At 40.0% G+C, this 241,611-nt stretch overlaps 2 protein-coding genes across 5 annotated transcripts; one reads left to right on the forward strand and one right to left on the reverse strand.

The window, feature by feature from the left end:
• Positions 1-40,785: 40,785 nt before the first annotated feature.
• On the forward strand, positions 40,786-131,442 carry INTS6 (integrator complex subunit 6). Of its 4 annotated transcripts, none has more exons than XM_040622510.1 (19): positions 40,786-41,062; positions 42,102-42,216; positions 42,590-42,667; positions 43,496-43,645; positions 63,057-63,146; positions 99,143-99,326; positions 105,000-105,125; positions 106,756-106,910; positions 111,815-111,967; positions 112,090-112,222; positions 113,148-113,242; positions 115,727-115,837; positions 116,843-117,058; positions 119,227-119,353; positions 120,172-120,314; positions 120,510-120,741; positions 125,048-125,419; positions 126,454-126,547; positions 128,177-131,442. In XM_040622510.1, exons 2-19 carry the CDS (start codon positions 42,106-42,108, stop codon positions 128,268-128,270), a joined length of 2,664 nt encoding a protein of 887 aa, XP_040478444.1. In that variant the 5' UTR covers positions 40,786-41,062; positions 42,102-42,105; the 3' UTR covers positions 128,271-131,442. The 4 variants fall into 4 exon arrangements, with proteins under 4 accessions (XP_040478444.1, XP_040478450.1, XP_040478454.1 ...); XM_040622516.1 differs by having other exon boundaries at positions 40,787-41,062; positions 42,131-42,216; XM_040622520.1 differs by lacking the exons at positions 40,786-41,062; positions 43,496-43,645 and having other exon boundaries at positions 41,928-42,216.
• Positions 131,443-131,553: 111 nt separating this feature from the next.
• SERPINE3 (serpin family E member 3) lies at positions 131,554-160,512 on the reverse strand. Its single transcript, XM_008706888.2, has 7 exons — positions 160,257-160,512; positions 154,805-155,038; positions 152,889-153,089; positions 151,562-151,760; positions 143,887-143,987; positions 132,832-132,918; positions 131,554-132,329 (listed from the first exon to the last, which is right to left on the reverse strand). The coding sequence occupies exons 1-7, from the start codon at positions 160,510-160,512 to the stop codon at positions 132,055-132,057; spliced, it is 1,353 nt and encodes a 450-aa protein (XP_008705110.2). The 3' UTR covers positions 131,554-132,054.
• Positions 160,513-241,611: the final 81,099 nt, after the last annotated feature.

A 241,611-nucleotide genomic window follows, 5' to 3' on the forward strand; every position in this document is an offset into this window, starting at 1 on the left:
CTTGCACCAAGTACCAGCTGTCACTTCTTTGGAAATTTTGATTATTTCAGTCTTTTGGATTTGAATAATCAAAAATCTATAATCTATATCGGGGCGCCTGGGTGGCACAGCGGTTAAGCGTCTGCCTTCGGCTCAGGGCGTGATCCTGGCGTTGTGGGATCGAGCCCCGCATCAGGCTCCTCCGCTATGAGCCTGCTTCTTCCTCTCCCACTCCCCCTGCTTGTGTTCCCTCTCTCGCTGGCTGTCTCTCTCTCTGTCGAATAAATAAATAAAATCTTTAAAAAAAAAAACAAAAATCTATAATCTATATCAAAATACAAACACTTTCGGCTTTTTGTTTTTTAAAACGTACATACTTTTAGAATCACCTGTCTTAAATCTCACATTCTGGGGTTATGAATACAATTTATTTATAAAAGGAAATGTGGGTGGGAAAGGTATCAACTTATAATACCCAAAAGAAAAATAAGTTTCAGGCTGAAAAGAGAGTCTTTCCGAAGCAGTGGACAAGGCACTGGAGAGGGAGTTGAAAGACCCAGGTCTAATCTGGCTCCATCTTTCATGGCTGGCTCTGATCAGCCCTCCAGGCCTCCTCTCTGGACCCATCAATTCATTTTCCCTGCTCTGCTCTGCCCTTATGTCATACTCATTGGCATTTTATGCTCATGCCATGCTTTGGTAAAATATTGCTCTTGCACATGCTGCTCCTTCTACCCAGAATGCCCTTCACTATCTTCTCTGTCTGGAAAATTCCTGTTCATCCTTCACAGCTAAGTTCAACTGTCACTTGCACCATTAACTTTCCCCTGACATGTAGCCACCTTTCCTCCATCATAGCCCTCCCACAAACAAACGAATAAACAAACAAACAAACCTGGCCTGGTCACAGAAGGAAACCCACCCATTTTCTTCCCTAACAGCACTAGGCACGTTGATCCATTGATGCAAATGTTTTCTTGACTACCTCAGTGTTCTAGGTGCTGCAAAACAGTGATGAACATAGACAAGCTTTCACAGGGCTTTTGGCCTATTGAGGAGAAACAGAAAATGAAGCAAATAAGTAAATTGTTTATGAAGTATGTTTAAAGAGATAAGTGCTTATGGAGAAAATTAAGTTGAAGAACAATAGGAAGTGCCAGGGTACCAGTGAGATGCTTACGAATTGAAATTGGGTAATCAGGGGAGACTTCAGGGAGAAGGTGACATCTGAGCAAAGATTTGAAGCAGGTGGGGGAGTGAGCAACGGGGATATCTGATGAAGAGAGCTCCAGGTAGAGGGAATGGCAAGTTCAAAGGCCCTGAAGGAAGAGCTTGCCAGTAATATTTGAGGAACAGCATGTGCATGGAACAGAATGAGCAGAAAGAACAGTAGTGGAGACTAGATAAGAAAGATAATAGGGTGGAGATGGGAGCCCATATTTTTTGGGCTCTTTGAGCCCCTATGAGGACTGTGGCTTTAACTAGTAGGAAGATGGGAAACCATTGGAGGACTTGATCAGAGAACTGACTTAACCTGAATAACATTTTTAAAGGTTCCTCTGCCTTATAGACTATGGATTGTTGGGGGACAAGGCAATAATCCAGACAAGAGAAGGTGGTGGTTTGAACCAGGATTGCAGCAGGGGAGGTGATGGGAAGTGGTCAGACTCTGGATATATGTCGACTGTAGAGGTAATAAGACTTCATGAGGGATTAAATGACAGAAAGAAGTCAAAGATGATTTCAAGGTTTTTTGTCCCAAGCATCTAGAAAGCTGGAGCTGTTAATGGACTGGGATGATGAAGGTTGTGGAAGGAGCAGATTTGGAGGGGGAAGATAAGGAATTTGGTTTTGGACGTATTGAATTTGAGATGCTAATTAGCCTTTAAAGAAGAAATATCAGGTTGTCAGTTGGATATATGAGTCTGGAATTTGGGAGAGACATCTGCTGGAGATAGAAATTTTGGAGTCATCAGCATACAATTGATATTTAAAGCCATGACACTGAATGAGATCATAAAGGGAGTGGTTGTGGAAAGAAAATATGAGAGGTCCAAGCCTGAGCCCCAGGGTACTCCAGTGTTAAGTGGCTAAGCATACAGGTCTGTTATAGCATGTTCACATTTTATTGTAATATTCTTTATGTGTCTTACACTTCCATTACACTCTGATCTCCTTGATGGAAAGAACTGGATCTTACTCATTTTTTAACAGCTTTATCTGAGGAATAATTTACCCACCATAACACTCACCAGTTTTAAGTGTACAATTCAGTGCCTTTTAGTTCTTACTCATTTTTGTATCGTCATTAACAGGTATATGGTAAGCATTTAATAAATGTTTTTACAGTGAATGGTGACTTTTTCAGGGAATGAATGCATGTGATCTCAGATCAGTCCTCTACATATCTGGATGCCACTCTTTGGGTGCAAAATGAGAGCGCTGACAAGAAGATTTTAAATTCTCTTTCAACTTTGAAAATTAAATATCCCAAACGTTTGTTTCAGAGGCAAGGAATAAACCTCAATGAGCTGCTCAGGTTTCCCCATCACTAGCTTTTATAATGGCATAAAGACATGAAATGTTTTTCGGAATTTTTTTTAGTGCAATGAGAAATTGGTTTTGACCTTGTCGGGTCACATTATAACTGTTGAGAGAGTTGTTTGAAATTCAAAATCTCTCCATGAATCAGGCGTAAAAGACCAGAAACTTGGAATCTAGTATTATTTGGTTTATAATACATGCAGATGTAATGTATATATAACACCAGCACAATGAGTGAATGTTAAGCGGAACCATACTGTCACAGGGTTCCTGTATTTCAAATTTACCATTAATTCAACATTAACTCTAAGTAAATTGTGATAAAGTAGAGATTGTAATCCCTAGGGCAATCATCAAAGAAATAATACCAAGGGATACAGCTAAAAAGTAAATACAGGAATTAAAATGCAATCCTACCAGTAATTCATTAATATAAAAGATGGTAGGAAAAGAGGAGCAGAGGAACAAAAATAGATAAAACAAATAGAAAGCAAATACCAAAGTGGTAGACCAAAATCCAATCAGATCAAAAATTATGTTAAATTGACTAAGCACTCCATTTTTTAAAAAAGATTTTATTTATTTATTTGAGAGAGAGAGGGAGGGAGAGGACAGAAGGAGAGTGAGAGGAAGAAACAGACTCCCTGTTGAGCAGAGAACCCCATGTGGAAGTGGATCCCAGGACTGAGATCATGACCTGAGCTGAAGGCAAGCACTTAACCAACTGAACCACCCAGGTGCCCCTTAACTAAGCATTCCAATAAAAAAGCAGAGATTATGAGACTGTGTCAGACTGGATAAAAAAGCAAGGCCCAATTATTTGCTGTCTATAAGAGCCTCACTTTAACTACAGAGACATAAATAGGGTAGAAGTATCAAAAAAGATATATATGACTAACTGTAAGCATAAGAGAGCTAGAGTGTCTATATTAATAAAAGATAAATAGAATTTAAGAAAAGTTTAATAAGAGGCAGAGAGGGACATTTTATGATGTTACATTATCTGTTGTTACAATGCATAACCGTTGTATCTACTGTTATAACACAAAATAAGTGTAGAGCTTCAAAATACATGAAGCAAAACCTGGAAGAACTAAAGAAAAATAGGCAAATGCACAAACATAGTTGGAGATTTTAATATGCTTCTCTCAGTAATTAAGAGAACAAACAGCCAAAAAATCAGTAAGAATTTAAGATCTGAGCAACATTATCAACTGCTATAACCTAATTGACATTTATAGAACAGTACCCTCAACAATTTCAGACTACACATTCTTTTCAAGCACATATGAAATGTTCATCAAAACAGACCATAACCTGGGCCATAAAATAAGTCTCTTTCAAAAGACTAAAATCTTATATAGCATCTTGTCTGGCCACAATAGAATTGAATGAGAAATAATAACAGTAAAAGAAATGAAGATGCCAAATACTTTGAAATTAAATAGCACATATCTGAATAACCCATGAGTCAAAGAACTCGCAAGGGTAATAAAATATTTTGAAATGAATGATTATGAAGACACAGTATTTCAAAATTTGTTTTGCTGAAGCAGTGCTTAGAGTGAAACTATTAGTTCCAAATATTTATATTAGAGAAGAAGAAAAGGTCTAATGTCAATGATATAAGTTTTGACCTTAAGGAAATCAGAAAAAGAAGAGCCAATTAAACTCAAAGTAATAATTTAGAAAGAAAGGAGTCAATGAAGCAAAAAACAAAAACAGAGAAGATTAATGGAACCAAAAGCTGGTTCTTTGAAAAGATCAAAGAAAAAACAGAGAAGGTACAAATTAACAATATCAGGAATAAAAGAATATATAGAGCCTATTGGCATTAAAGGATAGTAAGGAGATATTTACTTACGTAAATAAATTTGACGAGTTAGGTGAAATAGACAACTTCCTTGGAAGACAGAATTTACCAAACTGACATAAGAAGAAATAGAAAATTCACATAATCTCATATCTACTAAAAGAAATTGAATTAGTAATTTAAAGCCTTGTCCACATGGCTTCCCAGTAAATTCCATCAGACATTTAAGGAAGAAATTATACAAATCCTTCAAAAATCATTTCAGAAAACACAGGAGGAAGGAATAATTTCCAAGTCATTGTATGAGGCCAATATTAAGCTGACACCAAAACTAGGCATAAATGTTACAAGAGAAGAAAACTATAGACCAATATTCTTCATGAGCATGGATGCAAAAATCTTTAACAAAAGTTTGGCAGATCAAATTCAGCAAGATATAACAGGATAAGATATCACGAACAAGATATAAAAATGATAACACATTTATTCCATGAATGCAAAGTTGGTTAGCCCTTGAACATCAATCAGTGTAACTCACCACATTGAGAGTGAATTTTGGTAAAGTCTTTCAATAAATTTGGAAGAGGAAGTAACTTTCTCAACATAATAGAGAACATCTATGAAACAAAACAAAAAATCTTAAGGCTAAGATCATCCTTTGTGTTGAAAGACTGGGTGTTTTCTTCTTAGAATTGACAATATGGCGAGCTTGTCCATTCCCACCATTTCTATTCAACATTGTGCTAGAGATTCTGGCAGGACAATAAAAAAAAAAAAAAAAGGAAGAAAAGGAGAAACAGAAGGCAAACAAACTGAAAATGGAGAAGAAAAGTTGGCTTTATTCACAAATGAAGTTATTTGATTCATAGAAAGTTTTGAAGAACCAAGAAAAGAAGCTACTAGCACTCGTAAGTGCTCAAGCTATAAGGTTAATATATACAAATCAATAGTATTTCTATACAATGAAACAATTAGAAAATATAATTAAATTAAATTAAAATTTTGTTTATAACATAAAAATGTAATATTATGGGAAATTAATTATGTACAAAGCCTAATCACTGAAAAATACAAAATACTACTGAAAGAATTTAAAGGTTCAAGTAAATGGTGAAGTATGCCATGTTCATGGATTAGAAGACTTCATACTATCAATAGGAATGACTGTCTATTCTCCCAAAATTAATCTGTAGATTCAGTGCAATTCCAATAAAAATTCCAACAGGCTTTTTTATAAACATTGGCAAGGTGATTGTAAAATGATTAAAGTGGCCAAAATAATTTTGAAAAAAAGGGTTGGAGAGGGGCGCCTGGGTGGCACAGCGGTTAGGCTTCTGCCTTCGGCTCAGGGCGTGATCCCGGCGTTATGGGATCGAGCCCCACATCAGGCTCCTCTGCTGTGAGCCTGCTTCTTCCTCTCCCACTCCCCCTACTTGTGTTCCCTCTCTCACTGGCTGTCTCTATCTCTGTCGAATAAATAAATAAAACCTTTAAAAAAAAAAAAGGGTTGGAGAAATTGCCTTATTTAAAGCCTTACTATAAAGCTACAGTAATCAAGACAGTGTGATTTGTCCTAACAATAGACATATAGAACAACAAAATAGAACAGAGTACAGAAATAGAGATAGACATTCGTGGTCCATTGATTTTCAACAATGGTACGAAGATAATTCAGTGAGAAAGTATAATCTTTTCAACAAACAGTGCTGAAACAACTGGAAATCTATATGGAAAAAAACGAACCTCAACTCATCTCACACCATCCACAAAAATAAATCAAAATGGGTCATAGACATAAATACAAAATTAAAACAATAAAGATTCTGGAAAATATAGGAGAAAAATCTCTGTGCCACTGGAGTACATTTTTTAAAAAGGGGGGTGTTTTTGGTAGGATACAAAACACCACAACCCGTGAAAGAAAGAAATGATGAATTAGAGCTCACTACAATATTTGAAATGAGCTCTCCTAATGACATCTTTAATAATATGAAAATGCAAGCCACCTATTGGAAATATATATTTGTAACACATATATCTGACAAAGAACTTGTATTCAGAATACATAAAGAACTATTAAAACTCAATATTAAAAAGACAAACATAACTCAATTAAAAATGGGCAAAAGATTTGAATAGACACCTCACAAAATAAGGTGTAAAGAATGGCCAATAATCACGTGAAAATTTATCAGGGAAACACAAATTAGTCATCAGGAAAATGCAAATTCAAATCACAATACAACTTCACACTCACTAGAAAGACAAATTTGAGACTAGTGGGAGAGTTCATTTTATATGGCAATTTCACTGAATCGGGGGATTCACCAGGTATTTGGCTAACCATTATTTCTGAGTAGGACTGTAGGGATGTTTCCAGATGAGATTAGTATTTGAACTGATGGATTCTGTGAAGTAGATAGCTCTCCTCAGTGTGGGTGGGCATTGTCTAATCTGTTAAAGGCCTGACTAGAACAAAAGCTGGGGGAAGGAGGAATTCCCCCCCCCCCCTTTTTCTGCCTCTTGCTTCAGCGGGGACATCTTCTCTCATCTCATCTTCTCCAGCCCCCGGACTAGTATTTACGTCATCGGCTCTCCTGATTCTCAGGCCTTCAGACTCAGATTGAATTATGCCATCGGCTTTCCTGGGTCTCCCGCTTGCAGATGGCAGATCATGGGACTTCTCAGCTTCCATAATCACATAAGCCAATTCCTTATAATAAATCTCTTTTTATAGCCTATTGGTTCTGTTTCCCTGAAGAACCCTGGCTAATACAGCTGACAACCCCAATTTTAGGTGGATATGTGAGGCAAATGTAATTTCTCACAAAATGAAATATATACCTATCCTATGACCCATCAAACCTACTCATAAGTATCTACCCAAGGGAAATGAAAATATATATTCACAAACAGACGTATACAAGGATGTTCATAGCAGTTTTATTCATAATAGTCAAAACCTGGAAATAACCCAAATGTCCATCAGCAGAAGAATGGATAAATACATTGCAATGTATCTTTAAAATAAAATGCTACTCAACGATAAGAAAGGACACTGGTCCCATACATGCAACAATGTAGATGGATCTCAAAAACAGTATGTCGAGTGAAAGAAGCCAGATTCAAAAAATACATACCGTATGATTCCATTTTTATGAAATTCTAGGAAAATAATCTATAGTGACAGAAAGTGGATCAGAGGTTGCTTGGGGGTGGGGGGGGAGGTGGGGTGGGGACAGTTGGGATCTAGCTAGTGTTGTGTCACTAACTAGCTGTGCGAACTTGAGCAGGAGCTCCTCTCTCCTTAGTTTCTTCAAGTACAAAAGGTAACTAGATAGAGCCAGGTCATACTTACTGGCTGGTCTTTAGGGTCCCTGCCAGCCCCTGCATTCTTGGGCTCTTCTGCATCCAGGCCCATAAAAGAGTGAAGCAAATGAATTTGTTGGTGATGTTTACATTGAATTTCTAAAAACTAACATTAATAGTCATGAACTATTTTTGTCAGAGAAGAAGGGAATAATTATCTAGCATTTTTTTTTTGGCTGGAGAAAATTATGAATTAATTGTAAAATAGGCCGGAAAAATGAAGAAAGACTTTTCACGGCAGTAGCAGGAGGCCTGTGATTTCGATAGGAAATGCTGAGTAAAGGGTGTGGTTAAGTAGCAGAAGGAAGTGAAAGTAAAGAAGGAAAAAGAAAGCACAACATCCAGCAAAATGAGGGCTCTTATCATCATCCAAATTACTTTCCTGATACAAATTAGTTTGAGCCATTTATTTTCCTAGTAAGATCGTGTTCATAAGCTATTATATATTATTTATAACAGTCAAGTAAATAGACCCCACAGTGCACTTTATAAGGGCACTTCCTTAGGCCCTTCTCTGAAGGAACACATCGCCTGTTTCACAACATTCCCATGAGAGAGGTCCTCTGCTAGTACTTATCCTCCCCATTTTACAGATGGGAAACTGAGACACATCCCCCTATATTACCTTTCTAAGAAAACAAGACATTCTGAATTTGGAAGCAACAGCTGGCCTCTAGGCTTTGGATAAAGGATCACGGGCCTGTAATACATAACTTGCTCAAGTGCGGTAAGGGTTAAATGTGATAATGTGCGTAAAACCCCAGCACATACCCAGTTCTCTAGAATGGTAGTTATTACTTGAAGGACCAATTAATTTTAACTGTTAAAATTAGTAAAGTGCCTTGGAAGATGCCAGATTAAGAAGATCCTGGGCCGGGTGGCGAGACTATTGGAGACGAGGAAACAGCTTAAAAGGTAAATTGTGTGACAGTGGAGGGCATATTCTGGGAATGTGAAATGGGTGGGGCAGGGAGCTTCAAATCTGGGGATTGTAGAGGAGATGAGGCTACATGTTGGACAGTTCAAATTGTTCACATGCAAGAGCAGGGAGACTAGAAGCTTTGGTATGTGGGGAGGGTGCTGGGGTTTGATACAGTCTTACCAGTGTCTTAGGGACCGGACTCAGTGACAGCATAGAGCATGGGCTGAGGTGGTGGGTGGAGGCAGAGGGACTAGTCAGGATGTTCTTGCAAGATTTGAGTTGAGACTTGATGAGGGTCAGGCACGGGGCTGCAGAAAAAATGGAACCTTAGGAAACTGGTAGACCCAACCAGGATACTGGGTGGGAGACAGTGAGAGGGAGATGCTGGAACTGAAACGTTTCTGGGACTTCAAGCGTAAGTGGCATCTAGCCCAGTTCTGATTGTGGTCAACAGCTCCGGTAAAAGGAGGGACTAGGATTGTATGGAAGGATGGGTTCAGTTCAGGACCTGTTGAGTCTGACGTCTCCAGAATATCCAGTTGGAAATACGGGCCTGGGGGTTAGGAGATGAGTTGGCTGGAGGCAGATGGAGAGTCATCCCCTAAAGACCACAGCTGAAACTGCCCAAAGAGATGAGATCATTGAGGAACAACAGGCAGCATGAGACAATACTACCAATATTAGTAACCACTACACGAATCTTCTTATGTGCTTGGGGGATCTTGACCAGTAGGACAATGAGCCTCAGAAAACATGAAAACATCCGAGTCTTAAATCTTGTTTTGGCTTTTACATGTATCCTCTCATTAATTCTCTCCAGAACGGTGCAGTGTAGAAAAAAAGAGAGAGGAAGGACAAATTCTGGTAACAGTCCCTATTTTCAAGGTTTAGGTAGACGAGGAACTAGAAAAGGGAAGAAAGACCAAGTGTGGTAAAGGTCACATTAGACGTCCAACAGCCAACTTCTCGTCATCAGACAGATCCTGCCTTCATTATTCCTGGACCCTAGGTGAAGGTCGGGATGTGCATATCAGGAGCTGTGTGACAACCTAAGGGGACATTTGGGAAGTGCCACGTGCTTGGGACAAGAAGCGGTATTTCATTGTGGATTGGGCTGGATTGAGCTGGTCCAGGAGGGCTCTGAGAGAAAAGAAATGTGTTGGGAACTGAAGGGCAGTGGAGCTTGGAGAAGTGGACAGAAGAGCGGGAGGACCAAGAGAGGTGGGGAGGGGCACAGCTGGGAGGGTCAAGCATTTTCTCTTCACTCATTTACAACTGAAGTGGTCCACAAAGTCTCCTACAAACCCATTCTTCTCACCCCCTGGCTCCATGTTTAACTGTAAAATTTCCACTTACTCTGAATGCTGCTGGAACATACTTATCAGTTCATCAGGCAGAACGGTGACATATGATCTTCCTTAAACATCAGCACATCTCAGGTTTTCTTTCAGTTTCCTATTTATTTTCATTCCAACATTTATTTACATACCTGTGATTTTTCAGTGTGAAGTCTGTTAATGTCAAACAGTGTTACATTCTGAACTATTGACATTATGCCTGGAGATTTTTAAAGAACAATTAATTCTCGATTACTTCCACATTAATGGTCCCTGCCCCCTCCCCCAACTCCGGAGGGGCCCTGCAGCAAGGTCATGTCCCAGATGGTAGTGGACATTTGCTGTTCCTTGGCTTCCCAGCACCCATTCACCCTCCTGTTCTTAAAAGCACTCTGAATTCCTTGTTGGAGATGACTGGCTCCTTATTATGAGAGTATCCGAGGGACTGTCAGTCAAGGAACCCCGTCTTCTTCTTGCCAAGAGTAATCACTGACTGAAGTTGGCCAATCAAATTTTATTCTAGGACAGTTCATCTGGAGCAGGGTAACTTGAGGACTGTTAAAAGAAAAAAAAATGGAATGGGATTTATTTCACCAGAGATGCTCTGAAGGGATCACTGATTACTTCCTACCACTTAGGTAATCCACAGCTGTCCTGTTCTGCCCTTTGTCAGCCTCATTCTTTCGGTCCTTTCTTGATTCTCTGAGCAATCTTGTAACTTCCTAATAAATTAAATAATCTTATAATAAATAATGATAATATTTATCATTATATATCATATAATATATATAAGTAAAGAAAAATAAAGATACATAAAAAATAACTTAGAGCCAGTTTCTATTGTTTAAAAAAATAAGAAATAAGAACAAACCAAAACGTGAACTAATTTGCTGACCTTACCAGAAAATCCACTGTTTCCAATTATGTGTCAAAGTTACCTCCATTGCTGTGGGAAATCAGGGGTGATAAAGATGGATAGGAAGGTATCCACTCTCAACCCTCCTCCACCTGCTGTCTCCCCCAGAGGATGGTTTGAACAGAACAGATCAAGAGACTCCAGTGTTCTCTGGGTCTTCTTTTTTTTTTTTTAATTTTTTTTATTATATTATGTTAGTCACCATACAGTACATGCTTAGTTTTTGATGTAAAGTTCGATGATTCATTAGTTGCGTATAACACCCAGTGCACCATGCAATACGTGCCCTCCTTACTACCCATCACCGGTCTATCCCATTCCCCCACCCCCCTCCCCTCTGAGGCCCTCAGTTTGTTTCTCATAGTCCATAGTCTCTCATGCTTCATTCCCCCTTCTGATTACCCCCCTTTCTTTATCCCTTTCTTCCCCTACCGATCTTCCTAGTTCTTATGTTCCATAGATGAGAGAAATCATATGATAATTGTCTTTCTCTGCTTGACTTATTTCACTTAGCATTATCTCCTCCAGTGCCGTCCATGTTGCAGCAAATGTTGAGAACTCGTTCTTTCTGATAGCTGAGTAATATTCCATTGTAGATATGGACCACAACTTCTTAATCCAGTCATCTGTTGAAGGGCATCTCGGCTCCTTCCACAATTTAGCTATTGTGGACAATGCTGCTATGAACATTGGGGTGCATATGACCCTTCTCTTCACTATGTCTGTATCTTTGGGGTAAATACCCAGTAGTGCAATGGCTGGGTCATAGGGTAGCTCAATTTTTAACTTTTTAAGGGACCTCCACACTGTTTTCCAGAGTGGCTGTACCAACTTGCATTCTCTCTGGGTCTTCTTTCCATCTTGAAAGGTCTGGGTGTGAGTTTTCTCAGCTCCCACATTAAGAGATTACCTCAGAGTCGCTGTATCCAACAGGGTGCTTATAAATGTTTAACAACTGGCTCTCTGAAAAGGAGGAGGAGGAGAAGGGAGAGTTCTTGTTTGTAGTATTTGCTGATTTCTGTGGTATAGGATTATCACCACAACCTATATGGCTGCCAATGTGACATCATTTAATAAAGAGTTGGTACAAGATGCTAACGATTAGCTCCTGCATGTCCTTCCACGTGGTTGGCGATGTCTCCTTACAGAATAACATGACTCTCTTTTAGAGTTCCACCAACTTCTCCTCCCGTCCTTTCGGGTGTAGGGGTGATCAATCTACTGTCTCTAGCTCTGGGCACTTTCCCTAATCTCTACACACATCTTTGTAAATTTCCCTTTCTAAGAAAACCAACTGAACACACACACACACACACACACACACACACACACCTTCTTTAATTTGAAAGTGCCACCTTTTTCATGTGGGCATAGGAGTAACCAGCCTCCAAGGCGGCCCCTAAATTTGAATACGTGATCTACTCATAAACAGTGTGACTTGGGCACAATGTCACCAAGCAGCAAATATGAATAATGACAGGACCTACCTCTGAGTGTTGGTGTGAGGATTAAATCAGGTGGTGTATGCGATGCGCTCAGAACAGTGTCTGATACTTAATAAGTACTTATGCAAATGAGACATTTGATTATTAAAAATGAATTTTATATCACATTCATATCACAGAGCTATCATTTCGAGACAGTCCTGTTATTGCAGTCTATATTTTCCCTCTTCTTCCCCAGAACTATCACTGTGCTGTTGCTGCTCGGCGTAGCTAAATGTACTTGCTTCAATTCCTCCAGCATTTCTCTGATAACTTGAACTAAGGCAGCATTTTCTGTTTGCTATAAATTTCCCCACTTACAAGATAAATTTTCCACATGCATGTACATTCAAGAGAAAAGGAAAATGAGACACACCGTTCAGGAGCATCCGGTGTCAAGGAATTAGTAGTAATACATAGGAGTAGCTGTATCTCAAAAGACATAGTAGATATAAACCAAAGTGAAGGGGAAATAGGAAGTCACATGGCCACAGCTTCTGATTATCCTGATCAGGATTATTTATAGCAAATCTTGGCCTGCATTTCTGTTGAAGGTACTAAATGCATAGACGAAATCACTTAAAACATCGCCATCAAACTGCCAATGGCTAGGATAACATTCTCACTCCCAGAGCCTCAAGGTGAGACTTGGAATACCAATAATTATGGGAACCGCAAGCCTAAAGATAATAGAAGCAACCCCAGAAACCTATTTCACAGTTCAGAATCCCTTCCCCCGTAGCTTCCTCTTTAAGCTGAAGGGTTAAGGTTTACATGCCAAGCCACTCTCATCTCCAACACTAAGCCACGGCTCTCCCCCAGAGCATACCCCTCCTTCGGCTGTGGCTGTGAAATGCTAGAAGCATTGCCTTGAATGGAAGGTACTTGCTTTTTTAGCAGCATCTGCCAGCCTTATGACTCTCACTGCAGAATCCTGACAGCAGGACCTGTCACTCATCAAAAATCTGCTCCCCCAGGGGCGCCTGGGTGGCACAGCGGTTAAGCATCTGCCTTCGGCTCAGGGTGTGATCCCGGCGTTCTGGGATCGAGCCCCACATCAGGCTCTTCCGCTATGAGCCTGCTTCTTCCTCTCCCACTCCTCCTGCTTGTGTTCCCTCTCTCGCTGGCTGTCTCTATCTCTGTTGAATAAATAAATAAAATCTTTAAAAAAAAAAAAATCTGCTCCCCCTTCCCCCTTGGCCCTTTGACGCTGAAGAGCTTGGCCGTCTCCGAGATGGCTCATTCTCACTCTTTTCTCGTGATCAGGGAAACCGTAGTACAGGTCTGACCAGTGACCAGAGAAATACTCAGAGGCCTCAGAAGTCCGTCTCTATGTGATAATAAGATGAGGAACAGCTCCATATTCCCGCCCCAGCTGCTCTTGAAACCTCAGCGCCTGTGCTTATTCACCACTTAGACATGCTTCCTTGACTATCAAAGACTACCTCTTTTTCTCCTGAAACCTAAAGCTTATCCCTGCCAAGGCCGCAAAACCCTGTCCTTAGAGATTCTGCGGGGACAGGCCAAGGGTCAGAAACATAAGCAATCTCACTATGCCCCTCCTTATCCCAGGATTACAGGAGTTTCCCTCTATAATGCCCATCACTAAAATATTTTCACTGAAAAAGACCATGAAATCTTGCATTTGTCCGCATGGGCTCCCAGGCTTGATTTGGTTAGGTATCTGGAGTTGGATATTTTTGTCCTGGAAGTCTTCTTGAAGCTAGAAAACCAGTGTCAGGTATGGCTCTGAAAGTCAAAGGCACTTGAGAAGCTGGACCACCAACCATGGATGGCCGCCGACCCCTGAGCAGTGCTAAGGATTTCTTTCACGTGGCCAAGGAGAAGGGATTCTCTTGTAGCTTACAGCGTTTGGCCAAGACTGCCAGTTGTGCCCATCTTGAGAGGATCGAGAATTGGGAATGCTACTCTCTTACCTGTGGGTGTGCTCAATTTCTTTATGCATAGACCAGCATCTTTGTCAAAAAGCGTGGTGTTGGTTTAGGGCTTAGCTTAGTTTGATTACCAAAGGTTCCTTTTAATCAATTGCAAGCAGGATCTGGGTAGGAGTCCAAGAACTCGGTAGAATTACGGTTGAAATTAAATTTTGCTGTTGATTCCAGTAAATAAAAAGAGCTTTGATTGGGGCTTGGACAACCTCAGTGTTCCCAGGCAGACTGCTAGTCAATACTGACTGTTCATATTAGGGTTCAGNCAATCAGGGTCCCAACAAGAGAAAAACAGAACACTCAAATAGGATAACTTACGAATGTTTGTAAGGGACTAATTGTGAAAGTGCAGGCAGAGTTAAGGGAACGATATGGATCGGATTAATTCAGATATGGCAGAAGCTGGGCAGTTACCATGCTTGGCCCCAAAGGGACAAGGCAAGAGAAAGTTATGGAGCCTGTAAGGAGAGAGAATCATGCGTAGGAGGTGCTTGAGAGGAGCCATGAGCCACCTTTGGATAAGAGTCAGAGCCGCCCCAAGGCAACCTCTCCCTGTCCCCCCTCCTTTGAATCTCCTACCAGACTCCCCTTTGATTAAACCCATCCTGAAGCCAAAGACATGGAGCCATGTGGGGGCAGCTTCTGAAAGCAGAATGGAGAAGGTTGGGGAGTGAATCTGGAGGAGCCGTATATTATCTGGCACCCCTGGATTTCCAAAGCACAATAGGACCTCCTTCTACTTACCCTTCTAATCAACCTAATCATGCCTCAACTTCTCTAGGTTTTTCTTAAACATGACTGTCTCCCAAGGCTTCACCTCTAAGGACTCCCTCTGGAGTTCCTGCTGCCTCCGTCTTTTACCTGTGGATTTAACTCTCACCACTGCACATGGTTCTTAGGAATGTAGCCCCAGCTTCAAGCTAATTCAACTGCCTGCTGGATAACTTGACCCAGATGGCCAGTGATACTATAAAATCAATAGGTCCCAAACCAAATCCATAACCTTCCACTACCACAGCTCCAAACTGGCTCTTCCTCCTAACTTAGACTACTTCTGTTAATAGGACCATCATTCTCCCAATTACCAATCACTCCAAGCTCACTCATGCTTATCTATGCTGTCCCCTTCTCCTCCTCTGCTCTCCCCTCCCACCCCTCTCTCCTTCTTCTTCTCCTCCTCCTTCTTCTTCCCTTCCATTGGTTGCAAAGTTCTGTACCTTCTTCCAGTGTGCTTTTCTAGTGTGTGTGCAGTCTCATGATTGTCCCGGTTATGGGCCTCTACTTTTTAGTGGACTAGACTGTTGTAATAAATTCCTAAATGTAACCCTAGCTCCAATCCACTCTGTACCCATTCCAAGGCACAATATTTAAGTTTCTTGCACCAGGTTTCCTCATTGATACAGCCATAATTTTTGCCCTTGTCCTCTTTGAAATGGGACATTTGATGGGAGGGAAATCTTCCAAAAGCAGTGCCTGTAGCACATCCCCTTCATTTGCATATGACAACCTGAGGCACAGAGAAACTGCTAGTCCTTATAACTTGTCCCTAAATCCTAGTGTTCTGATAAGCCTGTGATGACTCCTCCTTACCTTTCCAGTTAGTAGAGTCTAAGTTTCGCAGCCTGCTATAGCAGGCGATTTCTTCAACATGCTCCCAACTCATCTTTATAGATGCAGCTACCTGCAACTACCCTATAGATAGCCGAAATCTACCTAAAGTCAACATTCTGGAATATGACTTGCGATTGTCCTCATTAGTGTCTTTGCACATCCTTTCTCCTGCTTGAATCGGCCTTCTCTCCCTTGAGTCCCCTTCTACTTGCTGACATCTCCCCACCTTTCAGAGCATATGCCATGGCATTCTTCCTTTACATCCTCTTTTACAAAGTTCGTTACAAAGCCATTCTGGATATTCCCCAGCCAAATGTGGTTTTTCTCTTTTGTAAATCTCTAAAAAAAAAAAAAAAAAAAAAAAAAACTTTCAGCACTGTTACCTTACTCAGGTCTTTCAAGTATTTGTATTACCCAGCTCGTTGTATGTGGACACTTATCTTAGTCCCTTATTATATCATAAGCTTCTTCTAAGCGTGGCCGATGCCACCTTCTTTCACTTTTTATCTCCTACGGCGTTAATGCAGTATATTGCACAGAAATATTTTTAATTCTGTAATTTTAAAAAATATTTTGACTGTGATACATTTCCTCTTTAGAAACAACTGACTATGCTCCTATTTCTCCAACATAAGTGTGTCTCACGTGTAATCTTTTGGAATGAAGTTTTGTCGCTATCGTTGGTCTCTTGTCTACTAAGATGATGGTATTCACCAGAGCATGTTTCATTCGCCTGCTCCCTTACCAATCTCCTTGTCAAATTGATGGGAGAGAAAGACAAAGGCTGGTCTATTTTGTAAGTGAATTCTGTTTTGCAGTTAAATTGTGTGTGTAATGGATGTTGAAGAAGTGAATGCATCATTGAAAGGAAGCCTGCCTGCCATGATGGCTACTAGGCATACTCTCTGTCTCATTGGATACATTCCTGTTCAAATCCTACCTCTGCCAATACCTGGCGGAAAAACCTTGGAAAAGTCACTTAAGCTCTTTGAACCTTAGAAAGTATGGAGTAGGCTGAAAGTTTTCAAACTTTTCTTTTAAGCCGAGGAACTCTTATCAAGCCAAGTCTTAATCAGACATGCAGTATGTAAAACTGATGAAGTAGTTTGGTTGAAAATTGGGGAAGGAACTTTTGAGGAATGAGGTGTGACAACTAGCAGACAAGTCCATTCCATATCTAACTCTTCCGTTAAGCACTTTATCAAAGAATATAGTCAGCACTAGAAGATTCACACTAGCACTGACTGGTAAGAGCTTCTAAAAATCTAATTAATTGACGACATTAAAAATGAGAGACAGATACCACTTTACATCTGCTAGGAGAGCTGTAATAAAGGGGAAAAAAGCAGAAAATAAAAAATATTGACATGGATGTAGAGATACTGGAATCCGTATTTATCGCTGATGGGAAGGTAAACGGTGCAGCTGCTGTGGAAAACAGTATAGTGTTCTTCAAAAAAAAAAAAAACAAACCAAACATAGAATTACTATATAATCTAGCAATTGCACTTTTAAGTATATACCCAAAAGAATTGAAAGTAGAGACTTGAATAGATGTTCATACACCTATATTCATAGCTGCAGCTAAAATATGGAAGGAATCCAAGTATCCATCAATGGATGAGTGGATGAATAAAATGCGGTACATACATGCGATGGACTATTATTCAGCATTAAAAGGGAGGGAAATTCTGACACATGCTACAGTATGGATGAATCTAGAAGACATTATGCTAAGTGAAATAAGCCAGTCACTAAAGGACAAATATTGTAGGATTTTGTGCCTCATACTTATTTTTTTTTTTTATTTCTTTATTTGATGGAGAAAGAGACAGCCAGCGAGAGAGGGAACACGAGCAGGGGGAGTGGGAGAGGAAGAAGCAGGCTCATAGCAGAGGAGCCTGATGTGGGGCTCGATCCCATAACGCCGGGATCACGCCCTGAGCCGAAGGCAGACGCTTAACCGCTGTGTCACCCAGGCGCCCCTGTGCCTCATACTTATTTGTAGTACCTGGAATAGGCAAATTCATAGAGATGGAAAGTAGAAGGGTGGTTACCAAAGGCTGGCAGGAGGGAATAATGGGGAATTAGCGTCTAATACATACAACATTTGAGTTGGGGCTGAAGGAGAGTGGTGAGAGTGGCCTAGCAGTGAGAATGTAGTTAATGCACTGAATTGTATGCTTAAAAATGGTTAAAATAGTATATTCATGTTACGGATATTTTATCATAGCAAAAACTACAAAAAAATGAAAGGAAGAAATAGAATGTATTTATCAGCTTTGGAGTTATTGCAGTATGGACAAAATCTGCAGTGTTTATAGGACCCAGAAGGAGTTCCAAGATATCTAATGGTATAGGAGTTCTCCATTTTTGTCTAGCGAATTTCTTCAATGCTGGTCTCAGGCTAAAGCTCATACTCACTGGACAAAGCCCTGCAAAGCACTCAGGGATGATCCCAGTGGCTTCTGGGACCAGACAGGGTTCCTCAATCACTACACTGGTCTCTGAAGTCTAGGTCTGCAGTTCTTATTTTCCATCGGAAGCCAGGAGAGAATTTCAGGAACGAAGCTGAGGACTGTGACTACATGCCAACACATAATCAAGTTTGCCTAGGAGAGGGTCAAGGAGTCCGGAAGTGGCTCTCACAGCTCCGTAGCAAACGACAGAAGGGAGCTCAGTCCCGGGAGCTCTGACCGCGGCTGTGTTCAGCAGTTGTGGCCATCAAATAAAGGAGTAATGTTCAGGCCACAACTTGGAGCCAAGACTGGCACTTCCCAGGGAAAGCACAGATTGGGTGTATAGGTTTAGCCTACCCTTTGTACCTAAGCTATATCTGAAAAATCTCACCGTTTGATTAACAGACTTTCCTATAATCTGCTCTATATTAGTTTGGCTATCCTAACACCAAACAATATTAAAGTGTAAGTTTAGGCAGTTCAAGGCCAATATGGTAGCTTTACCAAGACCAAGACCCAGGCTTTGACTCTTTTTTTTTTTTTAAGATTTAAATTATTTATTTGAGAGAGAGAGCAAGAGCACGAGGCGGGGGGACGAGCAGAAAGAGAGAGTGAGAAAGCAGACTCCCTGCTAAGCAGGGAGCCTGACAAGGGGCTTGATTCCAGGACCCTGGGATCATGACCTGAGCCAAAGGCAGATGCTTAACCAGCTGAGCCACCCAGGAACCCCGCAGGCTCTTACTTTTACTACTCTGCTACCCTAGGGTGTGGTCCTTGTCATCAAGATCCAAGACTTCCTATTGTATTCAGCAGCAACACAGAAAAAAGGGGAAGGAAAAACACGATCATTCCTTTAAAGTTACAATCCTCAAGCTGCATATGTTGCTCTGCCCCCACCCTAAGACCCTGGAACATTCAGATGCAAGGGAATCAACGTGATGGAATCCGTTCTGAGTGTCCATATAAAGCCCTGCTAAAATTTTGGGTTTACTTGCTGAAGGAAAATAGCTAGAGCTCCCCAAGCTGAGCATTTCTCCTACTTGAAATATTGGTGATTGCTCACTTTCTAAAGTGGGCGGTGCCCTAGATCTTGAGTATTCGGCCTCGCCAGTAATCTTTGTCTTGGGTTGATCTTTTGGTTGTAGGTCTGTCTTACACATGTACCACCTTGTGTGCTCAGTCTTAGAACCACAGATCAGTTATGCTCTGAGATGGTCAGTTACCACCTAACCCTGAAGATCTGTCTTCATTCCTGAGCCTGCCAGGACAGAATATGGCCCATTTCCATGCAAGCTTCCTGGAGATTAGTGGAATTAAATACAATTTTCACTCTAGGGAGCATATACATTTCCTATGCAGCAATTCAGTAAGAACATTACTCTCCTCATTTTACCATGATGTAATAGAGGCTCAGAGATGTTAAGTAACTTTCACTAGGTAACTCAGTGGCCGAGGTGGGATAGCATGCTTCCTTGTAAGGAAATTATTACAAATACAAATTGCTGCAATAAGAAGGGTTTTTTTAAAAAATCAAGGAATCTATAGTAAAAAATTACTACTTCTGGCTAGAGTGGTGACAGATTAGGGAGGAGATGAGCCATATAGGACAAGTCTTGATGGGTCTTCATATGGCTAGTGTTTTGAGATTTTCCAGAGAACAGAACCAATAGGATGTGTGTGTATGGAGGGAGGGAAGGAAGAGTGGGAGACATCTAGACTGGTGCTTACCAAATATCTGGGTACCGTGCTAGCCAAACTGACACATAGAAGTAACCATAACGGCTAAGAGGAAGAGAAGCAGATTTGGGTAAGCTTTGAATGCTAGATGAATTGGTTTGGTTTTATTAAATTATCAAATTATGAAACATGTATAATAGTACGTGAGGCACAGTAGGCACTCAAATTATAATTTCCTTTGTAAGAAGATTTTGAAAGTTGTTGAGTAACTGAGTAACATGATCAAAGCAATACTTATTGAAAATATATTTGGTAGTAATGATATGAAGTATTAAAAAAGAATCAGACAGGAGAAGGGATATGAGTTAGAAATCTATTGTCATGGATCAGGCACGAGGGAATAGATTAATCACTACTATGTGTCAGGCACAAATACATGCTTTATTTATTTTTCTGCCTAATTTTTATCTAAATTCTAGTCAGTTAACATATAGTGTAATATTGGTTTCAGGAGTAGAATTCAGTGATTCATCACTTACATACATCATTCAGGGCTCGTCACAACAAGTGCCCTCCTTAATCCCCATCCCCCATCTAGCCCATCCCCCACCCACCTCCCTTCATCACCCCTCAGTTTGTTCTCTATAGTTAAGAGTCTCTTATGGCGGGGGGCCTGGGTGGCACAGCGGTTGAGCGTCTGCCTTCGGCTCAGGGCGTGATCCTGGCGTTATGGGATCAAGCCCCACATCAGGATCCTCTGCTATGAGCCTGCTTCTTCCTCTCCCACTCCCCCTGCTTGTGTTCCCTCTCTCGCTGGCTGTCTCTATCTCTGTCAAATAAATAAATAAAATCTTAAAAAAAAAAAAAAAAGAGTCTCTTATGGCTTCTTCCTTCTCTCTCTTTTTGCCCCCTTCCCATATGTTCATCTGTTTTGTTTCCTAAATTCCACAGAGATCATATGGTAAAAATACATGCTTTAAATACATTTTCTTATTTAATACTCATAACCACCTATAAAGTAGGTATGACTTGACCAATGGAGACCTGGTCTCCCCCACCCCAAATGAACTTGCCCAAATCTTATAACTGGGGAACGATGGAGATGGAATTCAAACCCAAGTCTTCCGATTCCAACCTCTGCTGTCATTAATGATGGTGGTAGCCGCAGAAATAAAAAGGAGGGGGACAGAGTCCAATAATGTTGTGGAATTGAAAGAATTTAGCAGCTAGTCACATGACAAAGATAATTGCAGAATTTTGAATCTAGATGCAGTTTTAGCAGGAGAAAACTGTGGACCCTTAGGAAAAATAGGGTAGTCCTTATTAGAAGCTAGTTTTAGAAGAGTTGGAGATTTTTGCTTTCATTCAATAAATATTCATTTAATGATGTTTGTATGCTAGGCCTTGTTCTAGACACTGGGGATCCATCAGTGAACAAAACAAAGATCCTTGTCCCCATACGTTCCCGTGTGGAGGGACACAAAATAAACAATAGAGTGAACTGCAGTTCATGCCAATGATAAGTGTTGCGGAGAACAGTAAAGTGGGGAAGGGGCACTCCAGGAGTCAGAAAAGTCCTCACTGAGAAGTCATTTAGGTAAAGACCTCGAGGAGGATGCAAGTGTCACACAGGTGTCTGGGGGGGTGGGGAGCATTCCAGCCAGAGGGAATGGAGAGAAGAATGAACAAGGAAACACAGAGGAAGAGACAAGGTCAAGGTCTCATTGGGTAGGACCTTACAGATCATAAGAAATTTATGGCTTTATTCTACAGGAAATGGGATGCCCCTGGAGGGTTTTGTGCAGAGTTGAGTTAGGACGTGGCTTTCATTTTAGAAGCACTGCTGTGGCTGCTGTGCTCAGAAGAGTGGGGTGGGTCAGGGGTACTGGTGGAAGCTTGGACACCAGGGAGGAGGCTACATCAATCTGGGAAGAGTTGATGGCGGCGTGGGCCAGGTTGGGGGCAAAGAGAAGTAATCAGACTCTGGATATATTTTGAAAATAGACCAGATTTGTTGATTGCATGTGAGGTGTAAGAAGGAAATGTGTGTGTGTTAGGGTAGAATTTTTGTACTTAAGTGGTATTTCTAAGAGTTCTCGGAAACATGATGACTGGAGTGCAAGCAAGTGGCTGATGCTGGAGACAGAGGTTTGAGAAACATTCACAACAGTGCCAATAAGATGACTTTAAGAACATGTCCAGAAAGTGTGTGTGCCCGATGCAAGTGTAGAGCTAAAAAATATAATGGAAGATATTGAACCTTGAGCGATGCAAAGGTTTGGGGGGTATGGGGGGCCAAGAGAGACAGATAGGGGAATAGGATAGCTGTCATCATATCCAATTCACTAGGTTTTGTCCTTTGTGACTCAGTCTTTGAAAAAGAATGAATCAACATAGTACTATCACTGCTATTTTTGGACATCTACTAATGGTGATCTTACTAAAATCTATTTGTGATGAAAAAAAATCTATTTGTGATTTGATCATTTGAATCATCACATAAAACATCTGACAGTCGACAGAACTTTAAAAAATTCGAAGGGCGACTGGTATTCTTTTGTCTTTTTAGTTCCTTTTGTTTCAGGCTGCTTAATTTGTACTTACGAAAAATGCGTCCTATCCACCTGTGATGAGCAATTCTATTCTTCCCACAGGCACTAACCTCATTCTCGTTTGGATTCCGTTGTTGTTTTTTAAATGTATAAAACACTAAGATTAATTCAATATTCACTTTTGGCCTTTTAAATTCTTAATAGAAGTAAAACTGGTTTTCATTGGCTTTTCCTTTACCGGTTTCAAAAGACTGAATTATAGTTAAAAATGAGTGTTACACAAACAAGCTCTGTGTGCAAACAACAATTCCACAATTTCACTGCAGAGCGGGGAGGCTGCTCTCTTACAGAAAGAAGCATTGAACTATTCAGAACGTTCCCATTTGGCGCTGATAGGCTCAAGGCTTACAGACCCCATGGAAATGCAGTGTGTTCCACGGATTCTGCAACTTGATTGTCATCTGGACTTGGGTTTTCCTCGTGGTCTTAGGTTCGTAGTCATCTCTCCTCAGTAGCGTCTCACTGTGCAAACTCACCATTATCATTTGCTCAGATCTCCTGTGCCTCCCTTCACCCTATAAAGTGTCCACCTGACACTCTTCCTTTTTTGCAGCCCACACAAATTTTCTTTAACCAGGGAATGCTTCCTGCTCCCACTCAACCTTCTCCCCCGGCTTCATCTGAATACATTTGATGACTGGGAGCATGCTTACATGGTGGCTGTCATCACCAGGAAATATCTTTGGACACATAATGGATTCCAGACTGAAGATTTTTAAATTTAGAAGCCTCAGGTTTTAAAGACTGTATTTGTACATCCTTTCACCCACTCCAATTAACGTAAAACGAAGGACTTGAGTGAATTTGTAATAGCAATAGCCAACATTGAGAACTTACCATACGCCAAGCACTTTATATAGTTTAACTTGTTTAGTCTTTACGACAAAATTCTGTGAGGCAATTATTACTAGCATGCCCATTTTACAGGTGGGGCAACTGAGGCTTAAACCATTTAATTAACATGGCCATGGTCATACAGCCAGAAATGGGATTTGAGCTCTAGCTGGGTGGTTCCATAGTCCACACAGAACCCCTAGACTCCTCTGCTTCTGTGCTTTTTCACAACACTTCATTTACTTGCAATAGCTAGGTCCCTCGTGTCAAGGGTGACAGCACTACCGGCATTTCATGGTTGTTCAGGCGGTCCCACACTTAGCAGGATGTTTCGTATTCTTAGCTCCTGGCACTGAATGTCAGAAGCTCTCTGCTGGGCATCTCCCTTCTGTCACTGAGAAACAAGAAGTGCTCTCATATATTTCCAAATGTTTCCCAGTTAACGATCTCCAGTTGAGAATTATCAACTGAATTTAATTATCAACATAAATAGACACATACCTCCTCTCTGTTTCTCTCTCTCTCATCTATCTAATCACAACTGTTCTAAAAGTTTCATAAGTTTTTATGTTCGTAAATTTAAAAAACTTTTATAGGGGCGCCTGGGTGGCACAGCGGTTAAGCGTCTGCCTTCGGCTCAGGGCGTGATCCTGGTGTTATGGGATCGAGCCCCACATCAGGCTCCTCTGCTATGAGCCTGCTTCTTCCTCTCCCACTCCCCTGCTGTGTTCCCTCTCTCGCTGGCTGTCTCTATCTCTGTCGAATAAATAAATAAAATCTTAAAAAAAAAATAAAAAATAAAAAACTTTTATAACTTTCAAAATACAGCAACACAACTCATGGGTAAAAGAAAAGGATCAAGTTATGAAAATTAGATAATTTTTATACGTGTTTGCAATGTTCTCATTATTTGTGAATAATTTTGAGCCCCAATGATCTTGGATAGTTTAACATTCATTATGAAGTAAGATAAACTCTACCGTTTACCCATTTGCCTAGTAAACTTTTTTGTTTTAGTGCAAAGGTAAACTTGAATTCAGCCTGGGCCAAGTTTCAAAGTCATGCCTCTGAAAGTCATGATTTTTTTCCCCTTATGTTTATTTTTGGCTATCAAACTTCAGACCATTAGGCAAATGCCCATTGCCCTTTCACCAGTGCCAACACTTGCTCAAGGAGACCATAACAAGTAAAAATATTTAGTAGAATAAAAAAGAATTCAGGGGTTATGTATTTTCTAAGCTATGCTAGGTCCACTTTTATGAGACTTTGCACAATTGGAGCTAAGTCTCCAAGGTCATCACACGACTCAACCACATTTCAAGGCTGCAATGTGGACTTTTAACTCCATTTTCAAATGACTGCTTTCCCAAGGATGTTGTAACAATGCTCTGAGCTATGTATGAGGAGGAATACATTTACTTAAGGAGGAAAAGGGGTCAGTGATAAGATGTGTCCTAAAATAGATACATCTAGGAGCTCCCCCACCCTTTCTTGGTTCACTTATTAAAATAGCCCACTAGCTTTAAACAAAATATTTTATCATCTTCGTACTGTCAACAACCAGGTAACAGTGTCCAGTTTTGTTCTTCCTCTCTTAGTCTATTACATATCAGTTTTGCAACATGCTGCCAGAGCTTCAACAACATAGTAAATGAGATACTTTGATGTCCCCCAGGACTTAAAATTTAGGCCTTTTATTATTAGAACTATTTAATGATGACGTAGAGGTTTAAAATAAGAGTTTCCCTTTGACAGCTATGAAATGACAGCCAAACCTATATACTCTGGTATAGCAATGTGTTTGAAATACACATTAAAATTCACACAAAATGAAAGCAAATCACCAAATATGTTTTAGGAGTTTCTTGAAATCCAGTTTATTGAAATTGCCTTGAAATATTTTTATACCTGAGAAAAGAAGGCAGGACATACTTTAAAATGTAGCTTATCCGGGGCGCCTGCGTGGCACAGCAGTTAAGCGTCTGCCTTCGGCTCAGGGCGTGATCCCGGCGTTATGGGATCAAGCCCCACGTCAGGCTCCTCTGCTATGAGCCTGCTTCTTCCTCTCCCACTCCCCCTGCTGTGTTCCCTCTCTCGCTGGCTGTCTCTCTCTGTCGAATAAATAAATAAAAAATCTTTAAAAAAGTCATTCCTTTCCTTTAAAAAAAATAAATAAAATAAAATGTAGCTTATCCATAATACAAGTATACATTTTTGTTTCATTAAAAAAATCTATCATGCCAGACATTTTTACTTCACCTTTGCCCTTTCCTCGAGTGAAGGTTAGGGACGGTTAAGAGGAATAGGGTGTTCTAGCACTTTCTGGGCCCTTTTTGTGAAGGAATATGGCAATCTTCTGTAACTGGAATTCCTGGTGGCTTGCTGCCATGGGAGTTTGCTTAGCCTGATCCGCAGAAAGGAGCAAACTATCAGATCTGAGCAGCTAATAGATTTGAGAATGCGTTATGAAAGGGAAAATGGTACTCCTTAAGGCATAAAAGGATCTTGTGGATGCATTAGTGAGAAAAACGAAGTGCACTTGAACTTTATTTTTTAATCTGTAAAGTTCCAATGGATTAAAGAGAGACATGCATTTGATTTTGGTTCTTTTCAAAAGATATCGAAAATATCTTTTCAATATTGATGTCGTCGTTATGCCTAAACAAATTCTCCTTCACAGCTGAGCCGGACTTCCAGCAGTGAGACTATTGCTAATGAAATGCTGATGCTGTCGCAAGCGCTATAGGTAAAAGTAGGGTATGTGCTAACTTGGACTGGGGGTGAGGGTTCCCGCATGGAGCTGGGAGAGGGGGAATTAGGCTAGATGAAATAAACAAAGAGAAAGGCTCGTATACTACAGGCTTACCTACAGGGATGGGATAGATCCAAGCAAAAGGAATAATATACAAGAAAAAGGCCTAAAGAAAGAAGCAGGCACATGCCCCCTGGTAGAGCTATGGTAGTTAAAAACTGCAGTTTGCAGATATATGTACATGAACATGGGCGTGTATGAAGTTAACTGGAGAACTGAGTCAAGTATTTTGGTAATAATAGAGGAAAAAAGACAAACCTTGTAATCAAGGGGGCAGCTTGGGCTCAAACTGCATGAATCGGCTAAATTCATTTAATTATTCATTGCTTTATACTACATTGCTTGTATTGTCTTCGGTTGTATTTTGAAGAGGAACCCTAAACCGAAATTGCGTTTCACAGATTTGAAAATTAAAATCACAATACATCTGTTGACATCAAAAGTCACAAAATTGCTACATGAACAACAAAGAGGCTAAGTCATATTCATGGGACAATTATGTCCTTAGGGCGTGGAGGAGAGGACTGTGTTCCACCTTTGAATGGCAGCTCCTCTTAAGAGTCCCTCTGATGCCTCCTTTCCACGTGATTCCCCTTCCTGGAGTATTAACTACTCAGATTGTGAAATGTAGGTATTTGTAAAGCCCTAAGCATAATGATCCCTAGATAGACTTTTAAAAAGGATAGATTGCCTTCCAAAGGATTGCCCCCCCCCACACCCCTCTCATATTTAGTTCGTTTTAAAGAAAGTATTTAGGCAGAGGTTTATGTGAATTCTTTTTTTTCCTACTCATTTCAAAACAATTTACATAGTAATGGTAATAGTCCAGTATAACACACACACATATGGATTGTGCTTGAGCTTTTGTTTTATCATGGGATTGACTGGTACCTACAGGATACATCATATGTGTGAGGCAGATGTTAGCTATAGGTATTTTTATATCCATGAAATTCGGTTAATATTTTTTATTTTTTGTGTTAAAATGGTTAATTTTCTTACAAAACACACATTTGTCTTTTTTTTTCTTATTGTTGCTTCACAAAAGCAAGAATGTCACATAGAACTTCTGGTATTACCATTCTAATGGCAATGTTTATTGCGAACTAGAAATTTTGCAACTAAAATCAGAAACCCATTGAAAACCACAGATCCATCTTTTGAAGGTCAAAGTCTTTACTTAACAATATATGAATAATACAAATGGATGTTTGTGGTCAAGTTTTAATGGTTTGACAGAGATTTTCTCAATGTGTCACTAATTTGAGCATGCTGCAGTTATGATAAAAACTACATTTAATGGTAATTAAACATAATTTTTTTTTAAAGATTTTATTTATTTATTCGACAGAGATAGAGACAGCCAGCGAGAGAGGGAACACAAGCAGGGGGAGTGGGAGAGGAAGAAGCAGGCTCATAGCGGAGGAGCCTGATGTGGGGCTCGATCCCATAACGCCGGGATCACGCCCTGAGCCGAAGGCAGACGCTTAACCGCTGTGCCACCCAGGCGCCCCAAACATAATATTTTCTAACTCATAAAACACAAAGAGAAATAGTGTCATTTATCTTTAAAATTTTTGAGACAACAGGGAACATTCTTAAACTATTGACCATTGCCCAAAATGATGATCTGGTTAATCAAATGAGTTTTTAAAAGTTGCCGCACCAATATTTTATTTATTTATTTATTTATTTATTTATTTATTTATTTATTTATTCACTCATTCATTCAGTCATTCATTTGCTATACCGATATTTTAGTGTCAAGTGGAAGTTTAGTAAAAACCTTCTTTTTCTCCTAAAAAGTATTTTGTTACCACACTAGATTCTTTACAACTCTAAAACACTTCTTCGTAATTACTGTGGAGGAAATTTGGAGACGTCACGGCTAGTTTCAAATTTTTTTCTGACAAAATAAGAGCTACCAGCTTTTCGGCATCTGCTAGATGCCAGGCACATGCTAAGTAGCACACGTACCTTCTTCTTAATCTTGGCAACAGTCCCGCCATGATAGAGACTGCTGGTTGCCCTCCCAACACAGAGCGCAGCCACTCTGCAGATGAGAGGGGCCAAGCAACACAGTTGGCCAATCGGATCTAAGAGGAAATTATTAGGAGTGGTGCCAGAAAATCTCTTTTCAAAGCAAGTCCAGCTCCGCTGACGTGCTTTCTTTTCTTCTTCCCATTACTTCTGCCAATGCAAACCTACAATACTTGAGGTGAAATAGCTAATTACCAGTTGACAAGCACACATTAAGATTGGCTGAACAAGAAAACAGAGAAAGCCTCATGTTCTTAATGACATTATAAAACTTCGAGTGGACAAATGAGGCCTGCTTGGACTGCCTACCACTGGTATATGTGATAAAAATAACCTTTGTTTTTCAGGTTTCTTATTTATGGATGAATGCAACCCTCAACTATTCATCTGCAAAGAAACTGTTGACCTTTCAGTGTCTGAGAGGAGGCAACCCAGCTGGTGGAAAATAGGATAATAATCAGATGCACAGGTATCAGAATCACTAATGATCTGCTTTAAAAGTGCTTTGAGAACTTTGGATTAGAAGTGCTGTATATCATGGGGAAGATATAAAGTAAGGGGCTATGGAAACATGCCCCTTAATTTTATCTTAATTTTTTTTTTTTTTTTTTTTTTTTTTTTTTTTACCTTGGGCAAGTGTCTCTAACCCTCGTCCTTAGTTTACTTGTCTTTAATACAAGAGAATTGCACTAGATTATTTCTAAGATTCCTTACTGACAGAACTATTAAAGTGCTATATATGTTGGCCTGTAACAAGACAACAGCAACAATCTGGCCCTCAAATGTGTAATTCCTGGTAATCTTCTGAATAGTAGTGACGCATAGGGTTCACGATGCAAAATTGAATCCGTAGGAGTCACACGATCCCTAAGACAGACGACTAGTGTCATCAGACAGGTAGTAGTATACTCCGTACTGAGGTTTCACATAAAAGTGCTGAATGGAGTCACTAGAAGAACATGGACTCCGGTCTTGAATTTGGCTTTTCTAGACGGATTGTGCTTTTTTAGAAAGAATGAACAAAAGGGCTACACAAGTACGATGCGGAGTAGAGTAAAAGCGTTCTCATCCAACGCTGGTAGTCGGTGAATTGCAAAAGTCAATTAAAGCACAGAGAAGAGAAGAGGATGCTAGGAACCTTAAACCTTTTGTTTTAACCTGAACTGCATTTCTTTTGTCCATCTTTTGACATGCAAAATACTTGTAGATTTTTACTTCTCCCGGGCTTTTGCAGTTTTCTTGCTTACATCTAATTTGACAGCAATTTTGTCAGTGACTTGTTTACATTCCATTGGTTTACATAATATTTAATTAATGAACATGAGTACAATGACAAGTTCAACTGGTATAGAGGGGCTTGAGGGAAGAGGGCAACTACACAAGCACGGAACTTGCTGGGAGAGCAGAAGTTCACAATTATATTAAAGGGAATTCTACCACTTTTGAGCATATACCATGCTGTGGCATGTTTTAAAGAGGGAACAAGGAGCATCATTTAATCTGCAAATTAAGTGGATGTCATGAGAGCTCCTGTGTGCCCATCATCAATGATAGATATTGCATAATAAGATGTTAAGATATTTTATTCACTGCTTTAGAACATGGGTCTTTGGAGACTAGGAACTGAATATTAGAATGACATTCTCACTAATATCCTAGAAGCTCTCACCCCTTTATCCTTTCTATCTTGTTCTTTTTTTTTTTTTTTTTTAAGATTTTATTTATTCGAGAGAGGTAAAGAGAGCACAAGCGGTAGAAAGGGCAGAGGCGGAGGGAGAAGCAGACTCCCTGCTGAGCAGGGAGCTCAACTCAGGGCTTGGTCCTAGGACTCTGGGATCATGACCTAAAAGGCAGACGCTTAACCGACTGAGCCACCTCCATCTTGTTCTTATGAGCAAATTCCTCCCTCATGAGAGATTTGGTTGATTGTCTCCTTGTCATTTTCCCCTGTGCCTGAGTCTCCACCCTGGTTTCCTGCTGGGTATCCCAGTTCCTCTGGTCTTTACAGACACTGGAGCTCTGTTCCTAAGCACCAGTTCCCACGGATGGGTCAATGATAACTTCTGCCAGACTTGGCCAGAATTATGCCTCTGAATTCAGATCCAGGTTCTAGTTTTCTTCTGCTTTGTGACTTTGAACTTTGTTCATTAATATTTCTTGGTGTCCCAATTCCTTCTCCGAAAAAGTAGGAACACTTAGCTGGCAGGTTTCTTTGGAGATTAAATGATCATGGGAAGCTCTAGCAGAGTGCCTGGTGCAAGTAGGCAATGAAATATCTGTTTTCTTCCCATTTCCTTGATGCCAAGAACATTTGGTCTTTGCCTGTTTGCAGCTTCCTGACTCCGAGCTCTGACCACTTACAGGAATGCTTGTTGAATCTGTAAGAGGTCGATCACCTGCCAGCCAGGATCTTTGCCCATTAAGAGCCCAGATGACCTGCTTGCTTGTCCATACTGTTCCCTGTTAGCACTACAGGGATTTCCCGGAAGCATTCAGCTTAGCTCTGGGTTTCACTGGTCAGCTTTGGTGGCCATCTTTTTCCCATAACTCCCTCAGCATTCATCCTCTTCACCTCTAAATTTCTCTATAATGGATTCTGTCCTTCGACACAGACACATTATACATTTAGTACTATGTACTGGCATGTTAGGGTTCTCCAGAGAAACAGGACCAACAGAAACAGGAGAGAGAGAGAGAGAATAAAGAATTGGCTCACATAATTATGGAGGCTGAGAAGTCCTGAGATCTGCAGCCTGCAAACTGGGGTCAGGAGAGCTGCTGGTGTAGTTCTAGTCCACGAGATGGTGAGCTCAAGACCCAGGAAGAGCCAATGTGTCAGTATGGAATCTGCCCGAAGGCAGGAAAAGACCAAAGTCCCAGCTGGATGCAGTTAGGCAGGAGGAGTTCCCTTTTACTTGTGAGAAGGTAAGTCTCCGGTTCTAGTCACTACTTCCATTGGATGAGGCCCACCTACTTTAGGGAGGGCCATCTGCTTTACTTGGTCTCCCCATTTGAATGTTAACAGCATCCAAAAACACCCTCACAGACATACCCAGAATAACATTTGACCAAATATCTGGGCACCTCATGACCCAGTTAAGTTGACACATAAAATTAACCATCGCACTGGGCACTGTGCTAGGCATTGTTCATATTCTTGTCATTATTTCTGGTCTCAGAAAAGTCAGTGCCCCTTCTTGCACATCCCAATGTCCCAGCTATGCTCTTGACCCTGTCTGTCCTAATCCTGAGACCCACCATACGTCTCTTACACCTTCAGTTTTCCTCTGCTCTTTACCTAAAAACATATTTTTTCCTTTACCTTCAAATAAAGGTACTCTTTGGTCCTTTGAGCTACCATCCCATCCCTTTTTCAGTGCAAAAAAAATTGTTTATATTTTCTGCCTTCATTTGACTAAAATCCCTGGTGATCTAATTTACCGTATTTCTTCTGTCTCTATATTTCTTTAACAAGAACCTTATAAAAGTCAACAATGGCTTTCTCAAATCTAATGGTTTTTGTTCAGTCTCCACTTTATTTGATGTTTCAGTAACTTTTGAAGAAGCACATTCTCCTTTCTGAAATTCTCTTTTCTCTTTACTTTGGCCAAGTTGAGTTCCTGGTTGTCTACCTTCTTTCCTGCTAAGTGTTTGTTTCTCTTTCTTGACCTGTCCTCTTAGGTAAATGTTCCTCATAACATTTTTTTTAAAAAGGTTTTATTTATTTATTTGGGAGAGAGAGTGTGAGAGAGAGAAAGAATGAGAGGGGGGATGGTCACAGGCAGAAGCAGACTCCCCACTGAGCAGGGAGCCAGACACAGGACTCCATCCCGGGACTTGGGGATCATGACCTGAGCTGAAGGCAGAGGCTCAACCGACTAAGCCACCTAGGTGCCCCCTCATAGCATTTTGAACTTCTTTTTTTGGGCAATTTATCAAATTCCACTCCCTGTTTTAATTATTTCTATAGTACAGGTTTAAAAGGGAAACATCTAGTCCTACCACTTAATCCTCTTGTCTGCTTTATTTTTCTCCATAACGTTTATCACTATCTGATATAACTTATAGTTTACATATTTATAATCTCTCTTTCCTTCCCCACCATGAGGCCAGGGATTTGGGACTATTTGTTCACTAATGTATCTCCAGCTTCCAGGGCAGTAGGCAGTGTTCGAATAATAGTTGAATTATTACAAAGATTCCGATATAGGGCTGTTCAATGCATCATTATTGTTAAAAGCAAAACATCTGGAGATAAACAAAATATCTACTAATAAGAGGAAAATAAGTCAAGAAAACAAGTCCATCCATGGCATGGAGTATTGTACATTTATTAAAAGACATATTTAAAATTTATTTAATGAAAAATGTTCACAATGTATTAAGGAGAAAAAAAAAGGACAGAAAAGCATATATAAAAAGACCCCAATTTTATTTAAAATATAAAGGAGGAGATATATACTAAAATGTTGTCAGTGGCTATGTCTGGGTAGTGAGATGAAAGTGATTTTTATTTTTCTGTTATTTTTGTATTTTGTACTTTTTGACACATTCTTTTAAATAAAATTTGAAGATAGAAAACAGTAAAGCTTTGAAGAAAAAAAAATGCTTCCTCATTCAGTTGCTATAGTCTATTCTTCTCCAGTTTGAACTTCTCACTGCAGTTAGAGATACAATTTGCACTTATCTTTTGGCACTGAGTATAGTTTGCCTACTATTATGTATCTTTATGTCCTCTACTAGGCCCTACACTTTCTAAAGTCAGAAAGCATGTCTTATTTATAATTTTCAATGCCTACAGCACCTGTCTACATTCAAGAACTGAAAGAAAAAAATAATTAAAAATGTCTTAATAGCCAGGAATAATATGTAGTGTTAGTTGCTTAGGGAAACCATCAAATCATGTTATTTTTAAATATTGCTCTGATGTCCTTCGTGACTGCTTTCAGAACACTCAGGTTTAAAGCTGTGTTAGCATGAGGACTACATACAGTACAAGGATTTTTAGGGTTTGGCCTGCCTCTCTGTTGCTTTTATTTACTTTTTTTTTTTTTTTTTTTAGTAGTTGGTACATTACGTGAAAACTTTCAATTCTGGAGTAAATTGGGGCATGATCGTAGATTTCAGGGACTGACACATTAAGTTAGTTAGGCTAGGTTGTTATAACAATGACAATATGATACAAATGGATCCCAACACACAGCTCAAACACAAGTTTATTTCTTGCTCTTGAGGGTGGGCATTCTTGGTTCACAGGCAGATTTTCCTCCACACATCTAGAGTCACAGTGCCTTCCATTTTATGGTTTCCTAGGTTATACATGTCCACTGGATGCTAATCGTATATACTAATCTCTGCCTCTGGTACTTAGGTTGTAAGTTCAGTGAGGTCACAGGATTGCCAGATTCAGCAGATAAAAATACAGGATACCAGTTAAATTTGAATTTCAGAGAGACAACCCATAATTTTTTAGCATATGTTCCATGTAATTTGTAATAATATTTGTAATATTATTAAATTATGCATTATCTGAGGTTCTGAATTAATCTTGAGTCCTGTATATTACCTGGCAACTCTATGGGGGGTAGAGAAGGTCTATCTCATTTAACACTGAATCCCCAGAATCTAAAACAGTACCTATTGACTTTAAGATAAATAAGTCTGTTCATAATATTTCATGAATAATTGAACCTATATTGGTGAAGAATACTTATTAGAATACTGCTATTAAGAATATGTATTAAGTATCAGCAAATTATTATTAGTAACACTTGTTATGAAAAACAACACTTACTAAGCACATCGGCAAAGAATACTTATGAACAACCCGTAAGACTTTAGCATGTATCAGCATTTCAAACCACGAATGTTTTCCTAAACTTCAGTAAATGGGGAAATCTGTCTTCCCCTGGAGATCCAGTCGGCTCTGTGTCTCCTTCCTTTCAGGTCTCTACTCAAATGCCATCTTCTCAATGAGGTCTTTCCTGCTCTCCATATCTAAAACTGCAACCCACCTCCCCCTGCAACGTTTTGTTCCTGTCTCTGCTTTCTTCTTCCTCCTTAGCACTTGCCGTGAACATAGCATATGATTATTTACCTTGTTCACTGTCTACCTCTCCCACTAGAATGTAAACTTCATTAAGGACGAGCATTTTCCTCTGCTTTATTCACTGCTAAATTGCCAGCTCCTGCACATACTAGAGATTCAAGAAATATTTGTTGGACAAATGACTGAAAACACACTGTTGGTTCTTATTGGAATCTAGTTACCAGTAGTTTGAGGATATTCAGTTTCCATGACACAAGATGGATTTAATCTCACTTGCTTCTGCTTGTATCTACTCAGTTCACCAAATTCTGTCAATTCTAGCACCTCAATGCCTTTTTAAAAATTTAAATTCAATTAATTAACATATAGCATATTATTAGTTTCAGAGGTAGAGTTCAGTGATTCACCAGTCTTACATAAAACACCCGCTGCTCATTACATCATGAGCCCTTCTTAATGTCCCCTTCCTTCTACCTCCCTCCCCTCCAGCACCCCTTACTTTGTTTCCTACGGTTAAGAATCTCCTATGGTTTGTCTCCCCGAGATGGTCTTTATTTTTCCCTCCCTTCCTGTATGATCGTCTGTTTTCTTAAATTTCCATTTTATGGTTTCATATACATATACATATGAGTAAGATCATATGATAATTGCCTTTCTCTGATTGACTTATTTCATTTAGCATAATATCCTTTAGTTCCATCCATGTCATTGCAAACAGCAGGATTTCATTTTTTGATGGCTGAGTAATATTCCACTGCATATGTATACCACATCTTCTTTATCCATTCATCTGCTGATGGATGTCTGGGCTCTTTCCATAGTTTGACTATTGTGGACATTGCTCCTATAAACACTGGGGTGCAGGTGCCCCTTCTGATCACTACATTTGTATCTTTGGGATAAATACCTAGTAGTAACACCTCAATGTCTTTTGTACCCTCTCCTTACTTTCCTAGTGCCGCTTCCATGGTACTTCCTATTTCTTCTCTCAGTTAATGCAAAATTGCCTAATTGGTCTCCTTCCCCCACTGTCTTCCCATTCTAATCATTCTTTCCAATTGTTACTGAAATTATCTTTCTAAAATGAGAATCTGATTATATCACTCCCTTACCCTAAAACTGTTTCCCTATCACCCAAAGATAAAATTCAAAATTTCTTTTTTTTTAAAGATTTTATTTATTTATTCGACAGAGACAGAGACAGCCAGCGAGAGAGGGAACACAAGCAGGGGGAGTGGGAGAGGAAGAAGCAGGCTTATAGCGGAGGAGCCTGATGTGGGGCTCGATCCCACAATGCCGGGATCACGCTCAACCGCTGTGCCACCCAGGCGCCCCAAAATTCAAAATTTCTTAGTTGGACATGTGGAAACCCTCTCTGATGTGGCCCAGCCTCAGTTTCACCACTCTTCCACACACATGTCCCAGCCCCATACAAGTTCTATCTGCTCAAATATCACTTACTTTGTGAGATTAGCTGCTTCATCTTCAGGGCTCACAGAGCTCTTTGTATATTCTAATGATATTTTTTTTTTTTTTAAGATTTTGACAGAGAGAGAGACAGCCAGCAAGAGAGGGAACACAAGCAGGGGGAGTGGGAGAGGAAGAAGCAGGCCCCCAGCGGAGAAGTCTGATTGTGGGGCTTGATCCCAGGACCCTGGGATCATGTCCTGAGCCGAAGGCAGGTGCTTAACGACTGAGCATCTTAACGACTGAGCCACCCAGGTGCCCCTCTAATGACACTTACTTTAAGAGCTACCAGCACTAAATGGTATCTTCTCGATTCTAAAATGTACATTTGTTTCTACTTTAACATCTCTAAAATTGGAATTCAACTTGCAGTAATGGCTTCTTACAATGCTGTCACCAGAAGGCAGTTGTGATGTAGCTGTACTTGTGCAAACTTCATGGTTATTCCTGGTAGCATGCCTAGGAAATTGCAAACCCTAGACATTTCAGGCAACCAACCATTTAAAGAGAGGATACGAATCCTGGTTGTGGTCTGAAAACTTTTTCCCTGACATCGTCTAGTTGGATCAAGAAAGCATGAGCATCAAAACTTGTATATTAGGGTGCCTGGGTGGCCCAGGTCACGCTCTCAGGGTCGTGAGATGGAGTACCGGTTGGGTGTGGAGCTTGCTGGGGATTCTGTTACTCCCTCTCTCTTAGCCCCTCCCCCCTTAAAAAAACCACTTGTAGATTAAAAGCCAATGGTTTGGAAGAAAATACTGAAGACAATAGTGGAGTATTCTTTTAAAACATGCTTCATTATTAAATCTCCTGGTTGGTAGAATTCAATATTGTGGAAAAATTCTAATTGATAAAAAATCATTGTCATAGTTTAGCACTTTTTTCCTTTCACTGGTCCAAAAACAATGGCATTTCTTAGAAGCCGTGGTGTCTCAGAGTTGATGAAATATGTATATAACCTTGCATTTTCAAACCGATCCTCTAAGACTGGTCTTATGCCTGGTGTTTGCTGATTTATCATAATTATGTAGTCTAATCATGTGTATCTGTCTTCTGTCTTTCCATTAGATTACAAACTCTCCATGACCTACCATAGTGCCTGTCACGTAGTAGGTATGCAATTACCATTTACTGAGTTACTGCAATGTTCATGTTCTTTAGCTGATCTTGAATCATCTGAGACTTCAACTATTACTGTGAAATAATGCTTGTTGGAGAGGTCTAATATCCTTTTAAGAGCACTCCCTTAGGGGGCGCCTGGGTGGCACAGCGGTTAAGCGTCTGCCTTCGGCTCAGGGCGTGATCCCGGTGTTGTGGGATTGAGCCCCACATCAGGCTCCTCCACTATAAGCCTGCTTCTTCCTCTCCCACTCCTCCTGCTTGTGTTCCCTCTCTCGCTGGCTGTCTCTATCTCTGTCGAATAAATAAATAAAATCTTTAAAAAAAAAAAAAAAAGAGTACTCCCTTAGTAGCATTTTTCCATTTTTTTTCTGTGGATTGATATGAGGATGACCAAAATTCAATCTCTTTATGTATATCCAAATACATTCTGCTCCATAATTTCACATCTAAATTTTAATGCTTATTCTTTTTTTTTTTTCTCAACCTGTCAACATCATTGGCTATTATGATCTCAAAGAGTAAAGCAGAGAGCTGAGGAAACAGTAAGATGGCCAAAAAAACTTTGTTAGGTTACATATGAGGAACATTGGGTTCATCTGATTACTCTGTTCAGATGGCACATCCAGATACCATAAGCCAAGTCCTCGGCACATAATTATTTTTAAACCGTATTATCCTGCTTAATTGGTTGAAAATAATTTAAAAGGGCTCTGGTTGGCTCCTACGAATGAATCTAATTCATCAGTTCTTAATTGTTAAAATAGCTCCGTTTCCACAATTTAGGCTATTGTTTAAGCCAAAGTCACCACTCGTTCAGAGGCTTTCAGAGAATTTATTCATTTCCTTTTAGATTGGAGCCATAGCATTTAGGCAGAGCTCCTTTAAAAACAGCAACAAAGAGCAAAATTTTCTCCCACATACCTCTTCAGACCAATGTCCTCCCAGGGAAATCTTCCCTAATCCCCTAGACTGCAACGGCACAGGGTTTAGCACACACCACTTCAACTCGTTTTCCCTCTAGCATTGCAAGAGCTCACTGTTTTTTTCAGTTGAGTCTGATGAAATAGTTGGCTTGCATTTAGGGGCCATGTTTCAGAAAAATAAGCCCGTCTCTAACCAGAATCTTTCTAGAATCACAGAGATTGAGTGAAGAAGAGATTCGCATTTCCCATCTCGTGCTTATTCTGAGGCCTAAACTCACTGAAGGGAACAGTGGCAATCTCTGACACTATTTAGTTTTTTCTTTTTAATTTTTGTCAAACATGGTTGAATTCAAGCAATTTAAATAAGCATATGATACAAATCCACTGTTATCTAGACTGATGTCACATTTATAGTTTTTTTTTCCGCTTTAGTTTGCAGATTTATTTTAGAAGTTCTTTTAAGAAATGTAATATCTCTAAGGGTATGTGAATTTTTAAAGTTATTCATTGAGTTAGTACTAGATGTAGACATACACATTATTTTTATACTTGAAGCATGTAGTTCTTAATAAGATTCACCTGAAGAGCTTTTTAAAAAATGAGATGACCGGGGCCCATCCCAATTCTACTGAATCCCTTTTCTCTGGGTACGAGGAGTTGGTACCTTTATTATTATTTTTCACCTCTGTGGGCACTGCTGATGTGGATCTCCTGGTCCAGAACTACTGCTTTAAGCCACCATCAACCGATAGCTTCATTGTCAACCAGAGTCACTAAGAATAAACTTGGCCTATTTCACAATTTTGTCTAGGGACCACTCGTCAATGCTTCCTGGTTTCTGATTGCCTCTTGATTTGCTGCCTTTGTATGTCCTGATTTCTTTCCTGTTCTGCCTTCGGGCCATGCCTTTGAGCACTTCTGGGCTTCTGAACTGGAAACCTGGCCTTTGATCTCAGGTGTGATAGTAAGCACAGGTTCTGGTTAGATGCTTCAGGTTGGCTCACTGGACTTGGCTCCCTTGATTTTTGCATCTAACCCTGTCTCTACCATACACCTCCACTTAGGACAGTCTGCCAACTCCACTGAGTCAGGGAAGAGCCATGATGTCTCCATTGGAAATGATTTCAAATAACTGTAACAGGGAAGGTCATTATTAATGCATGGTTCTCTACTTCAATAGTCGAGTTTGATTCCCTTCAAACACTGCTTTGTACTTAGCACCCCAGCTAAAAACTGTAATTTATATGGGAAAAAAATCCTTAGTTTGGAATAAAAGCCCTCTACTGTCTGGATCTGACCTACCTTTCTGGATCTTATTCTCATTCTTCACGTTCCTAGTGCTCCAGCCTAGCTGAACTTCACTGTTCCCCAGGAAGCCACTGGCAATGCTGTGCTAACCTTCTTTCTTCACTATATTTTCAGTGTCTTAAAAGGACTTTTTCACCAGCAGCTTCGTCCTTTACCTACATATTCAAATCCTACCAATCCTTTGAAGCCGTGTTTCTCAAACCTGAGTAATGCAAAGGAAATTCTTGTCATTCTAGAGAATACATGTTTGGATAGGCAGGGGTCTGTGGACCAGTTTGAAAAGCACGGATACAGAAAACTGAAGACCAATTCCATGAAAATCTTTCAGTTGCAAATTATAACTTTGAAAGAAAAATTTTGTCTTTATAACTGGTAGAACAATTTGTATATTGTCATTAAAATGAAAACACAAATTTTCAAGTTATCAAAGAACTCTGATCTTATCTCCAGATCTAGGATCTCAGTTGGAGAAACACTGCTTTAAGGCACATATGAATATACTGTCCCTGGAGAATGTTCATCACCCAAGGGTAACACATTTTTCTCTTTTCTGAATTATTTATTATCTAATCACTCTCTGCCTTGTGGTAGCTAATAATATGTACGTAATATTCTTCTAGAAAAACCATAAGCTCTTTGAAGGCAGGGTACACATTTTAACCATTTTTTAACTCCACCAGTCCTCATCAAATATTGGATGTAAGACCTGTATTCCATCTTATTTTGTAGTCCAAATCTCTTAAAAATATTTCACTCTTCTATGGTACATACTCACAGAACAGCATATTACTGAAATAGCCCCACTCTAAATTAACAAGAAGTTCAGAGGTTGTCCTAAGTATTAGGAAAAGTCCAAAATATGAAATATAAACTCGAGATTTTAGAAAAGTGCCAGAAAACATGTCTCTTTTGTGTTAAGGTTAGTAAGAACAATTTCATTAAATGATCAGACAGCAAATAATTGAGAATTTCAGGATAAAAAAATAAAATCGAAATGCAAGGCTAGCAGGAGAGGCCTTACAGATACCTCCATTGTCTTTATAAGGGTACGTCTCTAACACAACTTGTAGATCAGGTACCGTCCTCAGCTTTTCAGCTAGTATGAATGTCAGTTTTCCTCAGACATTTAGGAGAGGATTCATTACGCCGGGCATGGTGACAGGGGCTTCTTTTAACCAAGAACGTCTTCCCTCATACAGTATTTGGATCAGTCTTAGAGACAGCATATAGTGAAAGGAAAGTGCACTGGGAGGGTTTATGCAGTACCCACTCCGTGTGTCACCTGGGCAAACTGAAATCAGTTTTTCCATATAAAAACGAGTTAGTGTTCTACAGTCTTCTAAGGTCTCTGTTAGCTCTGAGATTGACATTCTTTGGCCCTAAGAAAAAACATGGCTTGAGAGAGATATTTCTTTGGATAAGATCGGTTATTTTTCCCTGAGAATAAAAAGGGCAACAAACTGTTTATCGATATTTGAGTCTTCCCTCATGCCCTTTTAGGGCTGAGTTAGGAAAACAGAGGGTTATTTCTCTTTTTTTGGGTCTCCACCGGGAGAACTCCTGGTCTGGTCCGGGTAGAGTCCTCATCCTAGGTCGCTCCCCAAGGCCGAGACTGCGGGCAAAACTGGCCCCCTCGTCCCCACTTCCCAACGGGAGCGGTGGGACTGGCGGAGATTAGTCCCTGGTCATAAACAACCTCTCACTTCCCCTCCCCCTGCCCCGGGCCCGCCCGCGGTGAGGCCGGCCCTCCCAGACCCAAGGAACCTCCTCCGGGGACCGCAAGGCCAGAGCTCTCCGTGGAACGAAGACCGCGGAGCCTGACCCCTTCTGATCGGGTATTTGATTGCTTTACTCATCCTCTCCTCACTCGCCCACCGGGGAGGGGGTTCGATAAACCGACCTCGCAAGGGGAGCTGAGTCCAGCCTCCATTTCCCTTCCCCCGACCCCTATCACCTCCAACAGCCAAGGAGAGGCCAGCGGCACTGACGCGCAGACTCACAGCCGCGGCCTCCCTGCGCGCGCCGCCGCGTCCCCCGCCCCCACCCCGCGGTCTTTCGGCGGTCCGTCCCCGCCCCTTCCCGGAGCCCGCCTCCGCGTCTGCTGGCCCGCCTGCTCGTCCCTGGCGCTCGCTCGCCCGCGCACCCGACGCCCCGCCTCCGCGCGTGCTCAATAACTGTTCCCGGAGCCGGCCTACAAGCTGCCCCCGCCCCTGAGCTGTTTGAATATGCTAATAAGAGGCTTGGGCTTCACCAATAGAACAGCGGGGCGGTGCGTCACGTGGCTCGAGGACGTGTCAGGGGGCGGAGCCTCTGCAGACCCTGCCCGAGTTAAAACCGGAGTGTGAGAGAGAAAAGCGCTTCAGTAGCGAGAGGGGCTGAGAAAGTGGTGACACCGCCGGGGTGCGGAGGGAGTCCCTGAAACTTCTCCCAACAGCCCCAGGGCCAATCTCCCCTCAGCCCACTCCCCTCTTCGCCAGCTCCCAGGTCCCCACTCCCTGCACCGGGGGTGGGGTGGGGAGCCAGGCCCGTCTCCCGCTGGGACACACACAGGGGCCGGGAGCGGGGACGGGACCCCCGAGGCGGGGGGGACGGACCGACCGACAGACAGACGGCCGGGCGCCCGCCCCAGCGGGCAGGCAGGCAGGAGGAGGCGGAGGCGGGGGTACGACGGGGAGGACTGGGTCCGGGGAGTTTCCTCTCAACTATCGGGGGAGAAACTCCCCGCAGCCGGAGGAAAGACCCAGACGGTGTTTTCCTCCCGGGGGCCGCGCTCCCCCGCCCCGCGTAGCGGCGGTCGCCGCCGCCGCCACCGGCGCCTCCACCTCTACCATCTCCTCTTTCTCCACCACCTCGGGCCCCGGTGTCCCCGGCCAGCACTATGCCCATCTTACTGTTCCTGATAGACACGTCTGCCTCTATGAACCAGCGCAGCCATCTGGGCACCACCTACCTGGACACGGCCAAAGGCGCGGTAGAGACCTTCATGAAGGTACCGACTGACCGAGCCCGGGCGGAGACCGGGGCCCAGCGGCCCGCGGGCGGCAGGGGTAGGGGGGGGAGGGCGGCCGGGGGCGGCGAGGCGGAGGTGTCGGGGACCTGACTGCGGGAGCTGCCGGGCTCGGGGACCCCCTCCCCCACCGCGCGGGCGGGCGGGCGCTGCAAGCCGGACTCGGCCCGGGCCCGGGCGGTGTGTGGGGGCCGATCTGTGTGTGGGGGACAGTGTGGAGGGGTGGCCGCTGCGTGTGCGGTACTGGGGGGGGGCGGCGGGGCCGCCGGGCGCCCCTTCGCCTCGTAACCTCGCCTCTGTGCTTCCCTCTCGCCCGCCCTGTTCCTCCTCCCGTCCCCCACCCGCTCTCCCGCAGCTCCGTGCCCGGGACCCTGCCAGCAGAGGAGACAGGTATATGCTGGTCACTTTCGAAGAGCCGCCCTATGCTATCAAGGTAACAGCCCTCGCCCTCCCCCTTCCCTTCCCTGTTCCTTCCTCGCTCGCCCTCCCCGCCCCCCCATTCACCCTTCATTATGCTCCCCTCCCCCACCCGCTGTGCTCCAGGCGCTGAGGTCTTTTCCCCTGCGGGCTCCCACCCCCTCCCCCGCTCCGGAGCGTCCTGGCGCGGCGCGGAGTCGCTGGGCCACCGCCGTCCCCTCCCCAGTCCGGCCCGGCGGCGGCGGCGGCGGCGGCGGCGCTGCGATCAACATGGCCGACATTTCCCCTCCGCGGCGTGAGCGGCAGCAATGAACTGTGGGGGATATTTATTCAAGTTAGCCCGAGTGACAGCCGGGCCCGGCCGCGCCGAGCCCGGGTTTGCATTAAAGGGGACTCGGCCCGGGGCTCGGCCGCGCTCGCCCAGGGTGGCGAGCGAGCCGGGTGGGGGGCTGCGGGGCTGCGGGGCTAGGTGCTCGGATTCTTCCTCACAGGGCCGCGGGGCCAGTGGGACAGCTGTAGGTTAACTTCAGAAGTCCTGCTCACTTCTGCTTTCCACTAGTACCTTTGCATGCCCAAATTTTGTTAGTAGGTTAAGGAGTACATTTCCCAGGGAAGTTATAAAGTATTAAGGCTGTTAGCCACCAAAAGCTGTAAGCAAGCAGGTTTTTTCTTGGCCACCTCTTTTTGAAGAGAGTTTTCCTCGGCAGTGATACGGTATTAACACGTTAACCAAACCATACTGTAAAGTGAAGCATCTCTTTGGTGAACGGCAGATTATAACGGCTGTCCGTGTGTACGTGGCTTTAAAGGATGAAAAAAAAAACTCTTACATTTTTCTTTTCAGGCCGGATGGAAAGAAAACCATGCAACGTTTATGAATGAACTGAAAAACCTTCAGGCTGAAGGACTAACGACTCTTGGCCAATCCTTAAGGACAGCCTTTGATTTATTAAATTTAAATAGATTAGTAACTGGCATAGACAACTATGGGCAGGTAGGTTGAATATTAAGGTGGAAAAACAGTTGATTTTTCTTTTTGTGGAAAAACACAGTCAAGTCCAAAACCTAAATAACATGCAATACAAGTATGAAACATTTCAGATTAAAGTACAATATGCACATGATACAAAAGTGAAACTGACCATACGATATATACAGTTATAAAGCCTTCATTTTTTACCCCTTAAAATGTTTCTGTATTCAGAATTAAGAGTCTGAATTTTGTGCTATAGAATTGACATTAATTTGGTTTTAATCCCTTGAAGTTCACTCAGGTTATAAAAGGGGAAAATACCCTGCTTCACTACACTCAGTTTCTGTGATACTCTACCCACAGGCAGTTGTGCAACTACTGCAGTGACTTACGGACACTAGTTGATTAGTGGTCTTCCTTTCTATATTACTAAAAATGTCAGAAGAAATTTTTCTATTTGTTTTATCAGTGTTTATTTTAACGATATTTTATAACTATGCTGAAAGGTAAGATTTTCATTGGAGTGCAAATAACGGAGTACATTAAGATTTCTCAGCTGTTGAAGCATCTACAGTAAGCAACTATGCAGAAAGATTCTGAATTCATTTCTGAATTAAATCGCAGGTCCAGACTTATTTTTGAACTTCAGACTTTTGGAAAAGAATTTTCTTTATCCTCTCTGTCCCCCTACCCCCCCAATCCATTATGGTTCACTGAAATAATGCAAGGTAGTCCATTTTAACTTTTGAGATTGCTGGCCAGGAAAAGAAAAGGTACTGATAAATGTGTAATGTTACACATAATAAAGGAATATTAAACCCAAGTTCAGTTTTTAGGTTGTAGTGCAGAAGCATTATTGCCACAAGGATACATTTAGGAATACATTTTGGTCTTTCCCCAAGCTCCATGAGCCACAATTTTCTTGAATTTGATAAATTTCAGGGAAATTCTTCCTGTGACTACAACTTTTGGTTGCATTATATAGAAAGAAGCAGAATCATTCCCTTGTTTTAGAAATGTTTATGCTTTTAGTGCTAACTGTTGGGCACCTAAACATTTTTGGAAGTTGTTGAATATAATCCCAGGGCATTTAAAGTATACGTGCAATTCAGGTTCACTTTGTTCTGTTTCTACTGAATTGGATCTCCATTGCTTAATTCAGTAAATATATTATTTTCTTACCACATAAATCTTTTTTTTTTCCTCTTTTATTTTGCAACATTTGTAATTTAGGTAGGTTTGCCATGAACTTTTCAGTTCTTATAAAATTGATTTCTTTTCCTTTTATATTCCTTTGTTATATGTAGTGCTGTATACAAGCTTATTGGTTAAGGTTTTGACCTAAACGTCTTTGAGTTCAAAGACAAATTTTGAAACTTGCCATTATTTGGTTATTATTTGGTTGTCAGGTTGTCAGTGTACAGAAGAACTATTAATTTCCTGTTTCTCTGCATCACATTTCATGAGTGGGCAAGGCATTTACACACATTTACCTCCTACCACCTATTAAAAATATTTCTTAGGATACTTCCTTAGAAAAGCTGATTTTCATGGAGAGGCTGAGGACATTTGTAATTTAAACCTGTATTTTCCTTTTCCCAGTTGCCATCTTCTACCAGAGGATACTTTTAAGTTTTGTCTGTAAAGCTTACAAAATGTTTGAGGTTGAAGGTGGTCCTGCTGTGCTCTAACCACTTTGACCAAGAGAAGAGCCTGGAGATTAGGCTGTTTTTATTAATTCAAGAAGCGGGAGGGATAATGCTTCTCAGTTTTTTTGAGAATAAGCAAGGATGCATGGAGTAATATTAGTGCTTGTGTCCTGAATTGGCACATAAAAATGACACTAGCATTAAAATAATTGAGGAAACCATAATTTTCAAATGAAAACGATTAAGTGTTTAATTAGCAGAAAACATCTTCCCACAGATATTTTTCATCATAAGACTTTATATTGCTGATTTAAATATTGTACGTTTCCTATTCAAAAAAGGATAGATGATCAAGAATTTTGGATGTCTGAAATATTTAATACTAAATATAGCTCATATATTTTCTTTCTAAGAGTACTTTGTGTTTGCCTGTTTTCTGTGGAATACCTTTATTCTGTAACCTCAGTGTTTTTACATAAATACTTCCCTTTTCATACTCTATGCAAGGATCTGTAAGGCCCACAGTACTAAATACTTGTATTATAATCTGTTACTGAAGGAAATGAGGTAAAAGAGACAGAGGATGTTTTTATAGAGCATCTAAAAACATTTATATAAGTTTCCAAATAATTTTCTTAAATATCTAAATGTGGGTACATACATATTTATTTAGATACTCCCAAAGCTACTCCCCACACGTACATACACATATGTGATTTTCCATAACTAATCCTAAGAGTATTTTTAATGCCTATATTGCATGTGCTAATTTAGTTAGTATACCTACAAATAAAACATTTTTGAGGTATTAGTAATTAGTATACTAACAATTTGCAGGGTGTCTGTAAGGTGAAAGTAAAAATGACTCTCGGTGAACGTCTTCTTCAAGCACTTTGGACATCCCAGGAAAAACTTACTTGCCCATGTGTATAGAAATTCTTTTAAATATTTAATTTTGATAATCAGTACCATTTGCTGATATTTCTACAATCATGGAACAATGTGTAGCTACTTGTCAGTCTTTTCTTAGAAATTACAGCAATACCTCATTAAATTGCATATCATTGCAGCAAAATGTGACACATGTGTTTTTCACCTGTGTTCACCAGGGTTTCAATTAATGCTGATCTTTTGAGAACCACTGAAAATCTGAACCAGCCTTAATATCTAGAGTTAGGACATGCTAAGTATTAACTCTGGCCTACAATTCATTATTTTTTGTCACTGGATTGATTTCCATACTCCTATTACCCAGTATACTACTGATTAAATTGTGCAGGACTTAGAATGGTATTTAACATACTACCCTGAGCCCTTGAAGAAAACAATCCTTGAGCAGTACCTAAAGGGAGGTACAATATGTGTTTAATTTTTTAAGGATTTTTAATGCCAGTTTTACCTCATTAAGAAATAGTGGCTTTTAAGATCAAGTTGAATGAATTTTAGGGAGAATAATTTTAACCAACTTTATTCTTCAGCATAAAGAGGTATTTGTGAATTTAGCAAATTCAGGTAGAGTTTTAATAATGCTAATTTGTTCCTTTTACCCAAGCGGTATGTATTTCGTACTTAGGTATTACAAAATACAGGCTTTCTTTTAATGTTAGTAGGTAAAGTACTGAAAACTTGATTCCTGTTTGGGTTTTTTTCCCCCTTAGGCTATCAACAAATGTATTGACAGTAGTTTAATATTTATTGACCTACAGACATCTTTTCAGAAGAAAGTAGATTATAATACTTGAACATACTACTGTGCTGAGTATTAACTAGAAACAATGGTGAATGGTACTTTGTAAATTTTTTTAAGTCCCTGAACTTTTTTTTCTAATTTTTAAATTGTGCTAAAGAATACATAATACCAAATTTACCACTTAACCATTTTTTAAATTAATTAAGTAAGTAATCTCCCCCCCAATGTGGGGCTCAAATTCACAACCTAGAGAAATCAAGAGTTGCATGGTCTTCCGACTGAGCCAGCCAGGTGACACCCATCTTAGCCATTTTTAAGTGTACGATTTGGCAGTATTAAGTGTATTCACATTGTTTTGCAACCAGTCTCCAGAACTTTTTCATATCTGCAACTTTAACCCATTAAGCATAACTCATTTTTTCCTCTCCCCAGCCCCTGACAACCACCATTCAATTTTTTATCTCTACGAATTTGAGTATTCTAGAGATACCTCACATAAGTGGAATCATACAGTGTTTGTCTTTTTTGTGACCAGCTTATTTCACTTAACATAAATGTCCTCACCATTCATTCCTGTTAGCTTATGCCAGGATTTCATTCCTCCTTAAGGCTGAATAATATTTCGTTCTATGTACATACCACATTTTGCATATCCATTCATCCATAATGGACACTTGGGTTGCTTCCACCTCTTGGCTATTGTGAATGAATAATGCTGCTGTGAACATGGTGTGCAAATGTCTCTTTGACATCCTCCTTCCAATTCTTTTGAATATATGCCCTGAAGTGGAATTGCTGGATCATGTAATTTTATTTTTAAATTTTTGAAAAATTCCTATTTTCCATAGTGGTTGCACTGTTTTATATTCCCACTAACAGTGAAGAAGAATTCCCCTTGTCAGTGCTATTTTTGCTTTTTCTGATTTTGGCCATCAAAATAAGTGTGAGGTGATATCTCACTGGTTTATTTGCATTTGCTTAATTATTTGTATTAAGCGTCCATTCATATGCGGGTTGGCCATTTGTATATTGGCTTTGGAGAAATGTCTAAGTCCTTTGCTCATTTTTTAATTGAGTTATTTGTTTTTTGTTATTGAATTGTAGGAGTTATTTAAGTATTTTGGGTATTAACCCCTTACCAGATACGTGATTTGCAAATTTTTCTCCCATTTCATGGGTTGCCTTTTCATTCTTGATTGTGTCCTTTGATGACAGAGGTTTTAATTACTGATGTAGTCCTGTTTATTTTTTCTTTTGTTGCCTGTGCTTTTGGTGTCATATGCAAGAAATTGCCAGACCCAATTTCTCTGAAGCTTTCCCCCTATACTTTTTAGGAATTTTAGTTTAGGTCTTGCATTTAAGTTTTTAATCCATTTTGAATCAATTTTTGTATGTGGTGTATGTTAAGGATCCAACTTCATTCTTTTGCCTATGAACATCTAGTATTCCTAACACCATGTAGTGAAGAGACTGTCCATTCCTCATTGAAAGGTCTTGGCCTGGTTCTTGAACTTATAAACCTCTTAAAATTATCTTCAATAATTTTTACTGGCCAGTAATTCTTATTGGCAGATAGAGGACTCTATAGTCAAACTTGCTTAAAAGTTTTTTCTCCATCTTTATTTAACCGTGTAAAAGAAAAGCAATAGCCAGAAATGTGAAAATTGGAATCGCAGTCCTGACCTTGATATTAAATTACTATGTAACATTGGGTAGTCACTTGACCACCCTGTGCCTCTGCTTTTTCATATTCTGGATTGCTAATAATGAAGCCATTGTACTCTTACTATAGAATTGATCGGAGGTTTAAATGGGTTGGTATATTAAAATATAGTTTCAAAATGGTGACATACCCAGGAGACACAAAGCATACTTTCTCCTCTCAGTAGATTAGTTTATTTACCTCTAGTTTTTTTTATTATTTTTCAGCTTTAAATGTGAAATTATAAGAATTTAGAGATTTTTTTAAAGCGGATTTTTTATTACATGCTTTGAAATCTTATACTGTATTTTTTCCCCTTGGGCATTGTATTGCTTCCTGAAGAAGCAGTGTGAAAAGTAAATACTGTAACTTGGCCAGAGTTGTCTTAGTGGCAATCGGTAAATATGATGAAGTATAGGGATGGTGTTTTTAAAAAATGCATTAAATGAAAACTAGATGTTAGATTCAGAAAAATCAGTCATTTTTTTTGCAGGAATACAAGTTAGAGAAGAAACCTTTTACACAGGACAAAAAGCACGTTTTAGGATTCTTTCAAATGCGGAGCTCCCCCTAGTGTGTTTAAGATGAGATTTACACAAATTTGTTTGCAAGGGACCATTGAGGAGCACGTCTGTTGGGTGTATCAAGGGATATTTTAATAAGAAGGTTTGAGCTCAAAGTAGCATAAAAGTCGATATGATTTATTTCCTTTTGAGCATTAGTTGTTTTTTTTTTTTAAAGATTTTATTTATTTATTCGACAGAGATAGAGACAGCCAGCGAGAGAGGGAACACAAGCAGGGGGAGTGGGAGAGGAAGAAGCAGGCTCACAGCAGAGGAGCCTGATGTGGGGCTCAATCCCACAACGCCAGGATCACGCCCTGAGCCGAAGGCAGACGCTTAACCACTGTGCCACCCAGGCGCCCCTGAGCATTAGTTTTAAAGGCGGTAGTTTAAATGAAAAATTTTAAGACCCAGATTTTACTTTTTTTGAAAATACTTGCTATCATTTTTCTTCATAATTTTATAAGTCCCTGTTTTCTAAAGGATCAAAAAACTACTCTGTCCTGATCTTTCAAAAGAAAATGAAAAAGAATATAGAAAGGACATTATTGCATTCTTAATTACAAATTACTGAAAAGTCAGAAGTATGAAAGGCAAAAAATAAGTTTTACTTCTTCAGAGAAAACTTTATTTTCTCTTCATGCAAGAGAATGTTAATAATTATATATTAAATTATGTACAACTGAAAATTAAAAGGCCAGGAACAAATGTAATATTTGAATGAAAGAATTTCACTTATTCAAGTATTTTAAGTTGATTTAAGGTCATTTGTGATTAGAATTAGTGAAAGGATTATTTAGCCATGTTCATATCATGGATTTCTCCAGAGTCTGTGCAATATTTTATAACTTGAATTTTTCTTAAATATTTTAAAATTATTTTTAGCCAATATAACCATTCACTCAAGTTTTTAATCTATGTAAAATCATCTTGGTGGGCTTTTTTTGGTTGGTTGATCAGTGCCCACATATACCAATCCTGTTTTCTTTCATTTTAAAAAAGTATTATTTTTATATAAATTTAATTTTTGTTTAGCATTATTAATTTTCTTAATTTAAGCATGGTCCCCAGACCATAAACAAAATACTGAAGTGTTTTTTTTCTGTTTTAGTTTGTCTTTGTTCCTTGATTCTTCTTCCCCCAGCCTTTTTATTGAGGTAAAACTTAGATACACAAATTCTAAATGTGAAGCTTAGTGAATTTTTATGTACACTCTTGAGAACAAAATTGAACTTTTGCATCTACTGACAAATTTTTATTGGACTTTATATGTATTTTATTGTGACTATTATTTTATGGGACTTTAGAATTGAAAGTCATCATGGAAGTTACTCCATCTTCTTCATTTTAAACATAAAGGCCAGAAAGGTTTAAAATGGTTAATTTCTTCACAATTATGAATTATTTTAAAAGATTGAAATTGGTTAATGAACAATTCTGCAGATTTTATTAGTAACTTGTATGTTATTTAAGAAAAATTTTATTTAAAAGTAACCAGTAAATCTGAATCCGTTTTGGGGGTATGTCTGTAGTTCTTTAATGGAATATGCTTTCTTTCAGTTACTCTGAAAACTAGGCATTTCATTTTGTCAGTGTGTTATGTTTAGCCTTTCTTGTAACACTGTATGGAAATACTGTTACATGCAGTTGGATTTTCTTCCCATCCCCTTGTTTGGAAAAAAGTAAGAATGTGAATGTGGGGGGTAGCTGACAGGATTTTACACCACTATTATTTTAAGGTCTAGATACTAATATATGTATATATTTAATGGTACTTCTTGATTTTGTATTTCATAGTTTATTAAGTATCTGATCTGGTTGGTTCATACAGAGTTATTAACTTAGTCAGTTGATAAGTTGGCTTTTCCAGTGTAGTATGTCAGCCAGTATGAGTATTAGAATTATTTTTTATCTGGTTTGAAGGATTTGTAACTAGTTAACTGTCATGTTTCCTTTGATGTAAGATAATTTTGAAAATCTCTAAGCATCATGTTTCAAGGTTCAGAAAACTCTGTTCGGTTCTATCAGTTTCTGCTCTACCCATGAGTTCCATGGAACCTCTCTGCCTCAGTTTTCCCATTAGGAAAATGAGGTGAAAGGATCTATGCTGCAGGATTATGGTGAAGATTAAGTGATACACAGTGTAATTTATTATAACACCTATTACCATTTTTGTGAATTTTTTTTATTTGAATTTTAAAAATTGGAATTGTGGGCACATAAGAGTATTTTATCTAGCTTTTTTCAGAGCAAGCAGTGTGGTTTTACAGAAAGAACTCCTTCATTGGAACTGGCTGTGCCTGACTCTGCCACTTACTAGCTTAGGTTGTATTGACAAGTCCCCTTAACCTCACTGAACTTCAGATTTCTTATCCACAAAATGGTGATAATAGCAATCTTGAGAATTTTTATAAGAACTAGAAATATTTGTTAATCATCTAGCAAAATTCCTGTTTGGTTCGTGGTAGAAACTTAGATGATGATTATTGTCATCCCTAATGTTATGTTAAACACTTAACAGAATAAAAGCTTTCTAATCTGAAATCTTTGAGAAAAGTTCCATAACCCAACATATATCCAATATAAGAAGTTAGAATTAGCTACCCAGTAGTTCTATCGAAAGTAAAATTTTGTGCCATAAGGAACATAATGGTTTTAACTTTGAAGCTCCAGAGATGGCTTCAAAAATATTTTTCCTTTGGTGTTAAAAAGTCTTTTCTCCAGAATCTCTGTTTCTTTCTTTCTTTCTTTTTTTTTTTTTTTAAAGATTTATTTATTTAGAGAGTGAGCATGAGCGGGAGGGGCAGAGGGAGAGGGAGAGACTTGCCAGCAGACTCCAAGCTGATGTAGGGCTTGATCTCATGACCCTGAGATCAGGACCTGAGCTGAAACCAAGAGTCAGACGCTTAACCAGCTGTGCCACATAGAGCCCCCCAAAATCCCAAAATCTCTATTTCTTGTTCAAAACCAGTTTGGTAACATGAGTAATTTAATAAACCAGACATGTTTTAATTTTCAAAGCAAGAAGGTTTTTTTTTTTTTTTTAAGATTTTATTTATTTATTTGAGAGAGAGAGACAGAGAGGGAACACAAGCAGGGGGTGTGGGAGAGGAAGGAGCAGGCTCCCTGCTGAGCAAGGAGTCTGATGTGGAGCTCGATCCCAGGACCCTGGGATCACAACCTGAGCTGAAGGCAGACGCTTCTGGCCACCCAGGCATCCCAAAACAAGAAGGTTTTAATCTTTGAGGAAATTTCAATTTCAGTCCATTTCTAGTTAGAGTTCAAGTTGGTGATGGTGGGATACAGGTTGGAGGAGAATGTTCTTGTGCAGAAGAAAGGTCAAATTGTGAAATGTATGATCCCTTTTATTATTTGTAATGTAGATTTATGTGGGAAAAGCAGGAAAAGCCTAGGAAGGATTTTTTTTTTTACGTGATAATCTTTTTTTAGAGCATATGCAATTTGAAATTCAATTATAGGTATAGTGAGAGATAGTTGCACATAAAAAAATATTTTAACTTAAGAATCTTATAATTAAGAGAATTAGTTGTAACCAAAGGACAGATTTATATCAGCCTAGTGATGTCTTACCAAGGTTTATTCTAGTCCCTACATGCTCTTGCTTTTTTAATCTGTGCCTTAAAAAGGGTATGGCATTTTAACATTTTCCATCCATTAGTTTTGCCTAGATAAGCTGAGGGACTCATGGTAAAGGTCCTTGGAAGGATTATACATCTAAAAAACTTATTACAGAAATGAAAACAGTTTTGAGTATGTGAGAAAAAAAATTGTAGCATTAGCTATTAGTAATGTACTTTGTAACTAGTAAATGGCAATGTTGATGCTGGCATGTTAAAGGGAAACTTTCCCTTTGTTTTAAAGCTAGTGAACCTAGTTAGATACTAGGAAACATCAACAGTCTTCTGCTTATTTTGGAGTTTGAACCCTGGAAACATCCCAACAATTATTCTGAAATTGATTATATATTTTTATAAAAAACTAGATTATTTTTAATCACAGGAATTGAAGATGATTGAGTATGCCGTGTTCTGTGAAAGGTTAGGCTGCAAACCCCAGTGAGTGATGTTACAAAGGCTCCATCTGCAAGATGATGATAGGCTGTATGGTACTTTTGAATTATCAGGAATAAGCAAAATGATGTCTTTGTGGCTTCTGATAATGCCTGAGTTGTGATAGTTCCTGGTCATTTATGTACCTCAGCGGGTAACAACTAATGTAAAATTTTGTATTTTTGTTGTATAGTTATAGTTGTCAACCTGTTTCTCAAAGCGGTAAGTTAGAAAGAAAAACCAAGCGATTGCATCCAGAAAATTGGACCTAAATTGGGTAATAGAGTAAAAGGTCTTTACATGTAAATTTTATTGTTAATCCAGAATGGACAATGTCTAATCCCAAACAACATTATACTGAATGTAAGCCTTTAATGTGATAAAAAAAAAAGGGGGGGGGAGTTATTCTTAGAGCTTCCATTTTAGTGAGCTTATAGTAATTATCAAAAATATGTAACAACTGTCCAGTTATCCATGTATGACATCTGCTTTTTTATGAGGTTCATTACTAAGATTAAAACCTTGGTGAATTTGTATGTATAGTTAGAAGGGTTTATGAAAAACTTTCTGGCAGGAGGCCCAAATATTACAGGGTTGGTTTTTTGTTTCCTAAAAATGTCATTTATTTTGAAAATTTAAAACCTATAAGCACATTGGAAGGTACTTAGCACAAGCATCAATAAATGTTTGAGTCACAATCTAGGAAGAATAGATTTCTAGAAACGGTTTTCGTCAAGTACAAACACCTATGTAATGGATTTGGAGAAATTTTCATGTTCATGTTTCCTTCTAAAAAACCTTCTGAAATTGGGTTACCTCCATTTTTTCCTAGAAAATGAAAAATCATAATTTTTACAAAGCAGGCCCCCTTAAAACTAATCTTGAATTATGATTTATCCAATTAGATTATTTTCAAATTGGCCTTCAGCGATAGCACATGGGGAAAAAATAGACTGTCAGTTTTTCCAAGTGCTTATCATGAATTTTTTTCCTTTATTAAATTTAATGCTTTATTGCTAACTTTACTGACATGAAACATTTATTAGGCTATTGCTCTTCATTTCAATTGTAGTTGTGAAGATTCTCCTGTAGGACACTATGGCTGACGTCCATCTGGTTTGTAGGAGGGCTATTGTGTGTGTGAATGATTCTTTTGAGACCATATATGTAGATGTTTAGAAGGAAGTAGCTCTAATGGTTAAAGATACGATTTAACCAGACTTTTACAAAGGTAATATCTGTAGATTTGGTGGTAATCAACACCCCAAGGAGATGATTAGTCTAAATGGTATAGGTAGATCTGTGTGATTTAATGAGGTCAAATTAATTTTCGGCATTATTGTTACAGAACTTCATCTGTCTTTGAAAATATGTTTTCATCCTGGCTTTTATTTTTACTTTTTCTGCCATGTTTGCAACATGTTTATCATGACATGCTTTGCTGGAAAAATTTTTCCCCAAGTTATTATTGCCCAGTCCATCTCATATAATGGATATGTTAGGTTCTTTATCCCTGTTGTTAGTATTCTTAAGTTAAGATTGTATTTCTGATATACCCTCATTACTCTATTTATGCCAGTATAAACACTGCTGCTATTACTTTTAAATATTGCCAAAACCATTATTTGTTAGGATACTCTTATTCAAACTTTAGACTCCTGTTCAAATGTAAAACACAAATTCTGTGAAATTATTAAATATTTAATATTTCAAACACAGTAATTCTTAGCCCTATATGTTACTGAGTTTCCTTAACAATTTTTTTCATAAAGTCATGCTATTCTCCAGTTCTTATAGTATTTCTTGCATGGTTACTGTTTGGTTTATTATTTAAATCAAATTCCAGGATATTACTCCTTAGTCATTTTATTAAAATAAATATATTTAATTCCCCTCTACTTTTGCCTCTTATTCCATCTGTTTTAAAGATTTTTTTATTTTTATTTATTTGAAGAGATAGAGACAGCCAGCAAGAGAGGGACACAAGCAGGGGGAGTGGGAGAGGAAGAAGCAGGCTCATAGCGGAGGAGCCTGATGTGGGGCTCGATCCCATAACGCCAGGATCACGCCCTGGGCCGAAGGCAGACGCTTAACAACTGCGCCACCCAGGCGCCCCTCCATCTGTTCTTAATGCTGTTAATATTTTTAACATAAGGAATTATATGGTTAGATAAAGGAACTGTATTGGTACACAAATGTATAATGGAATTACTTGAAACTAAAAATATGTATCTTTTAATGTGGAATTTTAACATGTTTTTCTATAGTTCTAGACTTTAATGTATTCTAAAATGCTAGGTTTTTATATACTAGCAGATTTTTAAAGTTTTATTTTTGGATACTAAGCACATTTTAATTTTGAAGTGTACTTGTTTTGAATATGTAATAAATGCACATGGTTAAAAAGTTCAAGTATTACAGAAAGTTACACAGTTGCTCACTTCCATTCTTCAGAGGCAGCCATGGTTAATGAGTTTGTTATGTATCTTTCAGAGATCTTTCCTGTATATTTAAAGATACTATTTTATAAGCACTAATTTCCTAATTGAATATTTTAAGATTTTATTTATTTATTTGACAGAGAGAGAGACACAGCCAGGGAGAGAGGGAACACAAGCAGGGGGAGTGGAAGAGGAAGAAGCAGGCTCTCAGCGGAGGAGCCTGACACGGGGCTCGATCCCAGAGCTCTGGGATAACGCCCTGAGCCAAAGGCAGACGCTTAACGACTGTGCCACCCAGGCGCCCCATCCTAATTGAATATTTTGGACTTTTTTCATCAAAAGACTCATTTTGCCATTCCACTTGAGATAGTAACTATAATATTCTTAATGAATTCTAAAACAAACATAGAACTTCTAATTCTGCCCTTGGAATATTGATTTAAATGTAAGCCTGTCAGGCCTTTACTGACTTAAATAATTATTATATTTTGTTTGGAATGTTTAACCAGTTGTGTATTCATCCCTGTAATGAACCACCCTAGCCTTTAAAAAAAAAAGCTAAATTGTATTAATGACAATGAATTATTGAATAGAAGATATAATTAGCACATCAAAAACTATGATTTCATAGATCTTATTGCTATAGTTAGAGGCAAAAATAAAAATGGAACTGACTGATTTAAGGAAAAATATTAAGTGTATAAATATTAGTACAGGTAATAAGCAGATATTGAAAAAATTCTGGTTGTGGTGTGCAGTTGTCTGAAGTTGAGCAATACTGAACTGAAGAATGTAATTTATACTAGTTGACTTGTGATATGAAGTATGTATTAAAAGCTTCTTTTCTCAGTTTTATATAGTTATAATTGTTTTTATTATCAGTATTATGATAAGTCTTTGGATGTGAATTGCATCCTAAGCTACTTTTCTTTTAGAAAGAAGCTTAAAATAAGTGAATATTATCCTTAATATTAATGTTTCTATATTTTCTATTTTCTCTATAGAATCTGAATTTTGACATTATATAGGGAGTGTCAAAATTTCTAAGTGAAAACGAAGTGGTTTGTCATATTTTAGAGGTACATGCATTGTTACCTCTTTGTTAGATATGGTAATAGAGGAAACTAGGGTAGATGACGCCAGCTTCATGTTGTTATTTATGTAGATTTTACAAAAATGTAACTAGGAGACCTAAAGATCTAGTTTAGCAACTTAAGCAACATTACAAAATTTTTAGCAGCAGTCCTAGTTAGTAGTTGTCCAGTGTGTGCATGAGAGCCTTTACTAATATAGTACTTACTTCTCAGGGGAACTCTTTCCTGCTTTTAACATATTTGCTTGTTGTTGCTGTTACTTAACTTGAAAAGGAAGTTTTAGGTTGTAAAAAAAGCACAGGCTGTTTCTGGACGTTTTTGATTCTCTGGCTAGGTGATAGCTTTTAGCCTAGTTGTGTAAGATGTACATCTTAGCATCGCTTTTGTTGATTTCTTTTGGCTGTACCTTTCCTGGAATACGGCAAAATAACTAGACAGGAGTGGCCATGGATTAGCTGAAGATCCCAACACAGGAGAGCTGGAGGGCTAACCGTGGGTGCACATTTTCCCTTCAGTAGACCCTTTAGCCCACGGGAAAAGTAGCTTTGACAGGCAGTTGGCTATCCTTACGAGGTTGTTCCAAGGACTGGTAACATGGTGGCACCAAAAGAATATATGAGCCCATTAGTACTACAGCAGAGGTAGCCACGGAAGGTTTTACCGAATGCTCAGGGATGCCTTGTTTTTGCTTCAAAAGATAATAGTTAAGACCTGTTTAAGGTTAAATTCCTGTACCCTTCACCCCACTACATTTTAAATTAATTGGGTAAAAGTAAGAAAACTGATTCTGAGAACCAGGTTAATTTGTATTTGGGGGAAAATTAGCCTTATATATTTTCAAAACTTTTTGGAAAATTTTCAAATTTTCAAAAACTTTTTTTTTGCAAAAATGAAAAGATTTTAGTCAATGAGATCTACTTTAATTCTTAAAATTTTCTTGAGATTTTACACCGTGATAATATTAAATTATTGAGAGAACTGAACATTTTTGCTTTATGTTATCTTTACCAGAAATTTTACCTGAGATTTTTGGCCAATATTAAAATCAATTTTCTTTTCTTTCTTTTTTTTTATAAATCAGTTTTCTAAATGACAAGATTTCCATTAGTAAATAGCTCTAGAGGTAGAATATTATACCTTGCACTATATATTCTCAAGGGACGTGTTTAGATTTCTTTATGTCAAAGAGCCCCAGCTCTGAGAAAACCCATCTGATTTTAATTCTGCTAATGGCAAAAGTAAACTTTTAGTCCCTCTACTGGTTGCCTTTGTCGTAGCAGAGCTTAATATTATTTTGGGGGAAGATTTTGTAACTAAGATAGAGGCTGTTTATAACTTTATGATTGAGGTGAATTTTGAAGGTTATTCTAATATGTATAGTCATCCCCAAATTGAGTGACTTCATAAACATACTTGCTAAGAATAAAAATGTAAAGTAGTTATTCTTAAATATAAAGATTTGGTAATTACTAAACTATTGGTGTGGCACCAAATAGTTAATGACAGTGTATTGCAATGATTAAATCACAACTTTCAGACCTTTGAAATGTTAAATTTTTTTTTATAAAACATGAAAAAAAAAAAAACAGTCTTGTGATACTGGTAGACAACCAGAAATGTGTTTTAATTTGTTGGGTAAAGCTATTGTAAGAGAAATATGCCAATTATTTCTTGTGCTTCTGCCAAGAATGGGGAGGAACAGGGTAAAACAATATAAGAAAACTTTGTTGGAGCAACATCATCTGATTATTTTCTGCAGGTGATTTAGAAATTTATGCTTGAATTATTAATTCTAACATTTATATATAGAGGTAGGGATAATTTGTTCCTGAAGAAGTAAAAAAGTCCTTTTGTATATACGTTCATTAAGTCAATATTCTAATTTTTATCATGTCTAATCCTATTGCTTTTCTTAGTGTGATTCTTTTTTTTTTTTTTCTTAAGTTAACATACTCCTGTTGCTTTTCTTAGTGTGATTCTTCACTAAACTCCTGTCAGAGAGGAAGGGATCTTAGGCATGGTAGGGTTAAATAATTACATAGGTAAATGAGGGTGGTCATATTTTTCTTTACTTTTCTCTACCTTTGATCTCTATCTGAATTTTCCAAAATTTAAAGCCATTAAAGAACTTAATGCTGTTTTATCTTGCTTTTGTATATATGTTCTTTGAAAGTTGGCTGAAATTATTTAGTTTTCAAAAGTAGATGTTGATACATATTGCATTTTGTTTCGGTGTGTTTTTGTTTGGGGGGAGGTGTATTGATTTATGTATAGAAAAATTGGTGGGTAAGGAATTGCAAAATAACAGGAAACTAAGGAAAGGGATAGTTCTCCTGTAGTTAATTTTGCTGCAGATAGAATATATTAAATAAAACCAGACCTTTTGTAACACCATTCATTATTGGGTGAATACAGCACAATCCAGGTTGGTGTAGAATTGTATCCAAGAGAATTTAATTGCTACCAACAGGACTTTCAGATGATGATATTTAGAGTTGGAATAAGGTTCTGGCTGTGCCAGTTACCAGCTAGGTGACTTTGGATTATATTATTTAATCTCAGTGAATATGTTACCTTACCAAGTTTTTAGGGTTAAATGAGATAACAAAACTGCTTTATTGTTATTATCAAGTACGTTATTATTCTCATAATTTCAGGCCTAGCCTCTGTGGAAAGTATTATGTGTATGACTCCAGTAAAGTTTCAACTAAAAGCTTGTTGTCAGGGAAAAAGTAACTTTTATTTTGATGTTCAAATTTAGCTTAAATTTTAATACCTGAGAGACTTGGCTAAATTTTAATTCATTTTAAGTTGATTTTTAGATATTACAGTCTTTAAGAAAGTACATATTAGTTTTCGGATGGACATCATCATAAAGTTTTTTTTTTTTTTTTTGACAGAAGAGAGTGTGTGTGCGGGGAGCAGGGAAAATGGCAGGCAGAGGCAGAGGGAGAGGGAGAAGCAGACTTCCCACTGAGCAGGGAGCCCTATGTGGGGCTCCATCCCAGGACCCTGGGATCCTGACCTGAGCCAAAGGCAGACAGACGCTTAACCTACCAGGCCACCCAGGCGTCCCCGTCCATAAGATTCTTAATACATCACAGGTCATTGTTCTTTAATTATAGATATGACTAATTTTCTGGCCTCCAGAGGATAATTCTCAATGTGCTTACATAGGAATAAGAATTGATGGATGTCGTACTTTCATTCAGAAAATATGGAAGACAATTTGAGTTAGGTTAAAATGTAGAGGTGATACAGAAACACTGTTGAAAGTATTTGGTCCATGTTGTGGTGGCTTTAAAAGATTGACTGATTGGTTTTTGAAAGGCAGCAAGTCATACAAAGCAGTTTTAGCTCAAGGGTGGAAGCAAGGTACAATAATACTGAAGATACGAGCACATCTTGGTCTTTTATCTCCCTTTGCCAGTTTTTGATCTACAGTGGTATTTGTAGAGACCGGAAGAAAGATTTTGTTAAATGTACATTTATTATTTGTGAGATTGGAGATTATGTATCATGCACCTAACACAATGCCTAATGTATGGTAGCCACTCAGTAAATATTTGAACGACAAACATGAATAAATGGACAGTGGATGGCAAGACAGATATAGAAGGCAGGTAGTATGTCCTTGTATCCTAGTAAATTCATGAGCAAATTGTAAGTTAGAGAAGGTATTTATATTGAAGTAAAGATGAGACATGTATATTTCTTTTGAAGCTTGTTAGAGTTTGAGTAATTCTAAATGGTTCCGTGAACTTGGGTAGGTTTGTATTAAACTACAGTTGGTGAATCAGTGAGTATTTAAGTTCCCAGTGCTTAAATATTTTGTGCTCAGTGCCGAGGAAGAAATATAACATGACCCTTGCCTTCAGTTGATTCAAACACATGAAATCATAGCAAACAATACAAGAATGGTGTATTTTTAAAGAACCGTAGTAAAAACACATTAACAATTTACCATCTTAACCATTTTTGAGTGTATTCAGTAGTGTTGAGTATATTCATATTGTTTTGCAAGGTGTTATATTAAATTAAAAATAATTTGAGAAGGAGAGAGGATAATTGCTATAGGCAGTAGTATTCAAAATGTACTCCATGGGGGCGCCTGGGTGGCACAGCGGTTGAGCGTCTGCCTTCGGCTCAGGGCGTGATCCTCGCGTTACGGGATCGAGCCCCACATCAGGCTCCTCCACTATGCGCCTGCTTCTTCCTCTCCCACTCCCCCTGCTTGTGTTCCCTCTCTCACTGGCTGTCTCTGTCGAATAAATAAAATCTTTAAAAACAAAACAAAACAAAATGTACTCCATGAAACCACTCCAAATCCAACTTTATTTGAAGAAATATTGTGTCTATATTTTTATTGAGTCTGAAAATTGCCACTATTAGAATTTGATGAGGAAGAACTAATTATTTAAGGGCAGGCTAATCAGGGAAGCCTTCGTGGAAAAAGAAGAGGACTTAAATTGGACCTTGCAGAAGGATTAGAAATTGGATGGGTTATGGGCAGCGAAAAGGAAAGACATTCTATTTGAGGGGAGCCAGTCAAAGCTCAGAGGCAAGAATGAACATTGCCCGTCTTTAGATCCATGAGAAGACCTGCGTAGAAGTCTTCTCTTGGAGGTGAATGGTGTGACAGTATAGTGTAATGTTTCCCAAAATGTGTTCCATTTACCATGAATGTTGTAGAGAAGGAGGGAAGGTAAATTCATGGGTGGTTTTTTTTCCCCTGCAAGTCTTCTGTAACATTTGGATGCTACTATGCATTTGAAATTTAGAGGTTATATCCAACATATTTTAATTTGACCAGAGGACGTTTTCTCCATCTGGAATTGTTATCTCCTGGACACCAGTTTGAAAAATGTATATGCCACCTATGAGTTGTGTAACTTGATCAAGAAGTTTTCAACTACCAAATCTCCCCTCCCACTTTATGAAGATTAGTTGTAATCATAGTGTACGTGAGAAGTGTTTGTAAATGCAATAAACAAAGTATGTGCTGTAATATGCTAGTGATTAAGAGTTATATAAATGTAAGGGAAGTTTATTGAACCATAGAGCGTTACGTGCATATAACCTTTCCACATCCTTGCTATTCCAAATATGGTCTGTGGACATTAGCATCTCCTAGACTGCAATCTTGTGAGAAATGTGGAACCTTAGTCTTCAACCCCGACCTGCAGAATTACAACCTGCATTTTATCAAGATTGCCAAGTGATTCATATGCACATTAAAATTTGTCATATGCTGTTCTACATCATATCAAGTAAAACTTCATTTTGTCCTTTTTTGAACAGTGTTAGTAGCAGAGAGTTTGATACCTTTGATTTCAAACACAAGGTTTACCCTGTTGAACTTCTTTCGTTCGTTCATAATTTTGTCTTAAATGTGCTTAATGAATATGCTTAATATCTTAAATGAGAGCCATTTATATGTAAAGATAAGCTTAAGTTTATCTGATTCCCTCACAAAATGTGTCCGCTAGAATTGACCGTAGTACTCAGGGTAACTTGCCTGGAGATTTGAATGGAAGATACTGAAATTATTTGACCCTACATATAGAGCAGTTAGAGTTTTATGACACTATCTTCCATTGCCTTTGCTACTGTTGTTTTTGTACCTTCTTTTGCCAAGCAGTTTAAGTAACCATCCTTTTTAATTTTTCAAGTTGGACTCATTAAATTTTGCTAAGCTCCGAGTAGCCCTAGTGTTCCCATGGGACTGATTTTAGAGCTCTTCCATCCACGTATCCAGTCACTTGGTTAGACACTTTGATTACAAGCATAAATTATATTTCCTTCTAATGTTCATCTACTATTTTGCCTTTCTCTTCTAAGAAGTTTCTTAGAAAAAATATTGTCTGTTTTAATTTTTCATATCTCAATATGTCAAATTATTAGAATTGAACTGTAGGGTCCCTATTAAAAAATTAAGTATTTTTAGTTAGTTACATAAATATAAATGCTCATCATAAAGATTAAAGCAATACAAAAATGTAGAAAGAAGTGAAAAATCTCTCTTTTCCTCTACCTAATTTTCCTTTAAGGTTAACTTCCGTTTAGTGTAAGAAACTTTTTTTAATGTACAAAAAGTATATACTATGCATAAAACTTGACAAGAGAGGTGGATATGTACAGTGGTCTAAAAATTGATTTTTTACTCAGAAAAATTGAGCTGATGTCTAGACCTTAATATGATTAATGTGTTTTTTGACTTTAGGGACGAAACCCTTTTTTCTTGGAGCCAGCAATAATTATTACAATTACTGATGGGAGCAAGCTGACTACTACCAGTGGAGTCCAGGATGAGGTAAGTTATAGTCCTATCAGCATAGATTATGCAGTTGCAGGTGAAAAGTTGTTACTTGTATATGTACTGTAGGATATTAAACACCTTAAGCAGATTTGATTATTTGATGCAGTTGAGAGTCACCTATCTTCTAGGACTTACCTACTTCTCTGTAGCAATGATCTCCAGATTTTTTTTTTTAAGGTTTTATTTATTTATTTGACAGCGAGAGACAGAGAGGGAACACAAGCAGGGGGGAGTTGGAGAGGGAGAAGCAGGCTCCTTACCGAGCAAGGAGCCTGATGTGGGGCTCGATTCCAGGACGCTGGGATTGTGACCTGAGCCGAAGGCAGATGTTTAAAGACTGAGCCATCCAGGCGCCCCTCCAGATTTTCTTGAATAGGAATCCCTTCTGTGAAAAAAATGTGGGCCTATCCCCAATTTCCAATTGTATTTTTGAGTTTATGTGAGGGTGATAGTGTCAGTTCATATAGTGTATTGTTTAGTGAAAAGGAAATCTTATTTTCAGGTTGAAAAAATGGTCACAGTGCTCTAATAATTCCCATATTTCAGTGGATTGTCACTCTACTGTGGAGACTCCTAGGCTAGACTAGAGCAAAGCCGAGAGAAGGTTAAGACTAGGAAAAGTGATGGTTTTTACACATTTTTATTCAAATCATTATAATAAATGATATCTAGCTAACCCCACCTATTCTTTGCTAGCATGCATTATGCAGAGTTGGTTGTGTGTGGTGTGATAGGGTGAATATAATAGATTGATTTTAACTCTTTTAACTGTAGTATTTGAACTGCTCTTGAGCCTTATGCAGTTGACCCTTGAACTCTTGGGGGGGGTGCAGTTGCAGTTGAAAACTTGTGTATAGCTTTTGACTATCCCAAAACTTAACTACTCAGTCTGCTGTTGATGGGAAGCTTTACCAATAGCATAAACAGTTGATTAATACATATTTTGTATGTTCTATGCCTTATATACTGTATTCTTATAATAAGTAAGCTAGAGAAAAGTTGTTAGGAAAATAAGGAAAAGAAAATACATTTATAGTACTATACTCGATTTAAAAAAATCTGCATGTAAGTGGACCTGAGTATATTGTGCAGTTCAAACTCAAGTTGTTGAAGGATCAACTGTATTTGTTTTTCAAAATGTTTGTATAGATGGTTGGTTTAGACTCCCCTTTTTACTGTTTGCATTTGCTTTATTATCTTAATTCTTGTATTTACAAAGGGTTTGATTAAGTAGGAAAATTATAGTTTTTAAGTTCAGTGATCTTTAGACTTTCATTTGTGTGATGTGGAATGTCACTTGGACATGGAGTCAGGACATGTGGGTTCTGGTCTTTGTTCACCTCCTTTCTAGCATTGAACTTTGTACCAGTTACCTAACTTCTCCAAATCTCTTTCCTTATCCATGAAATAAAATGGTAATGCTTGCCTTACCTCATAGGGTTGTTGGAAGCCTGGAAAGAAATAATGTGTGTCAAAGTGCTTGCTAGGCTGTAGAAAAATGAGTATAGTGTTGTTTTATCATGAAGCAATGGAGCCAGTAGTGTTGTCATTACTGGATCTTGATTTGTTGGAAGAGAACCAGAATTTTTTGTTTGAGCAGTTGATATTAAAGGCAATTTAGGGTTTAATTCATGGAGATAGAGCTGAAAAATTTAGGTAGATTAAAATTCATAATTAAATAATTATGTTCTATGTAATCGAATTTATAGTCTATATAATTAGTAGCATTGGAATGCTACATAGCTGAACCTAAGGGTTTTCTGGGCTTTCTTGAACTGGGTTGACGTGTATAGCCAATTATGTCCTGCCACTATCAGGAACAGATAGACATTAATTATATATATGAACAAGCAGGAGAAACGTTGCTTAAGTTTAAATTTGAAACTTTGAAGTTGATTTTTCCCACTTTACCTCCCTTTTGAAAAATTTGACAGGAAGATTGAGGTATTGATAAGGTATTATTAATAGAACACATAATAATTAATTTCTTCAACTTTATTTTGTATAAATGAAGTCTTTTGGTGGTTTGTTTTGTTTTATCCTTAATGATCCTGATTTGTAGTTATGATGACTGAAAAAGTATTCTATTTTTTGTTGCGAAATATTCCTACATGTGAGATTATTCATTCAGGGTGCTTTGTCTTGCTGCCTTTGTAGAAATGCCCTTTGGGGTACAATATATTTTGTTCCCATATATCTGGATCTGTTTTGTTTGTAATATTTGTCTTGTAGGAACTCCTTTAACTTTTAAACATATTTTGAAATATCAGTGGATATTGGAATTGTTCACCTTTCTTCCCAGGTTTTTGGGAGGGATACTGCAGAAGTGGGACTGTGTGCTTACAGTAACCTATAACTACCTTGCAAGTAAGATTGGGATTTTCTTGGGGAAAGCATCGTAATCTTTTAGTTCTCTTTTGTCTTCTATGATAGTTAGCAAATATTAAGAACAGTGCTTATATTAAAAAATACTGATTATAGATATTACTGTATTGAGTCCGGTAGTCATCAAGATGAAAATTAGTATTTTCTGAGGTGGAAGATTCATTTGTTTTAAGGTAAAGGTTTATTATGGTAATATAGTTGGAAGGTCTGTGAGTTGTTTGGTTTTCAGGGTTAAGAATGTCTTTGATCCTTTGCATATTTCGTTTTTAATGTCCCAACAGGACTTCTCTTGTGGGGCAGAGAGAATGTACCCCATATGTGCATATAGCTGAAGCTTACTTTTTGCCAAAATACTGGGAAATGTTGGTCTATTGTAGCCCAAATAATTAAATTATGTGATTCATTTTAAGGAGCCTTTCAGATCATAAAAAGCGTAAAGATGCCTTTTGTTGTGCTCTTGTATGTATGTATGTGTGTATGTGTGTATGCACATGCATGCTGCGTATGATCTATGTTGTCATAATTTCTAGGGAATAACAAACAGTTTTGCATTTTGTCTCTCTCTTCAGATTTCTTAACCTTTGCCTTTGGCAAAACTTGATTCTTTTTTAGATTTATTGAATGAATGAATGTATCAGTGATTTCCACATTAGATTTGTATGTGTATAATTTTTTATTGGCCCTGGCTGCTATTGATGTGACCTGTTACTAATATTTATGGAACTGTGCATCCTACCTAAATGATATCCTTTGCTTAAGAGTTATACTATCTCACATGGGGTATTATATCTGATCTGTTGGTGCTGTTTCTTTAAAATCATCCTTATGGTGCATAAGGCAACATAGAACTCACATAGTCTTAACTTTTTATTTTACAAATGAGGATATTGAGAACCCGGGGAGGAAAGTGATTTGCTCAAGGTTACAGCATTTTTTATTTACAAAATCTGGATTAGAATTGATGTAAATTCCAAAGACATCCCAGCACCTCCAGACCAGTGCTTTTTTCCAGTTGTATCTCATGCCTCTCTATATTTGATTCTGTTTTTTTGTTGTCTTAAAATTTATCTTCTATTTACCTGATTTCCTGTTTGTCTACTTCAACTTTCTATACAATTGTAATGTAGGTATTATGTTCTTGTTCACTCAGTGTTCATTGACTGACTGTTATGACCAGGGCATTCATTTCTAGTCAGTGAGGATAACAAAGATGAATAGGGTAGATTTCTGGTTCTTAAGTTCACAGTCTTAACAGGGAGATTGCCTATTAAATGGTTTTATAAATGATAAAATAGAGATATATACTAAGTGTATGGGAGCACTGAAGAGGGAGGGGAGGGTTAATATTACCTGTTTTGTGTATGTGTCAAATCCACTGTAATGTGAATTTTTATGGTCATTTTAATTTTGATTAAATTCAAGGACTTGTGGATGATTTAGTATTAGGATGTGGCTTTTAGCCTGTATCTGTGAAATTTATAAAGAAGCCTGGTATAAAATTGCTTTGAGCCTAGAAAATAGTTCATGGAAAAACTTGGTGCCATATTGTCTTTTGACCTGGCTAAGTTTGTTCAGGACAAAATGACCCAATTTCTTATAACTTATTTGTCAAAATAAGGTAGGAATACCATTTCCTCTGACAGCTCATCACTTAGCAGTGTGTTAGGAGGTAGGAGAGTAACAGCTTTGTATTGTAGGCGAAAATCTTGAGCTGTATATCACCTTTTTTCCTTTATTTCATGACTTTAATTATCGTTTTTGGCTTCATTTAATGAAAGTTCAGGCGATTATCTGAGGTGTCATGAGTTTGTTTCTAGTGTTGTATTTTTGGATAACTCTCTAGGACTTTTGGTGACTGCTGTGTTGGAAGAGTATGTGTGTATTTTTTGCCTCTTTTTTTCTTTTTAAATGTAGCTATTCGATAAAACTGGTTGTTTGCAATATTTTCATATTTGAGGAGTGAGTTAGATGGAACTTTGAATTCTGATACACAAGAAAATTATATTGCTTACCCTTATGGTAGTAGTCCTTGATGTTGATAAGCACACTGTGGCCAATTACTCACAGTACCATTCATCATGTTATCATACTGATGTATCAGATGGTTTGGTAGAATTACAAAATTGTAATTAGAGTTATTGAAACATTTTTTTTCTGGTTTTAATTCTCTGCAAAGGTCCTATCTAGCACTGTTTTGCAATGGAAAACTATTCTTACTATGATTCCAGGAACACATGGCTAACTATATTGCTCAACAAAGTAGCCAGAAGATACCCTGCCAGTACCTTCTTGGCGATGAATGACATTCCAGGATAGTGTAGCAGTTATTTTTCTCTTCCTTGAAAGCGCTAATAGTAGTATTATCTTTCAAATATTGAGATTTCTATATGCTGAAGAATGTTTCTGCATCTCTTTATCAGTGTTATGATTGCCCTGGAGGCTAACATTTCAGAGAAGATATTTGCAATAAAAAATAAAGTGTTGGCTTTTGACATTAAAAGTTTTGCCTTATTGTGAGCTTTCCCAGCCTTTTAAGACACATTAGGACAACTACTTTATAATTTCTTGGCAAATGCTCAGAAAGGGCATGTGTTTGTAGGAAGAAAATGTCTGAGTAATCTCGGCTATGTGTTCAAGTGGCTACAGATTAGGGTCTTATTTTTCAACTTGTCAGTTCTCAAAAGTTGATGCAGAATTCACATCAGTCTTTGAGATGTGGATTGGTATTAGCGATTTTTCTGGATCATTCTTTGCAACGTAAATGGTTTTACCTTTTATAAGAATGATCTGTAGGGCCTATAATTGTAGTTTATGTTTAACTCTTTGCAATCTGTATGATCAAGGCAATGCAGATTTTTTTGAGTTCTGTTTCTAGTACCTGAAATAATTCAGAACCTCACCTCTCCCTCCATAAAATGTTTTTGTTTTAGTAAAGTCATTAAAAATATGTGTCAGAAGCTGTCAAAACTATTTTAATTAATGTCACTTGAGACTTTTAAATACATATTTAAAACAGTTGTTTTTTTCCCCAGTACACTTGGAATTTTGGAGCAACTTTTTCTTTTTTTCTTTTTTAAAAAGACCTCTAAGGAATTTTGAGGAATGTCATCGTAGTATGGTAGAATGTATCAAACAGATCTGTGTGTAAATGCATGTTTGAGTTGTCATGTTTATCCCTTAGCAGTGTTGCCTTTTTATGTTGATATTACCAGGCACTCAGTAGCAATGTCAAAATTAGCTCCTGTTTTAATTTGTGGTTAAAATGTTTTTTTTTTTTTAAGATTTTATTTATTTATTCAACAGAGATAGAGACAGCCAGTGAAGAGAGGGTACACAAGCAGGGGGAGTGGGAGAGGAAGAAGCAGGCTCATAGCAGAAGAGCCTGATGTGGGGCTCAATCCCCTAACACCGGGATCACGCCCTGAGCCTAAGGCAGACGTTTAACCGCTGTGCCACCCAGGCGCCCCTGTGGTTAAAATGTTCTGTACATATGTACAACACTACTCTATATGTTAGTTTCTGTCAATTCAACTTTTCAAAACATTTAATAAGAATTTGTTGGTTGCAGATCATTTGCGTTTTCTTTTTTATACCCATTCTTGGGGCCCTGTTCTCTCAACACCTGGATTTATTATTCCTGGTGTGCTGTAGAAATGTATATATCTGCAATTATTAGTATATTGAAAATATGTAAGTTACAATAAAGAAGTTGATGAAATGTTTCAATTTAATAACCTGTAGTGAATTTCAGCAACACAGTTGCAATACTCTTATTGAATATATCTTTTTTCAAGGTCATGTGGAAAGAAAAACTCTTTAAGGATTGCCTCTCGCCAAGCACTGCAGTAGAATAATTTTTAAAAAATGCTGGCTGACCACTCTTTAATGAAGCTGTGTGGCTACAATAACTAATCTATTATCTAGAATTCTGTGATAAGATATATCGAAGTAGTTTTTATTCAGAGGCTGAAGCAATTTCACCCTTCCTTTATTAGCCTGTCAGAACCAATAAGCAATCAGAGACACTATACATGTAAGGAAAATTTTATTTAGAGATGTTTCTATTACTCTTCTGATTGTAGCTCTTCCGTATATAGACTGCTATGATGTTTAGAACATTAGTTTTCAAATGGCTGCATCAAAATCACCTTGGGTGTTTTATAAAATATATATGGCTCAGTTTTAATTCTGGAATTCTGTTCTAATTCTGGGATTCAGTTGATCTGGACAGGGACCTGGGAATCTGTGTTTTTGAAAATGTCCCAGTTGATTCTGATAACACAGATTGAAAACCATAGTTTTAGAACACAATGTAACTGTAAAAATATATATTTTTAAACTATAAAATATACATTTGAAAATGTACAACTGTAGCAAAACAACCATTTTGACTTTCAATGCCAGGAAATTTTGTGCAAGATAAAACAACCTTTTGAAATTGTCAAACTTGGGAATGGGTTTCCAAGGAATATGCAGTAGGTCTTCTGTGACTATTGTGTTTGATGTGGCTTAGAATTGATTATTGGATAGCCCTGAAATACTAACTTCTGTGCCAACCACAGTCAGTCTGTATTTACTGTTTGTATGGTATGCTGAATTGAGGAGGACTTTTTGGCTCTGAGTATAAGATGAGGTAGAGGAGGAGAGGGTAAGAAAAGGGGAGTAATTTATATTATTTGTCATGTGCTTGTTATCCTTGGCTTAAGGAGTTTTTATCCAAAAGACAGCATAGTATTCTATTATCCTTATTGTGCCTTTTTTTTTTTTTTTCGAAAGAGAGGGAGAGAGGGATTGAGAGAGAGTGGGTGGTGGGAGTGGGTGGAGAGAGGGAGAGAGAAACGTGCCCAGCGCAGAGCCCAACACGGGGCTGGATCTCAAAACCCTGAGATCATGACCTGAGGCAAAATCAGGAGTCGGATGCTTAACTGACTGGGCCACCCAGGCACCCCCTTATTGTGCTTAATTCCTAGTTTGGATGTCCATAAGTAGTAGTATTTAAAAAAAATTTAATATATATTTACACACCAACACACACACACACAAACACAATATACTTGACCCAGATGAGGGCAATTTATAAAGAATTGGTGATAGTTACACTTAATTTTTGCTTTCTAGAGAGTTCCTGCTGAAATACCCTTCTATAATGAATTGTTTTGATTTTGAATTCTTAAAGTATATTTTAGATTAATTCACCAATTTTTTTTTTTTTTTTTTTTGGTGAAGCATAGTAACTTTGGTTGTGTACAAGAATAATGGCACACCATACATTTATATTTAGTACTACTATGTTTTAGGTACTGGGGACACCAAAGATGAAATTAAGCAAGGCCCTTGCCCCCAGAAAACGTATTTGAAGATAGGCAAGTAAGTAAGTATTTGTATACACGAGATAAATCTCATGGCAGAAATAAATAGAAGCTTTTGAGAGAGCATAACCAGGGGAGATAAGTTTTGAGAGATGAATAAGAAATTGAGCCATGACATTTTAGGAGAAGGGAATAGTGTACAAAGGTAGGAAGTCATAAAAGCAGTGTATGGGGAGACTATATATGAGTGGAGTATGGAAAGCGTAGGCGGGGGGGGGGGTGATTGCTTGAAATGTAGGTAGAGGCCAAAGATAACCACCCAAAGGAGAGTGGACATCATTCTGTTAACATTTGCAGAGGAGGGATTGGAGGTGCTTGGTAATCAGGCAAGTCACATGATCAGATTTGCATTAGTAAGCTTACTGTGCAAGCAAGGGTGGAAAGAAAAATAGGTTGAAGGATGGTAAACTGAGAAGAATTCACAAACTTCATGGAATAATCCAGGAAAAACATGGGATGTCTAAGACTAAGCTGGTGCTGAGCAGAAAGGCAGAAATGTGAGAGATTTGATAGGTATGCTAACGAAGCAGTCTTCAGAGATGGTAAGGTGGGAGAAAAAAAAAAGCCGTGTTCGACAGGGGTTCTGAACCAAGGTCTAGGCTTGAGCTTCAGAGGAAGTTCTGTGAATTCCCTGAAAACTGAATCTAGACATTGCCCATTTGTGCAATTATGCACATTCTTCTGGGGGATGGAGGTTTGTAGCTTTAATCATATTCTCAAACGAGTAAAAAAAAAGAGAAAGATAGTTTAGTCGTATTTCAAAGTTTCCAACTTGAGATCTATGTAGATGTTGGTAGTTTTAACTGAAATGGGGATATTGGGTACATAGTAGAAAGAAATATAAAATAATTCTTTGATAAAGTATCATTTTTAGGGTACTGGTGTTTTAAAGGAATTATGAGCCAACTTTTAAAACAATAGCTCAAAGACTTTTTCTTGCATTTAACATTATGTCCTAGGAAAAGTATTTTGTACTTAAAAATAGAAATAAGCAGAATTTTATCTCTGGATGTTGGTAGAGTTTTTATTTTGAAGCAGATTAAATAAATAAGCCTTAAGTCATCATATTATTTATTAGGTCTTCAAGTTTTTAAATTTAAGGCCATAGTGATGTGAACATTTAAAATTGTTCATTTCAAGTAAACATGAACATTGAAATTCAGAATGCTAGAACAAGAGCATTGTGTGTGGGGGGACAGTCTGTACTAGTGTCAGGTCAGTTAAGGAGGACGCAAGCCCAGTTTCTTTTCTGTTCATTAGTAGGTAATTTAAGAATAGTTGTAGATCTGCTTTAACTGTATTAGCAGTTTTCTGCCAGTTAAACTCTGTTTAGTCAGCCTGTTATATTTTAATGCCTCTCTAAGTCAGATTATAATTTGAGAGCATGAAAAGTTGAGTACTTGGTCTCCTGGTGAGGCATGTTCACATACTACATAGGCTGCTAGTCTTTTATAAATACCTTCATTATACTTATTTAGCTGTATTCCATAAATAGTTTTTTTTTTAATAAACTTCCATTTTCAATTGTTCTCTTCAGATGTAATAAAATAGATTTAAATTTTTTAGATTTGTGTAATAGGAATACACTTTGTGCAGTGACTGGAACTATGATCTTTACATCAAGGCGAGGCTACATTTTGATCTAGACAAGGCTGTTTTGGTGTATTTTTCCCCACGCTCTGTCTTTTCAGATTGAATTACTGATTTTTCCCCCTTTGTTTTGTTTGTTGTGGTTTTGATGTTTTTTTTCCTTTCAGCTAAAGGAGCAGCCCAGTGGTTTTCAAGAAGTGCCAAAGTGCACTGACTGTCTCATGATGACTGGTGCCTCAGGGAGGGTCATGATTCCTGGATACAGGATCGACCTGATCCTGGATGTCACTTCAAGCAGTCAGATCGTGGGGAAAAGCCTTGTCTAATGGCTAGCCTTCCTCAAAAGTCTGATGCTAGTCATCTCGGAAGGCCTCAGAGAAAGCCTTAAAGGTGAGCAGAGTAGAGTGTAGTTCTCTCTGGGGGCTGTGACTATTTGTTGGAGAATATGATTCAACATAGAATGATAACTCTAACCTGATAAATCCAGGTTCAATTGGTAAATTAGTTTATAGATTTGTTGATGATGATGATCAGACCCCAACTTTTGAGTTATTAGAAACTAATAACCTCTTAACCTTAAGCTCTGTAAGGGGAGGAATTTGGTATTTCCTGGGCCCTTCAGAACTGTAGATTAGGATCTGTTGTCTTAAAGGGAAATAGCCTACTTTCATAGCCAAGGAACATTTTGGTTACAGAATTGCATTATAAATACAGATGGGTTAAAAAAAAAATTAGTGAGGTTTTCTCTTAGTTTATATATTTATCATGTATTGATTGTTTATCAGGCAATTGGGCTTCAGGATTCTGAAGGACAGATTTGCATTTGATTTGTCTGTTAAAATAATTTTTTTAAAAGATACAACCACCTTTGAAGCAGTTTATTTATATAGCTCATATTTTATTGCATTCAACTTGAAGAATATTAGCACTGTTGCATTATTTGAATAACATTTTTAGCTCAGTAAAAAGACTTTTTAGAGATGTTTTGAGCATTTTGTTTTGGAAAAAAGCTTAATTCTAGGCTTCTTTCTCTGTGCTTTGAAGCACTTTACAGAACCCAGTTGTTCACATAATAACCTTGGTTGCCAAATTCTCAAGTAAATTCTAAAATTTGTCCTAAGACTTAATAGGTTTTGTTTTTGTTTTTTTTTGTTGAGTCTCCTGTATTAAAAAAAAAATGTAATATGGGCATGCACTATTCCCAATTTTTGTTCATTTTTCTGTTTAGATATTATATATGTATACTTACATACACACACATATACCTGTATATTAATATTAGAACACATGTACAAAAATAAAATTTTAAAAGATGAGATGAAAAAACTTAAACAAAGGAAGTTCTGATAACTTTCTTCTGTCACATCATGACGTATACTAGGGGTTTGCAGACTTAAAGGGCCAGGTAGTAAATATTGTAGGCTTTTCAGCTCACCTGGTCAGTTAGAGCTACTCCGTTCCACTGCTGTAGGGCAGAAGCATGGACAATGTTAAATGGATGAGTGTGGCTGTCGTCAATAAAATTTTATTTACCAGAACAAGCCAAGGGCTGGATTTGGCTGCTGGGCCCATAGTTTGCTGACCCCTGAAGTACACCCTATTTTATAGACCAGTGCCCTAGACCTTGAATTGTATTAGACTACTTTCAGGTCCTTCTTGCCATGAGTTTTAGAGTGCAGTTGATCTTCCTTAATGAAGTGAGCAGAAGAACGCTAGTGGTCAGAATGTATTCAGTGTAATTGAACAAATACTTCTTGAACACCAGGGATGTTCAGACAGAAGGTTGGGTGCTGGAAGCATGAGTTGGGTAAGATAGAGTTAAAAAGTTATGGTGTGGTATAAGAAGTAAAATGATCACAGCAGAAGCTGCTGAGAAAGTAAGACTGGTGCTAAGAAATGTCTCAAGTTGGACTCCGAAAGATTAATTCAGGTTGGGAAATAGGTGAGTGCAAAGGCATAAAAGTGATAGAAGAGAGAGGGGGGGATCCATATGCACCTCAGTACAGATAGTTGGCTGAGTGTTCAGTAAAGGAGGAGGAGATGAGACTGGACGGATGGCATGGCCCCTTGTGTATGCCCTGCCGGGACATAGACAGGATGTAGACTGTCTTAGAGGTTGATGGTAGTAACCATTGAAGAGCTTTCAGTATAGGAGAAGGTAATCAGATTTGGATTTTAGAAAGACAGTAGCGACAGTAGGGAAATATACAAGAAGTAGGTAATTTTGGCAACTTTTTTTTTTTTTAACCTCGTGAAAGAGGATAAAATTGTTTGTGGGTCATTTAATACCAGATATAAAAATAAAGAAACTTGGAATACTATTTAGCAAGAAAAGGAAATGGACTACTGACATGCTATAACATGAATGAACCTCCAAAACATTATGCTAGATGCAAAAGACCATGTATTTTATGATTCCATTTTTATGGATCATCCGTAAAGTAGATTGGTGGTTGCCTGGGGTGGACTGGGCACTGACTGTAAATGGGCACAAGGGATCTTTCTGAGGTTTGGAAATGTTCTAAGACTGAATGGTGGTGATGGTTGTACAACTCTGTAAATTTATTAAAAATAATTAAATTGGGCACTTTTAAAATGGGTGAATTTTATGGTAGGTAATTATTTTTCAATACAGTTATTAAAAAATTAGACCTCACTATTGAAATTTATTGGAGTAAAACTTTGTGAAAGAAATTATTTTCCTATTGTTGACTGCTGAGTAATTTAGTTGCTCTTTTCTCTGAACAGATTTTGCTACTACAACCAAAAAACGTTTTTGTTTTTATTTTTTAATTTAAAGGATATAAAGGATATACATTGTAACTAAGAAACTGTAAGAATTACCAACTAAATAAATCAGATTATTACTAAATTTTATAGAATTTGCTTTGAGCTAAATAATTTCTTAATTTTCCTTTCCTTATTCAATGTCATGAGGCGAACCGTCTTAAATGCTTGTATTGGATAATCATATTAAAAAACTAGAAATAGCCTAAGGGACATGTACTTGATTTTTTTTTCCCCAAGGAAATAATTGCTAAAGAAAGAACCTGAAGTATAATAATTTTAATTTATCAGTTGGTTTTCCACAATCTTAATAGTTATTGAGAATGAATGAAAAGAATACAAAGCAATTGGAAAATGGTTAATTACAGTAATTTATTGAGGGCTTACTATATGCTAGGCACTATTTCTTAGAAGCAGATTCTTACTGTGTTACTTTCTTTTATTCTTGGCTGCCAAAATAATTTATAAGGTTGAATGTAGTCATTAAGAAGATAAATAATAAATAAGACTTAATTTTGTTACTTTTTATTGTTTCAAGGTAATTTCACATCTCACTTAATTCCCAATTCTGTTAGAGTGAGGGAAATGAGTCTTAGTATAGCTGATTCTCAATTGAGAGGCATGGCTGGAACTAGTCTGTTGGTTTTTTTCTTTTTACTCCAAGTTTATTGCTTCTCACACTCTAGTGTGGGATTTAAAAACAAAACAAAAAACTGTACTGTACTGCGTAAGGATAGACATCTGGATCAATGGATAAATTGAGAGTTCAGAAATAAACCCATACATTTATGGTCACTTGATTTTCAACAAGGGAGCCAAGAATTTAATGGGGAAGGAATGTTTTCGACAAGTGGTACTGGACAACTAAATATCCTTATGCAGGAGAGTGAAGTTGGACTCTTACCTGACCATGTACAGAAATGAGATAAAAATGGGCAATGTAAATGTGAGAGCTGAAACTCTTGGAAGAAAACATACAGACTAAATCCTCATGGCTTTGGATTAGGCGGTGGTTTCTTAGATTTGACAGTAGAAACACATCCAAAGAAAAATTAGAAAAATTTTACTTCATCAAAATTAAAAACATTTGCGATTGGAAGGATACTATCAAGAAAAGACTTAACAGAATAGGAGAAAATATTTGTAAATCCTATATCTCAGAAGGGCCTAGTATCCAGAATATAAAAAGAACTGTTAAAACACAAAAATGAAAAAGACAACCCAATTAAAATATAGGCAATGGGTTTGAAATGATAATTCTTTAAAGACATGCAAATGCCCTGTAAGCACATGAAAAGATGTTTACCATCATGAGTCAATAGGGAAATGCAAATCAAAACCACAATGGGATACCACTTCATATCTACTCTAGTGGTTTTAATAAAAAAAGATGGATAATAACAAATGTTGGTAGGAATGTAGAGAAACTAGAACCCTCATACATTACTGGTGGGAATGTAAGGTGATGCAGCTACTATGGAAATAGTCTGGCGGTTCTTCAAGAAGTTGAACACAGAGTTGTTATGCAGTGACACCCAAATTCCACTTCTCGGTATGTACCCAACAGAAATGATAATATATCTACATAAAATGTCTTACCAGCATTATTTATAATAACTAAAAAGTAGAAGCTGATGAATGGATGAACAAAATGTGGTATATCACACAATGGAATGTTATTTAGCCTTAAAAGGGAATGAAGTTCTGACACACACTATAACATGGCTGAAGCTTGAAAAACATGCGAAGTGTAATAAGCCAGATACAAAGGGCTAGTCACTGCATGATTCCATTCATATGAAATCCTCAAAATAGGTAAATCCATGGAAACAGAAACATACAGTGGTTGCTAGGGGTTGAGGATTAGAGTTGATGCTAATGCGAATGGGGTTTCTCTTTTGGGTGATGGAAATGTTCTGAAATTAGTGATGATGGTTGTGTAACTCTGCTTGCCTGGTTCAGCCATTCCAAAAAAATGAAAAAATGGAAAAACTCATATCTTTACCCTCACATACCCTATTTCTCTCTCTAGTGACTTTCTTAAGTTTCCTTATTCCTTTCATAGCAAATTTAGAAATTATTTCTGATTCTCCTTGACTTCCCTACCTCCTTTTTTATTCCTTAATTTATTACAGTCTAGCTGCTGATTGTGCCATTCTTAATAAGGTCACTAATGACTTAATCATCTTCCAGATTCAGTCATTGGTTTTTTAATTTTTCTCTTTCGTGAGATTTTGCCGACATTATTGNNCAAACACTCTTTCTTAAAAGGAGCTTCCTGGTTTACACTCTCCTTGCTTTCATTTGGCTTTTGGTTCCATTTAATCCTTGATCTTGCTTTAGGACTGTCCCCAACTTAACCTTGTTACTGGTTTATCTTAGTTTTTTGGTTTTTTTTTTTGCCTTTATATTTGCCATTCTCCTTTTAGGCAATTTCATTTACCTCCACAGTGTCATCCATCAGCGTATATAGATTTCCAAAATTTGTTTTGTTAGCCATTATCTTTTAACTTTCTTTTAATTTTTGATATGGTAAGCATCAGTAGATAGACATAACCCACATAAACAAAAGCTCTTTAGGGTCCTCCGTAATTGTTAGGCATGCAAATGGTGTTACAGTATAAACTGTTAGAGCACTGCTGCTCTGGGGGGGGGCATGTATATATTTTATTGAGATATAACTGACATATTAGTTTTGGATGTACAACATAATCATTTGATATTTTGTATGTATTATGTAATGATCCCTGCAATAAAGTCTAGTTAACATCGATTACTACACAGAAAATTTTTCTTCCTGTGATGAGAAGTTTTAAGATCTACTCTCTTAGCAACTTTCAAATATGCAATACAGTTTTAACAGCAGTCACCATTCTGCCATGGCATCCCCATAACTTCTTTCTTTATTTTATAACTGTAAGTTTGTACCTGTTGACCCCCTTCACCCATTTTATCCACTCCCACCTGCCTTTATCTTTTCTCATTGAGTTTTGATGCCGCTTAGGCATTCTTCGTTTGCCTTTATTTCCTCCCTTGGGATATCTATACTCCCCTTACTGGGCATCAGAGACCCTTTATGATTTCATCCCAACTTTTCCCATGGTTTATTTGATTTCCACTGCAACTGAGTGCTTCACCAACAACAAAGTGTCCCCGTCAAGTCCATCACACTCTTACTTATACCGGGGCCTGTTCCTTAATTCTGGGATGCTTTCTATCTCTTCCCACCTTTCCCTTCCTAGAACCTACTCAGTATTTGTTATGACACTGGTCAGTGCTACCTTCTGTAAAGCTTTTGGGCATTTAGTTGCATTTTCTTCTCTTTATTTCTAGGGCTTCTTATCACTCTTACCCAGTTTATATTCATTCCGTTACTTGTTAACTTCTCTCACTTCCACTTGATGTTGTGATGGCCTCCTGGCAGGCCCTTCAATTTGGAAATTCCCACCCTTTAAGTTATTTCTTTAACAGTTTTTTTCCCCCATCTGTGTCTCTATTCTGACTTCTGAAAGTATCCGTTGTTATCACCATTATCATTGCCATTCTTAATTATTTATCTTTTCTGCCCTACTTCCATCTTTGTCTTTGTTGTTCTTTCTTGGAGTTTTCCTTAACAGGATTGGTAAAGGGCTTGGCTTTTGTTAAGGTTTGTATATTGTTTTATTAAGGTGAAACTCATATAACATAAAATTAATCATTTTAAAATGACCAATTTAGTGGCATTTAGTAAACCTTTCCTTTTTAACAAAACTCTCATATTAGGAAGAAATCTGAAGATGCTGTAACAGAGGGCCTTGGTTCTTTTTTTTTTTTTTTTTTAAATAATGATTTTTTATTATATTATGTTAGTCACCATACAGTACATCCCCGGTTTTCGATGTAAGGCTCGATGATTCATTAGTTGTGTATAACACCCAGTGCACCAGAGGGCCTTGGTTCTTTAATCCCAAGCAGCAAATGCTAGGATAAGTAGCTTTCTTTCATATACCTTTTCTCAACCAGATAATTTCAGTTTTGGTATTTCAGGATTTTAAACTGTTCTTGGAAATAATCAGAAAAATAATTGAGGATTATGATTGTTGAAGGATAAAACCTTAGGGAGAGAAAGGAAGTTGAAGGATTAAATCTTGAGTCTTAGAACTATTCTTACATTTACTGGTAAGGAGGAAACTGAAATGAATCTAAGGGCCTGATCCTAGTTATGTGGGGTTGTTGTTGTTGTTGTTTGTTCTGAGGAAGAATTCAGGCTGTGTTACATTTGAGAAAGGAGATTTAAGAAATACTCAGTTTCACCAAAAATGTTAACATTTTATTTGAAACTTTTGTCCATCTACATTATTTAAGCAAATCTGAGTAATTGGGACTAGAGTGGGGACTTGATCCTGGAGGCGCCCGCTTCTGATTTCTTAAATCACAAAGGCATTTAGAATTAGTTTGATTTAGATTGTGTGCTTCCCTGCCTTTAATGCACAGATAGTGCCTTTTTGAATGCATATTTTCTGCAGCACAGCAAAACAACTTGATGAGCATCTAGTTGAACCTTCAAGGATTCTGAAAATCTTCTGGCAAGTTTATTTTTTAGGGTATTGGTTCAGCTGCTGTAATTGGACAGAAGTAATAGTGACTTAAAAAGATGGAAAGCTTTTTCTCTCACACAGTAACAGAATTGGTTCGTGGTCTGGGAAGTAGGGTGGTTCTGCCCCAAACTGTTGCCTGGGCCCAGGTTCCTTGTACTTTGTCACCTTGTCTTTGCTTTTATCTGAATGGTTGATACTGGTTTTACAATGCACTCTACCTAGTTCAACACTACAACTGAATTTCAGCCTGTGGGAAGGAGTAAAGAACGTGGAGGGCAGGCAGCCGCCTGATAGGGGTGAGCATGACCTAAAACTCGTATATGGCAGCTCCAGTCGGAGTCCATCAACCAGAACTTGACCACACTTACTGTGAGGCAGAGGGGGAAATGTAACCTTTGGGTGGCCATGTGTCTAGCTAAAATTTGGGGGTTTTGATTAGCAAGAAGAGAGATTAGATTGTAAGAAGCAGTGAGCAGTTACTGAAATAAAATGTAAAGAAATTAATATTATTTTAAATATTTTGGAAACCACTTTCTAATATGACCACTTGTTGTAAGTTTATCTTGTGCATTTCTACCCCAGACCTAAGTTTATCTTGTGCATTTCTACCCATATCAGGTCTGTGTATTAGGAAATGGTATATGTATATGGAGATATAACTGGGTTTTAGAGGTGGGCTATTGAGTTCATCACTGTTTTGAGAACTTTTCAGTGGACAGAGTTACGAAATATATTTTTTTCCTGAAAGAGAAAATATGTCATGAATTCACACTTTACATTTCCAATTAAAATTTAAGGTAGGTATTTAAAATGTACCGGTTAAAGAATGTGTCTACGTTATGAAGACCTAAGTTTGATTCCTGGCTTTGCAGCTAATTAGAGATGTGACCTAATTATCTCTTGTTCGAAGGCTTAGTTTTCTCAAATCTAAAATGGGGATAATAATAACTATATCTCGTGGTTATTGTAATGATTACATGAGATAATAAGTGCTTAAGAAATTTTGCTGTTTTTATTATTCTTTATCACATTACAAAAAGGAGAAACTTCTAATTCTTGTAGGGATCAGAGAAGACTTGCTCATGAAGCACTGGTGCCTTCAGGAAAGATGGGATTTTAATGGGATATAGAAGTTTTTGCACAAGTATCAGGACAAGAGACTAGCCAGGAAGTGTGATCTCCATTAGTTAAGACTGGAGCATAGGATTTGTTTTGACCTTTAAAAAAAGAAAGGAAGCCCTGGCAGAGAATAGTCATTCAGTTGATACTCGTACCATGAATGAATTTTTTTTTTTTTAAGATTTTATTTATTTGACATAGAGAAACAGTGAGAGAGGGAATACAAGCAGGGGGAGTGGGGGAGGGAGAAGCAGGCTTCCCGCTGAGCAGGGAGCGTGATGCGGGGCTCGATCCCAGGACCTGCAATCATGACCCGAGCTGGAGGCAGACGCTTAACGACTGAGCCACGTAGGCGCCCCCCCTATGAATGAATTTTTACAGCATTTATAAATACCACAAAATTGAGCATTTGATTACATACATATATTATTTTTCTGCAGTTAGTTCATAAGTGTTATCACTAGCTCTGCTATAGCTTAGGAACTACTAATTGACCTAATTTCTTTAAAATCAATAACTTTTAATTCTCTGCAGATTTTTATCACTTATCCATTCACTGACAGCATTAATTCTTCATAAATTTTTATTGAAAGAGTGAATTAAAGAATGAATGTGCTTATACTGTGGTCTGCTTGGATCCAGTTCTCAGCCATTTTATGAAATGTGTGCCCAGTAACTTACTGTTAATAAGAGTTTAAAGTACCTGAAGTATTCCTTATAGTGAAGATACTCTGATGCTTCCAGTTTTTTTTTATGTTGTCTTAAGTGGGAGAGAACAGGTTACATAGTTAGATTGTTGACCTAAGAGATAAGTCTAGTACTCCCATAGGAGTTGCGTGTGTGTGTGCACGCACAGGAATGCACATGTGCACACATCTTTTCTGTTCCATGGAAAAGACAGAGAATGAGTATTCTCCCCTGGGTCTTTAGAGAGAGACTCTTAGAAAGGAGGAAACAGGGTATATTATAAGGCACCAGACTGCAGCTAAATTGCATATGTATTTTAGAACCTTTTCTTTCTTTCCTTTTTTTTTTCTTTTGCCACTGAAGATATGGTATTCAAATTGTATTGGCTTATATTTCCTTTGTTGTTTTTATTGTCCTTTTTGTTTAGCCATAATGTATATACAATAAAATATAGTACTTTCAAGTATGAAACTTGATGAGTTTTGACAAAAGTAAATAAACATCATGTCAAAAGCACAATCATGATATAAAATATATCACTCCAAAAAATTTTCTTGTGCTGTGCCCCTTTGCAGTTAATTTCTATCATCATCTGGAAACAGCTGGTCTTCTGTCACTGTGTCTATATCAAGTTTTGCCTTTTCTAGAATGTCATATAAATGGATTCTTAGAGTGTGTAGTCTGTTGTGTCTGGCTTTTTTCACTTAGCTTAGTGCTTTTTGTTCCTTTTAGTTGTTGGATAATATTCCAGTGTACAGCTATCCTACAGCTTGCTTATCCTGTCACCAGATAGAACATTTAGGTTTTTTCCATTTTTTTTTTGACCATCATGAATAGAGTCACTGTGGACATTGGCAGACAGGTCCTTTTGTGGACATGAGTTTTCATTTCTCTTGGGCGTATACATAGGAGTGCAGTTGGTGGGTGATATTATAAGTGTATATCCAACTTTATGAGAAACTGCTAAACTGTTTACTAGGGTGACTCTACTAGTTTCACATTCCCACCAGGAATATATGAGAGTTCTAGTTGCTCTACATCCTTCCAACACTTGAATTTTTTCAGTCTTTTAAATTTTAGACAGCATAGTGGGTGTGTGGTGGTATCTCATTTTGGTTTTAGTTTGTATTCCCTAATGACTAATGGTGTTGAACATCTTTTCATGTATTTATATGCTGTCTGTATGTCTTCTTTGGTGAAGTGAGTGTTCTCATCTGTTGCCCATTTTTTATTGTATTGTCTTGTTATTACTGAGTTTTAAGAATCTTTTACATATTCTGGCTACAAGTTCTTTATTGGGTACGTCTTTCAAATATTTCCTCTCAGTCTGCGGTTTGTCTTTTCCTTCTTTACAGTGTGTTTTGAAGAGCAAATGCTTTAAATTAATTTTTTTTCTTTTATAGTTGTGCTTTCTGTATCCTGTTTCAGAAATTTTTGCCTAACCCAATGTTACTAAGATTTTTCTCCTTTATTTTCTTCAAGGAGTTTTATAGTGTGAGCTCTTACTTTTAGGGTCATGATTCATTAGAATTTTTATGTCTCATGGGAGGAAAGTATTAAGATTCATTTTTTTCACACATCATTAACTAATCTTACCAGTACTATTTGTTAAAAAGATAATCCTTTCCTCATTGCATTGCTGTGGCATCTTTATTGAAGGTCAGTTGGCTGCTTGTGTCTATTTCTGAACTTTCTGTTCTGTTTTGTTGATTTCTATGTCTGTCTTTTACCAGTACAGCACTGTCTAGTCTATTAGTTTTATAAGTCTTGAAGTCAGTCAGTTTAAGTCTCCAACTTGTTCTTTTCCAAAATTGTTTTGTCTGTCCTAGGACTTTTGAGTTCGTTTAGCCATAACATTTTAGAATTAGCTTGATAATTTTTTACAAGAGAGCCTGCAGCAGTTTTGTTTAAGTAAGCTTCAAGCCTAACGAGGAGCTTGAATTTACGACCCTAAGATCAAGAGTCACATGCTCTACTGACTGAGCTAGCCAGATGCCCCACCTGTTGCGATTTTGATTGGAATTACATTGAATCTATAAGTTAATTTGCGAAAAGTCAACACCTTACATTATTAGTTATTCTAATCCATAGAGATGGTAATCTCAGATTTTTTAAGTCTAACTTTTCTCAGTGATGTTTGTAGTTTTTACTGGATGTTTTGCACATATGTTTTGATGTTGTTGTAAATTGATCTTTATACTTTCAGTTTCTGATTTTTGCTTGCACATAGAAATAGAGTTGATTTCTGTATTTTGACCTTGTAATCTCTGATTTTCCTAGATTCACTTATCCTGTAGTAGCTTTTTCCAGATTTTTTGGGAGTTTTTTGCATACAGAATCATGTTTGTAAATATAGCAAGTTTTCCTAATACATTTTCAGTATCTGTCTGCTTTTTATTTCCTTATCTTGCCTTAATGTGCTGGTAAAAGTGGTGAGAATAGACATCTTTGCCTTGTTCCTAATCTTTGGGGGTGGGGTGGAGAGTGAAAACTTTCACATGTAAGTGTGATGTTAACTGTGGGTTTTTTGTATACTCTTTTTATTGAGTTGTGGAAATTCTCTTTTGTTCCAAGGTTGCTGAGGTGGTGGTGGTGGTGTTTTTTTTTAAATCATGAATGTGTATTGAAATGTCGGATGTTTTTAATGCATATGTTTAGATCATCATATGACTTTTCTTTTTTAATCTTGTTAATTTAGTGAATTACATTGATGTAAACCAACATTGTCTATGTGTATGTATATGTATTTGTGTGTGTATCCTTGAGATATATTCTGTAGATGAAGAAGCTGATACACAATAGTTGTGATGTTACGTAAGCAAACGATAGGAACTCAGAAAGCAGTAATCTGAATTATTTGCTATAAAGTCAAGCAGAAAAACAGATTTTAGTAAGGTGACTGTATATGGCACAGTGTAAACATCAGATGGGAATCCTGATAAGTAGCAGGATGTAGCAAAATGGGAGAACATGGTTTTTCCCAAACTTGAAGTAATTTGGACAAATGTATCAATCTCTTTGTGTCGAGGTTTTTTACCCTCCTCCTACCCCCAAATGATAATTGTTTGTTTCTAAGAAACATTATCTACCCATTCTCTACCCTCTTCAGCTTTTCTGAAATCAGGAGAAATGTGTTAGTTCTCAGCAGGGAGGTAACCTGTGATGGACTTGTATCTGGTAGGGTCTATATATAGCCAGTGCAGATTTTGGGCATAGGTGTGGGTCATTTAGCTCTCACTCAGGCTGAACTGTTTGCTTTGCTAGCATCTCATGTCAGGTGAAATTTTTATATTCTATTTTAGAGAATTAAAATGTTTCAGTTTAAAGTGAACATTTGGCTAATAATCACATTTACAGAAGGACTAGTAATAAAGGCAAGATTTCCTTCCCATTCTCATTCTCTTTTCACAAAGACTTTACTTGCATTTTTAGTTGTGTTTACTCACACATGTCCAGTTTTTAAAAACTTTTATTGTGGAACTTTCAAATATAAACAAAAGTAGGGAAAATAAAATAATAAACCTCAAGAACCCTTATCCAGCTTCAATTGTTATACACATTTTGTTGATCTTGTTTTTATCTGTTCTGCCCCTACTACCATTTTTAGGGGGAATATTTTATGTTATTTATTTATTTATTTTGAAAGATTTTTTTAATTTACCCTACGGAGAGGGAGAGAGAGAGACCCCACACGTGTGGGCAGGGGAAGGAGCAGAGGCGGAGGGAGAAGAGTGGGAGAGGGAGGGGAAAAGACTCTCGGGTAGACTCTGCATAGAGTGCAGAGTTGCACATGGGGCTTGATCTCACAACCCTGAGATCATGACCTGAGCGGAAACCAAGAGTCAAACGCTTAACCGACTGAGCCACCCAAATGTCTCAGGAATATCTTAAAGCAAATTACGAACACTGTATCATTTCGCTCATAAATACTTCTGTATGCATCTTTAACATCTAAGGACATCTATATGTATCTGTCTACATCAGCAATGTTCTCTAGCCTAATGAAACTTTAATGTATTTTAACATTTTGTTAAATTTAATTTTTTTAAAGTAAACTCTGTGCCCAGGGTGGGGCTTGAACTCACAACCCTGAGAACAAGAGTCACATGCCCTACCCACTGGGCCAGTCAGGTGCCGTTAAATTTAATTTTTAAATATAGTTAACTTTTAAATAATTAAGTTAAATTAACTTTATTTTTAATTTATCTTTATAGTGTCACAAAAATTTTAAGGGGTCCAATAAATAATAGTCTGATATCTAATTTGTATTCCAGTTTCCCTAATTGTCTCACAAAAGTCAACAGTTGTTTGAACCAGAATCCAAACATGGGTCATATATTATATCTGATTGCCATGTATTTTTAACTAGAAGTTTCATAGAAGTTTAACAAAAATTTGGATTCCTAATTCTTCCTTGAAAATTTTTAAAGAACTTTTTGCTGTATAGTGAATTAACAATGAAATTTTAAAAATATGCTGTATACAACAGATTACCTACTGTACAATAGGCAATGAGAATAAAGGCAGTTGAAATTGCCAAATTTCTGAGAAGTAAAACTTCCCTGATTATGAAGAATTGTTACTGAGGAATCAAACATCTGACTAAAGTCAACCTTTCAAAGCAAAGCATTATATCATCTAGTAATTTATAATTGAAATAAAAAGAATACAAAAATAATCTAAGGTTAATCAATTGGCAATGCAAATGAAACATTGCTAGTCTTTAATATACCTTGAAATTATACTTTTCAAACTGAAGGTGCTAGTGAGATCAAGTTCATAAGCACAAGCTATAAAATATGCCTCTGATGTTCTCGTTAACTTCTAAAGGCCAAAAGGGATTCAGAAGAACCTCTAGACCCATTGTGGAGAAGCCTTAAAAAGTTATGGTACTCGAACTCTATGGAAGGAAAAAGAGATATGAAGTTGCATGGATAATTGTGTGCTGTTGTTGGAAAAAAATTTTATATACATTTAATGTTAAATTTTGGGGAACCGAAGAAATATGTTAAATTGATAATATGCTTTAGAATCATAAATTATAAGTAATAGCTGTGTTGGAAGATTAAATGAGATGATTCAAGCAGGATGTTTAATTGAAACCCTAGTACAGAGTTCAGCAAATGATGAATTGTCAGCTTGTTAACTTGCTGTGTGATTTGGGGCAGTATTTGGTATGAACAAGAGGTCTTTAAGCTTTGTCTTTCTCTGCTTCTTGGAATTATCAAGAAAAGCTTGTTGTTATTTTTAGGGGGTACAGTCTGTTTCCAGAAGATAGGGACATATATAACATGCTGTAGGAAGTTTTTTGATAAGTTTTCATACATGAAGTGGGAAGTGTTCTCAGTTACCTAGAAAATCATAGCTCTCAAAATGATTGAGAAAGCTCTTACTGTTTTTTATTTTTATTTTTAATTTAATTTTTATTTATTTATTTGTGAGAGAGAGAGAGAGAGCACAGGCAAGGGTAGCTGCAGGCAGAGGGAGAAGCAGACATCCCACTGAGCAAGGAGCCCAATGCAGGACTTTATCCCAGGACCCTGAGATCATGACCTGAGCAGAAGGGAGATGCTTAACCGATTGAGCCACCCAGGCGTCCCGCTGTTTTTTATTTTTAAAGTTTCTTTATTGACATGCTTTAAATTAAACTTGTGACCTAATACTTAATAATTTATTACAGTTTTAATGTTAGATTCTTTATACTTTGAGATATTATTAACAATTGTGAGTAGTTACACGTTATTGTACATCTTTTGAGAAAGATACTTTCTGGTTGTGTGTATTTGAAACTTAGTTTTGTAGTTTTTACAAAAAATTATGCTTCAAATATTAAGTACTTAGTTATCATTTTGAGCATGTTATATCGTCACTCTAATAGTAGAGGTGGAGAAATAAGTGTCAGGGCCTTGGACATGGCATATTCTATATTTTTTCATCTATAATTGTTTTTCATATCAGTCCCTTGCTTTTTGCTTTCATTAACCTTTTTCTTCCTCTCATTCCTATTCCTTTTGCTATCAGTCACCGTAGTGCTTCTCTTACACTATTACATTAGCTCCTTAAGTTGTCTTGGTTTTTTTCAGCCTGTCCTACCATGGCAGTAATGATTCTAGAACACACCACTTGAGTGTGTTATTCTGTAAAAAATGTTCATTGCTTTCCATCGTTTAATAGGTTCCTTTGCGCCCTTCACAACTTAGCCAGTCACCTTATTTATCATACATCATTTATTCATTCAGCCGTATTTATTGAGTTTCTTCTGTGAACCAGACACTCTGCTAAGCTCTGATGTTCAGATGGTGAGTAAAAACAAACAGGAGCTCTGCTGTCATTGGCCTAGTTGAGAAGACAAACATTAATAAAAATATCACATAGATAAAAGTAAAATTGCAATTATCATATATCCTGTAGAAGGAAGAATATGTGCTATAAGAGCTTACAATACTAAGGGCACACTCGATGTAGTCAAGGAGGTCAGGGAAAGCTAAGATCTGAAGAAATGAGTAAGATTTACTACACAAAAAGCGGGAAAGATGACCATATCAGGTGGAGGGACTGTGCAGACTCTTTTTCCAAAGGGAGTATTTTTTTTTTTTAAGATTTTATTTATTTATTTGACAGAAAGTGCACAAGCAGGGGGAGGGCAGGGGGAGAGGGAGAAGCAGTCTCCCCGCTGAGCTGGGAGCCTGGATGTGGGGCTCCGTCCCAGGACCCCGAAATCATGACCTGAGCAGAAAGCAGACACTTAACCTCGACTGAGTCACCCAGGTGCCCCCCCAAAGGGAGTATCCTTTGTGAATAAGACTAGAAAAAAGATAATGTGACTTAGTGCATAAAAGAAAAGGGATCATTGTATAAAATGGAAAAGAATGTTGTGCTTGACCACATAAGGGACTTGAAGCAATGCCAAATAATATTATTATTAATATAAGAGCAATAGGAGGCTATCCAAGGGTTTTATTTGGAGGTATTGAGTGGAGGGGGGAAGACAAATGGATTATTGTATTAGTTCTGCCAGTAGCTTGGCCAAGGAGCTTCTTGATGGTAGAAGAGATAGAAGTAGTCATTTTAAGAGATATTCGTAAGGGTAAATCAACCAAATTTGCTGACATACATTATATTACATTTGGGGTTGTAATAAGGAAGAGGGACATAGCTTCTTGCAACACTGGAGAGAGATTATGATATACCATTCACTGAGCTAGGAAATGTTGAAAGAGCATCATTCTGGGTGGAGGAAAATCATGACTTCAGTTGTGAATGTTGAGTTTAAGGTACCTTTGAGCCATTCAAGGGAAATGTCAAGTAGGCAGAAGAATATTTGGTGCTCAGAAGAGAGATCTAAGCTGGACATATAAAAATGTTTAATATTATCTGAGTATAAATAGTAAATGAAGCTGTGGGCAGGGGTTGAGGGTTTAGAATATAAATTGGCCAAGGATTAAAACTAAGCCTTGAGGATCTGTGGCAGTTAATGGTATTGAAGGTTAAGTCTGGATTATGGGTGAGGGTAGAACACAGAACAGCCAGAGAAGAGGAGGAAAACCATAGAATATTCCAGTGTGAAAGCTAAAGGAGGAGTGTCTTTCTAAAGAGTGGTAAATAGTTTTGAATACTGGTGGGAAGCTATCTGTGAAAATTTCCACTAGAATTAATGGCATCATTATCTGTTTCTGTGTAACACATCATCATAAATCTTAGAGGCTTGAAACTGGTTTATTATTTCTCAAGATTCTGTGGGTTGACTTCATTCAGCTGGGTGCCTAACTGGGCCTGGAACATTGAAGATGGCCTTTTTTATAAATCTGGGGCTTTGGTGCTCACTGTTGCCCAGGCACTTTGCTGCTTGTCCCTGTGGCTTCTGTCTCCATATGATGTCTCATCAGTCAGTGGTTGTCTAGTTCAAGCTTCTTCACGAGGTGGCTGGCTCCAACGGGGGTGGTAATGAAGTTGTGAGGCCTGTGAAAGACTTCGGCCTGGAACACTTTTCCGTACTTGTCATTTACCACAATGACCAGAAAAAGATCATGGGTGACTTCGTGTGGGAATTGTTTTAGTGAACTGAAAAGACTAGGGCATGACTAGTAGGTGAAGAGAAAATTCCTTGTCATTCTTTTGTATTTTCTCTAAACTTGACCCAAAATAGGCCACTAATTTCCTGAACGCTTCTTTTTTTTCTCCTTATATACTCCCTTTCCCTGAATGTTGTTCCTCTATTGCCCCCATATTAAAACCTTACCCATTCTTTTTTTTTTTTTTTAAGATTTATTTATTTATTTGAGAGAGAGAGAGAGGGAGAGGGAGGGAGTGCATGAGCAGGGAGGGGGCAGAGGGAAAAGGAGAGGGGAGGCAGACTCCCCGCTAGGCGCAGATCCCAAAGTGGGGCCCAGTCTCTCTCATGACCCTGAGATCATGACTTGAGCCAAAATGAAGGATCTGATGCTTAACCGACTGAGCCACCCAGGTGCCCCTAAAACCTTACCCATTCTTCAAGGCTTTCTTAAAATCTTCAGTTTCTCTCCTTCTGTGTACTTTACTCTCCAGCAGCTTTGAATTTTAATTTAGCTTTTCATCCTAGTATTTGTTTGTTTTGTCTTGCCGCCTATATTTTTGATCATGATCTTCATTCTGCACACGCCACCCTCCAATCTACAGAAGGTTCAGATTCTTAGTCAACTTTTCATTCTCCTAACTTACCCAGGTGTTGCTTTTCTGTGAGCCTTCCCTGGTTCATCTCCCAGATAATCATTTACTCCTTCTGTACTCATACATACTGTTACTTTGTACATATCATAACATATTACAGTTATTTATTTACGCATTCTTGAAGGTAGAAAATTACAGTGTCTTATGTGATGCCTTTCATTAAATAGTTCCCTAGTTGTAGCTTGATCTGTGATTTTCATTCCTATTTTTTTAAAAAGTCCTCACATGGGGCGCCTGGGTAGCGCAGTCGTTAAAGCGTCTGCCTTCGGCTCAGGGCGTGATCCCGGCGTTCCGGGATCGAGTCCCACATCGGGCTCCTCTGCTGGGAGCCTGCTTCTTCCTCTCTCACTCGCCTGCTGTGTTCCCTCTCTCACTGGCTGTCTCTCTGTCACATAAATAAATAAAATCTTTAAAAAAAAAAAAAAAAAAAAAAATAAAAAGTCCTCACATGATAACAAAAATTATAGACTAATGATGACCGAAGTACTTCTTTGATACTGTGCCAAGTTCATTGGTACTAGGCCAGTGTATTAACTATAAAGAAAAGTGATGGCTAGGTGCGTGAGATAAAAAATTTTTGCGACAAGTAATATATGATCATACTCTTTGTATCTCTGAATAAGGCAAGAATTTGGGAGTTATATTCTGTGTAGGCCTCAGTGGAAGTATGTCCACATATATGTAAATTCTCATTATGAATATCATACACTGAGCTAGGCTGAGTACTTGTTATGGCTTCAACATACGGAATGGTTGTTTCTCCACCCCCTTACTCTAGGTGTCAGGTTTTGCAGCTCTCATAGAGGTGAAGTACATACCTAGTGAAAGAGTAATCCTCCCAGCTCTTGAAGATAAGACTACCTGGGTTTGTGACCCACCACAAACATTACCATAGAATCCGTGTTTGTGTGTTTGCATCCACATCTGTATGTGTGTTGGGGTGGAGGGGAGTGCAGGTCTAGCGGCAGGACTGAGAGGTGCTTGTGTTCTGAGTGCAGCTCCCACTCTGCCCCTCTTACTCTTGTACTTTTCTTCGGCTGTGGAAATGGGAAGGACCTCATTTATTTCATTTGACAACGACTGTGGTGGAGGGTGGAGCACAGAAAAAAATAAGATCCTTCTCCCTGCCCACTCTCAAACTGGTGGGATAGGTAAATAGGTGCCAGGTAAATAGGTCATTAAAACATCAGTGTGAAGTATGATTATTAAAGGACTTACTATTTGAATTACTTCTGTAACAGAACCAGTTGGCAGAACATCCAAGTACAAGGGAAACCTCCTGAGTGTTGGTACAGATCGGCTAGTCTTGACCCTCATGGTTGGCTCTGGTGGCCATCATCCAGGAGCCAGTTAGGTTGTGTACCAGGAGAAATCTGCTGGGTTCCTGAATTAAAGATAAAAATAAATTTATGTCTTTTTTTTTTTTTTCTTTTACTGTTCGCTGACTTTTATTTTTTACATCTGCAGGTCTAAAAAATAAGTAGTAATGTGTAAGGATTCTGGTTATCTAAGGTTTTATAATATAGTCTCTCTTAAAGTGAGCTAGCTAGAACATCTCACATATTATTTGGCTTGATATAGTCCTTACTAAATCTTGACATAATGCCATGCTTTAGTAGGTGCTCAGTGAATAACAGAATAATTAAAATTTAAGTTGAGCCTTAGTCCATTCTTAACCCAGTCACAAATAATTAGGATTTGAACCATAATCAAAAATAAAGCAGTTCAATGAAGGGGAACTTGCACTTTTTTAACATAAAGTTTGAGCAAGCCTAATGATAGGTTGTCACCTACCTAATCTGCCCTTTACTTTTTATACTTATAGAGAAATAAATTTTATTCTTTTTTAATAAGAAGTTCAGGAAAGACTCAAAGGTGAAAAGGCAGTAAGATAGAACTCCAAAGGAAAGAAGGAAAACTAGGACAGTTTTCCTAAATTTAAGTTGGAGTTACGTTTCCTTTTCTGTCAACTACCAAGATAATTACATAAAATGCCTGGAATGGTGATATCAATGAAATGAATCATTTAAAATAATATAGAGGGGCACCTGGGTGGCTCAGTTGGTTGAGCCTCCGGCTCTTGGGTTCAGCTTAGGTCGTGAATCTTGGGGTGGTGGGCTCGAGTCCCGAGTCAGACTCTGCGCTTAGTGTGGAGTCTGCTGGAGATTATCTCCCTAACCCTCTCCCTCTGCTCCTCCCCCTGTTCACTCTCTTCTCTCTAAAATAAATAAAATCTTAAAAAAAATACAATAAAATTAAATAATATAGGAAACTTGAATTGTATACAAGTAAAAATAAAAGTTTGTTAGTATAAACAATAATTTGCTTATTAATAAGTCCATTAGACTGAAGTTTTGCCAAGTATAGTATGAAGACCCTAATAAAGACCAATAATGTCATGATTATGGGAAAATTATTGTATTATTGAATTGCATATGATTTAGCCAATTCTTAAAATTTGCAGTCCTTACATGGTCTAAACTTGATTATAGAGCAGGGATTATTTGAGTATGTATCCTTCAAACGCATGTCTTCTGACATGGAATCTTATGTTACAACCTATCTCTAAAATGAGGATAGTAATAGTACCTATCCTGTTGGTTTGTTATTAAATATATGAAAAGCTCATAGAATTGTGCTTGGCACATGGTAAGTGTTCAATATCCTAGCTATTATTCATGCTTATTTTTATTGTTATTACTCAGGTACTTGGGAATTGGGAGAGAACAGCAGGAGGGAGAAAATATATTACTGCCTCTTTACACTGGATAAAGGAGTAACTAGGGGGAAAGCATAGGATGTTTTATAAAGTAATCTAAATTATTTATAAAATATACTAATTAGTGGGTTAAAATGATTAGATTTTTAAAGGGATGATTTAAAAAATTTTTCTGAAAGTAGTTATTTTCATAATTAAAGTTTTCTTTTTTCCATTTAATAAATTTGTTTTTTTATATGGTTATCTCAACACTTGATTTTTAAAAATGTAGATGATGGTTTCAATAGTGGTTAGGCAGTATAATGAAGTGGTTAAGAGCACAGAATCAAGGGCCAGACCAGCTGGGTTTGAATTCTTTCTCCTTACTATTTACCATGTACTTTCCAGAAAGTTATTGGAATTCTTTGTGCCTCTGTTTTTATCATTTGTAAATAGGAATTGTATGGTGCTTGTCTCATTTGTTTATTTCTGTGGGTTAAATGAATTTATATATATATATATAAATATAATATATTTTATATATATAAATATATATAAATATATAATATATAAATATATATATAAAATAATATATAATGAATTAAAACATGTATGTAATACATATATGAACCATATATATACATATATATGGTTTAGAACAATGTCTGCCTTATAGTAGTAACTACTATATAAGTGTTGTTGTTAATGACCAATTTTTTTAGCATCATCAGTTTAGATACTTAACTTTGAATACTCTTATCTAAAGTCTCTTGCAATTAAGTTTTATAAAACTATTTTCCTGCCAAGTGTTCAGAAATAAGCCAATAAATGTCTTCGTAGCCAGTATTGTGGTTTTCTTGTTAGCTTATCCTCCAACACACCTCTAAAAAAAATTCCTTTAGGAACATGATCCCTTTCCTCTGAACTCTTTGAGTGGTGGGACCACATTTTATTATGCATCTTTATTTTATTTTATTTTTTTTAAAGATTTTATTTATTTATTTGACAGAGATAGAGACAGCCAGCGAGAGAGGGAACATAAGCAGGGGGAGTGGGAGAGGAAGAAGCAGGCTCATAGCGGAAGAGCCTGATGTGGGGCTCGATCCCATAACGCCGGGATCACGCCCTGAGCCGAAGGCAGACGCTTAACCGCTGTGCCACCCAGGCGCCCCTTATTATGCATCTTTAAATATCCAGGACCTAAACATTCATAATATTTGGTAGGTGAATAAAAAATGATGACTGAAAGAAGCATGAGTAATTTTCAGGGCGTATTCTGCCCTCTTGCAATATATTTTAATAGCTGATCAGGAGAACTGTTTGTTGGAGTCCTTAAAAATGTGGGACCTTTAGGATTTGTGATTATAATCTAATCTACTTTAATTAAGTTGAGGCATGTATGAAGTTTTCTTGTCTTTGATTTTGTATAAAACATAATCGTTAACTACTTGATTGAACACTTTATTTGCTTTTGACAGTTATCTTCATATTAACATATTCAGATATTCTGGATAAGAATAAATGATAGAAAATTTCTACATATTTGCCAAGTTTTTTTCTTTTTTGTTGTAGATTTTTTAAAAATTTAGTAAATGAAACAACACTGCAGATTGTTAAGCTATAGTTTCCTTTTTTCCCCTACTCAGTGTTAACTTTCTTCCCTCTTCCCCATCCCACCCCATCATGAATTTGGTCTATAGCTTTTTAGTTCATTTATCTTACTTTTACTGCATGTACATGTTACACACATATAAAACTAGAGTAAGTAATTGTTTAACAGTGCATACAGATGCTTTTCTGTGTGTGTCATTTTGCATCTTGTTTTCTTTTCATCTGATACTGTTTTGATTCACAAATAGGCTTACACTTGTGGTGTCCCCCAATATAAGAAAAAAGGTGATAATTCTAGAACAGTGGAGAAAGGATTTTTTTTTCAATAGTATGTCAACTGGGTATCCATTTGAGAAAAAACCTACCTCTACTTCTAGCTCATAGAACAAACTCAATTCAGGTTTAAATGTAAGTGGTAAAATAATAAAACTTTTAAAAGAAAATAGAAGAAATTTTCAAGATCTTTGAAGGCACAGAAGGTACTAACCATGGAAGAAAAAATGTGTTAAGATAACAAATTCAATTTATCCGAAGATACCACTAAAATGATAAAAGAGGTCACAAAGTGGGAGAAGATATTTGCAGTATGTATATCTAACAAGGGACTCATCCAGAGTATATTAATAACTTTTCAAATCAATAAAAAAAGGTAACTTAATTTTTAAAAAGTAGGCAGAAGTCTTTAATAGGCACTTCACACAAGAGCACTTCTGCTCCTTGGTGTATACCAACAGAAAGGCATACTTAGGTTTTTCATAAAGACATGCCATAATTTCATAGTTGTACTATTCATACTAGAAAGAAACTAGAAAGAACCCAAATGCTTATCAACAAAAAAATAAACTCCAGTACATATTCTCTCTCTATTCCTTTGTTCTTCTCCCCCCCCGCCCCTTCTTTTATACTCACGTGCTGTATGGCAATGGGAATGAATGATCTACACTTAAATACGCAACAGTGTGAATCTCAACCCCATAATATTGAATGGAAGAAGCCATAAGCCAAAGAGACCATATTCTATAATTCCATTTATATAAAGTTCAAAATCAAGGAAAACTGATCAGTTGAAAAGGGATAATGAGTGGAGAGGCATAAATTAGTAAGTTTCTGTTTCTTGATAAAAATGCTAATTACACAAGGACATTCATCTTGTGAAAATTCATCAAGCTGTGCATTCATGATTTACGTTCTTTTATGTGTGCATGCATGAATTGTATATATTTTATATTAAAAAAATACTGTTTTGAGACCTATCCATGTTAGATCTTAGAGGTTAAGTTTATTCATTTCAACTCTGATTTATAAACAGACCACAGTTTATTGATTCCCTCATTGGACTTCTAGGTTGTTTCCCGTTTCCTGTTACAAATAGTGCTGTAGACAGTATTCTTTTACATGGTTTCTTGTAAACATATATGAGAGTTTCTTTAAGATGTATAACTAGAGATGGCATTGCTGGGTCCTAGTGTATGCTAATCTTCAGCTTATCAGATATTATCAAATTGTTTTCTAAAATGATTATATGTAAGAGTGGTGGAAATTTTCCATTGAGATATATATATATATTCCATTGAGATATACACACACACACACACACACACACACACACACTTCTGTCAGCCCTGGAAATTTTGCTCATGTGATGGGTGCAAAATGATATATCCCTGATATTTTTATTTGTATTGTCTGGCCATATGGATTTCCTTAGGTATTTTTTTCCCCATTTTTCACTATTGGGAATTACCTGTTTGTATTTTTGCACATTTTTCTTGTGTTTAATTTTATATTCTATTTCTTGATTTATGTGCAATTTGCCTTGATTCTCAAAGTCCATATATTCAGAAAGACCTCCATTTGTGTGATTTTTAACACACTGCCAAAATTTCAGTTGTAGACTTTAGATTTGGAGTAATTGAACATTCTTAAGAATATTTTTCCTTCTGGCTCTTTGTCTTTTTCCTGTCCCTGTTTGCCTACCATTGCTCCTTCCAGTATTACTAGCACATTTCAGCTATAGGGGATTTTTGTTTTTCCTGCCCTGTTGATGAGGGGGGTAGTAATGATATGGGGAAGGGGAAATGATAAATAGAAAAATAAATAAAAATTTGACAAGTTTATAAAAATGATATAACTATGTATAAAATATGCTTGTAACCATTCTTGGTTGTTTTGTTTATTTTACTTGAAATACTTTTCAGATCTGGCATTCCACAAAGGCCAGTTATTCTGTTGTGTGTTGTCTCCCTTGTAGATGCTTATCATTATCTGATTTGTGTGTGTGTGTGTGTGTGTGTGTGTGTGTCTGTCTGTCTGTCTGTCTGTCTGTGAGGGTGGAGAATAGAGTGAGATTATCATCTGATTAGTTGTGTGTGTATGTGTATACAGTTTGGGGTCTGTCATTGTCCTATCCACTGCTTATATATGAGGTCTATGCAGTGCTGTTGTCCAGTGGATTCTTGAGATGGTTTCATGTGTTGATTATATCCCACAGTAACTATTTTAACAGTTCAGAACCCTCTTCCTCCAGTGCTACTTGTGCTTCGATGTTTTTGTGATCTTAGAAAATGACCGAACACTCGGTAGTTGTGCTTCTCAGGTATGGAGGCGGCTGGTCTGGAGTAAAGGAGATGATGGAAATAGTGTTTTCCTCTTTATCTTCTGGCAGGGTGTGGTAATGTTAGCAAGGGCTTGGAGTTCCTGAGCTGTTTTCCAAGTGTCACGGAGCCCATGAGGTTAGAGAACCTTCCTCATGGAACATCCTGGCCCAGATTTCTTCAACATTCTGTCCTTACTGCCTCTGACTTCTGCCTTAAGTAGGACCAGTGCCAGAGGAAGAGCTCATGACTCCTGGCCATGGTCACAAAACCTTGGCCGATTTTGATCTTGCAGCACATTCTCTTGGCATGAATCTTTCGGAGAGGTGCCAGTTTAGCAGAGCTTCACTAGGAATTCTCTTCTGAGAATAGAATCTAGTTTTTGTTTTGTTTTGTTTTGTTTTTTTAATGGTTTAATGTAACTCATGAAGAAACTTGAGTCTTAAGTTCAATCCCTAATTTATCAAGTGCAGAAATCTTTGAGGTGAGAAATAGAAAGGCCAGAAGCAATACAATTATGTTTGCTGTATGACCAAAGCAGTATAAACTTTGACAGTTAATTTGGAAGTGATGATTTTAAAGTGTTTTCTGTATTTTAGAGAAAATGCTAAATAAATCCCCCAAGTATGGTAATCCTGGGCTTTATTTTTAAGAAATTTACAAGTGATGAAGATTTTTGTTTTCCTGGGCACCATGTCATTATCACACTTAAAATATGAATAATTCCAGTAACGTATATTCCATCTTTTCTCAGTTTTCTCAAAAAATCTTTGCTTTTGATTCCTTTGTCTCTTATTCTGTAATGTTCTATCAACCCTCCCCACTCCCTGCTCTTTGCCTTTTCACGCCACCAATTTATTGGAGAAGCCAGGTCATCTGTCCTGTAGGATGTCCCACTTGCTGGATTTGACTTACTGCTTCTTGTGGTGGTATTTAACTTGATCCTGTGTCCGCAGTAGATCCTGTAAACTGGCAGCTAGAACGAAAGGGTTGATGAGGTTCAGTTCAACCTTTCCTTCCCTTTCCCCTTTTCTTTCCTTTCAGTGCTGTGCACCTGCTATTGCATCACTTCTTCGTACACATTCTTTCTGGTCGGCCCCATTTAGTTATGCTAAGACTCGTGGGTGGATTCTCTTGGTCCTCTATTACTCGCTTGGTGCAGAGGTGCCCATTAGAATCACTTCAGTCTTCTAAGATTCTTAAGATTCCAAGATTCTAATTTAGCAGGTTTGATGGGGTTGGGGAAAGACATCTGTTAAAAAACATGGAAAAATAAAAAGCCCTCTACCTTTACTCAGATGTGGTAAGAATCATTATCTTTAATATATTTAATATGTAATTAGAGTAACAAAATTTACTTTTATGCAGATGCTTTGGGAATATATGTTTTGTCAAAAAATGAAGCCTAATTAAAATTGTTAACTGGAAATGTTTGAGGCTGCTGTTGGTATAATAGAAAAAGTACTGATTTGGACCCATGAGGCCAAATCACTTATTCTCTCTGAGACATTTTTTAATCTAGAAAATAGGAATAATAAGATATTTATTATAGGCTTGTTTTAATGATTAAATGAAATGATTTATTTGGAAGCAGTCCAGCACTTGGTGGTTAGTTGAATGGAAACCTAAAAAGCATTACGGTAATAGATGTTTTTCAATTGAGGTCTTTAGAGTAAAAGCTTAAGAAAATTGAAGTAACAACCTCTCAGGTGCTTATTTTAGCCGTATCTTTATAAGCTTTTGTTTTTGAGCTTGTTTTTTGAGTGATAGGAGACTGATGATATATAGTTTTAATATATGTATAATTAATGTGGCCTTTTGGGAAAAACAGCATGTGGAATCTTATTTTTTCCCCCCTTATTTTCAGCTCCATTTACCTCTTAATTCTCCTTTGCCTGGAAGTGAATTGACCAAGGAACCTTTTCGTTGGGATCAGAGACTCTTTGCACTAGTGTTGCGGTTGCCTGGCACCATGTCAGTAGAATCAGAACAGTTGACAGGTGTGCCTTTAGATGACTCTGCGATCACACCAATGTGTGAAGTGACAGGCGGTAAGTTTCTTTGCTGGCAGTAATTCAGTGACTTAAGGCAGAGTTTATTTTATCTGAATGTTTTAAAATGTATATTTCAAAAACTCCATGTTTGTTTTTGTTCAACAAGTTAATGTTAGGAATTAGTAAACATATGGTTTTAAAACTACATTGATGAACATCTGTGATCTGATCTGAATGGGATTTAAGACTATCGGATCTGAAATGAATGGTATTTTTTTCTACCCATATAGAAAGTGCTGGTATTTGAAGTTGTTAAACTTCTGCCTTATCTGTAAAGATTACCAATGGTTCATGAATGCAGTAAAATTATTTTCTCCGAAAAATGAACAGAATTTTGAAAGTCATCCCATTAACCATGTAATGATTAGTTCCTTGGTTAAGTGTAATTTTGCGTAAGGGCAAAGAGGAAGCTAGATAGTAGGTTAGAGGAACAGGTAGTTAGGTCTTATCCAGCTAGTTCAGGTAGTCACTACGTTAAGTGAACAATAAGGATACTCTTGAAAGAGAGTAAGTAAATAGACTCAGAACTTCTGTTATGTGGGATTGGTCAGCAGATGGGTTAAATTCATACGGATATGTATTGAGTTTCTACTGTGTACCAAGCATGGTTCTATGCTTTAAGACTGCAGTAATGAATATGACAGGTAATGGTATTCTTGCTTTCATGGAGCATTTTAGTTTTCACCTAAGGACTTTACTTTAGTACTCACCTAAGGCTCTACTAAAACATCCAAATCTGGCATACCACTATTTCACCTGTGTCAGGGGCCCGTGGCCTTAGTCTCTAGACAGAGTCAGTGCTCTGTTGAGACTCCACTGACAGCCAGCTGTGTAAGTTAAAGGAAAATCTAAGGTTTAATTAATATTTTAGGTGCCTTTCTTCTAAAATTCTCAGGCAGAAAGGGTACCCTATACAGTTAAGTGAAGTAGATAAGTTAGGAAGTTACTTTTCACATTATTAAATGTTTCTATTTATAGAAGTACCTTCTGGTAAACTCTTGTAATTCCTTCACAGTTTTATTTATTTTAAAAAGGGTTGTAACGTACATTTTTAAAGGGAAAAGCTATCTAAATTTGAAAATTCACTGTTAACAATTCCTTGTGCATGGATGATATTTTTCAGTGGCAGTCCTCATTGTTTCTATGGGTAGATTCACATTTGTATTCAGAAAATTTTTAGTTTTCAGCCTTGGACTGACCCAATTGCTAAAATCCTGATTTTTTTTTTTTTTAAGCTCTAAGGCTTTTAATTAACAGATTGAAGTCCTTGAAGCTGTAATTTACACACTTGCCTTGGAAATTTTTTATTATACATTACTTAGTTTGAACTCAGAATTATGATAAAGTTATGGACTGTATGTAGTAAACTTTTGTTTTCTAGGATCAAGAATATTCAGAGTGTGAAGTGAAGTGAGTGGTATAATCAGAGAAGGTCTGCCGTGAACCTGAGACATCATGTAGTAGTTAATATTCTTGCCTTTGGGCAGTAATGTACTAAAGCTATTTTGTTTATTCTTGGAAGGGAACATCTCCAGAGGAGAAGATTCTGAAGTCACCCTTGGTGATATCTTTCAGTGACCCAGAAACTTTGGTCAAGAAATTAGGAAGCTTCCCTAAATATACATCCCGAATCTCTCCAGATGTAGTGGTTTATTTGCCTCTTTTCTTGCTTTTGCTATAGGAATAAGGAGAAGCTCTTCAAATGCCACTCACCTTTTCATAGATCTGAATAATATGTGTTCTTTATTATTTTAAAAGAATATTTTCTAAAGAAAGTTTTGAGGATAAAACACGAGAAAAATAGAAGGAACAGAAAAGCTAATATCTGCTGGTATTGCACTATCCAAATATATAATCTCTACTAACAATTAATGTGCATTTTTTTGCCTTAATGATAAGAGTAGTGTGTGTACATTTACTTTTCCCATTGTAAAGTAATTCATGTTCACTAAGGAAAAGTTGGAAAGAAATGTGCCTGTGTTGCCAAAATCGTTAATATGTTGTCATGTTTTCTATATATACTCTAAAAAAATTGTGTAGTTGTCATTGTAAGCATTTTTCTTTTATTATCAGGTAATTAATGAGTATCCACTCTATGTAACTGTTTTTGATGCTGGGAATATAGCGGGAACAATAAACAAAGGTTACTTTTTGGACTGTGTGACAGATAAAATCATAAAATGAAAAAATAATAGTATTTTAGAGAGTGCCACTTACTATGGAAAAGAAGTAGGGTAAGGGTGTAGAGTAACCTGAGGCAGAGAATGAGTATTCTTGGAAGGTCTTTGAGGAGGTGGCTTTTTTTTTAAACCATAAACCTAAAAGATATGCTTATACTAGTTTGAATTGACTTAATATATTCCTTATCCTTGGAGATTATTATATGTGTTTAAAGAAATTAAAAAAACAACATTCATTCTTTTATAAATTATACATCTCTAACCTTGAAGTTTTAAAGCCATTTGTTTTAATAGGGATTAATCATACTTGGTTGTGTCTTAAAAATATTAATCCCTCTAAAATTATTGTTACATCGTGTTTACTGAGTCTTTATTGTGGTGGAACTGACCTACAGCATATTAGTTTCAGGTGGATAGCATAATGATTTGATACTTGTATATATTGTGAAATGATCACCACAGTAAGTCTACTTACCGTACAAGCAGAGATCTGAATAATGGAATAAACCATACAAAGATCTACGCAAAGAAAATAGTAAGGGAAGGAGCACACTCTATTTTTTTCTGAGTGATAGGAAGGCTGATATGACTGGAACTTACATAAGGGAGGAGTAGAGGGTAATAGGTGGATTTAGAGCAGTTAGGTAAATACTGAATAGCCTTTTAGGCTATAATAAATATTTTTTATTTTTCAAGTGTGATGAGAAGCCATTGGAGGGCTTTTTATAGGAGGTGACATCTGATTTCTTTTTCTGAAAGATCACTTCAGGTGCTAGATGAGAATATCTTGTCAAGTAGCAAGAACAGAGGCAGAGAGGCTAGTAAGCGATGATAGCGCTTTGGTTTAAAGTGTTGGATTTGGGAGTGGCGAGAGGTGGTCTGATGCAGAGAAGAACTAAGGATGAGGGCAGTGAGAGCAGAGTGAATCAAGGATGATTGTTAGATGACTCACTTGGCCTGAATAACTGGAGGTGAATGGCTATGACATGGACTGAGGTAGGGACACTGCGGAGAAGCAGGTTTGGAGGAGGTGCAGGGAATATCAAAGCAAAAAATGCCTAGTAGAAATGATGGTGGAAGTCTTGAAGATAAAAAGCATTTTATAAGAACTGTAAGACATGTAGAGTAAATAAATTTAACTTTCTTAGCCTCTATAAGGATTGTTGCCCAACTTACTAGAAATATTCTTTTTGCCTCTTTGCCATTTTACTAAAATGCTGGTGTAGTAGACTTCTGTGGGAAATTTTTTTTTTCACTTCTGCCTTTAGGCTCACTATATTTAGTTTGATTTTTTTGTGGACCCTACATAACAGTAAGTGAGGCAACTTCTTGATTTGAAGGTATGTGCTTGTAAGCATTGATAGTAGAAACTGCTTCAATACGGTCGTACATTACAAGGGATGACTTTTGATCTAGAGAATAAAAGAAATGTTACATAGGATATAGGCTCACTTTGTAAAGATGGCAAAGTTTGCTATTTCCTCTTTAACTTTCAAAAAGAATGGATTTTTATTATTTGCCAAGGGACTCAAGTTTAAAACTTTCTCTTTAATTTTCATAAAGCATCTTCATAATTCTTTCTTATACTAAGATTATAATATACTATACTCATATTTTCCTAATCAATTAATTGATGATGACACAGGTTAGAGGAGCAGAGAGAATTGCCACAATTTTACACTTAAAAATTTTTGTTTTTTAATGACTTCTTGGGAATGTGCTTTCATTTCAAGAAACGAGATAATTCAACCTTTATATAATCTTCCAAATACTTTGCGTATCAAGATGTTCAATCTTTATATGTATTGCTTTCTGTATATGTTTGACTCAGAAAAAATATTTTAATTTATCAATTCTTTCAAGTAAGTGTGATTCCAGATAGGCATTCTGTTTTGAATACTGATTTCAAATTAACATGATTTCCAGGGAACAAAGTATACCCAGATTAAAGTTTCTAATACCCTGTAAAGGTTTGCATCTTGGGTGTACTACTGTATTGACTTGGATAAATTAACTTTTCCATGCTTTAGTTTTCTCATTTATAACATGGAGAAAGTAACCCATGTAAGTTGCTAGGATTAAAGAAATTAATATGATAAAGTGATTAAAATAGTGCCAGGTATGTAGACACTCAGTAATTGGTAGGTATTTTTATGATTATGACTACTATTGTATGCAGGTAAGTTGTTTGTTATTTGATACTTGTTTTTCTGAGTATAGCTGACTCTGACGATTTGAATCCCACTACTGCCTAATGTTTTCTCTTCTGAGTAGCCTTTAACAAATCACACGTCAGGTTAAAACTGATCTGAGTAATTTGATATGTCAAATATCAATGATGTAGCTGTGTTTGAAAATAATTGGTGGAATCAGAAAAAAAAAATGTGGAACTTTCCCATATCAAGCTTATTGTGCAAATAACATTGTAAGATGTTTGATTAGACTGTTTCAGTTGTGAAGGTTCTCAGCATTGGTTTGGATCAGCGCCTATGATAGAAATATGATACAAGTTACTTATGTCCTTATAAATATCATAGTAGTCACATTAAAAAGGTGAAATTAACTTCAATATATTTTAAGTCAATAAGTACAAAATATTTTAACATGAAACTGATATTTAAAAATGATTGATATAGTTTACATTTTTTTGTATTAGCTTTATAAAATCAGTTGTATATTTTATAGTTACTATACATCTCAATTTGGACTAGTCATATTTCAAGTTCTCAATAGCCGTGTGTAGCCAGTAATTACAGTATGGGACAGCACAGGTCTAGATACATTTATGGAAAATCCCTGTTTAAGAAAGCTTTTCACTAGTATTTTTTCTTAACCACTAACATTTTAATGCTCTGTACTAAAAATCCTATAGATTAAAATATACAAAAGGAAACTTCATTTAAGATAGGTTAATTCCCGAGTATGCAAGCCAAAGGAAATTCAGAAAAAGCACATGCTACCATCTGTATTAAAGTGCAAATATGTCAAATATGCAGTAATTTCCAGCAGGCCAATTAAATAATTGAGTATCTGCCATGTGCTTAGCATTACTCTTAGTGATAATACTTTTGTTAGGCAGGTGTAAGATTTTGAAGGTAGTTATTAGATGTTATGTATGTGTATTAAAGATAAACTATATTGGGTAATAGTTGGAGATCATTTTATATATGTATTTTAAGTCATATTTTACATAATATACATATATAATATACATATATAAGTATATATGCAGTGTGATTTTTTTCATTATTTGTTCAAACCAAATTTCTATTTCTGTATATCTACATTTAGAAGAAAAAATGTACATTACTGTCATAAAGTGGAATTGTTGGTTGATTGAAAATAACTTTTTATTCATTTTTCCATAAGGTAATGAAATAAAGTCAAACTTTGCCATTGAACTTTTGTTAATAGTGTCAGAAACCCAACTATGGTTCTGTCTTGCTAAAGGTAGAAATTTCTGCAACTAACTTTATTCTTTTTGTCTCAGGCCGCTCATACTCTGTATGTTCTCCAAGAATGCTTAATCAGTGTCTGGAGTCCTTGGTGCAGAAAGTGCAAAGTGGGGTGGTAATAAACTTCGAAAAAGCAGGACCAGATCCTTCGCCTGTAGAAGGTATTATTGTACTTTTCTAATAGACATTCTAAACTTTATCACTGGGGGCGCCTGGGTGGCACAGCGGTTAGGCGTCTGCCTTCGGCTCAGGGCGTGATCCCGGCGTTATGGGATCGAGCCCCACATCAGGCTCCTCCACTGGGAGCCTGCTTCTTCCTCTCCCACTCCCCCTGCTTGTGTTCCCTCTCTCGCTGGCTGTCTCTATGTCTGTCGAATAAATAAATAAAATCTTTAAAAAAAAAAAAATAAATAAACTTTATCACTGAACTAGAACTGAAAAATTACTATGATTTGGCTCTAAGATTGACAAGGCCAGAATATTAAGATGACAAAACGGCTCTTGGTAAAGAGGGAAGATTAAACAGGAAAGTGAAGATAAACTGATGATGGTTCACTAACATCACTTTTTTATATTGATTGTTCATAGCCTGAAATTTTATAGGAGCCAAAAACGTTATTAGGCATTTACAGATTAGCAGCCTCATATTTCCTTTTTAGTAAGGCCGCTTTGCCTCTCTCCAGCATATATGCCTGTCCTGTGTCCCTTAATTCACAAGAGTGTTCAATCCTAGGTGTTTAATTCCTTAGCTACATTTTTTCTAAGGATCAGATTGGTCAGGAACAAATAAATGGTTTGTGTGGTTACAAAAATGAGGAACCAGCCATTGCCATTAAGCTGGATTCTATTAACTCTAGTGAAATCCCACCTGACTTTATGTTAATATTCTGTGATCATGAACTATTTATATTGGCTAGAGGCTATAAGGGGTTATGCTAGAACCAATGGACAGCTTACATCTGTGATCCTCTGCGTAGTATGACATAGCTTATAACAAGAATTACAAAGGCATTAATGACACTTGGCAGAGGTGATCCACTAGAGTGGGTAATTGGAAGAAGAGAAAGGTCATAAAGATTTAAAAAACTAGGTACTCTCAGAGGGGGATAATAGGGAAAGAGCAGAAAATGGTAAAGTTTATATAAATTGTGTCACTGTGTTTGGTTTAAAAAAACAAGCTTTTTCTTTAATTGAATCTTAGACATGGAATGTATTCTTAAATTATTTTAATACTTGGCTTAGAGTTAGGCACCAAGTAAATGTTTACTAAACTGTGGAAGACAGTTGCTATTTTGCTAGAATTATTTTAGATTGAAGGTAGATGCCTCATATCTGGATTTGCATATTAAATTTTTTCTAGTTAATTATGCTTTAGTTAAAAATGATTTTAAAGAAGTCTTCATTTAGCAATACTTACCTAGTATTTACTAAGCCAAGTATGATGATGAAGAGATTGGGTGTTTGCTCCTATCATCTGATAGGGAAAACATATCATTCATTAAACAAGTATCTACCATAAAGTAGGTTTTACCTATTCTGAATGGGCACGCAAAGGATACTGTGGTACCGCCTTTCAACTGCTGAATTTACAGACTTTACTATTTCATGGACTTTAATCTAAATGTTAAGTAGTCATGATAGTAGAACCATTCGAAAAAACAGGAAAATTCAGAATTGAACAAGTATTCAGACATTTTTATTATGTTAAGTAACAGTGGATATAATTTAACTTCTTATGTTTTTTTTTTCTTAATGATACATACCTTCTTTGTCTTATTTTCTTTGCTACAGATGGGCAGCCAGATATATCAAGACCTTTTGGATCGCAGCCTTGGCATAGCTGTCACAAACTCATATATGTCAGACCAAATCCTAAAACTGGGGTTCCTATAGGTCATTGGCCTGTTCCAGAATCATTTTGGCCAGATCAGAATTCTCCAACACTAGTAAGTACCAAAAAGACTGTGACTTTGTAATAGTAACCATTTAACTGCTTCTCATAGTAGTTTTAAGTACTGCTATCAAAGGTGTGACTAATTAACAGGAATTAGACAAGTGTTGAAAGTGCTATGGTAAGGTATTATGTGATTTAGTATACTGTATCGTTCATTATGAATAGAAAAAAGGTGTCATAGACAAAAGGTGTTGGTTTCCTTTAGAATCTAATACTATGCTTATGTTTTTACTATTGGCATATGGGTGCAGAATCATAATGTAACAAGAGTTTCACTTTGGTCTCTAAATATTCATATAACATATAAGGATTTGTCTCTAGGACACAATTTAGAATTTAAATGGAAGTTTAGAAAATAATTCCAATTGTTTGTAAATTCATGTTGGCTTTCATGTTTTTAGGTTATGTTCAGTGTTTTCATTCTGGAAGTTTTAAGTAGAAATGACTTTCTGGTCTTGTTTATATGAATTATTTTTAGAAATAGTGAGGTTTGGGGCGCCTGGGTGGCTCAGTCGTTAAGTGTCTGCCTTCAGCTCAGGGCGTGATCCCGGCGTTCTGGGATTGAGCCCCACATCAGGCTCCTCCGCTGGGAGCCTGCTTCTTCCTCTCTCACTCCCCCTGCTTGTGTTCCCTCTCTTGCTGGCTGTCTCTGTCTCTGTCAAATGAATAAATAAAATCTTAAAAAAAGTGAGGTTTATTGAATGATCATTGTGAATTATCAGTAGACACCCTAGGGTTCTGATAGTGATAGGGTAAATTTTTTCAAATTAATAGCTAGTCAATGATGTTAATACACTATTTTTTCAGAATAGCTTTTTTTCTAGTATCAGGGTATCATGGGATACTTTGTGGGAGAACATGTTAGTGGTTCTTTTGCTGTTACCCTTGGAAGATAACGATTGTATTTCAGAGATCATGAAGGAGTTTTAACAATGTTTCATGTAGATACCATTTTTTAATTAAACTGAAACCTTTCTGAAACCTTCATACTTTATTATTTTTGTAAGTTTTTATTTTAATTCCAGTAAACACACAATATTATATTGGTTTCAGGTGTACGATACAGTGATTTAGCACTCCCGTACAGCAGTGCTCCATACAACAGTGCTCATCACAAACTGCGCTCCTTAATCCCCATCACCTGTTTCACCCGTCCCCTCACCACCTCCCTTCTGGTAACCGTCAGTGTGTTCTCTACAGTTGAACTGAGTGTTTCTTGATTTCTTTGTCTTTCTCTTTCGTTTTCCCCTTTGTTCATTTGTTTTGTTTCTTAAATTCCACATATGGGTGGAATCATGTGGTATTTGTCTTTCTCTGAATGACAAAGGCTCAGCATTTACTCTAGCTCCATCTGTGTTATTCAGATGGCAAGATTTTATTCTTTATGGCTGAATGATATTCCATTATGATATACATATATCATATCTTCTTTATCTGTTCATCAATCGATGAACACTTGGGCTCCTTCTATATCTTGGCTATTGTAAGTAATGCTGCTATAAAGATAGGGGTGCATGTATCCCTTAGATTTAGTGTTGTTGTATTCTTTGGGTAAATACCCATGCGATTATTGGATGGTAGAGAAATTCTATTTTTAACTTTTTGAGGAACCTCCATACAGTTTTCCAGAGTGGCTGCACCAGTTTGCATTCCCACCTGCAGTGCACTAGTTGAAACCTTTACACTTTAAACCTATATCACCTCTTCAGGGCAATATTTACTTTTATTCTATACAAGGTCTATAAAGCAGTATTTCCTCTATTTATTAGGGATTTAGTGAAGTAGTACATGAAATTAAGGCTTTATACGAAGTATCTTTTTTCTTTTCCTTTTCTTTTTTTCTAATTGAATCATAATAGTTTTAAAATCTGGCCTTTATAGAGAAGCTCTTAATTTCTTCAGCCATTTTACTTTCTCTTCTGGAGCCCTTTCAACTTTCATAGACTAGATATCATATTTGTATGAAATATTGTCTTGTTGGTTATTCATTCTATTGTGTTTAACACCATAGTAGTATGTATAGTACTTGTTGAGTCCTAATAGAAAGAAATCCAAAACCAGTGTCACAAGCATTATCTATTAATATTGCTTTAGTGGCCTATTGCAAATTGTTAGATTTGGAAGTGTGGGTAGGATTTCAGTTGGGGGAGGAAACAGTATGAGAAAAAAGTATGCAAGTAAAAAAGAACAAGGTGAGGTTAGAGGAATGAGAAATAATGAGTACAGGTGGGTCATAATATGTGTGTAGGACATTGAGAGTATTAAATAAACCAAATTGCTCTTGACTTTAAATGCCAGATTAAGAATTTGAGCTTTTCTCACTGAGGTGGGGTTCACAGAGTAAGTGAAGATGTTTTTAACAGATGCTGCTTTAGGAAATATAATCCGGTAGTTTTCATCTGCAGCAAAATTAAGAGATAAGTTGGATGGTAAGCAGGTTATCTAGAGGGCTGTTGCTAGGATTCATGTAAGAGATTATAAGACAATGACTTAAGATGATGGAAGAGAGAATCATAAGAAAGAGAGAATATTGGAAAGAACTGGCAAATTAAGTAACTGAAGGATATTAGAGGGGAAATGAAATTTTTACAAATAATAGTATTCAAATAAGATGTATTGATACTGAAATGTGATTTCTTAGACTGATTCTGCATTTAAATCATGGCTCCTCCAGTTATTAGCTGTATTTTGGTCAGTTATCTTCTCCAAGCCTCCATTTCTTGTCAGTTAAACGGAGATAACAGCTATCTCATGGGATTGTTTCAGGGATTAAATTTTTCTTTGCCAAGTTCTAGAAGACATTCTCCCCGACTAGCACACATTTTTCCTCATGGTTCTCAATATTTTCATTCCAAAATATAAGTGAGTTTCATGGACTGATTCAATAAGATATGTGTCAGGTACATGTGAGCTACAGGAGCACAAGATGAGTAAAACATAGTGCTTACCTTTTGGAATCTTACCATTCCATAGGAAGGTCAGACCTGTAAACATGATACAGAACAGTGTGCGAACTGTACTAGGCGCATGGAGCAAAGCGCAGAGGAGGTGGTGCCTAACTAACTGCCTGGTATGTATTTGGAGTACAGGGCGAGAAAGAGTGTCAGGAAGGAATTCTTAGATGTTTTACTTGCCAGTTCAGACTTCAAAACTTTGTTTGTAACATACAAGGGAGAAAATAATAAAGCAGCCAGGATAACATGAAACCAGGGGCATGAAAAGATGATGATCTACTTGGGTAACTGCAACTGTTTTGGCATGGCTGGAGCACAGGGCACATATACATGGTGTAGTGGTCGAAAGGCAGATAGGGACCAGATCATCAAGGATCTTTATATATGGTATTTAAAGAAAAGAGTCTGGGTCCTATTTTTAGGTGATTGGCTTGCTACTTTTACCAAATAATTTTAGATAGGGAAATTACATGATCATATTTATATTTCGAGGCTGTGGGATTGATTGGAGGGAGCTAATTAGAGAGGTTAATTAAAAATGAGCAGTTGTACTAGTCTAGTCTGAGAAATGATGAAGGCATAAATTAGAGTACTAAGAAACAGAAGATAGAAATTTCTAAAGAGATGGGAGGTTATTATTGACAGAGGGCAGTAACTAAATACTGAGCACCTGCCGAGTTTATGTGTTCTGCCCAGTGGCTTAGAACTTGTGAGATTTTATCTAGGTCTTTGTGACAATTAAATAATGAGGACAAGGAGGAGATATTAAGGATAACACCTAGGTTGTTTCTTTGTTTTTGTTTTTAAAAATTTTATTTATTTATTTGAAAGAGAGAGAGAGAGCACGAGCGGGGTGAGGGGCAGAGGCAGAAGCAGACTCCCCGCAGAGCAGGGAGTCGATGCCAGCTGGATCCCAGGACCCAGACGCTTAGCAGACTGAGCCACCCAGGCCCCCCAACACCTAGGTTTTTAAAACAGGTTTTGTAGTTTGGGGGAGAAATAATGAATTGCATAATAATGTGTTTGAGGGACTTATAGAAGATTCTGGTTCTGTCTAGTAGATAGTTGAAACATAAGAGGAGTAAGAGAGATTTGATCCCAACACTGGATTTGGGAGCCACCAGGGTATAGGTAGTAATGGAGTAATAAGAGTCTTTTATAGCAGTAAAATTTCAAATTATTTCCTCGTAGCTCTATTTCCTTCATCAGTCTTCAATCAGTGAGATTTTTAGGAAGGAGACTATGGGGGTGGGGGTAGGGAATAGTATAACATGCCTTTATTTTTTTTCCCTTAAAGTACTGTGTTTTTGTATCTTCAGATCAGGTTGTCCAAAGTAGTATATATATACCATGGAGATAACCAAAGCAGTCTACTGGAATAGGGAAGGAAAACTTTAGAATTTCTATTTATCTTTTTCTCCTATTTTTAATATTATTTTGATATATACTTTTTATAAACCTATAAGTTAATTTACAAATAATTTATAAGTAAATGTATATATGTCCTAACATACTGTATATTCAGAAACTTCTGAACAAGGTGTATAATCAGTTTGGAAGCTACTACAACATACAAGAAATTTAATTGCTACAATTGAGAACTTAGAAAGGTTTCTATACTTTAGTTATTTCTTAAATGTAACAATTGATGAGTACTTATTTCCAAAATTTTGCACTTTTCTGATAAATTTGATTTTAAGACCTAAAAAGATTTTTATTCTGTATACATTTTAAAATGTTTTGTCTTTTTCTTGTGAATGTGAAATTTAAGCATTGCATTTTTAAGTATTTTCTTTCCGCTTTAATGGTGTTTTCAGTAGTAAATTAAACTCTCAATTAACAAAACTGAGGAACTGAGTAAATTTTGATAGTGAGAGATACTGAAAATGAGTTTGTTTCTTGTATTTTGTGTAAATAGTAATAATAAGACTTTCCCCTCTAGCCACCTCGTACGTCTCATCCTGTAGTGAAGTTTTCCTGTACAGACTGTGAACCAATGGTTATTGACAAATTGCCTTTTGACAAGTATGAGTTGGAACCTTCACCACTGACTCAATTTATCCTGGAAAGGAAATCTCCTCAAACATGTTGGCAGGTGAGCTGAAAAACTACAGTGATTTAAAAGTTGGATGTTCTTTTAAAAAGTTAAATCAGTGATTTATAAAAGGTTTTGTAAAGGTCATTAAATATGAAGTCTTAACCACTCCCTTTTAACAGGTGTATGTGAGCAATAGTGCAAAATATAGTGAACTTGGTCATCCCTTTGGTTACTTGAAAGCCAGTACAGCACTGAACTGTGTCAACTTATTTGTGATGCCTTACAATTACCCAGTCCTCCTTCCCCTTTTAGGTAAGTCATTCTTGCTCCATTCTCTGTGGCTCAGCATACATACAAATTTTTCTAGAAACCAAGTTTGGGAACATCTCTTTGTAAGTTCTCATGTCTTGTGGAAATTAATATAACTGTTTTTAATACGCTGAAATATTGAGCCTATCTAAGGTGGTTTTATAGCAACCTGTGTATGTCTGTGCTAAGTTAAAAGTCATTGTCAAAGCACCTTTGATTCTATAAACTATTGAAGATATTGTGTTTTAAATTTTAAATATTCTCCGTTTTCTACACGTTAGATTTCTTACATGGTTAGAATTGGTAATCTAGGCTTTGTATTTGGTAAACAAGACATTTTGTAGAAGCATATATTTATAAATCTGAGTGTATTTTCTTTCTAAGAATTTACCTGTACTTTAATTTTCATTTGGCAAATATTTTTTCTAAATGAATAAATTTATTCCAAAACAATATAATAAAAGCCTAAAGTTAGTTTCTGGGGACCCTCTGGCTATAATTTTTGAGCAGTACTATTGGAGAAGACTTCTTTCCCTCCATGGAAACACATCAGATTTAAAAGTTATAGTCAAAATATTAGGTATATTTTATAGAAAACATTGTGCATACTTTGCTCTCAAATCTGTTTTATGTCTAAGTCTAGAGAGGGTATAGATTTTCTTGTGTATTTTCTGATTCTACCTTTATTGTTACATGAAATATTCTTACATGAAATACGTGATTGGCATCTTTTTATTTTTAAAATGGTATTACTACTCAAAATGGCAGAACCAAAAATTGTGCCCATTTTAATTTTGTTAAAAACTTAATGTCTGATGTTACTCTCTTAAAATTAGAAAACTGACTTTAAAAATGAAATGTATTTGACTTGATTTTCATGTGTGAAAACAATGGATGATGATAGTTTGTTCACATTATACATTTATAGATGACTTGTTTAAAGTACATAAAGCAAAACCAACATTGAAATGGAGACAGTCATTTGAAAGTTATTTGAAGACAATGCCTCCCTACTATCTTGGGGTAAGAATGTTATTGTTAAAAATAGAACTTTTATAAAATTGTACATTATGCTTATAGTTTACTGTAGGTATTAAAACTTTTATTTGTTGCTATTATAGAATGTATAGAACATACAGATGTGCTGAAAATTGAGTGTTCAAATAACCAATAATAGATGTAATGGGAATGAAAGGTTTCAGTGATTTGCATAATAATGATGATGACAATGGTAATGATCATCAGAACATATATAATGCATACATTAGGCCTGATATTATGCTAAGCATTTTACATGTATTAACCTCATTTAATTTCTTTTTTCTTTTTTTTTAATTTAAATTCAATTAGCCAACATATAGTACATCATTAGTTTTTGATATAATGTTCTATTAACCTCATTTAATTTATATAGTAACCCTGTGAGGTAGAAATCATTCGTGAAACTAAGGCACTGACCGATTAAATAATTTGTCCAAGGCTACATAGCTAATGTGTGGGAGACTAGAATTTAATCCCAGGCAGCCTGGCTTTTAGAATAGCTCCAATTGTTGTACTCCCTTGTTAAATTGCAGTTTTATAACTATTTTTCTTTAAGGGTACATAATGGTTTTTGTTGTGTTATTCCCTAAGTCTCCAGAAACATGTTTTTAGGTAGATAAGTATATATTCTCATAGAATCCTATATTTTTAGAACCATGAGTTTGTGATTACAGTTGACCCTTGACAAACACAGGTTTGAAGTGCATGGGTCCGCTTATATGTGGATTTTTTTCAGTAAATATAAAGAAAATTTTTTTGAGATTTGTGGCAATTTGAAAAACTTGCAGATGAACTGTAAAGCCTAGAAATATTTTTAAAAAGTCAAGAAAAACCTAGGTGTTATAAGAATATAGTATATATAAAATACATATACATACAAAAATTACTTGTTATTAGGCTTCCGGTCAGTAGCAGGCTACTAGTAGTTAAGTTTTGGGGGTGTCAAAAGTTTATACATGGATTTTTTATTGTGTGGGGTCAGCACTTCTAACCCTCATGTTGTCAATGGTCACTTGTACTTAAAACCTAGTGTATCGTAGTAGATAAGACCAATAATATATATATTATTAAATACATTATTTATTGTATGAAAAGTAACTTCTTAAGTAGACCAGTGTTAAAAGCACTTTTAAACATTTTTCCTTTTTTTTTTATAATATTTTTTATTATATTATGTTAGTCACCATACAGTACATCCCTGGTTTTTGATGTAAAGTTTGATGATTCATTAGTTGCGTATAACACCCAGTGCACCATGCAATATGTGCCCTCCTTACTACCCATCACCAGCCTATCCCATTCCCCTACCCTCCTCCCCTCTGAAGCCCTCAGTTTGTTTCCCAGAGTCCATAGTCTCTCATGGTTCATTCCTCCTTCTGTTTTTACTTTTAATGCAGGAATATTATAGCATTTGACTGTAACTCATCTTTCTAAATGGTCTCTACTAAGAGCATTAATTTCTTGAGCTTTGAAAAATCATATTTTAGACTTCTGAGAGGTATATTGTATGTCTAGCACATTGTGCCTGCCATGTAAGAGTGAAAAGGAAGAAACACTGAATATGAACTGTTACATATGTTGACTCATTTACGTTTCATAGCAACCTGTAGGATTTAGGCAAAGCTACGTGGATTTTAAATATCAGGGCTGGGATTTGATTCCAGTTTGACACAAGTGCTTGTACACTTTCTGATGTCAGTGAATGGCTGTCATCCTTTTCTGACTGCATCCCACTCACACATGCTAGACTGTCCTGCTAGTGACATTTTTCATTGCACAACTGGGCTCTCCTTACAGTTGAAAATTATTTCATTATACTGCATCCACTGTAAATATTAGACTTTTTTTCCTTCAGAGCTTGTTTCTATTTTTTCAGTTCAGCTAATAATAACAGTAGTCATGATTAACATGCCTACTATATATCAGATGCTTTTATATGTGCTTTACATGTATTAATTCATTTAATCCCATGACAGCCCTATGCAGTAGATGCTATTGTCCTTTTCAAATGAGAAACTTTAGACCCAGAGAGGCTATATAACCTGGCTGTGTAGTTCACTACAGCTAGTGAATGCTTGAGCCATAAACCACAGTAACCCAAGGTAGAAACCTTCCATTTTTCTTGCCTCCTTTTCACTTCTTAATTTCTATCAAATCTACCTCTGTGATGTGTCTCCTGCCCATTTCTTCCAAACTTAGTATCTCCGGTGATACTAAGGAGTCTAGGGCTTTACCCTTTCTTGTCCCAGGTGTTGTTAAAGAATAGCCTCTAATCCTTTTTAAGTATTTCAAGCTACCTTTCGTACCAGTGGCAAACATTTTACTGAGACACAAATATGATATGTTACTCTCTTATCAAAAAAAAGGAGAAATTTTTTTTGAAGAAATCTTCAAAATTGACAATACATGGAGCCCTACATTTTTGACAAGCTTAGGATTGATGTGATGTTTTCTCTTTTCCAATAGCCTTTGAAGAAAGCTGTTAGAATGATGGGAGCACCTAACCTAATAGCAGACAGTATGGAATATGGACTTAGTTACAGTGTCATTTCATACCTCAAAAAATTGAGTCAACAGGTAATGTTAAGAAATAGAGCCATTAAGTATTTTGAATGGTTTGGCTAAGATGCTTAACAGGCCAGATGTTAGTTCTGATGGTTCTAATGGAATTACATTGTATTAATATATTATGTTTTAAAACCACATATATCATATCTTAACATAATTCAGTCTCAAGTACATGATATGCCGTGTTTTGGAATGTTAATTTGAAATAATAATTCCTAGTTTATGGAAATGGCTTCATTATTGTGGTCTTAGACTTTTCTACCTGTGAAATTTATGTTAGAAAGTTGTTTTTCTTAGACAAAAATCAGTTTCTTTTGCTTAATGTTTTAAAAACTGTAGTTTTTTTCTTTCAAAAATGGGAGTTTCTTTTGAAATATTTATAAAAAACACTGAATTTTATCATTTTGAGCATAAATCACATTAATAGATACTCTGGTAGTCAAGCAGTATACAGTTAGACTGCCAAGATATTAATACCATATAAAATATTTTTCCAGTGCTTCTGCCATCTGTACTTCTGCTCATTGAGATGTAGGTTGGATAGAGTCAAAATATTGCTATTTTGTTTTCCATAGAAAAACTACATCATCATTTGTTACCCTATGAACATTTAGTTAGGTGCTAATAATAGTGTCTTTAAATAAATACTGATGAGATTTTTTTTTCTGATTTTTATATGACCTCTGAATTGGAAATCCATATTTTTATTTAGGGTGCACTTACATTTCATGGTTTAAGTGTAGTGGGTGTTAGTACATAAAAATAAATTGAAGTTGTTTTTGTTTGCCCTGCTCCAGAAGGTTATAATTGTAATGATTTAAAACTGTAAGACATTTTTATTTAAACTATATTTAGTTTACCAAGAACTTGACATAACCTGTGCTACTTGAGTTTACAATTGTATACATTTTATAACATAAATAAATATTTAATTTATAGAAGACCAAAACTATTAGTATTTAATTTATTAATTTAGATTATGTTAAGACTATGTCTTATTTATTTTTACTTTAGGCCAAAATAGAATCTGATCGAGTCATCGGATCTGTGGGCAAAAAAGTAGTACAGGAAACTGGAATTAAAGTGCGAAGCCGATCACATGGTTTATCAATGGCTTATAGGAAAGATTTTCAACAGTTGCTCCAGGGAATTTCAGAGGATGTTCCTCACAGACTGCTAGACCTTAATATGAAAGAATACACTGGGTTCCAAGTTGCTTTGCTCAATAAGGTAATAGTTATGTGAATTTAGTACTGCTCAGGTTATATTCTGTTGTATTGTTAAATAAATCAAATTTTCCATTAACTGATGTTTAGTTTGTCCAAACTTCAGAAGTACTTCTAGACCTCTGAAGAATAACGATCATTAACACTATTATTGAATCATGGAATTTTAGAATTAAAACAAACATCGTACATGCTGAATGGATGAATAGATGGACTGATGAGTAAACCAACCCGTTCATTTTATAGATGAGAAAACAGACGGGGTGCCTGGCTGACTCAGTTGGTAGAGCATGCGACTCTGGATCTTGGGGTTGTGAGTTTGAGCCCCATTTTGGTTGTAGCAATTACTTTAAAAAAAAAAAAAGAAAGAAAGAAAACAAGACTTAAAGATTGCCTGAAGTTACATAGCTAGTCTTAGAGTTCATTGCAGTTTGGTACTTATACTGATGACCTTGGGTACATAGCATGATCCTAAAATGCCTTATGAATATTCATTATTAAAAAAATCTTCATCCCAGTAGCCTTTTTTGTAGAAACAGACAAGCTGATCTAAAATTTATATGGAAATTAATTTAAAGGTCCTAGTATGGCTGAAACAATTTTGCAAAATAATAAAGTTAGAATACTTGTACTATCTAATTTTGAAAGTTACTGTAAAGTTGTTCAACATGTTGCGTTGTTGGCATATGGGTAAACATATGGATCAGTAGAACTGAAGAGGGTCTAGAAGTAGGCCCTCACACATGTAGTCAATTAATTTTTAACAGAGGTGCCACAATAATTCAGTGGGTAAGAAGACAATCTCTTCAGAAACAGTGCTGGAACAATTGGATAACTATATTCAAAATAATAAACTTGACCATTATCTCATTCATATTACTTGGAGTGCTCATGGTCTTAATTGTAAGAATTAAAACTATAAAATTCTAGAAGAAAACAAGAGAAAGTCTTCATGACGTTGGGTCAGGGGTCATCGAAGATTTCTCAAATATAACACAAAAAGCACACACACACACAACTTGATAAATTGAACTTCATTAAAATTTAAATTTTTGTCTACAAAAGAAACTTGAACAGGCAAGCTACAGCCTAGGAGAAAAGTATATATAGAACAAAGCATTTGTATCAAAATAGATAAAGAACTCCTGCAACTCAGTGATAAAAAAACAAACATCTGATAAAAAATGGGCAAAATCTTTGAACAGATAATTCACTAAATAAGATACACAGATTCAAACACATATTAAAAGATGCTGTAGCTTAATGGCCATTAGGGAAATGCAAATTAAAACTATAATGAGATCCCACTTCCCACCCACTAGAATGGCTATACTTCCTATATGACCAGCAGTTCTACTCAAAGGTATCTATCTACATGAGAGAAATGAAGATGTATGTCCATATAAAGGCTTTGTATGCAAATGTTCATAGCAGCATTATTCATAATCACCAAAACTGAAAAGAAAACTGTTCATCAGCTGGAAAATGGATAAAGAGAGGTATAGCCATAGAATGGAATACTACTCTGCAATAAAAAAGAACAGACTACTGATACATTAATAACATGGATGAATCTCAAAACACTGTCCTTAGTGGAAAAAGCCAGATGGAAAAGATTTGATATAGCAAAATTCCACTTAAAAAGTGGAATGTAGGGTGACAGGAAGCAGATCAGTGGATGCCTGGGGATAGGAAAATGGATTGACTACAAATGGGCACAAAGAACTTTCCTGGGATGATGGAAGTGTTCTTAAACTGGATTGTGGTAATGGTTTCACAACTGTAAATTTACTGATACTCATCAAACTGTATACCTAAAATGAGTTAATTTATTGTATGTGGATTATACCTCAAACTATGTTTCTTCTTTAAACCTTCAAAGTCTTTAAAATGTGAAAATTCGTTTTGTAAGATATTTACTTCCCTTAGCCAGAATATATAATAAAATCTTGAAAGATGTGAATTTGAGTTATTTGGTTGAACTCATTACCAATTTTGATCTTCTGGTTTTCAAAACAGTATGTTAAGCTTGCATCATAATTCTTTATTCTATTTTTAAAGCTAATGAGACTTGTATTTCTTATTTCCAAACCTGTGTTGCAGGCTAGAGATTTTAGTCTCTTTTAATTCTATATTTGAAAATAAATTTTGTCTTTCAATGTTTTTCGATAGGATTTGAAGCCACAGACATTTAGAAATGCATATGACATACCAAGGCGGAATCTTTTGGATCACTTAACAAGAATGAGATCTAATCTTTTGAAGAGCACCCGCAGATTTCTTAAAGGACAGGATGAAGGTTAGATCATGGTTTCAATAATGGTATTTCTTTTGTGAATTTCTTTCTTTATATTGAAAAAACATGGTATGATAGTGTAACTTTTAAAGAATTACTATAGTAGTATTATATTTTCTTCGTAAATTCAAACAAATGAAGAAGTAAGTCATCCCTGATTCTCTACATTCCTTTCTGTCATCATTGTGGCCCCAAATTCTGTTCCCCAGAGATGACAACCTTTGTTAGCAGCTGAGTTTCTTTTTTGGCTTTGTTCATGCATTCACGCAACACACAAAATCATTTTCGTGTGACATACTGGTATCTGGTGATTTAACTTCATTGGTCAGTACATGTCCTGTTCCTTCAACTGTATCCGTGGCATGTACTACAAATCAAGTCAGATGAGAATTTAACTCTTGGCCATCTCTGATGTAAGCATTCCAACTATAGCTTTATATAAAAAGGGTTATCTGTGTGATATATCTTTTCTATAAATATTGCTATAATTAAATTTTGCTTAATGGGAATAGAGCAGACATTCCTTTTCATGGTAATGTTAACACATATTGCTTATTTTGCACACTCAAATTAACTGCAATATTCTTGCTTTGTTTAGAAGATAAAATCAGCTCTTAAATTTCATTTTAAAAATCTCAAAAAGACTTCGTTTTTGTCACAATATTTGTAGTGACAACACACTAATTTGGCACATATGGTAAGGGAAGACTGCCTTGAATAATACCAGGTAGCATTCATATATAAGAAGACATTATTTGATAATTAAACAGTACTGTTTTAGTGAGGCTAACTTTTGTTGTTGCTCTCTTCTATTTGAAAAGATCAAGTGCACAGTGTTCCTATAGCACAAATGGGGAATTACCAGGAATACCTCAAGCAAGTACCTTCTCCACTAAGAGAACTTGATCCTGATCAGCCTCGAAGGTTGCATACATTTGGCAACCCCTTTAAGCTAGATAAAAAGGTAAACTTGAAATGTTCCATTGTATGATCCATTTGTGGATTTAACAGTTCTTAATTTAACTAAAGTAAGCTACTTTTCTTGGTAGACTAATAAATGTCAACATATTTATAATATAGTTGCTCTAATGGGGATTGGAATTGTGCCATTTAAAGACTGTATGTAAGTCCAGGGAAATTATATTCTTTTTTGTTATAGGGTATGATGATAGATGAAGCAGATGAATTTGTGGCTGGACCTCAAAATAAACATAAACGACCTGGAGAACCAAATATGCAAGGGATCCCTAAAAGACGTCGCTGTATGTCTCCACTACTAAGAGGCAGACAACAGAATCCAGTTGTGAACAATCATATTGGAGGAAAAGGACCACCTGTACCTGTGACTCAAGCACAGCCAGATCTTATTAAACCCCTTCCTCTTCATAAAAGTAAGGGTTTTTTTAAAAAAAGTTATTTGTTGCTTTTTGTTTCTTCGTGGGGAAGAGATTTTTGTAATAGATTATAGAAAATATTGATTGATAAAGCCCAAGAGTGTCTAGAGAAGATACTCGTTTCTTCTAAATTAGCATGTAATCATTTTATATGTCTTTTTAATAAACATTTGTTGGACATTTTGTATATTTATTATAGCTAGCATGATCTAAATATCATTTGCAAATCTTAAGTATTTCAAAATAACAGTTATTAAAGGGGCATTGTCAATACCCACAGAAAGATGGTTTTCAATGTCAGGTTAATTGAATAACTGATAATTAAATACATAAGCTATTGTAAATAGTGCTAGACATTGAGGTATAGCGGTGAACGAGACAATAGTGATCTCTGCCTTCATTTCTAATGAGTAAGGAAAGACAGCCGTTGAATGTTTCATTAGAAATGTGATGAATGTTCTAAAAGGGAAGTCGAGTATGTTTTGGCAGCATGTGGTAAGAGGATTTAACTTAGTTTGTGGGGTCAGAACCCTTTATTGAGGAAGTTATGTTTAAGCCACAATTTGAAGGGTGAATGGGAATTGTTGCACTAAAGCTGTGCATTTGGTAGTAGTGCTAAGCAGTTTGCTATGTACTACTGTATGCTACAGTGGTCGTATACGAATGTGTGCAAACGTACACACTAAGGAGAAGGGGTTAAGGGAACTGAAAGAATCCTAGTATAGCAAAGGTGTTGGGAATGAGATAAGTTAAGTAATGAAAGATAGGCTGAGGCCAGATCATGGAGGGCCTTGGAGGCCATTGTAAAGATTCTAGACTTTAAGGACAATGAGAATCTTTGAAAGGTTTTGAAGAGCTAGTGACCTGATTTGATTAGCATTTTATAAAGACCAGGCCAACTGTACTGTGTGGAATATTGTTAGGAAAGAACAAGAATGGATTTAGGGGAACCCTTAGTGAATTAATGATTGCATTAATTATATAGGTAGTGATCATTTGTAGTTTATAACATCTTAACTGGAGAGAAACCAAATATTCTATACCTCCTGATGGAATTGTACAGTACTACTTTTGAAGTACTCTTGCCAAAAAAAAAGAAAAAAATTGAACCTTAATCTGATCAAGCCTCTAGATCTAACTACCAATTTATAGGAAATGCAAAGGATAGAGGAACATATTAAATGACAAAACAGGGATACAATTAGCATAATCTGGATTATGGGGAACTGTAAGACAGAGAATATGGGGTCTGTATGTTTCCAGAAAAAAATGCATAGAAAAAAAGAGAGGTTACAGAAGAATTTTATAGATTAAAAGGTAGTTTTAAAAGACATATAAACCGTAAAATGTACAGGGCCTGATTTGGACCCTGAAACAAATAAAATCAAACTTTCCCTACAAATAGAAAATGTATAAGGTAATTAGATTGTGGACATTGCTAGGATATTTGATGTTATTAAGTAATTATTATGGATGCACAGAAAGTAGTTAGGAAACTCAGGGAAGAGCTAATGACCTGGCAGTGGAGTTTTGAGAACATGTATTTGAGAAATACTTGGATATACCAGCAAAGACTTGGTGATGATGGACTGGATATTAGAGCCAGGGCAAGAGAGGAGTTGAGAGATGCTGGGTAGACGAGGGTGACAGGGTGGAATGGAGGAAGAGAGGATGAGTGAGTTTAGAGGCGCCCATTAAATAGCCACGTGGAGATCCTGAGGTAGAAGATGAGTATTTTAGTTTAGACCTCGGAAGGAGAGACGGGGAAAAAGAGGGAGGTGGAGGAGGCATTCTTAACCTCCACTGGAGTGAGTTAAATCACACCAAGGGAAACAATGAGAAGAAGCAGCCTAGAACAGAATTTGGAAGTGCCAAAGTTAAGGAGAGAAATAAGGATCAAAAGAAGAGATTGAGAAGGAAGGCTCCAAGAAATAGGAGATGAGAAGAATTTGACATCATGAGAGTCGGCAGTTTCAGATACTTAAACATATCAGTCACGAGGATTGGAAGAGTTCTGTTGGTCTTAGGCTACCTTAGCAAGAGCAAGTCTGGTGGAGTAAAGGGGACAGAACACTAAAGAAGTGGGTTGAGGAGTGAGAGATGAGAAAATGGAGACAGTGAATGTAAACAACCAGTTTAAGAAGTTTAGCTGCATCGGGGAGATGGGAAAAGAAAGTGATAGCTGGAAGCAGTCATGGGGTTAAAAATGGTGACTTTGCTTTGTCTTTAAGATGACAGAGGTGAGCATGTTTAAATGCTGGTGTGATGGAACCAGTAGAGAGAGGCTAAAAATGAAGATGAGAGAAAGCATAATCAGCACAAAATCACTGGGAAGGCAGAAGGGAATGGTCCAGAGCCCAGATGAAAGAATGCTGCTTCCACTGAAGCAGAATGGGTGTGGGCGCAAGTTTAACAGTGGAAGTAGAGAAGTTCCTGTTTCACGGCTCTGCTTTTCTTTCCTCTGTGAAGTAGGAGGTGATGTATACTCCCGAGAGGGAAGGAGAAATTGGGAAAGTCAGAGATGTTAAGCGAGTGGAGAAGGTTAGAATGGTCTTTTGTGGGAGAGGGAGAAAAGGTTGTAATAAGATTGCTAGGTAGCACTGAGATCCAGGAACCCTGGCTGGTGAAGGTGATCACTCTGCAGAGCTGGGTCGTACTTCTCCAGTAGTGCTCATCACTGCAAATGCAGGTCTAGAGCAAGCAGATAGAGCCTTCACATTCAGAGTTTTGTCTGGCAGGTATCATGGGAGGACAATATAGAATGAGAGAATTTAGGACACAGGTAAAAAGTAATACATTATGGGATGTAAGTAGGATAGATAAGAAAGAAGCATCTAGAAGGTAGGATCTGATGACCAGGAGGGAGAAAGTGGAGGAGTTGCTAGAATAAGAGTCTGGCTGAGTTACAGAAAAACAGCAGGAGTCCTGCAAAGATAAAGCTTATGCTCCTCTATCCATAGATTTGTGTTTGATTTGTGAGGCAAGAGAGATGAGAAATTAAAGAATTGAGAGGCCATGTTCTTGGCAGGTGATCTGCATAGACACTGAAGTCACATACTATAGTACTTCTCAGACTTGAGTGTATAATCGAATCACCAGGGGATCTAGTTAAACTGCGGATTCGAATTCGTGGTTTAGAGCCGGGCTCAAGGTGAGCATTTCTAGCAAACTCTCTGATGGTGTTAATACTGCTTGTATTAGACCACACTTTGACTACTAATGACCTAGGACAACGCCCAAGGGACATGGGGGTAGAAGGAAGTCTGTGAACCAGGTGTGACCACAGAGGCGTGCCGTGGAGATCAGTCAAGCTAGTGATAAGGAGAGAGAGGATGAGCAGAGTAGCATAGTTGAGCCTCACAAGAGCAAGAGTGTTACAGGAGCGCATGGAGAACGTATCTTGAAGTGGCACTAGAAGGTGAAGGAGTCAGTGACTCCACATCCTTATTTTAAGTCTGTGGAGAGTGTTTGAGAGAAAGGAATTTCTACTTCAAGTCTGAAAAGAAGAGCAGTTTCTCGGCCAGAGCTCTGGGTTTCAGTTAAAGCAGGAGTTGTCATAGAGAATATTCAGGAAAATTTGCAAGTCACGGAAGGGGATTTGGAGAGGGAGTTAGAAGTCTAGGGGATTTTTGTGGGAATGAGTTTACCTTTTGGACAGTAAATGAGGGAAATTAGAGGTGACTTCAGCTGGTGTCCTGGAGGTTTGGTGAGCAGTCAGGGAACTTCTAATTCAGCTGCTTCCTGTGGGGGGCAAGTTTTTTTTAAGTCTAGTAATCTGATGAGCTGCAGTGGGCACCAGGCTGTTCTGTGTTGCTCAAGTAACAAAGACTGGATGGGTGGTTATAAGAAAAGAGTATACTATAAAGTGACCTCTTTGACGGCGTGTTCCCTGCAGAGTATTGAACAGTTTGGACTTCCTGTGTTTACTTTTGCCTCTAAATGATAGTGGGTGTATAAGGCAGAGGTCAGTTGGAATGAGCTAAGGCTCTCTCTATATTTCCCTAAAGTATTAGAAATCTACTTGTTCAGTAAATCACCATAGAATAAAGCAGAGAACTAAAAGTTGTTTGAAATTGTCTTTTATTTTTTTTCCTAAGGGCAAAAATTGTACAGATTTTGTAAATACGGTAAATGTTTGACATTGAAATCCACCATCTCTTTGGCAAAGCTTAAGAACTTATCATAGTATCTGTTAATTTGATTCCATCAGGGAGATTAGTTGTGATTTGCTGTAATATTTGTAACTTTTTTTTTACTGTGTTCTTTGAAATCGGCTCACATCATTTTTTTTCTTTGCTTTTAGTTTCAGAAGCCACTAATGATTCGACAATAGATGATGTGGTTGAAAATCATGTTGCAGACCAACTTTCATCAGATATTACACCAAATGCTATGGATACTGAATTTTCACCTTCTTCTCCAGCCAATTTGCTGGAACGACCAACCAATCATACAGAGGCTCTCGGTCATGACCATTTAGGAACTAATGACCTCACTGTTGGTGGATTTTTAGAAAATCATGAGGAATCAAGAGATAAAGAACAGTGTCCTGAAGAAAATATACCAGCGTCTTCACTCAACAAAGGAAAGAAATTGATGCATTGCAGAAGCCATGAAGAGGTCAACACTGAACTAAAAGCACAAATAATGAAAGAGATCCGAAAGCCAGGAAGAAGTATGTATAATTAGAGGCAAACCTCATATTTGATTTCTGTGTGTGCTCAAAGAAAAGAGTCAAATTAACTAAAAACATAGATCTGATTCTAGGTCAGTGCCAAACAACGTATGAGCTATATAAGATTTGATTCTTTATTCAAACTACAAAACTAAATATCTGCTGTATGCAAAGTGTTATGGGTAGATATGGTAAGCAGGAGGGACTGAGAGCAGAGCTTAAAGAACACACAGATAAATTGCACATAGTTCCTACCATGACAGGGACCTGGAGTCCTGAGTATTTTTCTGCACAGCAACTGCAATTGAATGTAGCAGCAAACCCAAAAAGATGGAGTGAATATTAGATGACTTCATGTCTGTGAAGTTCCTGGCATAGTGTCTACTGCTGCCTTTAAGGTTTAAACTATGACAGTGACCCGGGATGTGTTTAGGCCAAAAAACAGAAGTTATAAAAGCTGTCTATTACATGAATACTAAAGAACTTTGTGGGATAAAATTTCAATATTACTGGCATTCATTCAAAAGATACTGACAGATCACTGCTGTGATGATACAGTGACCTGTGGATTGCTCAGAAGTGGGTCAGGATAGCCCCTGCCGTTGAGGAGCGGATAGTCCTTGGCAGAGTTTTAGGTGAAAACTGGAAACTGAAATAGCACTTCTACCCATTTTTCCCCCTTGCATTTGCCCCTCCCTACCATGGGAACTGTAGTTTAGAATTTGAAGTATAAGGATGGAGGCACCTTGCTGCTTTTTCAGTGGCACTACCAGAAACCTCTTCACTTACTTCACTAAGCTGTTTGATATCTTCATGGGAACTTTTACCAAGAATGCAGTTTAACAAGTCATTTCATCTTTGCTGATATATGATGAAATATATGTTTTATAAAATTCTTAGTGGTGAAAATTTTACGTGGAATATCTTGGTTTTGTGTGGTATATCTTGATACAGTAAACTGCAGTAGAAAAATATTGAATAAGAGTGCATAGAAAAGCCACTTAATTTTTTCTTTTTGCTTCTCTTGTTTTAAGAATATGAAAGAATCTTCACGTTACTGAAGCATGTGCAAGGCAGTTTACAAACAAGACTAATATTTTTACAAAATGTCATTAAAGAAGCATCAAGGTAAATAATCTATTGCACATTTTGAAATGATTATGAAATGAGTCCCCAGCTTACAGTCAGTATTTTCATAATATCTGTTTTGTACTTGTGGTAGTATGCATATATATGACACACCCATGTGTATTTAGTTCTTTTTTTTAGTTTATTGAAAGAAGTTCCCTTAAAAAACAGCCATACGCAAATTCTTCACCAATTATGGACGTTTTCTCCCTACAGATTACAGATACTTGCATAATTTTCATTTATCCTACTCTGTGGCTTTTTGGGGTCTTTATATCTTATCGCCTTTAATTTTTCTCCTTTGTTTATTTGGACTATAGCTAACATTAATCAGTAATTAGAAATAACCTTGAAAGACGATATTTGGATTCAGTTCATTTGTACGTGGGAAAACATGTAATTAAGGGGAGCAGAGTTGGACAAATGGGCCTTATTCTGATTGCTTCAGTAGCCCAGGATTATGTACTTTAATACAAGGAATGTGGATCAAGATTATAAATGGTAACTATGAAGTGCAGTTAACTGGAAAGCATAGTTGTATGCGTTTAGGGAGTACAAAAAACATTTATTTTTCTTTTAAGACTTCTTTAGTATTCTAAGAAAACTTCGTGTTATCTGACCTTCTAAATATGCCCACCCTTTAATAGTCCCCCAGTTTCTTCCATGCTACGCATAAAGGTACTTTTAGATAGAGCAGTTAATTTTTTTTTTTTTTTTTTTTTTTTGGAGTGGCTAGAGCGTAGGCCACTTTGAAGGTTCAAGATAAGGCCGTAACTTTTCATGTTATTTATTTTGAGTATTTAACCTATTCTTTTCTTTATGTAACCTTCTATCAACTCAAACTTCATCTTGGATTTAGCTGTACTCCTGGTGCCTGCCCTCTACTTCTGCCACCTTTTAGAGAGATGTGTAATATTATGGTGGCTATTCATATGAATTTACAAGTAGAGAGGCAGTGTGGGTATAGGCTGGGCAGTGTTTTTGGATACTCTAAAAAGCATTGTTAGTATTAGTACTTACATAGATGAATGCAATTTTAGTTTACTATATTAGTGAAAAAAATCTCAAATTGTCACTTGAACTTTAAATGTTTACTATATCCTATACCACTGATATCTAATTATCCTTGATTTGCTAGCTTTCACATTATAATAGAACCCAAGGGTTTTTTAATGCTACCATCCAATTCATTTCTTCTTCTGTTTTGTGGGGATTATATTCATACTTTTTTCACATTCCTTTCAACATTCATCTTTTAAAGAGCAAAAGAAGCTATTGGAGTCATTGCTTTGGAGAGTCCAAATTTTGTTGTAATATTTGTAACCCTTGTAAATGTTAGGGTTTTTTAAATTTTTCTTTTTGGATGTAGAACAAATAACTTCCATTGTACCTGGGCCTGGATCATTTGTTTTAGGAACAAACTGTAATTCTGCACTGATAAAATAATTTGCTTATCTTCGTGAATTTTATATGTCATAAAGTTGTTGTTTTTTCATTTTCATTTTCCTTTGAAAAATCTTCCCAAGGCAGTTTCTGTCTTTTAAAAACAAAACAAAACAAAAAAATTTATGATGATCTATATCCATTAAAAAGAAATTGAGAGTGCTATTACTTATTTTTTTTATACAGGTTTAAAAAACGAATGCTAATAGAACAACTGGAGAACTTCTTGGATGAAATTCATCGAAGAGCCAATCAGATCAACCATATTAATAGCAATTAAAAGAAAACAGAATGTGGCCACTTATTTCACTATCTTCTCCAAATACAAAGTAAATACAAGACTGTTGTGATCTTGCATTCATTTTTTGACATGCATTGTTGGCTATTTGAAATACTAAGAGCAAGTCTACAGATCCTTTTTCCATCATTTTACAGTGACCTTTTCTTCATTTTGGTTTATTTTTGTAATGTGAAAAATATCACTCTAAAACACATTTTTATTTAACAAACTAAAAATATTCCTCCAAATCTCTTGCTTGTCATTGACTCTTGCGTGTCAATTTCCCTCAGGTTCTATTTTCTTAAACCAACCTTTAAAATTGTCACCTCTGTTAAGGTTGAACTTTGCCAAAAAAATAAAAAAGAAGTTACTTTGTAATTTTTGGGGAAAAAAGCACATACATTAAAACTAGGTAATGTTTTGTATATACAGTTATTTTGGATATATTATTGTAAGTTGTACAAATGTATTTTGAAGAATATTTAAGAAAAGCACTTTTGTTATTCCATCAATAAATGCTCTATTTTACTCTTGTGTGGTTTAGGAAATAATCACATTTAAAGTAATCATTTAAAACCATCTTAAGGATAATGGAATTTTAAAGGCCTTGCTTTTTAAGCATTGGAAAAATACACCACTTGAAGTTCATATTTGTTAAAGCTAACTGTAATTACCTGTTACATAACCTGCATTGTCTTTTTACTCTATGTTCTTAGATTTTGTTGGCCACACCAACATACTCCCATTTCTGCCTAGCTAATAGAAATGACGGTATCTGGGGCAAATAGGCAGACACTTTAAAAGCTGTTTAAAAACATACATCTTTAATATTGGTTTCTTTACTCCCAACACCTTTTTCCTTTCTCACTAGGATTGTGGATGGCACTAAGTTGAAGCTGTTTGTTAGTTAGGGAGTTGTAAGTTTGGGGTACACCACATACTCTGAAATGTCTAGTCTTTAGCAGCTTGATGCCATGCTTACGAAAGTCCCACAACAAATTGGGGGTTCAAAGGGGATCTCTTTGTTCTCTGCTAATCTAATACATAAACTCTCCATTTTGTTTAGAGGCTAAATGGAAAGGAAACATTTAAGATGACTTTGCTCCTTGTGCATTCCCCCTGAACTACCCAGGATAAGGAAAAACCAACCCTGTTCACTTCAGTCCAGCATGACCTCATGTGTCTTCACTGAGGACATGACCCTATGACCAGACTCACTCACTCACCTTTCACAGATCACTGCTGTGCCTTGTAGTGCTTTTGGGGTAACCAGTAGAAAGGAAGGTTAAAATACATTTAGATTAAGAGAGGGCAAAATAAATTTATAAAATTATAGTAAAATTGATGGAATTTTAGTTTCATAATATTTGAAAATCACATACCCTTATCTTTTTACACTTTAGCAGAACATTTTTAAAATTTCAAGGGTATAGCAGAATGCAATTGTAACTTTTTATAAAGAAAATCATAGATGAAAGTGGAGAACATGCTTGAGATCTCTTAATTTAGTCTAGGGGATTTGAAACTCTCCCAATGCTGAAGACAAATCCTGTCAAGAAAAAGAGGCATTTAATGTAATGTTACATAGTATTTTCATATGCAATTCTTTAAACCTTTTTTACCTCTACAAATACCTTTAAAGCAGGATATCATTTAATAGTTGGAGTTGTTAAGGTAATTACCTGCAGTCACTGCTAAATTCAAGAGCTACACAACATCCAGCATATACTGTCTGGTCTTAAATTGTCTTTATGTATATTTCGATTCTGTGATTAATAGAAGGGATTACAAGTCATTCAGATAAAAGTTCTTACTAACAAGAATATTTAGGAAAGGGATTCAGTCTTTTCCGATGTTTACCAGCTTTCCTTATCAGGAGGTTCTTATTTCCATTTTACAGATTGCTCATGAGGTAATAATCCTTTACTTTAAACCCTTCACCTTTATTACCTTTTTTGTGATGAACCCTAGAGGGAGTTGGGAGAAGAAACAGTTTCAGTCTCCTCTTTCTGTCCTTAATCTCCGCCATCCTACTCTATAGCCTGCCGCATCCAAGACCTAGTCACAAGGTTTGAAACCAATCGAAACTCAAGCTTAATATCCCATCTCGCAGGTTTTTACATTTTAAGAAACTGGGCATATTAGTTAAATTAGTAAAATACTACAGAATTCTTGTAAGCAAAGGGGAGGGAGGGGGTATATTTCAGGGGAATATCATGCCTCTTAGGCCCTTTAGATCACCGGGTGGCTTTAGGCAGGTCAAATGATATTCTCCAACAGTTTAATCTTAAGATTAAGATCATTTTTCTTAATGTTCCCATATGTGTCCCATTTGTCAATGGATTCATTATTTGCCCTAATCAGTAAGATTTATCAGTTTGGTGTACTGAAAGCTGAGACTGATTTCTATCTCTTTAATACCCCTCTCTCACCAGAAGAGTAGCCACTTTGCCTTGAATTATGTAGGCAAATACCTCCCGGAAAGAGTAAATAAATTCACAAGGACTAGATTTAGACGTGCGGCGGATTATGGAACTGGTTTTGGATTAGCCTTTTATTTTCATTGTTTATTGAGGCAGTTCTGAAAACTATCATTGAAATAGTGGTGTGTCCTTTACTAGTTCAAAAGTTTTACGTCATTTTTATGCAGTTGAATTCCAAAAGAGAAATCATTCTCTTTTAACTGTCATCAACTTTTATTGGCTATCAGCTTTTGACAATGACCTTTCTGTTCACTTTTAGTCCTGTCTCTGTTTCTTGAGGAAGTAGAACCTGTCATTTTTTTCATCTTTCATTTTTTTGACATGTATCCTTTCTAAGAGAGGGCTCTCTGTTGCTGTTCTGAGTGATAAGTGACAATTTCATCTAATAAACATGGGGTTGGAATGATCATGGTGAAACCCTAGGAGGATATATTCTGTTGATGGACTTTTTCTCCCCAAATAATCCCCAAATAGATTATTTCCTAGTGAATGATTATCTTCATCCTTTTTGTCACAAAAGTGTTCCTTTGATTTCTAGCACAAGTTACAGCAGTATGCAAATGATTCTCAGATAAAATGATGTTGACAGTATTTCCTTAACAATTTGTGTAAAACCTATGCGTAATTCTCATTATTCTAACTTTTGACCTTTTTTTCTCTCCATAAATAAAAATAATGCCTGATGTTTAGTTAAAGTAGATCCACTTTTGCTTGATTTTGTTAGTCTTGTTCCATCCTATTTCTTTTTAACACATTGTTTCGACTTGCCAACAACTCTTTACTGAGAATCTCTTTTCCTTCCCAGGCTGATAAATAATTGTCAGGGGGGAGGGGGAACATTGAGAGGAATAATTTGAGTACTTTGTTCATTGTTGAAGCTGAAAGGACCTCTGCTTGTCCTTCCGATGTGCTAAGGCTTTGCCTGTACCATACCATCTTTGGCTTAAGATGAGATTGCAAAGTGGGACTTAGAAGTACGAGGGCAAACACTTGATTTTTGTGGCATTTCAGCAAGCGTGAGAAAGATCAACAGAAAAACTAGAAATCCAGGTCCATTCACTAGAATACTGGGGTTGCGGAGTCAGAAGACTACTTGGATATGCTAGTCCCCTGAAGGAACTATCTTTTGTCCTACAGTGATGAGAAAGCGAGGCAACAACTGGGGGAAAAGTCAAGATTTATCATTTATTTTACTTTCATGATCTTTCTAAGTCTCCCCAGAAGTAGAAACCTGAATTTTTAAAAATCCGCATCAACTAAAAAATGAGCTGAAGGAGAAGTCAAAAACAACATGGAGGATATTAGTTTCCTCTGTAGTTATGGAACACTCCCCTTTCTGAGGATACGCGACAAGAAACTGGGAAGCTTCCAAAGCCATAGAAACTAGCTGGAAAGAATGCTTGTTCTAGGCCACAGTGGACAAGTGGGCGCTTCTTGCTAGAAAGATGCTGATACATATTTATCTGAATTCTGTCAAAAAATACTGCCCTACCTGTGTCGGGTTCTCTCAGGAAAAAGAAGAATGGTCGATCTGCTTTAAAAAAAGGAATCCGAGACCTTTTCAGTAACAACAGAGCTGCAGGACAGAAAAAGAATAGAAGAATCCATTGCATTTTCTATTCATTTGAGGAAAGTCACTATTAAAATTGGATATGAAGTCAGTTATATCCCTTGATTTTGAAGAAATGAAAGGATCCTAATGATATTTCATTGTTTAGTGTTATGATGGGGCTACAAATGGGAAAGTTAAGACGATGTCACTTAGCCAACCCTGTGTCCCATTTTCAAAATACCTCATGGAATAAATTCCTTACTAAAAGTAATTTTCAGAATGACTTCATTCCTTGTTTATGGGAATGATGGGACAAATCCTTTTCAAAATGGATTTCTCTTCTCCCATCATTTTTCAAACTCTTTGCTCTGTGTTAACATTTCTTTTTAAAAAATGCTATTCCACATCTGGACTGGGGTTTTTAGTGGGAAGGTTTAGAAATGCAGAGCTTGAACTGGATAAATCTGACAAGGCAGATAAGGGCAAGCAGTGTGACTGAGTGCTGCTGACCCCTTTATGAGCATACCTGTGGCTGTAGAGGCCTTGGTGCCTTCCTCTGAAACCTCAATCTTGGCTTTGTGGATTGCTTCGGAAACATAAAAGGCATCTTGGCCTAATCCCAGGAAATAAAAATGTGAATTGTTTATTTCCATTTTTAATGCATTTAGCTTAAGGATTTTGAGCGTATTTTTAAAGAATGTACTTAACTTAATTACAGTCTCTCATGCTGCTTACTATAGCTAGGGAGAGATTTGTTTGGAAAATTCTTAAGCTGCAATATTTTATGTAACTTTTAAAACCTCAGATTTGGTGAATTTAATAAATAATCCCTCCCAAATTACTATATAGAGCTGTGCCCTGTTTTTTCAATAGTTTTCAAAGTAATTTCTGGTTAATACTGAAATCTTTCCTTCAGCCAGTATTTTTTAAACTTTGGTGGTATAAGAATTGCCAGAGTACATGTTAGAATGGATTCTGGAGCCCAAGAATCTGCATTTTCAGCCAGCTTCTAAGATGATTTGCCCGAATGCTTTCTTGGACTGCGTTTTAAGAGCCAGTTTTAAGCGACAGTCACAGGTTTGAACTATGGACCTTAAAAGGCATAACTCAGTGTATTAAAAATGTGTCTAAAGCTGCATGACTGCATTCAGTATACTGCACTCAGTTATGCAATTAATTTGCCCCATGGGCTAGAATCTGCAAAGATGATAAGTGTGCTAACAGTTTCAAAGAAGCTTAGCAAAAAGGAATATGAATGATTACTTTAGAGGAATTGATAGCCTTTTGTAATTTAACCATTAATCATTTTTAAACAACTCTCCACAGTGACATGGTACTTGACGTAATAACGAAGGAAAATAAGAATCTTTAGAACTTTAGATAGTTATACCTACCCTTTCTTTTGAGAATGAGCTGTTAAGTGCTCTGAGGTCCCACACTTGATAAGAAGTAGAAATTGGGCATTTGCAGGTTTACTGACAGTGCAGCACCCATTTCCACCCCACCCTGCCACAAAAAAATACCACCTTGCAAGAAGTATTCTAGTCAACTCTAGCATGCCACTGGAAAGGGATCTGTGGCATGAGTCTTAAAATAATCATTTCAATATACATGATGTATTTTGAGAGAGCTGCTTTGTTTCATCTTAGACTAATTAAATTGTTTTGCATTTTTCATGCACATACAAGGAGATGCAAATGAATGTCGTGAGAGAATAAAACCAGCCGAGTATAGGATATGCAGCAATTCATCCATCTTCTAAATAAGGTATACACAGGAAATTGTGAGTTGGCTATATTTGTTGTAAGAAACAGTTATTTTCCAGCATCATTGAAGGGGACCAGACAAGGGCCAGAGGAAGGGAAAAATCAATGGAAACATTCATCTGGTATCATTTGTCCTAAAACCAGTGAAGAATCTGATTTTTAGCAGTTGGTCTTTTTCTGTAGGATCTTTTAGAAAAGAAATTTCTAATTCATAGTTTCTCTCACTAGCTCATCGGGCAAACTGAAATGCAGTGCCAAAATTAGAATTTTTTTGGATAAATAATGGTTCTCTGATGGTCATGAGGTTTTACTAATCTGACCTCATTACTGTGATGTGGTATCTGAATATTTCAAATCAGTGTCAATGAAGTTAGCAGAGGTTCACTCTGAAACTCTCTACCAGCTAAAATACAGTAAATGTGGTTGTGTTAGAGTTTAGGCACCTTGGCACAATGAAAAATAGGACTAATTCGTATGAATGAGTCTCCAGTTAGATAGGCTTGGCTATTACAGTTTCTTGAGGAGTTTTCATTTAAATAGCTTTTCTCCATCACACTACAGGAGTGGTCCAATAATTGACAGTTACATGTTTGCAGAGCCATTGAGCCAAGACCCATGGCCTGTCTTGCCCCAGCATCCATACCTCTCTTACATTTTATCTCTGGGAAGAGTTAAACATTTTAGAAGACCAACATTTGTGATCAAAAGAAGAATTCAGGGATCATTGTAGGTTTGTGTTTCTCTTCTTGCTCGATCTTACATTACAGATCTCTATTTGCGTACTTTTGTCAAGCAGCTATTGAAATGTAATGCGACTAATGAAAGTGACGGAGAAGAATCCAAGCACAAAGCGATTCTCCTGCTTTGGGTTCATCTTCTGCAGTGTTGGCAGCTACTTAGTGCCACTGAGGGTCGTACAACCTATTTTCCCAAAATTGGTTCCCAAGATTGTTTCTAGGTGCTATGCTATAAAAAGGGATCCATGATTAATTAAAATGGGAAATGCAGTTGAGTAGTTTTGTGTTTTTGTTTTTAATAGTGGACTTCTTAGAGCTGCTTATATGATAGTATTTGTAGTGAGTCTCTGCAGGAGGACTATAATATGTAATGTTTCCCCATGGAACAACCTGCATCATCCCGTCTCTAGATGTACCAGATTAGCCCTCTGGCAAACTGTTGCCCATCATAAACCCATTCGCTCCTATATTACATTTCAATATCCAAAGTGAAGTGTTAAGATTCTTCTTACCCTCCTTCCTGTCATACTCTCCACTCTTCCATAATTTCTACAAGTATTCACGTCAACCTTTCTTTTTAGATTTCTAGCTCCTAGTAGGCAGAAGCTGTTTAATTAATTTTATATATTTTTTACTTCACCTAACTAGCATGGTAGTTAAATGCTTGGTACCTAATTATGTTCAGTAAATGTTGGATGAATGAATAACAGACACTCCTCACATTGTACGTTAATTTCATTTCCCCATAAAAACAGCTGCCTTAATGTTCTTTAATCTGATTTCACTTGTAAGGAAATGTTGGTTGGTATCCATAGAATCATAGGGGTACAGCACAGAATGGGTCTTTGGCAAGTTTCACCCAAATGATTGTTTCAGTGCCTCTTTCCCCTTTGTTAGTGGAGACCATCATTTTTTGTTTATGGTTGATCATACTCTCAAAAGGTTGAAGAGTCTTCATAATGACAACGTATAAACACAAGATTTGCAAAATGTAAATCAATGTCCCAACATCTGGTCCTCAGCTTCTCAAAATGCAGGCTAAACATCATTTGCTGGGTCATTTGTCTTTCCAATTATTATTACTTACTATTGGCAAATTTAGTGGCTTTAAAACAATTATTGCCAGACTTTGCTTCTAGTTTATCTTTCTTATCTTATCACTTAGTTGTAACAGATGGAGTGTGTCACATAGCACCCAGCCCTGGATATATGGAGAGAGTGCTAAAAAGAATCTGAAATGGCCTCTGGAGCCAGGCTGTGGTCAATTACTTTCTTCATTCTTCTCCTTAAGCCTACATCTCCCTGCCACCCAGCTTTTTGAGATGTAATTGATAATAACATTGTGTAAGTTTAAGGTGTATAATGTGATGATTTGATATATGTATATATTGCAATATGATCACCACAACAAGATTAACACCTCCATCACCTCACATAGTTACAATTTTTGTGTGTATTGTAAGATCTATTGTCTTCTCAACTTCCAAATATATAATACAGCATTGTTAACCATAGTCAGTCACCCATTACATCCCTAGAACTTATAACTGGAAGTTTGTACCCTTTGATCACCTTCACCCAACCCCCCAATTCCTCTCCCTCCCTGCCCCTGGCAACCATCAATCTACTCTGTTTCTGTGAGTTTGATTTTTTTTAGTTTCTACATGTAAGGGAGGTCGTACAGTGTCTTTCTCTCTGATTTATTTCACCTAGCATAATGTTTTCAAGGTTTTTCCAAGTTGTTGCAAATAGCAGAATTTCCTTCTTTTTTATGGCTAAATAATATTCCATCAAAATATACATACCACAGCTTCTCTATCCATTCATCTGCTCATGGACACTTACTCTTTTTCCCATATCTTGGCTATTGTAAATAATGCTATCAATATGGGGGTGCATTGATTTCTTTGATAATGAATTAATTTCCTTTGGGCACATACTCAGAAGTAGAATTGCTGGATAATGTGGTAGTTCTACGTTTATTTTTTGAGAAACCTCCATAGGGCTGTCTATAATGGTTGGACTGATTTAAATTCCTGTCAACAGCGTACAAAGTTCCTTTTCTCCACGTCCTTGCCAGCATTTGTTATCTCTTGTCTTTTTGATAATATCTATTCTAACAGGTATGAGGTGATAGCTCACTGTGGTTTTGATTTGCATTTCCCTGATGATTAGTGATGATCAGCACATTTTCATGTAGCTGTTGGTTATTTGAATATCTTATTTGGAAAAACTTTTATTCAGATCCTCTGTCCATTTAAAAATCAGACTGTTATTATTATTTACAATTAGGTTGTATGAGTTCCTTATACATTTTGGATATTAATCCCTTAGATATGTTGTTTACAAATATTCTCCCATTCTGTAGGTTTCCTTTTCATTTTGTTCTTTCTTTTTTTAAAAGATTTTATTCATTTGTCAGAGAGAGAGAGAGAGAGCGCGCACACACAAGCAAGGGGAATGGCAGGCAGAGGGAGAAGCAGGCTCCTTGCCGAGCAAGGAGCCCAATGAGGGTCTCAATCCCAGGACCCTGGGATCATGACCTGAGCTGAAGGCAGATGCTTAACCAACTGAGCCACCCAGGCATCCCTCATTTTATTTCTTTTGCTATGAAGACACTTTTAGTTTGATGTAGTCCCAGTTTTTTTTGCTTTTGTTGCTAATACTTTTGGTGTCAGATCCAAAAGTCATTGCCAAGACCATTTCAAGGAGCTTTTCTCCTATGTTTTCTTCTAAGAGTTTCATGGTTTCAGACATTTTAAGTCTTTACCCATTTTGAGTTAATTTTTGTGAGTGTTGTAAGATACGGGTCCAGTTTCATTCTTTTGAATGTGAATATCTTGTTTTCCCAATACCATTCATTGAAAAGACTATCTTTTCCCTGTGGAGTATTATTGGCTTCTTTGTCAAATATTAGTTGACTGAATATACCTAGATTTAGTTCTGGGGTTTTGATTCTATCCCATTTGCCTACATGTCTGTTTTTATGCCAGTACCATACTGTTTTGATTACTATAGATTTGTAATAGCATTTGAACTCTGGGAATGTGATTCTCCAGCTTTGTTCTTTCTCAGGATGGCTTTGGCTATTTGGGGTCTTTTGTGGTTCCGCACGAATTTTAGAGTTTTTTTTTCTATTTCTGTGGAAAACGCCATTGGACTTTTGATAGGGAGTGCATTGAATCTGAGGATTGGTTTGGGTAGTGGAGACACTTTAACAATATTAATTCTTCTAATCCATGAGCAGAGGATGTTTTCCCATTTATGTGTGTCTTTTTCAGTTTCTTTCATCAGTGTGTTGAAGTTTTCAATGTAGAGATATTTCACTTCACTTGGTTAAATTTATTCCTAAGTATTTTATTGTTTCTGATGCAATTGTAAGTGGAATTGTTTTCTTGATTTCTTTTTCAGATAGTTCATTGTTAGTATAAAGAAACTCATATTTGTATGTTCATTTTTTATCCTGCAACTTTACTGAATTTGCTGATTAGTTGTAATTATGTACCACTATTACATACTAGAGAATCTGATTTTGACTATATATTTACCATTACAGTGATTTTTACATATTCATACATTTTTATGGTGTTAATTAGCATCTTTATTTCAGCTTGAAGAATGTCCTTTAGCATATCTTGTAAGGCAGGTGTAGTGGTGATAAATTCCCTTAGCCTTTGTTGGTTTGGAAAAGTTTTATCTCTGCTTCACTTGTGAAGGACAACTCTGCCAGGTATAGTGTTCTTGATTGACAGTTTTTTTCTTTCAAAATTTTGTAGGTGTCATTCCACTCTAGCCTGTCCTCTAGTTTCTGTTGAGCAATCCATTGATCATCTTATGTGGGTTCCCTTGTATGTAGCTTGTTTCTTCTCTCTTGCTGCTTTTAAAATTCTTTGTCTTCGTTTTGACAATTTAGTTATAATGTGTCTTGGTGTAGCCCTTTTTGGGTTCAACCTATTGGGATTCCTTGGGCCTCGTGAATCTGGAAACCCATTTCTCTCCCCATTTTGGGGATGTTTTTGGCCATTATTGCTTTAAGCAGACTTTCCCTGTTTTTTCCTTTCATCTTTTGGGATTCCCATAATGAGTATATTTTTTCTTTTGGGGACTGCCCAATTCCCACAGGCTTTCTTCACTCTATCTTTTTTTTTTTTTTTTTTTAAGATTTTACTTACTTATTTGACAGAGCGAGACAGTGAGAGAGGGAACACACACAAGGGGAGTGTGAGAGGGAGAAGCAGGCTTCCAGCCAGGCAGAGAGCCCTATCTGGGGCTCGATCCCAGGACCCTGGGATCATGACCTGAGCCGAAGGCAGACACTTAAGAGCTGAGCCACCCAGGTGCCCCCTCTTTCATTCTTTTTATCTTTTTGTTCCTCTGACTAGATAATTTCGAATGATTTATCTTCTAGTTGCTTGTTTCCTCTACTTGGCTGAGTCTTGTTGAAGCTCTCTACTGAATTCTTCAGTGCAGTCATTTTATTCTTTAGCTTTAGGGTCTCTGTTTGGGTTTTTTGTTTTGTTTTGTTTCAGTTTTTTCGATGGTTTCTATTTCTTTAACTTTTCATTTTGTTCATGCACTATTTTCCTAATATTGTTTAGTTGTCTCTGTGCTCTTGTAGTCTGCTGAACTTCTTTTAGAGGATTGTTCTGAATTCTTTGTCAGACAGTTCATACATCTCCATATTTTAGGGTAGTTATTGGAGCTTTATTCATTTCTTTGGATGGTATATTTTTCTGATTTTTCATGGTCCTTCTTTGTATTGGTATCTGTGCATTTCAGTAAGTGGTCTCCTTTTCCAGGCTTTATAGGTTTGCTTTGGTAAGGAAAGACCTTTACCAGTCAGCTGGTAGAATTTGTGGGGAGGAGGGCTTACTATCATCATCTCTGTGTGGGCAAAGCCTCTCCATGTGCTCTGAGTTTGCAGGGGCGGTGCTGCTGCCTGGTTTCTATGGCTGGATGGGACTGCTGGTTGGGTTCTGTATTCAAGCAGGGTGGCTGGGTGGGCTCACTGTTCAGGCGGTGCTTCTGGCTATGTCAGAGTTAGTGGCTCAACCCTTTCACTGTCAGGTTGAGCCCCTAAGTCTGCAATCAACTCTTGGTTGATGAGGTTGTGGACTGTGTTCCCTGGCAGGGTGGTACCACTGGGTGGACACCATGATTGGGTAACTATGAGAGGGACTACAATCTCTCCTGGTCAGGTAGCCTCATGCTGTGCTTCCCAACTGGATGGTGCTGCTGACCAGGCTCCATGCTCAGGTGGGGCTGCCAGCTGTGCCCTGAAGTTGGGTGGGGCTGCAGGCTGGGCTCTGTGACTTGGTAGCACTGTGGGCTGGGCTGCAAGGCTGCCCAAGGTCATTCTTCAGACTCCCTGGTTATGTGGAGGTAGGGTATATGCTCAACAGTTGGGTAGGGCTGCTGGCCAGTTTCTCCACCCAAGCAGAGCTGTAGGAGGGCTTCTCAGCTAGCTGGGTTCTCTTGTCAGGCTTCCTTGATGGATGGGACTTGAAACTATGCCTAGCAGTTGGGTAGGGCTGTGAATTTGCTTTCTTGCAAGGTAGAGTGGTAGTATGGCCCACTGACTAGGGACCCAAATCAGGCAGAACTGCCAACCAAGCTCTCTGGCCATATGGGGCCCCAGGATGGCTTTGCAGATGGGCATTCCTGCTGGTTGGAGTCTTTGCTTAGGTACTGCTATAGGCAGGAACATGGTCTGCCAAGGTTTGAGTGCTGGTTAATGTAACACTTGCCTCCCACTTCTCCATCTCTATCTGATTCCTAAGTTGTCCCCAGGAGGCAAGACCTGAATGGATCTTCCAGAAAGTGTCCTACAACACTGGAAGAGTTGGCTATCCACCTTGACTTTCTTTTCTCACTGGAGAAATTGTAGTAGGCCTGAGAGGGCACTCTTGGGGCAGCGCTGTGTCAGCCTGGAGGAGGGGTGATGCAGTCCAAGTGTAGCTGCTCCTCTTACTGTACTAATGTGGTCCTTCTCAGTCTCTTTTGTTCAGAGGGGCCATCAGCTTCACATCTGGTTCTGGGATTCCCACAGTCATGACTTGTCTATGGATAGTTGCTAGTTGGCCTTCTTAGGAGGGGGACTGAAGTTGGGAATGACTTATCTCACCATCTTGATGACCTGTTGCAGCTCTGATCAGTCATCTGGTGTGGCATAAGTTAACTTCGGTATGTAACCAAACAACTATGTGTGGTTTTCTCATTTAAGTTGTAGTAACTCAGAGCTTGTAGTTCTCACTGAGCAGAGATTGGAAACTAATTACTCATTTATAAAAGTTAAGAATAAGATAGTTTCTTCAAAGTTTTAACTTTATGCAAAAGAAGTATTTCTTGGATTAGGAAGCATGGCTTTGTATCAAAGCCACCTGATTCTGATTGCTCAAGAAGTATATCTCCTGCTGGTACCTTTAGTATAAGTGAAACGGGAATTACTCTTAAAAGCTTTATAACATATAGTGTCAAGGATGTCTGGGGAGAAAATTTATAACCTGGGCTCAGTTGGGCCTTGAGATGATACTGAACAAGTTTTTTCAGGTAGTAGGAAAGGATTTGATGCCACGAAGGAAGAGACGAATCACTTTTAAATGGGGAAGGAGAACTTGAGTAAAATTATTCTGTGCATTAGAACCAAATGAAAAGAAAAGGCCAAATGTTCCCTGTGGTTTGAGCTTCTATCAATAGTACAGAACAGCTTGGTAACCTCTTATTAATTGTAAGAAAGGAGACCAACATTTCCTGATGACTTATTTTCTGGCAAGCTCTCTGCTAATGCTTTGCTATATATTAAAGAATTGTATTTCTATAAGTAAAATGTGAGGTGGGTGGTAGCTACCTCATTTTAGGAATGATGAAACTATTTGTTAGACAGAGTCAGTCACCATGTCTCCATAATTAAGTTAACAGCTCACTTAGGCACAGAAGTGTCTAGTCTCTTGATTATGTGTAAAGAAGGACATTGGAAAGCAATACTGTAGTTGGCAAACTTTACCTGTAAAGGGCAAGATATTAAATATTTTGGCAATTGCAGGCCATAAGGTATCTGTTGCAACTGCCTAATTCTGCCATTGTAGCAGGAAAGCAGCCATAGATGATCTGTAAATAAATGGGAGTGGCTGTTTCATTAAAGCTTTATTTACAAAAACAGGGATTGGATTATTGTTTGGTGACCCTGTGTTAGGGGAAAAAAACTTTATGGGAGAAGATAAAGCTAATGTGTTTTATCAGTAAGAAACATGAATTCAAGCTTCACACTTGGCGTGCTAACTGCTCGATAATTATTTAACAAGTTAGATCCATGAGCCTATATTTCTGCTGGTTTGAACAAATCTACATAGACTTTGACTGCATTATAAAAAAGATATGAAAAATTGTTCTTTCTAAACTAGGTTGCTTGTTATATCTTATGGACCTTGGAGCTCTTTATCAGTAGGGGAGCTGCATGATGTGGGTGGGTTAGGCTCAGTCCTATTGGAGGACATAGGATTAATGGCATTTGAGATGTACTTCTAGGACATAAAGGCAGAGAGATTAAGAACTATGAAGGAACAATCAGTGAGTCCCAGTGATTAATGGAATGTAGTGGTGTGGAAGAAAAGGTTGAGAATGGCCCCACAGTTTTGAACTAGAATGATCAAAAGAAGAATAGTAGCAGCAGCAGCAGCAGGAATGCCCTAGCTGAGCTCTGAAGTCACAAGAAGACACTGCGACTGGATTTTGCACATTATTAAAGATAGAGTACCCTCAAGTTCTTTATCCCTTCCTCTTTCCTTGACCTCTGATCCTTTCACTCTAGTCTTCCTCTTTTCCCTACAGTGTCAGATTATGCTGTGTCACCAGGGAAAATTTCTGATTGAGTCATTCAACCAAGTCAACAATATTTATCGGATAGCCACTGTGCACCAAGCATTGTTGGGGGCACTGTGCCCAAGCCTGACTATTGCTTTGCTTATCTCTTTGCATGTTTAGGTAATGAGAACAGCGCTGGTGTGTTTTAAACACTCTAGAATAGATCCTTCCTCCTGTGCTGCATTTGATAAGTAACTGCCATTCAGTTTGTTTGGTTACATCTAAAGCACAAGCCAAGACTGCATTTTTGGACCAAATTCCTGTGTGTGTGTGTGTGTGTGTGTGTGTGTGTGTGTGTGTGTGTGTGTATGTGTGTGATTGCTTAATAAGATTTTGAGCAAAGCTTTAGAAAACTCTGTGTGATGAGGTTCTAACATTTAACATGGAGATTCTGAAGCTCATCAGGCAAAGAAATCATCAAGGCCAATGAAAATACCTGCTATGGTATCATCTTCAGACAGATAATTTATTACTATCCAGAGCAGAAACAGACCTGAGCCTTTGGAATTAGCAACGGTTTAACTAATTGCTTCTAAGATTCTGGAACATAAGGTTTCAGCATTCCATTCTTTTTTAATATTTGATGTCAGTTCCCTGTGAGATCATAAGCAAATACGGCTCCTGTTGATTAGTAGTAGCGTGTCTACTAGGGGCAAAGAAATTTAATATGGGCTTGGGAAGGAGAACACTTTAGGGCAAGATTACAGGTACATGAGTAATGTGAAGAAAGGAAGTTGGATGGATGAGGGAAAGTTTCAAGGTTAGTTTATGAGAAGAGGACAGAAATGGTACAAGAAGGGAGGGAGAGCGAAGAGGTAGAAACAAAGGGCGACTGCAAGACTGGCATGACAGTGGGAAGTCCGAATGAAGAGCCCTGTTACTGCACCACTGTCCCTGGCATGCTCCTAGTCATGACAGGCAGAGGGAGGGTGAGTTCTATTGTGTTCAATGGCCATTGACCTCACCCTATAGGTGGTCTTTAAAAAAAATGGTGCTTAGAAGTCTCAAGAAACACTCCTCCCCCACAAAGTCCAACCCAAATCTGGCTGTTATCTGAAGCAACATATTCTTATATAAAGCAAAGCTTTCTTTATTCTTTTAAATAATGTTAAGTCTGACCATACCATTGAAGCCTCTGTAGATGAAAATCCCTTAATCAAAGTATGACAAAACTGCCCCCAAGCACAATGCCAAAAAGCTTGAAAGAAGAAGTGTTACCTGAAATTCCTTTCAAGTTAGCTTTGAGAGGATCAAAAAGATCGGTGACTCCCCAAGAATTTAAAATGCTTTTTAAATTGAAATGATTTTGGATCCTGAATCTAAAAAACAAAAACAAACCATCAACTTTCATTTACCAATCTCATTTAAAATATTTTCAGACACACCACATGACTGCCAAACTCCCTAACTTGGAAGTCAGGGATCTCCAGCCTCATTTCCAGCTTTATTTTTCATTGCTCCTTCTCAGAAACCCTACCCACTGAGTAGTCTGACCACACAGGGCTCTCTTCCACCTCTATACCTTTGCTTTTGCTGTTCTTTCCACCCCATCTCCTTTGATTGCCTTTGAGTTACTACCATTTCCTCTGAGCTCAATTCAGTTGTTATCCCCACCTCTCCTCTCCAGCTGTTTTGTGTCCTTTGGTTGCTAAAGCCCCATTAACACTTTGTTCGTTCTGTTCTTTTGGTGTATGGAATATTCTGCTTCCTACTACTGTTATTTATACTTCCTATTACTGTTATTATAAACTACTTGAGAAGAGAGGCTATCCCAGTCAATTTTTTGTTTCCTAATAGTAACTAATTAATGAATGCTTCCCATGTGCTAGACACTTTGACAAGGGTTACATGTGGATTATCTAATTTCATCTTCACATAACTGTGTTATTATTATCCTCATTTTACAGATGAGAAAATTGAAGCCTAAAGAGATTGAGACACTTGCCCAAGATAATGTAATGAATACGTGGTGGAACTCAACTCACAACAAGGCTGTCTGAGTGCAGAACCTGTGCCCTTGGCGTCCGCACTCTGCTACCTCCCATCTCCTGGGGCATCTCACATAGTAGGTGCAGAAAAGAAGCTGTTGATTGACAATTAACAGTTCATGTAATATGTTCTTTGCCCTCCACACTCTTGTGGAGTGTCTCATGTAATATGTTCATATTTGATAAGACGTATTTTTGTGTTTGCTGTGTGCAGTGTGTGCCTTTGATACACAGGAGGGAAGGAATGCAAGTTAAAGCTTTGGTGTTCCTAATAAGTCCTGCAAGCAGGAAGAATCAACACACCAACTTTGTAATATTTCTTCAAGGGCAAGGCATTTAAAATTTTACTGTTGAAGGATCCTTTTAAAGAATTGCTCACATTATTTTTCTTTGAAAATAAAAAAGTTTGAAATGGAATTTAGATGATTTTTTTCTATAAACTATGCAGAACTTGTAGGGAAGTAAAAATACTGGACAAGACCATTTAATATTAAAGATCTTCATTGCCATACAAGACAATGTGACCAATATTTTAAACACGACTATCATATTTTCTCATAAATAATATATTTTGGATCTTTAGAATAGTTTCCCAAAAAGGTACATATGCTTTCTCCAAATATGCAGACATTCTCAAAAAAATTTTGCACCACCTCTTCTGAAATTTTCTCAAATACTTAAAACACATCCGTTTTTGGAAACTCTTTTTTTTTTTTTAAAGATTTTATTTATTTATTCGACAGAGATAGAGACAGGCAGCAAGAGAGGGAACACAAGCAGGGGGAGTGGGAGAGGAAGAAGCAGGCTCCCAGCGGAGGAGCCTGACGTGGGGCTCGATCCCAGATCGCTGGGATCACGCCCTGAGCCAAAGGCAGACGCTTAACCGCTGTGCCACCCAGGCGCCCCCATTTTTGGAAACTCTTAATGCTGAAACATACTGGTTAAGAGCATGAACTTGAGAGTCCAGTGCCAGGTTTTGAACCCTGGCTCAGGCTCTTACTAGCTGAAGGAACTGGGGCAAGTTACTTTACATCTCTTTGCCTCCATTTCCTTATTTGTGAAATGAGCATAATAGTAGTGCTTATTTATTAGCTTTGTGAAGATTAGTGAAATAATTCTTGTAAAGTGCTCAACACTTTTCAACATGAGCACAGCTCATGCGCTTTACTGTTACCACTGTGGTTTTGTTGTTTCTCAGGGATATTGAGAAAAAGCTCAGGGATGTTTGAGCCAAATATGGTGATTATGGTAGGTGATAAAACTGGGTAATACCATTTTTAGTAACTAAAGATAATAGTAAGAGTGAGGTATGACCATAAAAGGTGAGAGTGATTTTTTTTGTTGTATGGCTATGAAGGCCAGCCCAGAAGAAATGCTACAAAAATATCTTGAGTAAAAAAATTGCCCTTTACCAAAACCAGACAATGATATCATGAGAAAAGAAAACTACAGACTAATATCTCTTATGAATATAGATGCAAAATCCTCAACAAAATACTAGCAAATTGAATCCAGCAAAATATAAATCCCACCATGACCAAGTGGGATTTATCCCAGGAATGCAAGGTGGGTTCAACATACGAAAATCAATCAATGTAATACAACACCATATCGACAGAATAAAGGACAAAGGCTACATGATCATCTCAATAAATGCAGAAAAGCATGTGAAAAAAAATCCAACACCCTTTCATGAAAACAAAAAAAACTCAATGAACTTGGATAGACGGGAAATTTTTCAGTCTGAAAAAGGGCCTCTACAGAAAACCCACAGCTAGCATCATACTTAATGGTGAAGACTGAATGCTTTGCTCCTAAGATCAGAAATAAGAGAAGGATGTCCACCATTTCTATTTAACACTGTCCTGAAGAGTGTGGAGGGCAATTATGCAAAAAATATAAATAAAGTGCACCCAGATTAGAAAGAAAGAAGTAAACCTATCTCTACTCACAGACGACTTAGTCTTGTATATAGAAAATCTTAAGGAATACACACACAGAGTGAAAAAATTCTTAGAACTAATAAATGAGTTCACCAGGGTGGCAGGATATGAGATCAAGGTACAAAAGTCAACTGTGTTGTGTTTTTTTATATTAGCAATGAATAATCTGCAAATAAAATCTCATTTATAATAGCACCAAAAGGAATAAAATACATAGAAATAATTTTAACAAAAGAAATGCAAAACTTATACACCAAAAACTAAAAAACATAATCGAAAGAAGCTAAGGAAGATATAAATAAGATGAAAAAAGTTCTGTGTTCACAGATTGGAACAATTAACATTGTTAGACAGCAATATTCCCAAATTGATGTACAGATTAAACACAACCATCATCAAAATCTCAGCTGCCTTTTCTGCAGAAACTGATAATCTGATCCTAAAATTCATATGAAAATGTATGGGACTCAGAATAGCCAAAACAATCTTGAAAAAAGAAGAACAAAGCTGAAGGGCTAACACTTCCTGATTTCTAAACATTATAGTAATCAAGATTGTGTCATACTGGCTAAAGTATAGACATTTGTGCATATAGAATAGAATTGAAAGTAAACCCACTGAAATAAACCCATTCATTTATAGTCAATTAATTTCAACAAAGGTATACAGAAAATTCAATGAGAGAAAGAATAGTCTTTTCAATTAATGGTGCTGGGACAACTGGATAACCACACACAAAGAATGAAATTGGAACTCTATCTCATAATACGTACAAAAATTAATTCCAAATATAAGAGCTAAAACGATAAAATTCCAAGAAAAAGCACAGACATAGATCTTTGTGACCTTGGTTAAGCAATGGTTTCTTAGAAATGACATCAAAAGAAGCACAAGAAATAAAAGAAATAAATAAATTAACTGAACTTTCTTTAAAATTAAAAAGTTTTGTGCTTCAAAGGACACCATCAAGAAAGTGAAAAGACGACCCACAAAATGGGAGAAAATATTTGCAAATTATAAATCTGATAAGGCACCAGTACCCAGAATATATAAGGCACTATTACAACTCAGCAATAAAAAGAACCAATTTAAAAGTGCAGAAAAGATTCAATAAGATATTTCTTCAAAAAAGATATGTAAATGGCCAGAAAGCACATGAAAATACCCTTGACGTCATCGGTTATTAGGGAAATGCAAATGAAAGTCACCATGGAAACCACCTCACACCAACTAGGATGGCTACAATAAAAAAGATGGGGTTTTTCTTCTTCTATAGCAGGTGTTACACACTGCAGTGAGGTCAGACAGGTTGCAGCTTTCTTGCCTCCAGCCTGAGAAGCCAAAACACAGAGGAGGGCATTGCTGGAAGGGAGAGGAGGTAGATGTATCCGAACTAATGTAACTAAGAATAACTATATACTTCCTGAATGTACACTCTATAACATCCCTACTTTTTAATCCTCCCCTCCATTCAGAAGGACTTTAAAAAAAGAACCGTAGTAAAATATACACCGCATAAAATTTTACCATTTTAATTGCATAATTCAGTAGCATTAGGTATATTCACATCACTGTCCAACCACCACTATCCACTCTGGAAACTTTCATCATACCAAACTGAAACTCTGTACCGCCACACAGCCCACATGAAGAGGGACTTATCAAAAAAGAGACAAAAACAAGTGTTGACAAGGGTATGGAGAAACTGGAACCTCACAGATTGCTGGTGGGAATGTAAAACGGTATAGGCCCTTGGAAAACTGGCTGGTGGGTCCTCAAAATATAAAACGCAGAGTTAACACATGACCCAGTATTTCCATTTCTGGCTATATAACCAAGATACCTGAAAACCTATAGCCACACAAAAATGTGCATGTGAATGTGTTCCAGAAGTCCAAAAGTGAAAACAAGCCAAAACCTTTCCAGGCACTTAAATGTCTATAAACCAATGAATGGATAAAGCAAAATGTGGTATATCTCTACGATGGAAAATTATCCCACCATAAAAAAGAATGAAGCACTGATGCATACTAAGACAAGGATGAACCTTAAAAACGTTATGCTAAGTGAGAGCAGCCAGATGAAGAAGGCTGCATGTTGTATGATTTCACTTATATGAAATGTCCAGTACAGACAGGTCCACTGAATGCAAAAGTAGATTAGTGGTTGCCTAGGACACTAACGGGGAGAAGGAATGTGGAGGGACTGCTAACGGGCATGGAGTTTCCTTCTGAGGGGATGAAAATGTTCTGGAATTAAATAGTGGTGATGGTTGCACAACTTTGCCGATATACTAAAAACCTCTGAATTGTACACTTTAAAAGAATGAATTTTATGGTTAGGTGAATTATATCTCAATTTTTTAGAAAGAAAGAAAACGTCCACAGAAAAACATAATCCACACATGATGACAATTAGTAACTCTTTGAAAGGAAGGTCAAAACTTCCTTATATATGAGACCTGATGGATTTTTAACATACTTGTAACAAACAAAGAGAAAAAGAGATACAAACAAAAAACAGACTCTGAAATACAGAGAACAAACTGGTGGTTGCCAGAGGGTAGGTGGGTGAGGGATGAGTGAAATAGGTGATGGGGATTAAAAATACACTTATCATGATGAGCACTGACTAATGTATAGAATTGCTGATTCATTATACTGTACACCTGAAACTACTATAACACCGTCCATTAATTATACTTCAACAAAAAAATACTATTACTTCTTAAATATACTTCCATTATCAGAAAGAAAACGCTCATGCTTAGCTTCCTAATATGTCGATCTAACAACCAAGTGTCTTAGTCATTAAACAAATATATATTTGGGGCACCTGGGTGGCTCAGTCATTAAGCGTCTGCCTTCGGCGCAGGTCATGATCCCAGGGTCCTGGGGTCAAGCCCCACATTGGGCTCTCTGCTCAGCGGGAAGCCTGCTTCTCCCTCTCCCACTCCCCCTGCTTGTGTTCCCTCTCTCGCTGTCTCTCTCTCTCTGTCAAATAAATAAACAAATAAAATCTTTAAAAAACAAAACAAAATATATATTTGACATTATTAGTCTTTCTTGTGGGGCATTACATTATTATGGATATAAATGACCCTTGTTAACACTTGTTGGCTTTCTTGATTATTCTTTTGGTATTCTAATATCTCTAATGAAGACTAATTGTCCCTATACATTTTATTTCATTTCTTAATAAGTAAAATATTATTTTGGAAACTAGACATCTTCATTCATCCAGAATCTACTAATACACTGTTTGGTGATACTTAACCCAAAGGCACACCTCCTTGCCACATGATTTTTACACTGCTACCCACAGAGTGCCAAAGGTTTTGCTCTTGCTAAGTGAAAAATGCAGGCTGGCTGTAAAGCAGATCATAGTAAATGATGACTGAATGATTTACAGAACTAGAGGGAAGTTCTTGCCCAATACTTGACTTGTGTCTACCATGGTCCAAAGTTTTGTACCCAAATTTAGACCTAAAATAGTTTTAATACTTTCTCTATTTATTCCTTCAAAGGTTTGAAGCTGTTTCTTTATTGGTGGGTTTTGCTTGTGAAACAGTCTCATTTTCCTAAAACCTTCTATCCTTCTTGGACGGCAGGCTCAATAGTCTTAGGGAGATAAAAAAAGAAATCTATCAGGATAAGGCCAAGTGTTAACCAATACTATGTTATGATCTCTGCCTTCCCATCCTGTCCCCGTCTTCGGGGTTTTTTGGATCATTCCTCAAGCTCTGGGTGCTCTGAAGGTGGAATCAGAGGTGGAGGGCTCTCAAAGGAGCTGGGCATCTTGCTGGGGGCCTCTTCCTCACAGCAGCTGCTCCAGGATGAGGCCAGCCATCTGTCTCCTCATTCAGAAAAGACTGGCAAATTCCTGCACCGGGTTGCACTTTCTCTCTACTTTTCACATCGAAAGCTCCTCTTCCTTCCCTGAGCTTCTCTCAAATATAACAGAAAGATTAGAGAAGATCTGTTGAAATATCCTGTCTTTGTGTTTTCATTTGGGGTCTCCAGATATTTGGTTTGGAGAGACACAGGCTTTATCTTAGAGTTACTTTCACCTTCTGCCCTGGCTATCCCGGATCCCACTTTAGACCTTGGCCCTTAACTCACTGGGTCTCTCTTTGTGTGTTTTTATTTCAGTGTCTGGGGTTATTTTTAACTCCTCGAAGGAGCACTGCCAAGACCTCTGGCTCAGTGCTGCTGGGGGCCTGGTCAGCAGAGGAGGCCAAAGCAGCCAGTGGTAAGGAGCACGAAGAATCCACATCCCGAACCCTCGGACAGCATTCCTTGTTTAATGCTGGTCTATAAATTAATTACAAGTTTACTCTGATTTCAAATGTACCAGAGAAGCTTATCATTTAAAGATGTTCGATAAGGAATTCTTTGTCAAGTAATGAGCTTTGCAAATAAGTTTTGCTTTGGAAAAGCAAAATCTAGAACCATCATTTAACTTTTTGACAATTTGTATTTGTACCTTAAGACTCAATCTATTGAGAAAGAAGGAGAAACTTCAGGACAGAGACTAAAAGTCTTGAATTTTTTACAACTTGCTTTGCCTTCTGATCAGAATTATATTGGTATTTGCTCAATTACATAAACTACCTCGCCTCTTTGGTTTTGGAAAAATGACAGTTGTATACTCTTACGATGTGATAAGATTTGGGGCACATTCCGCCAAGGTAACTGCACTGTTTTTCTTTCCCTGCTCAGACAACTGGTTGTAGCATGAAGCCTGGGAGCTCCAGTCTGGCCCAGTGAAGGCAGAGTATCTTCTCTTGAGTAGACCCCGGGAAATTCTGTTCCATCTGCATCCTGAGCTAGTCAGCAGAGACTCTGACCCGGACCCCAACTCTAGGGTCCTTCTTGGCCTAACCTCTAGGAGTCAGACCACCCGGGTCCTCTAATCCAGGCCTGGCCAACTGGCTCCTGTATGGACGACGCAGCCACTCACCTGGGCAGGAACACGTCCATTCTGGCTCTCCGGAGGCTGGAGGTCCAGACGTGGAGAATGCTGGCTGTGAGCTGTGGCTCAATGAGGCTCAGTGGGGTGTCTTTGTCCCGTGGCAGAACCAGGAGCAGACTCACTGTGCTTCCCAGGTAAGGCAGCTCTAGCACCCTCACCGGATGGCCTGCAGAGTCCTGAAACTGGCCTGGGGGTTCAGTAGAGGTGGGGGGGGAGAGGCTTTAGTTCTGTCCCGCAAGCCGGGGAAGGGCCACCCAGGCGCCCTGTCTTAAAGGGGAAGTCATTCCAATCCTGGCCTTTTGTGGCCATGTGGGGACCCAGCCTCTTTGTGCCAGATCTTTCTTTCAACAAAAGCTCTAAACCCAGATATCATATAAAATTGGGAAATTATATGCAGCTGACAGTCAGATAAACCAGCATGGGTCACAGCAGCAACGGGGAAAACACTGGGAACAAGAACTATAATAGTCATAAATACATATTTACTTATCCAATTGACGTTCTTCCGCTCTCATCTTGACCTCTTAATAATTACTGGTCGAATAAACAAAGGATTAAATTGTGATGAGCACTCACAGCGCGTCCCGCATGGAATCAAAGCCGGATTATAGCAAGTTTTCTAAATGCTGGCGTTCCTAAAACACTGTCTCACTGGCTTTTCCCTAAATGGGAACAGAATTAGTCCCACAGCTGGAAGGGCTGAACCCGCAAATGAGGGCTGCGAGAGAAGTGTGTGGGAACAGGTGGCTGGGTCCTCTCTCCTCTTCTTCTCTTGCCTTGCTGGGGCTCCACGGAGGCGTCCACACCTCGAGCCAGCCTGCAGGGTGGGGGCTCCTGATGCTGGCTCGGCACTCTGCACACCTGCGCCCTAGTGGGCTGGGATGAGTGACCATCCAGGCAGCGTGGGGAAGCTCATGCAGGTGCACTCTGAGAGCTTTCTAGACTGGACTCTCAATCTTCTGTCCTTTCTCAGCACCAAACCGTGAAGTGGCTGTTCATTTTATGGGGGGTGCCTGCAGGGGTGGGGGTGGTTTGGTCCAAACATTTTTGGTTTTACACTAACCCCTCTTACTAGGTGCAGGCGGAAAGCTCAAGCATTAAATTAGGTTTCTCTTTCGTCCTTTCCTTCCTCACTGTCCTCCCTGGGTCTTCCTGCCCCCTGGGCTCTCCTTACTCCACACACACCTCACAGCAGAGGGAAGACAGAGGAACACTGCGGATCCTTCTAGAGCAGACACGGCCCTCCTCTCCCCGCCCACATTGCTCCCGTGTTCCTCTCACTTAAGATGGTCCCACCGGTAGGGAAGGAGCTCACCGTAGTTGACCTCGGCCATTTGGTACATCATGGGCACCTGGAGGACGAGGCCCTGGGCGCCGGTGAAAGGCAGGAGCTGAGTGTCCGCGGAGGAGAATCTCTGCCGCCAAGTGCTTTGGAAGGACATGGTGCTCACCAGTGCCAGCTGGGCAGGGGCAGCACCGCCGCCATGCTCCCACACTGGGCCACCTGGCTCGTCACCTGCAAGCGAGACAGCGACTGTGTTGCCGAGACCGGCGCCCCTGTCCTGGAGGGTTCTGGGGCATCCCCGAGGTTGGCTATGTAGCATGCTTGTTAGTATCCTTAGTCGGGGAATTGTAGCGTTTGTAACTAGCTGTTGCTGAAGACCGTGCTTCATCCTTTGCCGGGCGGGTGGGAGGCTCTCATTGGTCCCAGCTGGGCGTTTCCCAAGGGCCCTTAGGCACGCACTGCTCGGGCCTGGGAGGAGCTGCGTGGTGGTCCGGCTGCCGCGCGGTGTTCCCCCCTCCCCATCCCTCCCCCTCACCACCCCAGCCGCCAAGCCTCATCCCTGGCAGAGCCTTTGCTTAGACAGTGACGTTCAGGGCACAGTCTTTAAATCCCCTGCATCACCGGAGAGAAGGCAGCAGGCTCAGGGACGGTTGTTGCCTCAGCCCTTTAGTAATAAAAACACACACTGTGCTCTGTTCTAAATGCTTTAACAGACCCTCACTGGCAGGGGTTCAATGGTTTTCCCCAGTTTTACAGATGGGGCACCAAAGCTTGGAGCAGTTGTCCCAGGTCACACACTGGTGCGTGGCAAAGCCGCCAACCACCCAGCTGCTCAAGACAGAGACAGAGACCTCGGATTTGAACCCAAGCAGGCTGGCCCCAGACTCCAGGCTCTTCCCTGGCTGCCCTTCCTCCATGGAGGACAATCAGCTAACTGTGTGTCGTTGCCCCATCCCCGCCCCACAGCACAGTGAATTAAACACTTAAGTACACTGAAAAGACGTTATGAAACACTGGAGAAAACTGACAGGGAGTTATCGATAAATACCTAAATGTTGGCATTTTAACTCTGTGCACTTGTCCACACCCGTTTTCAGTTCAATCACAAAGTACGCATCGCTTCCTAGTTTGTGTTTTAAACAACACTGGGTCTTGCACCTTCTCCCTATTTCTGTAGGGATTTTGTAATTATCAGGAATGCTAGAGGCAGACTGGGTTGGGATCCTAGCTCTGTGCCTCAGTTCCTCTCTCTGTAAACTGGGGACAATAACAGCACCTATCTCCTGGGATTGCTGTGAGGGTGAACAGAGGTAATGAACATGGGGCACTTAGAAAAGTGCTAACTCAGTAAAGGAACCTCAGTAAATGTAATAAATTTCACCATCTTTAATAATTCCAACTGCATGATATGCAGGTCCTATAATTCATAGACTCATCCCCAACTGCTGGGCAGTTAGGTTATTTTTAAGTCTTTTTCTAAGACTAAATGCCTTATTACATACAACTTTTTCTCCTCTTGAATTATTTCCTTAAGCTAAATTCCAAGAACTTCTTTGGCACCTATGTATTTTGCTGTCACAGAATGTTAATTGTAGATGACAGCAGAGCTTGGTGGCGGGGGGGGGGGGGGGGCGGTCAGGGATACACCTTAAGGGGAACAGGTGCATAGAACAAAGCCTGCAGGGCTCTCCTGGAGGTAGGAGGCTCTGAAAAGTCCCCTTCTTTGTGTGCCTGGGAGGGCATGTACAGAAGGAGGCCAAATGTCAGCTTTGCTTTCTTCATAGAGCACATCATTTAAGGGTAGGTCTCCCAAGAGGACAACCTTCTGCTGCTGCAATTGAGGGTGACCTGAGTGTCTATCCATGTGACTTCTGACCTGCAACGCTGAGTACCTGTGTTTATAGCCTTCTGACATCAGCCTCACCGAGGTGAATGGTTTCTTTTACCTGTGATCTTCCTAGAGGCCCATTCACTGGCCTGGAGGCTGGTGTGGTCGGGTTCACTGAGGTGGGCTGGCTCCACGCTGCTGTTGGCCCACCGGGAGACCTGCTCCACAAAGCAGGGGGACAGTGGCGTTCCTGCTTGCACAAAAAGGGTGCAGGCCAGCTCCATCTTGGTGCCTCGGCCGGAGCTGGGTAGTGTGGCGTAAACAGCGTGTAAGAACTCATTCACTCTTTGGTCTGTGAGAAAGGTTTGGGATAAATTGACAGTGGTGAGCGTAGGCAAGGAGTTAGCACCCTCTCTCTGCGCACAGTGCCCTGAAATGGGCCCTCAGCAACACCACTCTTGTCTCAGGTTCACCTACCAATTACAGTCGATTTGGATAAGTCATAACTAAATTGCTCAGGAGTTGGCCTGGGTCCTGGGGGGAAAGCGGTGCAAGACCTGAGAGAAATCAAGCTGTGATTAAGTCAAATAGAAAATCACTACCAACATCCCAGAGGCTATTCCTCCTCAACTTCTTGAGTCAGACATGTTGAGCCGTTACATTGAGAGTAGAGAGGGCTGGGAAAACTGCAGGTCTGGTGTGCAGGGTGATGGGGTTTCAAATATTTAAGAAGTCGGTCGATTTACGGAGAGCATCCTAAATAACCATGACAGATGGTGGCCACAGGGTCGAATTGTCCATATATCTTGTACAGGGCCCTAGATCTGTTCCCACAACCGCATGTCAGAAGCCGGAGGGACATTTAGGTGTGGCCCCTTTCAGAACTATGTGAGAAACACAAAGGAAAGGTAAGAATGCCTCCCATCCCCGTCTCCCTGAGACCCAGTGGACAGCTGATGCTACTGACGCCAGCAAGAACCTGCAAGAATGTTGAGGAAATAATAAGCATCTGAGAGAGTCAATAGTTCCCACCTTCTTGGATGGCGGCTGGACTTCTGTTTATTTACTACTTACACAGGAGATTGCTTCCTTCTCCCCATAATCAATAGTGGATTTCTTTTTCATGATGTTATTTACAAGCTGTGGCTTTTAGTCTGCCCTAGGAGAGACTCCGGAGCTGGAGCAGGGCCTCTCCCCCACTGGTGAGTCAGGGCACAGCTGAGTATCCTAGGCTGCCCCTGACACATGGAAGCTGGGCTTTTCCAGCAGGCAGGTCCCCTTCCTGTGCAGGCTGCCTCTGGTACATGGCCCTTCCCTTGTCCTCCTTGCCTCTCCTTCCTCTAGGCACAGCCCCGTGGCTAACCACAGATCGGCCCTGGGAGACACATGCTTTGCGCCTTCCTCCTGCACTGCCCCGGCCTGGCTCTCCCAGGGCACCTGTTGGAAGGACTCTCTGACAAGGCCTGGGGTCCCTCCACACCAACACCCGTCATGTGTCAGAGGCCAGGCCAGGGGATGGCAGCAGACCTCCAGGTTGCTTGGCCAAAGTTCTATGGAGGGGCACAGTCACCCAGAATACACCCTGGCCAGGGCCCCCGCCACCGGGTTACAGATCACAGCTGTGCACGGATTTCACTTGCCCAGAAAACTGTCACGACCAAAGCACTTCTTAGAATCCACAACTGTAAAAAACAGACTCAAGGTGTATATCTTGTGAATCAGAGCCTAATTCCGGTGCTTTTATTTTAATGAGAAAATAAATGAATGAAAAAAATGCCTATTGCCAGATTTTCCTCATCATGTACCTGTAAAATGGCGGCCATCTGGAGGGACAAGGTGAGACATTTCACTGGTCCATAGTGTAGTAAATTGGCTGCTGAAAGCTCTTCACCTGAGCCTAGTGTGTCTGCCCATTTGCACACGGGAAGAGCTTTTCTAGATGCTGCTGGAATATACGTCGCCAGTATAAGAAATACTGACGGTGTTCACAGACCCTGTGCTACATTCATGCTCACATTTAATCCTCTCAACGAGCCTGTGAATTCACTGCTATCGTGACCCCCATTTATAGATGAAGGAGCTGGGCTCAGACAAATTAATACTCTTGCTCAGTGCCACCGGGTGGTAGGAGGTGGCCCTTCGGCGCCCTTCTGCCCGTAGGTGAAGGACAGGACACCTGCTCTGCTCTGGAGAGCCGCCTCCTCTTGTCAGGGTCTGGCGCACACAGCCCCCTATTTCGCGGTGTTACTGTGAGCTTCCCGGGTCCTTGGGGCAAGAAGGACTGATGACGTGAGCCATGACAAACTGCTCCTCTCTGGCAGCCTTTGAAAGAGAATCCTGTCACTGCTGCCTGAATTCCCTTCCCTCCCCCTCCAGAGAGCATCTTTCTTGCTGGAGGGCAGGCAGGTAGATTGTACAGAACCCACGAGGGAGGGAAGGAGGAGGAAGGAAGCTCTGGGCACTGCCCTAGATCAGGAATGTAGTGAGGGCGGTGAGAGGGTTTGAAGAGAGGGTCTCTCAGATGGCCACAGGGTGGGAGGAAAGTGCTGGAAGAAGAAATGGTATTTTCTCATGAATTTCTCTTTCTACAGATGAGCCTTTTAACTCACTGGAGAGACCAGTGTGGAGAGTGCCTTCCTTTTGAGCCCATCTGCTGAACTGAACTTCTCGAATGGGACACGGAATCTGGTGACACCTGACTTTGTAAGGTTAATGAATATAAAATTCTCAAACTACAGCCTTGGTGATGCTAATGTTTTACTTGCCGGAGAATTATCAGAGGGCCGAGTTGAGGATGGCGTCAAAGGGTTTGGTTGGGCCGAGGGAATAATGGGGACGGCTCTGATTAAAAATAAAAAAAGGCACGATACTTACATCTTTATGTATCTGCTCAGGGGCTTAGAGTGGGATGAAGGAATTGTGGAAAGAACATAGGGTGTGGGGTCAGAGACTCTGGGGCTTGAATTCTGGCTCTGCCACCTGCTGAGTCTTGCCAAATTGTTAACCTCTTGTTTCACTTGTAAAATGGGAATTATTAATGTATGTGGTTTCTATGAGGATCAAATGATATACTGACTGGAAAAGTGAAATCCATACCATTATCAAACTGAATTTTTTCCCAAGAGCCAGGCCACCTTCATTTCTGAGACTTCTGTTCTTGGCATTATTCTTACGCTTAATAGAAAGCTATAAAGTATTCTCTTTTTTTTTTTTAAGATTTTATTTATTTATTTGACAGAGAGAGAGACAGCCAGCGAGAGAGGGAACACAAGCAGGGGGAGTGGGAGAGGAAGAAGCAGGCTCCCAGCGGAGGAGCCTGATGTGGGGCTCGATCCCAGAATGCTGGGATCATGCCCTGAGCCAAAGGCAGACGCTTAATGACTGCGCCACCCAGGCGCCCCTATAAAGTGTTCTTTATTAAGTTACCTAGAAAAGCACCAGAATTCCCTCAAACTTAGAACATCAGGAAATTGTGTGTTTTGTGTGGTGAAAACAAGGCTGCTCTTTAGGGAATACCACTGGTGTCCGTTCTGAGTCTCATGCTGTGCTTGTATGACCAGCAGGTGGGAATCCTAGCAAAGCTCCTGGTTGTCACGTTCTGGCTGGAAACGCAGTGAGAACGAGACAATGCTGATGTGCCCCACTGCAAATGTGGACAGGTCTTTCTGTTGATTAAACAGGAACAATGCCCCAGGACCCTGGAATGTGCTCGATACTGTTTTTTATACATTTTATTGCCCTGTATTGACTTTTAAAGGGAAGACTGGGCTCGGGCAGGTAGTGGGCACTGATGTGTTATTTTAAACAGTGCGCATGGTTCTCTGAGCGAGGTTGGGGTGAACCAAAGTTCCGGGGTATTCTATTAACTGGAACTCTAGAAGTGGCACACCCTATTCATGTTAGTTACCCATGGCTCTGTAAGATAATAAAGCAGTTTATGGGTAAAAAAAGGGGTGGGATTATGTCCCACAGAGTTTGACTATTAAGCATTCTTGACATTTGATAATTCTCGAATGGGGTCTATGGAAACCCTGTTCATCATATTTGATTAGCCAGGTACTGTGACTATACCTGACAACAGAGAATTGGCTGTAGTTAGTTCCCTTTCTCTGCGGTACAGCTACACGTGCATTTCTCTCTGTCCCCTAATCCTGACTTTTGTGACACTCTGTTTTAAGGCTGAAACGCCTGTCTCTCTTTCACACGCCTATTTATTCTTCATAACTCAGCTCAGATCCCATGTCTTCTGGGGAGCTTTCCTGATCTGCCAGTGGACTAAATCATTCCCTCCCCTCTACTAACCTGTTTCAAATAAATACACTTCCTGGGCCGCATTAGAGTGGTATTTCTACGTGCATCGTTCCTAGGAGACCGAGCTGCTTGGGTTCGGGGTTCTCCTGGTCTTTCTGGATGCTGAGTTCCTGGCCCAGCTCCAGCTCCTGCAACAGGAGCTCAGGAGTACTTGATCTAATGCGGCTGAAGCCTACGTCTGGGGATACGGGCGTTCCTGTGATAGTTTTCCTGAGAAGAATGAAGCTGGCCTGCAGGAGCGCGGGACCTATTTTGGTAGGGGACAGGGCGTGGGAGGGAGGGAGACGGGGTGTAGGGCTGGTGCTTTGCTCCCCGACATCTTCAGCGTTGGCCTTTACTTGCCACCTCAAGATTCTAGCTTGAAGGAAGCTTTCACCCGGTACACTTGCTAGAACAATTTATATATATATAATATATATATATATACATATATAATTTATACAGTTGCAGCTCCCATCCTTTATCATTGCTATCCTATTCCAAGATAGAGAAGCAGAAGCCATGTGCATGCGTGTCTGTGTTAGCATGGAGCTGGCAGGTGGGCTCCGGGGTCCGGCACGGAGCCAGAGGCCCCGAGCGTAGGCTAGGTGCGGCTGACCTGGCGTTCACAAGACTCGTGCCGCTGCTGACAGAGCCGCTCTAAACTACGTAATCACAGAGTTATGTGGCTAGCGATGGCACTGGCTAGAAATCACAGATCTATGATAGTAGGTGGGCCAAGGGCACGGGCTCTGGAACTAGACAACCCGGGCTTGCGTCTCAAGTCTGCGCCTTACTAGCTGCGTCACCTCGGGCAAGTTGCTTAAACTCTCGGTGTCTATTCGCTCATCTCTAAAATAGGGATGATTTATAATTTCGTCATCTCTCGAGGCTTAGCAATTGTATATGGTTTCTCTGAGCATCAGAAGACATGATGACACTTATGTTGTTCTGACAATTGATAAAATTACCTTAAATTGCAAGGTGCTTTGCACACTTGCTGGCACCTGGTAGGCTCTGCCGAAGGGCTAGTAAAATGAAATTGAAAAATTGCCCCGAAACCTGAGGTTGGAAGGGAAACTCAGAGATCATCAAGGGGACCACGATCGGAAGTTTGAAGGCCGCCCGGGGCATTCCTTCCTCCAGGTGGTCTCCCTTCTCTACCGGCCGTCATGCGGCGCCCGCTGCTAGATTCACAGAATGCCCGGCTCCTGAGGCAGCCTGGGCGGGAGCGGGAGTGGGAGCCGCAGCGGGAGCAGGAGCGTGAGAAGGCCTCTTACCGTGGATGGTGTAACCCAGCGCCTGTGCCAGCTGCCGGCCAGTGTTCCCTTGGGCTCCAAACTGCAGGATCTCCAGAGGGAGGGACACGCCGGCAGGAGAAATGACAACGTTGCTGCCATTTCTAGGGGCTGCCGCGTCCTGGTAGAGGCGAAGCGCAAGCTCAGTCTTCAGCAAGGTCAGGTCCTCGCGGAGGTCGCCGTGTCCTCCATGGAGGCAGGGGTGAAGCAGGAAGAGCGTAAACAGGGCCGGCCGCATGGAGGCAGGGAGGCTTCCTGCAGCGCAGAGGGAGGAGATGCAGGGTGAGGCCTGCAGTCCCCCGCGGCAGAGAACTGCTCTGTGCTCAGGGCTGACAACGGCCGAGGGAGGTGTCCCGGGGCCAGTCCTGCTCCCCTGGCCCCGGCCTCGTCCCACACCCACTGCCTTACTGCACGCTGATGTGTCTGCATTAGAGCACGGGCGTGAAGCCACACTGTGAGCTGAAAGGATTTTAGGTTGCTTTGTCACTTACTGAATGTGTGACCTTGGCCAAGGCCCTGGTCTGGTCAGAAGTAAACCACTGGGTTGGAAAAGAAACTAAGAAGTACATTCTACTCCTATTTCTTGGTATTTAGCCAGCTTATAGCTGTGCCATGTCTATCATGAATAATAATAATTAACAATAAAAATTATACAGTACATTACAAAGGACTTTGTATTTTCTCAGTTAATCATCACAACAGTCTTACAAGGTAGCTGTATTTCCAATACAGGGAGGATGAGATTTAGGGCCCTTGGTGAATCATTTAGGAAATACATGGGCTAGAGGATGCCTGGGTGGCTCAATCAGTTAAGTGTCTGCCTTCGGCTCAGGGCGTGATCCCAGGGTCCTGGGATCGAGCCCCACTGTTGGCCTCCCTGCTAAGCAGGGAGTCTGCTTCTCCCTCTGCCCCTGCCCCTCCCCCAGCTCATACTGTCTCTCTTCCTCTCTCTCAAATAAATAAATCTTAAAAAAAAAGAAAGAAAATACATGGGCTAGTGTCCATCAATTGATGAATGGATAAAGAAGAGGTGGTGTATATATTCAATGGAATATTATTCAGCAATAAAAAGAATGAGATTTTGCCATTTGCAACAACATGGATGGAGCTAGAGAGTATTATGCTAAGTGGAATAAGTCAGTCAGAGAAAGACAAATACCATACGATTTCACTCATACGTGGAATTTAGGAAACAAAACAAAACAGAAGGGGAAAAAAAAAGAGAGAGAAAGACCAATCAAGAAACAGACTCTTAATTATAGAGAACTGATGGTTATCAGAGGGGAGAGGGTGGGGGGATGGGGGAAATAGGGGATGGGGGTTAAGGAGGGCACTTGTGATGAGCAGCGGGTGATGTGTGGGTGTTGAATCACTATATACATATATAAAAGAAAGAAAATACATGACTCAAGCCCTGGTCTTCCACGAGTGATATATAAAACACGAAGGATATAAATGCACGTGAAAATACTCCTACATGAACTAATCGTACCTAGAATATCAGAATTTTTGTGATGCCAACTATTCTCATAAAAAACGGCACTTTCGCAGATAGCCGAGTTATGCCAGTATTGTTCCTACCAAAGAATCATACCCCTCCAAGGCAGAGAGAGAACTATCTGGAAATTAATACAAAGAAGGGGAAGGCCAAGGAGTTTCAATGACTACGCCACACACACAGCCCGCAGCACTTTCTGCTAAGTTATTTAACTTTGGTATCAGACAGGATTGGCCTGAGAGAAGCCCAGTCCAAAGTCACTTCCTATGAGGAGTTCGCAAATAAGGCCACTGGGCTCAACGATGTTTCCTTCAGATAAAGGCACAAGATGGAGAAGCATCTTTCCTGCAGCCGGGCACAAATGCAGGGTTGGGATGGCTTGGTACCGTGGGGGTGGATTGTGTGTGTGTGTGTCTGGGGGGTGTCTTTCTGTGTGTTTGGAGGTAGCAGGTCCCAGCCCAGCGTCATTTGTGAAATGACCAAGTCCCAGTGTTCTTGCAGCTCCTATGACCTCCCACAAGGACACTCAGCCATCGGTCTCCTGTGCCCCTGGGCTCCCATGACCACATCCCCGCCATGGTTCACCACGAATGAGCTGCTTACTCACGGACTCTCGCATCAGACTGTTGTGTCTCCTTGCTCGATTCTGTTCTTGTGGGTCGCCAGCATTAATGTGCTCCCCTTTTTAAAAAGTGGAGCAGAGTCTGCTTTGAATCACAAGACAGAGTAGGGAGGAAGCTGGCAATTGCCGTCTCTGCCGGCGATGTCTCTACCACTCGGTCCAAATTCCTGGAGCCTGAGGTCCTGCAGGGAGCCAGGGGAAGGAGCACTGCCTGGGGCAGCGAAGCCCAGATCGGAAACAGAGCAGGCCCCGGGGAGGGAGCCAGCCACACCCGTCAAGCCTTCTTAGGCTTGTGACCTGGTTGTACCAGCAAGGAACCCCTCATCTGGCCCTTGGTCACTTTGAGGAATTCCACTGATGACTCTGTCGTCCCGGCTTTTGCTGGGTACCAGGTACCTAGGGCTTCTCCCCTCCTCCTGTGAAGAAAACAATAAATCAGTCATTGGGCACTTGAAACTTGTAGCAAATGAGATTCTGTAAAAGAGAAAGAAAACAATCCAAGATATAGCTTAATAAGATTGAGACAGGGTGACTTGCCTTATTTATTACTAATAAAAGTGAATGCACGTGCTTATATGCAATATAGGCTCTATTAACCGTCTTGTTCTTCTTAGATACAATAGTTAATAAATCCGATGACTTAATTTGAGAAAGAGACTATGTTGTCCATGAGTAAATGCTCACTTGGGGAAAGTATAAGCAGATTCTGTCAAAAGTCTGTCCTTGTGACCGATGCAGAATTCCATACATTTCTATTAAGGTCTTAGGCATTGTGCTAAGTTCTAAATAGGCTATAGGCTATAAATTGTTACAAGTTAAAGAAATGAAAAAGACATTTGGAAATCAATGAAATTCTTAGTAATTATCTCTCAGGCATGTATTAAGTGTTACTATTTGAAAATGCATGAGGCTGTTTTTCATCTGACCACGACTCATACTCCCATTATCAGTGCCCGATTTATGTATTTTTATTTATTTATTTATTATTTATTTATTTATTTATTTATTTAACTGGACAATTCATTTTAACCATTTTTAAATGATTTTTTTCCTTTTCTTTCTTTCTCTCTCTCTTTCTTTTTTAAGGGGGAGGGTAGGGGCGGAGGAAGAGAGAGAAGTCCAAGCAGGCTCCACTCCTAGTGCAGAGGCCGATGCAGAGCTGGACCTCACAACCTGAGATCAGGACCTGAGCAGGAATCATGAGTTAGACGCTAACCGACTAAGCCACCCCGGTGCCCCTAGTGGGCAATTCACTTTATTTTTTTATTTTGTATTTTATTTTATTTTTTTTTTAAATTTTATTTATTTATTTGACAGAGAGAGAGACAGCCAGCGAGAGAGGGAACACAAGCAGGGGGAGTGGGAGAGGAAGCAGCAGGCTCCCAGTGGAGGAGCCCAATGTGGGATCATGCCCTGAGCAAAGCGCTTAACGACTGAGCTACCCAGGCGCCCCGGGGGATTCATTTTATTTATTTATTTATTTTTAATAATATTTATTTTGTTATATTAGTCACCATACAGTACATCCCCAGTTCTTGATGCAATGTTCCATGATTCATTACTTGCATATAACACCCAGAGCACCATGCAATACGTGCCCTCCTTATTACCCATCACCAGTCTATCAGAGGGGAATTCACTTTAAAGCAGAGTTTTATTGATGACACTCAAGCCTGGAATAGTTTTTAGGTGTTAGGAGAGTTACAGTTCTATAATTGCTTTACTTGAAATCTCCCCAAATCTTTAATTTAGTTTAAGTATATTGTTTGCATGTTTTGGACTCTAAGCCATAGCACAATAGTGGGATAAGTATATATATATATATCATTCGATAGCACTCAGAGAGGGCATTTCTCCCCTCTCCCTCCATCCTTCCCCCTTTCCTTCCCCCCTCCCTTCCTCCATTCCTTCCTTCCTTCCTTCCTTCCTTCCTTCCTTCCTTCCTTCCTTCCATACATCCAACGAATATCTCCCGCTTGCCTGCTAGGTTGCAAGGCACTGTGTTAGGTCCTGTGGATGAAGCAGTGAACCAGCTCTCATGGGAGCCAGAGACTGGTCCCTAGGTTAAATTAAGAAGAAGTTAAGAGTTAAGAAGAATTAAGAAGAGGGGTGCCTGGGTGCCTCAGTCGTTAAGCGTCTGCCTTCGGCTCAGGGTGTGATCCCAGGGTCCTGGGATCGAGCCCCGCATTGGGCTCCATGGTCTGCTGGGAGCCTGCTTCTTCCTCTCTTACTCCCCCTGCTTGTGTTCCCTCTCTTGCTGACTGTCTCTCTCTCTGTTAAATAAATAAATAAATAAAATCTTAAAAAATAAAAAAAAAAAGAAGAATTAAGAAGAAAGAGCCCATCATAAGGAGGATGGTGGTTACTTGCAAAGGCTGTCTCCCAATGCTGTGAGCTCCCCATAGCTGAGTTACCTGAGCCTAAGCTGATGCAGTATTCACCAGTGGCAGGCTGAGGGGGATGCTTACAAGAAGATTTCTTAAACTGGAAAAAGGTTGGGCTGTGTGACTTCCATGAACATTCCCCTACTAACTCTCAGAATATACCATTCTAAGTTGCTTTTATTTTTATTTATTTATTTATTTTTATTATAATCATATTTTTTTATTATATTATGTTAGTCACCATACAGTACATCCCTGGTTTTTGATGTAAAGTTCGATGATTCATTAGTTGCGTATTACACCCAGTGCACCATGCAATACGTGCATCACCAGCCTATCCCATTCCCCCACCCCCCTCCCCTCTGAAGCCCTCAGTTTGTTTCTCAGAGTCCATAGTCTCTCATGCTTCATTCCCCCTTCTGATTACCCCCCCTTCTTTATCCCTTTCTTCTACCGATCTTCCTAGTTTCTAAGTTGCTTTTAAAAAAACATTCTCAAGGAAAAATGCTAGGGAAAGTTAGCATACAAGAAACATTTCCTATATGGGTGAAACATTTCAAAGTGTGGATGGACGAGAGATGAACTGCAACTGATTCTTCTTTTGTGTGTTCAGCCGTGAACCTGGGTGAGCCACTGCGTTTCCTGCCCATTTTAGCCGAGGTGATCACGCTTATTTCTACCTTGCAGGATGCTGGTGACATTGCTAAGGGAGTCTCCATCCTTGGAGATATTTATTCATTATAACAACAAAACGAGTGAACATTGTTGAGCATTTGCTGTGCTCCAGATATTCTGTAATATACCTTGCATTTATAGCTGGAGTGAGTCCTTATAACAATCCTAGGAGGAATGTATTATTATACCCATTTTGCAGATAACAAAAGTAAGTCTTAAAGAGCTTACGACACTTGCCCAAGTTCCCACACTTAGAGGCCAAGCCGGGTCTGAACCAGGGAATCCTTGACTCCCAGGCTCAGGCTCTTTGCCACAGTCTTATTGGTATCTGTCAGGGCTCTTAAAATCCCCCGGCTACGGGGTTCCAGGCCATTTGGTGGCCAGCCCAGACTCTGTTGGCTCATAATGTGTGTGCACTCTGCCCACCTTCACGAGGAATGCTATGGTGAATCACCTGCAGAGATGTGCGGCGTCTTTAATTATAATTTTTAATTTTTCCCAACCCGATTTCTTACAGGCATAAACAAATCGCTTTCAAACCCAAAGGTCTACCAAACTACCGTGATGGAGAGACGCATTGCATTTTAATCCTGTGAGTACGTAATTAATACAAGGACACCTCCTCTTTGTGGTGTAGGCTGCTTGTCCGGGGTTGTATGGAGACAGTCCCCATTTGTCTCTGTCCTTGAGGAGTCTGCCATGGCGAGAGAGCACGCTGACCCAATGAGACGCAGGGGCACAACGAAGAAACCCCGGGCGCTGCCGGCGTCAGCGGGGACAAGGCAAGGGAACCCAGCACCTGCTGCTGCAGATTGGGGCAAAACCCACAAGTCCTTCGGGGGAAACCCGGCAGGTGGCCCCGCCTGTCCCTCCCGGAAGGAGCCGGTGCAGGGGGCTGCCTGGGCTTCCCCGGGTCGCAGGTGACGGCTGACACCCAGTCCTCAAGTTCTTCACAGGTACCCCATGCATGGACACAAAATGAGCCCGTGGACCTTCCCACCTTCCAGCGCCTTTCGGCATGGTGTGGTGTGGATAGCACACAGGCCTGGCTGCAAGTCCTTGCTTCTGGGGACTCCCGGCTGGCTCAGCCGGCAGAGCCTGTGACTCTGGGTCTCGGGGGTGTGAGTTCAAACCCCACACTGGGTGGAGAGTTTACTTAAAAAAAAAAAAAAAAAAGAATTGCTTCTTACTAACTATAGACCTTCAGCATGCTACTGAACTGCCCTGAACTTTAGTTACTGATTCTGAAAAATGGCATCACAATACCGACCTTTCACTGTGAACCTTAAATGAGACAGCGTCTCTAAAGCACCCAGCATGGTCCCTGATAAGCAGAAAAAACCAGGTCCTTTGGATTATGTGCCCAACCCCCATCTCATCTAAAGAAAGGATCACTGACATTCATGCTCGCACAGGAAGGGGCTTTGAGAATCACCATGTAATTGGCTAGGATGTGAATCTATGCTGTTTTATCCCAAAATATCTTTTTTGGTCTTGTAAGAAAAAGGTTGGAGACTTTAATGAAGGATTTAAATGGACTTAAATTCCAAGCTCGTTTTTATCTAACTTGTAAAAAGTCATTCAGTGTCATGACCTCAGAGGCAGAGGGTTGAGCAAGGCCTTCTCCTTATTTCCTGCCACGTCATCACACCGGCACACCGGTCCATGCAAGGCCCCCCTTTTGTTATTTTGTTTCCTTTTAGGAATGTGCTTTTGAAAATTATGTATCATTGTTTTGTGTACATGCATTTTAGATTTACACACATGGTTATACGTTCCATATTTCATGTTCCCTGAAGTTTTTCAGTAGACACTATGTTTTTAAGATCTGTCCGCGTGTGTGTCCATCGGATCCCTGCTTCCAACTGCTGGTGATACCCCCTGTATAACTACGGCATTTGCTTTATCCATCTCCCAGAGGTGAGCACCCAGGCCGTCTCCAGTCCTCGCCGGCACCGACAGCCCTTAGCTGGCCTGCACATGTGCTCTTGTGGGCCGTGCGGGAAGTTCCTGGTTGAGCATGCCCAGGAAGGGAATTTCTGAGTCTTAGGATATGCATGTCTCTCATGTGGCTGCATAGTTCCAGGCCAAGCGCTGGAAGGTAACACCCCTCCGTACCCCACCACTCTCCACGTCCCTGCCAATACTTGGTACTTGCCAGCTCTCCTGGTTTCCCAGTGTAATAGGTGCGAAATTGTATCTCATTTTGTTAACTTGCATTAAGGCAATCACCAGTGATCTGAGTACCTCGTCGTATGCTTCTGCTTTTTTCTGTTTTCTCTTCCAAAATTATCTACTCGTAGCCTTTGTCCATTTTTCTATATAATGTGGTTGGCTTCTTTTCCATGTTGATTTGCAGTTTACATATATAGGATAAATCCCCTGTCAATATTAGATATTGTAAATACCTTCTCCCTTTCTGCCCAGCATCTATTAACTATCTCCAGGATGTCTTTTGTTGAAACAAAATGCTTAATTTTGATGTGTTCAAATCATTTTCCTCCTTTGGTTTGTTATGCCCCTTTTCTCATGTATTACATCCCCTTCTACACATGGGTTGTCTCTGAGCTCCCTACTCCATTCTGTTTGGGCTGTTTGTCTTTATCAAACTGTTTTAAATGCTATGGCTTTAAAATACATCTTATTATGTGATAGGGAAAGGTCCTTCTTTTTATATCCATTTTAAAGGCTGATTCAGCTTTCCATAGACTTTATTCCTCCAAATCAATATTAAAGTAAGTTTATTAAGTACCTCAAAAAATCCAACTAAGATTTGATCATGATGGCACTGAATTTATAGATTAATCTGGAAAGAATTAACGTCTTAATAATATTAAATCATCCCATCCAAGACTGTGGAGTGTCTTTCCATTTATTAAAATTATCTTCTATAATAGACTATTTTAATAAACTTCAAAGTTTTAAAAATAGAGATCTTGTATGTATTCTTGATTAAATTCCCAGGTTTTATACTTTATGCCATTTAAAAAAAATTAACAGGCTATTTTTAAAAGCAGGTTTAGGTTTCCAGAAACATTGAGTGGAAAGTACAAAGAGTTCCCATAAAGCCCTTCATCAAATAGCTCCCCCCCCACCCTCCCCTCTACACACACCACTCCTCCCTCTCCCCTCCTCACCACTCTTGGCTTCTTGCCCCTTGCCCCAGCTTCTCTACTTACTAATATGCTGCATAGGTGTGATATACTTGTGATAATTGATATATTATTATTAACTCAAGTGCATGGTTTACTTCAAGATTTGCTCCTTGTTTTGTATAGTTCTAGGACTTTTGTCACATGTATAATGTTGTGGGTCCACTATTATAGTAATATGCAGAATAGTTTTTCTTTCCTTTTTTTTTTTTTTTTTTTTTAAACTAAACTCTGTGCCCACCGTGGGGCTCCAGTTCACAACCCGGAGATCAAGAGTTGCACACTGTACTGACTGAGCCAGCCACCCACCCCCAGAATAGTTTCATCGCCCTAAGAATCCCCTGTGCTCTATGTGTCCCTCCCTCCCCACCTCCCACCTCCAACACCTGACCACCACTGATCTTTTCACCATCTCTGTTGTTTTTCCTTTTCCAGAAGGTCATGGAATCAGACAGTACATACCCTTCTCAGACTGACTTCTTTTACTTAGCAATATGCTTTGAGAGAAACGCTGCCCTCTGCAGCATCTCAGAAGGACCCTCTGGCTCGGCTCTGAAAACCCCGATGACCTCCTGTCCATCTACCCACCAAGCTCGGGACTCCGCCAGCCACGGGATGGCGTGGCAGGGCAGGCACGTGGGCGAGCTGACACGCAAGACACCCCGGCAGGCCGCGGGCGCACGGGGGCGGCCCGGAAACCGGCGGCGTGGGGGGAGCTCCCGGGCGATGCTACGGGGCGGGACGGCCGGGGCTGGCGCTGCGCAGCTGTGATCCACTCATGCCCCGCCCATCGTCCCCGTGGCCCGAGCCAACCACGGCAGAAACGTCCACGCGGAAGCTGCGATATGAGAAAGACAGTCAGAAGCTGTGCGACGAGCGAGAGCGGCCGGGCTGGGGAGTCCGGTGAGTCTTTAAGGTGTGGCTTTAGACAAATTCTGCCTGAAGAGGGGGGTGGGTTGGGGCTGGAGGAGAGGGCCCCAGTGGGGTCCCTGGGCAGACCCCGAGGACTCCAGGGAAGAGCCTGAGAGCAGGGTGCCGCATGGATACATCAGCACAATCAATTATCATTTTATGTTCAAATTGCACTTTAAAGCCAATTATCACCTTTTTGGGGGGGGTGGGGAGAGAAGAAAGAAGGGGTAGGGGTGGGGGGGAGAGAACAACGATGATACCAGTTTTGAAGCATTTTGTGAAAGCTCTGACATCAAAAGCAGCCCTTGGCACGGTGGTGTGTGGGGTCTGTGTCGCACACTCGGGGGTTCAGCTCTCAGAGCAGCCCCCACTGTGGGTACCCGGGAGGCCAACCTCCTCCTTCCAGCGTGCTGCTGAGATGCTGTGGAGGCCCTGAAGTGACAATGCGAGGAGGGTATTTTAAAAGCAGAGGCAGCATTCCCAGCACATGCATTCAGTTAATGCGTCCCTTCAGGAGATCAGGACATGAGAGGAGGTGGGGGTGTGGGAGTGAGATTTTAAAGCATTATTTCTATTTCCAACACAGCAGTGATAACGGTGGTAGCAGGGATGGGGTTTGGTCGGCAGCAGAGCAGAGGACGGGAGAGCCTGTGAGTGCTGGGGAGGGCGGCAGAGCAAAGAAACCTCAAATGCTGGCACAGTCCTGGAATGTTTCTGGACACACGAGCCAGAGACATAATGTTTGTATGCATAGCAATGACAAAAAAGGCACAGATTCAGCCCCCAGTGCTCTGATCCCAGCAAGCCAGCTGGCAGGAAGGCCTTATGGCCAGCGTGTGGGGCTGGGGGTGCTGGGCTGTGGACACAAGGCGGACCCTGGGGAGGCCTTTGTGGGAGGCTGGTGGGCTAGTCTTTTCGATGATGAGGGCCTATCAGTCCCGCTGGCCCCTTAGCTGAGGGTATAAGGTCAAGGTCACACACCTTGGGGACAACATAGCTCCTTAAAGGCCCAGTGCGTCATCCCTGGGAATATCTTCACTCCCACTCAAACCTGGTTGTTGATGAAGAAGTGGGGGAATTTCACACATGGTGGGCTCCCTACGACCTCTTTGTTGGGTTTGACAATATATATAATAATATGACTGGGGCTTTATTCTGAAGAATTATACCTCAAGAGGAAATAGGAACCTAGGTTCAGGATGTCAAGGAGTAGAAGCCATCTCAAAGAGGGTTCGTGCGTTTATTTTTTTCCATAAGCTCAGGGGCCCCTGCAGGCCCCCAAGAGAGGTGGGGCATGTCCTGGACTGGCCCGTCTTACTCTCTGCTTTGGCCGCCACTCAGTCTCAGCCAGCATATCCAGTGGTCTCGGTTGGCAGAGGTTTTGGTCTCCATCTTCCCCTGAGGCAGGAGTCCCTTATGGTCCCCAGTGGTCCCCCATCTCAGATCATGCCAAGGAGATGCAGGGAGTTGTCAGCACTCACATGGTTTGGTGGCCGGGACTGTATGCCAGCTGGGGAGACTGGGGACACTGGGCTCGCCTCGAGGTCTGTTGGTTTGCAGTTATATGGGCCGTGCTGGTCATACACCAAATTACATAAGCCGTGACGTCATTGGCTATATACGTTCTTTGCAAGTTGATTCAACTTACCAGTACGTTCCATAATTTTTCTGTACTATCTGACACATGTTTATGACTTTGGGGTACAGCTGTTTATCTCCCTTGAAGGAGGTAGCCATATGCTTATTTGTAATGGAGTAAGGATGTTTACAACTCTAACTACTTTTGAGAAAAACATGTTTACAAGCAAAGGAATGTTTTGGTGGGAAAGCTTGTTTTTCAGTTTTAAGCACGGCAAACAGGTTTTTGTCTATGCGTGCTAAAGTACAGGATGAGACATCCTTCACCAGAATTCGCTTCACATACCCCGGACTGGACAGTGGATTACCCTCACTGCCCGTTTTTTGCCTTAATACGTCTTCATTTGCATTTCCGTACACCCAGCTTCTCATCCTAGGAGCAGCATGGTGCCACTTTCATTTGGGAACATGTCAGTGAAAAATATGGTACCAAAAATATTTAGGAGAACAACGGTGATCTGATTGTTTTGGGCCTTAGTGGTTTGGGTTTTCTGGACACTGTACTCTGGGGATGGGAGAAGTTCTTTTTTATTCATGACTATATTCCTGATTCTGAGAACAGCCTCTGGCATGTGGAAGGTGCTCAACACATATTTGTCAAATGAATGAATGAATGAGTGAATGAGTGAATGGGAGAATGACTCTTTTAACAGACACCTTGCCCACCCTCAGCCCCCACTGCCAAGGAGTTCCAAACACGACATAAATCTGACCTTTTACTCAAAAACTTCTTTCGTACGAGATAAGAAGAACAGATGTTTTAGCCATTAGACAAATAAGAAAAAAGAAATACTTAAAAAACTTTGCCCTTGGTGTCCCAGGTGGATCCGTGGTCACGTGGGATCTCCTGGCTCGTCTTCCCAGGCTCCAAGGGCCCACACAGCCAGGGAGGGAAGCTGTGAGCCGCTGCCTGGCTGCCAGGGGCGACCTCTTGTCGCAGGCCAGCCCGAGGGCTCTGCGTTCTGCCAGCCACGTTGGGGAAGCCGGGTTCCCTCCTGGACCTGCCCGGCCTGTGGCTTATCCTGATTCCGCAGAGGAGAAGGGGCTTGTTGGGGTCAGGGGCTGATGTGTGGTTTATAGACTCGGGGATGAACACGGAGCCCGGCTTCAGGAATAAGGGCTGGGCGGTGCTGGACTTCCACGGGGAGCTAACCGTGAGCCAGAGAGCTGGGAGCCGCGACGCCGTGAGCGGGAGTTTTGCACTGTGGCCCGCGGTACCGCGTCCATGAGCAGGATAACTGCCATGGTCCCACAGCTTAATGCTGGCTCTGCCATGCTGCTACTCACTAAATCACTCAGGGCCAGTCTCTCTAATGTGGTCGGGCCTCAGTTTCCCAATCGGTAAGGCCGGAGTCATAGACCCACCTCACTTAAGTGAGGTGTGAGTAGGTAAATGAGATAAAGTACACGAAAGGGGTCTGTAAGTCATGAAGTCCTGTACAAAGAGGCTATTGCTTTTAGTTAGACTTTGTTTTATGAGAGCCAACTTTCATTGACAGGTGCTGCGCTGAGTCTTTTATAAGCATCATCTCATTTAATCTTTATAACCATCTTGTCAGCCTCTTGGTCATAGTGGAAATATTTTAATAAAATAGAACAATGTGAAGAAGAGAACTAAAAATACCTGTGGTTCCCCTGATCCAGGGATGTTAGCTGGTTATTTCAATCTTCCTTCCTTCCTCTGGAACGCTGACGCTGGTCAGGAAGGAGGTCAGGAAGAAGGGCTCGGGAAAGGCATGTGTGTGCAAGGGGCGTGCCCGGGTCTGCACGCTGGCCACCGACTCTCGTGGCAGTTGAGATGGGATGGCGGGGGCGAGGTGCTACCATGCCCTCTACTCTGAGGTCTGCCAGGCTCCAGCAATCAAAACAGGAAAAAGGTCAAGACAGACTTGGCATCCTCCAAGCCCAGGAGAGTGGGAGTATTAAAAAAAGAAAAGTGGTTCCTGTTTATTTAGCTCCTACCATGTTCCAGGCCCTGGGTAAGAGCCTTGCCTGGATCTCATGAATCCTCACAACACCTAGAAGGCAGGTGTCAGCTACGGTTCCCATTTTGCAGACCAGAGAGGGAGGCGTAGAGAGGTTATTTGCCTTCAGAGACTTCTAGGAAGTATCAATACCCAGGTTTAAACCTGACTGGACTAGCTTCCTGGCTCTGAAAGCCCTTCTGTCTCCCAAGAAAGGTGGGGCCCGTTAAAATCTGCTTTTGCCACCAGTCTGCTGGGATTTCTTCTCTTCAAGAGGGGCCTCTGTCTGGAGGGGATTGTCTGCAGGCAGAAGGAAAGAGCTGTCTAACACCACTGGCTGATCGCTGTTTCCTGGGTAGCCAGTTAGAGGCCCCTGAACACACAATGATTAATAGTGTACGTTTGCTCACTTGCCAGCAGTCCCATTCGTTGGGTTGCATGGTTTCAGGTACTTTCATCCAAAAAGGGTGAATTTTAGAAGTCAGCTTCTTTGAGCACTGAATGGACAGACCTCTGGACCCTGGGTGAGGTGGCCAGTGGCAGCCAGTGACCTCTCTGGCTTTCTTCCATTTCATTCCAGCCAAAACATACAGACAGTCCCACAGGATGGCTTCCAGGGCTGGCTGCTGGGGAAGGCAGTCAGCAACTGTATGGATATTTTGGAAAATTGGGAACAGGGGGTGTGGGATATAAGCGTTGGAGTCAGCAAACCTGATCTCCAGTCTTGGGCAAATTACTCACCTTGCTAAGCCTTAGTTTCCTCAGTCTGCAAGCTGGAGACGATAAAGGTGTCTACCTCCCAGATGGGTACGAAGAATAAATGACAGATTATATGAGGCCATGTACCTCTAGTGCTTAATACACAGAATGTGCTCAATATGGGTGAGTTATAATAATAATTACTATTATTTTGAGACGTGGACAAATCATTAACCGACCCTCCCTCCATGCACACACTCAAAAAATTACCACCCACACTGTGTTCATTTCCTAAGGCTGGTGTAACAAAATGCCACACATTTAGTGGCTTAGAATAACAGAAACTTATGGTCTCACGGTTTTGGAGGCTGGAAGTTGGAAATCAAGCCGCTGGCAGATTTGTTCTTTGTGGGCTCTGAGGGAGACCCTGCTCCACACCCTCTCTCCTCGATTCTGGTGGTTGGCAGCCATCCTTGGCATCCCTTTGCTTATAGACACATCACTCTGATTTCTGCCTCTGTCATCACATCGTCTTCTTATAAAGACACCAGTCATATTAGATTTAGGGCCCACCCTGATCAAATATAATCTCATTTTAACTTGATTACACCTGCAAAAACCCTACTTCCAAGTGAGGTCACACTCACAGGTACTGGGGATGAGAACTTCGACATATCTTTTTGGGGTCTGCAGTTCAACCCACAATACCCATGTACCTCATTTAGGCTGGAGAACCTGCATTTTTCAGTTTGTTCTTTTTTGCCATTATTTTCTGAGAGTTAGTTGTGTAATCCCCCCAAAGCTCAGATGAATTAATTTCTTTGGCTGAACTGCTGTATCTTCAGTCAAGATGGAAATGTTCCAGTTAGAAGGGGTACAGTCTCATCTGTGGTTTTCACTTCAGTGTTAAAGAAGTCAGTCGTCGATTCAACAAGTGAATTCTGAGGTCCTACTCTGTGTAAGACACTGTGGTAAGTCTTGGGGTACAGAGTTAAACAAGGCACCATTCCTGCCCTCAAGCAGCTGGGCCTGGTGGCAGAGAGCCAGGTGGAGAACTAGATTTTATTAATTTTTTTAAAAAAGATTTTATTTATTTATTTGAGAGAGAGAGAGAGAGAGCCCAGAGGGAGAGGGAGACGCAGGCTCCCCACTGAGCAGGGAGCCTGATGCTGGACTCGATCCCAGGACCCCAATCATGACCTGAACCAAAGGCAGATGCTTAACCAACTGAGCCACCCAGGCGCCCCTGAAGAACCAGATTTTAAATACTGTGATACCGCATGGCCTGTGCAGGGAGCTGGGAGACCAGGGAGGCCAAAGATCCTACAGGAGGAACATACCCTGGTGGGGGAGTGAAGGGTGGCCTGAAAAAGGCCACTCCTGCAGGGCTCAGAGGAACAGAAAAGGGCATTCCTGGCAGGGTGCCCGGCGCGGCAGAGGATGGTAAGGGTGCACATCTGCAGTGAGAAGAGGCAGGAGGAAATCTGCTAAAGTGGAGAGTACGAGGCTGTTTCCAGAGAGCAGGTGTGGGAGAGGAGGGGAGAAGCATGGGGATGTGGACACTGGGATTCAGGGGGGAGGCTGTCCTGCAGAAAGGCAGGATGGAGGGCTTGAGTCTGCTGTCCACAATCTCCACTATGTTGTCCTAGGCAGGGGCATTAGCCAGGGTTCCCAGAGAAACAAGACCAATGGGATGTATGTGTGTGTGTATAGAATCATTATAAGAAATTGGCTCACACACTCATGGAGGCTGGCAAGTCCCCAGATCTGTAGTTGGCAAGCAGGAGACCCAGGAGAGCCAATGTGTGGTTTCAGTCTGAGTCCAAAGGCCTGAGAACAAGGAGAGATGATAGTGTTGATTCCAGTCTGAAGGCTAGCAGGCCCGAGACCCCCAAACTGCTGATATTTCAGTGTTAGTCCAAAGGCTAGGAAGGACCACCTCAAGTAGCCAGGCAGGAGGAGGTCCCTCTTCCTCAGCCTTTTTCCTCTATTCAGGCCTTCAACTGATTGGATGAGGCCCACCCACTTTGGGGAGGGCAAATGGCCTTACTCAGTCTACCCGTTCACATGCTAATCTCATCCAAAAAAGACACCTGGAAATTTTGACCAAATGTCTGGGTATCCCATGGCCCAGTCAAGTTGATACACAAAATTAACATCCTCACAGGAAATGGCACAAGCAACAAATCTCAGTTTCTGAAACGTCCAGATCTTTCTGCATCTCTGTGAGGGAAGGGAAGTAAATCTATCCAGTACAGGTAATCCCTCCACTCATTGGGGACAGTCATATCCACAGCTCTGGCGGTCTTGGGCTGAGTGGGCTGAACTCCAGGGGTGGCGGCCAGGACCCTATTTCCTGAAATGCCTGTGGGAGAGTAAGGCCAGCCAAGCTCCCTGAATAGGAGAGCTTGGACCGTGCAGTGCACTTGACGGGGAGGACCAGCTCAGTTTGGGATGCAAATTTATGCAAACTAGCAGGTGGGCCCTTGAGTCCTGGTCTTTTTTTCCTACCACAAGAGCAGCAGTGTTCTGGTTCCTCACTGGTCTCTCTGGTTCTGTTTCTCCTGTGCGCTGCCCTCCGTGGGCCCGAGCACAGTGTTCTTTCAGTCTTGTTAAGGGAGGCAGCTGGGGCTGCCCCGAAGTGGCTGCAGAATGGGGTGTGGTGGGGGTGGACACGTGGGCTAACACCTCTGCCAGAGCCTCTGCATGCCTGCGAGGGGCGGGGTGCCCGTGGGCAGGTGTGACACGCTCACCTCGTGTGGATGCCAGCAGGCCTGGTGCGGGGATCACACGCTGCAAGGAACAGCCTGTGCCCCAGAGAAGCACATGGTTTAAGGGGAGACAGACGTGCTAATAAATACCCATGTTAAGTTCTATAATAGGACTGTGCACGAAAACCACCGGGAGACAAATGAGAGAACAAAGTTACTAATCCTCACAATAGCCTTGGGAGATAGGAATTACCGGCCCATTTTTCCACATGAGGAGACTGAGGTTAGAGAGAAATTTCCTTCCTTTCCACCTTCCTCCCTTCTAACCTGCTTTCTCTCTGTCTCTGTCTCTCCCCTCCCCACACCCCACTCACCTTTCTTTCTTTCCTTCCTCTTTTTATTTCTCACAGTAAATAGATATTTACCGAGCACCTCTGACGTGCCAGGCACTGTGCTGCGTGCTGGGAGTTAGTGGTGAAGTACTCAGTCCTTATTTTCAGAGGGATTTACAACCCAGTGGGGGGTAGTCAGAACACAAAGGACATCAAAAGCAATAGAATGACTATTATGGTAGGAAAAGTAAAGGGTATAAGGAGAACATTAACTGGGGGCTCTCACCCAGTGTGGGGTGTTGACCAAGGTCACCCAGCTGGTGAGAACCAAGGCCCCTGTTGTCTGACTCTCAAGTCTTGGGTCTTGCCAACTATGTGGGGAGAAAGGGGACACTGAAACCCCCACTAGGTGAGTTGTGACCAGGTCCTTGCAGAGGCCATGGTCTCCTGGAGCCGGGACTGTGACTGTAGGAAAATCCCCAGCTGAAGAGCAGTAGAATTTTAATACTAGAGTGTAGGTTGCTTCTAGCTGGCCTTAGCCGAGGGGCTCCGAAGACGCATCCTCAAGGACGCAGCCACGTCGGCACCACGGTCACGGAGTGTGTCCTGAGAGCTCCAGGGCTCCGCACCACAGTCCTCCGCGCCTGTGCGCTGAGAATGAGCTGAACGGGACACGCTCTCCTAGCTCGAAAACCTAGTGTTTTTGTGGGAAAGAGGCCTGAAATTAATTACAAAAATCCACTCATTTACCTATTAATTTATCCCCAAATATTATCTTTTTAGCACTAATATGAGGCTAAGGCACGAGGTTCGGTGCTAGAGAGAAAAAGAGGAATCCAGATGCGGTACGCGTTGGGTGGGGTCGGAGGGCGAGGGAGGCCGCGCACACGTCCCGTTTCCAAGCTGTGGCCGGCAGCGCACTGACAGCAGCGCTGCGCGGGGTTGCAGAACACCCACAGAGTGGGGTTGCAGAGCACCGGGCAGGACTGGGTCTGGGAGGCGAAGTGGTGTTAGAAAAGGCTGAGCGTCCGAGGAGCTTGCGAGCTGGATGCTATGGAATCTGGGGGGAGGATGGACTCAAGGGGACAAGGGAGTCGGCAGGTGACTCCCTAGGAGGCTAATTCGGGGGCTGTAGACAGAGGTAATTGCTGCAGGAGCGAGGACCCGTGGGAGCCAGCGGGAGGAGCGCTTGGTTCTGCCTAGGAGGCAGGGGGCCAGCCTTCCCCAGAGAGCTGCTGGGAAGGCCGGGGTTTGGGGGCATGGGCACGCACACACCAGGCAGGGGGAAGGTCACGTATGACCCTCGGCGTGAACGCCTGTGGTGCGCTCTGCTTTGACTTCCCGCAGCCCTGCCGGCCAGTAGACAGCTCCTGGGGGAGTTGCAGAGCCCCCTCCGCAGCCTAGCCGGCTCCATGGGGACAAGACCCTGGGAGCGAGGTCTTGTGACACGTGATAGCCAAGGGCGCGCACCTGACCCACGCTGGCCCATCCGTTTGTCTCTCTCTGATTAGAACGGTGAAACTCAAAGGCCCGGGGTGGGAGCTGAGCCCCATATGGGACAGAACATCGAAGTGAAGATTCTGAATCTCCTGCGATGGGCCTCCAGCTGTCACGGTTCTCTTTTCTGAACCCCCGTTATTCAACTCTCCTTAGAATACTCTGAGGTTATCCTTCCAAAAAATTCCTTTTTTTTCCCCCCTGAAAGTGGGGTTTTGTTATTTATAACCAAAATAACATTAACAAGTACTCACTGGCCAAGGTGAATTTGCAAAGCAAATACAATATACTTTTTAAAGTTAATTTCAGACACCTTTGTCTGAAAGTTGGATTAGCCAAATTCTGTCTAAATTCCTGGTCCGAGACCATCTGCTAACCTCGGCTTGGACGTGGGCTAGCTTTTCAGAATGGACAGGGCCAGGCTGGCGGCTGCCTCTGAGACATGGTGGAAGGGGAGCAAAGAAGCCTCTGCCAGCCACCTGCTCTGCCAGGGCCCGGGCATCCTGGCGTCAGCATCAGTGGGGCCTGGTTACTCCCAGGGTCTGGTATGAGCCTGCACAGCTAGTGGTTGGGTGGGGGGCATACAGGAGAAAGAAGCAGCCAGGGTAGACCTGCTCCTCATCAGGGAGACCACCTCTCAGTGAGTGTGACCTAGACCCTGCCAGGACCTGAATTTGAAGATCTTGTATATACTCAGGCCCAGTAACAAAGATCTAGCTGCATGCTTGTCCTTCTTGCCTTGCTTCTAAAACACATTTGCAGGGGCGCCTGGGTGGCACAGCGGTTAAGCGTCTGCCTTCGGCTCAGGGCGTGATCCCAGCGTTACGGGATCGAGCCCCACGTCAGGCTCCTCAGCTATGAGCCTGCTTCTTCCTCTCCCACTCCCCCTGCTTGTGTTCCCTCTCTCGCTGGCTGTCTCTATCTCTGTCGAATAAATAAATAAAATCTTTAAAAAAAAAAAAATAAAAAAAAAAATAAAACACATTTGCAGAATGCATCTTAGAAATTCTTATTGGTCAATATAAGCCTCTACCATAGAACTCAGCAGGCAGCTGGAATGACGTGCATTCTAGGCGCATTATAAATTTAATTAATTTGCCCGAGAATATTTCATTGCCTTCTCCCTCATATGAATGAAAATCCACATGATTTCCAATCTGTTTCTATGGTTTCCTTACTCTATTCAGATACATTAATTAGCTTGTCAGTTCATTATGGATGTTGGTGCCTTTTTCCCCCTTCAGATTTGAGTCCATATTAATTTAGTTTTGATTTCACCAGTGTTTAAAAATAGAGCAAAATTATTTTGACTAGCATACAGTCAGGCCTGTAGGTGTTTAAGGAGCTCGTCACAGTAATCTGGATTTCATTGCTCCTCTCTGTCCTGGAAATGTGGCTGTGATCTCCCGTTTTACCTTGCAGCAAGGTGAGTCAGCCTTAATTTTCTCTATTGTATTCAGTTTCATTGAAAACCCCTGGCTCTTTGGGCAGCCAGGCAATCTGCGTGCTCTAAAAATCATCATTATTTTTGTATCCTTTGGGTAATTACCTAGTAGTGGACTCTCCTTAGAGTAGGCTGAAGCAAATACGTCCTCACGAAGAGAAAGATTAAGTTATGCCTTTTTTATTTGGTTGTTGAAAAACATGCTGATGTTTTCAATCCCGTGCTCTCCTCGGGCGGCTCAGCCACTCCCCAGCATGGCAGCTGTGGGCACGGTGCTCCCACCAGAGAGCCAGCTGCGGGGCTCACCCAGGCGCAGGAGGGCCCTCGTGTCTCGGGCTCCTTGCCTGTTTTACCCCCAGAACAGAAGTGCTCTAACCTGGCCATGCTTTTGGATCACCTGGAAGTACTTGTAAAATGTAGATGCCTGGGCTCCATGCCAGCCCACGTGAATCAGAACCCCTGGGGTGGGGTCAAGATGTGGGTATTTTTTAAAGGATTTTGTTTATTTATTTTAGAGAGAGAGCGGGAGTGAGCACATGAGCAGAGGGAGAGGAAGAGGGCGAGGCAGAGAGAATCTCAAGCCGACTCCCCGCTGGGCAGGGAGCTCACGCAGGGCTTGATCCCAGGACCCTGACATCATGACCTGAGCTGAAACCAAGAGTCAGACACTCAACCGACTGAGGCACCCAGGCACCCCCAGATGTTTTTTTTTTTTTAATTTTTAAAATTTAAATTCAATTAGCCAAGGTATGTAGTTGATATTTTTTAATATCTAATGGGCAGCTGAGTCCAAGGAGCATCGGCTTCTCAAAATTCTGGAAAAAGTGGTGCCCAAGGTTGAACTGTGTCCCTCCCAAAAAGGTATGCGGAAGTCCTAACCCCTAGTGTCTCAGAATGTGAACTTGCTTGGAGATAAGGTCTTGGCAGAAGGAGTGAAGCAAAAATGAGGTCGTTAGGGTGGTATCCTTATAAAAGGGGGGGGACATTTAGGGATAGCACGCACACGGAGAATGCCACGGGAAGTCGAAGGCAGCAATCCAGCTGATGCTTCCACAAGCCACGGGATACCAAGGATTGCCGGCAAACCATCAGAAGCTGGGACGGAGGCGTGGAGCAGACGCTCCGCCTCCGCTCCCTGAAGGAACCCACCCTGCCGGCAGCTTGATCTTGGACTCGGGCCTCCGTAACCGCGAGACAGCGCGCTTCTGTTGTTCTGATCCACCCAGGTGTGGTACCCTGTAATGACGGTCCCCGGAATCTCAGACACAGCAGCGTCACCCTCTGTTTGGTGGTGCCTGGTGCTGGAGGTGCTTCGAACCACATTCGAATGGGCCTGAACCAGGTGGCATGCCGCCCAGACCCCGTGCCTGCAAAAATGAGATCACCTGTGATCCTCGTGCCGCCAGCACATACGGCAGACAGTGGAGAACCTGGCTTTGCCATCCTAATGTTTATTGTATATATTTGGGGGAGAAGAAGCGTAGGCCCTGAGTTTTTCACTTCTTCGCTGATTTTGCTGTTAGCGCTTCACCCCTGCCTCCCCCAACCCTCACCAGCTGGAGTCACTGAGGGGCGGCACCGGTGAACGTGGCCCCACCTGGTTCCTAAGCCAACGTTGGCCGGGCCAATAAACAGGAGGAAGCTCTCCGGCTCTCTCTCGCGTGGGTGTGGCCTGGGGTTCAGCTTGCGGCTGGGGGCTCGACGGTGTTGCTGGGATGACCCCTGGTTTCCTGAAAGCCCAGGGGCTTTACCTCTGGGAAGTGGGCTGTGGAGTTAAAGGCAGGGACCTTGGAGTCGGACCTGGGCTGGGTTGCTGAGATCTTGGGCTGCTTCTTAACCTCTGCAGGCCTCCAATGCCTCACCTGCACAACAAAGGTTAAGAAAGAACTACCCGAGGTCTCCGTGAGGCTCCCGTGAGACGCTTTGCAGAAAGCCCTTGGCACAGAGTCAGTCCTGGACTAACGGTGACCGCCGTTACCGTTAGCACCTCGCCTCTTCCTGTGATGTGCCCCCAGGCCCCGCTGAAACCAGACTGGATCTTGCCTCTGCCTGGCCCGAGCGATGAGCCTTCACCCCGTATCTGCCTAGGGCCCTCGCTGAGCTCAGACCACAGACACCTACAGTGTCGCCCCCATGTGACCCCAGGTATTTCCTCTGTCCGGACTGGACTGCTCCGAAGCAGGAAAGGGCTCATGGAACCCAGGACTCTCCCTGCTCGGGTCTGCTCAGACTCCAGCTGGGTCTCATTCAGACCTACCGTCCTCACCCCCGGGGCTGGCCGCGACAGACCGTGTGACCCCTTACTCGCTGCTTCGGGACGTTGGACCTCAGGAAACAACAGACTATCCGTTTGCAGCTGTTTCATATGTTGAATCCTCCTAGACCTCCATCTTTTCATTTTTGGTAGAGGAGGAAATAGAAGGCAAAAACCCATCTCGTTACAGAAACTGAAAAATGGATATAAATCTACATGGGTCTCTTGGTGCCATTACAGGCAAAATGGTGAATTTCAAAATGAAGCAAGAACTTCCAAAAAAAAAAATAAAATCTTTGGGGTATGTGTGTTGAAGGGACACGTGGCCTGCTGGTTCTCTTCAGCGCGTGCTCTGACCAGTCGGCGTCACAGAAGCCCAGGTGAGCTCCCCCTCCACACCCTGTCCCACACGTGTCTGGTTTTAGCTTGTTCAGCTGGCTGGGAACATCCTGTGACCTGGTCTTGTATTCCCAACATATGGGGGGGGGGGGTTCTGGCGCATATTAGGTGCTCAGTAAATACTGTGCAAATGTAAGAACATAGGTCTTCTGGTAGCTTCCTGAGACCATCCCCTTACTTGCTGTCATAGCAAATATGGCAAACACTTGTTGATTCCCTCCTTTTAAAAAGGTGCACCTACTGGGTGCTGGGTACTTAGACGCTTTCTGCATACACCGTTCAGTGTCCTCCGAGAACCCCGTGAGGATGGGACTATTGCTCCCGTTTGGCAAAGAAGGCCCCTGAGACTCTGGGTGAGGAATTTGCCTCAGTCCTGCAGCTAACTGGGGACAGACTCAGGAATCTGTTCTGGTCTCTGCTTCCTCCGTTCTTTCTTTTTTACTTAACTTTTGAAGTTCTTAAGCCACATCAATCCCAACTATACAGTCACTGTTTTGAGGGCAGGAACCAAGTGTAATATTTCTTTGAAATTCTCACCGTGCCAGGAGTCACTGATAAATAACCGTTGATTGATCCCCATAAAAGGCCTTGATATCAGACAGCTGACCGGTCTTATGACCAGCCTTTCTCTTTGAGAAACTTCATATCCACGAGTTGGCTCCAGGACACGGAGATGAAAGCAAGTATTATGTTTGAGGACAGGATTGGGCATCAAGTCTGTAGCCCTGGAAACCTCTTCCAGTAACAGGGAGCCTGAGTCAAGTTCCTGGTTAAGGTTCTTAATACTTTTTAACCTTCCATGCCCCGTACACACAGACAGGCAGTCAGCATGGATTAAAGGAGCGCAATTAACCCCTCACTCTTCCTACTTGGTCACTGCACAGAAGTGGGCTGCCACGTACTGAAGATTAACTGGTCTGGATTATCTGCCCGGGCAGATTAGTTGGCCCAAGTTGGAGCAGCTGCGGGTCCCTCTGCTGAGTGGAGCTAACTGTAGGTCAGGGCAACGGAAGTCCTGTGCAAGGTGGAGGTCTGGAGGTTTCTGTTGTGTGTTGCGTTACATGAGCATTGCCGTCTGTTCGGACTGCCATAACGAAAGCACTACGGACTGGGTGGTTTAAACAACAGACCTTTATTTTCCCCACAGTTCTGGAGGCCGAAGTCTGAGATCAAGGTGTTGGTTGACTTCTCCTGAGGCCTTTCTCTTTGGCTTGCAGATGCCTGTCTTCCTGTGTCTTCAAATGGCCTCTGGGGTGTGTGTGTGTGTGTGTGTGTGTGTGTGTGTGTGTGTAATCTCCTCTTCTAATGAGGTCACCAGCCAGGTTGGATTAGGGTCTACCCTAATATCCTTATTTTAACTCCATTACCTCCAACTACGGTCACGTTCTAAGGTCCTGGGGTTAGGGCTTAGGCATATGCATTTTGGAGGGACATAATTCAGCCCACAACAGTGAACTCATTGGAGTGGTTACCAAAAAGGGCTTACTCCCCAGTACTCGCCATGCCCTTTGCTTGTAAAAGGAGCTTGTTTCCCATGGGTGGGATCCAAGATGGAGGCCTCTCAATAAACTTTGGCTTGGGGGCCAAGAATCAAAGTTAATGCCCCAGGACTTAATAAGTAAGGTGATTCTTCTCTTCCAAATCAGACAGCTTTTGAGACTGAAAGAGAGCTTAATAATCTTATGGTATCAACAGACGAGGACCAGTATTGTCTGGCAAACTTACTAAAAAATCCTGTGACCGTACTTTTCTGCCCTCCAGAATCCCCCATTGCGTTATGTCTGTGTATCACTTGCATTTAACACACAAGAACTTCTGATTTGTTTGCTACTGACCTCAAGATACACTTAGCCATATTGGAGTCCTTCGTAACAGTGACCAATCCTGGCTGCTTTGAGCAGAAATAGAATTTATATTAAGGATACCGGTAGCTCGCAAAATCTCTGGGAGGGCCAGAGAACCAGGCTGTGGTACGGAGCCAGGAATAAGGCCCCAAATCTCTGCATGGAGGCGCCCAATGAAGGCCTCACTGTGTGCACACGCGGGCCGCTGCCCACTACCCCGGGACTGCACAATTGTGCTGGTCCCATTGCTCCCTCTCTTGCTCCTTTGCATTCCATTCTCGGCACAGCAGCCAGGGTGATCTTTTAAAGGTACAGATCCTATGCCCTCCATTCTCCTGTGGCTTCTCCACCCCCAGGTGGAGGATCGGGCCCTGACCTTCTCCTTGACCTTGTCCTCTCTGTGCTCCATGGATACAAGCTACTTCCACCTTGGCGTCTTCCTGAGTCTCGTGATTCCCCCTCCTTGGGACTCTCGGCTCCAGGGTGGCCAATGTCTCACAATTCGGGTTTCTCTTCACATGTCACGTTGTGAGGGGAAAAAGGCCTTTCCTGACCACCCAGCCCAGAGAAACCCTCCCCTTCAAATGACTCCAGTCACTACAATAACGCCGCATATGCCATCCCTGCGGCACTTCTGAAATGTGCGTTTATTCGTTTATACATTTGCATCTGTTCCTCGGCTCTAGAATGAGTTTACTATGAGCACACCTACTTGTTCCCCCTGTCTCAGCCCCAGAACACTGCCTGACCCAGGTAAACGCTCAGTAAATGTTAGAGGAGTTCTTCTTTCACAAACGTCTGCTGGGTAAATATGTGAAGGGGCAGCATTTACCAGAGAGGAGGGGAGGGGACTTTCTGTCCCAAGGCAGGGGTGGGAGATCGAACATTCCTGTCTTTCTCCACTCCGCAGGAGTAGAATGAGTAAGTTGATTTTAAAAGCCAAGAGGGACACTTTCTCCTAGAGGGAAGGATGACTGCCTGCCTTGGCGGACAATAGAAAGGGCCGGCCCTCCTGTGCCGCCTCTCCCAAGGACTGAGGCACTAGCCTGGGAAACTTCTGCAGGCTCAGAATACCAATGTCTGGCCCCACCCTGACAGCTTCGGGTTAAGGGGCCTCAGGCAGGGCCTGGGCTTCCCTAGTGGTGAAACCATTCCCCCCCTGATTCTCAGATGAGGCTGGGCTTGAGAAGCAGTGGGAGAGGTCAGGCTCCTCAAACTTCAGCAGCTTGTCCCTTGGGGTTCTTCTCGGCCTCCAGATTCTCACTCGGCAGCATTGTACTGAGCTCTCAGGTCAGTTCTCAGCCCTCCGAGTGTCCGGGATCTAGAGCTGCCCAAAGGGATAACTTGACGGGAGCAGGAGGGTCCAATTGGCCTTAAATACCCATTACTTCTGGAGGGCCCTGCATGTCAAAGGTATGGGGACTTGCCCACACACTAGTGACATTTTTCCAATTTTACCAGCATGATGTTCACATATGTGCGTTTTCTCTAATGGGTTGAATCCCCTAGTTGAGGTGGGATCCCAGGGCATAGCTGATTCTCCACCAAGATGCAATCCAATGGTAATCTATCAATACTTCCAACCCTTGACATGCAACATCTCAGAATTCCAAGCCCGGTCACTCAGGCACACTCAATCAAGTGTTTTTCCTTTCTCAGGTTTGCATTCAGGCCCCAGAGGAGTCTGTTCCTATATTCGGCAACTCCACTTTGCTGGGACCATAGTGGATACACCTCACCGGGGAGGTGCTCTCCATTCTGACTGCTTCTCTGGACCAAATGGGCTCCTTTTCTCCTTCATCTCTGTGTACTCCTCCTCCTCCTCCTCCTTTTTTTTTTTTTTTTATAATTTTTTTATTATGTTAGTCACCATACAGTACATCCCTAGTTTTTGATGTAAAGTTCCATGATTCATTACTTGCGTATAACACCCAGTGCACCATGCAGTATGTGCCCTCCTTAATACCCATCACCAGTCTATCCCAATCCCCCACCCTCCTCCCCTCTGAGGCCCTCAGTTTGTTTCCCAGAGTCCGTAGTCTCTCATGGTTCATCCCCCCTTCTGTTTACCCCCCCTTTCTTCTTCCCTTTCTTCTCCTACCGATCTTCCTACTTATGTTCCATAAATGAGTGAAACCATATGATAATTGTCTTTCTCTGCTTGACTTATTTCGCTTAGCATTATCTCCTCCAGTCCCGTCCACATTGCAGCGAATGTTGAGAAATCGTTCTTTTTGATGGCTGAGTAATATTCCATTGTATATATGGTGTCCTTCTGATGTTCAGTCTCCAGCCTCTGTCTTCTGGACCCTTCCCTGGAAATTTTTCAGCGACTTAGACTGAAACTGTAGGTTCCATTCATCATTATGTTCCCAGCACCTAATCCATTACCTGGCATAATCCTTCCCTGGTGAAGAGTTGAAGGAATGAATGATCTCCTAACCTCTGGTCTGCAGTCTGACTCCAAGCCCAGTTTCCTTTATTGTTTTTGGTGTAAGAGAGAGGCTTCTGTTTTACCCATAATAATGCTGACTGGTGCTAGGCTCTAGCCTGGTGAGGGGTACATTCTAGTTCTTGGGAAAACCTCAGTGGTTATTAGACATCTGTAACAATTGTAATTTTTGGTTGAATTCACCAGCCATGATCTCAATCAGTGGTTCTCAGTCCTGGCTATACTTAAAAACCACCTGAAGAAGATGCTTGACTCTAGGTGTTGGGTTCCCACACAAATCAACGGACACTTAATCTCTGATGATTGGGCTTGGGGATCTCCACAAGTAATTCTGCCCACTAAAGGTCGAGAACCACTGATCTAATCAGAGTGAGATTGCCAAGAGCTGGGGTGGTGGTTACTACAGAAGCACCTTCTAGAAGAGCGTGGGAGTGCTCGGGTTGCTTCCAGCAGGCTGTGTATATGGAAACTGCCCCATGTCTTGGAACAGTGGTTCTTAAAATGTGGTCCCAGGACCAGGAGCCTCAGCATCACCCGCAAACCTGTTGGAAATGGAAATTTCCAGTCCAGACCTACTGAAGCAGAAACTCTGGGGCTGGCACCCAGCAATCTGAATTTTAACAAGTTCTCCAGGTGATTCTATTGCAGGCTTGGGGGCAAGAGGTGCATCCACGGCACCTGGAGGAAGTCTGCATGACAGGTGTCTGCTCCTTTCCTCCGCCCACACCGTGTCTTACTGGGTTTATTATGACGCCCAGTTCCATCCATGCGACCAATAGTACTCGAGCCTCTACTATGGCTAGGCATGATTCTAGGCTCCAGAGATGCAAAGGTGAGCAAATCAGACAAGGTCCCTTTCCTTACGGAATGCAGTCTACTGGAGAGGACCTATAGGATTTCAAAATAATATCCCAATACAGAATAAACGGTGAAACCCACTGTGCAGGAAAAGAATAGCTTCTGATGGGGGACTTGACCTAATTTGAGAGATCAGCCTTCTCTGAGGAAGTGACACTGGAACTGGGTCCCTAAGATTAGCAGGAGTTAGGGATGTTTGTGGAAGAGCGATTAAGAAGTGGGAAGGACACCTACTAAGGCTGCGTCGTAGGTGACACATGACACACCCGAGGTGCTGAAAAAGGCCAGTGTGGTGGGAGTAGGGGGCTGAACTGGACAGAAGGGTGGGAGAGCGGGGAGTCACTGTAGTACTGCCTATAATGGTTGTGGTTGTGTGTCTATACACACGTGTGTATATATACACCCTATCTATAGTATATGTATGTAGTATATATAGCAGCCCTAGTGTGTGTGTGTATGTGTGTGTGTATATATATACACCTATATATATATATATGACATATTCAGCAGTCTATACAGTGGCTGTATTCGTATGGCCGCTGGGTCCCGTGGTTACCCTCTTCTCGGATCGCAGCCCCTCATTATGCCCTAGATGTGATTTTTGCATCACTGCTAACTCCACAGCCTTGGAGCCTTTCATCCACCAAGTTCACCTCATTTTGCATAATGACAGACCCTGGGAAAAGTGCAGATTGGATTAGCGCCTGGTACTGTCATCTCAGCACCCTGGGGATTCGCAGCTGTGACTCACAGCTGGGAAAAGCTGGTTCAGCCCCATTCACTTCCGTTAAATCAGCAATGACCTAAACAAACTCACCTCGACGCCCAGGAAATTTAGCTGGAGTCAGTGCTCTGAAAATTGACAGGCATCGGACAAAATTGAAAAGTCGATCGTTCCCAAAAGCCAAAGCCGAAAGCGAGAATCTATTGATTTTGTCTGTCTAGCCCTCCAGAGCTTAAATTTCTCACAGAACCTGCTATTCAAAATTGTTTAAATCTGAATGCTCTCGGGTTCCAGTCCCATTAGAGAGTTCCATCTTTATCAAGAGACTAACTTTGCAGATCTCTTCTTCCTGTAATATTTTTTAAAAGATTTTATTTTTAAGTAATCTCTACACCCAACGTGGGGCTCCAACTCATGACCCCGAGATCAAGAGTCACAAGCTCCCCCATCTGAGCCAGCCAGGCACCCCTCTTCCTGTAGTATTTCAAATCAAACATCAGTGCTATACACTTTTTGTGCTCCTAAGAGGAGTAAGGGGCAATGCGGAATTCTCTAAGGAATTCTCTAAGGAGGTCAGTAGCAAAGGAGTAGTTGCATTGTTCCCAGTGGCCGTGAAAGGCACGCACAGGAACGGCTGCATGAAGTAGGACCCCGCTGTGTGGGAGGGAGCGATCAACTCTGATATGTCTGTGGGGGGCAATAAATGAAGCATCATTCCCTTCTGGGGAGGATAGGGAACTGGATCTTCTCAGACTTTATTTCTTCCATTGCCTTGAGTTGCCCTTTGGATGGAGAGACCATGGAGGACAGGAGGGTGAGTATGGCAGAAGGAAACCCTTTGCCTCTGAACTTGAGGGAAACGGTAATGGCGGCCATAACAAAACCTAGTGAGCTGTTAAAACAAAAAGGAGCTGGGGATGGAGGTAAGGCACGGATCACCTGTGGTGGGTTGGTTTGAGAGGGCTTCTCTGCAGAGAATCGTGATGTGGTGTGAGACCTACATGTGGAAACAGTGGCGGAAACTTGCTTAAAACAACACATTGGTCAAAATGGTGAATGAGTAAAAAAATAAATATTACCCCCCCTTGCCCCCCCCAGATGTTGATAATTTTATTTCACCATAGGGGCTGTGAGCAGTATTTTATGTGTTTTTAAGCATTCCACTCCCAGAATGTTGAAGATTTTTCAATAGTTTTGGGTTTTGTTTTTGTGATATTTTATTTCCCGTATACTTTCAGGCAATTGTGACTCGTAATTGCTAGTCAGTGTTTTCATGAATTCTTACAATTTTGTATGTTTGCTGTTAGTGAATTCTCAATCTAAAAAAAAAAATTAAAAACTGTTTCTGGTCACCTGTTCAGGTTTTTGTACCATCTTATAAAACTCTTGAATGGATATAAAAGCAATTTTTTCCCCATTTTCTAAGTTGGTATTATTTTAAATGGTTAATGAATTTTTAATAGGGTGATAGCTGTCCCAGGTTGTGTGGGAGAGTTCTTCTGGGACATGGGAGTCTTCATGCTAAAACTGAGAGAGTCTCAGACAGACAGATGGTAGTCACCCTACGTAGCAACGCTTGCTGGGGCAGGGATGGCAAGCGTCCAGTTTCCTTCCATAGTGTCCAGCCAGGATACATCCCCAGCCTGACTTGCAGTTGGGAGGCCACATGACTGCTGCTTCTCAATGGCTGCCATGTGAGCAGAAGTGAGGCAGAAGCAAGGGCTTCTCTACCTTCTCCCCTTCTATTACCTGGATGATGACACCCAAGGCAACCTTGGAAATGCCAGGTGTTGAAGATGGCAGAGCCACTGTTGACTTGGGTTAGTGACTGGCTGCATATGGCTAACACCCCTCCCAGCCACCTTGCCACCCTTGCCGTGGGACTCTACATAAGCAGGACGCAAGCTTCTATTGTGTTAAGCCAGTGAGGTTTCATGGTTCCAGCATTGGTGCTATCATAATTTATATAGTTACCTAACATTTTAAGGTATGTATATATTTTTACCATTTTATTTATTCTTTTAAAAAAGGACTTAAACTAACACCCTCCCCCAGTTGAGGAAAAAAAACATTTACTCATTCTCCCATCCCCCACCCCCTGCCTCTGGCAATCTCTGATCTGTCATCTCTATCCGTGAGCTTGGCTATTTATTTCAATTCCACATGTTAGCGAGATCATATAGTATTTGTCTTTCCCTGTTTGACTTATTTTACTTAGTGTAATGCCCTTGAGGTCCATACAGGTTGTCACAAATGGCAAAATTTCTTTTATGGCTGAGTAATATTTCACTGTATGCATATATACCACAGTTTATCCATTCATTCATTGATGGACACTTAGGTTTGTTTCCATATCTCGGCTACTGTAAATAATACTTCAGTAAACAGGTTGCATCTATCTTTTTCAGTTTTGTGGGTTTTTTTTTTTTTTTGATAAATACCTAGAAGTGGAATTACAAGTCATATGGTAGTTCTATTTTTTAATTTTTGGAGGAAACTCCATACCGTTTTCCATAGTGGCTGTGTCGCTATGCATTCTACCAACAGTGCATGAGAGTTCCCTTTTTTCCACATCCTCATCAATGCTGGTTATTTCTAGTCATTTTGATAGTAGCCATTCTGACAGGTGTGAGGTGATATCTCATGGTGGTTTTGACTTGCATTTCCCTGATGATTAATATCGAGCATCTTTTCATGTGCCTGTTGGCCATCTGGATATCTTCTTTGGGAAAATGTCTCTTCAGATCTTCTGCGCATTTTTAATCAGATTTTTTTTCTATTGAGTTTTTTGAGTTCTTTATACATTTTGGATATTAGACCCTTATCAGATGATTTGCAAATATTTTCTCCCATTTGGTAGGCTGCCTTTTCATTTTGTTGATGGTTTCCTTCACTGTGCAGAAGCTTTTTAGTTTGATGTAGTCCCACTAACTTATTTTTGCTTTTATTGCTTTTGCTTTTCATGTCAGATTCAAAACAATCATTGCCTAGACCTATGTCAAGGTCTACTGTCCTTCTTACTGTCCTTACTGTCTGTGCTTTCGTCTAGGAGTTTTATGGTTTCAGGTCTTATGTTCATGTCTTTAATTCGTTTGACTTTATCTTTGCATATGGTGAAAGATAGTGGTCCAGTTTCATTCTTTTGCATGTGGCTGTCCAATTCTCCCATCACAATGTATTATTCAGTTTTTATTTAAATTCCCTGGTGTTATATTAGTTTCAGGTGTACAATATGATGATTCAACAATGCTGTACATTTCTCAGTGCTTATCATGACAAGTGTACTCTTAATCTCCATCACCCATTTCACCCATCCCCTCCACTGACCTCCCCTCTGGTAACCATCAGTTCTCTATGTTAAGAGTTTGTTTCTTGGTTTGTGTGTCTCCCAACACAATTTACTAAAGAGACGGTCTTTTCCCCATTATATATTCTTGGCTCCACTGTTGATAATTAATTGACCATATATGCATGGGTTCTTTCTGGACTCTTATTCTCTGCCATTGATGTTTTTATATCAGTACCATACTGTTTTAATTTCTATAGCTTTGTAATATAGTTTGAAATCAGGGAGCATGTCGTTATCAGCTTTGTTCTTTCAAGATTGCTTTGGGTATTCAGGGTCTTTTATGGTTCCATACAAATCTTAAGATTGTGAGTTATATTTCTGTTAAAAATGTCATTGGGATTTTGATTTTATTGAATCTGTAGATTGAGAGATATGGACATTTTAACAAAATTCTCCTAATCCACGAGCACAGAATATCTTCCATTTATTTGTGTCTTCTTCAATTTCTTTCATTAATGTTTTATGGATTTCAATATATACAAGTCTTTCACCTCCTTGGTTAAATTTATTCCTAAGTATTTCATTCTTTTTAATGCAATCATAAGATGAAACTATTAATTTCTTTGATAGTTCATTATTGGTATATAGAAATGCAACAGATATTTTGCATATTTGCATCCTGCAAATTTATTGAATTTATTAGTCCAAATGAGGTTTTCTATATGTAATAGGTCATTTGTAAACAGTGACAATTTTACTTCCTTTCAAATTTGGTGACTTTTATCTTTTTCTTGCTTAATTGCTCTGGCTAGGACTTCTAGTACTGTGTTGAATTAAAGTGGCAATAGTGGGAATCTTGGGTCACCTGGGTGGCTCAGTCAGTTGAGCATCTGACTCTTGATTTCCACTCAGGTCATGATCTTGGGGTTGTGAGATCGAGCCCTGTGTCAGGCTCTACACTGGGCATGGAGCCTGTTTAAGATTCTCTCTCTGCCCCTCACACCCCTCTCTTCCTCTCTTAAAAAAAAAAAAAATAAGTGGCTATAGTGGGAATCCTTGTCTTGTTTTGGATCTTAGATGAAAAGCTTTCAGCTTTTCACCACCTAGTGTGATGTCAGCTGTGGGCTTGTTATATATGGTCCTTATTATGTCGAGGTACATTCCTTCTAATTGATTTTAAGAGTTTTTGACTTTTTCTGTATATCCTCTTTAAATGAAAAGTCTAGGGAGTTTTAACAATTTTTAAAAATCATTCATGATACTCTGTAGTTACCATTTGATAGGACTTTTGCTGCCTGATTTGAAGATTGAAACTTCCTCATGTAGATTCGGATTCAGTCTGAAATTTGGCAGAGAATTCTTAGAACAAGAACGGTGGGCATATCAATGAGGGAAAGGCCAACTGGCAGGTATCTGATAGGGGCAGAGATGATGGAAGCATGTGAGACCACTGCCGGTAATAGTGATCATCCCATTCAACCTATGACATAAGGCATTTATTACCCCTTCCCCTAGGGTAATGAAAACTGTATGTGACCTATAACCATCCTCCAAATCAAGAATTCTTCCAGAAACCTAAGCAGAGTTGACAGTAAATACTGAGGGTATCAGCAGGCACTTTACCAACCAGAATTTCATTTAGATTTTTTTTAAGACCTGAGAATAATGATACTTTTATAAATTAATGAGAAAATGTATTTAAAAATGCCTAGCAATATCTGATAGTTGATGCCCCATAAATATTATTTTCCTTCCTTCTTTGCAAAAAACAAAATGGCATTAATTTCTTTCCCTCTTACGCACATGCTGTAAGTGTTCTAGGGTAGTGTACCAATCCTTGAGAAGCAGATGCCGGGATGAGATTGGATTTACAGGAGGCTCAATGGGGGAAGTACCTATGAAGGGTGAAGGGGAGAGAGAGTAGAGGTTAGAGAGCTCTCCTGGGACTGGGATGCTGGCCTGACACCTGGGAGAAGAGGAAGAGAGGAGAAGAGAGCTGGAGAGTTTGCTGCAGCTCTGAGAAAGTCTTGGCCAGGCAACAGGGAGCCCCCTGAGCAAGGATTGTCCAACAGAGGATCCTGCAATGGGGAGCGGGGGCCCAGGCTTTGTCTGAGAGCAGCCCAGCTTCACGTGAATTGCTTTGCAGCTGACAGCCAACTACGTTGCCTGCAGCAACAGCTCTCTGGAAGGGAGAATTGAATGGTGCATTCCCATAATTGTCAGCTATATAGAGATTTTTTTCCCCCTTCAAATGCACAGGAAAAAAAAAAAAACCTCCAAAAATTTGTTGAGGGATTCTCCGGGATTTCAGGTTATTGCTAAAACCAAACCTTAAGTAGCTGAATAGAACAAACTGGTGGAAAGATTAAATTCTGCATAATAGCCAGTAGGGAGGAAAAGCTGCTCGTGTGAGAAAATCTAAAGCCGCACGGCAGCCTGGGAATTGGAGGCTGCCTGGCAGGAGCGGGGTTAATGTCGCGTCCTACAGATGAGACTGCGAAGTGTGTCACTTTGCGGAAGTTCTATCACTGAGAGAATTAAGTCTTCTAATTAATTCTCTGCTTTTAAGATATGAAATGAGAAGCGCAGCGAGGCCTTGAGCGTGTTGGGAGAGGGGTAGCACTTGAGGATTAGACTGAAGCCGATGCAGACTGGGGGGGGGGTGCTATTTTGTTTCCTATACCCCAAAGAGACAAAGGCGGAGAAAGGAGTTAATGGGGGATTTGAAGACCTGGGCTTTGTTTCCAGCATTTTCACGAATTCAGGTTGCTTGGCTGATGAGGATGTGAGAGTCTTTGGGATGGAAACGGGAGCTGTCCCGCAATTCTAACCTTCCAGGGCCCCAGGGGCAGATTAAAATTTTAGGTGGACTGTGAAGACCAGGTGTGAGTCCAAGTTTTCTGGGGCCCGAAGCTTACCTTACCTGTAGGAACCCCTTTTAGAAAATGGATAGAAAATATTGAAAACAAATGAGGGGAGCAAATGAATCCTTAGAATGAGGAAAGAAATCACAACAAAAAGCAAAATGGAGATATCGGACAAATCTTACAAATCACAAAATGCAGAAAAATAACCTAATGTTTTAATGAGCTAAGTACCTGACTGACCTCTGATATTTTATCCTACATTTTTTCTGTAATACTTTATCCCGCGTTTTTTGGCTACCTACTTTTTTTTTTTTTTTTTTAAGATTATTTATTTCACAGAGAAAGACAGCCAGCGAGAGAGGGAACACAGCAGGGGGAGTGGGAGAGGAAGAAGCAGGCTCATAGCGGAGGAGCCTGATGTGGGGCTCGATCCCAGAACACCGGGATCACGCCCTGAGCCACCCAGGCGCCCCTTGGCTACCTACTTTTGTCCACCTCTTGTAACAGTGATTTTGTAAGATATACCAAATCATATTACCTTTTATACATACGATAATTTAGACTTTCCTCTAGCATGCTTGATCAAAAAAATTTTTTTCCTGCGTTATTGATATCGACCTATAAAATTTAATTTTAATCGATGGTTGGGATGTATAAAACATGTGACCGCCTATACAAAGTATTTGTGTTATTGCTATAAGTTTGTGTGTTATGGACACAGGCATTCTAATGAATTCCATTTCATATAATTCCCATAAGAAAGAAAAGTGTGGTATATTTATAATTATATATATTGTATTACTGAGAATATTCCTTATGAGAGAATTTCTCTTTTGATGAAGCATCTGTGAACGGAATTCTCTGCTTCCAGAGAATTTACATGTTTGGGGACTGTAAGGATTTTCCCCCAGACAAGCTTCTGGCTGGGAAACCTTTCAAACCTTGTTTTTTCCCTATTCCACAAGGGTTTGTGGTGTTGGGTGCCAAAGAAAACATGTTCCAGTGCCAGTATGACTCCTGGCCCTGTGGGCTGATAGGGGCCTTCTGGAAGCCATTCGCACCACTGTAACAGTGACCAGGGCTTAACTAGACACTCAAGGGTCTGCAAAACAACACACGAGTCCATCCCATGAGACCCAAACGAAATGTATCCTCAGTGTAACTCCCCAGGAGTGTTATCCCCAGAATGCTCAGAGCCCCTTCAGTTGCCCAGTGAGGGGAGTGAAGGAGGGGAAATTGCTGTTGAAAGAGACATCCGTGTTAATTAACAACTTGTGGTTAAAATCTCTTCCTTCTGCAAGAAATATCCAAGTATCTGACCAGTGCCCGTGTTACGGGCAAAGGGCTTGTATAGATGAGGAGGGCTTCTCAGTCAGCCTACCTGGGCGGAGGGCTGAAGGGCAATTTCTCTGTAACAAGGGGAGAAGCCTGTGTTTTTGAAATGAGAGTAAAATCTGAGACCCTGATATGCGAGCTGTTCCCCATTCATACAAGATGTTCCTTTGTTAATCTTGCTAAAATATTGAATGTGAGAAAATTAACAGTACTCCTAGGAGATCTAAAGGCAGAGAAGGCGTTCTGATTTTAGACTCAAAAATAATAAAATCTCAAGCGGTACATTTTTAGGCACAGTATTTAATTTTATATTGTAATTTTAGAAAAGGTATTATAAGGTTGCAAAATTAAAGCTGCACAGAAGTGAATACATGCAAGATACAGTCCCATTCCTCCATCCCCAACACCCAGATCTGCTTTCCTGAGGCAAGATCGTACTGGTCTCCAGTGTTTCAGTTCTAGTTAGCCAACAATTGTGTGCATGTATAATCATACTCGTATTTTTAAATTCTTTACAACACATGTATGTATGTTATAGTCTTTCCACACTTTTATTTTTTAAGATTTTATTTGAGAGACAGCATGAGCCGGGTGGGGGGGAAGGGGCTGGCGGGGGGTGGGAAGCAGGCTCCTCACTGAGCAGGGAGCCCACCCTGAGGCTTGATCCCAGGACCCCAGGACCCCAGGATCAGGACCTGAGCAGAACGAAGGCAGACACTTAACCGACTGAACCACCCAGGCGCCCCTTCCCCCTTTTAAATAAACGCAAGCCTACCATAGGCCTTATTCTGCTCCATGCTTTTTCGTTTAAGACTGTATCTCACAAATTGTTCCATGTCGGTAAAATCTTCCTTATTCCTTCTTACAGCTGCAGAATATTACACTGTCAGAATTCATTTACCTCCTACCCTATTCATGGACACTTGATTCATTTGTGATTTTTTTTTTCTGTTATAAACAATGTTTCAATGCATACATTCTCTCTCCTATGTGCAATAATGCCTATAGGATAACTTCTTTGAATCAGAATTGTTATTTCATAGCATTAAATACAGGTGGCCTTTATGAAATGTCATCCGCAAGCTGTCATCCCCGGAAGTTGTACTAGTACGCCCTTGCCTGCTGGGTACGGTGATGTCTCTTTGCTCCCTTTCTTGCCAGCAAAGTCTGTCCTAGAACTTTTTAGATCTTTACCAGTCTGACTAAAAAAAAAAAAAAAAAAAAGTTTTGGAGTGTGGTTTTCGTGTGTATTTCTTTTATTATGAATGTAGCTCTTCTATTATGAATGTGTCCTTTTGACCCTGTTTCTATTGTCACTTACTCTTCTGCCTCCTCCTTCTACCTTTAAAGATCCTCAGGGTTAGTTGGGCCCCCCCGAATTTTAAGGTCAGCTGATAAGCAACATCAACTCCATTGTCATTTGGGTTCCTTCTCATGTTTCATTGTATTCTTTTGCGCTGGGCTGGTGATTTTTGTTATTGACATGTAGGAGTTCTTTGCGTATTAGGACAATTAGCCCTTTGTTTGAGGTACGAACTGCTGGTGGTTCTTGCCCTTCCCATAGTTGTCATTTCACTTCACTTATGATTCTTGTCTTGAAAAATCTTAAATTTTATGTAATAGAATTTATCTGCTTTTTCTTTTTGGCTCTGGGTTTTTTGTTTTTTGTTTGTTGTTTGCTGTTGTTTGTTGCTGTTTTTGGCTATACTTGGGTCTTCCTTGTTCTGAGGTTACAAAAGAATTCTCCTGTGATTTCTTCTGTTTTATGATATTTTATTTTTTTTACATTTAAGTACTTTAACCACCTTGAATTTGTTTTGGTGTAAAATATAATAAATGGCTCCAACTTTTTTTCCCCAGATGACCACCCAGTTAATTTACCATTATCTTTTCCATATTAATTTGAGATTCATTTTTGTTGTTATATAATAATTCTATGTATTTGGGTTAATTTCAGTTGATTATTTATGCACTGATATCACACTATTTAGTAGCCTTATGTTCGAATATCTGATGGGGTGACTCCCCCTCATTATTTTCCTGGTCATTCTTGTTTTTCTGTTTTTCCATATAAATTTTAGAATTAGCTGACCATTTTAAAAATACTGTTGCTATTTAATTGGAATCATGTTAAATTTATGGATTAACACGGGGAGAACTTAATATATCTTTATGATATAGAGATTTCCTCTCCAAGAACATATTAGGCTTTTCCATCTGTTCAAGTCTCTTCTATGATTTAAAGTTTTCTTTATATCTTAAAATTCTTTTAGTTAAACTTATTTCTAGGAATTTTTTTTTTTGCTGTTGGAAATAGGATTTTTCTTCCATTTTTACCTTCTAATTATTGGTTGTATACTTGAAGGCTATCTATAAATATGGCTGATTACTATATCTACATTATATATAGAAATTCCTATATATAAATATTATAGCCAGTCACATTACTGAATTCTTTTTTTCTAGTTTTATTGAACTATAATTGACACAAAACATTGTATTAGTTTAAGGTATACAGCATAATGATTTGATATATGTATATATTGTGAAATGATCACCAGATTAAGATTAGTTAACACATCTATCACCTCATATAGTTAAAATTTCTTCATGTATTATGTTTTAAGATCCACTCTTCTAGCAACTTTCATTATTATTACCATGGTTTACATTACATCCCTGGAAATTATTCATCTTCTAACTAGAAGTTTGTACCTTTATCATTATTTTTTTTTAAAGATTTTTTTTTTTTTTTTTTTTTTTTTTTTTTTTTTTTGTATCTATTCATTTGAGAGAGCATGAGTTGTTGGGTGGGGGGACAGGGAGAGGGAGAAGCAGACTACCTGCGGAGTGGGGAGCCCAACATGGCGCTGGATCCCAGGACTCCAGCATTATGACCTGAGTCGAAGGCAGATACTTAACTGACTGAGCCACCCAAGTGCCCCAAGGTTGTACCTTTTGACCACCTTCATTTATTCCTCTACCCATTGCCCCCAACCCCATTACATTTATATATATATATATATATAGTACTTATGGATCATATGATAGTTCAGTTTTTAATTTTTTATTGAAGTATAGTTGACATGCAGTGTGATACTAGTTTCAGGTGTACAGCTTAGTGATTCGACATCTCTATACATTATGCTCACCACAGGGGTAGCTCCCATCTGTCACCATACAATGCTATTACAATACCATCAACTATGTTCCCTAGGCTGTACCTTTTATCCCTGTGACTTATTCATTCCGTAACTGGAAGTCTGTATCTCCCACTGTCCTTCACCTCTTTTGCCCATCACCCCACCCCACCCCTGCAACCACAAGTTTTTTCTCTGTAGTTATCGGTCTGTTTCTGCTTTTTTTGGCCCGTGTGTTCATTTGCTTTGTAGATTCCACATATAAGTGAGATTATAGGGTATTTGTCTTTCTCTGGCTTATTTCATTTAGCATAATACCTTCTTAAGCTAGGTCCAACCATGTTGTTGTAAATGACAAGATCTCCTTTATTTTTATGGGTAAGTAATATTCCTGTGTGTGTGTGTAAGAGAGAGAGAAAGAGAGGAGATTGAGCGTGAGAGAGACCTCTTTATCCATTTATCCATTGATGAACATTCAGGTCACTTTCATATCTTGGCTATTGAAAATAACACTACAATAATCATAGGGGTGCATGTATCTTTTTTTGGATTAGTGTTTTTGTTTTCTTTGGATAAATACCCAGTAGTGCAATTACTAGATCATGCTGTATTTCTGTTTTTAATTTTTTGAGGCACTTATAATACTGTTTTCCAAAATGGATGTACCAATTTACATTGATCCTGGGACTCTGGGATCATGACCTGAGCCGAAGGCAGTTGCTTAACCAACTGAGCCACCCAGGTGCCCTGCCCATATTTTAAACAGATTATTTAGGGTGTGTGTGTGTGTGTTTTCAGTTCTTTTTCTATATTGTGGTTATTAACCCCTTATTGGATATATCATTTGCAAATATCTTCTCCCATTAGGTATGTTGTCTTTTCATTTTGTTGATGATTTCCTTTGTGCAAAAGTTTTTTTTTATTTTGGTGTAGTCCCAGTAGTTTATTTTTGCTTGTGTTTCCCTTACATGAGAAGACATATCTAGAAAAATGTTGCTGAGGCCCATGTCCAAGAGATTACTGCCTATATGTTGTAAGGGTTTTATGGTTTCAGGTCTCACATCTAGGTTCTTAACCCATTTTGAGTTTATGTTTGTGTAAGATGTAAGAAGTGGTCCTGTTTCGTTCTTTTGCCTGTAGCTGTCCAAGCACCATTTATTGAAAAGACGGTCTTTTCCCCATTATATAATCTTGCTCTCTTTTTCGTAGATTAATTGGCCATCTAAGCATGGGTTTATTTCTTGGTTGTCTATTTGGTTCCATTGATCTATGTGTCTGTATTTGTGCCAGTGCCCTACCGTTTTGATTACCACAGCTTTGCCATATATCTTGAAATCTGGAATTGTGATAGCTCCAAATTTGTTGCTCTTTCTCAAGATTGCTTTGGCTATTCAGGGTCTTTTGTGGTTCCATGCATATTTTAGTATTTGTTCTAGTTCTGTGAAAAATGAAATTGTTATTTTGATAGGGATTGCATTGAATCTGTAGATTTCTGTGGGGAGTGTGGACATTTTATTTCTTAAAAAAGATTTTATTTATTTGACAGAGCACACGCATGTGCGTGAGCGTGCACAAGCAGGGAGGGGGCTGGCAGAGGGAGACGGAGAATCAGGCTCCCTGCTGAGCAAGGAGCCTGATGTGGATTCAATCCCAGGACCCTGGGATCATGACCTGAGCTGAAATCAGACACTTAACTGAGTGAGCTACCCAGGCAACCCCACTTATTATTTCTGACAGTATTTTTTTTCCATGAAGCTTTTTTTTCTGTAATCTTTCTGTGTAATAATATCAGGTCATCTATAAATAGTGAGTTTTACCTCTTTCTTACCAACATGGATACATTTCTTTTTCTTTTTCTTTTTTTTTTTTAAATCTAATTGCTGTGACTAGGACTTCCGGTACTATGCTAGATAAAAGTGGTGAGAGTGGACATCTTTGCCTTATTCCTGATCTCAAAGCAAAGCTCACAGTTTTTCACCATTGAATATGATATTAGCTATAGATTTGTCATATATGGTCTTTATCATGTTGAGGTATATTCTCTCTAAACCCACTGTGTTGAGAGTTTTGGTCATGAACGGATTTTGTACTTTGTTAAATGCTTTTTCTGCATCTATTGAGATGATCATGATTTTTATTCTTGGTTTTGTTAATATGGTATATCTGGATATTGAGCCATCCTTGCATCCCTGGAGTAAATCCTACTTGATCATGGTGAATGATCCTTTCAATATATTGTTGAATGCAGTTTGCTGATACTTCGTTGAGAATTTTTGTATCTGTGTTCATCAGGGACACTGGCCTTCTGTTTTCTTTTTTGTAGTCTTTGTCTGGTGTTGGTATCAAGGTAATGCTGGCCTTATAGAATGTATTTGGAAGTTTTCTTTTTTTTTCTTTTTTGGAATAGTTTGAGAAGACAGGTATTAACTTTTCTTTTAATGTTTGGTAGACTCTCTGCATTTTTGTTTGTTGTGAGTTTTGATTACAGATTCAATTTGTTACTAATTGTTCTGTTTAGGTTTTCTATTTCCTCCTGATTCAGTTTTGGAAGGTTATATGTTCTAGGAATTTATCCATTTCTTCTAGGTTGTCCAACTTGTTGGCATATTATTTTTTCATATGTTTTGTATTTCTGTGGTATTTGTTGCTTCTCTTTCATTTCTGATATTGTTTGAGTTCTTGTTTTTGTTGGTGACTCTGGTAAAAGTTTAACAATTTTCTTTATCTTTTCAAAGAACCATCTCTTGCATTTATTGATCTTTTCTATTGTTTTTTTAAAGTCTCTATTTTATTTCTGCTCTGATTTTTTCTTTCTAAGTTTGGGCTTTATTCTTTTTCTAGTTCATTTGGTATAAAATTAGATTGTTTGAGTTTTTTGTCATTTGGGATAGCCTTGTATTGCTATAAACTTCTTAGAATGGCTTTTTTTGTGTCCCAAATATTTTGTACAGTTGTGTTTTCATTTTCGTTTGTCTCCATGTATTTAAAAAAAAATCCCCCCCCTTTTTTGTTGACCCTATTGGTTGGTTAGTAGCATGCTGTTTAGCCTCCACATATTTGTGTGTTTTACATTTTTTCCCCCTTGTAATAGATTTCTAGCTTCATACTGTTGAGGTTGAAAAAGATGCTTGGTATAATTTCAGTCTTCTTAAATTTGAGACTTGTTTTGTGGCCTAACATGTGATAGATCCTGGAGAATGTTCCATGTGCACTTGAGAAGAATGCATATTTTGTTGTTTTGGGATGGAATGTATGTGTATCTGTTAAGTCCATCTGGTCTAAAGTGTCCTTCAAACACACTGTTCTGTAATTGATTCCCTGCCTGGAGGATCTATTCATTGACGTAAGTGGGGTGTTAAAGTCCCTTAGTATTAATCTGTGACTTTCAGTTTCTCCCTTTATGTCTGTTAATATTTGCATTATGCAGTTAGGTACTCCCATGTTGAGTATATAGATATTTACAGCTGTTGTATCCTCTTGCTGGATTGATTCCTTTATCATTATGTAGTGTCCTTCTTTGTCTCTTATTATAGTCTTTGTTTTAAACTCTTTCTTTGCCTTATATAAGTATTGGCTTTTTTCTTTTCCATTTCCATATGCGTGGAGTATCTTCTTACATCCTCTCACTTTCAGTCTATGTAGGTCTTTAGTTTTGAATTGAGTCTGTTGTAGACAATATATAGACGGGTCTTGTTTTTTTAATCCATTCTGTCACCTTGTGTTTTTTGATTGAAGCATTTAGACCACTTACATTTGAATTGATTATTGAAGGTATGTACTTATTGGTAATTTGCTGATTGTTTAGATCTTTGTTTTCTTTTTCTTCTCTTGGTCTCTTTCCTTGTGATTGACTTTCTATAGTTTTATGCTTGGCTTTCTCTTTATTTTTGTGTATCTATTATACATTTTTGTGTAGTGTGTGCGGTTATGAGATTCATATATGACATCCAGAGTATATAGCAGTGTATATTAAGTTGATGGTCACTTAGGTTCTAGTATATTCTGAAACCACTTCATTTTACTCCCCGCTCCGCATCTTGTGTATATGCCACCATTTTTTACATCTTTTATTTTGTGAGTTGCTTAACTCATTTTTAAAATATATAATTGATTTTACCACTTTGGTCTTTAACTTTCACACTAGCATAATAAGTGATTTCTCTACTACTTTTATATTTGCTTTCACTCATGTAATTTTTTTCTTTTCATAATTTTCTTCTAAGTATGGCCCTTTCTTTTCCACTTGAAGGAATGCTTTAAACATTTCTCATAAGGCCTGTTTAGTGGTGATGAACTCCTCTAACTTTTGTTTGGGAAATTCTTTCTTCACTTCTGGATGATTATCTTACTGGGTAGAGTGTTCTTAGTTGTAGGTTTTTTCCTTTCAGCACTTCGAGTATATCATGCCTGTCTTCTGGCTTACATATTTTCTGCTGAAAGCAGCCGATAGCCTTGCGGGTGTTCCCTTCTATGTAACTAGTTGCTTCTCTCTTGTTGCTTTTAAAGTTCCGTATCTTTGATTTTTGATATTTTAACTATTGTGTGCTGTAGTGTGAACCTCCTTGGGTTTATCTTGTTTGGAAGTCTGGTTTTTGAACCTAGATGTCTGATTTCTTTCCCAGGTTAGGGATGTTTTCTGCCCCTTTCTCTCTTCTCCTTTTGGGAACCCCTATAATGCAAATGTTTGTCCACTTGTTGTTCAAGAGATCCCTTAACTTATCCTTATTTCTAATTTTTAGGTGTTTTATTTTTGCTCTTCAGACTGGATGCTTTCCATTTTCCGATCTTATAAATTGCTAATCTGTTTCGTGGCTTCTAATCTACTATGATTCCTTCTAGTGTATTTTTCATTTCAGTTATTACATTCTTCAACTTTGGTTCCTTTTTATATATTCTATCTCATTGTTAAAATTCTCATGGAGTTCATCCACTGTTCTCTACAGTCTGGTAAGCATCTTTATGACAATTACATTGAATTCTTTATCAGACGTATTGCTTATCTCTATTTCATTTAGTTCTTTTTGTGAGGTTCTTATTTTTTCATTTGGAGTATATTCCTCTGTCTCGTTTTGCTTGACTTTGTGTTTGTTCCTATGAATTAGGCAGAACAACTACTTCTCCTAAGCTGGAAGGAATAGTCTTGTGTATAATCATCCCCTGTGTACGCTGTGTATCTGGTTGCTTTGACTGGGGAGCTGGAGCTGTGGCTGGTGTGGGCTGGGGGCCTTGGGGCATTGTGTGCTGGGGCTGCCCTGGTGGGATGGCTGGAGCTGAAGTGGATGTGGGCCAGGGTGGTCCCAAGGCTCTCTGCACAGACAGTACCCTGGCAGGACAGCTGAAGCTGACATAGGTGCAAGCTAGGGAGTCCTCAGTCTCTCTATGCAGAGGACTGCTGAAGCCAAAGTGGGTATGGGCTGCAGAGGTTCTGGGACTCTCCATTCAGAGGACACCCTGGCTGGACAGCTGAAGCTGGAGTGAGCATGCAGGGTAGGAGGTCCCAGAGCACTCCATGAGGGAGGCACCTGGGTTGGGCAACTAGAGCCAAGGTGGGGCTGGCCAGGAGGTCTTGGGGCAGCCTGCACTGTGGGGTGCCCTGGCAAGCCATCTGGAGCTAAAGTGGTACAGGCCTGGAGTGTTGCAAGCTGCTTTGAACCTGTGTCACATTGGGAAGATGGCTGGAGCTGTAGTTAGTGCTGACCAGGGGTGTCCTGGTGTGCACTACACTGGGGTCACCTTGGTGGGATGTCTGGGATTAGTGTGGGCTGTGGGCTTGGGGCTCACTGAGGTGGTAGGCCCACTAGGGCACCCAGACCCTGCTTCTGTGCATGCTATCAAGGTGGAGAGGAAACATAAATTATGGCACTTACCAGCCCCTCAGATCTAGAGAGAGTACAAGCAACTCCCCCACCATTTGTGTTCTTGGGCTGGATCTTTTATGGTTTAATTGCTCTTTTAAATATTTACTCATTTGAGTAACGTGCAGGTGTGAGAAAGGGGGGGGAGAGGGAAAGAGAATCTCAAGCAGACTCCCTGCTGAGTGTGGAGCCCAGTGCAGGGTTTGATCTCATGACCCTGAGATCATGACCTGAGTCAAAATCAAGAGTTGGATGCTTAACTGACTGAGCCACCCAGGTGCCCTATATTTGCTATTTTAAACTGTGGCTTTTTTTCTGTGCCCCATGGCAGATTAATCTGTTCGTGGTCCCTCAGTCCATGGCGTTGGGGTGGAGGTTCCCTTCGTTACCGTGTCTCTGACTCTCTTGCTGATCTCTGTGTAGTTTCGTGTTTGGTGCGTAGACGCTGTTGTCAGCCTTCAGTTCTTCAGAAGGAATTACTCTATAAATAGGTGTAGATTTGGTGTGTCGGTGGAGGCGGTGAGTTTAGGGTCTTCCTACTTCACCATCTTGAACCAGAACCTGTTTTTAATTTTTGAGCAACCACCAAATTGTTTTCATAGTAGCCGCATCAATTTATATTCTCACTGATTGTGCACCAGGGTTCCCCTTTCTCCGTATCTCTGCTAGCACTTACTATCTGTTGTCTTTTTGATAATAGTCATTCCAAAGGTGTAAGGTGATATCTCACTGTGGTTCTCTCCCCCACCCCTGGTTTTAGTGAGATATAATTAACATATAGCAGAACTTTTAAGGTATACAGCAGAATGATTTGACTTACATATCTCATGAAATGATTATCACAATAAGTTTAGTTAACATTTATCATCCTACACAGATATGGATGGAAGAAAAAAATTATCTTGTGATGAGAACTCTTAGGATCTACTGTCTTAGCTTTCGTATATACCATAAGCAGCATTAACTGTAGCCACCGTGTTGTATAGTACTAGTACTTATAACTGGAAGTTCGTAAATTTTGATGACCTTCACATAGTTTCCCCTCCCTACACCCTCTGCCTCTGGTAACCAAAAATCTGATCTCTATGATTTTTGTTTTGTTCTGTTTTTTAATTCAGATTCCACGTATAAGTGAGATCATACAGTATTTGTCTTCTCTGTATGGCTTATTTCATTAAGCACAATGCCCTCAAGATCCCTCCATGTTGTCGCAAAGGCAGAATTTCCTTTTTTTTTTAAATGGTGGAATAATATTCCATTGTGTGTATATATTAATATATACCACAACTTCTTGATCGATTCATTCATTGATGAACACTTAGTTTGCTTCCATGTCTTGGCTATTGTAAATAATGCTGCTATGAACATCGAAGTGTAGATATCTCTGATAGTATTTTCGTTTTCTTTGAATATATTCTTCTTTTTTTTTTTTTTTTTTTAAAGATTTTATTTATTTATTTGACAGAGAGAGAGCCAGTGAGAGAGGGAACACAAGCAGGGGGAGTGGGAGAGGAAGAAGCAGGCTCATAGCGGAGGAGCCTGATGTGGGGCTCGATCCCATAACGCTGGGATCACGCCCTGAGCCGAAGGCAGACGCTTAACCGCTGTGCCACCCAGGCGCCCCTGAATATATTCTTCTAAGTGGGATTGTTGGATCATTTGGTAGTTTTCTTTAATTTTTTGAGTAACCTCAATATGGTTTTCCATACTGCCTGTACAAATTTAAAATCCCACCAGTGGTTTATAAGGGTTCCCTTTCCTCCACATCCACACCAGGACTTGTTATCCCTTATTTTTTTGATGATGGCCATACTAACAGGTGTGAGATGATGTTTCATTGTGGTTTTGATTTGCATTTGTGTGGTGATTGGTGATCTTGGACATCTTTTCATGTACCTGCTGGCTATTCATACATCCTCTTTGGACAAATGTCTCTTTAGGCCCTTTGCCCATTTTTAAATTGCATTATTTGGGGTTTTTTTTCTTTCTTCTTTTCCCCCCGCCATTGAGTTGTAGGAGTTTTCTGTATACTTTGGATGTTAACCCCTTACCAGATAAATGGCTTGCAAATATATTTTTTCCATTCTATAGGTTGTCTTTTCATTTTTGTTGATCATTTCTTTTGCTGCGAAGAAGCTTTCTAGTGTGATGTGCCCTCACTTGTTTCTTTTTTTTTTTTTTTTTTAAGATTTTATTTACTTATTTGACAGAGATTGCGAGAGAGGGAACACAAGCCAGGGGAGTGGGAGAGGGAGAAGCAGGCTTCCCGCCAAGCAGGAAGCCCAATGTGGGGCTCGATCCCAGGACCCTGGGATCATGACCTGAGCCGAAGGCAGATGCTCAACAGCTGAGCCACCCAGATGCCCCTGTTTCATTTTTTTAAAAAAAGATTTTATTTATTTGACAGAGGGAGAGAGCACGAGCTGGGGGAGGGGGAGAGCCAGAGGAAAAAGCAGACTCCCTGCTGAGCAGGGAGCCCGATGCAGGGTTTGATCCAGGAACCCTGTGATCATGAGGCCAGCAACCCTGAGCTGAGGGGAGATGTTTAACCGACTGAGCCACCCACTTGTTTATTTTTGCTTCTGTTGCTTGTAGTTTAATTTTCATATTCCCAAAAAATCAGTGCCAACGGCCATGTCAAGTAGCTTTTTTTTCCTTATGTTTTCTTCCAGAAGTTTTATGATTTTAGGTCTTAACATTTAAGTTATTTAATTTAATCCAAATTGAGTCATTTTTTTTTGAATGGTGTAAGATAGGAGTCTAATATCATTCTTTTATAGTGGATATCCAAATTTTCCCAGCCCCATTTATTGAAGAGACTGTCCTTTCTTCATGAAGTATTCTTGGCTTCCTTGGCAAACATTAGTGGACTGTATATGCTTGGGTCAATTTCTGGGCTCTTTGTTCTCTTCTGTTGGGGCGTGTGTGTGTGTGTGTGTCTATGTGTATGTGTATGAGTGTTATGTGTTTTATGACACTAGCATACTGTTTTGATTATTGTAGTTTTATAGTTTACCTTGAAATGAGGAAGTGTGGTGCCTCCAGGTTTGTTCTTGTTTCTCAGGATTGTTTTAGCTGTTTGGGTTATTTTATGGTTCCATGCAAATTTTATGATTTTTTTCTACTTCTGTAAAAAATGCCTTTGGAAACCTAATAGAGATTTCATCAAATTTATAGATGACTTTTGGTAGTATTGATATTTTAACAAAATTCTTCTAGTCCATGAATATGGGATTCCTTTCCATTTATTTGTGTCTTTTTCAATTTCTTTCATCAATGTTTTATAGTTTTAAACATAGTTATCTTTCACCTCCTTGGCTAAATTTATTCCTAAATATTTTATTCTTTTTGATATTATAAATGGGATCATTTTCTTTTTCAGATAATTTGTGGTTAGTATATAGAAATGCCACTGATTTTTGTATGTTAATTTTGTATCCTGCAACTTTACTGCATTCATTGATTAGCTCTAATAGTTTTTTTGGTAGAGTCTTTAGGATTTTCTGTATATAAAATCATGTCATCTGCAAATAGTGACAATTTTACTTCTTTCTTTCCAAGTCTGATGTCTTTATTTCCTTTTCTTTCCTGATTGTTCCAGCTAAGACTTTCAGTATTATGTTAAATAAAAGTAGTAAGAGTAGGCATCCTTGTCTTATTCCTGATCTTAAAGGAAAAGTTTTCAGCTTTTTCCTTTAAGTTATTAGCTGTGGGCTGGCCATATATGGCCTTTATTACATTGAGGTGCATTTCTTTGTGCTTAGTTTGAGAGTTTTTATAGAGTTTTATCTAATGCCTTTTCTCCATCTATTGAGATGAAAGATAAAATCATGATGGTTCTAGTAATATGATGTATCACATTGATTTTGTGGGTGTTGAACCATACTTGCATTCCTGAAGTAAATCCCATTTGATAATGATATATGATCCTTTTAAAGTATTTTTTATTGGTTTGCTAATATTTTGTTGAGGATTTTGCATCAGTGTTCATCAGAAATATTAATCTGTAATTTTCCTTTTTTGTAGTGTCCTTTTCTGGTTTTGGAATCAGAGTAATGTTGGCCTCTTAAAATGAGTTTGGGAGTATTTCCTCCTCTTTTACTTTTTAGAAGAGGTTGGGAAATTTTTGTTATAAAATTTTTCTTTCAATGTTTGGTAGAATTCACCAGTAAAACTATGTGGTACTGGATTTTTATTTTTGGGGAGGTTTTTGATTACTGATTCAATTGCTTTACTAATAATCAGTCTGTTTACATTTTCTGTTTCTTTCTGATACAGTCTTGGTAGACTTTATATTTCTAGGAATTTATCCATTTCTTCTAGGTTGTCCTAACTGTTAGCATATAATTTTTCCTTGTCTCTTATGTATCCTTTGTATCTGCATACCAGTTGTGATGTTTCCTCTCTAATTTCAGAGTGTGTCTTCTCTCCTTTTAAATTTAGCTAAAGATTTGTCTCATTTTATCTTTTAAACAAGCTCTTAGTTTCAGTGATTTTTTTTCTTTTGTCTTTAGTCTGTATCTCATTTATTTGTGCTCTGATCTTTGTTATTTCCTTCCTTGTAACTTTGGTGTTAGTTTGTCCTATAAAGGTGTAACTAAGGTGTAAAGTTGTAAAGTTAGGTTTTTTATTTGAGCTTTTTCTTCTTAACTTAGTGTGGGTGTTTATTGCTATGAACGTTCCTCTTAGAACTGCTTTTGCAGTCTTCTGTAATTTTGGTATGTTTTTCCATTTTCATTTGTCTCAAGGTATTTTTAAAAATTATCTGTTTGACTATTTCTTTGATTTATGGGTTGTTCAGTAGCATGCTGTTTCATCTCTGCTAATTTGTGAATTTTTCAATTTTCTTGTAATTGATTTCTAGTTTCATAGCATTGTGGTTGGGAAAAATGCTTGATAGGATTTCAGGATTCCTAAATTTATTGAGACTTATTTTGTGGCTTAACATATGATCTAGCCTGGAGAATATTTCATGTGCACTTGAGAAGAATGAATATTCTGCAGTTGGATGGAATGTTTCATAAACATTCTGCTAGGTCCATCTGGTCTAAAGTATAGTTTAAATCCAGTGTTTCCTTATTTCTTTGGATGATTTCTCTATTGTTAAAAATGGGGTACTGAAGTCCTTTACTATTATTGCATGGGTGTTTATGTCTCCCTCCTTGTCTGTTATTATCGGCTTTATATATGTAGGTGCTCTTCTTTTGAGTGTTAAATATTTATGAATGTTATCCTCATGTGGCTTTGACCCCTTTATCATTGTATAATGACCTTTGTCTCTTATTACAGTCTGTCTTAACGTTTATTTTGTCTTATATAAAAATGCCCAACCCTGCTTTCTTTTGGTTTCTATATTCATCGCATATCTTTTCCCATTCTTTCACTTTCAGTCTATATGCGTCCTTAAATCTGAATTTTTTTTTAATCCAGTCAGCCACTCTGTATCTTTTGGTTGGAGAATTTAGTCTATTTTACAATTAAAATAATTATTGATAGGTATGGAGTTACTTTTGCCATTTTGTTAATTGCTTTCTGGCCATTTTGTAATTTCTTCATTTCTCCTCTATTCTTTGTATCTTCTTTTGTGGTTTCATTATTTTCTGTAGTGGTGTGCTTAACTTCTTTTCTCTTTCTCTTTTGTGTATCACAGGATTTTGTTTTGTGGTTGCTGTAAAGCTTACATTAAACATCTTATATTTATAATAGTATATATTAAGCTGATAACAACTTAAGTACAAATGCATCCTAAAGCCTATATATTTACTCCCCCCACGTCTTATGTCATCAATGTCACATTTTACATTGTTTTACCTTGTGTATCCTTTAATTATCATAATTATGCTTATTTTAACTACTCTTTTATCCTTCATACTAGATTTATAAGTGAATTACCCACCACCGTTACAACCTTAGGGTATTCCAAATTTAACTATGTATTTACCTTTGCCAGTGAGATTTATATTTCCATATTTTTTTTGTTACTAATCAGCATTCTTTTGTATTAACTTGAAATCCGTTTAACATTTCTAGTAAGGCTGGTATAGTGGTGACAAACTCCTTCAACTTTTGCTTGTCTTGAAAGCTCTCCTTCAATTCTGATGGACAGTTTTTCTGGGTGCAGTATTACTGTTTGGCAGTGTGTTTCTTTCAACACTTTGCATGCCAGAAGAGAGTAACACCATGTAGTCAAAGTTTCTGCTGAAAATCTGATAATCTTATGGGGGTTCCCTTGTATGTAACAAATTGTTTCTCTCTTGCACCTTTTAATATTTTTTCTTTGTCTTTAACTTTTGACAATTGAATTATAATGCTTATTGTGTGGCTATTTCTGGTTTCATCTTATTTAGAGCTTTCTGGCTTTCTAGTATCTGGATGTCTCTTTCTTTCCCCAGGTCAGGAATGATTTAGCCATTATTTCTTCAAATAAACTTTTTGCCCTTTCCCCTCTCCCTCCTTTTGGGATTCCCTCTAATGAGAATATTGGTCCACTTGATGGTCATATCTTCATTCTTTTTCATTCTTTTTTCTTTTTGCTCCCCTGATTGGATGGATTCTACTGTCCTATCTTTGAGTTCACTGATTCTTTTTTTTTTTTTACTTGATCTAGTCTGCTGTTGAAACTCTCCATTGATTTTTTCAGTTCAGTTATTGTATTCTTCAGCTCTTTATTTTCTGTTGATATTGCTTACCTTTTCTATCTCTTTGTTGAAATTTTCACTTTGTTCATTCATTGTTCTCCTGACCTCATTCTCTTATGACCATTATTTTGAACTCTTTATCAGGTAAATCACTCGTCTCCATTTCATTAAGGTCTATTTCTCGAGTTTTATTTTTTCTTTTGTTTGTAACCTATTCTGTTTCTTCATTTTTCTTAACTCTCTCTATTGGTTTCTTTGTGTTACTTAAAAGAAGTACCTTTCTCAGTCTTGGTGGAGTGGTCTGGTATAGGAGGTGAACTGGCTTTATCTTTTTTTTTTTCCCCTCAAAACTTTGTGGTTGTCCAAGTTGCATCTTTGTTCATAGCGACTCCCAACAGTTGAGGGTATTCTAAGGCTTGTCAGTATTCCAAGAGGAGGATCTCAGTTAACACTTAGATGCAATCTGATTGGAAGCCAGACCTTCAGGCAGCAACTTTTACAGTTTGCAAATAGACCTCTTTTAGGGANNGACAGGTTGGGTATATGTCTTTTTCCTCTGCAGTGAGCATTATGTAGCTGCTTAAAAAGTATTTCTTTGTTTGTTACTACTTTGTTGGATCTGGAACTCAGGTCCCACTGGCCAGCAGGGCCAGGCTATAAAGCAGTGAGCCTTCTGGACAGCAGCTCCAAAAGGACAGCAAGTGTGTTTACAAGTTCCTTTCAGGATGACACCAGCAATCTAGAACTGGGCAGAGAGAGAGCATGAAGATCTTTTCTGCCAGCCTCCTCAATTTCCGGGGAGTATCACAGACTGTCCCTGGATATATGCCTGACCCTCAGGCAGCAGCGTTTAAAGTAAACAAATAGCCTTATTCCAGGAAAGACCAGAGATGAGCATTTTTGTCTACTGTCCCTGCCCTGAGCCCTGGGGTGTGAGATAAGCATGGTGCATTCCTTCAAGCTTATTAACTGTTTGTTTGCTGCAGTCCTATGGGTCCTGTGGATGCAGATTGTGTTGGCTTTCAGAGCTAGACGTTTTTGGGGCCCATCCCTCAGGTGGAAATCTTAAAAGCGAAGGGACTAAATGTGGGTCCAAACCCTTCAATACAGGAAGAAGCTGGGAGTTGTGGGTTCCCTCCTAATTATATGTTGTTGTGCCAGGAGTGGGTTTTATGGTGAGAGTGTGTCTCAGTGTTCCCTACTCATGGCAGTCTGGGTTTTTCTCATTCACTGAGTGTGTAGGAGTCAGTCAGCTAGTTTCTGGATTTCTCATAGATGGAATTGCTCAATGTGCAGCTGTAGATTTGATGTGTCCTTGGGAGGGGGTGAGTTCAGGAGCTTTCTATGTTGCCATCTTGGACTGGAACCTCTGAATTCTTTTTGTTTATAATAGTTTTGGTTCTTTTAGTTTTTTCATGTGAACAGTCTTATAATCTGCAAATAGTTATCATCTCCATTCCAATTTTTATACCTCCAATTTTTTTTCTACCGGTTGATTGCATTAGCTAGTACCCCAGAACCATGTTAACTAAATAAACAGGGTTATAATGGATGATCTTGTTGTCTTGTTTCTGACCTTTATGAGCATTCTTCTAGTATTTCCTAATTAAGCTGGCTTTTAGACTGAGGGAGGGAGTTAGGGAAAGGGGAAGGAGAAGGAGGGATTCTTTTATTATCTTAAAGAAGTGTACATCTATTACTTTAAGTAATGAAGGTTTTATATCAATAATAAGCACTGATGAAACATACAGTCTGGCTGTGTATTAGAGTGAGTAAGCATTTGATCGAGACATCTGATTTGAATTGAATCTTCATTCACCAGTTTTGGCGTGGCAAACCTTCCAGGTTTATTAAACTTAAGATGCCAATACTACATATCACTAGAGAACCAAGAGAATCCCTCTATGTATTACTCACTGTGACCGACCTGCCTCTCCCAACCAGTTGGTGAGAAGCATGCACATTGCTCAGAAGGATTATTATCAAAGGGAAAGAAATGGTTGCAAAGGAGCAAAAGGATGACGGAACGATGGTGTATCAGTGTCCTGTTGCTGCTGTAACACCACAGATTTCGCAGCTTGGAACAGCGAACTTATTTTCTTCTAGTTCTGTGGTTCGGAATTCTGAAATGGGTCTCACTGGGCTAGAGTCAAGGTGTTGTTGGGATCGTATTCCTCTCTGGAGTCTCTAGGAGAGAACCTGGTTTCCTTCTAGCTTCTAGGTGTTGTCCCTTTGTTCCTTTTTTGACTCATGGGTCCCCTTTCTTTGTCTTCAAAGCCAGTAACATAGCATATCTCTGACGCTGCTTCTGCCATCAACTTTTTCTCTGATTCTCTTCTGCTTCCTTCTTCCACTTTTAAGGCCCATTATAACCGCATTGGGCCCACCCCAGTATTAAGTTCATTTGGTTTCCAACATTAACTCTGGCTGCAACCTAATTCCCTTTTGCATTTAACTCAACATATTCAGTGGGTCCAGAGATTAGGATATCTTTGGGGATCATTTTTCAGCCTACCAACAGTGGCATACTTTTAGGGGGCCGTGGAGTCTGGAGGGAACCAAAACTGAGGGAACCAAGAGAAGAGTGGAGAAGGTGGCTAGCATTGAGGGATGACCCGTGTCTGGTATACTGCGCACAGTGGGAAACCGTATGAGCCAAGCCAATGCCTATAGACCCACCGGTGACCCTAAAAAAAAAAAAAAAATTAACAACCTTTATTTCTTTGGAGCATCTTTGAATTATAGCAAAACTGGGCAGAAAGTACAGATAATTCACATTTATCCCCATACATTTACAGTCTCCACCAACTTTTGAGGGAGCCTGACATGTCCCCTGTACCAATTGAGAGGTAATGATTGTCCTTCCCATTAGTATTTGGGGTGACGTGGATGTGATGCCTGCTCTGGCCCTGAGATCCATACTCTATTTTGACTTCCATATGTGGCCACCCCTTTTCTAATGACCCAGGATACTGTCAGGACCCCTAAACAAAGATAGGTTCCTTAATGACTAGGGGGTGCCCAGGCAGTGGTGTTGAAGGAGAAGTCTCCAACATCAATATTGGTGAAGATCATTCCTGCGGCACTAATATCCACATTTAAATTCTTACTTTCCAGTAATTTATATATGGTAAAGGCAGAATGCAAAAACATGTCATGTAATTATGCAGCCTGTTGAGCCAAGGTGATGTTTGGCTGGGTTGAATGGCTGTGGCTCAGAACTGCTGGTACAAGCTCCGAGTGTGACTCAAAGGCCGAACCAGACCTGGGAGGCAAGTTTAGGAGTCTCAGATTATAGTGTGAAAGAGTTTGACTTGGGTAAGACTCAGACATATACAAGTTGAGGGCCTGGCAGGGTCTCCGTGATCCCAGAGGGAAGGGTGAGGAGCTGACCTCACCCTTTGGTGATTTGGCCACATGTGGTCAGGCAATGTGAAGGGGCAGGCCGGCTTCAGTGAGCCTCCCAAGGGAGCTGCCTTTGTGGACCCTTCACAAAGAAAGCCTGCCACGGTGAAGTGTGATAGCCTTCAGGGTCAAGGGCTATCAAACTCTAAGGGATGGTTTGTACTTTTGGTTGCACCTGAATTGCTTGACGTGAATGGGCTGTTGGCTGGTGTTAATCTTTTTGGCTACTTGGAAGTGTTCATTGTAATTATTTTTGTGGGAAAGACTATTTACAATGATGCTTTGAACCTATACTCCTTTTTTCATCTCAACATCTGTCACTTCTGAGACAGTCTGGTGACAGTGTGCTCTAAGTGCTTCATTGGGTGTCTCCTAGACTTTCGTCCTTATATTTCATGGCTTTGGTAGCAGGGTCAGGGGTCCCTGGACTTAGAAACAATAAGTCAGTTTAATTGAATGTGATTATCTTGGATTATTCAATGTTGATATCCAGGAGTCTATGAGATGCTAGATGCTTTATTAATTGTTCACTTAAATTTGGGGGTAAATGTAATACCTCATTAAACAAGTAAAGAAAGCCTTACTATGCTTTTCTTGTGCCTGTCAGAGCACAAAAAGGAATAAATCACAGCTTCTTAAGTTTTTTTTTTTTTTTATTAAAGATTTTTATTTATTTATTTGACAGAGAGACAGCCAGCGAGAGGGAACACAGGCAGGGGGAGTGAGAGAGGAAGAAGCAGGCTCCCAGTGGAGGAGCCTGATGTGGGGCTCGATCCCAGGACTCTGGGGTCACGCCCTGAGCCGAAGGCAGACGCTTAACGACTGTGCCACCCAGGCGCCCCGCACAGCTTCTTAAGTTATATTTAAAAGCCTTATTTACCCAAAGAGCAAAAGACCCTGGTTTTCATCAGGATCTCAGAGTCCTTGGTGTGTGGGCATTGGCTTCCATTGGTACATCTCTGCCCCTTTCTTGCATGGGGCCTCTGATGGGCAGATCTGGGTGCAGAGGCCTGATGTAGGATATACTGCCTTGATTAAAAAAAAAAATCAAATAGAACACTACCAGTTTGGGGCGCCTGGGTGGCACAGCGGTTGAGCGTCTGCCTTCGGCTCAGGGCGTGATCCCGGCGTTATGGGATCGAGCCCCACATCAGGCTCCTCCACTATGAGCCTGCTTCTTCCTCTCCCACTACCCCTACTGTGTTCCCTCTCTCGCTGGCTGTCTCTATCTCTGTCAAATAAATAAATAAAATCTTAAAAAAAAAACCAAACACTACCAGTTTGTTACGTGTGTGTCGGGCTTTAGCATTTACAAAGCACCATTATATATAATATCTCCAAGAGACCCTTCAAGTAGAGGAAACCGCTCAGTGCTCCTGGGGAGTATTAATACCTATTAATATGTATGTGTGCATACATCTCTATAGCATTTGAATGATTTATAATTTACAAAACACTCTTACAAATATATCCTCTCAAGGAAAGGAAACTACTTAGTGCTCCTGCTCCCTTGGGGTATAAATAAATATTAAATTGGGTTTAATAGCACCAGGATTGCTTCCTCTGTTAAATTGGATCCTTTACTTAAAACCTGGACACCAGCACACTTTTAGCTTCACTGAGGACCACTGATTTGTGCTGGGAAGCACAGCATTATTTTGCTAATATAAGACAACTCATCAGCTCTTCCAGAGTTTCCCCACGATAGGCTCATGATTTCTCACAGCTAGAAGAATAGAGCTTAAAGGGATAGCTCTTTCACAAGCTGTCCTTTCTCTGCCTTTGGGATTTCCTGCCCAAATTTCTTACTCTTTTTTCATTTTTAAGCTTCAGGTAAGTGACCTTTCATTTCAGATGCAAATGAGCACAGGGTGAGTCAGATGCCGGTGGAGGGATGTGCCTGCCATAGGACAGTTGACTTCCACACGCACGCACCATTTCTGAATTCCATTGTATTTGGGGAACGCGGTTTTCCTTAGGGTTAAGTTGCATCTTTTTTCTGGCTTTTTTTTTTTTTTTTTTAAATCATGGTTTAGTAGAGATTGAAACACCATCAGACACTGGGGCTTCTCGCATTTCTTGTCCCTTATTTTGGGTGCTGACCCTGAACCACACTTTTTTTTTTCTATTCGCGACACCTGCTTTACATTCAGAGGTCAATTCAATCTATGTTGTTGAATTAGTGATAATAGTAATTATTCAATGAAGTGAGAATTACTTCAAATAAGTATTTAAAGCCTTACATCATCCGTTCTTAGAAGACTAACTTCAAGGAAGTCTGATGCCCAATCTCAAGAGACACCGTACATTATACTTGTGGATGGTCTTAAAATGTCCTTTGATATCCGTTTTGCTGCCTTCTTTTAGTAATGGAGCTAGGTGAATTTTGGCTCCAGTCCTACACGAGATGGCCTGCAGCTCTAAACTGTAATTGCCTCTTTTGCAGTTGTGCATGGCCATGTGACTGAGTTTGGGTCAATAGGATCTGTGTGGGAATAATGTATGCCACTTCCGGGTTTCTCCTTACAAATGTCTGCTCTGGCTTCTCTTTCTTCTTCCTGCCACCTGGGAAAAGGCAGAGACAGGAGCACCCTTGAAAGCCATATGCCCAGGGCGGTGAAGCTACCCTATACGCCCCGTTCCAGTTCCCCCAGACCACTCACCAGTGGACTGTAGTCTTTGTTTGGTCTAGCAGCTTGGGCTGTTCTTTAATAAAAAATGTTAAAAATGAGCACCCTTATCACAGAATACGCTAAATTTCCGTGAAAGGTCTCTATGTGGAGGTAGAAATTATAGTGACTAGTGATTGTAACTGGTCTCTTGCCTTCATTCTCTCCTTTTACCAATCCATTCTGCACATGGCTGTCAGGGAAAGGCCCCTCTGTTGTTTAAAACCTTAAAATCTTCTGCCGGCTCCCAGATACCTAAAATCCCAAACCCTTAGCATAGGGTAGAAGGATAGGCTGGTGATGGGTAGTAAGGAGGGCACGTATTGCATGGCGCACTGGGTGTTATACGCAACTAATGAATCATCGAACTTTACATCAGAAACTAGGGATGTACTGTATGGTGACTGACATAATATAATAAAAAATATTATTAAAAAAAGAAATACAAACTAAAAAAAGAAGCTATATCGGTATTTGTTTTGGCTGAAAATAGAATTCCCGATTAAAAGTAATTTAAAAGACTTTAAAAATTAAAAAAAAATAAATTTAGGGCTTTAGTCTTCTCTCATAAAAGGAAATCTGGAGGAAGGTGTTTCTGGTGTTAGTTTAGCAGTTCAGTGATGTCAGGACTCTGGCTTGCCCTTTAGTTCTCTTGGTCTTTTTGTTTTTGTTGTTGTTGTTTAAAACTTAGGAGGAAAATCTTTCCTAGAACCCCCTGGCAGACCTTCCTCAGGTCTCCTTGGCCAGACTGAATTACATGCCAATGCCTCAGCTGAAAGTTGCCTGGGAACATGAGACTCTGTCGTGGAAGAGAAACTATTTATGATACATAAGGGGGAGCAGGCATGACTGGAGGGCAGGCAGTTGAATGTTTACTCAGAGCCTCATGTACTCTCCTGAAGCAAAAATATCCCTGTAAGTCGAAATATAAAAAATTTATATCCTGTGACATAAGGCTGGTTACAAACATTCTTTTGAATTGTTAGGATTTACTGGCCAGAATACAACTGACCAGAACAACATATAGTTTTGTATAGTTTTTATTTTGATAAATAATGAGATAAAACAAATAGATTTGATTTTATTAGCAGTGTATTTCTTAATGCTATTAAAACACGCACAGCAGAAGAGGATCCTTTATTTCTGGAATGGGATAGAGTTTAGATTCAACTGCATTCTAATTTTCATGTTTGGATTTAGGTGTTGAGTAACCTTGCTCATTAAATGAGTTGATGGAAATGGAAAGCATTTTATAACTGCAAGTTCAAATGGTTCTTTGGAAACTTCCGAGTTCTCTGCTAAAATCCACTTGGTGATCTATAACAAAAACGAAATCCAAGGTTCCAGGTGGGTGTGAGGCATGCAGGAGAAAGGCGGGTAGAAAGGCGACCCTCCTAATCACTCCACCAAAGATCAGTTATCAGCAGATCAGTTATTGGAAGAGGGCAGGGGAAGTTGAGAGCTAAAAATCGATTCTCTTAAAACCATCTGTGCTCAGTGTTCTTCTTGGAAAGTCTTTGGAGACCTCCCAGTGATACGTGTACTCTGGTTTAAAGACCACTGATGGTGAAGATCAAGTGAGATAATGCACATGAGAGCCTTTTGTGTGCTGTAGAGCGTGTTACAAGTGACATGAATAATAATATATTCCCTGTTGCATGCTTTGTTATTCCAAAATTGTGGCTACAGCCCACAAAAGAGAAAAGGCTCCGAGTACTTCATGTTCTAAGTCTTGAAAGCCGCCCACTATCAGGCAAGCCAGCTCCCCCACTGGGATTGCTAAGAACCACCCCCAGCAACCCCCAGGATAGAAGAAGGTTGGAAGAAGGGAGTGAGAGATCACCTTTTCTGGGGGTGCTGAGTGTGGTTGGAGCCCATGGGGGAGGGCGGGGAAGGTGCATGGGAGAAGGTGTCTCCTTGTTCTCTGGCTGGATATCTGCTCTTCCATGGTGTCTGCTGATTAGGTCTGGTCTATGTGACAGGGAGGAAGCTTGGAGGGAGCCACTGGTACCCTCTTGATGTCCCCATTCTAGGGCATATAGAAGATGTAACCTGTCCAGGTGCTCTGACCCGGAGGCCAGACAAAATGGGTCTATAAGTTTGCCAGGCTGCAGAGTGGCACAAAGGGGCTCACCTGATGGTGTGAAGTTGCCAACTAGGGGCGACCAGGCCACAGGGTCACGTTGCTGTGAATTGCTGCGGGGAGCTGTGTGGGGGTATGTCTTCTGCCAGCAGGGGTTGGCGACCACCAATTAGATTGGTGATAATGACCAGTAAAAGGTGGAGAGTGACCTCAGTCCTACCACCAGCCATTGCTAAGGTTGGAAATGTCCTTTGGTCCTCTTACCCTCCTTCCTACTCCAACACCAAGAAAGCAGGCTCAGCAAAGGGGATGGGAATGCAGGCCACACAAGTCCCTCTGTGAACTCCACTCGGCGCTGCTCAACTTGTAAGGACTCCACATTCAGCGACCTCACCTTGGTAGCTTCAAATCTACCTGGTGGGACTATTTACAGCATCAGAGCAGCAAAAGCTGTAAGTCAGTGCTTCTCCCCTTTCTTCCACGTTGAGATGGGTGTTGTGTTAGGGTATCTAATATCTAGCAGCAGCACGTCACTGACTCCAAGTCTCTGGGACCAGAAACCTCGCATGGGGTGGCAGGGAAGAATGTAAGTCAAACATGAAATTCTGATTTAAAAATGGACAAGGCTGAGTGACCCAAATGAGACTATTTTAATGATAGAAAGTGATTGAAAAGCTGTTACTGGGACTAAAAGGTCCCCAGAGAGACTAGTACCCAGCAGAAGAATAGATTTTGGCAAAGAAGAAGGGTCTATTAGAAAAATAATCTGTGTCATGTCTCTATTTCATAAATCGAAGCTCCCCAGTCGAGCTGTAGGTCCCACACAACGACGGGTACTCAGGAGGACCCATTTAAATCAAGAGCCGCTGAACATGATACAGGGTTAAGGTCTTAAACAGTTGTTCCCCAACATGACCTAGTTGGCCTCAAGTCTTTTGCTCCCCTTAGGTTTAGCTGCTGCGGCCTCTTGACCACGAAGCAGCCCTGATGGGGCGAGAGGCCTCGGCTGGACTCTGGCGGGGGCGGCCTCCCTCCGTACGGAGGCCAGGCCGTTTCTAAGGGTGAGCAGCTGTGCAGAGAATTAGTTCTTTGGCAGAACAGAATCCTTGAATGAGACTAAGTGTTTTGATAATAGGACTTTCACAGGAGAAGAAGAAACCTTTCTCATAAAAGCAAATGGATTCTCTGCTCAGAATGCCCATCTTCTGCCCAGCAGGGACTGAATTCCAGATGGCGTGTTTACATTCCCAACTGGGTATTTAATGAAGAAGGAAAGGGTCTAGCTTTGTTCCCCTCTCCCTGCCACGAACACCGGCAAGGCACTTGCTCTGTTCTTGGAGAGTCCCTGAAAGGAGAAAAATCTATTTCAAACAAAGGTAAAAGATTCAGGATTGAGATGGAATTTAAATCAAGGCGGGGTGGGGAGGGAAGCTGCATAGTTGTTTCCCAGCTGACAATATTTTAAGAACCAAGCCTGTTGTCCATAGGCCGCCAATTCCAGGTGATTTCAGGAACATTGGGAAGCCTTCTGTACTAGTGAGGACTGAGCTTGGCCGACACGGTAGCATAACCAAAGGGGATCTGTTTTTCTCATGTAACGAAACATATGGTGTAGACATTCCAGGTCTGATGTAGCTACTCAACAAAGCTCCTGTGCACCCAGGTCTGTCTAGCTTCCAGCTCCTTTAGCGTGGACCGCCTGTGCTTGGCGTGTGTGTAGCAATGGCTGCCCTTCCTCTGGGCACTGCCCTCGGGTTGCAGATGGGAAGAAGGGCAACAGGCAAAGTTCAAAAGTGATGGCTCACGGTCCAGGTTTTATGCTTCTTGCTCTTACTCAATTAAAAAACCTATATTCACACAAAAACAGGCATCCAAATTTTTATGGCAGCTTTATTCATAGTTGCCATTGGAAGCAACCAAGATGCCCTTCAGCAGGTGAATGGGTAAACAGACTGCGGTACCTCCAGACGACGGAAAGAAGGGAGCTAGCAAGCCATGGAAAGACATGGAGGAACTTTAAATGCATATTAGCGAGTGAAAGATGCCAATTTGAGAAGGCTGCTTATACTGTATGACTCCGCTATATGATATTCTGGAAGAGGCAAAACTATGGAGACAGTACAAAGGGCAGTGGTTTCCGGTGGATAGAGGGGCGGGAAGGATGAATAGGCAGAGTGTAAGATTTTCAGGGCAGTGAAACTATGCTGTGTGATACGATAATGGTGAATACACGTTATTATACATTTGCCGAAATCCATAGGGTGTACATCGCGATGAACCCTAACGTAAACTATAGACTTCAGATGGTAACAAGGTATCCATCACCCTTCATCAGTTGTAACAAATGTACCACTCTGGGGCACCTGTTCGTGAGTGAGGGCAGGGGGTAAATGACAGCTGTACTTTCTTTTTTCTTTTTCTTTTTCTTTTTTTTTTTTTTTTAAAGATTTTATTCATTTATGTGACAGAGAGACAGCCAGCAAGAGAGGGAACACAGCAGGGGGAGTGGGAGAGGAAGAAGCAGGCTCCTAGCAGAGGTGCCTGATGTGGGGCTCCATCCCAGAACGCTGGGATCACACCCTGAGCTGAAGGCAGACGCTTTAACGACTGCGCTACCCAGGCGCCCCGACAGCTGTACTTTCTGCTCAATTTGCTGTGAACCTAAAATAGCTCTAAAAATAAAATCTTCTTAAAAAAAAGAAAAGAATGGGCCAGTTGAGTCTGTCCCTTTTCATCAACAAAGTAATAATTTCTCTAGAAACCCCACACGGTAGACTTCTGTTTGTATCTCATTGGCCCAGACTGGGTCGCATGACTATCCCAGGTTGCAAGGGAGTGACTATTCTAGAATTAATCGATTAATGCACTTTTTCCCCCTTCCAGTTTTGAGATCTAATTGACATACAACTCTGTATAGGTTTAAGGTGTACTGCGTAATGACTCAATACGAATATGTTATAAATGATTACCGTATTATGGTCAGTTAACACCCATCTCCTCATGTGGTTACAAAAATTTTTTTTCCTAGTGTTGAGAACCTTTGGTATTTACACTCTTAGCGACTTTCACACATGCCATACAGCAGTGTTACAGTCATCATGTTGCATATTATATTCCCAGTACGTATTTACTGGAAGTTCGTACCCTTGGACCACCTTCATCCAACTCCCCCACCCCCACCTTCCTGCCTCTGGTAACCACAAATCTGACCTCTTTTTCCGAGTTTCTTTTCTTTTTGTTCTTAAGATTTCACATGTAAGTGAGACCGTACAGTACTTCTTTCTCTCACTTATTTCACTTAGCATAATACCCTTGAGGTACACCCATGTTATGGCTGATGGCAGAATTTCCTTCCTTTTCTATGGTTGACAAGTATTCCAATGTATATATCGCTTTATCCATTCATTAGTTGTTGGACACTTTGGTTGTTTCCATGACTTGGCTATGTAAACATGGGGATGCAGATATCTCTTTGGCATAGGGATTTCATTTCCTTTGGATATATACCCAGAAGTGGAATTGCTAGATCATATGGTAGTTTCATTTTTAACTTTTGAGGAACCTCCATACTGGTTTCCATAGTGGCTGGACTGATTTACATTCCCATTAATAGGGTACAAGAGTTCCTTTTCTCTACATCCTTACCAGCACTTTTTGTTTCTTATCTCTTCAGTAATAGTCATTCTAACAGCTAGGAGGTGATATCTCACTGATTTTGACTTGCATTTCCTTGATTAGCAAAGTTGAGCACCTTTTCATGCACCTGTTGGACATTTGAATGTCTTCTTTTGAAAAATGTCTTTTTAGGTCTTTTGCCCATTTTTAAATTTAGTTGTTTCATTTTTTTTTTTTGCTATTGAGTTATAGAAGTTCTTTGTTAGATATTAACCCCTTACCAGGTATGATTTGCAAATATTTTTTTTCATTCTGTAGGTTGTCTTTTCATTTTGTCATTTCTTTTGCTGTGCAGAAGCTTTTTAGTTTGATGTCTTCCCACTTGTTTATTTTTGATTTTGTTGCATATGATTTAGGTGTCATAGCCAAAAAAATCATTGCCAAAATTCATGTCAAGAAGCCTTTCCCCCTATGTTTTCTTCTAGGAGTTTTATGGTTTTAGTTCTTATATTTAAATCTTTAATTCATTTCAAGTTAGTTTTGTGAGTGGTTTAAAACAGGGGTCTAGGTCTAGCTTTATTCTTTTACATTTGAATAACCAATTTTCCCCCAGCACCATTTATTGAAGAGACTGTATTTTTTTCCATTGTGTATCCATGGCTCCCTTATCAAATATTAGTTGACCATATATGCATGGATTTATTTCTGGGCTCTTTTTTTTAATATAATAATTTATTATAGTATGTTAGTCACCATAGAGTACATCACTAGTTTTTGATGTAAAGTTCCATGATTCATAACTTGCCTATAACACCCAGTGCACCATGCAATACGTGCCCTCCTTACTACCCATCACTGGCCTATCCCATTCCCCCAGCCCCCTCCCCTCTGAAGCCCTCAGTTTGTTTCCCAGAGTCCATAGTCTCTCATGGTTCATTCCCCTTTCTGTTTACCCCCCTTTTCTTCTTCTCTTTCTTCTCCTACCAATCTTCCTACTACTTATGTTCCATAAATGTGTGAAACCATAGGATAATTGTCTTTCTCTGCTTGACTTATTTCGCTTAGCATTATCTCCTCTGGTACCATCCGTGTTGCTGCAATTGTTGAGAAATAGTTCTTTTTGATGGCTGAGTAATATTCCATTATATATATGGACCACATCTTCTTAATCCAGTCATCTGTTGAAGGACATCTCAGCTCCTTCCACAATTTAGCTATTGTGGACAATGCTGCTATGAACATTGGGGTGCATTTGGCCCTTCCCTTCACTACGTCTGTATCTTTGGGGTAAATACCCAGTAGTGCAATGGCTGGACCATAGGGTAGCTCAATTATTATTATTATTTTTTGATTCCAGAAAGTGTGGGGTTTTTTTTAATGTTTTTTTTATTATATTATGTTAGTCACCATACAGTACATCCCTGGTTTTTGATGTAAAGTTGATATCTAGTGGTTAAATTATAAAAGTGACCATTAATAGTACCCTCCTATATCCACACAGTATATTCGCCCACCCTCTTCCCCTCTGAAGCCCTCAGTTTGTTTCTCAGAGTCCATAGTCTTTCATGCTTCATTCCCCCTTCTGATTACCCCCCCTTCTTTATCCCTTTCTCCCCCTACCGATCTCCCTAGTTCTTATGTTCCATAGATGAGAGAAATCTTATGATAATTCTTTCTCTGTGACTTATTCACTAGCATTATCTCCTCCAGTGCACGTCCATGTTGCAGCAAATGTTTGAGAACTCGTTCTTTCTGATAGCTGAGTAATATTCCATTGTATATGGACCACAACTTCTTAATCAGTCATCTGTTGAAGGGCATCTTGGTTCCTTCCACATTAGCTATTGTGGACAATGCTGCTATGAACATTGGGGTGCATATGGCCCTTCTCTTCCTACGTCTCGTATCTTTGGGGTAAATACCCAGAGTGCAATGGCTGGGTCATAGGGTACTCCATTTTTAACTTTTAAGGGACCTCCACACTGTTTTCCAGAGTGGCTGTACCAACTTGCATTCCCACCAACAATATAGGAGGGATCCCCTTTCTCCACATCCTCTCCAGCAGTTGTTGTTTCTTGCCTTGTCAGTTTTTGCCATTCTAACTGGCATAAGGTGGTATCTTAGTGTGGTTTTGATTTGAATTTCCCTCATGGCTAATGATTTTGAACATTTTTTCATGTGTCTGTTAGCCATTTGTATGTCATCATTGGAAAAGTATCTGTTCATATCTTCCGCCCATTTTATGATTTGTTTGTTTCTTGCTTATTGAGTTTGAGAAGTTCTTTGTAGATCTTGGATACCAGTCTTTTATCTGTAGCATCATTTGCAAATATCTTCTCCCATTCCGTTGGCTGCCTCTTCATTTTTTTTGACTGTTTCCTTGGCTGCACAGAAGCTTTTTATCTTGATGAAGTCCCACAAGTTCATTTTATCTTTTGTTTCTCTTGCCTTTGGAGATGTGTCATGAAAAAGGTTGCTTTGGCCGATGTCGTAGAGGTTGCTGCCTATGTTCTCTTCTAGGATTTCTTTTTTTAATGATTTTTTATTATATTATGTTAGTCACCATACAGTACATCCCCGGTTTCCGATATAAAGTTCGATGACTCATTAGTTGCATATAACACCCAGTGCACCATGCAATATGTGCCCTCCTTACTACCCATCACCAGCCTATCCCATTCCCTCCCCTCCCTCCCCTCTGAGGCCCTCAGTTTGTTTCTCAGAGTCCATAGTCTTTCATGTTTCATTCCCACTTCTGATTACCCCCCCCTTTCTTTATCGCTTTCTTCCCCTACCGATCATCCTAGTTCTTATGTTCCATAGATAGGAAATCCACATATGATATTTGTTTTCTCTGGAGCTTCACTTCGATGCTTATCTCCTCCAGTGCAAGTCCAATATTTGCAGCGAAATGGTGAGAATAGTTCTTTCTGATAGCTGAGTAATATTCCATTGTATTATGTACGCTAGGACCCAAATGTTAATCCAGTGCTTGTTGGGGCGATAGATACTCCACGATTTAGCTATTAGTGAGACAAAGCTGCTATGAACATTTGTGGTGCATATGGCCTTCTCTTCACTATGTCTGTATTTGGGGATCAAATACCCAGTAGATGCAATGGCTGGAGTCATAGGGTAAACTCCATTTTAACTTTTTAAGGGACCTCCACACTGTTTTCCAGAGTGGCTGTACCTAGCTGCATTCCACCAACAATGTGGGAGGGATCCCCTTTCTCCACATCCTCTCTCAACAATTGTTGTTTCTTTGCGTTGTCTATTTTGCCCTTTCTAACTGGCGTAGATGGTATCTCAGTGTGGTCTCAGTTTTGATTTGAATTTCCCTGATGGCTAATGATTTTGAACATTTTTCATGTGTCTATGTAGCCATTTTGCTATGATCTTCATTGGAAAAGTATCTGTTCATATCTTCTGCCCATTTTTTTATTTATTTGCTTCTCATGTATTGAGTTTGAGAAGTTCTTTGTAGATCTTGGATACCAGTCTTTTATCTGTAGTGTCATTTGCAAATATATTCTCCCATTCTGTGGGCTGCCTCTTAGTTTTCTTGACAGTTTCCTTGGCTGTGCAGAAGCTTTTTATCTTGATGAAGTCCCATAAGTTCATTTTATCTTTTGTTTCTCTTGCCTTTGGGGATGTGTCATGAAAAATGTTGCTTTGGCCGATGTCGTAGAGGTTGCTGCCTATGTTCTCCTCTAGAATTTTGACGGATTCCTGTCTCACATCGAGGTCTTCCATCCATTTGGAGTTTATTTTTGTGTATGGTGTGAGAGTTTGGTCAAGTTTCATTCTTTTGTATATAGCTGTCCAATTTTCCCAGCACCATTTTGAAGAGACTGTCCTTTTTCCACCGGATGTTTTTTCCTGCTTTATCAAAGATTAGTTGCCCAAAGAGCCGAGGGTCCATTTCTGGGTTCTCTATTCTGTTCCATTGGTCTATGTGTCTGTTTTTGTGCCAGTACCATGCTGTCTTTGTGATCACAGCTTTGTAGTGCAGCTCGAAATCCGGCATTGTGATGCCCCCAGCTTTGTTTTTCCTTTTCAACAGTTCCTTGGCAATTCGGGGCCTTTTCTGGTTCCATACAAATTTAAGGACTATTTGTCCCAGTTCTTTAAAAAATGTCCTTGGTATTTTGATCGGGATAGCATTGAAATTAGAATTGCTCTGGGTAGCATGGACATTTTAGCTATTTAATTCTTCAGTCCATGAGCATGGAATATTTTTCCATCTTTTATTCTTCCTCAATGTCTTTCAAGTGATTTATAGTTTCTGAGATATAGATCCTTTGCGTCTCTGGTTAAGTTAATTCCAAGGTAACGTATGGTTTTTGGTGCTATTGTAAATGGGATGGATTCCCTTTTCTCTTTCTTCACGTCTCATTATTCAGTGTAAGATGCTGATTTCTGAGCATTGATTTTGTATCCCGCCACTACTGAATTGCTCTATAACTTCTAATAGTTCGGATTGGATTCTTTTGGGTTTTCCACATAGAGTACATGTCATCTGCGAAGAGAGACATTTTGACTTCTTTCCTTGCTGATTTGGCTGCCTTTTTATCCTTTTTGTTGTCTGATTGCTGTTGCAAGGACTTCTGTACTATGTTGAATAATAGTGGTGAGAGTGGGCATCCTTAGCGTGTTCTGATCTTAAGGGAAAAGGCTTCCAGCTTTTTCCCCATTGAGAAATTATTTGCTGTAGGCTTTCTCAGAGTGGCTTTTATGAGATTGAGAAGTAGCTCCCTCTTTCCTACACTCTGAAGGGTTTTAATCAGGAAAGATGCTGTATTTTGTCAAGACTTTTTTTCTGCATCTATTGAGAGAATCATATGATTTTTGAATTTTTCCTTCTGGATAAAATCTAAGACACTGATAGATTTGTGAATGTTGAACCACCCTTGCATCCCAGGGATGAATCCCACTTGGTCATGATGGATAATCCTTTTAATGTACTGTTGGATTCTATTAGCCAGGATCTTGTTGAGGATTTTGGCGATCCATTCATTAGGGAAATCGGTCTGTAATTCTCCTTTTTGATGGGGTCTTTGCCTGGTTTGGGGATCAAGGTAATATTGGCCTCATAGAATGAGTTTGGTAGCTTTCCTTCTGTTTCTATTTTTGAATAGCTTTAGGAGAATAGGTATTATTTCTCTTTGAATGTTTGGTAGAATTCCCCAGGAAAACTGTCCAGGCCTGGAGTTTTGTTATTTGGAAGGTTGTTTATCACTGACTCAATCTCTTCATAATTAATTGGCCTGTTTAAGAAATCAATTTCTTCCTTGTTTCAGTCTTGGTAGTTTATAGGTTTCTGGGAAGTCCTCCATCTCTTCCAGATTGCTTAATTTATTGGCATAAAGCTATTGATAAAAGTTTCTAATAATCCTTCAAATTTCATTGGTGTTGGTCGTGACCTCTCCCTTTTCATTCATAATTTTATTGATTTGGGTCCTTTCTCTTTCCTTTTGGATAAGTCTTGCCAGTGGTCTGTCAATTTTATTGATTCTCTCAAAGAACCAGCTTCTAGTTCTGTTGATCTGCTCTACTGTACTTCTGGTTTCTAATTCATTGATTTCTCCTCTAATCTTGGTCAACTGCTTGCTCATGCATGGATTAGACCTGTCCCTCTGTTGCTGTTCCAGCTTCTTGAGGTGAGAATATAAAAACTGCATTTTAGATTTTTCTATTCTTTTGAGTGAGGCTTGAATGGCTATGTATTTTCCCCTTAGGACTGCCTTTGCAGTATCCCATAGGTTTTGGACCGCTGTGTTTTCATTCTCATTGGTCTCCATAAATTGTTTAAGTTGATTTTTGATTTCTGGTTTATCGAATCATTCTGAGCAGGATGGTTCTTAGTCTCCAAGTGTTTGGGTTTTTTTCCAAATTTTTCCTTGTGGTTGAATTCCAATTTCAAAGCATTGTGGTCTGAGAATATGCAGGGGATAATTTCAATCTTTTGTATCGTTGAGACCTGTTTTGTGTCCCAGAACAGGGTCTATTCTTGAGAATGTTCCATGGGCATTAGAATAGAATGGTATTCTTTGGTTCTGGTTGTAGTGTTTATATATATCTATGAGGTCCAACTTGAGTATGGCATTCAAAGCCCTTGTTTCTTTGTCAATTTTCTGCATGGGTGTTCTGTCATTTCTGATAGTGGAGTGTTGAGGTCCCCTACTATTACGTATTTTTATCTATATGTCTCTTTATTGTGGTTAAGAGTTGGCTTGTGTATCTTGCTGCTCCTGGGCATATATATTTATAATTGTCTTCCACTTGTTGTAATCACCCTAAGGTAATATATTGCCCTTCTGTGTCTCTAACTATAGTCTTTAGTTTAAAATCAATCTGTCTGATATGAGAATTGCTACCCCACTTTCTTTTGAGATCCATTGGTGTGAAAGATGTATTAATCCTCTTTCAGTCTGAATGTTTCTTTAGGTTCAAAATGAGTCTCTTTGTAGACACAAATGGATGGGTCATGTTTTTTCCAGTGCCCTTAACCTGTGTGTCATTTTGGGAGCATTTGTACCCATTTTGAGACTGATTATTGAGAGATATGATTTTAATGATGCCATCTTGCCAGTAAAGTCTTTGTTTGTATTGGCTGTGACTTTCTGTTCTGTATCACTCTTAGGGCCTTTTTACTTTTATAGAACCCCCCTTAATATCTCCTGTAGGCCTGGTTTCGTGGTTACGAAATTGGTCAATGACTGGCGATTCTGGAAGGTGTTTATTTCTCCATCAATTCTGAATGACAGCCTTGCTGGATAAAGGATCCTTGGCTGCATGTTTTTCTCTGAAAGAGCTTTAAAAATGCCCTTTCTCTCATTCAGGTCTATGTAGACAGGTCTGACGTAATTCTGATACCTTTGCTTTGGTACGTGAGAAATTTCTTTGCCCTGGCCGCTTTCAATACTGTATCCTTGGATCTAATATTTGTGAATTGCACTGTGACATGACGTGGTGTAGGTTTGTCATGGTTGAGCTTGGGAGGGGTCCTCTCTGACTCTTGGACACGAATGTTTGTTTCCCTTGCTAGATTAGGGAAGTTTTCAGCTACAATTTGTTCAAATATCTCTTCTAGTCCTCTGTTTTTCTCCACCCCCTCGGGGATGTCAATGATTCTGACATTGGAACATTTCATTGAGTCAGTAATCTCCCATAACCTACATTCCTGAGCATGGATTTTTTTGAGTCCAGATTCTATTTTAGCTTTCTCTTCTACTAATCCATCCTCCAATTTGCTGATACGTTCTTCTGCCTCATTCACCCTAGCCATCAGAGCCTCTAGTTTTGACTGCATTTGGCTCATAGAATTTTTAATTTCTGCCAGATTCACTTTCATTTCTGCCCTTAGAGATTCTATAATCTCATTAACATTTTCATTAATACTTTTTTCAAGTCTACACATCATCTTGACCATTGTTACTCTGAATTTCATTTCTGATAATTTGGTTATATCCATATCCATTAGATCTATGGCAGAGGCCACAGACTCATTGTCTTGTCTTTGCTGGGGGGGATTTCTCCTTCTTGTCATTCTGATGAGAGGTTGCAGGGTTGTCCAGAGCCCAAATTATTGGCCAGGACCCAGGCCGTGTGCCCTTGTTTTATAGGGATCTTAGGGATGTGGCTTCTTGATTTTTCAGTCTGCCTTCTGGGGGAGGCGCCTGCCGCACCGATACTCAGGCAACCCTGTTTGGGTAGAGTCTCCGTGTCCCCTGCGAGGGGGGAATGGGGATGGGCACTCTCTGAGCCGGTATTTCCAGGCTTTTGTTCTCTGGCGGCTTTCCCTGGCGGTTTGCTGTGCCTCTTCTGAGAGTCAGAGCAGCAGGGACCGAATCTCAGCCTCTGTCTCAGAACAGAGGGATCGTGGACCGTTCTCCACTGATGTTCTGGCCACTTTAACTCTGTTACTGTTGGTGCTGCTCAACCCTGCAGCGTCCCAGGATGTGCGCCCCACACCCGGCGTCCCAGCCCTCACTTCCAGGGCCGGTGCGTCTCTGTCCTTTTTGTTTCTAACGCTGCCAGCCGCCCCGCGTGCGCTCCCCGATCTCCCGGTCTCAGTCTGGATCCAGTGAGTGCACCGGGATTCCGGTGTTCCGCGAGATGCCTGGTGGCGCGCGCTCCCGGCTCACGGTCTCAGTCTGCTCTCTCGCGGGTGCAGGTCCACGAGTCCGCCCTGCTCCCCCGTGCAGGTGGCTGCTGCTTCCCGGCGCCTGAACGCGGCGGCTCCCTCCCCCTTCCGTTTATCTTCCGATATCTGTGCACGGCTTCACGGCTCCCCGCTTCGTACCTCAATACTCAGCGCTGGAGATGTTCATTTGTAGAGATCCAGATGCGTCTTCCTGCGTCTCAGGCTGGTTCCGTGGTTGTTTAGGCTGGTCTGGTACCTATCCAGCTCGACTCGGGGGACCGGCTGAAAAAGGGGTCCCCTACTCCTCCGCCATCTTAACTCCTTCTCCTCCAGAAAGTGTGGTCTTAATTGAAGCTTTTTTTTCTTAGCAGTGCTCCAGGGTAGCTCAATTTTTAACTTTTAAGGGGCTCTTGAGTCTATTCAATTGGTATGTTTTTATGTCAGTAACATACTATTTTGATTACTATGGATTTATCCTTTGCAATCAGAAGTTATGATGCCTCCATTTGTACTTTTTCAGAATTTCTTTGGCTATTCAAGTTATTTTGTGTTTTTGTTTTGTTTTTTAATCTACTTCTGTAAAAATGCCATTGGAATCTTGCTAGGGATTGCATTGAATCTATAGATGGCTTTGGGAAATATGGACATTTTAACAATATTATGTCTTTCAATTCATGAAAATGGGATATCTTTCCATTTATTTGTGTCTTCAATTTTTTTCATCAATATCTAGTAGTTTTCAGTATAGAGATCTTTCAACTACTTGGTCAAATTCATCCCTAAGCACTTTATTATTTTTGATCCTATTGTCAGTGGGATTGTTTTATTGATTTCCTTTTTAGATAATTTGTTGGTGGTGGTGACTAGGTTTAAAGAGCCCCTTCTCCCACCAAAACTGCAATACTGTTAAGAAAAAAATGAGAGCTGGGTGTTGGATTGCCTATCCAATATCCAGTCACCTAGTGCAGGTGTTTGCCGCAGCCTCCCCTCTCGCCAACTAGGAAATATTTGCCCCACTCACTGGCTGCCTGCTAACAAAAATTGGCCTATTAGTGTATTGTCCTTTTTACTTAAAGTAGTATTTTCTTTTTTCTTTTTTTTTAAAGATTTTATTTATTTATTCAACAGAGATAGAGACAGCCAGCAAGAGAGGGAACACAAGCAGGGGGAGTGGGAGAGGAAGAAGCAGGCTCCTAGCGGAGGAGCCTGATGTGGGGCTCGATCCCAGAATGCCGGTATCACACCCTGAGCCAAAGGCAGACACTTAACCGCTGTGCCACCCAGGCGCCCCTAAAGTAGTATTTTCTATTAAAAAAGCAGAGTCTTTGGGAAGGTAGCAAATAAGCATTCTTGGACATTGATATTTCAGGGTGAGCAAACTTATTACAGGTTTTTAGTTTTCCCCAAAGTCTGATTGCCCAGAAGTACCACAGTTGGAGTCCAAGACCCTTGAACTCTGTCTGTGGCTGGAGGAGATGCTGCCTCCTGGTCAGGAGAGACAAAGCCAAGTCTAGTGTTGCTGTGCCCTCCGCGGACACAAGAGGCCAGCTCCCACTGTGCCTTTGTCACGGACATTTGTTATGAATGTGGCCTCCCATATCCTTGAACAATATTCTTCCCCAAGGGAGAAGGCAGAACTCATTGCCCCAGCCTAGAAACAAGGGCGTAGCATGTGAAAAAGGCACCGACAGAGAGATGTTCCTCAATCCGAGCTTGTGAGGAAGATGGCATTCGTGGAATCCAGTTTCTGGAAAGAAAGCAGTCTGGCTGTGGAGGCAGCGCTGTAAACATGGAGGGGGCTGTGAGGTTGTCTCTCAGCAACAGCAACGGAGGGTCTTTGCAGAAACTGTCTCAGGTTGGAGTCTGGGCTCGGTTCCCGGCTGCATAACCTCCAACCTGATCGTTTCGTGCTCCCAGAGACAGTGAGCAGACTAACTTCCTGCACAAATCCTGGCTATGTACACGAGCCGGAGTGGGCACTATTGTTTGTCATTCACTACCCTGCCTGGGCAGTCTTACAACCTGCCATCCTTAAGCGACTGTCCCAAATGCAGGACCCTTTGGACCTTGGTTGTCTTCCATGCCGGCATGATCAGTGTTGTTTTCTCTGCCCGTTGGTGGCCGCCTCCTTCCCTCGCTACCCTGCTCGGTGATCCCTAAAGAAATACTCCACGATAAGTAAGTTCCTGCATCTTGGATCCACCACTGTCTAGCTGAAGTGAGATCTTAGATCCCCTGCCCTGGACAGGGGCCGTGGTCATTCTTCCCTGCCCCACACACCTTGAGGCTAGCATGGAGGAGAGGGCCAATATCTTTACCCATTTCTCCTCTTTGTGGACGACATCTATGACTTTCAAGTTAAAATCCTCTGGAGGTATCTTTTCACCTGTTGCGTCTTGATGCCCCAGCTCACAGAAATTGCACACAGCTCCGCCCAGTTGGCTCTTTCATGGGTGGCCGCCTTGGGTGGTCAGTCACTTAGGGTAACTGATCAGATTCCATTCCTCTAAGGACCGCATTTCGGACCATATTTCTTCATACTTGAAAGCCTCGAGTCTAGTGTCCTGTTCTGCACATAGTAGGCCCTCAGTAACTGCTTATTTAGTGCTATTTTTAGTGGACCTAAATCTTTTTGTTTACGTTCTCCTTATTTTCATGGTTTCCATACTGTGAGTCTCACCTTCCCAAGAAGAGCACCCCCAGACTACAGCTCCCAGATTCCCTTTTCCACCAGGTGTGGCCAGGTGATTCAAAGTCCCCTAATTAGAATGGAAAGTGAGTAATGGCAGGCAACATAGGGAGTCTGAGCTGCTGGCCAGCTCGGTGGCAGAGGCCTCTGGCTCTTCTGGGGCAGTTTCAGTTGAGAATCTGATGTCCATTCCCAGGTACGGTCTGTGCCAGTCATGGGTCCGAGCAGCAGTGGCGTTTCTGCTGGAAGAATTCCACAGAGCAGGGCAGCGTCATTCCTGGCTACATTATTCCTGGCCGTGTGGCACTCAAGCCTGGGTCTCTGCCCCTTCCAGAGACTCTGTGATCTGCCCAGCATCCTTGAAGAAATTTCTTTCTAGATTCAACTAGGAGACTGGATTCTGTTGTTTACAGCTAAGAATCACTTTCACCAAGTGGTGGGGAGGCAGTACGTGTCGTGATGAAGAGCCTGGTCTTTGGAATCAGACAGACCTGGGTCTGATATTGACCCAGCTGTTAACTAGCTGTATGCCACTGGACAGCTCACTAAATCCCGCTGAGTCCCTGTCCTCTCACAGCTAAAATAAAACGTATCCCACTGGGTTGTTCTGAGGAGTAAAGCAGAATGCTTATAATAGCTTTTAGCCCAGTGCCTGGCATGTAGTTGATGCTCGGTGAAGGAAGGGGGAGCTCTTCCAGTGAGCTATGCATGTATTTTCTCTTTTAACCCATCAGATTATTCTAGAATGTTTCAGTCATAACAACGAAAAGCGAAAGGTTGGAAACGGCTGGAAGTAACAGCTCTTCGTTTTGCCCCCTGTAGAGGCAATTTTCCCACCTGTTCTGTTCCATGGGACATTTAGAGTCCTCTGGAAGCCAGCAGTGGGATCAGGCACTCTCTCTCTAGAATGCGGTTTGGTCTTTCTACACTACACATCAGTTTTGTCACTGGCTCTAATTAGGCTAATGCTGCAGTGACCCCGAGGATAGTAATTTGGATGAGTCAGAGGAGGGGAGAACAAACAAATTAGCATCAGTCATGACTTCATCAAGCTTTTTGCAAAGATATCGTTTTATTCATGGACTATAAAAACAGCTTCTGCTTAATTCCTATCTCTTTGTTCCTTCATCATGCATTTTTCCTTAGTGTTAAAATCTTTCATCCTGGCCTCCCTGTCCATTTGGTCCAAACATCCTCTTCGGTTCTTTCTGGTTCAGCTGTTTAGAACATGCTGATTTATGGCGCCTTGCTAAGGATATGTGGTAGGGAGGGAGCTGCCAGATGCAATGGAAGACATTTGCAATTCAGCAGAATGGTCTTAACTACGGTGCCATCTTTCTGCTGCAGGAATTTTAGACAGTGTAATTAAATGAACAGACAAAAATTTCAGACAGGCTTTGAAGCCCCCATATTTGTTATATGAAAATCAGATACATTCCCGAATGGATTATACTTAGCTGGGGAAAAGCTGGATGAACTCTGATGATTTGAGGGAACTCGGTGACAGGCTTTGACTGTGCAAATGGCCCTCACTGAAGAATGAGATCCGTGTGTGGGACCACGGGACTCGTTTGCCTGCATGCTTCAGACGCTGCCTCCTCGCTGCTTCATTTGTTCTGATGACCCCTGGGCTCGACTACATCCTCCCAGCCCTCCCTACTCCACTCCTAATTCCAGAAGGAACGTCACAACTTCCCAAATAGAGCGAATGAATATGAATTTTGTTTTGAAAATTTCGTGACCTCTATTGACCTAAGTGAAAATGTCACAGATCTGACTTGTATAAACTATGTGATCGCGCATACATTATTATGCCTTTCTGTGCCTGATGGGCCTTATTTGTGATTAGAGTTTTAGAACACCTGCCTTCCAGGGCCACCGCAGGGCACCGTAGAGATGCAAATTCTCGCTCCGCACCCTTTGAAGGGAAGAGGGTGCAGAGTGCTTTAATCGTGCTGATGTACACGGTTGAGTCAGGACCTCCCGGGAACACCTGGGTACCCTGTAAGGCCTCCCCACCTCCCTTGACCCCCAAGACCACAGCAGTGAGGAACTCTGTGGGAGCTTTCATATTTTCCATCCTTCTTGCTCTTCTTACCCTCTAGTTACTTCCCTTCTCTTCTGCTCCAAGCATCTAAGTGGTGGGAAGAATTTGGCTTTGCTTGGGGGGTGGAGGGAAGGCAGAGACTCGTCTTCCTCCTTAGGCCCCCGTGGTTGCAGAGGGAAAAGCTGGTCTTCCTGTCGAATCACAAATGTGGCAGACAGTTCAAATGGGACTGTGTGGTCCTCAGTGCACTGACTGACTACGGGTGGGCTTGAAATTTTGTATATTTGACTTTCATTGAACCATATCTTTCATGTGTTATACCTGGGTATTCCTGATGACTTTCCGTGGGCAGGGGCAGACTCTTAACCAGGTGTACTCTACTTCTCTCCGATACAAGCAGGGCCTTCCTATTTAAAAGGAGACAGTTTTCTCTACAGTTAATCTTACTAATGACCATAATTAAGTCCTAGGGATAGAATTTTAATAGAATCTGCTTGGAACTTTTGAAACCTGAATTTAGCCTCAGACAACTCGGTGCTACTCCTACCAGGTTTTCACCGTCACGTGTCTTCTCTGCGAAGAACCATACTGTGAGTTCTGCTTGCAATGAAATATGCAAATAAGCAAATGAAATGCATTAATATTTTGTTAACAAAATAATGACAAAATAATATATGCTATACTGGGTGTTGCTGGTTTAATTATTCCTGTTTTGGGGAATCTCACCTTAAGACCTGTTTCTGCTTCGAAGGACTTTCTCACGTTTTATTCTTAAAATTTTACCCTTCTTCAAGACCCAGCAGAGTTGTTACTCGCTCTCACAGTAGTGATTCCTCACTTCTTCACGAGGACGGAATGCTCCCATCCCTTGCCAGGCACCCCACTCTTCCTTCTGGGTTGTCTGTGTTGTTCCGCTTCACCTGCTATACGGTGAGCTCCCCAGGGCAGAGTTCATGTTACGTACAGCTTTACGTGTGCGGAAGCAACTAGTCAACACTCAGTGTGTCTATTTAACAGAATGAACGAGTGAGGGAGTGATGAGAATGGATTATTTGCTAGATGTGTGATCAAAGGCAATTTCCTGTCATCTCTGCGCTTGTTTCCTCATGAGTAAAATGGTGAAAAGTACAACCGTATCCATCTAAAAGTAAATGAGATCCTGTGTATAAAGTCCTCAGCACAAGGCGTGGCACACTGAATTCTCAATACATGTCAACTGTTTTATCACTATTAATATGGGATGTATTTTTCAGTGGGTACCTTGAGATAAGATGGTTTCTTTGCTGACCAAGGGCTTCGTGGTAAATGACGGATAGATACGATCAACAGGATCTCATAAAAGCCAAGTAACAGTGATAAAGCCAGAGTAATCTCAACTGGTAAGATGATGCTCCGAGTTCTCTGTACGGTAATGGGCAGGTTTCCAGAAGGGCCCAATGTACTCTCAAGCATACATTCAGCACATAAAAATACAACTCAGTCTCATCATAAATGTGATCTACAGCCGGGATAATCATGTCCATTATCAAGCGAGCGCCTGTTTTACGCTGGTCTCCCCGTGACACAGCGTGCCTTTGGTGGTATTTTGAGCAGCCCTGCTCTTTTAACAGGACTCTCCAAGGAAGGTTAAATTAACACTTTATTTCTCTCTGCATTCATTCTCCTATAGGAAGCAGAGACCTTTGCAGTCTGTGACTGTCAGATCGACAGCCAGGGCAGGTTTGGCCAATATCTCTGCACAACGAGGCTGAGGCTGTTTCTTTCACAAGAGATTCTTTTTTCAAAGAGCTAGATCCAGCATTTCTTTCCTTCATGTTCTCCAACTTTCCCAATTACACCAAAGCTACTCTGCACCCCTTTCCTATGGCATCATGAGCTTTCACTCATTTTCCCAGGCCAAGCACAAACATTCACCTCCTCCAGGAAGCTTTCCTTGTTCCCCAGGAAGAGATATTTGTCCTCTCTCTGGGCAACAGAATGGTTCTGATTTCACTATTATCTTATTGTAGGGCAAGTGTATGTTTAAAGGCTTGTTTCTACTGGTAGACTATGAACCCCTAAACAATATGGGTTTGTTTCTGTCTCTACATTGTAACAGAAAGGTTTGGGGACAGTGAGATGGACAGTTATGAGGTCTTCTTTGAGCCTGCCTGGGGCAAAACGCCTGTCATACTTGTGACCAGAGTACTACTTCAATGGTCATGACAGCCACTGCCATGGACCAGCCCCAGCCCCTCCCCTGATTTCCCAGCACTGGACAAGCCCACATTATTATGTCATTCCTGGACGGGATGGGAGCCCCAGTGAGGGCAAGGATCGAATTTCCTATGGTGACATGGGGATAGTAGCTCAGTGCTTCAGAAGAGAACGTTTGATCTATAGAAACAAAGGAATCTGATAGATCATGTCCTCTAGGCTCGTGGACTAAAATCATGCAAACACCTGGCAGGTGCTCCTCATTCGTGCAGGCGTTCATTCGTTTATCCTTTGGCCTTCGCCATCCTAGAGGGTCTCCTAGTCAGGGCGCCAAATGAAAAATAATGCAATATACAGAAAAAGATGCTTAAACATTGTGGTAGCTGTGAGAAAAACAGGCCAGAGGCTGGCTGGAGAGTAAAAGGAACGGAGGGAAGGGAATGCATGTGTGTGTACATCACGAGGGGGCGGGTAGACGGAGACAAATGGTCAAGGAAGGCCTTTTAGAAGAGATGGCATTTAAACTGAGCCTGAAGGAATAAGGCAATCCAGGAGCAAAGCGGCGGGAGACGAGCATCCCGGGCAGAGGGCGCTTCCCGTGCGCATCGTATGGAGCGTGGGGAACTGCACGAAGTGGGTCGGATCGGCAGAGCGAGCCAGGCAGGGAGGGAGGGGATGGGAGGGAAGGTTGCGAGAGATGAGAGCGTGAAGGCCTTTGTGGCCCGGGGACAGCCACTTGGATGTTTAGTCCAAAGGCAATGAGCGGCCACGGAGGACTTGAAACAGGACAGTGCTGTGGTCCAGCACACAGATTCCATCACTCTCTCCTCTGAGTTTTTCTCCTGGGCTGTGAAGGCACCCACAGTGTCTTATGCCGGGAGGTCCTTGGCCGCAGGCTCTTAGGCGGTCTTCTGCCGCCTCTTCTCCCAGGATCGATTGGGACGTGCCGGTCCTCCTGAGGTCTGACCCATTTCCGAGGAAGGTGGCCTCCAGGCTGTTGAGCGCTGCGTGGAAGACCACAGCTCCGAGCCACACCCCTTGAAAGAGATTGGTGGCTCCCTTTTCCACAGTCATGGTTTGCCTCACGCTGCTGGGTTCTTGACCACTTTGCCCAGTAAGCTAGTGTTGGAGAGTCTGCTCCTTGTCCCCTGGATTTTAGAAATAATTGAATAATTGCTCGGTAAGTATGCGGCATGGTGACGATGCAGAGCAAACGGGACCCCCAGCTCCAGGGGGCGGCTGTGGCTCTGAGTGAGGTCCTCGATGCACCGCTCCATCCAAGGGGACCCCATGGGCTGTTGTATGTTACATGTGCGGCTTTGAGGGTACAAAGCCTCCAAGGGCTTGCGCTGGTCTGCCCTGCGGGAAATCTGGGAAGGTGACCGTGGAAATGATTCTCAGCCTGAGGCAAAGAAACAGCTCAAATACCTAAACCCCTGGCCTTCCCCTGAAAGGCTCCAGTTCTAACCTGACAAACATTAAAGAGAGCGTAAGTGCGTTCATGCCACTTCTGTGTTGTTCTTCAAACATGTGGGTTTAAGCCAGTTGGGTTTGAAATCCGTTCAGTTTGTGTTTTTGCCAAGAGTTTTGTGGGTGTAAAGTTTAAAAATAACTGTGTACACATAGGACGTCTGTAGGGAAAGTGCCCTCAGTGTTTAGCCCTCGATGTTTGTAAAGACAAGAAACATTTTAGAGGTCAGACGAACAACTCTTACTCTTGGTCCAAACCAGGGTGTGTCTGGATCCAAACGTGGGTGTAGATAGAGTGACTCAGAAATACGTAATGGGGAGAAGGAAGGGCTCAGAAAAAGAATAATTAAAATTGAAAAAGGTTGCGGGGGGGAAGAGAGAGAATTCCATACAACAGATAGAAAAGTCAGGAGTTTTTAGTCTGGGGGCAGATGGGATTGGAAACAAAAACCAAAGTAAATGGCGGAGGTTTGGGTAGATCTGGATTTGCTCAGCATGGCCTCAGGAGTTTCCTCGCTGCATACAATTTCTCCCTCTCCACCCTGCAGGACACTTGGGTGGAATAGTCACGATCAGGGTCAGGGGCCTTGGCTTGGGAATGCGAGCATGGGGATTTATGATGGAAGGAGCTCCAGCCGGGCCCGCTGCAGGCCTGTGCCCAACGTGAATACCGCTCTCACCTGCTCACTCCTTTGAATCTTACTTACCGAGGTACTGCGTTGGACCAAGGACTCGTACATAATTTGCCTGGGTAATCCGCTTTGTGCCTAACAGCTGCAAGACTGAGCACCCTGTGATTTGTCCTGAGTTAGGGACAACTGAGCAATTGCCCAACTTAGGACCTGGCAGCGTGCTCTGGCAGTGAGATCCAGACAGGTTCCTGAAGGAGGCGCCGTGTGCACTGGGCTTTGGTGGATGGTAGGATTTAGATGGGCAGAGTCGGAGGAATAACCTGAGCTTTGGCCTGTGGGTGGGAAAGCACGGGCTATATTTAGTGGAGAGTCAAGAGCCTGTTTGGCGCATAGAATAGTAAGTGCTGATATGGAAAAGGTGATGGGAGCCAAGTGGTGAAAGTCTTGAGGGAGAGGGTACTTCTGCTTGGTGGGCAAGAGGGAGCCATGGCAGGGTTTTGAGCAGGAGAGTGTGCAAAGCACTTCAAAAAAAAAAAAAAAAATTGGCAAGAGTGGGCTGATGTTGGAGCCACAGGAGCCAATTGGGAGTCTATGGCCGTTGCCTAGGACAGTGATAACACAGTTTATAAAGACACTGGATAGTGGGCATGGCTCTCAGGCAACAAAATTGGGGATGTAGAAATACTACTTTTTCTTTAAATCAAACTAATTCTGACTTACAGCCATCATCCTGTATGTCCTAGGGAAGTTCCCCTATAGTTATAATTGAGGGCTGCCCTCCCCCGAATGGGGACCTATTAGAGTCTAGGAGGATTATATGGTAGGTGAAATGGGGAAGGGCTCTGGTCTCTTGTGGTCCTACTGCTGTCTTGCCGTCTGGTAGGTGAAATGGGAAAGGTCCTCTGGTCTCTTGCCGTCCCTGCTGACCCCGTGGGGGGCTGGTCCATGAAGCCGATTTCTGTATCGTACAGACAGATTTCCTGAGAGGTGAAGTATCTGAACGCCCTCACTTTACAGATGAGGAAACAGAGTCACAGAAGATCATAGCACTTGTCCAAGGTTTCACGGCTAGTAAGGAAGGAGCCAGGATTAGAAGACCCTTGTTCTAATCATTAGTCTACCACCTGTGTAGCTAGGGTTGGAGGGAAAGGAACGGAACAGAAGTCCATCAAACCTGGAGAGGATGAGTAAGCAGGAAT

This window comes from Ursus maritimus, unplaced genomic scaffold, assembly GCF_017311325.1.
Source record: "Ursus maritimus isolate PB19 unplaced genomic scaffold, ASM1731132v1 scaffold_10, whole genome shotgun sequence".
In the NCBI taxonomy this organism is placed as follows: Eukaryota; Metazoa; Chordata; class Mammalia; order Carnivora; family Ursidae; genus Ursus; species Ursus maritimus.

Bases quoted from the DNA above. Each gene is read 5' to 3' on its own strand.
- INTS6 (XM_040622510.1), top strand. From the start codon at position 42,106: ATGCCCATCTTACTGTTCCTGATAGACACGTCTGCCTCTATGAACCAG. The intron at 63,147-99,142 runs GTAAGTTATAGT...CCTTATTTTCAG, and splicing joins CCAGTGGAGTCCAGGATGAG to CTCCATTTACCTCTTAATTC. The intron at 111,968-112,089 runs GTGAGCTGAAAA...CCCTTTTAACAG, and splicing joins CTCCTCAAACATGTTGGCAG to GTGTATGTGAGCAATAGTGC.
- SERPINE3 (XM_008706888.2), bottom strand. From the start codon at position 160,512: ATGCGGCCGGCCCTGTTTACGCTCTTCCTGCTTCACCCCTGCCTCCAT. The intron at 155,039-160,256 runs GTAAGAGGCCTT...CCTTTCTCACAG, and splicing joins GCTGGGTTACACCATCCACG to ACCAAAGAGTGAATGAGTTC. The intron at 151,761-152,888 runs GTGAGCTCCTTC...CTGAACCCCCAG, and splicing joins AATGGCCGAGGTCAACTACG to GCCAGTTTCAGGACTCTGCA.